This window comes from Pelodiscus sinensis, chromosome 6, assembly GCF_049634645.1.
Source record: "Pelodiscus sinensis isolate JC-2024 chromosome 6, ASM4963464v1, whole genome shotgun sequence".
NCBI classification, from domain to species: domain Eukaryota; kingdom Metazoa; phylum Chordata; order Testudines; family Trionychidae; genus Pelodiscus; species Pelodiscus sinensis.
In genome coordinates this window covers 34,392,267-34,618,917 of record NC_134716.1, presented here as the reverse complement: position 1 = coordinate 34,618,917, position 226,651 = coordinate 34,392,267, and the positions used below count along the sequence as shown (strand labels likewise).

At 41.9% G+C, this 226,651-nt stretch overlaps 3 protein-coding genes and 2 long non-coding RNA genes across 9 annotated transcripts; 2 read left to right on the top strand and 3 right to left on the bottom strand.

The window, feature by feature from the left end:
• Positions 1–74,618: 74,618 nt before the first annotated feature.
• On the top strand, positions 74,619–85,771 carry LOC142829844 (uncharacterized). Its single transcript, XR_012904687.1, has 3 exons — positions 74,619–74,737; positions 84,165–84,413; positions 85,637–85,771. It is a non-coding gene; the product is annotated as an uncharacterized LOC142829844 (long non-coding RNA).
• An 854-nt stretch (positions 85,772–86,625) lies between these two features.
• Positions 86,626–111,822, bottom strand: ANXA1 (annexin A1). The gene is made up of 13 exons (XM_006137822.4): positions 111,684–111,822; positions 103,730–103,809; positions 101,826–101,919; positions 100,648–100,742; positions 99,032–99,145; positions 97,822–97,912; positions 96,874–96,953; positions 95,389–95,445; positions 93,203–93,296; positions 92,151–92,246; positions 90,268–90,326; positions 88,952–89,074; positions 86,626–87,025 (listed from the first exon to the last, which is right to left on the bottom strand). The coding sequence occupies exons 2-13, from the start codon at positions 103,793–103,795 to the stop codon at positions 86,966–86,968; spliced, it is 1,029 nt and encodes a 342-aa protein (XP_006137884.1). The 5' UTR covers positions 103,796–103,809; positions 111,684–111,822; the 3' UTR covers positions 86,626–86,965.
• On the top strand, positions 111,383–199,403 carry LOC102452715 (uncharacterized). Of its 5 annotated transcripts, none has more exons than XR_012904684.1 (15): positions 111,383–111,614; positions 140,049–140,156; positions 153,436–153,621; positions 156,911–157,111; positions 168,466–168,579; positions 169,394–169,509; positions 172,801–172,881; positions 176,369–176,491; positions 178,373–178,465; positions 183,576–183,636; positions 184,160–184,266; positions 188,197–188,397; positions 189,281–189,447; positions 189,897–190,644; positions 191,326–195,709. XR_012904684.1 is itself a non-coding variant. In XM_014580963.3 (15 exons), exons 1-15 carry the CDS (start codon positions 132,769–132,771, stop codon positions 198,947–198,949), a joined length of 1,749 nt encoding a protein of 582 aa, XP_014436449.2. In that variant the 5' UTR covers positions 132,643–132,768; the 3' UTR covers positions 198,950–199,403. The 5 variants fall into 5 exon arrangements, 2 of the variants coding, with proteins under 2 accessions (XP_014436449.2, XP_075787831.1); XM_014580963.3 differs by lacking the exons at positions 111,383–111,614; positions 153,436–153,621; positions 189,897–190,644 and adding exons at positions 132,643–132,778; positions 196,472–196,551; positions 198,815–199,403 and having other exon boundaries at positions 195,567–195,718; XR_012904685.1 differs by lacking the exon at positions 111,383–111,614 and adding an exon at positions 132,659–132,778.
• LOC142829843 (uncharacterized) lies at positions 135,743–208,083 on the bottom strand. Its single transcript, XR_012904686.1, has 3 exons — positions 207,885–208,083; positions 139,924–140,100; positions 135,743–136,527 (listed from the first exon to the last, which is right to left on the bottom strand). It is a non-coding gene; the product is annotated as an uncharacterized LOC142829843 (long non-coding RNA).
• Positions 208,084–208,187: 104 nt separating this feature from the next.
• On the bottom strand, positions 208,188–225,156 carry LOC102452968 (cytochrome P450 1A5-like). The gene is given in 9 exon segments (XM_075931715.1): positions 208,188–209,590; positions 210,981–211,067; positions 212,256–212,376; positions 212,462–212,510; positions 212,513–212,540; positions 212,734–212,861; positions 215,403–215,580; positions 216,750–217,423; positions 225,051–225,156. Coding segments are annotated over 8 exon segments (1,530 nt in total). The 5' UTR covers positions 217,406–217,423; positions 225,051–225,156; the 3' UTR covers positions 208,188–209,307.
• Between the last annotated feature and the right edge of the window lie 1,495 nt (positions 225,157–226,651).

Genomic DNA, 226,651 nt, shown 5'->3' with positions numbered 1-226,651 from the left:
TTCCCCCATCTATCCTTCTAGAGCAAGCTGTACCCTTCTATATAAACATTCCAATCATGTGTATTATCCCACCAAGTTTCTGTGATGCCAACAATGTCATAATTGTACTTATTTTAGCTGGGAGTTAGCCATAATGAATTTTATTGTATTGCCTGTAAGCCAAAAGGTGTAAATCACAGAAAAAAAGATGAAAATATGGTTGTAGAGCAATAAACTCTACATTATCCTTTATTGAATCCCCTTATTTGGCACACCCTGCTGAAACAAATGTGTCCATTAAGTGATCATGAAGATTATCAGAGGCTCATAGTAACACCAAATTAAAAATAGGCACTATAGTAAGCACTAGAATACAAATTTCTTTAAAAAACATCTAATCTCATTTAGCAGTAGGCAACAGCTTGAAGTGAGCAAAGGGACACAGTGGGAAGTGTGTTTCAGAAAATACCATTTTATACTTGCAAACTACTGCAAAGGGCTTTTAGACAACAACAGGTGTGCCATTTAAACAGATTAGTTGAGCCATTTAACCATTGTACAGAGACACTGAAAGACATTGCACTGATTCTGTTCCCTGCCAATAGACCCAGTTAAGACAGCATGACATTTATCAGGGGACCAATTAAGTGGATTCTACCATATTATTAGGGTGAAGTACTGTAAGGTTTATTCAGTAACTACTCTATGAAGAATTCTATAGTATATACTTTGAAAGGTAATGGAAGGTGAGTGCCAAATTTCAAGCCAAAAAACCTTTCAGAAAAGTGTTGGGAAGGTTGTAAAACAGAAGTAAAAGGTTTTAAAATCATGTTCCAAGATGACTTATCTTTCTACCACTATAGTTTTACACATTGAATTTGATTTTCTGCTGGGTTGCAATAGTAGGTAGCCATACCTGTGTAAAGTTAGCGACTCGTGGGAATTAAGTATCCCCATTTCTGAACTGCATCTCCTTTCCATCTCACAGGCATTTCCTTTATGTACAACAAGTATAGCTTCAGTAACTAATGCAAAAACAAGCTTTGTTATTGCGTATTATGGCTGACTATGAACCAAAGTGTGAGCTTTGAAAGGGCATGAGTAGTTCTAGTGTGACCTTAAGCCATTAAAAAGTCACCAAAAATATTCAGGACTCATTTTTCAGTTTTGTACCTGGGTTATACTAGTGTACTAATCTGAAATGCATGAAGACCGTATGCCACTCACTCATGGTACTCAGTGTAATGATCCTCACTGAATGACTTATCAGTGGCTAAAATGTCCCTTTTCATGCTCTGTGCCATGTACTTTTTTTCTTTGCACTAGTCTTACCTGGCATATAAATTATTGGAACTGCAATGTTTTCCTTTTTAAATAATAATAATAATAAAAAAAGCCAAACCACCCACCTTCCCAGAGCACATTTCCATGGGTGCTGCATAGAAGATACACTGATGAATTGAGCAGCCAGAAAACGAGGAAAAGTGGGGAGGCCCTTGAAATATTTAATAGTTAGTAGAGGAGAGCTACCAACAACCTGTTAGCCCAATGTGCAGTGGTCACTGTGCAAACTAATACAGCTGTACTCTCCTGTGTCAAGAAGGAGGGTGAAAATATTGCCATGGCTGTGGCATAGAAATTTCTACTGCAGATACATACATCATTTGACTTAAAAATTGCTTGTGATTATTTTCTCAAATTGCAAACTGAGACCCTTTTACAGCATGGAGGCTCCCTCCAAAATTTTCCCAATAGCTGTATCAGAACCAGCAAAGTGCAACCACTGTTAAGATGATGCCAGGTACAGCCACAGTATTTCAGGTTCCATTCAGTTTCCCTTATATGCTTACACCTCTCTTGTTAAGAGATTATTTTACACTTATGAGTGGCTGTCCTCATTTGTGCATGTCCAGTGAAAAAACACCACACTTGAGGAGTCCAAATGGTATCATTTAGTCACACTAGAATTACTCATGGCACTGCAGTTACAGCACTGGCTTAGTGTATGAAATCCGGAATTGGCCTTTTTATTCAAAAATCGAGCATTTTCACTCACATTAAAATGTCAATGGTAATTTTATGCAAATATTGCAGATAAATTTGCTGCTGTAACCTGGGGTTATTACCAAGTACATATTATAATTAATATTTATTATTTAATCCTGACTTCTTAGCGGTTTAGGAGGAGGAAATGTTAGCTGACAGGGAATATTTAATGTCTGAAGCTCCGTTCATGGACAATCATTCCATGCCCCTTTCTCCCCACGTAATTTGCACAGGAATGGTATTAGCTCACATGAGTTTCTTTGTGTACAGTAGAACAAGTAACCAGTGTAAAGTGGGAAGAGCAGAAAGTAACATGGCAAGGAAAAACCAAACAACAAAAATGAAAAACAGGCAATAACTTAACCATTATGATCTACAATAATTAAAGTTATAATTTAGTCATGGGAATTTTTAGTAAAAGTCATAGATAGGTCACGGATAATAAACAAAAATGACTTTTACTAAAAATACACAGAGGGGCTGTGGCCATTCGTGGGGCCTGCTGGTGGGTGCCCAGAGCCAGTGGCATCAGCTGCTACTGTCAGTGGACCACGGCCAGGGCCTGTGGACCATGGGTGCTCTGACCAGCCATCTGGGGACTGCTGCTTGGGGCCATAGCAGCTCTGGCCAGCTGACTGGGGACCACTGATGGAGTCACCAGAGCAGCTGAGGGACACTGAACACCTTGCCCTGGAGACAGCAGCCTGGGTGGCCCCAGAGTCTGATGCATTGGCCCCTGCAGAAATCATGGAGGTTGTGGAAAATCATGACGACATGAAGCCCTGACCATAATGGCACCTTTTCCTGTACTCAAAAAGTGTGACATTTAGTTGTGAATCATGTCATGTTAATCAGTAAGTTGTGGTTACTGTGATATCTTATTAAATTTAACCATAAATCAGAATATATCACAAGTGCCTATGGCAGATTGCTAAATTAGATTGCCAAATCATAAAGAAAACACTCAAATGTTTTGGAAAAACAATCCCATATTAAGGGTGTGTCTACACTGCACCATTGTTTAGAGATAACTAGTGTTATTTCAAAATAATGCAAGCGTCTACACACCTATTCCATTATTTTGAAATAACAGACAGCTTATTCCAAAATCTGTAAATCTCATTCTACTAGGAATAATGCTTATTCCGAAATAGCTATTCCAAAATAAGGCGTGTGTAGACTCTCCACTGCTGCTATTTCGCAATAGCCACTCACCAGGGCCATTCTAAGTTATTCCTCCCCTGTGCCTCATAGGAATCTAAATCAAGATAGCACATCTACATTAGGGAAGCCTGCCTCGGACTAAGTTTGAGTCTTCCCTGCAGTATAAACATGCTATTTTGAAATAAGCTATTTCGGAATAACTATTCCGGAACAGTTTATTTCAAAATAAGTGTTCCGTGCAGACACATCCTAAGCAGCAACACAACAGAAATTACATATGAAAACATACCAACAGTATAACTTTATTTTTCTCTTTCTGACAATAGACAGTACAGTCAGGACTAAACAATAGCCATGTAAGGGCACAACCAGAAACAATATCAGAAATACTAGTTAACAGTAGCAATTGTTCTCTGTATTATTCATCCTGTTCACTGTTGGCAATAGTTTTATGTAATGAAATACCATGTTCCTAAAAGAAATGATGTACAAAAAGCTTGCTTTCTGAGAGTCTATTCTTTGTGTTCTAAAAGCAAAGAGTGGTACTTACAGTGAACTGTTTCAGAAGCAACACTTTCCTCTGAAGCAACACTTGTATATTTCCATGAATCCTTGAATATAAAGTATATTGTGTAAAGTTTCTTATTTTTAGTTCACTTATTCTTAAAGATATGCCAAATACCTTGAGGAAATTCTCCCTTGACATCTCCACTATCACATCTATTAGCTTGAATAGCTGAATTACATTATGTTGAATAAGTTGAACCAGTACTTGCCAGTTTGCCATTATCCAAAGTTCGTTGTCCTTGCTCCAATCCTTATGGAATATAAATAAGAATTACAATAAATTGTAAAAGAAATATTTCACATCAGTGAAGAACTCCAAGAGTTAACCATCATATAATTTACACTTCAAACTATGGATGAGACAAGGTCAAAAAAGCTGGTTTCAAATCTGGATCTGGAAACAAACTTCCCTAGTGTTTGGGGTCATATGGATCTGAGGCTTTGATGTGGGTTCATTTCTACTTCAAACACAATACATACCAATTCGAGTATAAGAAATAACATAGCTCCTGTCACCAACACAATGGCATGTATTGTTATTTATGTAGCTCTATAGGGGGTGCATGTTTTCGCCACACTCTCTGCCACAAAGATTTCAAATGGGAAGGCCTTCTCAAACAGCAGTTGGAATCAATGCAAGTATTTGCATTGATTTAAATGGGTGCTGGGGCATGCCCTAAGAGACCAATGATAATAGATACCTGTGCATTTTCAACTCCTCTTATCTCAATCTTCATCTCCAGAGGCACTATACATCTTGGAAGAGTGGATCCACAAGGGAGACGGTTAAAAAAAAAAAAAAGGATCATTGAGCAAACTGTTAAGACTAGAAATGAGTGAAATTTTAACTGAACTTTTTCTCTACTAAAAAACCCAAGAAACAAAAAACTAACTAATCCAGATTTGAAATATTTTCAATTAATTGATTTCAGCAAATTCTTTCTGTTGAAATGAAACAAGAAAAAATGTGGGAACCATCAAAACAAATAATTTCAACATAATCAAAATGAAACATTTTAAATTTGTCAGGCTAGATTCACATGGATAATTATTGTATCATTTGAAAAGGAAGAGAAGGTGGTGGGGTTATACCCCTTACAACTTTTAGTTCAGTTATAAGAGCACTCATCTTAACCAATGTGTCTTCCCTGACTTTTCTGGAACTCCAAAGACTAACAAAACATGTAGGTGTTATCATGAGCTTTCATGGGTACAACTCACTTCTTCAGATGACCGGAGTGTTGGAAGTCCAGATCCAAGGATAAATAAGGGAAGGGGGTGGGGAGCGCAGAGCAGAAGAAGGAGAAAAAATGAAGGGAAGGAAGAAAAAAAGACAGTGAGTAGATAAGTTTCAGAGGGATAGCCAAGTGAGTCTGTAACAGGAAAAACTTAAAAAACAACGAACAGTCTAGTAGTATCTTAAAGACTACATAGTTATAAGAGGCTGAAAAGAACCATTCGTTAGCACTTGGAAAGGAAGATGACCAACATAAGATTCTAAACAGACATCAACAGACATCTTCGTTGTTTGGTTGGTTAACTCTCCTTAGGAAACAAAGCCTCTGTAAACTGGTTTCTTTCACTTTAACTTATATCATATTTATCTACATTTACACACCCACTTTCTACTCTCTATTTTAAAATAAACCTACAATTATGGTGAGAGGTGGGGAAGGGGAGAAAGTCTGTGTAAAAACAAATGGGAGAGAGAGGGAGAAGATGGGCTAAAGGTAAGAGGAGAAGTGAACACAATAATGAACAGATCAAGGAGATGGGGAAGTAGCAGAGTTAGTGGGCAGCAGAAAGAGTGAGCTGAAGTGAACCATTTGATGGTGACGTGCTGAAAGGCAGTGTCATATCAAGTATGAAAAGCAACCCATTATAAAATAAAAAAGGAGCTGTGTATGCCAACTAAACAGAAAGAAATAAGAGTCTTGAACTTTACCTAATGTTAGGATTTTTTACTGATTTTTCCCCCCAACGAACAGCTAATATATTTTTTATAATTACATTAAAACCTTTATTTAACCATTTATTATTAAATTATATTTTATTTTAAACAACATGTTAAGTAACTATCTGCTCAATTTCCCCACAAGAAAATAAGTGTTACCTGGTAATTTGGAGTTTAGGTATACTATAAGACTCATTACCCTGCATTTGCAGTATGTCCATTCGTTTTCCAGACCTGAAGAACAGTTCTGTGTAGCTTGAAAGCTTAGAAGTTGGTCCAAAAAGTTTCTCACCCACCTTCTCTTTCTCTAATATTGTAGGAGCAATATGAACACAACACCCTTGAATTCCAATAAGACTAGCCCCTTGAAAACATAATAATTTAAGCCTGATTTGTCTATACATACAATATCATCACTACCAAACTGGGTGGGGTTGCAACTTCTTTGGAGGATAGGGACATAATTCAAAATGACCTTAGCAAGTTAGAGAAATGGTCAGAGGTAAACAGGAAGAAGTTTAATAAAGAGAAATGCAAAGTGATCCACTTAGGAAGGAACAATCAGTTCCATACATACAAGATGGGAAGCGACTGTCTAGGAAGGAGCATGGCGGAAAGGGATCTAGGGGTCATAGTGGACCACAAGTTGAATATGAGTCAACAGTGTGATGCTGCTGCAAAAAAAGCAAATATGATTCTAGGTTGTATCAACAGGTGTGTTGTAAGCAAAACTCGTGAAGTCATTCTGCCGCTCTACTCTGCACTAGTTAGGCCTCAGCTGCAGTACTGTGTCCAGTTCTGGGCGCCACATTTCAAGAAAGATGTGGAGAAATTGGAAAGGGTACAGAGAAGAGCGACAAGAATGATTAAAGGTCTAGAGAACATGACCTATGAAGCCAGGCTTCATGAACTGGGCTTGTTTAGTTTGGAAAAAAGAAGATTAAGGGGTGACATGATAGCGGTTTTCAAAAGGTGTCACAAGGAGGAAGGCGAAAATTTGTTCCTCTTGGTTTCTGAGGACAGGACAAGGAGTAATGGACTTAAAGTGCAGCAAGGGAGGTTTAGATTGGACATTAGGAAAAAAATCCTAACTGTCAGGGTGGTCAAATATTGGAATAAATTGCCAAGGGAGGTGGTGGAATCTCCCTCTCTGGAGATATTTAAGAACAGGTTAGATAGACATCTGTCAGAGATGGTGTAGACGGAGCTTGGTCCTGCCTTGAGGGCAAGGGGCTAGACTCGATGACCTCTCGAGGTTCCTTCCAGTCCTATGATTCTATGATATTGGGGGAAAAACCAGCAAGCAAATGGTCTGGTAGCACTTTATAAACTAACAAAACATGTAGATGGTATCATGAGCTTTCATGGGCACAGCCCACTTCTTCAGATGACCGGTCATCTGAAAGAATGTGTGTCCACGAATGCTCATGATACCATCTACATGTTTTGTTTGTTTATAAAGTGCTACCAGACCATTTGCTTGCTGTTTTTTTTTTCCTGTAACAGACTAACTCGGTTACCCCCTGAAGCTCCTAAGGGTAAGTCTACACTACAAAGTTAATTCGAACTAACAACCGTTAGTTCGAATTAACTTTAATAGGGGCTACACATGCAAACCGCTATTTCAAATTTAATTTGAACTAGCGGAGCGCTTAATTCGAACTAGGTAAACCTCATTCCATGAGGAGTAACGCCTAGTTCGAATTAAGTAGTTCGAATTCAGGGCTGTGTAACCACTTAATTCGAACTAGCTGGAAGCTAGCCTTTCCCAGGTTGTCCTGGTGGCCACTCTGGGCCAAACCAGGGAAACTCTTCTGCCTCCCTCCCAGCCCCAGAGCCCTTAAAGGGCCACGGTCTGGCTATGATGCCCATGCCAGTTGCAAGCCTGCCAGCACCCAGCCAGCAGACCCTGCACCTGGCATGCTATGAGCCAGCCACCAGCCTCCACCCAGCCCTCCACCTCTTCCCAGGACCAGGCTGGTGGCACACAGGAACCTGCTCAGGGCCACAAGAGGTGGGCGCCCACCTGGTCTAGTGCGGGATCATGGACCTCATTGAGGTTTGGGGGGAGGACTCCAACATCCATGATTTCCGCACTAGGCACAGAACACAGACGCCTACAGCCGCATGGCTGCCAGCCTGGCCACAAGAGGCCACATGCGGACCCAGGAGCAGGTTTGCATGAAAATCAAGTTGGTCCAGTGAGACACCCGACCCTGAGATCAGAGCTTAGAACATAAGAACGGCCGTACTGGGTCAGACCAAAGGTCCATCTAGCCCAGGAGCCTTTCTGCCGACAGTGACCAACACCAGGTAACCCGGAGTGGGTGGACCGAAGACAATGACCAAGTGATTTGTCTCGTGCCATCCATCTCTAGCCTTCCACAAACAGAGGCCAGGGACACCATTCCTACCCTCTGGCTAATAGCACTCCATGGACCCAACCTCCATGAATTTATCTAACTTCTCTTTAAACTCTGTTATAGTTCTAGCCTTCACAGCCTCCTGTGGTAAAGAGTTCCACGGGCTGACTATGTGCTGTGTGAAGAAGAACTTTCTTTCATTAGTTTTAAACCTGCTACCCATTACTTTCATTTGGTGTCCTCTAGTCCTTATAATATGGGAACCAATGAATAACTTTTCTTTATTCACCCTCTCCACTTCACTCATGATTTTATATACCTCTATCATATCCCCCCTCAGTTTTCTCTTTCCCAAACTGAAAAGTCCCAGTCGCTTTAGTCTATCTTCATATGGGACCTGTTCCAAACCTCTATTCATTTTAGTTGCCCTTTTCTGAACCCTTTCCAAGGCCAAAATATCTCTGAGGTGAGGAGACCAGATCTGTACACAGTACTCAAGATATGGGCATACCATAGTTTTATATTTCTCCTCCTCCTTCTTCCCCCTTCCAGCTCCCTCCTCCCAGGTTTCCCCCTCCCCTCTCCCACCCTCTCTCTTCCTCTTTCTCATCTCCTTTTCCCAGTCTCCCCAGAGGTTAATCCCTCCCCCCTTCCCCAGTTTTGTTAAATAAAGAGAGTTTCTATTTTTAAACACACATGTCCTAATGTTGTAGTGTAGACATACCCTAAGATATTGGGCACAGTTAGACAATGACCAAAAGTTTTCTTAATAAAATAAAGACGATAAAGAAAAATGAACAAACTATCAGGTAATGATTAGGAAAATGACATTCTGCCAGGCACAGTGGAAAGCTTGGACCACCACCAATTACAACGTATTCCATGATCTTTCATTATTAACCATTCCATTCATTATTCTGCTTATGTTCTAGTTATCAGCAGGATCTCATCATCCCAGGAATCTGTGAGCAATTTGTGTCAATGTTTCCTTTACATCTCATCATAATCTGGGACTGGTTGGGGGCTGACAAACACCCTCCCCCAGCCAAATTAGAGTTTGCTGTAAATTACACTAAGATACTAAGGCTCCGTAGATGTTATTGTAGCAAGCAAAAGTCGCCTGGCCTCTGCTGGTGTTTGTGCAGGTAGAAAGCAGTGCTCAGTCACTATTCTAATTACACAGTCCTAGGAGAAGTCACAAATCTAGAGGTATTCCCTGTAGGGAGGGAGGAGATCCACTACCTTTACTGCCCCTTTGGATGGCCTAAAGAGGCTATGTTGCAACAGAATCCTAGATAACCTCAGTGAAAAATTGCAGTTGCATACAGTTCTGCTTGCTGCTTCAGCTGTGATCTGTCTTTCATTTTTACCAGTTTCTACTTAACATAGCGATAGGGTGCAGCTCTTCATTATCACTCAGTAAGCTATGGTCTTGTTGTGTTGTCTGGCCTTCTTAAAGCCACTGAATCATATGATAAACTCTATTGCTAATGAGGACTTTCACATGATGATTTGTGTTTTATGTGAACTATTTAATCTTCTGCTATATACTAGCACACATGAAAGACACAATTCATAAATGAAAACTGGACGGGACTAAAGATGTCTCATGGTTGTACTACTTCAAACAAAGAGGGTTTTTTATTTTCTTTTTAAACATACACTGGTGTTTATCCTCTGGCATTTCCTTAAGACTGCTCCCTTTGACTTCTTGATGTTATAGTTGTTGCACTTCTATTGGGCCTTTAAAAAAAACTAATCCAAATTTGAGTCTGGAGGGATGGAATTTTAACTCTGAAAGTTTGTATAATTTTAATACTTTTCTAGATGATTTGGATGAATAGGGAATACAGTGTTATATAATAAAGGGATAATGTAAATGGTGAACAATTCAAAGACAGCAACATATCCTTTACTTTACGGTTGGTTGCTGCAAGACAGTTTTAATACTGCATAATAAAACAAGCTATACAATTTACCTATTCACCAGCACATTAACAGTTCAAACTGAAGTCCTCCAGATATCCAGCATGGCAATGGACAGTGACATCTTCCCTATTCCATACATACGCCCCACTTCTATTCTGGAGTGACAAACTTTAGGGAAGAGAAGTAAATTATGTTTCTAGGGCCAAGTCGACACTGCCAAGTTACAGTGCAGTAAATCAGCTCAGTGCTGTAACTCCCATACTATTCACACTGGCAAGGCACTTCAGTGCACCGCAACCATGTAGTTGCTGTGCTCTAGGTAATCCATCATGACAAGAAGTGTAGAGCTCGCTGCACTCTGGAGACAGCACTAGGGAGTCAGTGTGGATGTCATGGTGTATTACACATAAGACAGACCTTCAGTACCTGTTCCACAATGCCTGTTCTCACATTTCTAGTCATCAGTTTGTACTCTACTGCCCTCCCTCAGGTGACCAACCTTCAGACATGCCCTTTGCCTTCTTTTGGGATTTTGGAAGTCCTCTTCTGATTTGCTTAAGGACATATGGGCTACGTCTACACTGGCATGATTTTCCGGAAATGCTTTTAACGGAAAAGTTTTCCGTTAAAAGCATTTTCAGAACAGAGCGTCTAGATTGGCACAGACGCTTTTCCTCAAAAGCACTTTTTGCGGAAAAGCATCTGTGGCCAGTCTAGATGTGGTTTTCCGCAAAAAAGCCCCGATCGCCTTTTTCATGATCGGGGCTTTTTTGCGGAAAACAGTACTGTACTATCCTGTACTGTACACTGGCCCTTTTGCGCAAAAGTCTTTCGGAAAAATACTTTTGCCCGAACGGGAGCAGCATAGTATTTCCGGAAAAGCACTGATAATCTTACATGAGATCGGCAGTGCTTTTCCGGAAATTCAAGCGGCCAGTGTAGACAGCTGGCAAGTTTTCCGGAAAAGCAGCTGATTTTCCGGAAAAACTTGCCAGTCTAGACACAGCCATGGTGTATTCTCAGCACATCTTTCCAAGTGACCATACCTTCCCCATACACCAGGAGATCCCCTACTTGGAGTCATGCTGAGGTACTGGACCTCATCAACATTTGGGGAGAGGAGGCTGTCCAACCCCAGCTGCACTCCAGCCATAGGAATTATGATACCTGCAGACAGATCTCCAGCTGCATGATGGAAAGGGGCCATGAAACCCTGCAGTGCTGGGTCAAAGGGAAAGAACTGTGAAACTCCTACCTCAAGGTGCAGAAACAAATAGATGTCCCACAACCTGCCAGTACTACAGAAAGCTGGATGAAATATGCAGAGATGGACTCACCTCACTCCAATAACCCCTGTGGATCAGGAACCTCTGGGCCATCCTAGTGTGCACCAAGACAGGAGAAGGAAATCCCAGATGAGAGTACATAGAGGGAGGGGGACCTAGATCCAGAGGACAACTCTGCATCCACAGATGCATGGAGTCAGGAGCTCTTTTCTACCCTGTAGGAGGCTAGCCTGTTGTAGCAGTCAGAGGTTGGGGAAGCACAACAGGGGAAGCACCTGGTAAGTGGCTTTGAGTTGTTGGGGGTGGGAGGGTTGCAGAAAGGGGGCTTGGGTCTGTGTGATGCTAATGCTGACACAGGGCTAGTGAGATGCAGGACAGGGTGTTGATTGACTCTCTCACTTCACAGCCTCAGCCTCACAGATCTCATCAAAAGTGTCATGCAGATGCTGGGCAATCTGCCTCCACAGGTTCCGTGGCAGAGCTGCTCTGTTCACAGTCCCATTAAGGACAACATTCCCACGCCACTGTGCCATAAACGGGTGTGTGGGTGGAGAGACCATTGCCGTAGCCAGTGTTCCCAAACTAGCACTGCTTGCATATTTTGGCCACCATCCTGTCCCTGGTCTGCACTGCTGCATTCCACCCCTGCCCCTTCACCATCCAGCCCTGCAGACTTCCATGGGCACCCCATACACTCCATCCCCAACCCATGCAGTTTAACCATGCTGAACTGCAGTACCTATTGCACAGCAGACAGTTTGGTTGCACATCATACCTGGACATACACAAATCTGCAAATGTGCTGTGGCCTTCCTATCACAGGAGTGAAGCTATTCAGGGGTAAGAATACCTCCCAGTCAGCCACAGGGTTGTCGGCTGTCTCTTTAGTCTATAAATACCCCTGGTCTCGGGGCAGCACAATGAGTCAGTTAATAACCGGGGTCACTGGGCAGTGTGGCCTACTGGCCAGAGTCAATAAGTCAACCTTGCCTCAGGGCAGTGCAGTACAATGCCAAAGTCAGTGAGTCACCCTTAGCTCAGGACAATGCAGCTTAGCAGCCAAAGTCTATGAATCACCCTTAGCTCAGGGCAGTGTGGCTTGGTATCCCAAATCTATGAGTTACCCTTAGTTCTGGGCAGTGTAGCTTAGTAGCCAAAGTCCATGGGATTGGGGGTCACACCCCAGTAGGGGGACCCGAGCCCACCCTGCTCTACTGGGTCCCAACCCAGGGTCCTATGAGCAGCAGTATGATTTTCCACTTTCTCAGCAAGGAATCCAGCTGAAAGAAGCCAAGAGTACCTGAGTGGCAGAGACTGCTCCTGCACTCTACCTGGGTTGCTTCCTCCTGGTTCTGCTGGAGCATCATCCCAAGTAGCGGCTAGGTCTCCCAGCTCCTCAGCAATGGCTTCTCCCTGGAGCTCCACTGGGGCTGAGCAGCGGCTGTCTTCTGGCACCCCCATTCCCTCCGTGTGGAACACAGGTTGTTGCAGCTCCGGAGCTTTGGCTACAGGTCCTTCCCCTTCACTGGCCAGCCCAGACTGAGCTGCTCTCTGGCCTTTTATACTGCCCCAGCACTTGGAGCATGCCCAGTCTGGTTGAAGGGGCAGGACTTCCTCTGCCCACAGGGTTTTTACCCTTCTTGTTCTAGTGCGGGGTATGCACACCCTGTCACACCTCACCTCCTCCTTCCCCACAAACTGCAGATATATTATGCTTTGCGTGTGTGTGTGTGGTGAGGGGTGTTTCTACTTGTGTAGTTTTTAGTACATGAAATTCTTGGGCTTGAAACCTTTCTTTATTCCAATGCATGAAAACAAGCAAACAGACCCCAGGAAAGCAACAAGCACTCTTGTACTAACAGGGACCAATCACAGTCCCCCACTAGCATTGCAGTCACACCAGTCCTGTGCTTGGCAACAAATATTATTGGATTTTAACATCAAATTGATGCCTCAAGGCTTTCCTGTTCCTTATGGGTCCATGTTGTGCTCCCCTAATAGCCCTGATTGCAGGCCATTCAATCTCAGCTTCCAGGTGCTGAGCCTCAGCGGTCCAGCCCTGAGTGAAGCTTTCACTCTTCCCTTCACAAATAGTATGGAGGATGCAGCACATGGCTATTAGCACAGGGTACATCTAGACTGCAAGCTTCTTTCGAAAGAGAGCATCCGCACCTCAAAACCGGATCAAAAAAGTGATCTGCTTTTTCGAAAGAGAGCATCCAGACTGCATGGACACTCTCTTGAAAGAAAGTCCTGACTGCTATTCACAGAATGGCCACCAGGGCACCTGTGCTCTTTTCGATTGCCTCTTCTTTTGAAAAATGTCCCTGTTCTGCATCCACACTCGCCTTTTTTCGAAAGAACTCTTTTGAAAAAGGCGTTCTTCCTCGTAATTTGAGGTTTACCAATGTCAAAAAACCCACTGTGTTCTTTCAATTTAATTTTGAAAGAACATGACTGCCGTGTGGACGCAGGTGAAGTTTTTTCGAAAAAAGCTCGTTTTTTTAAAAATGTAGTCTAGACATACCCTAGGGATGTTATCATTGCCCAGGTTCAGCTTTCCATAAAAATCAATCTCACTTGGGCTTATGGCCAAAAGCGCACTCCAGAGTCATTCTGCACCTGCTCAGCCTTTTGAACTGCTCCTTGCTGCTCTCAAGGCTCCCAGCATATGGCTTCATGAGCCACAGCATAAAGGGGTAGACAGGGACTGCAAAGATCACAATTGTCATTTTAATTTCCCCCACAGTGATCTTCTGGTTCAGACAAAGCTCCTGCTTGGAGCTTCCTGAACTGGCCAGTATTCTGAAAGATGCATGTGTCATGCCCCTTTCTGGACCAGCCTGTGTTAATGTCTGTGAAATACCCATGAGTGCCAGGAGAACCATGGAGAAATCTCCTTTCTGCTTAATGTACTCTTGGTGGTCTGGTGCCAGAATTGGAATCTGTGTGTCATCTCTGGCCCCTCTGTGTGGGTGGAGAGACCATTGCCTTAGCCAGTGTCCCCAAACTAGCACCGCTAGCATATTCGGGAATCCCATGTGTGCAAAGCCATCCACAATTTTACATATGTTGCCCAGAGCAGCATGTGATTAATGGCCCAGCACACTTCTATTAGTATGAGTCCAACTATTGACTTTCCCATTCCAAACTAATTGGTGACCAATCAGTACCTGTTTGGAGTAGCCAACGTTCACAGTGCAGTTGCCACATGCTTCTCCACTGGCAGAGCAGCTCCCATTCTCATATCCTTGCACTGCAGGGTGGGGGCAAGCTCATCACACAATCCCACAAAAGTGGCTTTTCCTCATCTGACAGTGTGCAGCCACTGCTTATTATCCCAGCCTCGCAAGGAGATGTGGTCCCACCACTTGTTTCTCAAGCCCAAAAGCAGTGTTCCACTGTGGTAAGGACCTTTGTGAGTGCCACAATAAATCTCGTGCCATACGTATTTATGTGTGGCGAGTTCAGTGTCTGACTCTTCATCGGCACTTTGAAGCTTAAGGAATAACTTGAAAGTGAATCCTGACGTGTTCAACAGTCAGGATTCATTTCTGCAGAACTAAGGAGGCAGAGCATGCAAAGCAAAAGCTGTTGAAAGATGGTGCCAAACATGGATGGAAGCACAGAGACTACTGGGATGCATCATGATGTGCCACTGTGTATTGGGACAGGACCCAGGATGTCCCACACTTCACCCACCCACTTTCCAGAGGCCTTCTAGTGGCAGAAGAGAAAGAGGTTTTCTGTGGGAAGCTGCCCAAAGTGCATGGCTTTGAATGCTGCTGCAAATGCTCCAAGCGTGGTCATGCTTCTGTACTGTGTGGATACGCAATAGTAGTTTCCCTGAAGTGCTTTGTAAGATGCGCTATAACTGCCAGTGCATTACATATGCCAGTGTAGACAAAGCTTAGGTCTTATCTTGCTTGAAGTTGTGTACTTCCTACAAAGTTTCATTTCTTACTGAAGTCAATGGAAGTTATGGTGCTTGGTGCCTTGTCAAGTTGGGCCCTTTTATCCTTGGCCTGTGTCCCAAGAAAGAATGCATCCTTTATTGGCAGGTTAACACCGCTAATCCCTCCCCACAAAAAAGAGAGCGAGACAGAGGGAAATGTGGATATCTGCCTGCTGAAAGTGAAATGAGAATGTAAATCCTACAGATCACCAGAAAGCAGTCAGATGCTAATAGCTCGACTAACTTAAATCTTCAATACTTCAACCAAACAGATGCAGCAGTGGGAGTACTAGTGAAAACTTCCTCACGCTATTCTATCCAGTGTGTCAGTGACCTAGAAGTGGCAGGCAAGCTTTGTTTCCATTACCAGAAAATCATATTTATTGTGAACTAAGGCTTTTGTGTGTGCTTACAATATCCCTCAATGGTGAATAAGAAAAGAAGAAATGTTTCCCTTTCACACCTTCAGCACATTCAGGAGAGTACTCCAGAATACCAAGGGGCACTCTTATGGAAACCAGCCTTGCCTGGAGCTATATGAAACTTCTTCAGGCATGGAACCAGCAGATTAGTTCTATGAACTGGGAGTAAAGGGTTACCGCTTATGTTTTGTAATAGTTATAAGCTGTCCCCAATTTAAAAAAAAAAACCTAGGAAACATTTTAATATAAGAAAATGTCACATGTGTTTTCAATGTGCTTATTTGTAAGATAGGCATGTGCAGTGTACTTAATGGCCACAATTCTACTTTTCCTGGTTATTTCCAAATGTCTTATTTTCCTTAAATATATATTGTTAAAGATCACAGAGTATGTTCTGCATTACACCCCTCTTGTGACTGCAGTGGGGCAGACAGGCTCGCTAGGCCCCTGGGCAATGAGAGCGGGCAGGACCTCAGGCAGAAGGGAGGCTGGAGCTAGCTTCTTCCAGGCAGCCTCAGCCCTGCCTGGAGTATGCCGTGCCTGTCCCAGGTAGCTTTCAGTGCTGCCCTGAGCATGCTGCATGGGGCTCCAGCAGCTATTTAAGAGCCCAGGGCTCCAGTAGCAGCAGTGGCAGTTGGGAGCCCTGGGCCTTTTTGAATCGCCAGACTCCAGGGAAATTGCCCCTTTTCCACCCCTCATCAGGCCTGTGTGAATACACTCTCCTTGTGCCCTGGGACTCAACTGCATTCAAGGGAGTGTCTCTGACAAGGGCCTTGGGCTTCAGCACTCTTGTTTCTCAACATGGTCCCTTCAGTAAGGCCAGTTTGGAGTGAATCCCTGCAGAAGTCTTCACTCCTGGCAGTTTTGTAACCAGAGAAATGTGCAGTGATACAATTCAGGCTTTTTGAAATGATGTATCAACAAGAACACAGTAGTCAGAGAAACAGGTTAAAATACCCATAGCCTACAGATACGAATCTCAGCTGAGCTATATTTTTTTCTCAGCACATTTTCAGCAAGTTCCACTCAACCTACTACTGGACTAGGAGACAACTATTGCAGGTTTCTGATAGCATCTGTCAGAGAATCACCTCTGTAGCTACTGCCTGCTCTTATTTCTCAGACCAAAGTTTAATGATTTATAGTTCCTTTGAGCTTAGACCCAGGCCTGGAAAAAATAAACCTGTTAACCTAGCCATGGAGAAAGCTCACTTGCATTATGCTTCTGCATTGTTTCCTCAAAAACTCTTGGTATTTTCTCTAGAGGTATCTTATCTCTGTCTGTTTTTCCCACCTTTGATCTAACTTCATGCAGTCAAGCAAAACATTTTTCCAACAGACTCATAAGTGTCATAGAAATAATATTGCAGTCTCCCATGTTCTCTACACATGCATTTATAATTAAAAGAAAATGAATGAGCCAGTGCAGACAACATTGCATAAACCTCAAAAACATACAGTTTGTTTTATCCTGAGCAGTCCCAAAATTTGTTCTAAATTTCCACACACTTTATGCCAACTCCTGAGTAAAAAGAGACTTGCTCTCAGGAAAATATGACAAAATACAGCAGCGTTAAGGGAAGAAATCTTTAGATACAGTGTATTTCGAGACCTTCTTCTAACACATAGTTTTCTAGTAGCTAGTTGCCACAAGATACTATGGGAGAATCATGGACACAAGTTATTGTTCCTCCATTTCAATGAAGAGCTGAGCCATTATGCTATTGTGAGTTTGCCATGTTTGGATGTACTCGCCATCCTTTAATATTCCCTTCCTCCCTCACAGCAGAATTCCAAATGGGACACCATGAAGTTATTCTCTGAGAAATATAAAAGGATAGAGATAGAGATCACTTTGAGCAATTATATAGCCTAGCGAAGTACCAGAGATACAGAATTACTGTCATATTTCTCCTGACATAAGCAAACTGATCAGGAATTTTCCTTAAAGACCAAAATTGGTAATATACATAATTTTTGCCAGAACATGGTTGAATATACAGTGCGGCTACGTCTACGCTGGCCCCTTTTCCGGAAGGGGCATGTAAATTTCATGAGTCGTAGTAGGGAAATGCGCGGGGGATTTAAATATCCCCCGCGGCATTTAAATAAAAATGTCCGCCGCTTTTTTCCGACTTTTAAAAAAGCTGGAAAAGAGCGTCTACACTGGCCCTGATCCTCCGGAAAAAGTGCCCTTTCAAAGTAGGAATAAGATCCTCTGGAAAAGGGCACTTTTTCCGGAGGATCGGGGCCAGTGTAGACGCTCTTTTCCGGCTTTTTTAAAAGTCGGAAAAAAGCGGCGGACATTTTTATTTAAATGCCGTGGGGGATATTTAAATCCCCCGCGCATTTCCCTACTACGACTCATGAAATTTACATGCCCCTTCCGGAAAAGGGGCCAGTGTAGACGTAGCCAGCATGTGTGCACACTTCAACCTCCAAGAAACAGACCTGTGCAGTTAGCTTGCAGCATATCAGAAGTAGCACATGGGTCTAGAGATGGAACTGAAGCCATATTGACCAATTCCACTTTTGGATAAATGTCTACTTTTGGATACCAATATAACTTGGAAAAGCATCATTTCTTTTTGTTTTTATCTCATCCTTAAATATTCCTTTAGCATGCAATGTGACCAGTCTTTCACTAATATTAGTACAGCACATTTATTTTCTTTAACTCCTTATGCTTCTATTGAGAAGCTTACAAATCTTCTCTGCAAGTGATACAGAAAAATGGCCTCTGTCTCAGATATCTTAATCTAACTAAATAAATCCTGTTTCAAGGTATGCTTGCAATTTGTTGAAAAGTCAAAAAAATGAGATAGGTTTGCTGGCAGCTGTAATTATGAATATTGACACTGATCTATGATACTCACCTGAACTCGTCCTCAGATTATTCTTCTGGAATGACAAATTATATATTTGCCCTGTAATTTATAGCTGGCCAATTACTTCTGGCCCTGTCAGAAATAGTGGCATACTGCTAGTTTGAATATTTATGCTTTTGTAACTGACATGAATGGTCTGGGATGTTATGAAGACAAAAAGAACTCAGTCTGATAAATGGAAATCAAGATTAGCATGTTACCCATTGACTATCAAGATGTCCAGTGCAGTATAAATACACCAAATTTAGGCTATGTCTACACAGCACCTCTCTTGTGCAAAAGCCTATGCAAATGAAACACAGATTAGCATATTGATGCACTTCATTTGCATAATTAGTTAGGGGTAATTTTTGCACAAGAGGCTTTTGCGCAAAAAGGAGCTGTCTAGATGGCTCCTTTTTGTGCAAAAAATCCTTCTTGCGCAAGAGCCGTTCTTCCAGAAAGAATAAGGAAGAATGGCTCTTGGGCAAGAGGGGGGTTTTGCACAAAAAGGAGCCGTCTACAAAGCTCTTTTTTGCGCAAAAGTCTCTTGCGCAAAATGGCCCCTAATAAATTATTCAAATGAAGCACAGCAGTATGCTAATCCATACTTTATTTGTATAGGCTTTTGCATAAGAGAGGTCCAGTGTAGACATAGCCTAAGTGTTTTTGCCCGCATGGTCTGATAGTGATAGGTTTTATATAGAAGCTCATTATTTAATTTTTTTCATTAAGAATCAAAATGGCATAGGAAAATTTCTTCACTATCATTTGCAAATAGTAAATCTAGCCTCCTGGGGAATATCCCTCCAGAATAAAAAAAGGGGGAAAGATTACAGAAGTTGACATTTGGATTAATACATTTAAGACTTTCCTCTCAAAATCAAAGCTCTTGGTTAAAAAAGCTGTAATGCTGGGAGTCATTTAAGAAGGTCTGGAGAAAGGTAACAAAAAAGAAAACTATAGCTGAATGTGTGACTGGCTAACTTCAGTAAATATAAGGTTAAAACATTAATCACTAAGGGCTACATTGCCCTTATCTTATTTAGGCAGAAAGGTGGGAGGAGTAATGCCCCTTCAGCCTCTCCCACTCCTAGGCTAGGCTTATGTCTAGTTATTGAGCAGAGCATGACTACTGCTTTCATATATAGCTTCAGCCAGAAATGAGTGGAATGAATTAAGTTAAAAAGGAGATGCAAGTGGGTGGAGCCTTTGCACTGCCCTCCCACCAATCTTTGTGTTTGCCAGTGTGGCGAGGTGGTGAACCGTCACCCCTCGCCTCTCCTGTTCTCCTAACATCAGCCATGGGGTCCTGGACCACTGGCTTACTGTCCTTGTGAGCGTCCACTACCGGGTTGACCCCACAGGCTGTTGCGGCCTCCGTGTCCTGGTTCGGGCCCTGCCCGCTCAAGTCCCTGGTCGCGGCGGCGTCCCTCCGCTTTCTGCAGGCGTTCTTCCACTGGCAGGCCTTGTCCTCCAGTTACTGGTTGGGTCTGAAGCGATCTGCCACCCCTCCTGGAGTCCTCCAGCTGCCACTCCCCCTGGGCTGCCTGCAAAGGGTGGGAGAACACCGCCAGCCCCGACTCCCTCTTACTTCTCCCCCTCTCTGTCCTTGCCACCACCCTCTTGAATGGGCTGACTGCGGCCCTGCCTCTGCGCAGCGTGCCTGCCGCCCGCCCCGTGCGACGTGCCCATGGCTGCTGCTCTGCACTCAGCCGGTCGCTCTTCCTCAGCTTCTCTGGGGCACTCAGTGGCCCATGTGCAGGGTGCTCCGGCTGCCAAGCGGCTGGCTTCCCCAGGGCGCTCCGTGGCTCATGCGCGGGGTGCTTCGGCTGCTGAGCGGCCAGCTTCCCCGCCGCATGCCTCCGCCAGACCGCGGCTGCGAGTGCGGGGAACGGTTTCCCCGTCACAGCCAGATTTAATGAGGGAAGTATATATTCATGGGATATGTAGTAATTTAATTCCCTTCCTCCCCCCCAACAGTAAGTGGCGTGTGGAGGAGGAATTGTAATCTTAGTCACAATCCTTTCCTAGCTATTCTTCTGTAAAACAGCAGGTATACATGGCAGCTTGCTCAGGGCTAAGTCTGAAGGCCTAAACTGGGTTCAAGAACAAAATGTTGCTGTTGGTTAGTACCATTGTGAATTATTCCAGGAACTTTACTTTGAAAGGAATCTGAATAGGACTAAAATGCTAGCAACCTTGTGCTACAACAGGACAACTGAATAGGTGACATTTCATTTCCTCCTATCTAGCTGCTTACCACAGTCTGTCTTATACCTTATTCACCTATCAAATGTTAAGAACTGTTTATCCAGTCCGATGAAATTAGTCTTAATGACAGAGATACCAAGAACTACTCAAGTCACTAAATCCACTCATACACAGCAAATTAAAGAACTTTGTTTTCTTTGTCACTTTTTTCAGTTTCTTCCTTAAAACTTCAATTGTTGTAAAAAATGCGTAATGCCGTATGTGATTTCAGCTTCCAATGCTCTGTGCTATGATATAATCTCCCCATCCTAAAATGTTACTATTATGTTTCATCTTCAAGAACCAAAATGAGTTAGCTTGTAGGTGTGCACAAATTTAACCTATATCCATTGCATTAAACTTCATGGACTTTTATTGGAGCCCCATGGATTTCTATTGCAGCCCCACCTAACAGACTTTCCACTCACAGAGCAAAAAAGTGGTTCCCTTTCTCTTAGTTTGTAGCTGTTCACTGTATTATATTGAAAGTCAGACAAGTTTTGAAATGCTCACTAGTGACTGCATCTCAAGGGTAGAGGAAAATTACCTGCTTCTGACAGGTAGCCTGATGGAGGGTGGAGTCTCCATCCCGAGAGGTGTTTAAGTCTCGGCTTGACAAAGCCCTGGCCGGGTTGATTTAGTTGGGATTGGTCCTGCCTAGAGCAGGGGGCTGAACTTGATGACCTTCTTAGGTCTCCTCCACCTCTATTGTTCTATGATCAGTTAATTATGCACAACATTTTGGATTGGTGTTCAGTACCTGATTTAATCACTCAACAAAAACAGCTTTTCCCAGGTTTGTCGGCAAGAAAAATACTTTAGTGTGAAGTTAGTGATCATGAAATGTACCAGATGGACAGCACTAGTGAATGAATTCATCTGGTTACCCACAGCATAGATACAGCATGAACAACAGAGATGCAAGAAGTTTCTTCTCCATGCTGCCTGCCAATGTACCTCAGACTATTCCAGAGGGACCTGGTCAAAGGATTAAAGAGGATACTCTGGTTCCCAAGCTAATTCAGCCATTGCTTCATTTGAAGAGGATAAAATAAAGGAACTGGAAGCAATGGTTTTAGTGATATGTGTCCACTTGAAACTTGAATGGTACCACCAACTCACTTCATACAGCACATCAAATTCCTGGTGCATAGTAACTCTACTGGTGGAAATCATCTTTCCTCAGATGCCCCATATTATGAGTAAACAAGTTTTGCAAAGTGCATATCTCATAGAACAAATGTTATTAGGCATAGAGTAAAGGAGACGCTTTGGAGCCTTACAATTGGAACTCTCATTTGAGGGGCTCCAATGCAGCTGTGAGTCTTAAGAACAGAAGAATGGCCATACTTGGTTAGACCAAAGGTCCATCTATCCCAGTATCTTGTCTGCCGACAGTGGCTAATACCAGATGCCCCAGACAGAGGGAACACAACAGGTAATCCTCACATGATTCCCCCTCCTGTCCCCCATTTACAGACAAACAGAGGCTAGAGACACCATTCCTACCCATTCTGGCTAATAGAGTCATGGAAGTTAGGTCCATCAATCCCTATCTAGCTCTTTTTTTGAACTCTGTTAAAGTCCTAGTCTTTACCACATCCTCTGGCAAAGGTCAGAGGTACAAAAATAGGGGGCAGTACATTGGACAGTTGATTGTTCCAGGGACTGGCTCGTGTCAGTAAATTTGAACTGATTGGGCAAGAAGAAAGGTTGAATATCCACACATTGTGTGAGTGTTTGAGGAGGTGGGGAAAGATGCATTGATTATTGGAGAAGACAGAGAAAAGAGAATGCACCCATCTCTTTCTAGGGAGAAGAAAGGACTAGATTGAGAAGAAAGATCTGGCATTTTCATTTGATCAGGACTTCACTTATCCTTAATACAGTGCCATACATCTAAAATAATTTTTGATAAAACCCTTCTTGTAAGATGTAACATCGGTCTCAAAAACCAGAAGAGAACAAGCAAGAGATAGAATATTGATTGGAAAATAAAAATGGCCTACAGTGAAGAGAAAAGGACAATTTGTACTGCTAAGTGATGCAATAACACTCAAATTAATTTAAGAATTTGGGATTTTGCAGATGGAAAACTTTTCTTCTTAAGGATAACAGAGAGAGGGAATGGAGATTTATCTGCCAATGTGGATAAAAGCAAGTCATTTAGAAAGAACATCAGGTACATATGCCTGTATATGATTCAGTACAAAGATTTATAAGTCATAAAATCTCTGTCACATCAGTTATGAAGATTAAGGGGGAAAATCTATGCTTTTTATGACAAGTGTAAAAGCAGAACCGGCAGCAAAAAGGGGAGTAGCACTACACAAATTTGTTTTGTTGAAAATAATCTACTAATTTTTTTTGGGGGGGGGGGGGGGGAAGGGATCTTGATTTTTAGGCCATAAGAATACAAGGTGTGTTATTTGGCTCTGAAAATTCAAAACAAAAGTAAAAATTAACGTTGATTGAAATGATTATAGAACAATAGAAAACAAAGACGAAAGAACTCAATAGTGGTGGTCCAATTATTTGTTGGAAATATGTTCTGAAAAAAACAGTACTTTTTTGTTAAGAAAATCATGATTTCCATTAATTATCCCTCAAAATGTCTGAACGGCTTTATGGGACAAATTTCAGTGTATATGTCACTCAAACTGTCTATTTATTCATTGTTTGCAGTGTGTAATTTGCCACTGACAGGTCAAATGGAATACAGAAAACCACTTCTATGGAAGAAATGACAACAAAATTCTTTCTTTATCTGTGATTTATGTCCCATTCCTTGGTCAAGTATGCTTCATTCTTTCCCAGGAGCTTTTTTCTTCTTTATACGAGGGCAGAGGGGTAAAAAAGGTGAGGTTTTGGTCCAAAACTTGGATAGTACTTGAAGATGTTCTCTCATCTTTAGCTTTCCAGAGGAAAGGGAGTTCTGTTTACACTCATTTTTTTCCTAGTGGGTTTTGAAGTCCCAACATGCCATGCTGTTCTCATCTAATAGATAGAAATAAGCAGAATCAATATGATCCCACATCAGTGAGAAGGAAAATGGACAATTTCAATCCACTGGTACAGGCAGACTGGGACACTTGAGTAGCCCCAATTTAGGGTGAGTGGGCAATGAAAGAAGGGTGGGGCAGGACCAACTTTCCTTCCCTTCCCTTCAGCACCCTCGGTAGATATAGATGCTCTGGCTAGGGGCCTTGGAAAAATGGGGTGGGGTGAAGAAATATGCATCCTCATTAGCGTTGTCTCACAGCCCAGCCAGGGAGCCCCGATCTGCTCGGAATCAATAAGGTTGCCTGGTCACACCAATTCTAGGAAATCACATCCACATTTCAATATGGGTTGGACTTCAATGGCCATTAAACACCATGGGGATATGATGGGAGATAGGAATGGCCTGCTTCCAAAAGTATCCATAAGAACAGCAATACTGGGTCAGACCAAAAGAGCCATCTAGCCCAGCATGCTGTCTTTCAGCAGTGGCCAATGCCAGAAGACCAAGAGGGAGTGAACAGGTAATCATCAAGTGATCCCTCTCCTGTCATTTATTTCCAGCCTCTGACAAACAGAGGCTAGGGTCCCCATTTCTACCCATCCTGGATAATAGCCAGTGATGGACCTAACTTCCATGAATTTATTGAGTTCTTTTTTGAAGCCTGTTAAAGTCCTGGTCTTCACAACATCCTCTGACAAGGAGTTCCACAGGTCGACTGTATGTGATGTGAAGTACTACTTCCTTTTGCACTTCTTCTAAATAATTATGATTCATGTCAAAAATATTACAATTCATGTCAAGAATCGGCATGGATGCTATCTTTATCCATTGCTAGGAAGAGACGCAGTCACTGCAGTCTGTGTGCCATACCTAAATCTAAACCTGGTTGACCAGGGTCAAAGAAATTGAGTCAAGAGACTACCTATGCTGCCCAGTCATCAACGCTTCATCAATATTTCCCTCAGAAGAGGTCAGATTGTGCTTGATGGTTAGCTAGCCTGCCTAGAGACTTTCCAGATGGGGTGTCTTACACATTAATTTATAGAACTACAGCCACCCTGTATTCCACATAGAATGTCATTGACCTTCAGCACCACAGACAGACATTGGTCCATCTCACAGAATGTGCGCCAGCACAGCCAGAAGCTTACTGAGCAATAATGGCTGAGGTAATGACACAAAGTGGCATTGTCTTTGATTTATATTTATTTTGTTTTTGAAATTACATTTATTTATACCATAATTCATTGTTTATTGGATCATAGTATTAATCCAAATGCTATTGAATGCACAGAATATCCATGATCTCTGGTTACAGCTATAGTGAAAGTTTTCAGAGCATCCCTCAAATCTGACAGTTAGATCTAATATGCTCAGCATGTTTGGCAGAATGTTCACAACACAATTACCTTTTTAGAATAAGTGTCCCTCTCTATTCCAGTTAATTGAAAACAATTCTCAATCGCCCTCCTGTGTTTAAAGAATTAAGATACAGAGGTGGAAAAGTATCAGGGTTTTAAATACATATAAACAACATAGTTGTTTGAACAGTTGACAAATAAATTCAAGCGCCACGGGATACTCTTGTTTAGGATTTTCCCAATTAGGCATTTTATTTGATCTCTGGGTCTGGGTGAGCCACAATTCTCTAGAATTGAAGAGGAGATTAATGGACCAGTTACAATGGCTAATTTATCTCCAGGGTTTAGTTCATTGCTTGTCTTTGCTAGTTTAATACCAACATATCCAAAGTCAGATAAATCAAAATGAGAATTAGCTGAGAGCAGCCAATCTTCAGAGGTAGCCTCCCCGATTATAACATGTTGCTTTCCTGCTCTAAATACAAACTTTATAGGAGATTTTTTTCAGGGAATGTATGCCAGCCCAATGGTAAGAAAACAAATTAATAAAGGAGATGTCACCATTTTACATGTCACACAGAAATGTGCGTGAAATAATTTACAAAAGAAGATAAAGATCATATTTCCAATAAAGGTTGGGAAATGTGGCCCCAGGAAAATGTTTGAGAAAAACTGATGCAATATAGGTCACATGTAGAGGAGAAAGCAGGTTTTTTCTTAATGATAGCACTTGAATCTGAAATTAAGCACAGCAGGTAGGGAGATACTGCAGGGATTTTAAAAGGTATCACATCTGTATGCTAACAAACTTTGTCAGCTGTAGCTGTGTGGGCCCTGTAGTTTATGTTCACAAGTGGATTTTTTTTTTGCATATATACCTTTATGTAGACTAAAAATTTAAAATAATCCCATCTAACATTTGTTTTATTTTGATCAAGAGTCTTCTTTTACATGGGGCTGTATTTTACATAGACTTTTGCAAAAGGCTGTCTTTTTACCTCTGTCTGTGCATGATTTATATACTGTGGGAAAGATCTTCATCTGATATCAACCTGTATAGCTCTATAGAGTTGTACTTATACAATAATGAGTGGTTGCCATGGTTAAAGACTCAGAATTTTACCCACAGCTGCTGATACTGCATTACTGTGAAGTACTTGTTTCCATGAAGAACAGAAATAATGTTTCCTACAGCAATGATGTGGTAACTGTGACTGAAAACAAATGGCCATATAATGTCCCTGGGATTTCTCAGTAAGGGAGGGCCCTGCCTATGCAGATCTTTCCCCTTTCATAACACCTTTACAAGAACTCCTGACATCCATGAATAATGTTGAAGCAAAATGCAGGACAATGTAGCACTTTAAAGACTAACAAGATGGTTTATTAGATGATGAGCTTTCGTGGGCCAGACCCACTTCCTCAGATCAAATAGTGGAAGAAAGTAGTCACAACCATATATACCAAAGGATACAATTTAAAAAAAATGAACAAATATGAAAAGGACAAATCACATTGCAGAACAGAAGAGGGATGCGGGGGGGTGGGAAGGGGGAGGAAGGAAGGTAAGTGTCTGTGAATTGCTGATATTAAAGGTAGGGAGAGTGGGATGTTTGTGAGTTAATGGTATTACAGGTGATAATTGGGGAAACTGTCTTGGTAATGGGTGAGAAAGTTCAAAGACTTGTTAAGTCCTTGTTGGTAAGTGTCGAATTTTAACATGAATGACAGTTCAGAGGATTCCCTTTCAAGTGCAGATGTAAAAGGTCTTTGTAGCAGAATGCAGGTGGCTAAGTCATTTAGAGAGTGTCCTTTCTGGTTAAAGTGGCAAGAAACTGTTTTCTCTTTGTGATCTTGTCTGATATCTGTTTTGTGGGCATTAATCCTTTGGCGAAGTGTCTGAGATGTTTGTCCAATGTACATAGCAGACGGACACTTTCGGCACATGATAGCGTAGATTATATTTCTGGATGCGCAGAAATATGTGTTCTTGATCTTATAACTCACTTGGTTAGGTCCAATAATGGTATCAGCAGAATGAATATGTGGACAAAGCTGGCAACGGGGTTTGTTGCAAGGGAAGGTACCAGGGTTGGTATTAGTGTGGTATGTCCTGTGGTGGTTGGTAAGAATCATCTTGAGGTTAGGTGGTTGTCTATAGGAGACTATGGGTCTGTCTCCCAGAGCCTCTTTGAGTATGGTATCCTGTTCCAATATAGGCTGTAGTTTATTGATAATGTGTTGGACAGGTCTAAGTTGGGGGTTGTAGGTGATGACAAGTGGTGTTCTATTGTTGGTTTTCTTGGGTCTGTCTTGAAGTAGATGGTTTCTAGGTATTCGTCTGGCTCTTTCAATTTGCTTTTTTGTTTCTCTGGGTGGGTAGTTGAGATTTATAAATGCTTGGTAGAGATCCTGAAGCTTCTGGTCTCTGTCAGTGGGGTTAGAGCAGATGCGGTTGTATCGAAGGGCTTGGCTATAGACTATGGATCGTGTGGTGTGTTCTGGATGGGAGCTGGATGCATGTAGGTAACTGTATGAGTCAGTGGGTTTTCTGTAGAGAGTGGTGTCTAATTTTCCATTGTTGATTTGTACGGTGGTGTCCAGGAAGTGGATCTCTCGTGTAGAATGGTCCAGGCTGAGGTTGATGGTGGGGTGTAGGTTGTTGAAATCTCTGTGGAATATCTCCAGTGTTTCTTGGCCATGTGTCCAGATCATAAAGATGTCATCGATGTACCGTAGGTAGAGGAGGGGTGAAAGGGGATATCCGTAAGCTATTCTGGCTCGGATTAAGCAAGGGATGAACCCATGTTGGAAGGCAGCAGTGTTGGGCAAGGCAAAAGATGTCAATCATCCATCCCACAAGCCCTGTGGTATATCCTAGTGCTTTGCCAGCTTTTCAAATGGATTTATTTCAAGCTGGTTAACACCCCTTCAAATGGAGATCTAGGTGGGAATTTTGGCTAGTGAGGCCCTGGGCATACAGTTCCAGTGGAAACAATCTACCAACCCATCTCTCCAATGTATCATTTTGTTTTTAAACCCTGACAGGTTCCGAGATGTCTGATGTCAAAACTGATACACTGCTACCTATAGAAAAGCTTCTTTAGATAATTCTAAAATCAAATGTCTTGATTTGTATTTCTCTTGTCCTCTGCTTGAATGTTCACAGTGGGCCTCAGAGTATTTTTGTGCAGCAGAATGCAAAAATTAAAACTATAAAACAAATGCTAAATTAAACTGAAATTTTTTCTGAAAGTTTTCATATGAAATATGCAGCATAAAAAGTTACATGGTGTGTATGTGATAAAAGGTTGTGGGTATTTTTAGAAAGGTGAGCATACATAGTGAATAAATCACTAATGAGATAAGAAACTTTATGCAAGTCATAGAAACTTTATGCAACAGAACACGATTCCATACCCCATATACATAAAATTGTTAAAATGTTGTATTTGTAAAAGCCAGTGATTGAAAGTGACAAAGGCAAAAATGATGTACTTGCAGGTTTTGTAGTACATTTCAACAAATACATACTGTAAATATTAAATATTCATTTGCATCATGATTCTTTCTGGCAAACCCAGCTATACCATTTTCTGGTGACTTTATGGACTGTTTTTAGTTAGATAAAAGGCTTTGGAGAAGGTCTTTATTTTAAGAATTGTTACAATGTAACTGTGAAAAATGCAATTTGGTAAGTGGCAAAATAGATAATATTTCAGATATTTGATTAAAAGCCTTTTCTGTGAAAGCTTCAAAGCTTGTCTCCCACTAGCAGAAGTTGGTGCAATAAAAATTCTTACCTCACTCACCTTGTTTCTTTGTTAAAGATATTTTTGAGAAAACATTTAAAAAATATTCATTTTTGAAAAAAAAATTACATTTGTGATTTTAAAACTTGATTTGGAAAATTTCAACCACCTCTGTCTCTTGTAAGTTCAAATTATATTCAATTGCTGTTCCTGTAAATGTCCCTAATTCAGAAAAGCACTTACGCACAGTAGCTTTAAGCATGGTTGTGTATGTCATTGAATTTGATGAAATATCTTGTGACTGAAGCAACCTGAGTAGCCCAACTGAAGTCAATAAGACGACTTGAACACTTAAAGTTAGGCACATGCTCAAATGCTCACATTCACATGAATCATCTTTCCCATCTCTGATCAGGTGAAAGCCCTTCGCCACCATGAGTGAGAGTTGTACAATCTAGAGGCTGGAGAATTTTTTAAAGTTAGTACAGATACAATTTTTCATAATCTTGAGCCTCTAAAATCAGGCCAACTGCACAAGCCAAAACTTCCACCTCAGAAGCCTTTATTCTCCCCACCCACTACCACCACCCACTACCACCACCTCCAAATAGCTTTATACATATGCTAATTACATTGGCCTATGTGGGGAATCTTTGTTCCAAACTTGGAATTCAGACGTTACCGTTTTAAAATGGAGGGATTTTAGTTCTGCATTAAGTACATATATCAATGAAGTCTTAACTATTGAGTCAATCCAAACTTTTTCATAAAGGTTAAATATACTGTTTTCTTCTCAGTTTTCATTTCTCAAAGAAAAGGGGAAAGAAAAATCAGACATAATGAATTTTTAGCATGCTGGTATTTACAATCTATAACTCACTTCTGAAGTTCAGATACTGTTATTCAACAGTTCTGAAACTACCAGCAAAAGACCTATGCTTTGACAGCATTGCTGAAATGTTTAGATATGTTTGCAGTTTCATTGTAAACATGTTGCTCCAAGATATTAGAGAGACAAGGTGGATGAAGTAATATTTTTACTGAACCAACTTCTGCTGGAAGTTGGAAGCTCTTGTTATATGAAGAGCTCAGTGTATGCTCCAAAGCTTGCCTCTTTCACTGATAGAAAGCTAGTCCTATCCAAGATACCCGTCTCTTGCTTTTATGAGAGCCACTTTCGATATAGCAATGCTATGTTTTTCCTTAGTATGTATGCACACAGCCATTTTATCAAATGAGAAAGACAGAGATGATAGTAAATACAGATTTTCAGATGTGCTCAAGTACTTAGAAAATCACCGAGCTACCAACTGCCATTTTTTTTAGAGAGTTCAGCATATTAGGGGTGGCATCCTGGCACCAAGTAGTCCAATGGCAAAACTCCCATTGATTTCAGTGGGTCACGATTTCAGTCTAGGTGATGCTCTCTTGACACGTTGGCCAAATATTTTAAAGCCTGACTGAGCTGAGCAATGTTGAAAACCTGATCCTGAATTTTCATACATTTCTCCTTTCTGGAGAGAGAAACTGTAAAATCTTCCAACATATCTAAGATTGTTGAGTGTTACAAGTCACATGAATATCCTATTTTATCTCGAGCACCACCTTTAAATAATCCACTTTTTATCTTGTTTGTCAACACTGTTTGATGCCCAGAAAGATTTATTAGAACTGCAAACATTAACAGATACCTACTGTTCTTCTGTAGTACCTCAGGGGGGATTCTAAACTGGCCATCTTAGATCTCTGCACTTCAAAGAATTTCCCCTGAAACCTTGTTTATAGCAAAAACAGAAAAACGAGGTCTCATTTCCCTTTTTTACTACCATTAACCACATTAAAGCACAACACTACACTAATTCCTCTCCGATATACACGCAAACACCCCTGCCAGCTAAAATGGGTCAACTGCTTACATTTTCGTATGCTAATTTAACACCACAAACCTGATGCAAAGAAAGGAAATAATGTTTTACCAGCATTTCTATCTCCATTCCTACTCACCTCTGTTTGCCAGAACTTTGCAACAGGATGCAATGACACCTTCATCATGAATAGGATTAAATGAATTAGCACTATTGGATACTCTCTCTTGCCGTAATGCAGAGGTGGGGAACCCTTTTTGGGTTGGGGGCCACTGACCCACAGAAAAATCAGTCGGGGGCTGCACACAAGTGAGAAGTACCCCTCACTGAAGAGGTCCCCGACTGAGAAGGAGAAAGACATTCTCCACATGCCCCTTGCACACCAGAGCCTTGGGGGGCCCAGCAGGGGCAGATATAGGGCAGGGCAAGCGGGGTGGCTGCCCTGGGCTCCGCGCTTCAAGAAGCCCTGTGCGTGTGCCGAGGCACCACCGCACGTGCGCTGTGGCAAAGGGGGGGTCCCGTGAAATTGTGCTGCCCTGGGCCCCGCAAAATGGTCATCTGCCCCTGGGGCCCAGGATAGTAGATTTTTTGTGCTCCAGCCCCATGCAGAGAGGGAGGGTTGGAGCACCAGTACAGACTCCCCAGTGCTGGGGGAAGGAGCCCTAAGCCTCAAAGGCCAGATCCAGGCAAGCTAGGGGTTGCAGCTGGGCCTTAGGTTCCCCACCACTGCCCAATGTCTCACAGTGGAGCTTCACTTGTAACTGGCATTCTTGTGACTAATACACCTCTGACTTACCTCACTCCCTTACAGCTGTGTATTGTGTCTGGCTGACTGCAGTTCTGAAGTAATGAGCGTCCTTCACACTAACAAATATACAAGGAGAGAAAAGAGAATCAAGTTTAATTTTCTGCTGAGAATAATTATTTTCTTGTAACTGTAATTTAAGTACAAAATTCAGAAGTAATATTACCTTTGTTGGAGGACAAAAAAGGATTGAAGAGATTTTAAGTGGTTTTTTTCTTTGCTATGAAGACATTTACTTCAATGCACAATGCTTCAGTGTAATCCGAGTTGCGTACCATTAGCTTGGATCAAGGTTGCGTTAGTCACATTCTCCTTAATAATATGCAGTTCAGATGTGTTTTCATTTCAGTGGTATATGAAGTAGTGACTCCAATAGGCTCAATTTTTTTAAACAGAATGCACAAACAAAGGCTATACACTGCTTCTAAATGTGTGTGAACTTGGTATATGCCCACAGAAGCCAATTATGGTTATAGCTATCCATTAGCATGAAAAAAAAAACACCACGATTTACCACCCAATAGTTATAGTTGGGCCTGATCCTCCTTTTGTGTTAATGCACACCATAGAATCATAGAATCATAGAATCATAGGACTGGAAGGGACCTCGAGAGGTCATCGAGTCCAGCCCCCTGCCCTCAAGGCAGGACCAAGCTCCGTCTACACCATCCCTGACAGATGTCTATCTAACCTGTTCTTAAATATCTCCAGAGAGGGAGATTCCACCACCTCCCTTGGCAATTTATTCCAATATTTGACCACCCTGACAGTTAGGAATTTTTTCCTAATGTCCAATCTAAACCTCCCCTGCTGCACTTTAAGCCCATTACTCCTTGTCCTGTCCTCAGAAACCAAGAGAAACAAATTTTCTCCTTCCTCCTTGTGACACCCTTTTAGATATTTGAAAACCGCTATCATGTCCCCCCTTAATCTTCTTTTTTCCAAACTAAACACCAAAAATAACTCTATTGAAATTAAGGGTATTATATCACGGCATTTTTAAAACGTGGCTCTTAATGACTTGGAATTGTATAGAACAGACTTATTAAAAACTAGAAGTTTGACCTGGTGTTGCTTGGGTCTTTAACTCAAGTAAGTTTTGTTTTTCTTTATTTTAAATCATTGCTCAGGAGTGTGGATGGAAATGAGGGGTTCAAAATGCAGGCTGCCCTAGGGATAGAGGACTACCTCATCCTCACTCACTTCAACAATTTGGGACCAGGTTAGAAGTGCCTGTCCATGGCCGCTGTAGCGGCAACAGGCACATCTGTGGGAAGGGTGTGTGACCCCTGGACAGGGTACAGACAAATACACAGACATATAGACAAACTCTCTGAAATATAGAATAGATAGCTGTTCCTTTCTCCACTCCTGCTCACCCAATGGAGGTATAGCTGTCCTGGTTCCTTTCTCTTGCTCTTTGCAGCCCCTCTGTGGTCCCTTCTACCAGACCCCTCCCTTTCCATGTTATGGGAAATAATCGAAATCCAGGCACATCCCATTACCCTGGCACAACCAAACCCTTCCTTGCATTTAGTTATGATAAGAGGAAGCTGCATTCCAAATTTGGTGGTCCTAATTCTTACACTTTAGGGCCTAAAGTGTTTCACGAGGCATAAGGGAGCGGTTGACAAAGGCTTCTCCTGTCGACCGATCCGCATCTTGACTGCCGCACTGTGCTGACAATCAGCTGAGCTGGCACAGCGTGGTGGCCGTTTTTATTTTAATGAAGCCACAGATATTTAAATCCCCGTTTCATTGACTATGTCGCTTAGCCTATTTTATATGCCTCTGTCGGCAGAGGCATGTAGTCTAGACATACCCTAGGAATTCTGGAACAAAAAGACTCAGACAGACAGATAGATGCACATTTCTAAAATACACAGGAAGAAGATAGTAGAGCAATATAACTATTGTAACAATGATTAAGAATTCATAGCCATAATTCATCAGTGTTTTCCACGCTAACAAATATAAACAGCAAAAAATAATTAGTGATCTTACAATTGTGTAAATGTTCTCTAGAATTTTCATAAGTGATTTCAGTGCTGCAATGCCCACTTAAACATCTAGACAAGGTTACAGCAAATAAATGCCCCGTCTCTGACAGGATCAAACTTTTCTTTCCAATGATAACTCCAAATAGATTATTTTCACAAGGGGTTGACTAGATGCTGGATTTTTGTAAGCTGTGCTTAGTTTTGGAATAAAAAACCAAGACATCTTTAAGAGCTAGATACTGTAATTTACACATGTCCCTCTACCAGTGATGGTGTGTGGACTACATTGCCACTGAGGGCAGGTCTACACTACAGGTACAAGTACATCTAAGCTATGAAATTTAAGTTATGTTAGGAGCGAATCTTAGATCTACTTACCATGGGGTTCACACCCTACTGGGTGAACAGAAACACTCTCCCATTGACTCTCCTTACTCTTCTCATTCTGGTGGAGTACCAAGTCGATGGGAGAGTGATCAGGAGAGTGATCAAACCCTGTGTGATCAACCACTGGCTCATCGATCCAGCCCATATTGAGGACATGCCCTGAGGGACACCAGAATAGATTGTGCTTTCTGATGTGTCTGTGGGCACTTCACTTCATTTAATAGGGTGATGAAGAAAATTGTTCTTCTCGGTGATCTGCAGGCTAGTATAGAAGGAGTGCCACATATTCTTCTCATATCCTTTTAGGCAACTTGCTCACCAAGTGGGAAGAAAAGAATGGAGAGTATAATTTGTCGTCTTCCTGAAGGAGTGAATGACCGCACAGGTCATTGAGAATGCAGTGCCTTATTATAAAGGATTGCATACTATACTGAGTTGTTGCAACGCATTCCCACAAGTAAGGCGTTTCACACAAAGCTAAGCTGTATCTCTTTAGACTATTTCTATTTTCCATCATTTTCCATATAAAGGCAAGAAGTTATTCAGTTCAGGTGAATATGATTACACGCTGTGTTTGGTTTAGGTTACAAGATGCTTTTGTATTACTGTTGATGTTTTTTTTCCTGTTCTGTGTATATTGCTTGTCCATCTCTTGCTCCCGTACTTTTGTTAACTACATCTATGATATATAAAAGCAGGGGGGCCTATGATTTGCTGAGCCTCTGGACAAGGTTGGGGAGTATGGCTGCATGCTTCCAGAAGCGGCAGGGCCTCAGAGAGAAGAGACGGGGCTGAGTCACTCTTGATTATCCAAACAGTTTTCAGGCTTTAATCATTTGTTGTCTTTTTGTATTTGATTTCCTATCAAAATGGTTTATTTCCTCAGTCTCTTAACAGGGTAATGATAAAGCGCAATATCATTAAACCATGATTCTACAAGCGAATGTTAAAGCAGAGCCCATGGAGGTGAATGGACCACCTCATTCTCAAATGCCACAGAAACTTGTGGTTAGCAGACTAGTTGTCAGGCTCAAAACTCATCTTCTGTGTCAGCTAGAAAATAACTTCTCTGAGCTGCATCAGAGGTTCATTCCCCATATTTCATTACCATTATAATCCGTATTTTATGGATGTTGGCCCATGACCCTGACCATGACCATATTTTGAAACATTTTTGCTCTTAGACATCTTTGAAGATGGTTTCTACCTGATGTTTTAACAAACAAGCAGCACATGTAAGGGGTTAATACCTTGACCTAACCAGTTAATCTGTGTTTTCGGAAGAGAAGGGATCTCTTTGCCCATTTTGCTGCTGAAGAGAAGCAGCTAATCTTTGATGAAACAGAGTGACATTTTACCAATCTCAATAACACCTGGTAAGTGCCTCCTGTTGACAGTAGTACTGTGTTTTAATGAACAAATAAATGGCTTATCTACCATTCTTGGCAAGAAACCCCAGCTACTGAGGCAAAGCACCAGCTCTCCCAGTGTTACTTGGGCTAATTGACTCCTTGGATGAAGTTAAATCACACTATCCCCAGTGGGATGTATGTTTGCCAGTAATCAATAGCTCAACAAGATCCACATGGCAGGTAATTAAGTGGAAAGTAATTAATACCCATCAAATGTTTTATTAACTGCCATTCCTTCACTCAAAAGTCCCACTGTACTGTAAATAAGGTTGTGAAGAAAAGACTGAAAATGGGTTGTGTTTTGTAACAAGCTAAATACACTTGCTAAATTCCTGACTAGTTTGTCTAGCACACAAGCATGGCAGCATCCCACAAAGGATTATAGGAAAACAAAGGAAATGTCATTGTGAAACAGAACAATGGTCCCTCTAGTCTAACCTGTGTCCAACATTGGCTAGCATAATATGGCTTCAGAGGATGCCACAAGCTCCCTAAATGTATAATTATGCAATAACAATTCAGAAGCAAGTTTCTTTCTAATCTAGCAGTTAGTGGTTGCCTTACAGCCTGAAGTACATAGAACTGAATAGCAACACTCTGGACATATTATTCACACAAATATGTAATCATTTATTAAACCTTTCTGAACTGTAAGGCCCATAATATATCTTGAGGTGGAGAGGTATAGTGGTGGATATTATAAATAAAAAATGTTTCCTTTTATCAATTATAAATGTTTCCCTATAAGTGGCTATGCCTGGTTCTTGTATTCTACTTATTATTATTTTGCTTATTTCTGTCATGGCACCAGATTTTTCTCCTCAATAAAATACACAGTCCTAATGATTTTAATCCTTCCTTAACATAGGAATCTTGCCAAGTTTCTGATCATTTTGACTGCCCTCACTTGGACCTTTTCTATTTCTGCTGTGTCTTTTTGGGGAGTGAATGACGAAAACAATATTCCCTATGAGGTTGTATTTCTAATGTGTCTAATGGCACAATTATATTTTTAGTAATATATTTTGTTGTTTTGTTAATATAAACTAACATCTTATTTGCTTTTCTAAACACTGTAGCATATTGAATAGGTATCGAACTGTCCACAATGATCGCTAGGTCTATTTCCTGAGGGTTTACTGTTAATCTAGAATTCATCAGGGAGTATGAGTAGCATAGATTACACTTTCTAAGATGCATTACCTTCTACACTGAATTTCATCAGGCCTTTTGATGTGAATTTTGTCTGTGCAATGACATGATAGGAGTATATAAAACAACAGATGTCCAAGAGTAGCTTCTTTTACAAGAATAAGGGGTTTCCAGTTAAATTAAAAGGCAAGACTTGATTAATGAACTGGACTGAAACTCTGGAGATCTGGGTCCAATTCTTGACTGCCACAGATTTCTTCAATAACTCAAAGTAAGTTACTTGCTTTACCTTTGTCTGAACTCTCCATACCTCCTTTTTCCTGCTTTTTATCTTTTTATGTCTTGCTAGATTGTAAATTCTCTTACTAGTAATTTGTATAACGCTGAGCACAATGGGACTAATTAACCAAAATTTTCAGACACAAATTTTACCACTTCACTGCTTACCCTGGGTGCACAGCACGTGGTCAATGCCGGCCCCGGGCATGTGGCAGTTACATGGCTTCACCCCCGGGTGCGTGGCGCAAGGTCTGTGTCGGCCCCAACCCCAGCCCTGGGGGTGTGGCATATGGGCAGCGCCGGCCCCGGGAGCACAGCACATAGGAGGCCCCCCGGGTGAGCAGCGCAAGGGCTGTGCCTGGGCTTGCAGGGTATGGGCGGCGCCAACCCAGGTGCGAGGCATAGGGGCGGTGCCGGCCCCGGGCGCGCGGCACATGGGCGGCTCCGCCACCGGGTGCAAAGCCCATGGGCACTGCCAGCTCCTGAGCGCGTGGCACAGGCACTGGCTCTGGGGATGCAGTGCATGAGCGGTGGCAACCCCGCCTCCGGGCGTGCGGGACATGGGCTGTTCTGGCCCCAGGCGCGCGGCGTATGGGCGGCCTCACCCCTGGGCGTGCAGCACAGTTGCAGAGCCAGCCCCGGGAGTGTGGTGCATGGATGGCGCCAGCTCCGGGCACGCAGCATATGGGTTGCCTCACCCCCCAGGTGCGTGCGCGGCCCTGCCCCTGGGTGCCCGCAGCCCTAAAAGGTTGGTGACCACTGGCCTAAACCAACAACATATATAACACACACACACACACACACACACACACACACACACACACACAGTGCTTTAATAAGGTCTATTTCACAAAAATGAAAACCGTCAAATCAGATGAAAAAAATAATTAAAAAAGTGAATAATAATTGGAAATCATCTAAGACTACAGTACTATAGTACCCAAAAGCCACAATTAAGGAATAAGGCTATGCTGGGTTTAAAAAAAAATGTCTTATATATGAAATAAAAGCAGCTGTACAAAAATTTAAAATATATATTAAAGGGAATAAAGGGGAAGCTGATAGTAATGAATATAAATCAGCAGTTAAAAACTGTAGAAAATTAATGAGAAAGACAGGGACAAAAGGGAAAAAAACATGGTCAGTAGAGTTAATAAAGAATTTGTTGATTTTGTTTTTTTAAACTAATATTAGGAACAAAAAGAATCTTGATGATGGTGGTCCATTACTTCATTTAAATGGTAGAAATAGCAGGAAGAACATAAGAACAGCCATATTAGGTTAGACCAAATGTCCATCTAGCTCAGTATCCTGGCTTCCAATAGTAGCCAGTGTTAGGTACCCCAGAAGGAATTAATAGAACAAGTAACTATAACATGACCCATCTCCTGTCACCCATTTCTAGCTTCTAACATCATACCTGACCATCCTGGATAATAGCTATTGATGAACTAAACCTCCAAGAATTTATCTAGTTCTTTTTTGAACCCTGTTATCATCTTGGCCTTCACAAAAATAATAATAGAGAAAAGGCAGAAGTATTCAATAAATATTTCCATTCTGTAGTTAGAGGAAAAATAAGCCATAATCTCATCAGAGCTGGTGGTAAACCTCCTTCAATTCCACTAGTTTCTCTGAAAGATGTTAAATAGAAGAATTTTAAAATCAGTAGGTCCACTTAACTTACATCCAAGAGTTCTAAAAAAGCTGGTTGAAGAGATTGCTGGACCATTCATAGTGTATTAATTTTCAGTCATTCTTGGAACACTGGGCAAGTTCTAGAAGGCTGGAACAAAGCTAATGCCACAATTTTGAAAAGGGGTAAATGGGACAACATTGGTAATTATAAGCCTGTCAGCCTGTCATTGATCTAAGACAAGATAACAGACCAGTAGATATGGGATTCAATAATTAATTAACAGAAGATAATGTAATTAATGACAATCAACATGTTTTTTTAATAGATCTTGTTAAACTAACTTTTTCAATGAGTGTACAAGTTTGGTTGACAAAAGTAATAGCATTGACAAGTACTTAGACTTCTATATCATGTTTGATTTGGTGTCCTGTGACATCTTGATTGAAAACTAAAACGATATAAAATTAACATAGCATACATTAAATGGATTAAAAATGGCTAACTGATGTGTCACAAAATTTAACTGTAACTGGGGAATCATCAAAACCCATGCCTATTTCCATTGGGGTCCTACCGGGACTGATTCTTGGTACTATACTGTTTAACATTTAACAATGATCTGGAAGAAAATATAAAATCACTACAAGTTTTCAGATGAAAAAAAAATTGGAGAAGTGGTAAATAATGAAGAGAACAGGTCATGGATTCAGAAAACTGCATCATTTTGTAAAATGGGTATAAAACATCTATATTTTAATACAGCTAAATGTATACTTCTTGAAAGAAAGAATATAGGGCATACTTCCAGACATTTGGGTGGAAGGTGGGACTTTATCCTAGAAAAGAGTGACTCTGAAAATAATTAGGGCTTAGGGTGAATAATTAGCTGACTATAAAACCGAGTATGATGCTGTGGCCAAAAGAGCTTGTACTATTCTGAGGTACAAAATAGGGTACTGTTGAGGAGTAGAGAGATTATTTCATTTCTGTACTTGGCACTGTTGCTACTGCTGCTGGACCAGTGTGTCCAGTTCTGACACCCATAAATCAAGTAGGATGTTGATTCATTGGAGAGAAATCTGCTTTTTGGGATAGGTTGAATGTCTCAGAGGAGCAGTACTATCAGAAATTTCACAGAGAAATCTGTTAGTCAGGGTTAAAGCCACATGACTTTACCTGGAGCATGATAAATTGGGTAGCTTGTGGACTCAAGCTCAAGATTCACATAACATGAAAGCTACTAGACATATTAATAATAAAAGCAGAACTTGAAAACTCTGCCAGGCATCTGAGACATCCATCGGGTATGGCAAATTGAGGTGACAGCTCCAAGCCAGGTGTTTCGGAGGACCCAGTACTCCAGAGCTGGAGAAGCCTCCAGTAGTGTCCTCTACCAGAACCGCCTCCTCTGCAGTGCCTCCTGCCCCACCTCCAGTCCTTTCTGTGCCTTCCACCTGCACAGATCAACTGTTTCATGGTGTCAGGAGGCACTGCGTGGAGGGAAGAGGAGCAAGGGTTCAGTGAGGTCTTGGGGCTAAGGGTGGAGTGGGGTACCCCCCCAGCAGAAGAAACTTGGCACTTATGTCCTGAACTCCTCACCCCATAACAATGGTCCTGCCTCGCAGGGTGCATATTTAGACGTGCCATCAGCGATCATCCACAGTGGCTATAAAATCAAGAACTAGAGATTGTACTGCCCAGGAAATCACCAGAATCATACCCTAGAACTGCAGGACACTCACAAGTACAGAAGAAAGATCCAACATACAGAAGAATAAAGGGACAATAAAAGTCCAAGATAGGAGCCAATAACAACAGAGACACGCCCTGAATCATAAAGTTAGATTTCTTAGAGGCCATAGATCTATGGTATAAGTATAATCACTCAAACCGATACTATCCATTACAATTCACCAAAATCCCTTGTATTTTGGGGAACAACATAAAGAGCAGAGATCTATAAACGGTTTTCCAGTGGAACTACCTGCAGGAGGGGATAAGCAGGGTCAATACAATTTTTATTTAAATAGCCTGCTGTCTCATTTAAATGGCCAATAGTTACCTGTAAAACTGCTTAAGAGAGCTTCTCTACTGTAGGTCAGGCAACTGAAATCTTCATTTCAGTGCATTGGCTCTGCTCTCTGCAGTTCAGCAAAAGCAACTTCATTTAATCTGCTTTAGCGGTGCCACACAAGAATACAAAACAATGATTACTTCCCCTGTTACCAAAAAGGATGTATCAAACAAATGTAAATACATAGCCTTGACTCTGGAAACTGGGGAATATTTTGACAAAACATACTCCTTTTCTTAAACTTAATCTTCAATGCTTCTCAACTGAAGGATAAAAATTTTAAACACATCAACAATAATTTTTAGTCCAACTAGACAGAGAAAAATGACAATGCCTGGTGAAGCTGACTGCTCCATCAGCCAGGGAAAATTTTTATAGGCAAATGTCTTGCCCAACATTTCTTTCAATGATTTAACCAATTTTTAGTTCCTAGCAAAACAGGTGTGTCAAGTATCTTTTTGTCCATGTTCCAAAGATCATGAAAACAGTTCCTGATAAAAGACCTATACATTCAAAGCAAATATGCTTGTATTTCTACAGCTGTATTTCAATGTCAAGGCTAGAACTACTGTAAAAAAACAGGAGGCAAATATATGCAGGAAGCAAGCACAGAGCAGCCACTAAAAAGAAAAGCTATTCAAGATTTAAACTATTCCATTTTAGTGGAAGAGCTGGGGGAGGAGGTCAGTTGTGGACTGGTCATGTATATCAAATTGTGCTGGATCTGCATCCAAATTCGCTTTTAGCAGCATGAAACTTAAGCAACTTAACGAATGAATAGGAAACTCTATCTCAGGTTTGGGACAAGTTAAGACGGACAGGGTTTCAAGTAAACATTATCATGTGTGTGAAATGGTAAGACAGGAATTCTTACTCTTTAGGAAGATTAAATGATCCTCTGCCTGTTGCTGTTCATGACTGTTGAAGAGGGAACAGCATGTAACTTTTCTGTGCAGAGAAGGGCAAATACAACATTAGAAGCACATAGGGGAACGGTAGAAAAGTACAGTGTGGGTATGTGTGCCCATTTTTTATAAATTAAAAACATATGACCACATGTTACTCTCAACTGCACCACTGCAAATGCAGAATGAAACCATTATCTTCATTGATATTACTCAACACTTACACCGGAGTATTTGAGAGCAGAAGCTGACCACGTAGTGAAAGGCAAATACCGTACTGTCTCTGGGCACATCTTAGTGATCTGAACAATTTTACAACAGAGGGAAAACTACAAACTGCAATAAGCAGATGCCTGAAGCTGTCTAGTTGTAAAAGAGGAGATTCCTATTACATACTGTAGGTTTAGTTTCAAGTGCATTCCTAGTACAAGAAGGGTGTTCAGCTGAGAAACTAGTATCACTTGCTCTGTAGCATTAAAAAAGAATGTGTTTCAGAAAACTTCCCTGCATCGTTACCAGGCTTTCTGTGTATTAGGCTATTAGCTTTATGGCAATAAAGACCTGTATTTTCCCCACCAATCCACAATGAACAGGAACATAACTGTTTGCAAACTGATTAGTGAAAAAACAGTCCTTCACCAAGAAAATGCTTAAAATAACTTGAATTATCTAGCATGGTCATAGTATCCTGGACAGAAAATATTTGATACCCAAGAGAACATGTACGTGTACTTTTAAAACCCTCCGGCATAATTAAGTTTATAGCCTCAAGTGGACACATTATTTGTGTCTGACATTTTTAAGTTCACAGTGACATTTATACTATATTATAAAAAATTCATGATCTCACCTATGAGAACATGAATGGGGCAAGTCTTGGGATGGTCACCATATAGACAGATTCTATAGGGCAGTGTTTCTTAAACTTTTTAAGACCGAGGAACACCAAACAATTTTTTTTATACACACACCAAGGATTTTTTGTTGAGCAAAAAACACACAAAAAAAGCTTGCCCCTTGAACACCAGACGACACTGTTACACTTTTACGGACAATGACAATATTCACTCACTGCCCTATGAAGCTTTCTAGATTTCTGCGTTTTTGATAGGGAAATGTAATTTACTCTGTTTACTCATATTGGTGGAATTTATAAATTCAATACCTTATTAAGCACGGGTTAATGTCAAGTAACTGACTAACAGCAGCCATAGCAGCCACGCCAGCATTAGGGGCACTGAGGGCCTTACCCTGCCCCCCAATTCACAGTGGGTCCCTTACTGCTTAATGTTTTGTCCTTCAATAGTCCTAGCCCCTGGCTCTGTTATTTTTGACACAGAATACTGAAGGGAAGAGCCTTGCCTGTGCAAGAGGGTGGAAGGTGCTGGTCCTCCTCAGCTGTCCTGGGTAACAAGCAAGGGCTAAAGACAGCGGTGCAAACACCTGTTCAAGGTGTCAGCTATAGGGCAGTTCTCTTCCTGGCAGGCTGGATCCCCAGACCAGCAGTGGAGACAGCCAATCAGAGCCGGCCCTGCTGCTGGCCTTGCAATGCTCCTTCCCTCTGGCAAGGTGAGCAACCAAGGCGTGGAGCTTTCCCAGGAAGTTGCAAGCCAGGTGCAAAAGCACATGAGGAACGCGGGTAGCCCCACTTCATTTCCAGCTGAGTCACCACTTGCTCACCTCTTCACACCATCCGCTGCATCTCAGCAGCTCTCGCAGCCAATTTTCCTTCAAACAGCTGCAGCACACCTGTGAGTTCTCCACGGAACACCGGTATTCCATGGAACACAGTTTAAGAAACAAGACTATAGGGTCTAATATAACTGCAATAAAATTGGCTACAAGGTATAGTGACCTATCACATGCTAAATGTAGGATGCAGCCTGATGCCTTGTGCTTGATGAAATTCTCCTTAAAAACCTTATCAGTGGAAATGCCAAAGAAATGCCCTAGCTCTGCTGGCTACACTTTCTCCCGCAGCCAGTGCTGCTCTTTTTGAGGAATATACTGGCTGCTGCAGACTTCCCTGTAAGAGAGATTTTATACTTGCCGGCTGTGTCTAGACTGGCAAGTTTTTCCGGAAAATCAGCCGCTTTTCCGGAAAAACTTGCCAGCTGTCTACACTGGCCACTTGAATTTCCGGAAAAGCACTGACGATCTCATGTAAGATCGTCAGTGCTTTTCCGGAAATACTATGCTGCTCCCGTTCGGGCAAAAGTCTTTTTCTGAAAGACTTTTGTGCAAAAGGGCCAGTGTAAACAGCACAATAGTGTTTTCCTCAAAAAAAGCCCCGATCGCGAAAATGGCGATCGGGGCTTTTTTGCAGAAAAGCACGTCTAGATTGGCCACGGACGCTTTTCTGCAAAAAGTGCTTCCGTTAAAAGTGCTTTCAGAAAAATCATGCCAGTGTAGACGTAGCCACCTAGAACTGCTACAGCCCTCTCCCCCACCCCAGGCAGACTGTCCATCACTGAGTTCTCTAAAAGGATTTGCATTATCAAATGCTGGCATAAACCTTGAGTGAATTCAGGGTTATATCTGAACAATACAGATGAACTTCCCTAACCCTTGCATTTTTAGAATGAAGCTCACAACACCTGACACTCTCTTCGCTCCCTAACTCCTCCTAGTCTGCAAAATAGAAATAAAAGCTTTTAAAAAAAAAAAAGATTCAAAACCAATATCATACCAGCAGAAGAAATTTTCACCTTGAAAAGGGAGAAAGGCCAGAGACTCCATGAAGTCCACCAGGGACTTGGTTGCTGCATTGATCTTACATGGAAGGTGCTCAAATATCACCGTGATGGCAGGCAATATAAAACCCTAGAAAAAAGAGTCTTATAACAGAGCTTTATAATATTCCCCATCATATGAGATAGATACCATGGGTAACAGTGATTTTAAAGAAGGGCTGGTAGAATGGTCCAAATGGACCCCTTAAAAAACTGCCTGAACTATCGCTCCTCAATGACCATCGAATCAATCTCAAAGAACACATGTTGTGGGAGCACATTGTCACTGTGTGTGATGAAGGCAGAGGGTAGCCAGAGCAATGGCTATGCTGAAATGAGCAAGAGCCATCCCACCAACCCTTTAGCACTATGATGAGACTGACCTATTGCTGCCACCTTCATGCGGCCTGGCATGGTGGCCTCTTCTGGGTGTCTCCAGCTCACAGCTGCTTCACCTTTGTGCAGACTGGCCTTTCCTTTGATTTGGCCTTCTAGTCAGGTCACTTTAAAAGTCTCTACTTTACTAGAGCAGTTCACGCAGTCAAAAAGAAAGGGGAATTAATGTGAATCGGATAAAGTAATAAGAAACAGAGGGGAATTATTGTAGACTGAATGTATTAAATCCATGTATATGCAGAATAAGAAACACTGGAAATTAAAATATGTAGGAGAATTGTAATATTAGGTTTAGTTTAATGGTGATGAGTGGTGGCAACATAATTGTGTTTTAGGTGTTTTACCCTGCTAGTCACCCTTCCTGATCAGCAGGAAGGAATGGCCTGTGCTGCTGGAAAATGTATGCTGTCCGTGCTTACCCCAGTGTTGAGGTGTGGAAAAGGCCAGAAAAGTCTGACTTATTATGGTCACTCTTATCCTGGGTTAATGCTTTCCTTTGTAGTTTCCGCTTGATTCTGATGAAAAATAATGTTTCTACTCTGTCATGTAGTACTATTCTGTGTGTGAGTGAGGAATGCATAGTATGCTAATAAGTAAGACACAGAAGATCCAAGTATTAAATGGTCCAGATGGCCAAGGAAGAGGAAAAGCTTAAGAGGTGCCAGTCAAACTATCAGAACACAATAATGACTGAGAAAGGGCACACTGAGGACATAGGCATACACCTCCCAAGCCAAAACAACTGATGAAAGGGCAGAACCAGATATGGCAACTCCCAGAAGCAACCATCAAAATGATGATAAAGGATGATGATGTCAGTGTGACGTAGTGTTGGTACTTTGCTGGTTGTTGGGCTTGGGCTGTGGGTGACCCCCCACTCGCTGCTGTCTGTACCACGGCCCAACGGAGTAGCTGATGGGACAGAAAGGTAACCTGTTCAAGTTACCTCCCAGGGAGAGGAACAAAGGAAGGTGGAATGCTGCCCCTGGCCGGGGGGCAGGGCTGGAGGAGAGAGGTAGTTTCTGTGTGGGAAGCAGGGGAGAAGGAGCTAGGGAGGGGGTGAGTTGTAGGGCCCAGCCACCCCTCATCTCAAGGGGGCACTGAGGCCTCCTAGCCCCAGTTCCTGTAACCAGATTACATCTGTGCTGTGCTATATCCTGGAGAAGCAATAAACTCCCTCTATTCTACTGTATGGTAGAGTCGGTTCGTGTCACAAGGAGGTGCAGGAGGCGGGGACCCTGATGCGCCGCCACAGTCAGTGACCTTGGAGTAAACACAACTTAAGAATTAACAATCACAGCATGACATTGAAAAATCCATAGGCTCAAATAGATGTTTCCAACTACAAAATAGGGGATAGTGCCATGATTCATTGAGTTCCTTCTGCAAAACTTCAGAGCACGAGATCGTGACAAACAGAACCTAGCTACTCACCCATGTGCAATCTAACTGGCCTTTAGATTGACTCAAACCATGATAGACTGGTAACCTATAGGACCTCTGTGTATGTGAGAGAGCACCTGTGTGAATGAATGAATGAATGTTTAAATGGATTTCTAAAGCTGTATTTTCAATAAATGTGGTGCATTGCCCTTTCTCCTGAAAAAGATCCTGTGTGCTTCTTATAAGCAGAACATTATTCCCTTTCAATGAGAAACTGGTCTTCTCAACCCTCCAGGAGAAGGGTTCATGCTGTGGTTATCAGGGAAGCTCCTGCTTTCAGTCAGCCTTTGCCTCTGGGCTTGAAGGTCTATTCTCTCCCTTAATCTGCCAACAAGTGAGCTGCTCTACTCCACTTTTAAACTCCTTTCCCATCCTGTGAATGCCTTCCAGGAACATTAGAGTGGAGTTTCATGAGCCCAGAACTGCTCCTTATCATCCAGCATGGGGAATAGTATACCCTGTCACAGCACCAAACAGGACACATCTTTGTTGACATTCATTTTCTGTCTGCTGCTGGTTTGTTGCCCTCCTGCATTCCCACTTCTTCTCACTCTCCCAGTCAACAAAAGTGTAATGCATACAGGCAAGGTTCCCAAAATTTGGCCTGTTTTTTTTTCTGTGCTTATCTGCTTATTTAGTCACCAAATCAATGTAATTGTTCAATGACATGTTACTGGTCTCCTGTGCCAGTGGAATGGTCCTTATGAGGCAGTTCTAGCTGGCCCTATTAGAATCATCCTAAGATTTTACAGGGGCTTTTTCAGTCACCTCTGCCTCTAGCATCAAAGAGGTGGAAAGTCATACTTCCCCCTCCCGAAGTGGACTAAGCCCAATCAAGCATACCAAAGGGTTTGGCCAGCAATGGGCTCTGAGATGAGGATTCTTTTGTCTAGAATTTGATGAACATGGTGTTGCCACATAGTGGAAATCCTTTAAAGCCAAATTCTGCCAGCCTTGTTTAGTACCTTATTACACCAGAGGCCCAATTGATTTCAAAATGCCTCCTAATGGAGTACTCCAAGTACCCAGCCACACTTTTGACTCCCAGCTTTCTCCATTACAGACCATTTGAGGAAGGTGGAGGGAGAAGGCAGGTTGGCCTCTCCACTTTCATATTTAGGAGCCCAGTGTTTTTCAAAATCAGGCAGTCAGGATTGACACTTGATTTTCAGGAGGACAGCTCTTTAGGTAGATGGTTTCCTAGTGCCATTTGGTTTAGCAGTAAGAGCAGCAGGAGCAGGAGAAGTGGAATAAAATTCTTTTTCTGATTTCCCTGATGTTAGAAAAGCTGTGTGGGCTTTTACATGCAGGCTGCAGCCAATTTTCTCTTTTTGTGAAATTGGCTGCAGCCAATTTCCTCTTAGGCATAAGTCTTCTTCTTGCCCAGTCACTGAGCTTTCGTGGAAACTCAGAATCAAAAGGGCCTTTTCTTCTGTTCTTGCCCTCAACTGGTTTTAGATCAGATCAAAATATATATTGGCACAGATTAAAAAAAAAACTCTCCCTCTTTCTTTCATACTTTTGAAGGAAGAAAGCACTGAAAAGTATTATTTGCAGTTCCTACATTTTATGAGAGTCTCTTACAGTAAAGGTGTGCCCACACTGCATCCGTAGCTCAAAAGAAGCTACGGAAATTGAGCTATGCAAATTGCATAGCTTATTTCGAGTCAATTTCAAAATAGCTTATTTTGAAATTTGGTGCTGTACACATAGCACTTATTTTGAATAAATCACTATTCAAAAACATCCCTTACTCCTTTTGGAATGAGGTTTACAGGGACGTCGGAATAGTGAGCCCATTTTATTTCAAAACAATGGACATGCTCAAAAGACAAGGAATAGCTATTTCAGGACACCAGAGCTATCCTGAAATAGCACTGCAGTGCAAATGTATCCCAAGTGATTTTTAATAGATGGAAAGTTTTTAAATATTTCTTTGGTGTTTGCTCTACATGTGTGTGTTTACTTCTTCCATTTTGTTTTGGCCTGAAAGAACAATATCAACACCTGTGTGTTGTGTTGGGGTTCAACTTTCAATTCTAATTGATAGCAGTATACAGAAAGTCATGATTGGTACATTTCATAGAGGTCACAGAGAAGAAGAGGGAAGAGAAGTTTTGGGAGGGAAGATAAAGAGCAAAACATCACACACACACTTAGGGTACGTCTAAACTACATGTCTCTGTCGGCAGAGGCATGTAGATTTGTTTGTTCAGCAAAGGCAAATGAAGCCGCGATTTAAATGATCGCGGCTTCATTTACATTTACATGGCTGCCGCGCTGAGCCGACAAACAGCTAATCAGCTGTTTGTCGGCTCGCGCGCTAGTCTAGACGTTCCCCCTGTCGACATTAAAGCTCTTTGTCGGCAGCCCCGGTAAACCTCATTCCATGAGGAATAACGGGGCTGCCGACAAAGGGCTTTGATGTCGACAGGGGGAACGTCCAGACTAGCGCGCGAGCTGACAAACAGCTGATCAGCTGTTTGTCGGCTCAGCACGGCAGCCAAGTAAATGTAAATGAAGCCGCGATCATTTAAATCGTGGCTTCATTTGCCTTTGCTGATCTGTCTAATCTACATGCCTCTGTCGACAGAGGCATGTAGTCTAGACACAGCCTTACATAAGACATAGATGCAGAGGTATGACACAACCCGATGTCAATGCTATCAAGGTGTATTTGTGAATCATTGTCATGGGAATGATAACTGAAGTCATGAGATCCTTCAGGGAAACAAAACAGAGAGATAAATGTAAAGAACTGAAGATAGAACCTTAAGTATCATGTTAAAGATGAAGAGCAGAAGAAGTGGGGCCAAACGAGAGAATAGAAGTGTTGCTGGTGAACAGCAGGAAGAGAATGATGGAAGCTCATGGGAGTTGAGGGAGGAGAAAGAATAAAGTAAAATGGGATGATTCACAGTGTTAAAAAAAAGACAGTGAAGGAACTGCTGAGCTGAAATAGAATGACACACACCATCCCTTTCTAACTTGTATTATGGATTGATTTTAGAGCAAACCATTCACCTTTGCTGTATAGCGCTTGTTCTTGATTCACACTCCCTCTCTTTGACAAATACCAGTACAATAGACTCAACCTTGCTGTGTTCCCACATCAAAATACCAATAAAAATGACAAGAATAGGCTCGTGCTGATAGGCATTTTGTTCATTAGGCCTGTTGGTTCCCATATATATCAGTCACTGTGCTATAAATATATAAAGCACAGTAACTGGCATTGTTCAGTGAACTCAGAATGGGAGGTGTTAATATACATCTCGAGAAATAATTGTTGCAGAAAAGAATTTATCAGAGCAGAAGAAACATTTAACGATGATGTTCAATACAAAAAGAAAAATCAACAGGTGTTCCACATGATGATCAATCTGCCCGATGTTTAAAGCCCTAAATGGTAACTATTATTATTACTATTCTCTCTCTTTTTCTAATAATTGTGTGTGTGTCCCCACCCCAGAGGTATCCTCACAGAGAGGTTAATATGATATCATCTGAAAGGAGGGTCCCAACTATGGAATATTTTCCCTCCTCTTCATGCATTAAGCTTCAGAGGTCCCAGGTTTCATCCCAGCTGTTAACAGTGGGAATTTGTTGATATTACATTATCTCTAGCAGTGGTTCTGGATTTATTGATTCTTGTACCCCTTCTTGAAAAATAAGAGATGTATGAAGTGCTACCCAGAATTTTCTTCAGTTTGTGCATATTTATTTTAGAGGCTTACGTATTCATGGATGCATGGTAAAATAAGCTTATGTGGCTAGTGGAGATTGAGCTTGGGGAAGTTAAAAGAGAAAAGAGTTTGGATTGATGAATTAGAGGACATAAGGTTTAGAAGCTTTAGAGGACTAGCCGAGTTAGTCTGTAACAGTAAAAACTTAAAAAACAGAATAGTAACACCTTAAAGACTAAGAAAACATGTAGATGGTATCATGAGCCTTCATGGGTGCAACCCACTTCTTCAGATGACAGGAGTATTAGAAGTCCAGACCCAAAGAAAGGAGAGGGGGAAGAGAAAAAAAAAGGAGGGAGAGAGGACAAAAAAAAAAGAGAGAGACAGTGAGTAGATGGTTCAAATAGTTACAACAGGCTGATAAGAACAATTAGCACCTTCATTGTTTAGTTGGTAGGTTAAGTCATAGGATGTGGAAGGTTGTGTGCAAGCCAGCCAGCCAATGTCCTTGTCCATACCATTTGCATAAGAATTAAACTTGTAAATGAAATTAAGTTCCAATCCTTCTCTGTGTATTTGGCTTGTGGAATTGGCCTGAAACAACATGGTGACTTGGAGATCCATTAATGAGTTTCCAGGTAGATGAAAGTGTTCTCCAACAGGTTTCTGTGTGTTGCCTTTTCGGATATCTGATTTGTGTCCAATAATTCTTTCCCTTAGAGACTGTCCAGTTTGGCATTATACACGACAGTGGGGCATTGTTGGCATTTGATGGCATAGATCCCATTAGTGGATGTGAAGTTAAATGAGCCTCTGATTTGGTGGCTGAGGTGATTGGGTCCAGTGATGAAATCGCTTATGCCGTTGTGTGGGCAGAGTTGGCACTGGGACTGATTGCAGGGGTGGGTTCCTGGATGACTATGATGGAGGTGTGTTGTGTGGTTATTGGAAAGAATTTGTTTGAAGTTAGGGGGTTGTCTCTAAGCGAGGATTGGCCTTTCCCTCCCCAAGGCCTCTGAGAGTGAGGGGTCATTTTCCATGATAGGTTGTAAATTGATAAAATGAAGAAGTGGGTTGTGCCCACGAAAGCTCATGATACCATCTACATGTTTTGTTAGTCTTTAAGGTGCTACTAGTCTATTTGTAAAGTTTTATAAGGTTTAGAGGCAGTCAGGAATTTTCTTCCCCTAAATGGTTTTTCATTGGAAAATGCAATCTTGTCAGTACCAAAGTTTGTCACAGGAACATACTTGTTTTGACAAAACTTTCATTGGAAAAGGCTTAAGAGGTCCAGGATTGAATATTTGGTCAAAACCAGAGAGAAAGACTCATCCCAGACTAGTCTGCTACTGAGGGCACTCACTTGTTACCTTGGAGAGTCAGGCTGAAGTCCCTAATTGGCCTGAGACACATTGAAGTTAGTGCAGACATTAGTAAAGAACAATTCTAGAAATAGTAAAATTTGCCACAAAATAAAATCATACAAGCAAATAGTGAACATTACAGTAAAGGATTTGGGGGTGGACAGAGGTGAGTGACAGTATAGTGAAATGCTATATCATTCCAGTGTTTAAGAAGGCCATAGATGGTATTGGCTGCAGCTCCTAACCAATGTTTATATTAACCTGTGACTATTGAGACAATACACATTTTGACATTTCTCATAATATAAAATAGCTTATAAAATGGCTCAAACATCATTACCTTCAACCATCATTACAATCAACTGCATGAAATCGAGGGAAGGTCCTTGAATGACTTTCTCCCAGCTTATCATTCACTGAAGCAGACCTCAGACAATTTTTGCCCTCTGTTCAGCTTATCTTTTACTCTAACCAGGATCCTGATTTGTTACACAAGAATAACAAAATAATTCTTTGTTATTGTGGGTTTTGATATTCTCATTGTGCCAGACATCCAGGATTTTACCAGCATGCCAAGAACACAGATCAAAGATGCCCGGTGGGTTAGTTATGTTAGATGGTATTTGTCTTGTAAATTTTCTGCTCTTTCTCCACTGTAATTACACTGTCATTGCAAATTGAGAAGGGACAGCCACACCCAGAAAACGACACAGGAAGTGTTTTTACACACATGCACACTCACAGTAGTTCATTGTCTCATTGTAAACGGTTGCCCCTTCTGTTTCCAAATAATTGTGTTGTAACTGAAAATACACATTGAGTCAGATTGAGCTGCTACAGGCTCATATGCTATACCAATAATAGCATCTCCAGACTTTAGTGTTTCATTTATAACAATGGTTTTAGCTTTTTTAATTGTGAAGATAATATTGCAAATAATGAACCAATGTCGTGTTATCTTCATAACTCTATCAGACCCAATCAGAAACAATGGGTCTAATTTTCCTGTCCGTTCCAACAGTTTTACACTAATGCAATTCTTGACTTCAGTGGAGTTACTCCTGGCTTCTGTTGGTGTAAGACAGAGGAGAATTGGGACCATTGGCTTGAAAACAAAAGTAACCTGATCAATCTCCACATTTATTGCCACCATGTGTTAACACTGAAACCTACTGATGCAGTTAAAAACATATCAGTGCTCCTGCCAGTGTCACTTCTGATCATTTTAGAAGAAACATCCAGTTATTCTTGTAGAGGAATTTGGAATCGGAATGCAGGGCTGGTGACAGTCTTTACCAGGCCTTGAACAATGTGTGTGAGCGGCCGAGGAAGGGGTGTCTTCAGCTCTGGACCCCCTGGAAAGGGTAGGGCCTTGGGTGAAAGGTTCAGAACTAGGGGCAGGCAGACATCACCACCACCCAGACCCTGCTGCACCCCCCGCCTTCGCCCTTCTCCGCTCCCCCTCCCCGCCAGCCCTCAGCACCACCTAGAGCATGGTGCACAGGGTCCAAGCAGTGATTTAAAGAACACGGGGCTCTGGCCACAGCTGCTACCATGGTAGCAGCAGTCCAGAGTCCTGGGCCCTTTTAAATTGCCATGCCCCAGGGCAACTGCCCCTTTTGCCCCACCCGCATCAGAGGCCCTGATAGACAACATTTGAATAGAACATTACAGTATTTTTTCCAGCCTGAATCCTGACATATAAACACTTCGCCTCAGAAGCACACCCACTAATCAAACATGACAACACAATATTTCAACATAGCATAGTAAAAAAAAACTGATTCCTATAATTCTGTTACCCAGTGCAAAACTCAGAGAAGACCTTGATACAAATAACTGAAATGCAAATAAATGCTGCCTAGTACCTTTCAAGATGGGTTTCATTTTGAACAGACCATATTACATCAGTGTACTTTTGGACGGGGATTATTGCATACTTGGAAGAAGAGAAAATAAGCCAGTATACCTTTCTGAATTTCCTATGGACTTTGTTGGCATCCATTTGTCTTAAAACCTGATTTACAGGAACAGTGTAAGGAAGTACTAAGAAGAAGGATCTCACCCTGCTTAGAAGTAGCCCTACAGTACATCTACACAGCAGGATTAAAGTCGAATTAAACTACGCAACTTCAGCTACATCAATTGAGTAGCTAAAGTTGAAATAGCTTAATTCAGCTTTTGGCGCTGTCTACACAGCAGGAAGTTGAAGGAAGAACACTCTTCCTTCAACTTCCGTTACTCCTCATGAAATGAGGGTTACCATGAGTCAGAGTAAGAAGTCCTCCAGCTCAACATTATTTCAAAATAAAGGCAGACATGCATTATGTTATTTTGGAATAACGCTAGTTATTCCAGAATTATGCTGCTGTGTAAACGTACTCTTAAGAACTTATTGTTATCATTTGTAACTCAGTGCGCAGGAGACACAATGCACTGAAGATCAGGTCCATTTATGTGATCTTTCTGTAAGTAACTGCCCGCGTCTACACGCAGCAGAGAAGCGGGATTCTGAGAACCCCTTAGTTCGAATTAACTGTTACTCCTCGTGGAATGAGGTTTAACGGTTAAACCCCTTAGCTCGAATTCTCAGAATCCTGCTTCTCTGCTGTGTGTAGATGTGGGCAGTTACTATGGGCTAGTCAGTTTCCAAAATGGCGACCGGCCGGGATTATGCTAATCAAGCATGGGATATTTAAATCCCGTGCTTCATTAGCAATTTCGGTCACCCTCATTAGCCTCCCTAGGTCAAACTAGGGGACTAGTGTAGATGTACCCTAAGAGATTCACAATTTGTGATTGAAGAATCCCAGCTGGTGTTAACAATCAAGAACACCTCTATTTATCTGAGTCTGACAAGGTGTTGTCTAGCTTTTCTTTAGGATTAGACCTCACCATGGTACGTATGGCTCTGTGATTTTAGGCTAAATTGTTGCCATGCACTTCTATGTGGTGATAATTTAAAGACCATTTGAAAATTACAATGCTGAATACAGCTACCTCTGTCGAACAATGGTAGCAACAGGAAGCTTCTCATAGTAATTCTCCAGTATCTTTCCATGTTTCCTATTTGTTTCCAGTTGCAATTCAAGGTATTGACTTGGAACCATCTATATGCATCCAGGTGCCCTAACCTAATTTTCAACCATTCTGGAGATGTGACCACTACTCCACTACACATGTTGAACAGTGGAGTAGTGACAAGGGGTGGGGGAGGGCAGTTGCCCCTGGGCACCATTCTAGAGGGGTGCCAATTTAGCAGCAGAGGGAAGGACAATGCTAGGAGTCCTAGGACCCCTTGGGCACCAGCCGGACAGCAGAGAGAAGGACAGTGCTAGGACCCCGCAGGCGCCAGCCACTTCTGCACCTGCAGGGAACTGAAACTGAGTGTGAAGCACCCGGCCAGGGAGGTGCACAAGGCAGAGTTTCAGGCTGAGCATGCACAGAACACAGCTGGTGCACAGGCCCCATCTGTGACTACAACCCCCACAATTCCCTTCACTGCCAGTCAGTCCAAGGCACTGCCCGTTGAGCTGAAGCATCCGGGTACTCGCCTGTTGCCCACCCCGAGAAACCACAGCTGCCAATTGGCCACAGGAAGTGGAACGGTCCCATGCACCAGAGGGAGCTTCTTGTGGCAGCGGGACAGGCAAGGGTAGGGTCTGGTGGAGGGTTGGGGGTGCAAATTTTGCCTTTTCCCCTGGGCTCATAACACCCTCTCTACGCCTCTGAGGCTGAATTAACAATCATTGGAAATGCGGGGTTTCAAGCTTACACAAACATTTATTATTATTTGCAATATGTCTTACTTAGACTCCCAAACCAAAATTATCTAGGTTTTATGTGGATTAAATTATTTTCATTCTTAATGAAGTAGGCAGGAAAAGGAAAGCAGAAAAAAAAGCAGGTATTGAACTGGGTCAGAACTAGTTTGTTTTGTCTAAAGACAATAGACAAGACAACATGGCCATTTTTGCTCCCTTTCTAGTCATTCCGAGTGGGAACAAACTGAGTTTAAAACAAGGCAAGAATGCCAATGTGTTACATTCACATTCCTCTTTTGAAGTGCAGTTGTCTGGCAGCCACAGATTTAACTTTAGAATTGGTTTATTATAACATCTGACAGTGCTTTTTAGATTCCACAATGCACACTTCACCAAGCAAAAATGGGGATCTGAATGAGCTTCAGTTAAGTAAAAGTCCACTTAGCATAAAGTGGATGACTTTGTTTTATTGTCAAGTGACTAAGTCATTGCTAAAACTTTCAAGTTGTGGTGATTTGGTTTGATTGAATTTGCAAGTATCTTACAAAAAAGTGCAAGTCAGCCAATATTTGAAAGCTTCTTACTGAAATTATATAACACAGTGGGAAGCATCTATTGTACTTGTTTTATAACCCACTCACTATACAACAAGTGTATAAGATGACATTATATGCCACCCCAAACACTTAGCCCAAGGGAAGCAGGGACTCTAGTGGCTTTACGTCATCCCCAACTCAGGCTGTTCTTCATCCTGAAGAAACCTTGAGTGTAAATTATACAGCTCTAAGAAAGTGTCTAAATTACAGTAGCCTCCTCCCAGCTAGCTAATTTATGGGCTGCAGACCCATCTGACATCCCTCCCACTTCCAACACATTCCCTTACCAGGGATGGAGGGGTCCTTGGAAGACTGTCTGCCTCAATCCCTGTACTAGAGGATCCTCCTCAGTGTGAAACTAGGGCTTTTAGAACTCTTTATGTTAGTCAAAAGAGCTAAAGTGGAGTAAAGTGCATGGAGCAGGGTGAGGATTTCACCTACCATCTTGCTATTTCAGAAACAGCTTGTTTTCACGTTATTTTGTCAGTGGGTTGTGACACCAAGGCCTGATTCAAAAGGTCTGTTATATATTTAATTGACTTTAAGGGAAGCTGCAACTGTTCAGGTTTTAGGCTCAGGGCCTATTAAAAATATTGTAGAAAGAAAGGGGTGGGGACAATTACTTAAGGAAAGTGAAGTATTTAATCCACAATGTTTTTTCAGCGGTGTTGCAAGTAACGGTCTGTCACATTCTTTGTAATGTAACACCCCAATAATTTCTTTTTTGAAACTTTATGATCCAAGCTCACAGTTACCAAATCTACTCTGACTTCAGCAGAAGTTTTCCTATCAAGGACTGAGTCTAGATAAGCAAGGCAGAATGTGGTGCTATTTCTAAATATTAGTGTGTTATAGTTGCTGGATAATGCCCAGTGCAAAAAGGATCTATCAGTATATTTAGAAAGCAAACCCAAGTACAAAATAAGAATCAAGGAGATGAAGGAATATATTAAAGTTCCAAACCCTGGCCTCCCTCGTCACAGCATCCATTAAAGGGTTTTCTATATCCTTCAGTCCAAATGCTCGTTCTCTCCCTCTGCCCCACCAGTGGCCTAGCTCAGAAGGGATTGAGTGGCTGCTGGAATCTCATTTTATATACTGGGGAGTGAACATATTGTGAATTCCGCAGGGTTACTGCTGCTACTGCAACAGCATCAGCTGGAAGTCTATTTCCTCCTGAAGATCACACTCCACAGCTAGGTGATGATAGGAACTTCTGCCCCACAGCTGAACTTTTAAAAAGAACCCAAGGAAGTTAACCACTCCATCGCCACTTCAATTCAGTGGCAGCTGGGACTAGAGCACTTAGGTGCCTTTGAATATCCTAGATCATGCGATTGTCTTATGGAGGAGAGGGTTGGGCCAGTGGGGTTCGTTGTGCACTGATGACACTAAAGACCAAGATGGAGAACTGCATCAGAATAAAAGGGCAAAGAAGGGATTAGTGCAATGTTCCTCTACTTTTTTCTATGTGTACCAAGGCATATGAGGATGTGTGCCACCAGAAGAAATACATACTGCCACCGGGGGGAATGTGGACATTCTGCTCATGAGGGGTACATCTACACTGCATGCTTATTTAAAAAAAAAAAAAAAAAGCGCAATTCTGGAATAGATATTCCGAAACAGCTTATTTTGAAATAACAAGTCTATACTGCAGGGAAGCCTCAAAATTGGTCCAAGGCAGACTTCCCTAATGTAGACGTGCTATCTCAATTTAGAGCCCCAGGAGGCACTGGGGAGGAATAACTTAGAATGGCCCTGATGAGGGGCTATTTCAAAATAGCAGCAGTGGAGCATCTACATGTGCCTTATTTTGAAATAGCTATTTCAGAATAGGCGTTATTCCTCATAGATGTTTACAGATTTTGGAATAAGCTGTGTAGACGCTGGAATCGTTATTTTGGAATAATGCTAGTTCTCTCGAAATAATGGTGCAGTGCAGATGCACCCCAACTGAGCAGCATTTGAATCCCTTGGCCACCCAAGTACTCAGCTTACAGGGAACACTGGACTGGAGAACAAAAAAGGAAAGAAGGGGAGATCAGAGTACTCATTGTGAGAGTTGAGAGAACTAAGCCTGGGGAATAAATTGACTTGGTTAAATAATATTTGTCAAGAAATTAATGAATTTTAGATCTCTTTTGGCTCAAAAATTATTTGTAGGCCATTCTATACTAATGTATTTTTTTAAGAATGCACTGAATTTCTGTTAAGGTACTTTTTTAAAAAATGCACTGAATAGTTATGCAAGTAATTGTCTCTATTAATATAACTCACAAACAGTTTACCATACATATTTGAGGTCTATGATTTATCATCTGTTATTGTTTCTGTTCTCAGGTTGCATGGCTGAATTTAAAAAGGAGGACTGTGAATAGTGAATGATGAGTAACAAACAAACAGTGATAATAGTGCAACCAGCAAGTAAGTACACAATTCTAGTACAAATTCATGACATTTGCCAATGCAAACGCTATTTTCTGAATAATCAAAGAATGAAGCACTGTATGACACACACCCCAAAAGCAGCAAACTGATTTTGGGTTGTTTATTTACAAATTACATGTTTTTTCAGTATTTAAACTGCTCAAGAAACAAGATTACTGGGATTGCTGAGAAACTGAATACATAAATTTCACTGAAAGTGACTTAAATGATTAATTCCGTGAAAAAGCCAGAAGAACCTGAAATAACGTATTGATCTTAAGAAAAAGCATCATTATTTTTCATTGGAACTCTGCAAGAGTGAATTTCATTCCGGATTAGAGGTCCGTACATATACTCAAGAAGTACCAATTAAATCTTCCATTACAGAAGAAGCAGCAAGAAATCCCAGATAAATCTGAATAGATTGTACCTGCTCTGAAGGAGCCTCAAATTAACAGCATTTCTGTGTTTTTACCTCCACTAAGATTAAATGAGATATAAGTAGTATACTAAAGTGGTCATGAAAGAGTTAACTGGATTATCCAGAGTATCGTGGAAGAAGTCATGCTCTAATCCCTCCCTTACTTCCTGTTTAATTAATTGGTGTTTTCCCCTAATTCTGTTGTGATGTCATAGTTAATACCAAGCTTGAAGTCTTGTGGGTAGACTTGTTGCACTGAACAGTCCGTTTACAAAAATCTAGTGTGGGAGGCTTAGTGTTTGAACTGGGCATAGGATCAGCTTTTACCTGACGTGAATATTCCTTAATATCTGCATATCAACTTTTCTATGTAAATATTTCAAAATGAATTTAGTGTCAAAGAAAGCGGTCAAAAGTGTGACCTATGCATCAGTTTATCTACCAAATCTGATACAGCACAGGAAATGGAGGTGAAAATGTCTCCCACCTGAATAGGGACTATGACTGGGAGAAAGGAATGGGTGTGGTATTTATACATCTCTGGGGTCCCTGCTTCACAAATGGTTCATGATAATCTAGGACAGTGTTTCCCAATTTTATTTGGCCATGAAACCATTTTAAACTCAAAAGAATTTTGTGGAACCCCTAATAAGTCTTATATATGGAGCTGAAAAAGTAGACCACAAATAAGGATAATAATAAACAAATGCTAAACAAGAGCATGAGATCAACGCAAATGAAAATTGTTTTCAATAAAATTCATAAATACTTAAATATTAATGATTTTTTTAATAATAAAATGTTATTGTAATGGAATTTTCTTGAAGAACCCTTATTTTCACTTCCCGGAACCCCAGAAAGGCCACATTTGGAAAATTCGCCCCTCACAATATTTGCCACTATACAAAACATGTTTTAGGAAAAAATAGATGCCAAATTCCTATTTGAGTCATTACCTCTTAATTTGTCAGCTCTAGTTACTTCTTGCATGTGGCTCGTTCATCCTGATTATGAAGTGAAAGGAATATGTCAATCCAAGGTAGAAATTGGTAACAGAAAGAAAAAAAATAGTATGTCATATTGTAAAGCAAATTAAAAATGATTTAAAGAACAACAGTTCAAATGCATGCAAGCTTATCTATGCAGTATCATTCCTATCTGTCACTGGTAGCATGGAAGTGTGAGCTGTGCACATTTTTCATAACCTGAAAGCAAGCAAAACTCACTGATCATATCTTGTTACAAATCTTGTTACAAACCTGAACCAAGATTTGTTTATGAATCTGTGTCTGTTGATGCTTGGAGGCAGAGACTGTGGATTATAATTTGAATCATGGTAGTGTAGAGAAAACCCAGTCATAGACCACAGCTCCCCCAATCATTTATTTTGATCCTCTTCAACAGCTTGGAAAGCTCCCAGTGTTGTGTGATTTATTTAACATACCTCTCAAGATAATCCAGTTTTATTGCACTAAAGTGTAATCTCTGCTTGATACTGGTCTTGATTCCTATGTCCTTGAACCAATACTCCATAGAAATTTTTTTCTGGCATCTTAATGATGTGTCCAAACCAGCGTAGTTGGGCTTTTATCAGTATAGGCTTGATGCTTGCAGCATTTAACTTTTGGACAACCTCCAAGTTGGTAATTTTGTCCTGCCAGTAGATCCCCACAATCGCATAAGAAAGGTCTATACTATTCTATATGCCATTTGTATGGAGTCCACGTCTCAGAGATGTAGAGAAGAGATGCGAGCAGAAAAGCATCATATTGTTTAATTTTTTTGAGGGGGTTATGTTGTGGGATTTGAAGACTTTGTTACATAGCAGAAAGACTGAACAGGATACAGAAAGCTTTCTTAACCCAGAAGCTAAGAGATCCATCATTGGAGATATAGCTTCCAAGACAGGTAAAAACTGTCAACTTCTTTAGTAGGATTCCACTAATGGATACGCTAGGACAGTGGTTCCCAAACTTTTCGGCATCACTCCCCCTTTTTGATTTGTGAGAAACCCTCATGCCCTCCCCCCCAGCATAACTTCTGTTGAGCAAAAGAAAAAAAAACACCACTGACCGGGGCCAAAAAACAAAAATAGCAGCACAACTTGGGGGGGAGGGGAATTGATGGGGGAGGCTGGGTTGTCTCACGCCCCCCTGGAATTTCTTCACGCCCCCCCAGGTCCCCAGTTTGGGAACCTATGGGCTAGGGGATATGACACAGATTGGTGAAGATGATTGATGCAACACCATAGTTTGGCCTCACAACTCACCTGGAGAAAACAGTTTTGATGCTTCAGTGAAGCAATCTACAATGCACTGGAGATGTCCCTCTGTGTGTGCTAGGAGGGCACAAACTGCAGAGTGCGCTACTCTCTTTAGTAGTTCTGTTACTTTTAGTTTTTGCTTTAAGCCTTGTAAGACTGATGACTGAGCTGCCATGTTTGTATCTGATGTGTAGGCATCTGTTGAGCCCATTGGTAGCATGGTTGAGAACTTGGATGAAGAAGAGATTGAACTTTACAAGCACACAGCCTTGTTTGACTCCATTTGAAATGAGAATGGAGTCCGCGAGACCTCCATTAAAAAGTACCTGGTCTTTACCAGTTTCGGTGTGCTACCAAGTTTCCTGAGGACCACCTACAATCCTTCTCTATTGACTATCAGATCCTTTTGGGAGATCAATGAGTGAAGACACTAAACCTTCAAAGAGATATAAGTTTTGTTCAATATACTTTTCTTGTGTTTGCCTGTTACAGTACTGAAAATCATGTCTATGGTGCTACCGCCAGGTCTGATTCCACACTGAGTCTCAGTGGATGGATTTCCAAGACAAATGAGATCAGTTGGTTCAGGAGGACACTAGTAAAGATGTTTTCAGAAAGAGATGCAATTGATCTCTTGTGGTAATAGAGACAAGTTGCAGCCTTTATTTATTTAAAAATAAAGGAGTTGTGGCATCTCTGAACTCTTATAGCATTTCTTTGTTGTCCCAGATATCAATAAAGATCTTCAGAAGTGCTGTTGCCAATTTCTAGGTTTCTGCCAGTCTTGATTCCTTTGTCCTCATCTCTGAGGACTTTCCTGAGCTCATCATGCTGACTGCCTTTTCTATTTTGTCAGGTGTGGGTGGTATCTAATTAGTGGTACCTGTTTCAGTTGAGCCTGGCCTGTTCAGTACTTGACTAAAATGTTCTGCCCATCTCTGTTCCATGCCACATTTGTCTTTGGTGATTGTCCTGCCATCAGCCATCATGAGTAACCTTGTGCCCTCCTTTGAAGGTCCATAGATTAGTTGCCATGAATCAAAGGACTTCTTCGTTTCCGCATAGATATCAATGTCTTCTCCCACCATTTATGTTGTATTAAATGTAGTTGTCTTTGAGCCTTGCTTTGTAGGAGTTTGAATCAGACTTTCTTTGGATTATCATTTTTTCTTTCAAGATTACTGTGATCTCCCCATCCTCATGATTTTCATCAAACCAGTCACAGTGAGCCCTTTACTTCCATCTGAGGACATCAGTTGTAGTTTTTTGTACTGTGTCTGAGTTCCTCCTATGCAACAGTGTTATCACCAGGGTTGGTTTCTAATGCATTTTGTAGCTGGTCTCAATAGGATGCATGGCTTATCTTAGCAATATCAGGGGGCATCTTGATTTTGGGGGCTCTCAGGCATGTGGGTACAGTGCATAGATTCAGTATAGATTCAGATCATTGAGTGATCTGTCCAACATTCTGGTCCATGCATGGCCCTGGTAATCCTGATATCCCTTGTGTCACATTGTTGGACAATGATGTAATCTATTATATGCCATTGTTTGGATCTGAGATGCATCCATGTAATTTTATATTTGCCTGCCTGTGTGAAAATATTTGTAATTGTCACACTACATCCGGCACACTTGCTTAGGAGTAGAAGACTATTTTCATTTATTTTTCCAATGCAATTTTTTCCAATGATACCTTGCCTGCTGTGATTTTAAATCAACCTAAAAGAGTTCAGTGCAAGAGTTTGTCACTTTGTGGTGATGACTTGATAAGAGAGTCGAGAGTAGAATAGAACCATTCCTTAGCACAATCCTTAAAAAAGGGCTGCTATCACCTGGGTGTTGCCAAGCTTCTCTTCTGCTCTTGGCTCAGAGTTGGGGGACCAATATTCCAGTCAGCCTGTGGGTTAGGGTTTTGCAGGCTTGTGGCTATGACTGCCAGTAATCACTGTCACCTATCTGTTTGCCTCTCCCCCAGGACTTTTGAAGAGAGAGGTGCATGAATGACATGGGCATGAGGTTGATTAAAATGGGACAGTCATGGCACTGGGACAATCACATCCTCTTGGCAGCTGAAGGTTAGCCCAATGGCATAAAGGCTATCACAACTGGAGGCTTCACAATCTGGAGTGACTTCTCCGGTGCCCCATCAAACCTTTCATCTTCCACGATACATTGCTGCACTGCTTTTCAAGTTGATGGGCTAATATATGGTCTCTGGTGGCCAAGACATAAGAACATCCTTCATATGCTTGGCAGGGAAACCCATAAATCACTGTCAGTTTCTACACTTCTAGTTACCCTCACCTGGTTTAGCCCATCTACTGAGGCATTTTACCAGGGTGTGGCTGCTGTTGCACACTTACAACTGCTCAGAGCCACAAGTAAGAGATGGGTATTCAGTGAGGACCACAGAGAAAAAGAACCATTCACAGGGTGCACTCTATGCACAGACATGGAACTAAATGATAGTCATTGCCCCAAAGATCTTACAATCTAAGTAAATGTAAAATAAGTCAACAGATGGATACACACAGACTGGTGATGAGTGCAAGGCAATAAGAAGACAATATTAAATCAGCATGATAGGCCATGGTTGCTTTGCACACTGGCTGCCTAACTATTTCATTTCTACTTAACTAGCTGCCTCATATTTGTGTAGTTCTATCTTATGAACTTAAATGTTATTGTGGCAAGTTCCTTCGTGATTTTTCCCTTTACAAAGATGTTACATTTAATTTCATTATGGTCACTGAGTGGTTCAGCTATATTCCTCAGATCCTGTGTTCTAGTAAATTAAGAATTACCTCTCCTCTTTTTGGTTCCAGGACAAGCTGCTCCAAGAAACTGTCACTTAAATGGGTTCAGAAATTTTATCTCTATATCCCTTCCTGAGGTGACAACTCAATCAGTATGAGGGTAGTTGAAATCTTCCATTATTATTGCATTTATTTTCTGCCTTTGTAGTCTCTCTAATCTCTCTGAGCATTCCACAGAGAAACTCACCATCCTGCTCAATATTCCTACTGCTATACTCTTATTTTCCAAGTATGGAATTTTACCCATAAAGATTCAATGGCACAGTTTGATTCGTTTATGTTTTTGACACATTTGAGTCTATGCTTTCTTCCATATTTATTGCCATTCTTCTATCAGTGCGACCAACTCTGTCACTAATTTTTTGTACTCTGGTATTATTGCCCCCTTATCCTCATTCCACCAAGTTTTCGTGAGGCCCGTTTCACATTGAACCTCCCTATTCCAGCACCCCAGGAACCTGACTGTTCCCAAACCAGGGAATTTGCCAGACCAGTGGAGGTCAAAACTGGCCCTTTTGTTCCCAGCTACTCACCAGCAGATCCACTCCACTAGCTAGCTGGGGCTTAGCTCCTCTCCCATCTACTCCTCCAGATGGCTGGAGCTGTTCTGCTGGTCCCCAGAGTACCAGGGTCTGCTCACAGCTGCTGACCCCTTGCTCTCCCTGTCCTGCCCCCCAGCCTATTGGTTTTTCCCCATGAGTGCTCCAGCCTCAGAGCACCCACTGGGCTCGTCTACATTGGCCCCTTTTCCGGAAGGGGCATGGTAATTTTTGAAATCGCAATAGGGAAATGCGCGGGGGATTTAAATATCCCCCGCGGCATTTAAATAAAAATGTCCGCCGCTTTTTTCCGGGTTTTAGAAAAGAGCCGGCTTTTTTCTGGCTTTGAAGTAGGAATAAGATCCTCCAGAAAAGGGCTTTTTTTCCGAAGGATCGGGGCCAGTGTAGACGCTCTTTTCCGGCTTTTCTAAAAGTCGGAAAAAAGCGGCGGACATTTTTATTTAAATGCCACGGGGGATATTTAAATCCCCCGCACATTTCCCTATTGCGATTTCAAAAATTACCATGCCCCTTCCGGAAAAGGGGCCAATGTAGACGTAGCCACTGGGTCACTGACTATGCCAGACCAGGGACATACAGATTAGGGAGGTTGAACCTGTATTTCAAGGTCCTCATTTAACTGGTTCATCTCTCCTAGTATTTAATATTCTACCCAGATAGAAGCCAGGTTGAAGGAGCTGTGGGTGAGAACTAGTATAGAAGAACTCCAACAAAAGTTCCATAAGGAGTAGAGACTGAGTGGAGAAGGAAGCTATCTCTGAAGTTGGAGAGAAGCATAGGCAGGATGAATTTTTGTTAAAATGGGAGAGACTATGGCACTTTCATATGTGAGGGAAAAGAGCTAGAAAAGACGGAGAGGTTATAGAGAAGAGTAAAGGAAGGAAGGAAAATGGGCATAATAAATGGGATCAGAACACTGGGACTGAGGGAGAGTACATGAGAGATTTTGGTGTCTGTTAAGGAAGGCAGGTATTTAGAGAAGGGTAGGCAAGCTGAGGGGAGAGGAAGATTACATGATCTTTAATCAGTTTTCTCTTTGAATAAATTGGCAAGATCCTGTGCTGAGAGAAGTGAGGTTAGAAGGTTTGAGGAATAATTCAGAGCTGGTAAATTGGAAAGTAGGATAGGAGCATGGACTCAGTTCAGATGGAGAAATAGAGTTCTTTAGCCAGGAAGCTGGCAGAACAAAGAGAATGAATTTGTAGTTGAGGAAGTCAACCTGAGAGATTTCTACCAAGGACTGTGCAGCTTGAGAGCAGGAAAAGCACAATCAGATATTAGGCCTCGGAGTGGGTATGCAGAATCTTGTAAAGCACCTATAGTGAAGGAAAGTGAAACATGGAGAGAATCAACAACTGTATCAACCAAAGGAAAGGAAGTGGGTAGGGGTGAGATCAGAAAAGAAGTCATCTGCAGGTCTATGAATGGAAAGAGAGGCTAGATGGGTGATGCTGAGAGAGACCAAGTGGTAATCAGAGCAGAGGAACTCACAAAGGAGCCTGGTGAAGATCACGTTGAGTGAATATTTTTGGTTGAGCGTGTGAACTTCACCAGAGCTGCAGGACTCAGATGTCAAAGTAAGCAGCTGTGCCCAAGTGCACAGCTCTGGCAACAACTGGCTGAGCTGGGACAAAAGCCATCAAGAAGCTATTCAAAAAGCTGCCCGGGACCTGGTTTTCAATAGAACAGTACCTGTAAGAAATTGTAAGTTACTTTCACTGCTGCTGTAGGTCAAATGAGGCAGTAAAACTGAGGAAACTTGCAGCTAAGGAACTGGAAGCTGAAGTCATCAAAGATAAGTGTGGGAGATTGTGATGAAGGGACAAGAGACAGGGGAAGCTGAGATGAGAGAGGAAGGCTGTAGGGGTGGAGAGAAGAAAGAAGAGGCATGTGCTATAGTGCTGTTCAAATGAGGAGAACAGAAAACTAAGTATCTATAAGAAGAGGGAGTAGGAGCAAAGAACCCCAACACACCCATCACAAACTGAGCCAGGACAGGGAGTGAGACAGGAGAGGCATCCATGAGAGAGTGGTGCTGTGAGGTAATGTCAGATGCAGCAAACCAAGTCTCTGAAAGACAAGACCTGGAGGGAACAAGATATGAAAAGGTTGTGGGTAACTGTGATTTTTGGAATTCCAACCTCATTTCTCATGAGACAGCAGGAGAGAAGGAAGCTGGGGAAGGAAGAGGTGAGGTGAGGTGAGGAATGAAGGTAACAGAGGTGGAAATGGGAATGGGATATTGCGTGGGGTAGAGCATGTGCAGTCAGAGAGAATGCCCCAATTGTCTCAGACATCTCCAGAGGAGTGTAAGTGGATCCTGGATTTGTGCTGGGGGAAGAGGGACAACAGAGAGGGAGCCAGGAAAAGGAGCAGATAGAGTTGATGTGGACTGTTGGAGATGTGGTAATGAGGTGGGAAGATGGAACCAGTGAGGGCAGATGGGGGAATGGAGGTGGAGGTTTGAAGCTATGATGCAGAAAAGGAGTGAAGTGAAAGTCCTCCATGAAAGGCAGATAGACATGATTTACAAATTTGGCAACGGAACGATCAATGGGAATCGATAGCAATGAGCTGACAAGCAAACAAGCTATGAGGTAAGTCTTAGAAGACAGAACTGTGATAAACAGAGATACGGGAAGTAACTAAACTAGTGGCGAGTGCTCAGTAAAAGCAAGAGCTCAACAAAATCAGCCATTTCAATGGGTATTTCTTGGAGCTGGGGACTCACAAAAAGAGACAGATATTAGTGCAGGCCTGCTGATAAAGGGGAGGGAACAAAAAAATGGAAATTGCCCTGGGGCCCAGAGATTCAAAGGAGCCTGGAGCTCCTGGTCTCCGCCACCATTACTACTGCCACCGTAGTAGTGGCCTGAGCCCGTGTGCCCTTTTTTGCCTCTGGACCACTGTTCCGCCACTCTATATGGCTCTGAGGGCTGTGGAAGAGGTTGAGTCATGGTCTAGGTGATGCCAAGGGCTAACTGCCCTTCACCTCACCCCTTCTAAGCACAGAGTCAACCCCTCACCCCAGGGCCCACAGTAGCTGTTGGCCACACTGTGTCTTTATCGCCCTTTTCAAATGTTTCTGATTTATTTACTATCCCCCAAGGTCAGGACCTTCTAACCGTGATGCAGTGGTACGACTCTTTGGCTAGGCAGCTAGAGAGAGCTGCTGAATCCCAGAAAAAGGCGAAGATGGCAGATGGACTTGTGTAACTCATGTTTAAAATAGATGGTCTGGAGATTAATTTTACTTTGAAATCTGAGGTTTGCCATAGCAAAGCTCCCAGGACCAAGTTTCGATCTAATTTACACCCTTTCAATTCTACTGACTTAGCTGAAAAAAATTGACTTCGAACAGAATATGGACCAGGATTTGTGTAACAGCAACCAGAGTGAATACATATTCACCTTGATCATGTGATGAGGTATTAATCATTGTAACCCAGACTCAGGTCAGGAGACTGGGGACAAAAATGAATGAAATTAATTTACTAGGAGCATACCTACGCACAACACCTTCTGCTAATAAAACTGGAAAAAAGATTTCTACTGAAGAAAAACTGCCAATCTTCACACATATGTAACAGTAAACATTTGTAAATATGCCAGAATCATTATCCTTGTCAATGATCCAGCATTAATGCAATGTATGTTAGCTTTTTACTTTATAGTAGTCTTTTTTCTGTCTGTTAGAATCAACCCATCTCGCTACTGTTCTCAGGTCAGCCTTAACATATGAAAACAAACAAACAAACAAACAAAAAAGCATTATTCATCCACCATCTTGTTCATTCTCCGTCTCTTTCTTTCTATGTAAATTTGAGCATTTTATGTTGCCATACATCATGGCAACAGCTGAGTCTAGATGTATGTACATACAAATATACTTCATCATAGCCATCATGAGGTCAACAGCGAAATGATACACAAACAACTTCATTTTTTTTCTAAGAAATTTCACACTTAAATGTGTTCTAAAAGTTACACTATTGTAACAAAATATATTTAAAAACAGAGGACCACTATTAAGTTTTTAATTTTTGCTACAGTTGCCATAATTGGGAAAAAAATTAAAAGGAAATATGACACAACGTCAGTCTTTTTAGAAGTGTCTTTCCCACTAATAACATGGCACTGAACATGGGCACATTTGTAGATCACTCTGTAACAAATAAAATTTCATGGCATATTTAAATCCTGTTCTGGAAACATTCTCTGATTTGCTGCCAGATAGTCATTGAATTCAGTTATCTAGACAGATTACCATAGGGCTTCTATTTTTAGGGATCCGTCTGGTATTGTGGCAATTGCAGCTGATCGGATTACGGCTATATCCTAGCCATGTAAAATGCATTGATGCTGCAACAGAAACCGGCACTACACTACTGTAGTTACAATGTCAGGCTGATAGCTGGAAACTTATATCCTAATTTATTTTGGAACACCATTGCATTGGACTTCATAATTAATTCATGAGAACTCGTGTCAGGCTTAAGTTTTGCACTTTACTTTTTGACAGCCGGTTTTGTTTTTTTATTGGGAGGGGAGACTGGTAAATGCTGGTTGAGTGATTTACTTAGGAACATTATGGAGCCCCTCACACAATCCCTGAAACCTTGCTGAGGAAAAAAAAAGTGTTTCTGGTAGCAAAAAGACTCTCCCACAAGTGTCAACAGCTACATCTAGTGGGGATAGATCATAAAAACAGTTTTTCTCCTAGAACTAGCTGGCTCTTAACAAATCCTTGTATAGGAAAACACTATTTACCACGCTAAGAGGAAAGGTCGAAATACTTTCCAAGGCTGAAGGACCAATCTTGCTTCTTTGATGAATTATCAATCTGCTGTAAAGTTTAATCGTATGCTTGAGTGCTCAGGTGTCATAGGGCCTTATTGTCTTTGCATGTATGTTTCATGTGCTTGGACATGTGTATTTCTCTTATTAAAAACTGTCAAACACTGTCATATGAAAAACTATGGTATGATAATTACAAATTTTAAAAATTAAATTCTAGCCATTGGAGATTAGATGATGTAACTATGGCATGATTTAGAGTTTTTTTCTTTTTATGCAAGATTAGTTATGTTAGTTTCTATGCTGTCACCTGCAAATAAAGGTTAAAGTTACTAATTTAGGTACTTGGAACACTAAGGCTCATTGAAAGTCAGAGGGATTTTAAACTCGGGAGACTTAGGCCACACCTCCACTTGTCACCTTGGAGATTAATCTTCTTGTTTTCCAGTATAGTAAGGAACCACTAAATTGAATTGTGAGGGTGCCCTCGGTCAGTGCTGGTGCTCATACTCCTCTGAGGAGTAAGGGAAGCAAACAGGAGTGTTTGCTTCTCATCAACCTCCCACTGTGGAGACAGCCCCAAGCTCAGCTTAAGGTCTATTTGGTTCCAGCTATGTTATTTATGTACCTTAAAGCCAACCTTCCGGGTCTAGTATAGACTTGGTCTTAGACACATATGGATCCTAAGGATGATTTAGGCTTCTAAAACACTTTGAGGCTCTTAATTTTATCTATAGTCAGGAAGTAGTAAATGAGGTCACAGTCCTGCAATCGTGTTGCAAATTAGATTGCTCCTGACCTCTATGCAAGGTACCACTAAATTCAATGGAACAGCAGCACACAAGAGTTGTCACACCTCTTTGGAGCTCAGGGGCCTAAATTTGTAAACATGCATCAGTGTAAATACATAAACTCTGGATTAAGGTTACAGAAAGGAACCTCTCTGTAGAGTATAAATACTATACACAGCAAACAGATTTTTACTTGTAAAAATGGAATCATTCCTAAAAACTTCTGTACTGATTTGTATCTAAATTTATTTTGTACTCATTGATTAATTACATAATCATCATTATGAATACTACCATGAAATAGTTCCTAAAATGCCATTCATGGATCAGAGCCCCAAAGTACTAAATGATATTTAGAAAGGTCCTTGCCCCAGAATATTTGCATTCTAAGGATGAAATCCTTACCCACTGAAACCTATGAAAGCCTTGTTACTGGTGTTGATAAAGCTAGAACTGGACACCACAGATCAGACAGGACATGGCAGATGGATTAAACAGGGTTTGGTCCTCCAGGAGGAGGAGGAAGAAACAAAATAAACAGAAAATAGTAGCATAAAATGTTAAGTCTTCTGTCCCTGCCTAAATAATGTGGGACAATAATGATTTGTAGTATCATATCAAAGGTGATTTTTAAGGGGAGGAATTTAAAGCATGACAAAATGGTGACTTTCTCCTTTTCATGAGATGTGGCATGAAATCAAACAGGGTGTTCTTCATAAATTTGCATTAAAGTTTATTACTCTAGAGATATGTCAGACCACTTCCGGATTGCACTAAGACTATATCCGTTTTATAACCAGTCTCATTTTAAAGGCAAATAATTATTTCGTAATAATAATTTGTTACTCTCTGCATGCCTTCATAAAAATAAACTAAGAACATTTCTGAAAATCACTGGGCATTCTGCCAGAAGGCAGCCCAGTGTGAGAATCAAACTTACAAGGAAAAACGAAGACTCATCACAAACATTAGGATCTGATACTGCTGCTCCTTTTATTTCCTAAGCATCTGGCCCCAAAACTAGAAAGGAACCAGAAGTTCTTTGGTCCTGAGATGCAGAATGCTACCTATACACTTCAGCACAGGGATTTCTAGAGCCACAGGCCACCATCAGAACAGCTTCTACCTCCCATTTTCAGAAAACTGGAATGTAGGATGACTAGCAGTTCCAATACCACTCAGTTGTCACAATGGGATAGATTGTCACGCAACGAGCAGAGCCTCAGGCATTCAGGTCTTGTATTATTTTAAATATTACTAATAAGACGTGAATCACATTCTCTGGATCATAGGTAGCTGGTGCAAAGCATGGTCATTGGAGAATAGTCCTGCTGCCACGTTCTCTGATCATTGTTGCTGCTTAAATAGTTCTTTTGGTCTGAAAATATTTTCAACAAGATTTAAAGAACATGTTTCTGACAAACTGGTTTCTATATTTCGTTATAAGCTCTATGCGATTTTTTCCCTCACCAAAGATATATAAATAACTTATTTGTGCCTAGTCACCAGCATTGAAAGCATAAAGCACTAGGGCAAATACAACCCAAGGAGAAGAATGAAACTTTCAAATAACCCAGAGAATAAGATAATTCAATTTAACCATCCAGAAGCAAATACCATAATTTTGGTAACAAACTCTGATAAAAGAATTCTGCTGAAAACTATGAACCAAAATGGCATGTATTAAAAATATAACAATTTGTACTAGTACAGATTGTCCTCTAGGAAAGAGGAAGTTAAGAAACATTAAATATATCCAAAATTTGGATAATTACTTTAACATATGGTGAAATTTAGCTGAAATGATCATTAAAAATAGAATTCTAAACCACCAAATCAACACCACATGATACGGACAAACCAGCATGACTTCTGCAAAGGATCTATCAGTAAAATAGATGAAAGAGAAACAACTTACATAATGTATTTGAGCTTCCTAAAAGTCTATCACATGGTCAATTTTAAAGGCTATTAAAGAAGCTACATTGTAATAAAGTGAGGACTATAGTTCTGTCAAGAATTAGAAAATGTCTAAGAACACATCTGCTCTTCCTCAAAAAAACGCAGAAGTGCAAACACGGTCCCTGGATGCAGTGGAGTTTTTTCAGAGTTTTTTTCCACAGTCTAGATGTACTATGGGACAGAAACATATGTAGGAATAAATGCTCAATTTCAGTATAGATAAAAATTAATATCAAGGGATCTTAAGTTTCTTCACTGGGACTACAGTCCTTTAGCTTATTCAGCAATGATCTTGAAAAATGAAGTGGCCACATTTGTAAATTACTCAAATATTTAAGAAATTTAAGGAGAGATGACTTTGAGGCATTTCAGATAGACATGGCAAATCTATGTGAATGGACAGCACAACTGAAGATGCAATTAATTGTGAATCAATTTAAAGAAATTCACATTGAATTGTTCAAATGATTCACTTCCCACATATAAGGTAGGTAATAGACAATAATGTCTGAAAATATATCTTGGCAATACTGAAAACTTCTACTACGGAGTACAAAAAATAAAACCCAGCAGGCACAAGGCCTCATTCCTACAACATGTTATTCACAGGCAGATGTATAAACAGACTGTCCACTCACAGCTCATTGCATGACTGGGGCCCATATGTTAAGATGCAGAAAGAGTGGGACATAAAATAGTGCTGAAAATACAATGACATCCACCCTTATTTGGAATACTATGTCAAGTTCAGGTCACTTTCAGGCAAGGTGGGCAAACTATGGCCCACCAGCCATTTTAATCTGGCCTTCAAGCTCTCACTGTGGAGCAGTCTCTGGGGCTTGGTCCACTCTGGCACTCCAGCTGAGGAGTGGGGTCAGGAGTTTACCCTGCTCCATGTGGTTCCCAGAAGCAGCAGCAGCATGCTTCCCATCTACTTCTTGGCTACGTCTACACTGGCCCCTTTTCCGGAAGGGGCATGTAAATTTCATGAGTCGTAGTAGGGAAATGCGCGGGGGATTTAAATATCCCCCGCGGCATTTAAATAAAAATGTCCGCCGCTTTTTTCGGTTTTTAAAAAAGCCGGAAAAGAGCGTCTAGACTGGTCCCGATCCTCCGGAAAAAGCGCCCTTTTCCGGAGGCTCTTATTCCTACTTCAAAGTAGGAATAAGAGCCTCCGGAAAAGGGCACTTTTTCCGGAGGATCGGGGCCAGTCTAGACGCTCTTTTCCGGCTTTTTTAAAAGCCGGAAAAAAGCGGCGGACATTTTTATTTAAATGCCGCGGGGGATATTTAAATCCCCCGCGGATTTCCCTACGACGACTGCTGAAATTTACATGCCCCTTCCGGAAAAGGGGCCAGTGTAGACGTAGCCCTTATGTATAGGGGCAGCCAGAGGGCTCTGTGCACTGCCGTGGCCAATGGAAGCTTCAGCTGCCATGGCCAATGGTGCCTGCAGATGGGGAAATGAGAACATCCACCACTATAGTAAAAAGGAGAAAACTGTAAGTAAACCTTCATGCTGGTGCAGGGAAAAAACTAGCCACCAGTTGCTATGGTTTAGATAGAAACTTTACCAATATCCAAATTTTTCTATACATGTCTCTCTGCATAGTTTTTTCTATTTTCTTCTAAAGCTTCTGGTACTGGCTTCTGCCGGAGACAGAAGAATGTTCTATGGGGACCACTAGTCTGACCTAGTCTGTTCCTACATACTTACTGTTCCCCAATTATTAGACATGACTGCCCCCACAACAATTTCATACTTTCTCCTATTAATCCTTTAAATCCATCAAGTTCAGTTTTTCACCACAGAAGCCAAATACCATGTCACCTAAAAGTACAACCCAGTTGACAGATGTTCCCTAGACAGCTCTTGGCTGAGGACTAGAGTATTGGGGAAGCAAGGCAGAGAGTCAGGAAGTTTTAATCAGCTTCATGAAAGCTTTCCCCTCTGCTGTGGAGACTTCTCCCCATTGGGGAACCTCCATTTGGGAGAGATGCTGACAGTTTATGCTCCTTTTGCACCTCATGAGCAACACAAAGTGAGCAAAAGCAAGATCATGGGTTTTTCCTTATGGCCAGATAGATTTTGGGTTCTCAGTGAAAATTCTCCTGAGCCATCATAGATTTAAGCTGGGTTTTGTCATAATTTAACCATTTTTTCCCTGAGCCATTTTCCTTTTTCTTCAGAAGTCCTCCTATTTTCACACTAAGTGCAACACTGTGCAGTACAACATTATATGGTTTACTTAGCTGAACACATTTTCTATTTTATATAGAAAACCGGTCTGGGAAGTAAAAGTTTCCAGCCCACACCCAAAAAAATAATACTCATCTAAGGTAGGAAAGGGAAGACTAGGCCCTTTAAGGATGGCCTGAATTGTTATATTTCCCTCAGAAAAATATTGTGGAACCATATGGCACCTGGTGGATACAAAAAGGCAACATTCGAAAAAAAATTCCTCACAATTATATTGCTAATGCAGGGGTGGGCACGGAGGAGATTTTGTTTCCAGAAAGGCCTTGATCTCCATTCATGCACTCAGCACAGATACATAACCATAACATGACTATTTTGTCAACTTTCTATTCTGTTAATTATTCAAAATTAACTCTCCGCCTACCCCCATTCCTCTTAGCTGAAATTCTAGTTTCAGCTATCTGCACACTCCTCTTTAAAACCACCAAGTTATTATGGGATGAGCTTATCTCCCAAATGCACACATACCACATATCCATCTCTAATATCTTCTGTGCCCCATGTGACTGAAGATACTCTCCATTTAATTACAGTGCCAAATTCAGCCCTGGTGTGAGCACAGCTCTACTAATCTAGTTGAGATACTCCAGGGCATATTTTGTCCCACAATAATTTATCTGTAATTTTCATGGCAGTTATTTCTCTTTCCAACCATAATTGGGCACTGGCTAGATTATCTAGTACTGTTCACATTTTTCTTCCTTCCTATTAAAATCCACAGCTATAAGAAAAAAAATTGAAAATAATAGAAATCACAACTTCTACAATAAGTTAAATATTTTAGTTGAGTATCTCATTAAGATTGTCTTCTTTACAAGCAGTGTCTGATACTCAGGTCTCCACCAGCACTCTGACTTTTAAAACATGTGTATTTGAATGTCTGCTGAAATACAGCATTTTCTTTTCTTATTATGAAGTCACTCCACGAGGTGGCAGTACAGTGCAAAAAATGGGGCACACCTACTTGGAAAACCTGGGCCTGATTTTCTGTTGACCTTGCCCTGCCTTTGCCCAGTCATTTACAAGAGTGAAAAGTGAGTACTACAGTTCCTTTCCACTAGAGCAGGCATGTCAAATTCGAAGGCTACTGCGGGCCACACAAACAAAAACTGATAGCTTTCAGGGCCACTAAAGAAAATGTACTTTATCAGAAAGTCACAATTATTTATTATTATAGATTATGTTTTAGGTATATTTAATAATATTTTTGCAGATCTTGTTTTAATATAACAACAATTTTACACATCAAATTATTGTATTTGCTCATAAAATATTTTTTAATTTAAATATAAATTTGAAGGACTTTTTAATTTTGTATAGGATACATAACTTGTTTTGTTAATTAATCAAATAGAACGTGCCTGAAAATTTCAGAAACTTTGTAAGTTTGAGATTTTGCATAAACATATAATTATTTGTGCAATTACAAAAAATGGACATTTATTGATATCAAATTAATATGCATTTTGTGATTTTATTTGGGAATAAATAAATAAATAATAACCCCCTCTGCTCCCCCAGAGCCAGGCACCTCCAGTCTAATGCCTCCCTCCTCCCCCAGAGCCAGGCACCCCAACCTAATGCCTCCCCCCCTCCCACTCCCGAGCCAGGCACTCCCAGCCTGGGGTGGCGTGAGAACAGCGGCGAGCTGTAAGTGCATGCTGGGTGCCATGCACAGAGCGGCCTGGCTGACTGTGAGCGCATGCACAGAGCACCCAGCGCAGAGCAGCCCAGCCGGCTGTGAGCACACTGTGGTGCAGAGGAGCCCGGCCGGCTGGGAGCTGCACTCAGCCATGTGTTCCGAGTGGCCAGGGGGCCGCACTTTATTCCTTTATAAAAATGTACTGGCAGGCTGCAAAAAATTTCAATTGGGCCATATGCGGCCCACGAAATGCCAGTTTGACATGCCTGCACTGGAGTTTTGTGCTTACATCATGCTGGTGAAAATGATTATTCAAAGTGCAAATCAGTAGAAAAAAAATCAGGCCCATTGAGGCCATACAATAACTTAGCCGTACCTAACAGATTAAATAGAAACATGCATTTCTTTATCACTGTTGTTGGTCAATAAGTAATGAATGAGAGATATTCCAAGACATTTTTCTACCCCAAAAATTATCAATAACTTTTTTATTCTATTTATTCAAAAATTCCATTTCCTAAACATAGCTTTCCTTCTCCTGCAGTCACCTTAGACAAAATAGTTGCCTTCCTTCATATATATATGGTTGCTTTGGAGCCGGGACAGCTTTTATGCATCTTTTCATTCTTAGATTAAAAATTTGCACTGATGAATGCAGACTGAGATACCTTGATTTCTTTTGCTCCTTTCCCTGCCCCCCTTGCTAGTGGTTAGCCTCCTTAGTTGATCCTCAAATCTCCTCCTCCTCTTTGTTGCTTCATTCTATTTTTTCCCCCTCTGCTCACCTTATTCACCTCCTTTTAACTCCCAAATACCAATGGTAATTTCCCTTCTTTTCTGGATCCCTCAGCATAACAATATCCCTTCCAAATTCTGGGGATGTTGTGGTGCCCCTTGTTCATGGATTGTGGCAAAGCCATGATTGCATCTTCAGTATATTCAATCTTAGACAAGGTCCACACTGGGAAGGTTTGGCAACAACAGTGCTGTGACATGCAAGTGTCACCAAAAGCAAAAAAAATGGTAACCACTTTTTGTGTCTCCCATTGTTGAGATTTCATGGTCACATTGCAAGCACCCTGTCAACAGATAGAGCAAAACAATGTGGGTAAGCATCCCACAGTGTAGCACTGTGGAAAGACAGCGCTGATCCCTGCACTTTTGGAATTCCCTTCAAGTTCTCCCACAGCATTCTTAGGGACTGAGAGTGGCATTATGAGTAGCAATCCATGCTGAGGAATGTCAAAGCAGCACAGCAGTCTCCCCAGTCCTCCCCCTGCAGCAGCAATCTACCTGCTGCTGTGTTGCTAGCAGGGCAGAACAGGCACATTCTAATGATTTGGTTTTTGCTTGTTCCCTAAAAGGAGCAGCTCACTCAGCTGCCAGATGCTTCCAGGAGCACTGAATGGGGAGAGGTGAATGCCTGCAGGGCAGCAGATATCAAAACAATGAGCAGAGCCATCAGGGCAGGCATCGCAGGATACTGGCAGAAGCCAGTTCAGTTGACAGAATGAACAGCAGAGTCTGCATTGGCTCTTTGTCAACAATAAAGGGAGGGGAAAAAACAAAAAAGTCTCTCCCAGGGGTGGAAGTTTGTGGCTAAAATGGAGTGTTTTTCCTGACAAGAATTGCATTTCAGTGTCAATGCTCTTACTGTTTTGTTGACAAAAGGAAAGTTTTGGTGTCAATGCTTGATACAGGTTGTACCTCCCTGGTCCAGCAACATCCGTGGTCCGGCATGGACCACAGATGTTCCTGGACCACAGAGCCCAGGAAGAGGGAGGTCTGGTGGCGAGGCAGGCGTGCCATAAGGGGCACTGGTGACTCAACCAAGAGCCTAGTGTGTGTGTGTCGTGGGGAGGACGGATGGCACAGTGGGGAGTTCCAGCTCCAGCAGAGTTTCTCTGCCCCAGTGGCCGGGGAGCTCTAGCCTGGCCATGGACCTCTGGCCCCGGCCAGGGCGCTTTGGCCCTGTCCCTGGCTGCAGAACTCTGCCCACTTTCTGGCTCCAGAGGCCAGTGAACTCCAGTCCCAGCAGCACCCAGGGAGCTCTGGCCCCATTCCTCCACCCCGGCTGCAGAACTCTGGCCCTAGCCACAGAGCCAGATGGCTGCAGAGCTCTGTCCACTGCGGAGCTCTGGCTGTGAAGCTCCAGCCCCAGCAAAGTTGGGGAGAGCCCCAGGCAGCAACGGGAGCAGGGTGGACCCCTAACCCAGTGGCAGCACAGCCATGAGGGGAGGGACTTTGCCTGGTCTGGCAAATCCACTCATTCGGTATCAGTCAGGTCCCAAGGGTGCCGAACTAGTGAAGTCCAACCCACGCACACATTTCCAAGAGAGAATAACCACTTTAAACCAGGATTTCTTTTCTTCCTATCACCCCCTGGATGTCTCCTCCTCCTCCACATCCAGCGCTGGGTTTAAAGTTCAATGAAATTAGTGTAATTTTTGCTTTCTTTATTCTGTTATAAAAGACTTGCCACCACATCATGCCATGCGGGGAGGGGAGAAGGGAAGCTGATGAGATCTTTCCCATAAGGCCAGCCAAAAATAAGGAAGATCCAGATGGCGTGGTTAGCCTGTGACTCTCGGCAAGCATGACACCACTACATAGTTTGACAGCCTTAGCCGAAGGGAGATAAGAAAATATGTGCAGTTTATTTTTGTGACATTTTATAACAGCTTCCCTCTTGTTGCTGATCTTAGTGCTAATATCATAAAATGGATGGGGAAACTTTTCAGAAAAATGCATTTACATATAGAGGTATGTGAAGTACATGTGCTGAAAGTGAGGCACAAACTTGAACATCTTGCTGGATCAGGGCTGTGACAGTCTGAAAATTTCCTGCAAGGTTTTCAGTGAACTAAGTTAAACTTTATTGAAATAGGGGAATACCTTTGGGGTCCATTGTATCAAAATGTATTTCCAGAGCTATATGTATTTCCATAAGAAAAGTAAACTGGAGAACAGCTGTGAGTGATTAGGCACATTCACTCTGGTTATAACATCTCCGGAGCAGACACCACTCTCCCCCCCCCAGGAAAAGTTTGCATCAATTACTTCAGACTGGAGATTTTCCATGGACTGACAGGCAAAGAAACAGTTTTTGGATAAGTAACCTGGTTTTAAACTCTCATGTGTTCTTCCTGATCCAGCAAATGGACAGTACCTATGGTCCACAGAAGACTCCAGTCCTTAGGGTAGGTTTGAAAGCCTGGATCTGCCAGAATCCGGCTACGTCTACACTGGCCCCTTTTCCGGAAGGGGCATGTAAATTTCAGCAGTCGTCGTAGGGAAATCCACGGGGGATTTAAATATCCCCCGCGGCATTTAAATAAAAATGTCCGCCGCTTTTTTCCGGCTTTTAAAAAAGCCGGAAAAGAGCGTCTACACTGGCCCCGATCCTCCGGGAAAAGTGCCCTTTTCCGGAGGGTCTTATTCCTACTTTGAATAAGGGCACTTTTTCCGGAGGATCGGGGCCAGTGTAGACGCTCTTTTCCGGCTTTTTTAAAAGCCGGAAAAAAGCAGCGGACATTTTTATTTAAATGCCGCGGGGGATATTTAAATCCCCCGCGGATTTCCCTACGACGACTGCTGAAATTTACATGCCCCTTCCGGAAAAGGGGCCAGTGTAGACGTAGCCCATGTTTGGACTGGGGTTAATTCTGACATGCAGGTTCCTCTCCTGTTTTTAATGTATTTTCTCCATAACAACTTTTACCTTAAGGATAAAGGAGGTTTGCATAGGAAGTGCTGCATAGTAACTTGTAACTGTTGACAATCATTCTGTTATCAGTCCCTGAAGAGAAAGCAAGGAGGTGTCATTGGATAATTCATCTGTGCTGGGAAAATACACAGCGAAGTCAGGGAGTTGTGCAGCCTAGAAATACTTCACTCAACAGGGAGAGACAGACATGGGTCTCCAACCAGAGAGGCAACTGCTGGGGAGCTGGAAGCAGAGAATTTGTAAATGCAGTTGCCATTGCCCTGTACCACAGCAAAGGCTTAAGATATTAGCCATACAAAGTCATTGGCAGTGAACAAAAAGAGGAGTCAAAGCAACAGCACTTCCCTTTAGCAGATGGAAAGATGGGAGCAAATGGGATTTGAAGTTACTTTGGTTTGCTTCAAGTTAAAGATTCCCTAGCAACAATGATTGCCTTAAGAAAGTTCCTTTTAAAAATCCACTGATGTCATGGATCATGTTAATTTGTACAGAGAATTCTGTATTTCTTTGCCCTTCCCTTATCTTAAGCTACTTGTATCTCTGTACATCTGAGAGAGCAAGGATTGTCCCATCTCATATCAGGAAAGCATCTAGTAAATCAGGGATGCCACCCAAATAAAAGCACTAATGCATTGTATTAGGAATGGCCCCAGCTTTCCTAGCAAAATAAACCTTTGAGAGGATTATAATTTCCATTTCACTAGACAGTTATATAGTAGTCATCTTACTGTTTTCACCATGTTCTAATCTACAGCATTTCAAATTTACCTGACATGTCACTATAATCCTTCAAATCTTTTAGTGAAGAAAGATAGACATGTAATAATATTGCAAACGCTAATCTGATGGGATTGGGAATTTACCCCACTAGAATATATTTCTCTTTTAGCAATGAGCATAGTTACTGAGACATACATCAGTAGGTCTAGTGACCCCTTTATGATATGCACATTTCCCCCCCCCCTCCCCTTCTCAGAATCTGCAGGTTTATGACAGAAGTGGAAGATTGGGAGAAACAACTAGAGACTAGCAAGAAACAATTAGAAACTACCAAGAATCAACCCAGAACTTTTAAGCCATCTGTATATGACCCTTCATACTTTTCACTTCTCTGGAGCCTTGAGCAACTTCTCCTGTGCCATGTTGATAATGAGGTGATAGTTGCCAAAAACAAAAGCAGCCATTTAATGTATATTAAAACAACAGAAAACAGACACAAATAGGGTTAACTCCATGTTCGCCCACTCTAGTCACTGAGTTGGGTCAATACAAAATTCTGCCATGTCGTCTTATACTTAGGAAGGGTGTTTTAAAGCAAAAGATCTACTTTAACAGCCTCCATATTTGCAAAACCTCCACTCATGTGAGAAATCCTTATTCACTTGACTATCCCAATTGACTTCACAAGCCACCTTCTTATAATTATGCTTTATAATAAATCTGTTTTAACCTGTATTTTTGTTTCAAAGTTGACTCATCTTATGTGTCCCTCAATGAAACAAGGTATTTTTGGCTGTTAATGGTTGCGCTAGATAAGTTTATTTTGACACCTGAGCATACATTAATAGTTATTGAGAGAGAAGCTAGTTTGGATAAAATAAAAATAAGACCTAACTTTGGTGCCAATCCTGGAGCCTAATTTGAAATGAGCTTTTATGAACTTGACAAATGTTTTCTTAACATTTTGGTTTTGTTAATTTTTGTGCAATGCTGTACCCCAAGATTTCACAGTGACCACAAATGTTGTAATCAGGTTCCTTTCCCCACAGACCTCATCGGCCCACAACATATAGACTGGGTTGTGCTGCGCCTTGGTTCTCAAAATTTAGGCCTGCTGGTGTAATTTCACTTTTCAGGCATCAAAAAACAATACAGGTTTCAACTCTGAATACAAGCCTCTATTGTAGGGATGGCTTTGATAAGGGGTGTTTGGGGACATCTGTAGCAATAAGTAACACTATAACTCATGCTAACTTAGCTGGCCAAATAGTACAAATTTTGTTTGGCAATAGAGGAAGTTTGAGGAGCCTAACAAAAGGGGAGGGAAAAAAAAACACCAGAATGCCATCTTTATTTCTTCATATTCATTAAGCAAAACATGTCCTTCACATAACCCTATCCTTTGCTGTCACATGCAAAATGTGTCACCTGCTGTAGGTCTTCTGAAGTATTTGAGCAGTTGATGTTTGAATGATGGCGTCTTCTACTGAACAGGCAACTTTGCAAACACACACTTATACATGCACAGACTTTCTATGGGGACTTCCACTTGATCCAATGGGATTTACATGTGTAGCTTCCATCCCCTGCATATACAAGGTGTTGGAAAATATTCTGTATTTGTTCCCCAAACTATTCTAACCCAAATCTTCCTACCTACTCAGAAAAGAGAAGGTTCACCCAGTGAGTGAAATACTGGCTTCTCTGCAGCCTAGGAAATCAGTTTCAAACACATTTATTGAAAAGTGTCACACAGGTTAGTCCTCTCAGGAGTCAGGCATCCAGCCTTCCTGTAACAGGCTCTGCTAAGGAGAACACTCCATCCCAGATTTATTTGTGAATAGTAAATGGATAAGTGGGGGGTGTGGTAACTAATTATTTAAGCCAGAGAGAGACTATGAAGGTTTCCAGGCAGGTAGGCCAAGAGGTACTCTAAATTAACAGAGCGGTTCAGGCAGAGAGAGATTAGAGATACTCTGAGACTACAGAGCTCTGGGCAGCAGAAAAGCTGCACAGAAGAATAGCAGAAGGCTTATTTACCTGCCGCATTTGGCAATTGATTAAATAAACTAGACCCTGGTAGTAGTATTTTTCACTGCACTCAACCTCATAGAAAGTACTACAATCCCATTAAAGGTAAGGGAACCCAAGGCAGCAACTTAACTGTGGCTTCACACTGGGCCAAAAGAGGGTGAGGGCTCACTTAGACAGACATCAGCATGGTTGAATTCATGGCACCACTGAGTTGTCTTGGACCCCGAGGCCAAGATTTCATCCTATATGTTTCTCGTTGTATGTAATTCACCCTTTCCTGAAATCCGGTACCATTATACAATTTAATTCCAGTATAATATTCTAACAATATTGACTCACCTCATGGCACCTCCAGCAGGAATTCTCTCTGCCTGTTAGCACTCCTCCTGCTGTGTGTTTTACCTGTCATCAATCCACACACCTGTCTCCATCCTCTGGCTCTCTAGACCCACAATCACCCATTTCAGGACACTGCCCTCCAGCAGTCCTCACCACTCCATTCTCTCCCCTTTCTGTGAGCTGGGGGGTATCAGCTGTCTCTGGTTCACACTCCTGCTTGAGCAGCCAACTAAAGTCCCAAATGTCAGGTGCAAGAGGCAGTCCCCAAAGACCATATTCCATGATTACTAGGTACAGTGCCAGACCCAGGTCCACCCACTTCTCCAGGTCCCAATCCACAGATCCTCTATAGCCAACCATGTCCTGCCCCCCCCCCCTTGTCTTCCCTCACCTCTCAATGTTCCCTGGGCCACTTCCTCAGGACCCTTGCACTTTCTCAGACCTTTTATTAAGCCCTGACTGGCAGGAGCTTCTCTCCAGCTCCCTAGCACTATTCTATGCTGTGCCTTTACTACTGAGAACCAGTCCTTCACCCTCACTGGTCAAGGTAAGTATAAGAACCTTTTTGCCCTGCAGCCTTTTTATAGGGCCCAGCCTGACCCTGATTGGTTGTCTCTAGCTGTACCCTGAATGGCTGAGTTTGCACAGGCTTCCTCTGGCCTTCATTTAATCCTTCTGTTGCCAGAGTGGAGCAGCAGCTCCTCTACAAATACTAATATACTTGTGACAGTGACTTTGAAACATTGCATAGAAGGAATGACTCATCATGGGTTTTTTTTTATTTACAGTACTATTTGTACCTTTTCTAAACCACAACAGGAAGCACCCCTTCTGCCTCACCAGGAGCCAACATCAGCTTGTTAGAGGCAATGTCTACATTTCCACACCCAAATTCATAATAGTCACCCTGTAATGAGTGCTAATTGCTATGACAATTCAGAAACATGTATTTGGATTGCTCAAGTTAACAAGCATGGACTTGAAAGTGAAAACTGAGGAGTAGCTATTCATAACTAAAGTTTGAGGTTTTAAACAGGGTGTATATAAACTGTAAGAATGAGCATAGCATTCGCAACCACTTAAGGTTATTGCTGGCCACGGTGTGGGTGCCAAAGTGAGCAAGAGGGCTCTTCTTCCCCCTGCTCCTTCAAATAATGTTGGGGTCCCTGCATGTGGGGGGGATTGCGTGGACTCTCCTTCTTATCATTGGCAGGGAGGGACACAAAGGAAGTGGTGATGAGGAAGGTAAATCGGCTTTGCCCTTCCTTGCACTGACTCATGGACCAAGCTGGGACATTCATCTTACCTCCCAGAGTATTCTAGGAAAGCTCATTTTTCCAGAGGTGTTATCCCTAGAGTTCTGCCTTCAGATTCAGCCGATGTTCTGCAAAGTCAGAAATCACTGTTCTCAATGCATGACTTGGTTTGACCTTGTTACACGAGGGGGCCTGGAATGGATTCACAGGTGGCTTTTGTTCACTACAACAGGCTATTTAGGACAAACTAATAGGGAAATGACATCATTTCCAGTCTGGGAGAGTTGGCAACCCTACAAACTAGGAGCTCTATATTTTTCACTTTGGGGAAACTCCAAAATATTACCTCTGCATTTATCATTTTTCCTTCCCATTTTTTTTCTGCTGGCTGTTTACTCCTGACATTTCTTGAGAGGCTGAGCTTAGTTGGCATGCTTGGTTCAGCTGAGGGGAGAGAGATGCAAAGGTGCTTATTTACATATCCTGGGCTTAAACGTATGCCATAAGGCTGTTAGGAACTGAGTTAAATAACTGTAACGAAAAGCTTTTTAGAGTAATCTTATTTACATAGTTGCACAATTCTTACCAAAATGGAAGCAAACCTTTGAAGTCTTGTTTTTTCAGCAAACTATGTGAATTAAAATGTTTTGCTATTGGGGATACTGAAAATGCAGACTACATTTTGCACTTGTCTTCACATTGCTTGGCTGAGATTGGTCACAGGTTATCAATTCTGTTTTCAGATTAGCTAATCCTATTCCACACGACATGGAAGGCCAATAGAAGTAAGTTGGACTAATTGTCAACAACATGGAGTAGCAGCATCAAGACATTACCTTTAGGATGCTGGCTGCTATAGTTAATAAGGGAAGGCTGCCTATATCTCCAGCAAGTCAGCCAATATTTTAAATAAGCCACTGACCACTGCTATCCCTGAAGACACCAGATGTGAGAACGGTATGCCCTCCAAAGATTTTGGAAGACAGAAGCAGGTCAGTCTTCCCTCTACAAAATATAATATCAGATGAGTTTGAAGGGTTATTGTCCTACTCACAAACAGGGCTACAAAACTTAAAGGGTTCTTCAATAGGTTTGGATTATTATTCAGTCTCTGAACACTTTGAAGTTACCCATCACTAAATTGATATAGAGGTTAAATTATGTTCAGGCTGATATGTAGTTAGCTATGGCATTGCTAGTCTATTTCATTTTTGCTTTCAGCTATAGTGATTTGGTATACATTGTGCTTTTAATTTTATAATTCAACCATGATAATATAACCATGCTGGGATTTGCATAGTATTTATATTAGTCTCCTTGCAGTCACAATGTTTAGGCGGTGATGCTTTGCGGATAGAATTGGTAAAGCTGTGATTTGACAGTGATGAGAAATATTGAAAGAAACCAGACTGGCTTACATGTGGACATACCAAAGTAACTAAGAAAGGGCCATAAATCTCTTAACCTACTACCTCTGGATTTTCTGAGGTTCAGAACTGGATAAAAGCCAATGATTCAAGGAGTGCAGCTTGACCAAACTGGAGAATCCAATCTTAGTAGTTTATTCCCCCATTGTATTTAGAGCTGTGATGGAGTGTCAGTATCTTGCTGGTTGCTGTGCTTGGGCGGTGGAGGACCCCTACTGGCCTCTATCTGTAAGCACTGTCCAGCGGGGGGCATCTTGAGGGCCATGACAGTGACCGAACCAGTTCTACTAGTTAAGGGAAGGGATGGAACAAAAGTAGTGAGTGTTGGGGGAAGGGTGGTTGCTGGCTGGGAAACATGAAGGGAACAACCTGAGCTGAGGGACTAGGGGTGATGGACCCTAACCCAAGAGATCTGAGGCATCCTGGCCCTGAATCCTGTAACCACATCACATCTATGTTGTGCGGTATCCTGGAGAAGCAACAAACCCTCTATTCTACTGGCTGGCAGTGTCTGTTCTTGCTGCTACGGGGTGCAGCGTCAGGGGAACCCCGACGTGTTGTCCCAAGAGGGTCCCCAATCACTTAACTGAGGTATCCCAGTTAGACCATGTAGGTTTGGTCCTTAAGGGGAGGGGTGGGGGGGAATACTGACTTCCAAAGGCTTAAATGGCTTCTAGTGGTCCTAAAAGATATCTTCTGCAGCACAAAGTGTCTGACCATTGGTTTCTTGAGCCTGAAATCTCTGTAGCCCCTGAGGCCAATTTCATTAAATGTTTTCATACTGACAGGTATATGAAGAAGTGTCAAATCTGTCCTGCACAACCAGCTATGCTAAGCTACTGCTAGACTCGAGTGTCTGTAGCTGTGAAGCACGGCCTGCAATGAGAGAGGCGTTTTGGTGGTGAGAGAAGCAATCAAGCCCACCAATTTAAATTTTGTGTTTATTATTATTTAGATTAGAAGTCACAGATCCTCAGAGGTAATTAGGTGCCTATCTTTCATTGATTTGGATTTGTTAGGCATGTAAATACCTTTGTGGATCTACATATTTCATATGTTTGTAAAGTGCCTAACAGAATGTGCCTAAAATAATAACGATAAATAAAATGTTTCACAACTGCATTGTTTTGCTAGTAAAACTGGTTTAACACAATGAAACATCAGGACATTCATGGTGGGTTTTGTGTTCAGCCTTGTGAGTTAGATACAACAATACCTCAGAATTCTGGTCACCTCAGGAATGGCAGCTGGAACATGGTAGTTGTCACCACCACAAAGCCACCAGAATGATTTGTCAGTTTCAGTGGTTACCAAACTTTTCAGCTGCTGCCTGATTGCATATTTCTGGATCAAAATTAGATGTGCATTTGACTGGTCGGTTTTTACTCCAGTATTCGTAAGTCTGAGGTTTTACTATAGTTGTTTACATGTGAAAACTTTGCTCAGAGCACAGTTCGATGTTCATTCTAAATTTTGAAAAAGTCTAAATCTCATTCCCCATGCACAGCCTTTGCCATGGTGATAGCAAGACAGAACCAGCATTAGACCTTCTTGATGCTGTTTTATCGTTCATTTTAAAAAAAATACATTACATTGCTAGATAACTTTGTGATCTGCTTCTGAGACTGATTTATATCTGTTTTATCTAAGTTGTGGATTTAACTGTGCTGCCAGAAGCTGTTAAATTCTCCTCTTTGTTTTAAATTCTCATTCAAGCTCACACACGATAATCAACCACAGCAGGTATAAAATGTAGGGAAGCCACAAAAAACATGAGACCTTTTCACAGGTTAATTTTATTTGTAAAGTTATACTTGCCTTACTCACTGAAAAAGCTACCTTGCATATGTTTAATTCTTTTTAAAGCAAAAAGAATCTAAGTACACTTTGGCTTTGGATAAATAGAAAAATAAAGGATTAATAAGGACACAGAATAATATGAAATTACATGTTCCAGGCTACAAAATAGATATTTTCCAGATAGCATGGGTCTGGACCTTTGTCCAAACCAGAGATCCATCTCTGTTTAAAGCCTGTGTTATATTTTGTAAACAGCTCAGACAAAGGGAATAACCACCACAGTGACAAGGTTGGAATTCATCCGAAGAGCATGAAGCTTAGTTGTCACCACAACACAAAGCCACCAGAATGGTTTCATAATCTCCTTTGGTTTCATCCTGTCAATTTAAGAACAGTAAAAATTATTACAGTTTTGACTAAAGATCAAGACCCCACTGTGCTAGACACTGGATATATACCTCATAAGAGAGACTGTCCCTGTCTCAAACTAACCCCACTATCCTGCAAAGGTTTTATACACATGATTAACTCAGTATGGCTGATCCCACTAAGTTAATGTGAGTAATCAGAGTGCATAACATGAAACCCGTGTGAAAGATTTAAGGACCATAGTACATACAGACTAGATAGACAGTTGTGGAACCAGAATGGATTCATGGTACTGATGGAGCACAAAGACATTAAGTGATTTGCCTAAGTTCATACACTTATTAACATGTGCCTTAACATCCCTACCATGGACGAAATGGAATATCGCCCTTGACCAGTGAACATGAATGTTTATTTAAACTATAATAAACACAACATTGGGCTATTCCTAACTTGTATTAGAGGGTTCTTTTGAAGTGATTTAAAATGTAATGATATGCCATTTCCACAAGCATCTAATTTATTAAGTGGAATGTTTCCACAAGTGTGACTATGCCTTGCCTGATTCAGATGGCATTCACTCTATTAGATTCAATTTTCTACCATAGTCATGTACTTTTGCATCGAGATGAGATGCAGAGCACAATCATGTGATGTCGTGTAAGAAAGTATAACGTATATATTAACATACTTGTAACTTGCATAGCTGTGTTATGTACAGTATTTTAAATGTGAAATGGCAGATAGTAGTAAAGATTAATGTGTTTTAATTCACGTTCCCTCTAAACCCTCTATATTTATTATTATAAGTACTCAGTAGCCTTCAAAAAGTTATTTGGCAGTGGTACATTCAGTGAGATACTGGAATGAGTTTAAATTTTCCATAGTACATGCTAGTTTTTGCCTTTAAAAAAATATACGCCTAAAGACACAGGGGCAGATCTGTAGCTGGTGTAAGCTGGCATTGCTTAGTGATTTATACCAGCTAAGGGGCTCACCCCCTCTGAATTCTGCTGAGAATATCTTTCTATTCTATATTAATTTGTCTTATTTACAGGGTTTTTTTAAAAAAATAGTAGTTTAATTAGAGAGAAGCTGGATGAGGTAATCTGTTATTGTAACAACTTCAGTTGGTAAGAGGGACAAGGTTTCTAGCCACACCTTTCTTTTTTGGGGGTCACAAGGACTCAGTGGCTAGAAAGCTTGTCCCTCTCACCAACAGAAGTTGGTCCAATAAAAGATGCTGCCTTGCTCAGCTTGTGTCTCTAATACCTTAGGACCAACAGTACTACCACTACATAACAGAGCAGTAATTAGTCATGGAAAAGTGCCATATGGACAGAAGGCTCCAGTCTTCAGGGCTGCCCATCTCCAGAATCCTTACAGCAAGAACAGGGGTGGTGCAAGCATTCCTGCCCTGCCCTGCCATTGTCTCTCATATGGCAGCACCACTAAGCAGGAGTAGTTCAGTCTATATCCATACAATCTTGTGGCCTCCAGGCTGAAACTATTAAAGAGTGCTATGTATTGCTATTTGCAGGAGTGGCCTGAGGCTGGCTGTAGCAGCTGGCGCCCTAGGTGGGGCGGCACAATTGGCACCCCTGCCTGCACAGCTGTCAATGGCCGTGACATCATCACAGGGCGCCTGGCCCAGTGGCGCCCTAGGGAGCTGCCTAACTCACCTAGGCTCGGCCTCTGGCTATTTCCAATGGCTTTTGTGACACATGCTCGTTCACCAGGAAAGGACTCAGCCCTAAAACCACTTTCATGTGGGTCACTGAAGAAACAGCAGCTAGTAACTATTTTTCATCTCCACCTGAATTAAAATTGCTGACCTAACAGATAGCTAGATAGCCTGCCACCAGCCTTCCGAGCCAACCAATTACAACAACATTCAATAGTTAATATAGCTTCATCAGAAAGGGAAAACATACCAAGATGGCCTGGCAGAGAGATTTTCCATACAGCTTATTATAGTAGCCCTTGATCTCACTCATGTCAACCTCAGAGCGTGAAACCATGACTCTGTTCAGTATTTTCTGGCGTGTCCCAGAGCCCTGTTGAAAATAAATCATGAGTACATGGGCACACAACGTTATTCTTAAATCAGTGTGGCACATGTTTATTTTTGACAACCTGTAGGATTTTAACAGCAAAAGGAATTTCATGTTAAATAATGTGGAAAAATTAACTGTTGGAACAGAAGTCAAAAATAGCCATGGATACATGTGCTGCTTGAATGAAGCCCAGACCTGCATTGCCTCTAATGCCCTTTTCGGACCCCTGAAAATCTGGGGACAGGCTAATAATGCTTCTTTTGCCATCTGCTGTCCCTGAACTGCATTATTAGCCTGTCCCCAGATTTTAAGGGTTCACTAGAGTAGCAGATTTCTCTCTCAAGCGTGGAGGCACAGGTGAAATCTGACTTGTTTTCAACGCCAGCGAAAGCACAGGCTCTATTTACATTTAATAAAAAGCATGAGGATGTGTCTTCTCATATTGATGCACCTGGGTTTCCAGGCATAGAGCCTATTAATGCTAATGGGAGTTATTTGAGTCATCTCCTAAACACTGGAATGGGGAAACATCCTCCTAACGGTGGCCCTGATGGTTTCATGTGATCCCCAAAATTCTACAATTATAAGGCCATGTACGTTACTAAATACAGATGACATTGACATGCTCTTAAATTTCATTCCAGGTGCAGACACATTATGGTTACGCCTACGCAGAGGAGTTATTTCAAAATAATGTGAAAATACTGTCAAGCAAGAGGACTTTTTACTCTAAGTCCTGTAATCCTCATTGCATGAGGAGTAAGGGAAGTTGGAGGAAGAGTACTCAATTTCAAATAAGTGCTGTGTAGACACTCCCAATCTCAAAATAAGCTACGCAATTGACGCAGCTCAATTTACGTAGCTTATTTTGAGTTAGGCTGTGTCTACACAGCAGGGCTTATCAGTTCTAGCAGTAATCCCCATTTTATAGCATAACAAACAACATTAATTTTTAAGTGTGTCCATTGTATGTAGGTAGATGCAGATGTGTTCCTTTAGAGGGGGAAAAACAACCACCCCAAATCTGACCCAGTTATACCAGACAGGAAAGTGTATGGAAACTACTGAATTCTCTTCCTTCTGACTATCTCCTGAGGGGTTTTCCATGGCAGGATACTCTGACCCAATTTGTTATCATCCTATATTTTAAAAAGTTCTCCCTCCCCAAACAAAATTTTTTCATCATCATCTACCTTCATTGACAAGTAGAGCTTTTCTGCAAAGAATGCTGGTTTGCTTGTGGCACACTTCACTGCAATGAAACAGAATGCGACAGAGTTAAATATGACACAGAAATAAAGCGCACTTGCAAAATGTGTAAAGATATCACTTTTAAAAAGCAAAAGCAACCTACTCCTATCATGTGTAGAGTGCCTCCATCACCAGCATCTTTTATTTGTTTACTATTTTTCCGTCTCCCTTCAGAAACCTATGATGGAATTATCAGTTGCTTTTGCACTCACTAAATTCATACAGATGTAGAGTCTCACTGAAAGAAGGGTAGCGTAGTTGGTTCCAAGTTGGATTTTTCAGCATGAAGTTAAGAAAGTTGCTGCAATTTCTAAGGTGGCAAAGTGAAGTAAAATGTTCACTGTATAATAAAGTTTATATGACATGACCCCTAGACAGAAGAAATGAACTATACCAACCATATGCCTAATGTGATATATTTGAGAGTGTGCTGGTGGTAACTTTGCCATTTTTTGTGCCCAAACGAAACATAACAAAGGAATAAATCTAATTGTTGTGTTACATTTGCCCCAAACACTAAAAGCTGGGTTGGAGTGCAGTTATATTTCACATCTATGCAACAATTTGCATCCCTAAGGTTGCGTCTACACAGCACCCTAAATTTTAAATAAGATATGCAATTTGCACTACGCATATTGCATATCTTATTTCAATTCTATTTCAAAATATCTTATTTTGAAATGTGGTGCATCTACATAGTGCCAAATTTCAAAATAACGCACTATTTTGAGACATCCTTTAATCCTCGTGGAATGAGGGTTACAAGGATGCCAAAACAGCAAGCCCATTGTTTAGAAAATATTTCAAAATAATGGGTGGCTTGTTAAGATTCAGGGTATCTATTTTGGGATACCTCTGCCATCCTGAAATAGCCACGCTCTCTGGTGCACAAGTGACAGGCCAATTTCATCACACCATAGGGAGAATGCAGTTCCTCTATATCACTGGCCAGATCCACTAGCTGGTGTATGGGAAGAAAACATGTTTCTGTTTCCTCTCTCCCTCCTTGGAAATGCCATGTGGAGTTGTTAGAAGAAAGAGTCTTGTCTATCAGCAATTTGCCCAAAGTTACACAGAGTCAGTGGCAAATTTAGAAATAGAATCCGGACCTGTTCATGCTCAGGCCACTGAGATGTGGTGTTTCAAGTGAGGATTCTTCAGTCATAGGGTAGTCCCCCACAATGTAGCTAGACCCAGTCTCCCATAATTTATACTGTTCATAATTAATAGGGAGGTTAAAGGACATAACAGGCACGTGGAAATAAGCATCTGCCTTGAATCACAAAAATATTCTCCTGAGCAAAGTCTTAGTTGGATAATTTATAATATTTTATCAAAATGCAATGTAAATCCGGGTGGAGAATGAAAACTTTACGGACCTAAATTTATTTACACTAGAGCAATTTCATACCAACTCAGGCAAAGAACCTTAAAGTGAGTTTAAATTACTTTTTATGCTTACTCTATGGGCCTTTTGCACTGCCACAAGGTATAAAGCAATTATAGAACAAATGAGAATCAGAGTCAATAGATGGACTTCAACAAAAACATCTGTTTATGAAATCTGTATTTTCACACATTAATTTATATTTTATTGATTGGGAAGAACTCCTGCATATTCCATTTTGTTCCAGTTGGACCAACTAAAGTGCCAAATACCAACCTATCATGTACAGTACCTATACTAGCTTTTAATGAAGCCAGTAGAAGACTAGGATTCCTTCTCATTGAGGCTGTGAAAGAATTTACTTCTGACATTTATAGAGTTAATATGGAAAGAAGCATAGTTTAGAAGCTGAGTTACTCAGTATGGAGGGGTACATACCAATCGCTGTCAGGCAGCTCTCAATGTCACCTTTCAGTTCCAGGTCCAGTGCCTTGTTCATGTCATGTTTGCTGTATTTGGTGTATTTCTGAAAGACTAAAATATCGATAAAAAGCTTAGTGAAAATTGAGAAAATACAGTGTTCTTGCTCATTTTTCTCTCTCTATATAAAAAAGTTTTTCTTGACGCATGACAGAGTGACGTCATCAAACTCTCTGGCTGCAAAAATGGCCAGACGGGGGGGTTGGCAAGCGCAGTCAGCAGAGCGCGGCCCCCTAGTATTTTGTTAATATTAGACAGTTCTTTTATGTCCACTATATAGAGTAGACAATTTGCTAAGGGTTTGAGTTCTTCAGATTAGCAAGAGCTATGCAGTATGGCAAATAGGGTAGAGCTTGAGTTTTCAACTGCTGACACAAGTATGGCTGTCTCAGATCAGATGATGGAAAGTGTTATGTAGTTGGCTCATTTAGCATAACAGCCTGTTTCTGACAGTGCTCATTCTCAGATATTTCAGAGAAAATGACAAGAAACCCCATTATAGTTCATTATATGATAACCTGCCCAGATGGGGAATTTTCTTCCTAACTTCAGTCAGTTCATTGGATTGTTTCCTGAAACACAAAGTGTCCATCAAGAAGTTAAGACAGATAACTGATTTTATTCTAGAAGATCCTCCAAATGTGATACAGTTCAACCTATAGTGTGAAATGTCAACTTCACATATACTGTCATCTAAAATGTGTGTATTGAGAATATATTTCATAAGAGTAACTTACTCCAAGCCTTTGCTGAAATAAGCAGGGCACATAAGCTTTTTCAGGTGTATGTTTCGGATTGGATTATTTAGTATCTATTTACACCAATATACCACCTGATTTTAGAAACCTCTAAAACATCTTTTAAAGTCAATGGAAAAAATGTATGTTTTCAGTGAGCACTGGTTCACATCCTTAGCTGTTTCAGTACTTCTGGCACCTATTACTCAGGCATACGAGAGGTGTATTTTAAAAATACAATTCTCCTGAGGCAGACTGCTTCATTTAACCTACCCCTTCGAAGATGTGGAAAGCTTCTCACAGTAAGGATGTTAATGAATGTAGCGACATCTGTTCCTTTTCTTTTCTCTCCTGCTTCGTATAAGGCCTATTACAAACCACCGACATTTATACATTATTTTTTATAATGGAGACAGCTTGGAATACTATGCATCTAATGTGGTCACACTTAGTCAAACAAAATCGTCTTCATCAAGGTCTGAGGACATTTCATACATAATATACAATACTCGCATTCCTACAAACTTGTCCAGGGGACTGTTATTCTTAACTTTCCCAATTGTTACTGCATTTTGGTTAAAGTCATAATAGTCTCACAGAGCACCAGACATCCTGCACTTGCCTTTTACAAACATTTTTTAACAGGACCATTCCTGAGAGATGTATTCTGCTGTCAGGGTAGAAAGTACAAAACTGACTCATTTTCTGTTCCGGGACCCAAAGGTGAAATTATCTCAGATAAGAATTCCATAGAAATGTAATACAGGAAAATACACATCAGGTCATGTTTTCTTTCCATGAGAGCTATTAATGGAAAACCAAAAAAAAAATCCATCCAGCAAAGAAACTGGCAATAGTACTCCCTTCAGAGCCCAACACTGATGTCCTTTAGTTGACCTATAAAGATTCTAATGGGTAGTGTAGTGTACGCCTTCCATTTTAAGGGATGAATGTGCTGTCCTCTCAGATATGCATGTTTGAAAGTGAACATGTGTGCTAGGAAACTGAACTCAGATATTACAGGAGCTTTACAGTGAAGCCAACCAACTGGCTTTTATATTGATTTTGAAGCTCTTAATGGGTATGTCTACACTTGCACCCTACTTTGAACTAGGGATACAAATGTAGGCATTCGAAATAGTCAATGAAGCGAGGATTTAAATATCCCACGCTTCATTAGCATGATCTTGCCGGCACGTTACTACAATCAACAGCTGTTTCGAAAGTGAAAGTGCCCCGGGATGCGTTAGTTTGAACCAAACCCCTTGGTTTGAACTAACATTACTCCCCATTTTTGGGAGGTTTAGTTCGAACTTACATGCCTCAGGCATGCACTTTCACTTTCAAAACAGCTATTGATCGGAGTAACATGCCAGTGAGATCATGCTAATGAAGCGTGAGATATTTAAATCCCCGCTTCATTGACTATTTCGAATGCCTACATTTGCATCCCTAGTTCGAACTAGGGTTCAAGTGTAGACATACCCAATTAGAGTAGTGATGACATGAGTATATCTACAGGCATAAAAGCTCAGGATAGGCTTCTATTTCAGTATTGTTAGCCAGTGGAGTTCCCCATAATAATTATTACTAAAATAACACTAATCTAAAAGCTGTACTTTGGGAAATTTGTGGTATTTAAAGTTTCATTAGAGAGATTCTAAAATCTAAAGTCATAACTTACTAATAACCATCAAGGAATCTTGAAGGGCCTATGATTACAAAGCTGACGCTACAGCTAGAAAGGAATGCTACAGAGTTTTCTTTGGCTTGGATAGTGCAGGTGGTTTTTCCCATCCATGCGTGCTTCCTTCCCAGAGATTGGTAGATGTATTGTTTTTTATAAATGAAAGGAAGAGGTCCTGGGTAATTTCTCAATCACGTTAACAGACCTTTGCTTGCTCATCTACTAAGCATTTTCCAAGAAAAGAGGATCAGTCAACCGCTAACTAATATAAGATCTTGAGGGAGATAAGGAGAACTGCAGTAGAATAAATTATCTAGGCTACATCTAGACTGCAAGCCTCTTTCGAAAGAGCCTTTTTCAAAAGATACTTTCGAAAAAGCCTCTTTCAAAAAAGAGCATCTAGACTACAGCCAGTTCTTTCGAAAAAGCAAGCCACAGTCTGGATGCTCTTTCGAAAAAGCACAGTTTGCATTACATAGCGCTTTTTTCAAAAGAGCATTTTTGAAAAAAGGTATTATTCTTTGTAAAACAAGATTTACTGTGGTCGAAAAAACTGCCAGTCTTTCGATTTACTTTCGAAAGAATGCAGCAGCAGTCTAGATGCAGGTAAAGTTTTTTCCAAAAATGGCTACTTTTTTTGAAGAAAGCCTGCAGTCTAGACACACCCATAATGTCCTCAGCTAGAGATTTTACGCAGGTTACAATCTTTGTTGAGCATGGAAATAAATGTTTTTCCAAGTCTGGTTTATCTATGTTTAGAGTATTTTCTTACCCTTGCATCATTGTCAGCAAGCTCTTCATTTACTCGTCCATCTTCATTTCGTTCACCCTAAAAAAAAAATTTTTTTTCATATTGCCATTTTGATTATAGGAATCCATTTCCCCTTAAGCCATTTTGCATGACGTTTTAGAGCACAAAAGTGCAGTTCCAATGGATAAATCAATCACCCTAGGAATGAAATTTGAGCACCAATCAGATTTCCTTTATTCCTTTGAGTAGTGCCTTGCTACTGGAATAATCATATGAACTTGAGTCAAATTGCTTTTGAAGTAACATTTTATTCAACATAAAATAAGGGGTGTCAGAATCTAACCATTAAGTAAAAACTGATAAAATGGAACCCACGTTAAAGTTAGACTTTTAATAAATTTTATTCTGATAAAGGATTTTGTCTCAAGATGATATTTGAAATCTCAATCAGACATTTTGGGGGAAAATGTCACACAGGTTGTGATAGCTTGAAATCCCTGAATCATGGAGTCAGATATCTATTGAGTTACAGAACTATTGTATATATCATGCCCATTAATATTTTATCTAATCCGCTTTTGAATATCTGCATATAGGGCAATTTGTCCATCTCCCACACACTCTGGGTTTAGCCAGTTATTACTATTTAAAAATGTTTCACAATATCTAGTTGGAAGTTTTCTTCCCTATTTCTTGGCATTGCTTTTTAGTGCTATCTTGAGAGCCTGAAAAATTTCTACCACTTCTTTTATTACCTTCAAAGTACATTTAAATAGTGATCATGTGAAAAAGTTTAAAAGAAAACAGATGCCTGTAAAAAATAGATTTTTCTTGTAACTTCAAGTAGGAAGAAAACATTATTCTAAATTATTCTTATTTAAAGAGAGATTTTGCTTCACATAGATTACTTTTAGGGATTATTTTTACTATAGACTTATAAGCAATAAGCAAGCCCCCATGCTTTTCTGGCTGATACACACATACCATCTAATTCAGTGGTCCCCAACGCTGCGTGGCTGCCGGGCGCCCGGGGGCGGGGCCACGCACGAGCCGCGTGCCCGGGGGCGGGGCCACACATGAGCCGCGCGCGCGGGGGCGGGGCCACACACGAGCCGCGCGCCCGGGGGCGGGGCCGGCAACGCACCCCGGGCCGGCACCGCGCATGGGCCGCGGGCCGGAGCCGCCCACTAGCCACGCGCCCCAGGCCGGCACCACACATGTGCCCTGGGGCTGGGGCCGCCCACGCGCCCCGGGCCGGCCCTGCGCATGTGCCGCGCGCCCAGGGGAGGGGCCGCCCATGCGTCCCGGGCCTGGAGCCGGCACCATGCGTGTGCCGCGCACCGGGGGCGGGGCCAACCCAGATGTTCCAGCGGACGCCCAGAAATCCCCCGGCGGGCACCATGGCGCCCGCGGGCACCGCGTTGGGGACCACGGATCTCATTCAACCAACACTATTAACTCTTTCTTAAAAATAAAGTTTGCTATAAGTATTTGAACATGGCATACCTTGGCTAGAGCAAGCAAAGCCTTTTGGAAGTCTCCAGATGTATCTGAGGCAATGTCTTTTAAAAGATCTCTCTTAAACTCTACAATAAAATAACAAAACTTTAGCCAAAAAACTTTTGATTAAAAAAAATTTAAAAAAAAAATTCTCCTTTATAGAAATCTTCCCTCCATTTCCAAATCTCCCACTTAACTATGTATATTTATTAATATAATATTTATTTTTATTTGGTCCCCACTGTTATCTTTGTTGGAAGCTGTCTTTGAATAATTTTATGTTCCTTCTCTAATATATTTACGAATAAATTGAAATGAACTGTGAAGTTTGGATACAAATCTAGTGTGCCCTTCCCCCTCTTTCCACCCCCCTCCCCCCACACACACAATAGGCCTAGGAGGAGGAGACAGAGAGGGGCATGGGCCACACATAGAACCCTGATGGGCTGCATGTGGCCTGTGGGTCACAGGTAGCCCACCACTAGTTTTGGTCCATCTCTTTTCATTTATTACTTGAATGACATTTACCGTAAGAAGCCTGATGTTTTCAGTGGAAGTAGCTGGTGACAGTAAGATAATGCCTGCCATTTTGGAGTGAATCGTTTTATGCCAAAAAAATAAATTTCAAATTAAATTTTAAGCCATGGATGCTTCAAAATCAACACTTAGGAGTGAAATGGCTTGACAGAAGACGTCTTTATTCTTTCCACAAGGACATGTCCCCAATGGCTATTAGCCAGGATGGGTAGGAATGGTGGCCCTAGCCTCTGTTTGTCTGGAAATAGATGACAGGAGAGAGATCATGTGAGAATCACCTGTTGTGATCCCTCCCTCTGGAGCATCTGGCACTGGCCACTGTTGGAAGACAGGCTACTGGGCTAGATGGACCTTTGGTCTAATTCAGTGTAGCTGTTCTTATGTCCTATTCATACAATTTTACAACCCAGGAATTACCTTCCTTGTAGACTCTTTGGATTTCTTTCAATTCCCTATTGTTCCTTGAAGCCAGAATCTCAATTAAGGTATCTTCATCAGTTCCAAGCCCCTGTTGGAAAATGATTGAACAAATTTTTTCTGACTTTATGTAGCTAGGGAAACAATATCTAGAAGCTCAGAACCACATGTGATAACTATAAAATCAATGTCCTTGATTACGGAGGTATAGGTTTCTGGAAGATTATTGCAGCTAGAAAGCACTAATGCAGTAACCAAGCTTCCTAGTAAATACAAAACAAACATTTTACACCATGCTATAAATTATCTTTACTATAGTTCTTCCTTGTCAGACCTAATTCTACTAAAGCTTGAGAGAAGTATGACAAAGACTGAGCAGCTTATAGGTAGGCCTTGCTGAAAAAACTGGCTAGAAGGAAATTTTTTTTAAAACATAGTAATTTAGTAAGTGTTATAGGAAAATGACGAAGGTGAAAGAGCACCATTTGTTCAACAATTGTCAAGGGCTGCATTTGCCAGCTGAACTTTTGCTTATGGGTTATATTTCCCTATGTGTAGTATTAAATAAGTTCTCTCCATCAGGACTGTTACTTGACCTGACTATAACTTTAGCTTTGAAGCATTAGCCCATTCTACTGATCTATGGTGGTGGTGGTATTTTTTTTTTTTAAACAGAAGGGCCATTTGTGCTCCTTCTGATTCACCTGGGGCAATTCAGAAAGCTTTTTACTACATTGAATTGGCCTTGATTAGTCTAGAAAACGAACTGCTCAAGAACAAAGTATTCAAGATGACAGTGCACATCAAAGTGATGCAAGAAAAAAAAAATCAGATACTTCACCCAGCTCGTTAACAATTATAGTCACGAAGCAAAACAAAAGGACATTATTTAGCAGGCACAAATCAATATCTTGGGATTTTTTGCACCATGGTATTAAATAATCCTATATGCAGAGAGTGAAACTGGAACTATTCATGCCTCATAATTTTAACTGATAGGCACTTGCAAGCTATGAATGCATCTTCACAAACTTTGAAATAAAACACAGACTATTCTTGACTGCTATGTTGAATTTATTGGTGTTCTTATTTGGCACTGCAAACAATATTAGAATGTGAATATAATTGCAGAATATAAGCAAGGATAGCAGCAGAGGAGGGCTTGTTTGTTTTTTAAGCCGAGAGTTGTGCTGAAATTTTATTACCATACCTTCATAGCGGCCCTGAGCTCCTCAGCATCAAACTGGGCTGGAGTTTTCAACAGACCCAAGACAACATCTTCAAGAGGACTTTTGAGGGCTTTTCTTAAAGCTTCTTCCAGAGACTACCAGGAAAAATATACAGCTGTAAGCCAGAAAGCTTTGAAGTCTCACAGTTCAGAAATACCCAGAAAATGAATAAGCAATACTATTCTATCTTTCATGAGTATCTTATGGGGGGGGGGGGCAGGAAAGGAAGGGGGTGAATCACCTTCCATACTAGAGAATCACATTTTAAGCTTTGGGTATTTGGTTTACTTTTTATTCATGTTGCTGACTCTCTAACTAGCTATTACAAAGTGTTCAGAAGTGCTCTCTCTCTCTCTGTCTCTCGCATACTGCACTGGAGACAAAATAAAACCAAAGTAAACTTTCCAGTTCTTATAAAAATCTAATATGATGAATGTGATCATGATTTTCTTACAAGTGCATTTGTGTAGGTTGGGTGGAAGGTGGTTTTTGCGTTTGCCTGGTTAGGGGTAAAGAAATTGGAAACTATCCTATTAAAATGGAGATTATTCCAACAGTTCTGTACTGGGAAGTGAGAGATGTTGCAAATTTAGGATAAGTAGTAGGGTTTGTGAAGATCCATGTATCAACTCTTCCTACTTTAAATATTGTTCTTGATATTTCAATGTGGGCAAAAATGATAGCTCTATGCCTCTGCATACAATTGTAGAGCTGGAAGAGACCTCAGAAAGTCATCAAGTCCAGTCCCCCACTCTAGGCAGGACTAATGCCAACTAAATCAACCCAGCCAGGGCTTTGTCAAGCCGAGACTTAAACACCTCTAGGGATGGAGACTCCTAGATAGTAGCACCCATTCCAATGCTTCACTACCCTCCTAGTGAAATAGTTTTTCCTAATATCCAACCTGGACCTCTCCCACCACAACTTGAGACCATTGCTCCTTGTTCTGCCATCTGTCACTACTGAGAACAGCCCTTCTCCATCCTCTTTGGAACCTCCCTTCAGGAAGTTGAAGGCTGCTATCAAATCCTCCCCCCACTCCCACCCCACTCTTCGCCTCTGCAGATTAAACAGCCTTGCAAAACAAGGCTCTTAAATTGTTTTAAGAGCCTCTCACCTCTTTATGGATACACCAAGCAGTAGTACTCTGTTTTACAATTTAGGGCCTCCTAAATCAGTGGGATTGCTAAGGGGGCACTAGATTCAGTATCTGCTGAATTATGCTTAGGTTCTGATGCTCCATCAGCCACTAGGGCACATAGATCCTCAGGGAATATACTTATAGCATCTTAAGCATCTTTCTTGTTGTCAAAGTTAAAATTTTAGCATTAAAAAGGGATGAGTTGGATCCTAACTATTTAAAGCACCAGGCTCTTTGTGACAGTGTTTTAACATAGGCCTTATTTTATTAAGAGCATTGTAAAACTAGGGCTTCCTCTCTGGGCTGGGGGTAGGCGGTGTAAACCACAGTGAGGTCTGCTGAACAGGAAGACAGGAAACCTCAAACAAACAAACAAAAAGCTGCATCTTATTAGAACTGTTTTCTTAGTGGTTCCCTGCAAGTTGCATATGCAAGGCAGCCTTGTTGTTATTGTACCTTTCCTTTAGACTGCTGGTATGCAGCCTTGATCTGCTGGCGTTGTGCATTGGTTCTTTTAGTCAGGATATCAATGATAGTTGCTTCATCCACACCTGAAAGTGATGGAAAACAAATCTTTGTAAATCATTTTAATAACCCCTCCATTTTTCTTGCCAGTATTTCTAAATTATGTAATCAAATCATGATTTGTATAATTGTTTTGTTTACGCAGCTAGACGCATTCAAGCCATGTCCACACAGCAGGGCTAATGGCTTCGCTTAAGTCGAAATAGCTTATATTGGCTTTTGGCGCTGTCTAAACAGCAGGGAGTCCGAGTTAGAGCTCTCTTCCTCCGACTTCCCATACTCTTCGTAAAATGAGGATTACAGAAGTCAGAGTAAGAAGTCCTCCAGCTCACGATTATTTTGACATTATGTCAAAATAACTGCTGTGTAGATGTAGACTATGTTATTCTGAAATAACGCTCCTGTATAGACATAGCCTCACGTTTATCCAAGGAAGAAAATTAGTAAATTGTGATTATAGCCAAGAAAGGAGATAAATAGTTTCCTTAAAGGTTGTTGAAATCCATGCTAGCTGTAATGTTGCAGAGAGTCACTGAAATGTTCTGAGTTCATTGGGATATAGCTGAACAGAATAAGTGCTATAAACTATCATGCTCATGTTCAAATTCAGAAAGTCTAATTGAAAAAAAAGATATCATTTTCTGGGCGGTGTGCCCAATGTGAAATTCATTAAAGCCAAAACAGTAATTGAAACAGCACATAGCACAGTATCAGCAAATTCACGTCGCCTTAATCTCGGGGACATTTTATGGAAATCAAATCAAAATCATTAACTTAGCATGTAATACTCTCCTTCAGTTCGCCAAAGAAAAAATGTATAACATTGGTACCCTTTGTGCGATAAATGCAAGGATGGTTAATACAGCGTGGTACAGTCTGAAATTGAAATACAAAGTTAAGAAATCAAAATGTTCAGGTTTTCCTCCATTTGGCACATTCAGAATGCAATAGTTTTGATAGCTAAAAGACTAGTGAGTTATGTATGAATTTTCTCTGCTAAATGCTGTTACATCTAGTTCTGTCATTTTATTTAAGGTTAATCATTCTCAACTTCCCTTGGGGAAAAATCCTAATTCTGTACCTGAGTGTCCTATTTTTACTTCTCTTACCCTTAGCAGTTATCGCTTTGTCCAATGCAGCAGCATCAGATGATGGATTGAAGTTAGGGTAGGTCTGGACAGCAGATCCAGCTTTTGAATTTTTCTAAAAGAAACAGTATTTGGTTATTTCACAGAGACTCATTTTATGCCAAAAAAGCAGCGTATAGGAGTTTCCTAATTTGGAGAACTGTACTAGTCTCTACCATTATCAAGAAAGGGAATGTTGTCCTTTTGTGACTCCATTATAAAAGTAGGAAAAGATTAGAGCACAAGACTATTTAGTTATATAATTACCACCCCTACCAGTGACTGGTTGTGTAACCTTGGGAAAGTCACATAGGATTTGTTTCTGGTCCAACACCACCAGTGCTCCAGGAGCAACTCCATTAAAGTGTGTTACCATCGGTGTAAGAGAGCTAAAATAATAGCACCTAATCATTCTATACCTTAGCAGTTACCTAACTCAGAGGTGTCGTGAAGCTTCATTAATGAATGAATGTAAAATGCTTTGAAAGCATAGAATGAAATAAAATATAAAAGTGTAAACTACTGGTATTAAAAATCAGGTTGGATGTAAGCTATGATAGAACAGTCCATTAACTCAAGTGCTAATACAGGCAGTCCCCGGGTTACATGGATCCGACTTACATCAGATCCCTACTTACAAACGGGGTGAGGCAACCCCGCACTAGCTGCTTCCCCCCAGCAAACCAGGGAGACGCGAAGCTAGCGCCCCCCGCCCCCCCAGCAGACCAGGGAGACGCGGAGCGTCTTTTCTCAGCAGACACCTCAGCTTGAGAATAAAGGACTGAGGGAAGTGAGGTGTGGGAGAATAAAACTGAGCTCTGGAGAAATGTTTGGCTAGAGTTTCCCCTACAATATGTACCAGTTCCGACTTGCATACAAATTCAACTTAAGAACAAACCTATAGTCCCTATCTTGTACGTAACCCGGGGACTGCCTGTATCTGAATTTTTATAGAATTAATTATCTGTTCTCTGTATCTTTTTGAATCGCTGGGCCCTGGGATAGTTGCTCTCTTTGGGCACACCCCCTTTTGGAGGCCCTGCTCACTGCTGTATCACTTTATATTTACTGACACTAAAAAACATTTCCCAGTACCCTAATCAGCATCAGTATCTTTAAGATTCTCCACATCCTCCTTGCTAGGTCAACAATCTTTCATATCTCTGTATCATCAGAATATTTTTAAATGATGCAGCATGTTTCATTTTTTCCTTATCTTTCTGATAGCATTGATGAGAGTAGGTCCCAGTACTCATTTTTTGAGATCCCATTTGTTACAGTATTTAGTGACCCTTCCCATCCTAATCATTTTAATCCAAACTATACTATAACAAAGAACTGATTTTGATTTAATAAGTTCCTCCGTCACATTATTAGTCTCAGATTTGGCTTCCCATGTTTGCTTGGTTTTATTTTCATAGTACTCTGACCTAAAAGTGCCTGAATCCTCTTAAAATATCTTTCATCCTGGTAGTCTTAGGTGTCCACATTTTCTTGTGTGGCAGATGAACTCATTTTAGCCTTGCTTCTTATAGTATCAATGGCTGGCTAAAGAGAGTGGCATTGCATTACAGTAACTGAAATGATATCCAAAACCTCTTTGGGATAACTAACTGGTGACTAGATGTTACTGTGTGTAAATAAGAATAATATCTTTTATGGATACTGAACTTGAAATCATAGATTTTACCCAGTGTAAAATCCTCACCCCATGAAAGTTAATAAGAATTTTGCGATGATTTCATACCTTAAGTATATAACAAAATACAAATTGATTCCAGCATTTTGGCAATCTGTGCTGCTGTTTTAACTTTAAAGCTGTTTTAACTGTTTAAAAAAATTATTTGTATGTGAAAGTTATGCTCTTGAAAGATTGCAGTACTTACAATGCAATCCTGCTCCTCATTGTCCATGAACCAGGCCTGCTTCAGAAATGCTTGCACCATCGACATGTTGACTTAAGTTTCTGGAGAGAGAAAATGAAACAATAGAAAACATAGTTGAGTTTTCATAATCATCTCTCTCATGAAATCCCAAAGGGTTCTGCATGCTGGAGTGGTTATACACCTATTGACTTCAGTGGGAGTCTGCAAGTTCAGACACAGTGGCTGCGTCTAGACTGGCAAGTTCTTTCACAAAAGCAGACGCTTTTGCGGGAAAACTTGCCAGCTGTCTACACTGGCCACTTGAATTTGCGCAAGAACACTGATGATCTAATGTAAGATTGTCAGTGTTCTTGCGCAAATGCTATGCTGCTCCCATTCGGGAAAAAGCCCTCTTGAGCAAATGTATTTGCGCAAGAAGGCCAGTGTAGACAGCTAAAAACTGTTTTGTGCAAAAAAGCCCTGATGGCGAAAATGGCGATCGGGGCTTTCTTGCACAAAACTGCGTCTAGATTGGCACGGACGCTTTTCCGCAAAAAGTGCTTTTGCGCAAAAGCATCCGTGCCAATCTCGACGTTCTTTTCCACAAATGCTTTTAACGGAAAAGTTTTTCCGTTAAAAGCATTTTCGGAAAATCATGCCAGTCTTAGATGTAGCCAGTGAGTTGATGAGTGAATGTGTATGGCCATCGTGTTCAACCAGTCCTGAAGCAATAGCCACTATGGCTACTATCATCATTTTGCGAGTTACCCACACGCAACTGGCCAAATAGACACATATGGCTAGTGGCTAATGTGTTGGACACCCCAGATGTAAGGTAAGCATAATGTGGTGCTCATGGTATCAAGCAATTGCTTGTATATTGAAACATGTTTTAGGAAGAGGAGATCAGATCATTGGTCAAACTAGCTTGGTCTCCTGTTTAAGTGTACGTCTACACTGCACTCTTATTATGGAATAAGCTATTCCGGAAGATATATTCCAAAATAGCTTATTTCAAAATAGAGCATACACACTACAGGGAAGCCTCAAAATTAGTCCGAGGCAGGCTCCCCTAAAGTGGATGCGCTATCTTGATTTAGAGCTCCAGGAAGCACTGGGAAGAAATTACTTAGAATTGCCCTGGTGAGAAGCTATTTCGAAACAGCAGCAGTGGAACAACCACACTGCAGCTATTTCGAAATAGCTATTTTGGAAGAGGAGTTATTTGTCGTGGGATGAGGTTTACAGAAGTTGGAATAAGTCGCCAGTTATTTTGATATTATTTTGAAATAATGGAATTACTGTATAGACACTTGCATTGTTATTTCATAATAATGCTAGTTATTCCTAAGTAACGGTGCAGTGTAGACGCACCCTTATAAGAGTGGTTACCAGTTTCAAAGAAATAGCAAGAAACCTTCAGAAAATTTTCTTCCTCGATCCCTCCCCCTTAGAGGTTGGCTTAAGCTGTGAAGCATGAGGGTTTGTAGTCTTTCAAAATGTTACTTTTATGATGCTGGCTTCTTTATATTCATATAAACATCCATTTTTTATGAATTCTGCTAAGCTCTTATACTCTATGCAAAAATTATTCTTTTAGAAGCTTCAAATTTTCTGTCTTTCAATTTTACTCAATGTCTCCTTGCTCTTCTGTTATAAGAAGGTGAATTCAGTGCCTGATCTACTTTGTCCATTCCATTACTCACTATGAATATTTCAGTCGTGTCCCCTCTTATTCAACCCTCCAGTTTTTTTATTAACACAAGTGATTATTTTCCACAACAGAAGAATAAAATGGAAAAATATTAAATCTCATCTATTCTTTTTCCTTAATGGAAAATTTGTTGGGCCAGAAAGAATGTGTGAGTACATTCAGGATTCCCTTTTATTTGGCCTTGGAGTACATTAGAACTGGGTTTGTTATAGATTGTGTGTGATTGATTGTTGTTTATCAGATTTCCTAAATAAAAATAAAATAAATAAATAAATATATATATATATATATATATATATATATATAAATGAGAGAGAAAGAGAGAGATTTTACAAATTGATAGGATTTCAAGAAAAGAATAAAATAAAATGAATGTTCTGAATTAGCCTCCTTCCCCCAAATATGGAATTAAAAACTTGAAGTTTCATTCTTAAGACGAGATAATTGTGCCTATAGAGATTCATTGGTTGAATCCTGCTTTAAGTAAATAGAGACAAATGACCATTTCAGAATCTGCTTACAATCAGAGTAATTAGTGTGTAGAAATTGCTAAAAACACAGCACTTAAAAGATAGATTATAAAGTAGGAGATAGGTATGACTTACATACCCATCTATCTTCCTTTTAGCTCAGACTGTTGCAATTAAATAAAGGGTTTGATCAGAACCTACTGTAGCACAGTAAGAAAGTTTCTAAGTAAAGTAACCTGTAGACTTATGTTAGCAAAACTAATCAGATTGGAGGATGTCTGAAAATACAACTTTTGAAAGAACATATAATGTTGAAGCTGAAGATTTTATTTTAACTAAAATCCTCATCACCAAGATCACATTTATGTCATTGCATTTCGTGGTATAACGTTGAGGCTCCAACATTGATGTCAAATACTTAAAAGGGCTGAGTGGCAATGTGTGATTTTGGTATGTAGGGAATTCTAAGAGAGCTGATCAAAAATAGGAATTTGCATCTTGTGTGAAATTCCAAAATTTTGAAAATTCAATTTAAAAAAATCAAAATTTTTCATGGAATGGAAAAAGTTCAGAAATATGTCTATTTGAAAATGTGAGCACATTTGTTTTAGCCTTATTTGATATTAAAATGTGTCTGCCCCAGCTGGAATGGTATGTCATAGGAGCTGTAGTGTGGGTGCCTCAGACATCTGTTCTCCTGTATGGGCTGGACTTGCTTCCTGGCCAGATGACATCTCTTATGAGGCATTAGTGTAATGTATCTCTCCTGGTTTCCAGTGACAGTGCAACCAAAATCAAGACTCTAGGGAATCATAAGAGAGGATGTTCAGCCTAGAGAGCCAGCTCATAAATGGGCGCACGCACCTGAAGGAGAACTCTCTTGAGATGCCATAGCAGTCTAGGCAGACACAGATGAACGTTAAACTGACATGGAAGTAAATGTTTCAATTTGATTCAAGAAACTGAAGTCTTTTGATTTCGGACCTAAAACAAAATAATTAATTTTAAATTTTCCTGGTGGGAAATTATAGTTTACCACGGAAAATACTAATTTTGCAGCCGTTCCATTGGGAAAAGACACCTTTTTTTCAGAATAGAACACAAGAACAGCCATATTGGGTCAGACCAAAGGTCCATGTAGCCCAGTATCCTGTCTTCCAACAGTTGCCAATACCAGGTGCCCCAGGGGGAACGAATAGAACAGGTAATTATAGAAGTGATCCATCCCATTACCTATTTTCAGCTTCTGGCAAACTGACACCATCCCCACTCATTCTGGTTAGTAGCCATTAATAGCCCTATCCTCCATGAATTTATCTAATTCCTTTTTTAACCCTGTTACAGTCTTGACCTTCACAATATACAGGCAGTCCCCGGGTTACGTACAAGATAGGGACTGTAGGTTTGTTCTTAAGTTGAATCTGTATGTAAGTCGGAACTGGCGTCCAGATTCAGCCGCTGCTGAAACTGACCGCCAGTTCTGACTTACATACAGATTCAACTTAAGAACCCCAAGCTTCCCCAAGTCAGCTGCTGCTGAAACTGATCAGCAGCTGATTCCAGGAAGCCTGGGGCAGAGCAACTCTGCCTCGGGCTTCCTGTAGTCAGCGCTGGTCAGTTTCAGCAGCGGCTGACTTGGGAACGCCTGGGGAAGAGCAGCTGGGGTGCTGCTGGGTTGCTCCAGGAGCACCGCTCCTCGGCGCTACTGGACCAACCCAGCAGCACCCCAGCTGCTCTGCCCCAGGCGTCCTGATTCAGCCTCTGCTGAAACTGATCAGCAGCGGCTGAATCAGGACCTGGGGCAGAGCAGCTGGGGTGCTGCCGGGTTGGTCCAGTTGTGCCCAGAGGGCGCTGCAGGACAAATCGGCAGCGCCCCAGCTGCTCTGCTCCAGGGTCCAAAACAAAAGCCTGGTCTGCTGGGGGGGGGGGAGGGGGGAAGGCACACTAGCCGCGCCCCCCCCCCCCAGCAGACCAGGGATACGGGAGCAGATCCGCAGCGGCAGCGAGGTGCCCCGCCTCTGAGGCTTTGCTCTGGCAAAGCCTCAGAGGCGCGGGACTCCCCGCGGCTGCGGCTTCAGTCCCGGTGCCTGTGGTCTGCTGGGGACCGTCCCCAGCAGACCACAGGCACTGCAACTGAAGCGGCAGCAGCGGGCGGGTTCCCCCGCTTCTGAGGCTTTGCCAAAGCAAAGTCTCAGAAGCGCGGAGAACCGCAGCTGCTGCGGCTTCAGTCCCCGTGTCTGTGGTCTGCTGGGGACCGTCCCCAGCAGACCACAGGCACCGCGACTGAAGCGGCAGCAGCGGCGGGTTCCCGCGCTTCTGAGGCTTTGCTCTGGCAAAGCCTCAGAAGCGCGGGAACCCGCCCGGTGCCCCTGGTCTGCTGGAGGCGGTCTCCAGCAGACCAGGGGCACCGGAACAGCTTACAAACGAGGCTTTCTCGCCCCGGAGCTCGCAGGTAGCAATCCGCTACCTCGACCTCCGGGGCGAGAAAGCCCCGTTCGTAAGTGCGGTTCCGACATAAGTCGGATCCGCGTAAGGCGGGGACTGCCTGTACTGAGCAGATCAGAATATTTATAAGCAGAACTAATTTTAAGCATTTATAATATCTAGTGGCTTACGGATTGTGTATTAGCTTTGCATTTGGAATATTGTCTCTAAGCAGTATCTAATAGTGTTAGCATCATGTATCAAGCCTAGGGCTGCATTCTTGTTATGGAGGTCTGCTTGACTCACTTTTATTCCAGTAGGGCTGCGTCTAGACTGGCAAGTTTTTCCGCAAAAGCACGTGCTTTTGCGCAAAAACTTGCCAGCTGTCTACACTGGCCACTTGATTTTGCACAAAAGCACTGACGTTCCACTGTCTGAAATCAGTGCTTCTTGCACAAATGCTTTGACGCTCCCATTCGGGCAAAAGCCTTTTTCCAGAAATGTTTGTGCGCAAGAGGGCCAGTGTAGACAGCTAAAAGCTGTTTTGCGCAAAAAAGCCCCGATGGTGAAAATGGCAATCGGGGCTTTCGTGTGCAAAACCGCGTCTAGATTGGCAAGGATGCTTTTCCACCAAAAGTGCTTTTGCGGAAAAGCGTCCGTGCCAATCTAGACGTTCTTTTACGCAAATGCTTTTAACGGAAAAACTTTTCCGTTAAAAGCATTTGCGGAAAATCATGCCAGTCTAGAGGTAGCCTAGGAGTCTTGGGTGATGGAACAAGCAAAAGGCTACTCTACAGTTGGTGAAAGCAACACACACACACACACACACACACACACACACACACACACACACACTTTTGGTTCAGTGAAAAAAACATAGGCCTATTTCAATGTCCAAATACCTGATTGGATACTCTCAAAGGAAACTTAGTTTTCAGCCATAAAGACCCTGTGTGGTTGAAAGACATTGGTCCCAGGCCTCAGTTCTACCTGAAGATTTTTAAATTTATGCAACCCTCACCCTAGTTGAGAAGCAATAGAGCAATCGTAATGTTGATATTAAGGACTAATACCACTAATAAATAGAGAGGCTGCCATGGCTCTTATGCCACCCCCCATCCTTGCTGCTCAAATATGGGGGTGTGGGTAGTAAAGGGTTGTAGCTGGTGGGTCCCAGATGCTGTCTCAGCTTCTCAGATGACTGCCCTCTGCATTGCAAGCCCATGTTCAAGAAAGTGCAAAGGTAACTTAAACCCACTTTTGCAGTACCACTCTTGAGTTGCACGAGCAAGTTAAAAAACAACATTAACTACAGTTAGAAGTTTTTGAGCTGAATCCTCCTTCCAATTTCCTGACACACTGCTTCTTGAGAGGCACGTAGGGCCTGGAATCTCATACTGTAGTGAACATAATGTTGGGGGTGATGGCAGCTATGCTAACCACTCCCCTCTTCACAACAATCATATACACACCTACACAGGTTTTGAGGTTATGATGCAGGTGAAGAGGAGCCAAGTAGAGCATAGCTGTGCTCTGTAAACTCCTAGGCTGCTCTAATTTACATTCAGACTGAGTTGACACGTCATGAGTTTCAGGTAGCTGTAAGTCATTCTTTATGGTCCCTCCCTCCTTTGTTAAGCAGCTCTTGGTGCAAGGAAAAGTCTTGTTTCTCATTTCCCTTTTCCACACAGACATTTTGGCAAACAAATCCATCCATTTTATTCGAATAACCTATTATTGGAGTTTTTAAAGACAATTCTACAAGGTAAACAACACTCTGGCTGGGTTAAATATCTTACTCTGATTGCTCTTTGGTTTGTTCTGTTGATTCAGAGAGTTAAGAAATAAGTAATCCTACCTGATGAAATTTCTTATCAGCCAAGTTTAAACAAAGTATGTTGACTGGAGCAACATGATAGTTTACTATCACAGATAATAAAAGACTGTAGGAGTGCAGGAAGATACCTCCGGGGTCTAGGAGGGTGCCCTTGAGAGTGAGAAGCAAAGTTTAGTATTAGGAGAGGTGGGTAAGAGAGGAAAAGCAGAAAGAGGATTTCAATTTGCTATGAAGAGAAATAGGAAAGCTGGCTGGGCTCCTGCCAGGATTACTAAAAGGTGGCACCTAAACTTCCCTCCACTCCAAAGCTCAGGCTTGGGCACTACTGTATATAGAAATGACCAAGGGAGAAAAAGTGGCCTAGCTGCAAATACCATAGCAGAAGAGAGACAGTTCTTCCTGCTTCTAATAAATCCTTGAAAAGTTAGTTGGCTGAGTATCGGAAGTATGGGTAGAATGTATCCCACTATTCAAAACTAGTAATATTAAACAGCAGATATATACTTTTATATTTTTGTCTTTGAAAGGAAAGCAAGAAATTTAACTTGATCTTACATTATTTTTTAAACTCCATTGACTTTAGTGGGATTAATCGTGATGTATGCCATTCTGAAATTGGAATCAAGCCAAACCTTTGCATACCACATTTCATATTGGGGTTTGCCTCACCAGGAAATGCTAGTATGAGGGATGGTGTGGACACATTAAGAGGGCCTTGAAAGAAAGTCTAATAACACTGTTAAACCCCATTAGCAAAACGTTTTCATAGTGTAGACACCAGAGGTTTTTAGATGGGCCTTCTGTCTATGCCTCTTGTACATTCTTGCTAACACCCAGGAAATATTTCTTCACTTGGATGGATACAAAAAAAAAAAAAACTTGAAAAACCTGTCCTCAGGGACACACAAAGAATGGCAGCACTGAGAGAAACAGCCTCACCCTTGGGTAAAAAATTAATGGAAAGTCTGAGCTGACCGAGAACCAAATTCTGGAGCCCTTACTCATACGCAGTTTCTCTTACATCAGTGTTTAATTAAAAAACGGATTTTTTTCAGAGCCACCTCATTAAAAATACTGGGAGTTTTTTTCCCTGGCTTACATTTACAGCTGAAGTCTGTGAAGCAATGAATACTGTTTTTAAGCAATTATTGTCAAAGTAAAAGCAGCTTTCACAAATCATTTCCATATAAGGTATGTTAGTTTCCTGTTACTCATAGTTTTGCTGTAAAAATAGCTTTCCAGAGCAGCCATTAAAAAACAGAAACTAGCTAATTCCAAGTAAATTAGCTCTCCAATCCTTAGTATTTCCTCAAGATTTCTTGTGCACTTCAAGCAAAGAAGAACAGGGACAGTTCCAACCCCAGAATGTAAATGCAATAATTTAAAAAGGAAGAGATGACCACACCCATCTCTGCCTGTGCCAATCAACACAATCAACAGACAGCTGCACAAAATCACTTGGTAAGTAGTGCATATTTATTAAAGTTTGCTAAATCAACAGAGACCCACAAAGAACAAAAAAGTGCATACCTTTTGTTTCACACAGCTCAGAAAGTGTTACTTCTCTGGAAGCTGCAGCCTGGAACAGGAAAGCCTAAGGCTGGTGATTTTTATAAAGCCGTTGGGTGACCACACCTAGCAACCACAGAATATTTCTACAACTCAAGTGATTGGCTCATATTTGCCTGAGGACTAAATGTGGGTTCTATCCAAAAGCACAGGCACACACACACACACACACAAATGCCTTGCAAAATTATTCACTGGAGTTAACTAAGGGCAGATTTCAGTGTGAAAGAAAGAAAGAAATGTTTTCGGACTTTTTTTTAAACCTATCTGGACTTACATCCTCTGCTGATGTAAATTGGCATAGGTTTGTTCAAGTGAATACATTTTAAAGCAGTGTGAGATAAATAAAGCTCAATGCTGAATAAAATCTTAGCCCTTTCATTTTTTGACTCATCTCATTGTACATTTAAAAAAAAATCAAGACAGAAAGCAGCAGCACTTTAGTGCTGCAGGGAGGCCGAGACCAGAAAAGAACACCCTATGTCTTCAGTGCAAATTGGTGGTCAATGACCTTGCTCTCACTGGGGTTGATCTTGGAGCAGAAATCGGCCAATACCCATGGATAATTTTTTTTTTTCATCTCACACAAGATTGGGCAAAGAAAAGGAGACGGGCCATGATCATTGCAGAGAACCAAGATGTGAAAATAGGCAGGTTTAATAGATGTGCCACTTAAATATACAAGTGGGCCTGCCCTGCAACATTCAGATTTAGCTTTCAGTCCTGAAGGAATTCTGCAATTGTTAAATCTGGAATTCCCCTAGAACTGAGATTTGCAATTCAAATGGTGAGAGATTTGATTCCAGACAGAGGAACCACTGCCTATTTTGCTGACCAGTAGTACCTCATCATGTTATTCTCCCCCTGTCTATCTGTACCCTCTTGTTTTATGTTTACTTATAAGCACTTTGGAGGCAGGAACTGGTTTTTTTTCCTATGCTTGCATAGGGAGTCTTAGTCCATGATGTACAGTACTGACACTCTACTGCAATACAAATACATTAAACAAATATAATGCTATTGAAGTTCATATACAAGTTTGGATTTTTACTTCAAATTCCTCTCACAGACTTGCTACAGTTTGCGAGCTTTCAGATTTATGTGTGTTCTGTTTTGGGGTCCATCTTTAGTAAGGGATTTTTTCCCAAGAAAGCCCAGAAATTCAAAGTTTTTATAAGGTGCTAGCAAAATATTATATAATAGCAAGTCACTCAAGAAAGACCTAAGACATATACTTTGTGCAATGCAAGAATACATACAGTGTGATTCAGTTTGAAATGTTCCTTAAAGACATATATGATGAAGTGTGACATGCAATCAAATCTACAATTTGCATATCAGAAGATATGCCTCACATCTCAAATGAGGCAAACAGGTCAGGTATCTGAGACATGCTGCAATTAAATTTACATTTAAAGCCAGCTAGAAAAGCTAATATGGAAAGTGCAGATGAGCCCTCTTCTTTCTTTCTGCCTTCCATCCAAATTGGAGGCATTAAACATCAGAGGAGAAAAGTTAATAAACAATTAATAAAATGAGGTTGTGTTCTCATTTCAATCTGGGATCTGCACCCATAATACCTTGTGCATATGAGATGTAAGAATACAGGCTGTTGGTGAGAATGAAGGGCAGTTTTCTTCTGACTGAGATAGGGATGTTAGATATCAATTAGTTGAATAATTGTGTAACCACATCAAAACTTTAGCAGTTACACAATTATTCAGTAGTCCCCAGTCATGGGGCCGACAGCCAGTGCACTCCCAGCCTCATTCCCGGGGAGCCCCCTACCACTCCACTCTGCTGCCTCTATACAGAGGAAACAAGGGGAGGGAAGAGAATGCTTTAAGCCCAAGCTTATCAATTAATGGTGTAGTCAACTACAGGTTGACATCCCTAGAATGAGATCTATTGAGGCATCATTTGCTTTGGTACTAGAGGAAGCAAGAAAGATCAGAATAGGGTTGGTGAAGGAATGGAACAAAGATTATTCTGAATAAGTCAACAGGGATAAATCTGCTAAAACAAAAGTTTATACTGTGATGTAGGGCAAAGGCATCTAAGATTCATAGTCATTGAAAATACGATAGATCTTTCTTTTGCCAGTGAATGACTAACCCATTTTGACTTTCCGAAGTTCTGTTCTTCATATTTTTAAATGTCTCAAGACACAAAGCAGCATGAGTGTTTTGTAGCAAACATCTTTCCTAACCTAAAATTCACTGACTGGTTCAGTCAGTTTTTCCACTCCCCTATTTCATCATGTTACTGTAAAGCCAGGAGAGCAAGATTTCAGAACTAGTGAAAAAGTGTTTTTCAGTCTCAAAAGAAGGAAAGAAACTGTGATCACCCATAGAGGAATCACACACACTATGGGTCACTCGAGGTACAAAAATGAGATGGAATCCCAACTCTCTGGTTTCAGCATGGGTCTCTCAAGTTATCATGCAGCTTATGAGACACCCTCTACTTATTACAGCAATGGAGGCAGACACATTTCCACTTGGAAATTTTTTGCCACTATCTCTGAGGCTTCCAATATCCTGAGCTATTTATGTCAGTATTATAACTATAGACAAAACTCTAAAAACAATGAGTAGTACCTTAGGATACATCAGCTATTTTGGAAATACTCCAAAATAGCTCATTTCAAAATAGCGCGTCTACACTACAGGGAAACCTCAAAATTAATCCAAGGCAGGCTTCCCTAATGTGGACTTACTACCTTGATTTAAACCCTCAGGAGGCAGTAGGAAGTAATTACTTTGAATGTCTCTGGGAAGGAGCTATTTCAAAATAGCAGCAGTGGAGCATCCACACTACAGCTATTCCAAAATAGCTCTCTCAAAATAGGCATTATTCCTCATGAAATGGGGTTTACAGAAATCGGAATAAGCCATCTGTTATTTCAAAATAACGGAATTGCTGTGTAGACGCTTGCACTGTTATTTTGAAAGTGTCAGTTATTTTGTAATAACTGTGCTTGTTTAGATGCCCCCTTTAGAGACTAACAAAAACGTATAGAAACACGAGCTTTCATGGGTAAAGCCCACTTCATCAGATGAATTGGAGTAAATGTAAATGGCAGTAGGACCCAGCAGTCTCAGTCATGATTGGAGACCCCCTTAGGATAGCTGCAGTAGAGTCTCTCCCCAAAAGAGCTCAAACAAACATTGTACCAGTAGCTACTCGTTGGTATCAGAATACAAAAATGGCCCATCCTTAGAAGTAAATTCTGCTAATCCTTTATGGCAGGACCCATAGGTGGAGATGTCAGTGAATCTCTTCCCAGTATATACACCAACTTTCAGCAGCAGCAGCATACACTACAGGGAACAGAACAGCTCATTTCTGAAGCAGAAATAAAAGAAGTCTGCTGCTGAACACTCTTGAGCTTTTGTGAACCATTCTGCTTTCATCTGCACTCTGGAGGCACAAAGGCTTGAGGAAATTTCACTCTTCCCCTATAGCTCTGCTTCCAGGAGTCCCATATCTGAGGGAGGGGGAAGGGGAATTGAATCCACAGTATCATAATCACTTAGCACCAGCTTAAATGCCAATGTGTGTAGTAATTTTGTATGTTATGTATTTTGTATATGACATTGTCATCAGTGATTGTAGTGTGTGTATTCTAGAAGGATAACGATTACAAGAGAGGGAAAACATTTGTGTTTTTCCTCTATAACTTGTACTATGACAGTAATGCCTCATGCTGTATATTGCTACTTATCAAACAATCCTAGAAAATGAGCCTTTGAACATGTAACAATATCTTCATTCTAGAAAAGAGTGAGGATAAAATCATCAAGTAATCTAAGTCAAATGACTGCATTTTTTTCATGGCTGTATTGATTGTACTGTACAGTACAGCTCTGTGCTAGTGACTCACTACTCCAATTTCAGGAAGACCATGAGTCAGAGAACTCCACCCACCAGGAGTAGGGGGGGAGTAGGGGAAGCATAACTCCAAACAGCTACAGAGGGAGAAACCCAGAAAATGACAACTGTTTTGATTTCAGTACTTTCGGTACATAGAAACAAAAGGTGATAGGCCATTATAATAAAAGAAAGAGGAATGACTGCTGAAAGGAAAACTGAAAAAACGAATGCAATTGACAGAGCAAAAAAGACATATTAGTGGCCTTGGTAAAATGACTGTATATGCCTCCTCCAATTCTCCTGATCTATATACTCTGTTCTTACCACGCTGTAGGAAATAATTCTCCATTGTTTCCATTAATCATAAAATGTCAGCAATAAAGAGAATCTTGGTCCTATTCAGTTTTATTCCTGGCTTATTTCAGTAACTTGGTTTGGGAACACAGAAGAGATACCGTATATACTCGAGTATAAGCAGAGTTTTTCAGCACATTTTTTGTGCTGAAAAATGCCCCCCTCGGCTTATACTCGAGTCAGCGTCTCGAGAACTGAGGAAAGTGAGTACGCTGGTCAGGTTCTAAGGCATCCAGGTTGTCGTATCTGTCAGGAGGTGTTATTGTTATGGACTGCGCTGTAAATTCATCATCAAAGTATCTCGTGTCAATTTCTGAGGTCTGAAAGCTCTATGTATGTGCGATGAACAGCGCACATACATAGGCTTGTTGGCTGCACAGTGACTGCCAGTGATTGGCTTGTCACTGTGCTGTGGGCAGGGGGCGGGTCCGGAGGCAGAAGCGCGGCTCGGCGCAGGCTGAAGAGAAGAGATAAGGTAAGGGGCCTGAATGGAAAGGATAAAATCCTTATGGAAAGCAGGATCTGCCCAGGGATTGTGGAAATATTTTATCCTCTGTGTCGGGGGAATGGTATATGTGGAGAGGGAGTTGCCATCTGCAAGTTTCCCTCAGCTAAAAACACGAAAACAGCTAGGAAGCCGGGACACCTGAGGAAAAGAGCTATGGGGAGCTGATTAAGCTTGGTTGCTGATTGAGCTAAGGTTGTTGTACTTTTAAAGTTACGGTATTTTTGATACCATATTGTTTTTGTTGACCCCCTTTTCCACTTACAGAGCTAGGTTATTGTTTTTCTTTGAAATAAATATTCATGTAATTTTATTGGTATCTATCTTCATTTTTTACATTTACCAGTAGCTGCCTCATTTCCTACCCTAGGCTTATACTCGAGTCAATATTTTTTCCCAGTTCTTTGTGGTAAAATTAGGTGCCTCGGCTTATACTCGAGTATATACGGGTAGATATATTTTCAGCTTTTGAAAATTTGAACTGACTAATTGCTATGCTAATTAATATACTTAAAACATTCCTAGGAGGGGCCAGAAAAAGTTTCAGACGTAAACTGATACCTTAAAATAAGAATATTTGTCCCACATTACAGGATTCAACTATCTTTCACAAACACTAATTAAATCAGCAACAGATATTGATATTTTCCTCACCCTGTTAACTGATAGTCCCTTTAGTTTGGCAGCTTCATAGCTAGAAATAGTAAGACTGTTTGATACCAGAGAAGAAAGAGTAAATTTGTCTGATAGACAAGAAAATGAGGACTAGATAGCACATCAGCTCCGCATCACATATAATGCTAGATTGTGACTTTAGATGCCAATCCTGAATACGGTATCCTGAATTCTACCCTGCTTTGCCTACTATCTATATATTTCCTGCCTACCTACCCCAACAGGGGTGGGCAGTAGGTAAGCAGGTACACAGCACCCTCAGAGTATTTTATACTATGATGGCATAGAGAGTACGCTTATTAAGATTGCAGATGATACCAAGTTTGGAGAGGTTGCAAGTGCTTTGGAGGATAGGGTCATAATTCAAAATGATCTGGACAAACTGGAGAAACAGTCTGCAGTAAACAGGATGAAGTTTAATAAGGACAAATGCAAAGTACTCCATTTAGGAAGGAACAATCAGTTTCACACATACAGAATGGGAAGCGACTGACTAGAAAGAAGTACTACAGCAAGGGATTTAGGGGTTATAGTGGACCACAAACTAAATATGAGTCAACAGTGTGACACTGTTGCAAAAAAAAGCAAACATGATTCTGGGATGCATTAACAGGAGTGTTGTGAGCAAGACAGGAGAAGTCATTCTTCTGCCCTACTCTGCGCTGATTAGGCTTCAGTTGGAGTATTGTGCCAGCACCACATTTGAAGAAAGATGTGGAGAAATTGGAGAAGGTCCAGAGAAGAGCAACAAACATGATTAAAGGTCTAGAAAACATGAGTTATAAGGGAAGGCTGAAGGCATTGGGCTTCTTTAATTTGGAAAAGAGAAGACTCAGAAGGTACATGATAGCGGTTTTCAGGTATCTAAAAAGGTGTCATGTAACAGGGAGAAGGGGGGAAATTGTTTTCCTTGGTCTCTGATGATAGGACAAGAAGCAATGGGCTTAAACTGCAGCAAGAGAGGTTTAGGTTGGACATTAGGAAAAACTTCCTAACAGAGTGGTTAAAAACTGGAATAAATTGCCTTGGGAGGTTGTTGAATCTCCATCACAGGAGATATTTAAAAGCATATTAGATGGACATCTATCAGGGATGATCTAGACGGTGGTTGGTCCTGCCGTTAGGGCAGGGGACTGAACTTGATGATCTCTCAAGGTCCCTTCCAGTTCTAGTGTTCTATGATTCTATATCCAGACCAAAGGTTCAGATAAACCCTGGCAAGGATTTAAAGTGGATTCTCAGTCTCCATAGCATTTAGTCCAAGTTAGAATTTAGGCCTTGACCTTTAGTGAAGGGGAAGGGGTTATCCAGACTATAGATGACTCTCTGCAGGCTATTTTTTCCACTCTAACCAAACTTCTAGTTGGAACGATAATCCTGTCTGGATTGCATAATCATTTCTGTAGGACTAAAGCATTAAAATTATGGAGGAGAAAAAATGCCCTGTCCTTCTATCTTCTTTATTCTGGAGTGGAAAAGTGGTGTTATTCCAGTTTATAAATGAGAGAAATAATTGCCCTTTATTCAGCTGTCTATATTCCAGCACTACTACCTTATTTAGAAGAGCAAGGAACAAGTGCATTACATCAACCAAAGCTATCCTGTAATCCCCGTGATCCATTTAATTGCATTCAATATATACTGTACCTAATAAAGGTGTTCTCTAAGTCTCATGGTAAACCGCAATTTGACCATCTAGGATCATACGAAATGCTTGTGAGAAGTCATGCATTAAAATGATTAAAATAATTAGCTATAATAATAATCTAAAATCACCAGTTTCCATAGCATTATGGGCTATAACACGAGTGATCTTTCAGGAACATCCTAGAAGCTAAGGGTGATATCCTGGCCAAATTTAAGTCAGTCAAAGTGTGATGGGGTGCACACCCCACATGCTCTGGAAGAGGTAATATGAGCCTGTTGGGCCAGATAACTTAGCTGGCAGCACTGTGAGACATAGAAAGCCAGGCTTAATTAATAATGAAGCCCCTGCTGCGGAGTGTCTGATTATAAAGTCAGGAAACAGCTAACAGGAAGCATATTTTAAGAAGTGCAACAAATAATATAGCTAGTAAATGCAGCTAGGAAATTAATAAAGACGACAGAAGGGGAAGTGATTACATCCCTATGCTTACTAAGCATCAAGGCTAAGGAAAAGTTAAACACACAAAACGTTGGACAGGGACCAGTCTGGCTATGGATGGGATAGCTCTATCTGCAGACACAGCCCTTGAACAAACTGCCCAAGAAGACTCAGTTCCGTTGCGAAGACGCTCGGCCAGGTTTACTGTTAATGAAGCCAGTCCTAGTGCCCCAGTTCAATGGTTACAGATACACTCATGCATGCATGCCTGTTGCAATGGACCTGCTCAGTGAGTAGTAGGACTTTGAGCTCTTCCTTTTGGTCAGACAAAGATACCCCCTCTGTGACCCTTCTTTTAAACATTGGTACAAACAAGTTACATATGGCCCCTCTGATTTGCTTAGTCAGAATGCTTTACCTTGTACCTGTTGACTGGATCACAACACCTCTATCCATCGCTCTGTCATCCTGACCTTGTTGTTTGCAGGGGTCCATGGGTCCTGGGACTGTGTTTATAACCATAACTTATTATCGTCATTTTCAGCACAATCCTTCTGGAATGTATTCATTCAAATATCCAGTGCCTAACACTTTTTAGAAATGCTTGCATTTTAAAAACACCACCCATGTTCTTTCTGAATTCATATTCCATACAGAGAACTTGCATGCAGGCCTGTTTTGTATCAGGGCCTGACTTTTGCTCACAGCCTATTTCTTGCTAACTTCACTTAATATTAGCATGGCCAGGCTTTCAGGCATTAGTCCTTACTCTCGGCCCCTCATACTAGGCCTCATATCTCTGGCTCTCCTTTTCTACTGCACGAGGGAAGAAATTAGACAGACAACATGAAAAATACACAATGAACAGTAAGGACTTAATACATTATAAAAGATATAAGGTAGTGGCACAAAGAATTACCAAAGACAAAAATAAGTTGGAAGAAATGGAACTTGGAAAGGTCACATGTGTAATATACAAAACTGTAAAAGTAGGATGAACATATATAAAAGTATAGATGGGAAGAAATGGGATGCAGATAAGTTATTGATGACATATAGAGCATTGAGAAGACCAATTTCTGGGTACGTCTAGACTGCAGGCTTTTGTCGACAGAGGCTTTGTCGACAGATACTGTCGACAAAGCCTCTGTCGACAAAGAGTGTCTAGACTACATCCAGTTCTGTCGACAAAGCAAGCTGCTTTGTCGACATGAGAGTGTAGATGCAAAGGACAGTGTAGATGTAGTAACGCCTTCTCTCGACAGAACTCTGTCGACAAAAGGCGTTTTCCTCGTAGGATGAGGTTTACCGCTGTCTTGACAAAACTGCCGAGTTCTGTTGATATTATGTCGACAGAACTCGGCAGTAGTATAGACGCAGGTATAGTTTTGTCGACAAAAGTCCACTTTTGTCAACAAAACCCTGTAGTCTACACACACCCTTAGAGTACAGATACCAAGCCTCATAATCAGCTCTTTGAGTATGACTTCACAGCAAAGAAAATCTGTGGCTGGCCCATGCCAGACAACACGGGCTTGTGGGGCTTGGGCTGTGGGGCTATGTCTGTACTGTGTAGACTAACCCTCCCACCTTGCAGGCTTTTCTGACTGTGTAGACATACCCTAAAAAACTTCTAACTTATCCAGGACCAATGTCTGAATTGCAAGTGGTACAATGATAGAGTTGTGCTGCAAAGAGCCAATAGAGAACCGCCTCCTTCAATCTCAGGTTGAAGTTATGAGAACAAATGTTCTGAGCAAAGGTAAAGGGAAATTGTGAAAACAGAAATACAAAACATATCTGTGAAGATGGTTGGGAGCTTATCAAACAAAATTATATGGGTTGCAAACATATCCTCATACTATCAGGTTAAAAAAATGGGCAAAAGGAGACAAGAAAAATTGCGAGATTTTCTGCTTTTATAATGCTACTATCTATAGAAGTATTACAAGCAGGTATCTGTGTAGCAATAGAATGAATTCTTATGCATTTTGGAATACCTAGAAATGAGATTGCTGACAATCCAGCAAAGCAAACTTTTAAAAAATGTAGGCAAGAATTTAAGTGTGGTCACAAAGGAGCTTGTGAAGGAATGGCAAGAACTATGGATTAAGGAAACAAAAGGACAAAGGTTTTATGATGTAAACTCAAAAATCAAAGACTATACTATATTCCATAATCATGACAAAAAAGGTGAAGTAATTTTTTAGTGTATTAACAGGCCTTAAATTAGTGGTTCCCAAATGCCAGTCTGAGGCCAGTTCTGGGCCACGAACTGATGGCTGCTGGGATGCAGCACACTGCCAAGCCATTCCCATGCCTTGCAGATTGTCTCGGCTGGACTCTAGAGCAAGGCCCAGTCTGCCCAGAATCCCACCTTCTCCTCTCCCTGGGATTGTCTCTTCTCCCTGGGCCCAACACTGCGTTGGCTTCTCTGCATAATGCTGCCTTGATGCTAGGGATGCTGCCCAAGTCCAGGAGTGGGATGGCCCCTAGGAGAAAGGGCTGCGACATGGCGGGTTGCTTGCTAGGACCCAGCAGCAGTCAGCAGGAGCTCTGGCAGCCAGGGCTGAGTTCAGCCCCAGCAGCAAGAAGCATCTCACAGCTGCTGCTCACAGCAACTCTGGGACCAGGCTATGGGGCGGATCCCCAAATCCCAGCAGGGGCCGTTACTGGGCCCTCAGAGCCCGGGTTGCAGCTGGGAGGGAGAATCTCCAGCTGAGCCAATTCCACTGCTCCCCAGGAGCCTCTCCCAGGGTAGTCCCTGCCTAGCCCAGCCCATGCCCCAGGGCGGGCAGCACTTGCAGGGACAGGTAAGAGACACACACACACCCTGGGAGTGGTGCCCAGGGGCTGCAAGGGAAGGGTTTGGCCCTGGCTTGCTCCCAACAGAGCTGGCTGTGATCTCTGCCTGGGGCCCAGGGAAGCTGCTGCCAGCTCGGGGAGGGTGGGGGGTGGGGGGGTGAGGAGGGGACTGAAGAGTTGAGGGGAAACAGGAATGTGTGAGGCGGAGGCAGGAGGAGGATGCAGGAGGTGCTGAAGGGAGGTTGGGGAATTCAGTGGAGACTTATGGGGTGAATGGGAGCAGGGGTGCAATGGAAGGAAACTCTAAGAGGGCGTCACAGGGAGGGAAGGAAGGGGGATGAAGAGTGGGGAGACTGTGGGAGCAAGAGCTTCCTGGCTGGGGAAGGGAAAGGCATAAGATATTGGGTGGATTGTATAGAAGGAGATGGGGGACATACAATAGCAGCTCCAGCACCCCATAAGGCGGGGCGGGAGAGGGCGAGCAGAGTTGACTGGTGGTAGCACTTGGGGGCATCAGCTTGTATGCCCCGACAAAATTTCAGTTGCTAAACAGGGTCTCTCACACCCTAACCCCTCCTTGCGCCTCTCCCTTTGCAGGCATCGGTCATTCCCCAGCCAGAGGGGAATTTTTTTTATGAATTTTGTTTAGTGTTATAGATATCTGCAAACTCTGACCCGTTACAACATGCATTGTGTGCATCCAGATGCGATGTAAAATAAATACATGGCCTCTTAAAATTAATTACCATAATGAATATGCAAATAAAATGTTACAGGCCCACCAAAAGTTTGTGAATGGGTTTGCTGGTCTGTGGTATAAAAAAGGTTGGGAACCACAGCCCTAAATGAGAAGTTAAACTTAGACATAAAGACAGGCTGTGTAATGCGTGCAAAAACAAAAACCAACTGTTGCGCATGTTCTGTAGCATTGTGGGCAATGCTCTATGTAAAGAAAGTTTCTTTATGAAAAATTGAGTCAGCTTGGAATGAGAGACTTTTCCCTAAAGGGACTAGTGAGAATGTCAAGGCAATGGAATGTTGCAGTAAAAGCCTTGTGTTTCCTTAAGGGTACTGGACAGAGTGAAAGAAGATTGAGATAGAGAAAAACCTTGGCTAAAAATAAACGAAGAAAATGGCAGTCATAAGGCTGATGCACCAAAAATCAGACAAAAGGATGGCTGCAGGTTGAGAATCTCTTGTTGTAGGAAATAGAAAAGGTAGAAAGTGGTCCAGGGAGGCAGTAAGTAGTCTGAGGGAGTAGAATTTGGCTTCCAGCTACAGAGTCCCTGGCGTCCTGGACTGCAATCAGAAAAATATTGAGGGCCTGATGAATTTAGACTGTCTCAGGGCTTGTCTCCACTACTGACACTGCAGCAATAGATCCACCACCAGGGGTTGATTTAGGAGATGTAGAGAAGACCTGCTAAACTGAGAGCAAATAACTCAAGTACTCCACTGGAATGAGAAACCCAAGGTAAGTGGATGGGAGAGTTTCTCCCGTCAATCCAGACAGTGTAGACCGGGGTGGGCAATAATTTTAAAAGGGGGACTACTTCACAAATTTTTGAAGTGGCTTCAAAGGTGGGGGAGGAGCCAGGACACTTCCATGCTTCCCCGCCCACATACCCTGATTGGCCTGGGGATGGGGGAGCACGTGAAGTCTTTGCACCCACCGCCTTCCCCCAGATATAACTGCTAGCTGTTCTGAACAGCTGGTGGTTCCCTCTAGGCAGCAGGAAGAGAATTTGTGGACTTCCCCCAGCCCCAGATCCTGATTGGCTTGGGAGCGGAGGAGCAGCAAGACCCCTGAAGGTTCTCTTGCCCACCCCAGTGTAGACACTGTAATGAATTGACCTAAGCTATGTCTACTCCAGCTATGTCATTCATGTAGCTGTTATATTACTTAGGTCAACTTAATCCCATTTTGTAGACCTGCGCTTAGAAGTCTCTAGGAAAGAATGTGGGAAGCCATTGTTCCACAAATTTCCAAGGATTTTACAAAAAAGAAATGTATTCCCAAATTGCTGGAAAGCTAAGCAAACCTGATATCAAGGTGCTACTGTTTGGGCCCTGTTCTTCTCCCTTGGACTCATTCTGTGGTAGTGAAATCAGTGGGACTACTTGCGGACTTCACCTTATGAATAAAAGTGTCAGAATTGGATACTTAAAGAACTAGATGGCAGATTTACAGAATGCACAGGTCTATTCATGCTTCTAGATTATATACCTAATTCTGCCAATCAGATTGTTTTCTGGGAACCCTAGCACATATTATATGCAATGATGGAACTGACAGTAACAAAAAGACATACTGAAGGCAGAACTTTGCCTTAAACAACCGAAGAGGCAGGGTATTTTTATACTAGAAGTTTTCACCCAGTTTTTCTTTGTTATTGTCTGCTCTGAAAGTATTCTAGAAACAGCTGAGAAAATGGGGCTTAGAAAGGTTTAGCACAACAAGTTTATACAACTTCAAGAGAAACCTAATAATAATTGCTACTGAACACTAACGTAGACTGAGCTCTTTTGGAGAAATCAGAGACCTCTCATGGCAGCTACATTCCCCTGGAGCAATGGAACTGTCAAAATCAAGAGTGAAAAGCTTGTTATGAAGAGATCAACATAACCTCAAACCTCACAACAAAACACAACTTCTCTAAGGGCTCGTCCACACAGCAGGGCTAAAGCCAAAATAAGCTATGCAACTTGAGTTACATCAATTATGTAGCTCAAGTCGAAATACCTTATTTTGGTTTTTGGCACTGTCTACACAGCAGAAAGTCCAAGAAAAAGCCCTCTTCCTCCAACTTCCCTTACTTCTTGTAAAATGAAGGTTACAGGAGTCAGAGTAACAAGCTCTCAAGCTTGACATTATTTTGACTTTATGTCAAAATAACCGCTTGTGGTGTAGACGCCAAGTATGTTATTTTGGAATAACTTCACCTACATTTATTCATCTCCTTCAAATCACACCCAATTGTGATGTTAATGAGATTTTACCTGAAATAGGCCTTTGTGATAATGGAATAGTCTTGTGAGTTGTATCGTGTATTAACTTGTAAGTAGCTTCCAGTCAAAAGTTTATTCTGTTAATTAATGGTAAGTAATCAGCTCTGGAGTTTCAGCAATAAAAAACACCCTCTTTCAGATTACATTATAAAGTCAGACATCTGCTTTTGTTCCTCTGAGCCACAAAGGTGGGGCAGCAGAACAGCAACAGCTATTAGGGATTCATCTGGAGCCATTCTGCCTACCCTACGGTGCTAGGATGTTTCACAAAAGCCTAGGAGATGCACATTTTATAGTTCCACAGGGGATAATACATGAATGCTTGCCCCAGTGCTCATTACTGGACAGGAATATGAATAAAGAGGGAGAGGAAATCTGAGGCTGGTCTTTCCCCAAGATGATTGACTCTGCCTCCCTGTGGTACCTAGCAGCACACTGTCAGGTGCATTAACTGGGAGCAGAATGCTTATGTGAATGCTAAGTCTAAATTCTGCCCCGATCTTTGTCAGGTGCATGAGGGGAAAAGGGCAAGAGAGCTCTATACACACTTCCCCGCCAAGCACTTTTGCAACATGGAAGATATTTGCTCTAAAAGGTAATGCCAGTTTCACAACTTACACACACATCAAAAGTCATTTCAGATAAACATGTGCCAGCATGTATATTTAGCTGTATATGAAATGTATCTGAAATGTGGACCTGAAATCACATAAAAGCAAGCTGTCTCATGAAATATTCAGTGCTTCCTGGTTTCATCAGATTTGGATCTGTGACAAGAATATCGTATTTCACATTCTTTCAACGGAAATTAGGCAGCACAGACATGAAGGAGATATTTGCAAACTGAACGTTTCTAAACTTCAAAAAGACATGAGTCTGATTTTAAGTGAAGGTCACGATTTGCATTCATTACACCTATGAGAGTTCATCTACTGTGATCATTTAAATTTCCTCTTTTCTAACAATTTAGGGGGAGGTGCTTTATTTTGCATTGTCTCATCAGACACTTTAGAGCTCTGTATTTCATACCACTGCCTGGACAGGACGAGAGCTACATATTCAAGTGAGGAAAAAAAATGGAGAACATAAAATTCTCAGCTCAATTGTTACTTTTCTTGTGATCTGCTCTTTTCAAGTATATGGGGTTGGAGGTCATGTTAAATGCCTCCGTAGCATGACCTTCACTAGGGCCAATTACAATAGCAATTCCTGTAAGAAAGGACGGCTCTCTCCTTTCTTCAGTGATAAAAATTGCCTGCAAGGGTACAGGGAGAGGTTAGGATATGGTTCTACACACCCTTCCTACATATTTCCGAACTAGTAGAAGAACATGGAAGAGGAGAGTAATCAACACCGTCAGAACACTGCAGTGGTAGGCACCCCTTTGGTATGCTGGCAAAGTTGACGAGAAAGGCTCAGGCTTTGTCTATATTAGCAAGTTTTGTAAAGGAAAAGTGCCTTTCAGTGACAAAACTGTGTAATATGTCTACACTACAGTGTTAATTTGAAATAGTTATTTCGAAATAGCTTATTTCAAAATAACTCATTTACACACAAAATGCATTTTGAAATAGCATTTTGATATTTCAAAATAGCACGTCCACACTGAGTGGACTCTAAATTGTATTTGAGGCTGGCCGGAACCAGTTCTAGCAGGGCACCAGGTCAGGACTTACTGTGTGGGACTGCTGCCTGAGGCTATCTGAGGTCTGTGCTTAAAGAGACCCCCTCCCTTCCCCCGGACAGCCAGTTCTCAGGTTTCCCTGCTTGCTTGTCTACCTCAATGAGGGACAGCAAAGCATTTTGTCTCTGCGTGTTCTCGTTGCCCTCACTCGGGACATCACAGCACTCTGCAACATGGAGCCAGAGCTGCCCTTGGGCACTCTGGTGCTTCTCTTGGATGCATTGCTGTGAGCCTGGCTGCACTTTCTGCAGGCTGCCATCCAGAAGGTCCATCAGGGAGAGCTTCCACCCTGAGGAGCACTAAGAGCCTCCTAGGTCTGCCCCACTCGGGGCTTGTGCCTCATTCCTCCCTCACGTCCTGCCACTTACCCCTCCCTAACCCCCCTTCCTGATGTCAGATAAAATACACATATTTTCATGAACATAAACTCTCTTTATTTAACAAAAGTGTGTGTGACAGGGCGCCGCCGCCTCGCACTTGGACCGGCTCTGAATCGCGCCGTGGGGAACAAGCGGTGGAGCTTGGACCGGCCGCCGCACCGATGCGTACAGCCAGTGGGCACATGTGGGCCAGGGAAGAAAAGCCACCGGAGAACCCAGAGCATGACATCACCCGGCGCGCCGCAGGGATAACGCAGCCGTGTGCGCTGGGGCACACGGGGGGGTGACATCAGATGACGGCAACACAGTGGGGGATTTAAAAGGTGGGATGCCACCAGAGCAAGAGGGAGGGATCAGAGGGTGGTGAAGGGATAAGAGGGGCAGGGAACTTGACGAGCTACAGGCGGGGGCGAGGCAAGTGGTGAGTCTGGCTCCCTGCCAAGGAGGAACTAATTACTGGGCAGGGGGAAAGAAGCAATCCTGGGCTGGGCCGCAAAACCCGAGTGCGGATTCATTTAGGGCTACTGCCCCATCCGCTGAGCAGAGACAGCATTGCCTGCCTTAGGGCCCTGGGTCGGGGCTCGGAGTGAGGATGGGCCCAAGCCTCCTTTTCCCCACCCTGGGCATTATTTCTGCGCTCCCCCTCCAAGACACAGTTGGCGGAGGTGGTCCCAGTGCGTAATAGGCTCCAGAGACCCGTCTACAATGCTCCTCTGGGGTGAGACAGACATTTTTTGTTTTTTTTCGTGTAAAGAAGAGACCTCGGGGCATGCGCCTGATGGATTGAGTCAGGGCTGGCCCGGAGAGGCTCACGGGAACTTGTCACAGGGGGGAATGAAACTTTGGTGAGACTGGGGAAAGGAGGCGGGAGAGGGGAAAAGAGAAAATGGGAGAGGGGAGGGGAAAACATGGGAGGAGGGAGCTGGAAGGGGGAAGCAAAGGGAAGAAGGGAGAGGGGAAGCTCAGGGCCTCGCCGAACCAACTTGATTGTCATGCAAACCTGCTCCTGGGTTCGCATGTAGCCTTTGGTGGCCAGGCTGGCAGCTATCCTGCCATAGATGGCCGCATTCCCCCCATCTAGTGTGGAGATCATGGACATTGTGGGCATCCCCCCCCCAAACCTGAATGAGGTCCAAGATTTCCACCCACCTTCTCTGGGCCCTGGCAGGCTCCTGGGAGCTGGCAGACTGCTCCTGGGGAGCAGTAGAAGGCTGGCTGCCAGTGGCTTGCTGGCTTATGTTTTGGGGCCACTGGGTCAGGGACAGTGACTGCCGGCTCTGGGCTGGCAGGCTTGAAGCTGGCACAGGCACAGTGTGACCAGAATTTAAACCTTTAAGGGTTCCGGGGAAGGAGGGAGGGAGAGAAGTGTTCTTGGTTGAGGATGGAGTGGCCACCAGGGAACTCTGGGAAGGCTGGAGGCCCCCTATTTCAAAATAAGTGTCTACACAGCACTTATTTCGAAATAGCTATTTCAAATTTGGTGTTCTTCCTTGTAGAATGAGGTTTACCAAATTCAAAATAAGCGCTCCGCTATTTCGAAATAGCAGTTTGGCTGTGTTGACGCTAGGAAAGTTATTTCAAAATAAGGGCTGTTATTTCGAAATAACTTTGCTGTGTAGACATACCCTGAGCGTTCACACTGCCATGTGACTTTTGTGAGGAAAACCAGCCATTTTCTTTGACAAAAAAAAGCTTCCAGCTCCATGTGAGGCTTTTCTTCCTTATCTCCCTTTATTGTCAAAAAAACGTGCAGGGTAGATAAAGTTTAACATAGAGGGCCAACCTTAGAAATCATAGTGCCCTATGCAGCCTGAGCACATGAACCTCTCCTCCCACCAGCTGGCCTAGTGTGCCATGGTCTTATGGTGTCTTCCCAGGTGCCCATACCTGGCCATCACACCAAATGGTCCTCTGCATGGACTGCTGTGGAGTTGTTGGATCCGATCAGTGTATCGAGAGAGAAGTCTGTTCAGACCCAGCTCAGGTGACCAGTGGGAACTGGGACTCATGCAGACACATTTCTAGTGCCTTGTGTGAAAAGGGGTACAAGTGGGACACACGGCAGTGCAGAGTGAAAATTAAAGAACTCAGACAAGCCTGTCATAAGGCCGGTGAGTTGACTGACTCTCCAGTGCATCATCAAAGACCTATTGTTTCTATAAGGAGCTAGATGCTGCCCTCAGTGGTGAACTTACCTCCAACAACAAGAGCTCGTGGATATTTCAGAGGGCACGGAGGCAGTACCTAGATGACCTAACCCAGAGGATGACATAGTTAAAGAAAGGAAGAGGTAAATGAGGACCAAAGGGTCCCCATGAGGTCACCAAGTGGGTTTGGCAGCCAGAAACTGGTCTCCACTGCTGAAGGACATAGCCAGACTGAGCAAGCATTTTCCAGGGAGCAGAAAGAAGGGGAGGAAGCGCAGGTAAGTGGCTGGAGTGGAAGGCAGCGGACTAAGGAAAGTGGGAGGCTGGCTGTGTTCTATGAGTGGCACTTATCTGTGTAGCTAATCAATGTGGCCAAGCAGGATGTTTCGGAGATGTGCTTGTTAATTTTCTACTGAAGATTGCATGGCAGTGTTGCTTTGTCCCCTTCCCACAAGACACTATCTTGTACCATTCAGCATCCACTTGTGTGGGAACCAAAGTGGAATGTAAGTGGGCTGCATATGAAGCCGAGCAAAAGCCATGAGCCTACCGGAGTTGTGCCCTGGTTTTCTTGCTTCCCCTCAGCAAAGAGATGTCTGCCAGGGTGATACACGCCTGTGCAGAAGTGTCATAACTAGAACTATGCAAAGGGTATTTTCTAGCCCTGGCTGGAATTTCTTTTGTGTATATGCACAGCCGCTAGCCACCCCCACCTCATTGCTCACCATGATGCGGTGCTTGCTGAGATGTGTTCCTTGTAAGGGCCAATGGAAAAGCGAATGGAAATGATGGAAAAAAGATTTGTATGTGAAATATTACAATGCTGGACTCAATGTTAACAGACTCCATTTTGTACATTCTGCTGAATAGCAGAGACCTTAATGGTCCCACCATGGATTACAGAAGAGATGTGGCAACAGATAAGGAAGCACCCTAAAGGAAAGAGGGAGGATATGGTTTGTGAAGAGCAAATTAATCAGCGAGTGAGTGCTTGGAAAGGGAGCTATAGAGCTGCAAGGACAAACTGGCCACAGCACACATGATCGTGGTGATGGAGGAACAATGATCTTCAAGTTTTTAGTAAAGCAGCCGAGTGATCCAACATAGGTTTATCCCCCCTCGCCCACACAATAGATTCAAAATTCTGTGTCCAGCAACCCCTCTTCCATGTCTTCCCACTTTGGAAGCCCTCGTTCTCCCGTTAACGCCACCCCCCTCCCAACTTTGATTATAATACCTGTACCTACACACATTTGTGAGGTGTAGTCCTTTGCCAGCACCTCCCTTACCAGTGGTTGAGCATGCACTATTTTCTGCTGATTAAAAGCATACTTCTATCACAATTCTATTCTTTTATTTATCATTTAACAATCCCACAGACCAGTCACTGCAATCCACAGGAGCAGGCTTAAAATGCATGTTCCCAGCTATGTGTTGCACTGGACGGGGGTGGAGGGATGTGGCTTGTAAGCAATTGTAGTAGAGGTTTATTTCGGTGCCCCTCATTTTCAAAGTGCACCCTCAAAGCATCCCTGATGCTAACAGCAGCCCTTTGAGTTCCTCAGGCACTAGAACTGACAATCTGGTCAAATTCTGCAGCTAATCACTGAGTTTCAGTGTTCCACCTCTGAGCAAATAATTCTCTCTTACTTTCACACAAGCCATGCCAAGTGCAACACCTGATGATAACTGTGGTCCATGGAAATATTATCCTCAGCGAGGTCTAGTCTGCCACAGACACACCCCCATCTCACCTTTAGTCTCCGAAAGGTTCATTCAACCACCATGCAAAACCTGCTCAGCTTATTCTTTAAATGTTCCTTACTGATGTCCTGCTTCCAGGGCTGCAAGAGGTAAGCCAGGTATCCCAGGTTCACATTGGACATTTCCATATCCACCACTATAATCTTGTGGTCTGGAAAGAAATTCCCCACCTGCAGGTCAGTGTTCCTGAAGATGCCTGTGTCAAGCACCTTTTCAGACCACACCACGATGTCTGTGAAGTACCCATAGTAGTCCCTAAACACCTGCAGCACCATCAAGAAGTATTCCTTCCTGTTGATATCCTCAGAGGCAAAGTGGACTGGCCCTAAAATCGGAATGTATGTGCCATCTATTGCCCCCCCCCCCAGTTGGAAAATCCCATGTCTACAAAGTCAGCCACTATGTCATGCACATTTTCCAGAGTCATGGTCCTCTGTAGTAGAATGTGATTGATTGCTCTGTATGCTTTCAGGAGTACATCTCCAACAGTAGACTTCCCACTCTAAACTGATTTGCAACGGACCGGTAGCAATCGAGAGTTGCCAGCGTCCACACAGCAATTGCCACATGCTTCTCAACTGAGGGGGCAGCATTCTGTTGTCCTTGAAGCCTTGCTGGCCTCTGATCTGTGGTGCTTTTTTGCATCCTAAAGTTCTGTACCCAGTGGTCTTCATCCCACACCTGCATGAGGATTCAATCCCACCAATCAGTGCTGCTTGTTGTAGTCCAAAAGTGCCACTCTGGCTTGTGCAGCTGCTCTGTGACTGATAAATACCATCACAGGTTGCTGTTATCCATATCACAGACACGGTCAGGCTCCTCCAAGTCCTCCTCCTCTGTCAGTGATTTCAAGATGATATCAGCTGCCCTCAGCAAGGTTCTCATGACAGCTAATAGCATGTGGGAGAACAGCAGGATAATTTCTCTCTCACTGCAGATGCCAAAGTGCAGCGCAAAGAATGACAGTTGGAAAAGGCACAAATGGACTCCAGAAGACCCTGAACAAAGTGGTGCCTGACGGAATATATTGCAGGGCCCCAAGATGTCCCATGCTTTAGTCCACAGTTCTGCGACACCTAGTGAGAGATAGTGTCACCAGGCACTGTGGGGTACATAGGCCCAGTGCATTGTTCCCACTGTCAACAGGGAAGCTCCCAGTGAGAACACGATTTGTCAACAGGCTGGCAAATGTGAACACACACTGGTGACTTTATCGTTGTCATTTTCTGTGTGTTGACGCCCTCCACAAAACTTGGTAGTGTCAACATTCCCTCCATCTCTGTAGCTGCTCCCTCAGGGCCATGGTGTTCTATGCTGCCCCAGTTACAACACTCTGGGCAAGTGCCCCACGCTAGGCCTTACTGTGGACATTTATGCTTTTAAAAAAATATCATGTGAGCTTGTGTATTCTTGAATTTTAGCCAGCTCTGTGGCACAACAGATTTGAGTTATATTTGATCATAAACTAACCTTCCCCTCCCCCCAAAAAAGCAGACATTTGTAGCCTTCAGTGTAAGTAGCTACACATGTAAATGTAGGACAAACCATCAGAACTAATTTACTTAATGGCATGACTAACAAGTCATGCAGAACAAGAAACCTGATCCACATGAAAAGTACTTCTGACCTTCCACTGGCAAAGTATCCTGTTCCCTTGCAAGGCTCCTGCATTTCTTGAGATCAATAGGTGTCTAATACAGGACATAGTAAGCTTAATTTTTACCTGTGTGGAGCCAGTCTCTGATCTGCAGATTGTTTACCATGGACGAAGGTAAATTTGCTTTAAAGTATTCTCTAATGAAAAGAGGTAAAATGTTTGCTCAGTAGGCAGTACACCATTTCCTGGGAAAACGAGGGGTGTGCCAGGCAAAATTTAGGTAATATATTTGATTACTTGCACCTGGAAGCTGAGTTCAGAGCTTGAAAATTACTGGCTACCTGACCTCTGCCTCTTAGGCTATACAACTGCAAAAGAACTTCAGTAAAAATAAGGTTTCATAGCTATTTAAGGAATGTACAGAAAGAGCTAAGTTGTCAGCGAGGCAAAAAAAAATATGGACTGATGAATATTTCCATTAATGGAGATGTGAAAGAACCAATACACCTAATAATCTTGCTAGAGTAAGAATATCTCAGTTAAAACTTCAATAACTGTCCTGCTGGCTCACAGTTTTACTTTTGGAAGAGGAGAGGTTGTATGTTATTTTCAGAAGGCTTGAGCTAGTAAGAAGATCAGAAAGTCAGAGCTGGAGCTCACGACTATTTCAAATGTGATATTATAAAACCACGACTTGATTTGCAAATAGGTTATAACTTTCTTAAAGCTAACTGTATATAGTGGGCATCTTCCTTCTTCAGTCTATGCAATAATCAACACCTAGTGTTACACTATGAGAAAAGCCTGCTGTATTTGAAGTGTGGTTTAACAATTGGAAATTGTTAATATATACAAAAAGAGAGATTAGGAAATTAGGGTAAATATGCTTACGTTTCAGTTATAAAACCCCAGGTAACTTTAATATTTTACTTACAAAATGTGTAAGACAACAATTTCATACATAAGAAAATAATCTGTTAATGTACTTTTTTAAAGCCAGCACTACCAAAAAAGAGGTAATAATGTTGCCTATTTTGAACCTAGCAACTAGTCAAAGTTTGAGGCTTTGGGGGATGTTCCAATTGAAAGTATTAATTGGTGATATTGGGGGGTTTGATGCAGTTTTGTTTATTTACAGAGAATTTACAAAGCCCTGTGTTCCTGAATAGGAAAAAAGAACAAAAGGAGTAGTGTCTTTGCTTAGTGCGTCAAGCTTTTTCAGCCAACACCAGCCTCAAAAGCTTTCTAGCTTTTTACATAGTCATATTGCACTTACAAGCTCCAACTTGACTTGCTTTCCTCTTTTCCTCTGCCTCTCCCTGTTCTTGTCTGTGACCTTAGCCTGTGTGTGTTCTGCAGCACCTTTGGCCCCCCCGAAACACACACACCCTAATAATACTCATCCAAAAAGCTCTGAGTGGGTTCATACCTTTTGTCTTAGGCAAGACTTATGTTTACAATTATATTAATTAAAGGGTAAGTTCACACCTATCAACCTGAGGCTTTAGGGCAACTAGTTACAAGGTTTTATGCATCTCATAGACTTTCAAAACAAACAAATTAAACTCAATGGAGTACAGGCATACTTGGTTTAACTCCACTGACTGAAACAGACACATTAGGAATTAATTTGGCCTGTACATTTAAAGTAAAGGTTTGTCTACCTAGGAAATTCATGTGCAGCAAGATAAGATGTGACACAAAGTCATTGAATGGTCGCTGATACTTCATACTAAAACTTTCATAGTGGGATTTGACCTCTGCAGCAGTATGCACTATAGTAGCAAGAGTCTTACCATAAGTTAGCATGTGGCATGTTAGTGTGCTTCAGATTTATTTACACTCTGGCTTGCCATACACTGAGGGTGTGTCTAGACTATAGGGTTTTGTTGACAAAAGTGGACTTTTGTCGACAAAACTATACCTGCATCTACACTACCACCGAGTTCAGTCAACGGCGGTATTGCATGTACACTGTCCTTTCCATCTACACTCTCATGTCGACAAAGCGGCTTGCTTTGTCAACAGAACTGGATGCAGTCTAGACGCTCTTTGTCATCAAAGCCTCTGTTGACAAAAGCCTGTCGCCAGAGGCATGTAGATTAGGCTACCAGGCATAGGAAAATGAAGCGGCGATTTAAATAATCGCCGCTTCATTTAAATTTACAAGTAGACATACCTTAAAAGGGTCTATCAAAACAGAACTATGTAAACACATTAATAAAATAAACCTGTTTGTGAGTGAACTTATAAACCAATCTATTTGACAAAGTAATGGAACAAATAAGATTATGCGAAGTAAAAGAAAAAACACAGGAAACTACTAAAAAGTAAGCAGGAATAAGAAAAGAAAAATAAAGTTGGACCTGATTCTGATCTCAATAACAGCAGAGTAGTTACTCCTAATTTACACAAAGTATAAGCAAGAGGAGAATTAGGCCCATTTATTTTTCAGTCTCCTATTTCTGTGGCTGTGGAGAAACAAGATGTAGTGCAATGGAGCTGGAGCAAGTCTGTTTTGGAGGAAGAAAAGAAAAAGAAAAGAAACCTAGCTGTTAGGGGCAGGGTTTGGGAAACTTACACAAGGTATCATTTAATGTCCCATCAAAATCTTCAGAAGCACATTCTGTTTACAGACAATTCGGCTTATATATCATGCATTCCCATGTTTGTTCCCTCCCATACATTTTATTATTAGGGATATTTGCATGACAGCTAAAGATATGTTCACTAGTTCTTATATTCCATCTGCATACTTATTTTGTATATGATTATGATGCTAGTAACAAGTTATTTTGTTTTCAGAGCAGTCTGACATCGGGAGGAGAATATGAAGCAGGAGCAGTAAAACTGTACTATTGATTTTAGTAAATGTTATTTACTAGGTTTCTCTTCAGCTAGCTATAACTTGTCATGTAAACATTCCATATAAAGCATATAAACACATGGATCATTTATAGCACAAAAATGTAAAATGTTAACTTCAAAATGCAGGGGAAATATTAGGTTAAAAACAAGAATCTTGTCTAGATGAATTTGGTTTTGATCCAAAAAGATATTCTTGGAAATTTTTATTTTGACATTTTAGAAATGAAATGTTTTGGGGGTTTTTAAAAAAAATTGAGAACAGTGTTCAGGTTTGAAATTAACTTCTATTTAATTTTAAACATTTTGAAAGTATAAAAAAGAAAGAAGCAAATAAAGCATTGTTTCAAGTTGAATGAGACATATCTTTGAACTCGAAGCAATTTTTTTAAAGTTTTTGGTTCAACTTAGAAAAGTATTCATTTCTGATAACTGTGAAAAATATTTTTGGGTTTTCCAGTGAACTGAAAGCTCTTTACATAACTTTGGTCTTGTTCTACTCATAAATATACTTTTTTAAAATAAAATTTGCTCTGTGGCACATGAACATTTAAAAATAAAAGGTCCCAGACCAGATCTTCAAAGGCAACTAGTGATTTGGGGTGCTTCTGGTATTGGAAGACTATCTTGAGACCTTAAAGGGGCCTTATTTTTCAATATAGGTGTTCAGCACTTTCTGAAGACCTGAACTTCAGGTGTTTCAATTTGAACACCCAGCACACGAGGTTCTCTACTGTCGTACAGTTTGGGCCATGGGGCTGTGCATAGCGATGCTTCCCAAACAGAAGAATTACATTCATACAAACAAGGAACCTTTTTGCTTCTGCCCTCAGCACTCCCATATTGGATGCAGGTACATAGGAACAAGGAAGAAGTTTTCCCCTTCCCTTGTCTGGCTGCACCACAGCCTTTAACAATTCCAGCTCTGTTCACGCCTGCTTCACTCCAGGGAGCAGGCTCCAGAACAGAAAGGAGGAGGAAGCACGATGCCACTCCTTCATGGTGACTCAGACCAGCTCTGAGGGCTGATGTGGGGAGGGGGAACAATCTTCTCCATCCTACAAGACAGAACAGTTTGTAAATACACCGTAACAACCTAGCCTCCACAAGCTCCCCACTTCTATAAATAAACCATTTTAAAAGAGCATAGATAATATCCTTTAGCAAGCAATGTGCTTAGAAGTCTCTGTATCACTAAATATGTCAAAGATTGCAGAAGTTGGTGCACAGGATATGTTGCAATCAGGGTCATAAAGCGTTATTTCACTCGAACTCTCAGACAGCTGCATCTAAATAAGACAGGCATGAGGTTAGAATTGATCGTATTTGCTCACCTGTCTTACAGGATTGTGAGGAGTAAGAACTCAATGCCTGTAGAGTGCTTTGAATATCTAAAGTACTATATAAATGTGAAGTATTGTTATAATACTAAGAGAGTCATTTTTTTATTCCCCAAATAACATTACACTACTACATATAATTCCCCAGAAATGTTGTGGCTGTATTTTCCATCACTGCTAGGTTGGCTGTGCTGTTTTTAACAGAAATATGTATAATTTTAATTTGGTTCCCTGTAGCCATGTACTAGGTATATCTGAATGCCAACTAATGTAGCTGTGAAATAAGTAGGAGAAGGTAATGCCCAGTAATATTAATTGCTAATATTAGAGTTTTGATTGATGTTTTAGCTATCTTTGAATATCTCTCAATTTGAGGGAAGTTAGGGAGATAATGCAATTTGAATGAGTTTCAGCATCCCAGGACTAAGAACGTACTTGTCTTAAAAAAAAAAAAAAAAGGCAAAGCACGGGGACTAGGATCCATTAAGATGAATAAGGTTAGCAACATTGTTAGCCAACTCTGTTAGGCAATGTAGTTGAGCAAGGCTGTTAGGCAAGGCTGAGGAATTCAGAATCTGTCAATGAAGAAATGTGGCTTGACCGAACCGAAAGAAAATGATGGGGAAAGGATATGTGACAGAAGATTGTGACATCTGTGTTCAAAGATCTTCTCATATATTAATATTCATTCCAGAAAAAAAGCTGTGAAAAATCAAATTGTGATAATGCAAGCAAGTCCGGCTGGATTGACTGATATCAAAGTGATTTAAATTACCAATTTTAATCACTATTTAAAATCACCAAACACAAAGCTTTGAATCATGTTTGGCATTTGTACCTAAATTATTTTCCTAAAGAAAAGTTGATTTTAATTGATTGGGAACCATTACAATATATAAAATCACCACTAAATACAACTTTTACCCTGACATTGGTACTTCTTTTTGCTTTCCAAGAAAATACACTCTACCTGTGTACATTTATTGAAACAATTAAGTAGTTTAAAATACATTTATTCAGATTCTTAATTTTAAGTTTTTGTTGTGTTAGAAAAGGGTGAATAATCATTTCTTATTTACTAGCTGTTTTTTGGTTTTTTTACTTGTGGGTTAAATCAAGCTCTATGTGGATGGAAATTTCAGTTCAGTTAAAATGCTTAAAACCAGCATTTTATTCTTATTAAATATAAATGTGCCAGATACATAAGAAGCAAGTTTATCACAAGTTTATCAAAACATTGTGTATTAAAAATCCTTAATGTTATATTAAACAAAGAAGATATTTGTAGTTAGTAAATTCTACTTATTTGTGGCCACCACGTCCCTCAAGATTTTAGAACTCTTCCTCTCACACCTAATTTTTAATTCATAGATTGTTTTCTTTTCCAATCATTTCTGCTTTTTCTACTCCTCCTAGTTTTTCAATGTTGAATGACCAAATCATTAAACAGAACTAGCTGAATAAAATAAAATATTCTTTCTTCCCTTGAAAAAGAGGCTACAGCTGTCAAAAACTGGCTTAGCTCTTCAATTAATTTTCCAGGCAGTTAGCCAGTGTGTTCTACCAGTTCAGTTGAACATTTTTAAAATCTTTGGCAGCAAATAATGAGGAAGGCTTTCAAAGACCCAGATGTTGGGGTGTGGCTAGGACTCAGTGTTGTCTTAATTCAGACCTGCCTAAATTGTTCTCCCCATTGAAGACTCAAATGTCCTGCTTTCAGCAAATTCCTAATCTGCTAAATATTTGACAGATAAGGAGACTGGCTAAGTTTGAGAGGCTTATATCTGTGCTAAAAGTCATTGTGTGTACTTTTGGCACTGACACATGACAACAGTTTAATGAAGTCTCATTTTATTATAGATTGCCTCATAATGATGGTAGGTGTCACATAATGCCAACAAGAAATGTAATGAGTTGTTTGCCTGACCCTTCTTTGGCCTGCTCATGAAATACCCACAGAGTTGGTAGAAGAAGTGAAACTGATCAGTTTGTCATCTCTAGCAGGGCTGGCCCAAGTCATTCTTGCGCCCTGGGCAGTGGGCATGAGGCACACATGCGACCCCACCCCAGGCGCATGGAACCTGACTGACGTGTATGGGGCGCCGTGCCCCAGGACGGCAACCTATGGGGGGCGCCTGATGCAGCGCCCCTTACCACTTCAATCAGGTGCCCCCCATAGGTTGGTGCCCCGGGCAGTTGTCCGGGTAGTCTCCCCCCTTAATCCGGCCCTGATCTCTAGTATTTCTTTTCATGTGAAAATGTAGTTCTGTGCATCACTAGCCTACATACAGAATCAAGTAAAAGGTACTGAATGAAGTAACACCCTACCCCTACCCCTGCCACTCACAATTCTTTCTTCTAATGTCGGGCTCGTGTCAGTGTAGGAAGGCAGAGCACCTTGAGTTTCAGCCATCCCTGGCTGTGTAACAGCTGACAGTTTACAGTACCGTATAGATTGGTCTAATTCACACAGGGGGATGAAACAGCCCGGGGAGTATCAGTAGGCTTTAGGCCACATTCTCTTCTCTACCTAATTGGGTCATGCACCTGACAGGGATTTGACCCTTATTCTTTTATCTGTTTGCCTCAAATTTCTGTGAAGTGTAAGTAACAATATACAGCATTTGTAAAGGGTATTAAAATATCAGCAATTACTAAGAGTTACCTAACATTGATAGCATACCATGGTGTTAACAGGTGACTTGTTCATGATCACTGAGTGATTTTCATCTGTAAGGCATTTTAAAGATTTTAACAAATCACCATTATTGTTAATTAAAGATTATCCTAGGTTACATGATTAGAATTTAAGGCAGAGAACAAAAGAGACTTGAGCAAGACAGCAGAGGATGGCAACGTCAAATTGTACTTAAAACTCAAGAGTTCCTCTTTCCCCATTCTTTCCTCAGATTATTTCTCTGTCTCTGTTAGTGAATTACATAGTATAATTATAAGTTGTATAAAAAAGATTTAAAAGAGCCTTTTATATCTATATATCTATATCTATATATATACACACACACACACACACATTTTACTGAATCTCCATTGCTTTTTTATTATGCCATATTGTAAAAAAAAAAAGGAGTACCTATGTGGTCTTTTTTATATTACCTGTTATACCTCTGACCTCTCTCTCTCTCTCTCTCCATTCTTTTCCTTTGCACATTAACTAACCCAGTCAACTTGAAATAAAAAATGATTTCTCCAGAAATTTGACATTTTCTTTTTCCATCTAGCACAGTATCTTGCTTCTGAAGAAAATATCCCATTGGCACCACGATCTTGGCTCTGGAAAAAGAAAAGAAATTCTGTCTTTCCTGCAGCTGAAAGCCAAAGCAAAGCAGGTAACATTATCCTTCTGTCTTTCCAAATACCAATTAAATGCACCAACCACAGCATTAATGACATTCCTGAAAGTACAGTCTGGGAAAAAAACTTCTAGGAGCAACTGAGTGTTGCAGTCCTGCTTGACTGACACATTGAATGGCATCACTCCTTTCCACAGTGCCTCATGGCTGTTTACTGTAATTGCAGGTTCAGTGTATAAGCTACCAGGGGTGTTCGTTCCATCTGATTGGAAAATGTTGATGTAAATCAGAAATGAAGAGTTGTGAAAATGTTCCCCCCATTTTTGTTCTCTGATCATCAGGAAGGAATAGCAGATTGCAGATATTTTTATTTTGATTCTAGTTCTATCTAGAGTAGAAACAGAGATTTAGCTTCCCCCATACAGTGTGGTTACTTTGCATTCACTGCTAGTGCAAGCTGGTTCTATGGGTTGTCTGTTCCATCCTAGAATGGTCACCATGGGTAGGTGGTTGCTGGTGGAGTAGCACTCTCAAACTAGTCCCCCCCTGCTCTATTGTCAACGTAGGCGAAAAATACTGATTGGTCAAATCTGAAGCTGTTTTGCAGAAGTATATCTGTTTCAATTAAACTTCTGTTGGGAAGGTTTTTCAGAACCTCAACTTTTGTTAGTGAGGGGAGAGAAAGAGAGAGAGAGAACTCCTCAAAACCTTCAGTTAGGATAGTCACCTGATTCTCTTGCATCCCAGGTGAGTGGCCTGACCACTAGATGATTTGCTGTATGAGCATAAACCTTTTGCTTTTTATTGCATAAAATATTGGAAAGGTTCTGTTCTGTTGCAGAATAAAACAAAACGTGTCAAAAATACACAATTCACCACTAACTCTAATCAATATCAACTTTACCCTACTTTTGTTCTACCAACTCTCCTGTTATTTAACATTTTGCGTGCCAGAGCCTTTAAAGGCCAGATTAAATGGCCCCATTGTGCCACTGTGCAGTTCTGTGCATAACACAAGAGCTAGGGGGTCATGAAATTAATAGGCAGCAGATTTAAAACACATAAAAGGATGAATTTCTTCACACAGTGCAGTGTCAACCTGTGGAACTCTTTGCCAAAGGATATTGTGAAGGCCAAGACTAGAAGAGGATTAAAAAATAACTAGATAAATTCTTGGAGGATAAGTCGATCAATGGCAATTAACCAGGTTGGGCAGGGATGGTCAACTGGGAATGATCAACAGAGAATGGATCACCTGATTATATCCTGTTCTGTTCATTTCCTCTGGGGCACTTGGCACTAGCCACTGTCACAAAACAGGATTTTAGGCTAGATGAACCTTTGGTCTGACCCAGTATGGATGTTCTTCTGTATTGCTTTAGCCCATGGTTCGTAAGCAATTTTAAATCATAATAGCAAATGGTTGTAATCCTGTGAGAACAAGCATCAGGGAGTAAGGTTGCATTCCTAAACTTAAATCAAACATTGTACTTGTTGCAACTAGCCAACAAGACGGGTCCCTATTAATTGGCAGTATTTGTACAGAATATGATTAAACTCACGCAGCATATGCAAACATGCAGAGTATCAGTAACTGTAGTAACTCTGTAGCCATAAGGACTCGTGTTATTTAAATACACATATCTTGGCCCTCCCTTTGAGGTTGCCCTGAGATGTGCTTGAGTGATCTCTGTTGCATAAAATGGATGGAAGAAGGAGGGATATTTTGTTTTCCCAAAGACACTGCATCATATGACTTTCAAAGATAGGGTAGTAAACATTTTTTAGGGCTTTGGTGTTTTTCACTTTTTGCTCCAGATCACCAAAATTCCTATTTATAGCACTCCTTTACTAAAGCTCTTCCCAAGATGAAAGGCCAGAAGGCAAAAAGAGGAGATGGAGTAAACATTCTCTTATCCTGTCTCTAAAAGAGACTGTTCTCAAGAAAAATAGCTTTTTCATTACATGGCTCTGAATGCACCCCCTTCCCTATATATTTAGTGCCCCTTGGAGCCAAAACATTATTATGGGTAAAACTCAAAAGGTTCATTTTCATGAATATCTAAGAGTTGAACTTCTTCAACTCCTACTCCAATCAACAACAGCAGGAGTTACACCACATCTTGGCTAATTCTAGACTGCAAGCCTTTTTCGAAAGATACTTTTGAAAAAGCCTCTTGCGAAAAAAAGCATCTAGACTACAACCAGTACTTTTGAAAAAGCAAGCCGCTTTTTCAAAAGAGAGCCTAGACGCTCTCTTTTGAAAAAGCACAGTTTGCATTACATAGCGCCTTTTTTCGAAAAAGCACTTTCAAAAAAAGGCGTTATTCCTCGTAAAATGAGGTTTTCCACAGTCAAAGAAACTGCCACTTTCTTTCAATTTACTTTGAAAAGAACATGGCAGCAGTCTAGACGCAGGGGAAGTTTTAAAAAAACAAAACCCTGTAGTCTAAATACACCCCTTGGCTGTGTCTAGACTGCCCAGTTTTTCCGGAAAATCAGATGCTTTTCCAGAAAAACTTGCCAGCTGTCCACACTGGCTGCTTGAATTTCCGCAAAAGTACTTGAATTTCCTACTGTAAGAAATCAGTGCTTTTTGCGGAAATACTATGTTGCTCCCGTTCGGGCAAAAGTCCCTTTTGCGCAAAACTTTTGCGCAATAGGGCCAGTGTAGACAGCTGAGATTTGTTTTGCGCAAAAAAGCCCTGATTGTGAAAATGGCGATCGGGGCTTTTTTTGCACAAAAGCGCGTCTAGATTGGCCATGGACCCTTTTACGCAAAAAGTGCTTTTGCGGAAAAGTGTCCGTGGCCAATCTAGACGCCCTTTTCCGCAAATGCTTTTAACGGAAAACTTTTCCGTTAAAAGCATTTCCGGAAAATCATGCCAGTCTAGACGCAGCCTTAACAGATTTATTTGGGCATAAGCATCTGAAGGAGTGGTTCTTTGCCCATAAAAACTTATGCCTAAATAAATGCATATAGGGCCGTGGTGTTCAACATGCTAGCCATTATTGGCCGGTTGAGTGTTGCTAGTTGGCTTGAACAATGTTGCTATTTGGGTGGTTGCGTGTGGCTAGTTTGCTACTGGTAGGACGATATGGGTCTAGGGACTATCAAGAATTTTTTGTGACGCATCAGTCGGAAGTCACAGAAGAGGAGGAAACTTGGGCCCACAGGATGACTAAGCCATCGATGTGATGTGGCTATGGAAAAGGCTAATGCAGACCTGGGATGTGTCAGGTGAGATCTTTCCAGCTGAGACAGGAAAGTGTTAGTACCATCATACAAGGCACTGGTGAGACATCATGGGGAATACGGTGTGCAATTTTGGTCTCCCATGTTTAAAAAAGATGAAAGGTGCAGAGGGTTACTAGGATCAAACAAGAAAGACAGCTCAAAGAGTTTGGTTTGGTTAGTCAAACCAAAGGAAGGCTGAGGGGAGAGAGAATGGCTCTCTGCAAATACATCAGCGGAATAAATACAATGGAGGGAGAGGTGTTATTTATGTTGAGCTCCAATGTGGAAACATGAACAACAATCTGTAAACTGGCTATCCACATTTAGGCTTGAAATTGGGCAAAGGTTTCTCACTGCCAGAGGAGTGGAGTTCAGGAATAGCCTGCCAAGAAGAGCAGCAGGGGGCGGGGGTAGGAGGAAAGAGGAGAACCTTGCTAGCTTGAAGCTTGATCTTGGTAAGTTTATGGAAGGGATTGTATGAAGGAGAAGCTTACAAACACACACATGGTCCACTGGCAACTGCCAATAGCAAAGAATACCCAACTGCTGCAGATGGGACACTACGTGGGCAGAGCTCTGATTTAAAAACTACAGGGAATTCTCTCTCAGGTCTTTGCCTGCTGGGTCTCAACCACATGCTCAGGATCTAACAGCTTGCCATATTTAGGGTCAGGAAGAAATTTTCCCCCCAGGTCAGATTGGCAGAGACCCTGCAGGGGGCAGTTCTTCAGCATAGGGGTATTTACAGGTTTAAACTAGAATAAATGGTAAATTCGCTGTAACCTGAAGTTTTTAAATCATGATTGGAGGATTTGAATAACTCAGCCAGAAGTTAGGGGTCTGTTTCAAGTGTGTGAGAGTTCTGTGGCCTGCAATGTGTGGGAGGTCAGCCTAGATCAGTGTTTCTCAACCTTTTTTTAAATAAATTACCCCTTTAAAAAAATAGACACACACACACAGTACCTACAGTTTTCAGACACACAAACATTTTTTCTACCATTGGAACACATTTGTTTAAATAACTTAATCATAGTCAGGCGGGCAATGAAATTTTCCCTACAGGTACTTATAACTGCATTCGCTGTTGTTCATATTTGTCATGGGTTTTTTTCTTTGTTACGTGTAAATTGCTTTAGCATTTGGAGCAATGGTCTTACGCTTCTTGGCCAAATAAAGGCACACATGGCTAAAAAAATGAAGTTCTCTTCCGATCTTTGATTTTTTTCCTTCACTGGCCTGGCAAGTGTTAGTAGCACAATGAAGGTGAATCTTTCATCTCCAAGAAGAGGCAATCACTATTTCTTATTTGCCTGATGAAGAAGTATGTTGAAGCAGCCTCTGCTTCTGGTGTTCAAAAGGAAGTTGCACCTTGTCACTGATTTGGGACCCAGAGAGTGCAATGTTCTTGTCTGGTGGCCTCTGATCAAACTGCATGATAGAAACCTCAGAACTTGTGCTGCTTAGCCCCAAGAAAGTGCATTCTAAAAGTTTGCAACATGGCAGCAAGAAGCTATCCAGAAGAAGGGTGAAATATAGGAAAGTTTTGTGGTGGGTGAGTTAGCATCATAAAAATATTTCTACATGTTTTCTGCTGCTATATCCAAGATCTGAAGTCTTTTTTTACTCTGTCCATATTCAGATAAAATTCCCTATAAAATTTGTTGGAGAGGCCTGATTAAAAAAAAAATCAGACCACTTCAAGATTTAGGGCTCTTTATTAACTTACATTTCACTGATATTTATAATACAGGCAGTCCCCGGGTTACGTACAAGATAGGGACTGTAGGTTTGTTCTTAAGTTGAATCTGTATGTAAGTCGGAACTGGCGTCCAGATTCAGACACTGCTGAAACTGACCGCCAGTTCTGACTTATATACAGAATCAACTTAAGAACCCCAGGCGTCCCCAAGTCAGCTGCTGCTGAAACTGATCAGCAGCTGATTCCAGGAAGCCCGGGGCAGAGCAACTCTGCCTGGGGCTTCCTGTAGTCAGCGCTGGTCAGTTTCAGCAGAAGCTGACTTGGGGACGCCTGGGGCAGAGCAGCTGGGGTGCTACTGGACCAACCCAGCAGCACCCCATCTGCTCTGCCCCAGACGTCCTGATTCAGCCGCTGCTGAAACTGACCAGCAGCGGCTGAATCAGGACCTGGGGCAGAGCAGCTGGGGTGCTGCCGGGTTGGTCCAGTAGTGCCCACGGGCGCTGCAGGACCAATCGGCAGCGCCCCAGCTGCTCTGCCCCAGAGTCCAAAACAAAAGCCTGGTCTGCTGGGGGGGGGGAGCACACTAGCTGCGCCCCTCCCCCCCCCAGCAGACCAGGGACACGGGGAGCAGAGCCGCAGCGGCAGCGGGGTGCCGCGCCTCTGAGGCTTTGCTCTGGCAAAGCCTCAGAGGTGCGGGACCCCCCCGCGGCTGCGGCTTCAGTCCGGGGGCCTGTGGTCTGCTGGGGACCGTCCCCAGCAGACCACAGGCACCGGGTCTCAAGGGGCAGCAGCAGCGGTTCCCGCGCTTCTGAGGCTTTGCTCTGGCAAAGCCTCAGAAGCGCGGGAACCCGCCCGGTGCCCCTGGTCTGCTGGAGACGGTCTCCAGCAGACCAGGGGCACCAGAGCAGCTTACGAACGGGGCTTTCTCGACCTGACTTCCGGGGCGAGAAAGCTCCGTTCGTAAGTGCGGATCCGACATAAGTCGGATCCGCGTAAGTCGGGGACTGCCTGTATAGGTAGTCCCACTGAAGTCAACAGGATAATTTAGGAAATGCAGTTTTATACTTTGAGAATCCAATCCACAGAAGCTTCGAGGAAGAAAGAAGAGCTGCTAACTGTAGTAAGGTTCTCCGGGTTGAACTACAAAAGAGCCAGCCCTGAAACAGGTAATCTGCCAGACCAGGGGAGGTCAGTACCAGCCCCTCTGCTGCTGCCAGCTGCCAGCTGTGGGGCTCCACTCTGGTGGCAGCAGAGGGGCCAGCATTGATCGACTGGGAAATGGGGAGATGCTCACAGGAAGAGGCAGGGTGGCTGCGGAGCCCCATGATGAAGAATCAGGAGCACAGCCTCCGAGAGTGCACCAAGCCCCAAGTTCACTGGACTGTATTCCCAGCCCCAGTCATGGGTCTGCACAGCCACTCTCCCTCTGTCCTCAAATGTCCCTCTTCAACACTCCATTCTTTCTCCTCCTTTCTCTCTGAGAAGTGTCACAAATGAGCTATTTGCCATGCTCGGAAAGCTCTAAGGAGAGTGGGGAAGGAGTTTCTGAGCACGGGGCCCAGCTTTTCCCTGGGAGTGCCGGACCACAGATGGGCTATGGAGGTCCAGTCTGTATGAACATCCAAGAGTGACAAATTGGGATCTCTAAAACTAAATTCATACCTAGCAATTAAATTGATTGTGAAGCTTGTTTAAAGCAGTTTTGTAGTTCAAGGACTCAGTAGCAGTTTGTTCTATCCTTTTTTTTTCCAATTAATGTGAGTCTAGCATGCTCAGCTGATCTATTTGTTATTTATATCACGTACTTTCCCCATGCAATACCGTAGTTGTTTTAATGTTTCTGTGCTTTAAGTCATGTGGTGCCATTTTATTATGTGAAATCATCTTTTTTTCTATATCAAAGTCTTTAATTATCTCAGGGTCCCTTGACCCTGGCAACACTCATATTTATGTATTCCTGAAGCACACAGCTCACTCATTTCATGCTCAGTGTTAATCTAATATTGAAACTTGGAATTGTCATGACCTGAGTGTAAGAAGCAGGGTATCACTGTGCTATTCCCTGAGCTGGCCAAAGACTGAGGGTATGTCTACACTACCCTCCTAATTCAAACTAGGAGGGTAATGTAGGCATACCTCACTTGCAAATGAAGCCCAGGATTTGAATTTCCCGGGCTTCATTTGCATGAAGCCGGCCGGCGTCATTTTTAAATGCCGGCAGTTCGAAACCTAATCCGAACTAGCTACTCCGTGCCGCGCGGCTACACGCGGCACGGAGTAGCTAGTTCGGATTAGGTTTCGAACTGCCGGCATTTAAAAATGGCGCCGGCCGGCTTCATGCAAATGAAGCCCGGGAAATTCAAATCCTGGGCTTCATTTGCAAGTGCGGTATGCCTACATTACCCTCCTAGTTTGAATTAGGAGGGTAGAGTAGACATACCCTGAGTGATGATGCTCTGAGATCCCTCAAGGCCTTCAGCCCAGCCCCTGAGCCTTTGGAATTTGTAAAGTCCACCCATGCACATTATGGGGATACATACCAAGATTAGCAGCTGTACCCCTGTGCTGTGACATGGCTATAATTCACAAAGTCATGTGTAAAAAAAACTAAAAATGAATGAGAATTTAAAAATCCAATAGCAACAGACCAGAAATGCCAGAGATGATTGAATCAGATGATATTCTAAATGTTTGTAGCTGTTTCAACCACTTCACATGGACTCTAATATCCTTGGCTTCAGAGTGATGTTTAGGGTTGTGCATGCTTCTTTTGTCGTCGTGTGGGTGGTTAGGTTGATTTCTACGTGCAGGGAGTTGTTCCGGGAGAGTTGTGTGGATTGGTGTGGGTGGTAAATGAAAGGTGTATCTGTAGTGAAGGGCTGTGTGCACATTTTTGGAGATAATGTGTGGTCCCATGCTTCCACAAAAAAAATAGTGGCAAAAGACAGAAGAATAGAAGCCTGAGACGAAACAGGAAGGACTGCAGTCAAAGAACACAGTGAGCAGTTTTAGCCCTTTTCCAGGGCCCCATAAAATATCCATGCAAGCTGTCAGAATTCCAAACTAATTATTTCACAAATAGAAATAAGCATGGAAACAAGCCAGACTAAATACATTTGTACCTTTATCATCAATTCTATTATTTGTGATTAAATGGAAGCAACAAAGGAGAAACAGCATTCAGGCAATCCTATCTGTTTACAGCTAATTTTCCTCAATACCTCCACAGTCTCTGCTCATACTCCATGCTGGCCTTTCAGTTCTGGGAACGGAGATAATTCATCGTGAGCAGACATTGTCCTTTGTCACACAATTTGACATACATGTTATGTTCTTTACCATGCATTTGTCAGCTGTTTTGCCTACCATACAGAAGCTAATAGACATTCAGAAGAAAGAATGAAGAAAAGAAAACCACATGCTAGACTTGCTGAATGGGTCTTTCATCCCATGAAGCTCAGAACTATAGGACCCTCTGATACTGGCAAAAGAAAACTCTAATGAGAAATCACAACCTACATTTAATTAAAAAAAAAATCACACATTCTGACCCTTTACCTTGCAAAGACAGGTTGGATAATGTACAGCACTATATGCTCTACTGGACTATTTCTATATGAGGAAGCTTGGTGGCAGGGAGAAAGGGGACTTAATCTTTCACATGTTTAATGCAAAACAGAGGAGTCTGTCAAGCTTGAGGTGTATTCCAACCAAAGAATCATTATCCTAGGACTTACCAAGATCTTTAGAGATATTCTGTGTGAAGGGGTTAGATAATATTCAAGAGGAATTGAGTAAGTTTGTGAACAATCAGCTGGGCAAAACATAGTTCATAACCCTATTTTAAAAAAAGCCCAAACAGACCTGAACAAAGACACTAACTGGATGGCCCATTATAAAACCAGTCTTCCTTACGTTTAACGCATCATTGACATCAAAAGCTACATATGGGACACCTCTAGTCCACTGAATTAGCCTTATTAGCACCGGCATTATTATTGACAGGTACGTTTTTTTCCTCTCCCTTCTTTTCCTGTTATGAATTCTGATAGCCACCCTTTTTTCTCCACTCAAGGTCATCTGTACATTTTGCTCACAAAAGCTCACTAAAACAGACAGCTGTGTTAATAGGGTTAAAATATTACGTAGAGAAATTAAGTGATACTCCAAAAATTCAGGGACCAAAGTATTCTTCAGGGTTTGCTATAGGCATTCACCAGGGCTGGTCCACAACATTTTGGCACCTGAGGCAGGGAGCTCAAATGATGCCCCCTCACTGTACCAGCAGACGACACAATTTTCTACACTCTGGGTCCTAGTGGTTCCCCCCCCCCCCCCCCCCCACACACACAGTCTAGCACCTGAGGCGGCCATCTCAGTTCGCTTCATGGTAAGGCCAGCCCTGGCATCCACAATGCTGTCTTTCCTCTGTTTTCCTGAATGGACTTTTTCAGAATGGATTATAAACCTGTCAGTCCAAGTATAGGATCAAGAAGTCACCAGTAGTGCTGGAATTTAGCTTCTTCAAATAGAGGCCTGATTTCTTTTAATCTGATCTTTTTTACACCTCAGTATTATTTTAGATTGTGGCAATTCCCAAAATGCAGGCGCTCTCTGAATAGAGGAAAACACAGCTCCTCCCTTCAAGAGATTACAATCTAAAAAGACTGTCCTCAAACTATGAGGATTTGTCATTTAGTTTGATCTCCTATCATGAAACAGAGCAAAGCTTTTTTGTGACGTACTAGACTGCATCCTAGTTGGGACAGTCCTAATTTTAAAATGGTTGTCCAGGGTTTAGTCATACTAAATCCTAATAAATCCGGAAGTATCCAGAGAAGAGCATAAGGGTAAAGATGTCTGAACTACTCTTGGACAAACTGAATAAAGCTTCTTATTGTTACCCCTTTTAATTCAAAAGACAAGCCAGCATCTTGTGGTTCTGTTAAAAGAATTTTCTCCTCTTTTTTATGCAGTCTGTTTACAAAAAAATGTACATAAAGTCCTGTATTCCTGAACATAAGAAGAATCAAACAGGAGACATTTTCCTTTTTTTACAGTCCCAGTATCTTTCCAGACATCATTCCACCCAACAGTTTTCTCTGTTAGTTTTTCCTCGGAGTCACTCTATACATACCTCTTTGGTTGGCTTCAAGCTTTGTGGCTGCTTTCACTGTCTGCTTCTGTGATATTTCTGTTGCTTTTCTCTCTGATACAGACAGCTCCATCTGATACAGAGCTCCATAGATTTTCATTCCACCCCCACTGAAAACCATCTGCCAGCATAGCTCAGTACCTAATCAGCTTTGCATATGAATGGTATTTTGGGTCGTACCTTGTATTGTTTCCGTTTACTCCAAAAATGACACTAAACTGCTGCTTACATTTATCCTGACTGAAAGGTGGCTGTTCTGCCCACCATCTCCAATGAGTTTTCACCCAACTCCAAGCTCAACATTCGATAACACTGCAGGTTGGGTTTCCATTTGAAAATGAACAAAACATTGCTTTGTCTGTTTGGTATATGCTGTGGAACAAATTAATTTGGGGACAAAGTCAAAGATTTCTAAAGAAACCATTGAAATAGTCAGATTTGGAGAAAAGGGTACACATCTGACCTTTTATGTTATCCATGAGGGCAGGGGACTGGACTTGATGATCTCTCGAAGTCCCTTCCAGCTCTAACATTCTATGATTCTATGAATGATATTCATAATTTTATAGCACCTTATGACCGTTGAAAGGCTATATAATTACAGTAAATCCATCAGTCTAATAATATTAAAGGAAAGATGACCTCTAATAGTATAAGAGCAACAAACTATGTTTCATTAGGGTTTTTCCTCCCTTACTGACTGTTATTTTTAAGAGCTCTGAAGGAATTAATGGTAAAAATACCAGTGGAGAAGGCATTTACCAGCATGGATGAGTCTTTTGGGGGCAGTGATGAAATCTTTTGAAGATGCCCTGATTACAAAATTCTTGCACTAGGAATTTTGGCATACAATAACAGATTACCTGCAAGTTCTGAGTAAGGGCTGAATTTGTTCCACTCTACAATAACAAAGGAATATTGATGCAACTCTGCAAGAGGAAGTCAATGGATAAAACAATAACTTACGTAATTCAGCTTCAATGATAAACTTTTAGGTGTGTTTCAATTTTGTAACCCTGCTCATCATATCTAGCACCTTCTTGCTATGCTATTGTGTTCTTTGTTTCCATTGAGATTGTGACATCAGAAATCATAGAATCTTAGAAAATTAGGGTTGGAAGAGACATTAGGAGGCTATCTAGTCCAACCCCCAAGTCAAAGCAGGACCCACCTGCTAAATCATTCCAGTCAGAGCTTTCTCAAGCCTGACCTAAAGATCTCTAAGGATGGAGATTCACCTTCTTAGGTTACTCATTCTAGTGTTTCATTGCCCTCCTAGTTTTTCCTAATACCCACCTGGAGCTCCTCTGCTGCAACTTAAGACCATTTCTCCTTGTTCGGTCATCTGCCAACACCAAGAACAGCCTGGCTCCATCCTCTTTAGGTAGTTGAAAGCTGCTATCAAATGCCTCGCCCCCACCCCCCTCCATGGCTCTCTTCTGCAGATTAAATAAACCCAGTTCCCTCAGCCTTCTCTCATAAATCATGTGCCCCGCGCCCCCTTATAATTTTTGTTGCCTCCACTGGACTCTTTCCAATTTGTCCACATCTTTTCTGTACTTAGGAGCCCTATGTGATCCTCCAGATGTGGCCTCACTAGTGCTGAATAGAGGGATATAATCACGTCCCTCAATCTGAAGGCAATGTCCCTACTAATGCAGCCAAATATGCTGTAGGCCTTTTTAGCAAGAAGGACACATTATTGACTCAGGTTTCACAAAAGCTGGGATATGTCCACTTCCCATTGACAAAGTAGCGAACCAATTAATACATTAGATTATATATTACTGAGATACAGTACTGGGAGCTACAGAGGCAGAGATTTAGCTGGTGCCTTACATAATGGTTACGTCTACACTGGAAGCTTCTTGCGCAAGAACTGTTTTGCAGAAGAATTCTTGCGCAAAAAGTCTTCCACAAGAGCGTGTCTACACTGGCATGTACTTTTGTGCAAGAGCATCTATGGCATTGTGGATGCTCTCTTGCGCAAGAAAGCTCTGATGGACATTTTAGCCATAGGGGTTTCTTGCGCAAGAAATTCATGTTGCCTGTCTACACTGCCCTCTTGTGCAAGAGGGCTTATTCCTCGTGGGGAGAAGAATAAGTCTTCTGGAAGAAGCCCTGTTTTCTGATGCTAGACTGTAAATTTACTTGCGCAAGAACGTGTGTGCAGTGTAGACACCCGCCAAGTTTTTGAGCAAGAACAGCTGTTCTTGCTCAAGAAGCCACCAGTGTAGACGTAGCCTAAGAGATTTATGAGTGGTTCTGGGAGCATTGATGCAACCTGGTTGAATGTTGTGCTCCACACGCAGTTGTGCGGAGTGATAACAGCACCTGGAGGGGTTGCTTCTGGTCACTAGGAAGGCACTGTGAGAGACAGCCCAGCCTGGAGAGAGTTAATGTGGCACAACAACCCCACAGTCCCAGGCTACACATGGAGGGAATCCCATTACAGTTCCTGTACTGGTACAAGGATTGTTCTCTAAAAATGCAGAGAAGTAATATGTGACTTTTTTTTTGTCAATGAGCAGCATGGATATGTCTTCCTAATGGGTGAAATGAATTGTTTCCATGGGACAAATTGTAAAAACTACTTCGTAGGAAAGCTCATTTACTAGGGGATAAACGCAAAGAATCATAGGGTTAGAAGTGACCTCAGGAAGTCTAACCCCCTGATTAAAAACAGGATCAATCCCAACTAAATCATCCCAGCCAGGGCTTTGTCAAGCGGGGTCATAAAAACCTCTAGGGATGGAAATTCCACTACCTTCCCATGGGTTGGGTAACCCATTCCAGTGCTTACCCAACCTCTTAGGGTGTGTCTAGACTGCAGGGTTTTTTCGAAAAAAGTAGCCTTTTTTCGAAAAAACTTCACCTGCGTCTAGACTGCAGCCGCGTTGTTTCGAAAGAGGCTTCCAGTCTAGACGTAGCCTTAGGGTATGTCTACACAGCAAAGTTATTTAGAAATAACTTTACCAGTGTCTACACAGCCAAACCTCTATTTTGAAATTAAATTGAAATAGTGGAGGGCTTATTTCAAAATTGGTAAACCTCATTCCACAAGGACTAGCACCAATTTCGAAATTGCTATTTCAAAATAAGAGTTGTGTAGATGCTTATTTTGAAATAGGGGGCCTCCAGCCCTTCCCAGGGTGCCCTGGTGGCCACTCTGGGCACAATCAAGAAAACTCCTCTTCCCCTCTCTCTCTCTCTCTCTCCGTAGCCCTTGAAGAGGTCGACTCTGGCCACAGTGCCTTTGCCAGCTCCAAGCCTGCCAGCCCAGAGCCAGCAGTCGCCTCACCTGACCCAGTTGTCCCAGCATGAGCCAGGCAGCCAGTGCCAGCCAGCCCTCCACCGCTCCCCAGGACCAGTCTGCCAGTTCCCAGGAGCCTGCCAGGGGCCAGAAAAGGTGGGCGCCTGCCTGGTCCAGTGCGAAATCAGGGACCTAATTCAGGTTTGGGGGGGAAGCCTCCAACATCCATGATCTCCGCACTAAACAGAGGAACACAACCATCTACAGGCGGATGGCTGCCAGCCTGGCCACCAAAGGTCACATGCAAATCCAGGAGCAGGTTCGCATGAAAATAAAGGAGCTGCTGCAGGCGTATGCCAGGGCCACAGGGGGCAGCTCCCAACCAGGGGAAGACCCAGGCTTCTGCCCTTATTTTGATGCCATGGGAGGCATGGGGGGGCAGGATGGTCTGTGCCCCCCAGGTGTCATTGACCCTGGGGCAGAGCTTGCTGCCTCCTGCTGCTCCAGCCTCTGCTGCCTCCCCAGCTACCGCTCCTTCTCCCACTCCTGCTTCTTCCTCCCTACCCTCCCCACACCCCCAGGGATGCCAAGGCCCCCACATCCTCAGTGCTGGGAGTCAGTTGGGCCGGTGAGATCCCCAACCCTGAGCTCCTCTTCCCCCTTCCTTCCTCCCCTTGCCAGCTCCCTTCTCCCACCTTCTTTCCCCAGTCTCACCTCAGTTTCATTCTCCCCATCCCAGTTTTGTTCAATAAAGAGCCTTTGTTGTAATAAACACATATGTCTTTTATTGTACAGCAGGAAGGGGAGTTAGGGAGGGGTAAGTGGAAGGGCATGAGGGAGGAATGAGGCACAAACCCCCAGTGGGGCACACCAGGGACACTGTTTCTGCCTGCAGAATGCGTGGCCAGACTCGCAGCAACACGTCCAGGAGAAGCACCAGAGTGCCCAGGGGCAGCTCTGGCTCCATGCTGCAGAGTGCTGTGGTGTCCTGAGTGAGGGCAATCAGAGCACGCAGAGAAAAAAATGCTTTGCTGTCTCTCAGCAAGGTAGCCAAGCAAGCAGTGAAATCTTAGAACCAGCTGTCCGGGGGTGGGGGTGGGGGTGGGGGTCCCTTTAAGCACAGGTCTCAGATATCTTGTGTGGCTGCTACCTGAGGCTAACACCTGACCTGATGCCCTGCCAGAACTGGTTCCAGACGGCCTTAAATGTGATTCAGCGTCCTATCAGTGTGGACGCACTATTTCAGAATAGAATGCTATTTTGAAATGCATTTTGGGTCTAGACACGTTATTTCAAAATAAGCTATTTCAAAACAATGCTGTAGTGTAGACATACCCCTAGGGAAATCGTTTTTTTCTAATCTACAACTTAGATGTCCCTCAATTTGAGACTATTGCTTCTCATTCTGTCATCTGTCACCACTGAGAACAGCTTTCCTCTATCCTCTTTGGAACCCCCTTCAGGTAGTTGAAGGCTGCTATCAAATCCCCTCTGAGACTTCTCTCCTTTAGACTAAATAAATCCAACTTTCTCAGCTTCTCCTGATAAGTCACGTGTTCCAGTCCCTTAATCATTTTTGGTGTCTTTTGCTGGATCCTCTTGAATGCATCCATATCTTTCTGTAGTGGGGCCCCCAGAATTGGACATAATACTCCAGATGTGGCCTCACCAGTGTTGAATAAAGGGGAACAATCACTTCCCTAGAGCAGCTGAAAATGTTCCTACTAATGCACTCCAAGTTGCCATTAGCCATCTTGGCTATAAGAGCATACTGTTTTCTCATATCCAGCTTCTCATCTACTGTAATCCTAGGTCCATTTCTGCAGACCTGCTATTTAGCCAGTTGGCCCCCAGCCTGTTACATCTTGGGATTCTTCCATCCCAAATTCCAGACTCTGCAGTTGTCCTTGTAGAATCTCAGCTTTCTTTTGACCCAATCTTCCTGTTTGTCTAGGTCACTCTAGACTGCGTTACCTATCCTCTAGTGTCATCTGTGAACTCAATGAGGGTGCAATCCATCCCTCATCCAGGTCATTAATAAAGATGAACAAAACTGGCCCCAGAACCGATCCTTGCAGCACACCACTTGATACCAGTCATCAACCAGACATCAAACCATAGATAACTATCCATTAAGTCAGACTATATTAGCACAGCTAAAATGTAGTTCAATCTTTCAATGTTTCATATTTTGAACACATTTTGCCCTCTGACTTAGTAAGGCAATAGCACAGTTAAGGAACTTTGTTAACATACAATTTATCCCATTTACCATATATGAAAATGCACCAAAGGGCTTCTAGGTTGCAACCAAGTCTCTGCAACATCAATATTTCTGTGGTTTAGACAGGACATGAAAGTACATAACTGAATAATTCATTTTAATCAGAACTTATAAAGCAATGTGACTTGCTTGATTTGGTCTCACTAAAATCAAGATTAAATTAAAAGCGAACTATATTTTGCTCAGACTGCCATGAAAACATTATGACTGTATCATGTGATATACACAATAGCTTCTTTTCTTATAATTATAAACAACTCATGTTAGTTTCAATAAAATCTTGCATATGTTCTAGTTCTTCCTGGTATGTGTTTATTTCTGATGTGTATTTATTTATCCACTTATTTAAGGCAAGATTTTCAAGCAGTTTAGGTGTGTTAGAGTATGCTTAATTACCATACACAGTTATTATTGCATGCTAAAATTAGTGTCTGGAAGTTCTAATGATTCATTAGGCACATTTGTGGTTTTACTTTAGCAAAATTACCTGGGCATGGTCACGTTAGTCTCCATCATAAATTAGGCCTTACATTTTCATACACATTTCACACATGCATAAATTGTTTGAAAATCTGGTCTTTATGTTTTTCTTATTTCTTGTTTATTAGCATTTGTTCATGCATGGTTGCTCTCTTATAAGCTAGTCAAGCAGTGTCTTTCTCCAGATAGGGTGTGAACCTTGCTGTGCAAAAAGTAACTACAGTACATGGGTTGTTAAAAAGGAACAGACTCTTTAACTTATTTGAAAGGCTATGGAAAAGGAAAGCACTGTGCAGATTCATAATGTAAAATGATCAGTTCCAAGACAACTTAAAGCTATCTGAAATCAGTTGACATGAACTCCACTGACCGGAAACTGCAAACAAAGCCATAATTTGGCCAACAAATATTCGCTGATGAACGTATTTGGGATATTTCAATGATGTTTAGATGTTATCTGTGAGAAACTCTGCATTCTTTCTTTGTAGAGATTTTTGTGAATGTTTGAGTTTCCTTGCATTTAGCTCTTTGACTTTTCAGGTTTATTTATAAAGCAAAATCCACCTGAAAGCAGCACATTCTCATTAAAGTTTTACATGACATTAAGTCGGGACTGAAATCTCTTCCATGAGCATTTTTTTCGGTTACTTCACAAATTGTTGTTTAATCTTAATGTTTCAGAAGTTTGGGTGCAAACAGTTATACCTTCAAGTACTCAAGTAACTGAAGATTCACTGAGGAGCGACGTGGAACCTAAATCACAGGCAACCCTTACCTCATCTGTTCCTCTACCAGGCAGCGTTACAGCCTACTTAGATGAAATGCAAGTTCATCCTTCAAGTGCTATTAGAAGTATAACAATTGATGAAGAAATTGGACAAGGTAAGCAACCATTCAGTGTTTTAGAAATTTTGTACTAGCTTTAGATTTTTACATTATTAAGCACACAAAAGAAGGCAGAATGCAACAGGATAACTTCTCTGAAGCAGTGTTCCCACATCCATTAAGATCTGTTTTCTGACATCAGGGTTTACACAGATTAGTACATGGATTCCAATGGAAAGTCCCATGCCATAGCTTAATATCAAAAGAGTTAGTTGCTTTAATTGATCCTCAACTACAAAGCAATAATTCTATTGAAACCAATAGCGATGCACCACCACAATGTCAGTGTGAGAGGAGAATCATACCAACTATGTTTTTTATACTCTTACTTGCTGTGACAGGTTACTTACTGTAACATGTCTGACTCCTAGGGAACCCTCGGATAGCTTGGCATGAGTTATCTAGGAACAGCAAAACTCCACAATCCCATTTTTATGCCAGGTCTCTAAGAAATGGAACTAGACCAACAGAAGAATCAATGGCAGAATCATTGATGCAGATGGTGCTTATTATTGAAGTACAAGGCCCGAAAGTGCTGGATGTAAAGGACTGGCTAGAAATGTGTGTGTGTGTGGGGGGGGGGGGGGGAGAATTGTTTCATTCTGGTAAAAGAACATGATGGAACTACCACAAATGGGAGAACCTTGATTTTGTTGCCTGTTTGTATACTGAAACAGGAAAGAACTTTTATTTGGACAAGATTTAACACTAGAAAGGAGTGAATTGCAAAATATTGTGGCTGTTTTAGTGCAGTTTATGAGCTGCTCTCACTTTTGAGGCAACAAAGTGCAAGGAAGCATGGTCTAGTAGTTAGGTGCTAGCCCAAGACATAGAGACCAAGGACACCTTGAACAATTTTCAGGTATCTAAAATGTTTTCAAGAAGGAGGAGAGAGGCAAATTGTTTGTTTCTGATGATAGGAGCAATGGGCTTAAATTGCAGCTAGGGCAGTTTAGATTGGACATCAAGAAAAACTTCCTAACTGCCATGGCAGTTAAACACTGGAATAAATTGCATATGGAGGTTGTGGAATCTCTGTCATTGGAGATTTTTAAGAGCAGGTCAGACAAGACCTATCAGAGATGGTCTAGAATCAGTGGTCACCAACTGGTTGATCTTGGAGCCTTTGACATGTGCTCTTGAATGGTCTGGCCAAGAGGCTATCAAGCACAGCACTTCAACTGCCCCTCCTCACACTGCTGCCTTGGAGTTGCCCCTCCCTGGGAGCCTCCTGCTTCTTGTGCAGGGCAGGGAAGGGGGAGAAGGAGCACTGATCTCAGGGTGCCCCCTCTCTCAGGGGGAGCCAACAGGGCTTGGGAAGGATGGAGTTTGCTGGCTGTTTTGGAGAGCGGTGCAGGGCCAGAGCGGGGGTGAGCCTGCCTTAGCCTCACTGCCCCACCACCCAGGAGCCACCTGAGGTACGCAGTGTCCAGCTGGAGCCAGCTCTGATCCCCTACCCCAATCACAACCCCACTCCTGCACCCCGAGTCCCTGTCCTAGCCCCTAAGATCCAAATTCCCTTGGGGTATGTCTACACTACAGCGCTAATTCGAACTAACTTAGTTCGAATTAGTTAATTCGAATTAAGCTAATTCGAACTAACGCATCTAGAACTAAAAACTAGTTCGAATTAGCGTTCTGCTAATTTGAACTAGCCCGTCCACATTAAGTGGACCCTGAACCGGTGTTAAGAATGGCCGGAAGCAGTGCTGGCAGGGCATCAGAGGAGGACTTAGAGCGTGGAGATGCTGTCTCAGGCTAGCCGAGGGCTGTGCTTAAAGGGACCCGACCCCCACCCCGGACAGACAGTTCTCAGGGGTGCCCCGCTTGCAAAGCAGTCCTGGCTTGGATTGCCCGGAGTACCCACACTGGGCACATCACAACACTCGGCCATCAGACCGGCTGCACTTGACGCAGGCTGCCATCTGGGGAGAGGGGGTAATTGGGGGGCTGCAGGAGAGCTTCCACCCCCAGAAACCCGCAGAGCCAGCCCAGTCCTCCCCATCGGGGGCACGTACCCCATTCCTCCCTCACCTCCTTCCACTTACCCTTCCCTAGCCCCTCTTCTTGATGTACAAAATAAAGGACAATTGTGTTCAAAAATAAAGAAAACGTGTGGTCAAAAATAGAATCTCTCTTTATTGAACAAAACTGGGGGAGACTGGGAAAAGGAGTTGGGAGAGGGAAAGAGAGAGGGTGGGAGAGGGGAGAGCAACTACAATGATCAGGGGTTGGGAACAGGTCCCATATGAAGAGAGGCTAAAGAGACTGGGACTTTTCAGCTTAGAAAAGAGGAGACGGAAGGGGGACAGGATAGAGGTCTCTAAAAGCAGGAGTTGGGTGGAGAGGGTGCATACAGAAAAGTTCTTCATTAGTTCCCATAAAGAAGGACTAGAGGACACCAAAGGAAAGGAATGGGTAGCAGGCTTCAAACTAGTAACAGAAAGTTGTTCTTCACAAAGCAAAGAGTCAACCTGTGGAATTCCTTGCTGCAGGAGGCTGTGAAGGCTACAACTAGAACAGAGTTTAAAGGGAAGTGAGATCAAGTCATGGAGGTTGGGTCCATGGAGTGCTATTAGCCAAGGGGTAGGAGTAGTGTCCCTGCCCAAGGTTTGTGGAAGGCTGGAGAGGGATGGCACGAGACAAATGGCTTGGTCACTGTCTTCGGTCCATCCCCTCCAGGGTCCCTAGGGTTGGCCGCTGTCGGCAGACAGGCTACTGGGCTAGATGGACCTTTGGTCTGACCCAGGACGGCCATTGTAAGCTCAGGGTCGGGGGTCTCAGTGGACCACCTTGATTTTCATGCACACCTGCTCCTGGGTGGCCAGGCTGGCAGCTCTTCTGCCCTAGCCGGCCACTTTCCTGTGCCTAGTGCAGAGGTCATGAACAAGGTCCACGATGTCCGCACTAGCCCAGGCAGGTGCCCACTTCTTGCGGTCCCGGGCAAGCTCCCGGGAGCCGCCAGCCTGGTCCCGGGAAGAGGGGGAGGGCTGGGGGGCATCGGGTGGGTGGCTCGATCCGTGCCAAGTGCAGGGTCTGCTGGCTGGGTGCTGGCAGGCTTGCACCTGGCACGGGCACCGTAGCCAGCCCGTGCCCCTTTAAAGGGTCTGGGGCCGGGAGGGGGGCAGACGAGTTTCCCTGGTGTTGGCCACAGTGGCCACAAGGGAAACCTGGGGAGGACTAGCCTTCCACTAGTTTGAATTAAGGGGCTACACACCCCTTAATTCGAACTAGCTAGTTCGAACTAGGCTTAATCCTCGTGGAATGAGGATTACCTAGTTCGAACTAAGTGCTCCGTTAGTTCGAATTTAATTCGAACTAACCGAGCGCTAGTGTAGCGCCTATGAAAGTTAGTTCGAACTAACATCTGTTAGTTCGAACTAACTTTGTAGTGTAGACATACCCTAACAGAGCCTGTATCCTGAACCCCCTCCTACATCCCAACCTCTGCCCCAGGGTCAGCTCAGAGCCCTCTATACTCCAAATCACCAACCCTCTGCCCCTGCCTGGTGAAAAGGAGGGAGGATGGGGGATAGAAGGAGGATGGAGCGAGCAGGGGCAGGGTTTTGGAGAAGGGGCATGAAGGAGGTGGGACAAGGGTATTTTGGGTTTGAGGTAGATCCTAGATTGCACTTAAATTCAAAAAGTGATCTCGTGCTTAAAAAGTTTGGAGACCACTGGACTCTATAATACTGTTCTTCCTTGAGTGCAGGAGACTGGATTTGATGACCTATTGAGGTTGACTGTGTAGCAGTCCTACACGTTTATGATTCGAGAATATGCTCCATCACAAGTTTCCTGTGTGTCTGTGGGCAAGTCACTTAGGCCTAGAGTCACACAAATACTTAGGTGCCTAAACACTTGATCTAGGTGCATAAATCCTAGTTTTAGAATCAACTGAAATTCACAAAATTCCCACTAGATCCTAAACTTGCTCATCGCCTAAGGTTTTGCAGCAAAGGGTTCCTTAGAACTCTTTGGTCTTGCCTCAAGACATGCACACTGCTGCCTCGTTCTAGGTGTCTGAATGCCATCTCCCACCTCAGTCCCAGAGTGAATTACAAACCAGTCAAAATAGGCGTTTGGCTGCCTTACTCAAGTACAGTGCCCGATCCAGTAGGCACACTTGGGGTGGCATTTATCTAGTGGTCAGGGCATTCACCTGAGATGTGGTCTATTCTGATGTTGATTCTCTAAATTACTTATCCAAAGTACAACAGCTTCAATGGAAGAGACTGAGAGAGCCCCACTTCATAGCCCTATGATTAGGGTACTCACCCGAGAGCAGGGGAATCATTTAAGGGCGGCAGAAGCACCTCCTTGCCTCTGCCCCCACCCTCCAATTTTGAATTAGAGGTCCGCTTACAGTGCACACCCCATTCCCAGGCAGAGCCCTTAAATGCAACATGGCTAGTCCTCTCCTTCAGGTTTCTGGGGTTCTCTAGCTATGGCTCTCCACCCCGTCAGTTTCCTCTGCTAACAGGAGGAGGCTCACACCCAGCTTGCCTGCTTTTGGCAAAGTCAATGAGCAGCCTGAGTGTGGAATGTAATGAATTCTACAAAGGTGATGCACTGCTCCCAGCTTGGACCCTTGGGATCAGGAGTCATTATTTGTTTATAAAGGGAGGCAGGGTATTTAAGATAAGAAAGGGTGGGTAATTAAATTAGATTAAGGAGCTGGAATTTAGATGAGCCTGAAAGCATTGCCAGACACTCCAATTCCCAGATCTGTAAAACAAGAATCCCTCTTCACGGGATGTTGAAAAGAGACCACAGAAGATGAGCAAGTATTATCAGAACAGAAGAACTAAAGCCAAAGTAACGTTCAGAAAGGAGAGAGATGTGAGGGAGGTCACAGCTGAGAATCACTAGCAAAAATGGATGTCTCCCTCCAGCCCAAAGAACCTAAGCCACCAAGATAACATACTCCTCTGGTCAGAATCCCCCATTGATTAGTTTAGGTGGCTCTTTGCCTAGTGTGCTGGTTTTGTGAATCATGGTCATAGAATTGTAGACTGGAGTTGGAAGAGATCTCAGGAGGTCATCTAGTCTACTCCTCTGCTCAAAGAAAGTAACTAAACCCCAAATAAATTGTTCCAGCCAAAGCTTTGTCAAACCTGGCCTTAAAAAACCATATGGATGGAGATTGCACCACTCCCTAGGTAACCCATTCCAGTGCTTCATCACCTTCTGAGTGGAATCGTTTTTCCTAATATGCAACCTAGACCTCCTCCACTACAACTTGAGACCATTGCTTCTGTCATACGCCACCACTGAAAATAGCCTAGCTCCATTCTCTTTAGAACCTCCCTTCAGGTAGTTGAAGGCTGCTATCAACTCCCCTCCCCCATTTTCTTTTCAGAAGACTAAATAAACTCAGTTCCCTCAGCCTCTCCTCATACGCCAGGCACTCCATCCCCCTAATCATTTTCATTGCTCTCCACTGGACTTTTTCCAGTTTGTCCTCATCTTCTCTGCAGTGGGGGCCCAAAACTGAATACAATACACCAGATGTGGCCTCACCAGTGCTGAATGGAGGAGAATAATTGTCTCTCTTGATCTGTTGGCATTGCTCCTACTAATGCAGTCAAATAATCTGTTAGCCTTCTTGACAACAAGGGCACACTGTTGACTCATATCCAGCTTCTAATCTACTTAAACCCCAGGTCATTTTCTGACAAACATCCACGTAGCTAATCAGTCCCTGGCCTGTAGCAGTGCATGGGATTCTTCAGTCCTAAGTGCAGGGTTCTGCATTTGTTTTTTGAACCTCAGATTTCTTTTGTTCCAATCCTCCAATTTGTCTAGGTCCCTATGGACTCTATCCCTATTCCCCAGCATATTTGCATCCCCCAGCTTAGTGTCTGTAAACTTGCTGAGGGTGCAATCCATCCCCTCATCCATATCATTAATGAAAATCTTGAACAGAACCGGACCCAGGACCTACCCTTTGTCAGCCACTATAAAGAGAGTGCCCAGCTAGACATTGAGCCATTGATCACTTCCTATGGAGCTTGACAATCTAGACAGCTTTCCACCTTAGAGTCCATTCATCCAAGCTGTACTACTTTAACTTATTAGCAAGAATACTATGGGAAACAATGTCAAAATCTTTGCTAAAGTCAAAATGTAACATGTCCACCACTTTCCCCCTATTCACAGAGCCAGTTACCTCATCATAGAAAGCAATTAGGTCGATCAGGCATGACTTGCCATTGTTGAAGCCATATTGACCGTGCCTGATCACCTTCCTCTCTTCCAAGTGTTTCATAATGTATTTCTTGAGCACCTGCTCCATGATTTTTCCAGAGACTGAAGTGAGACTGACTGATCAGTCATACCACAGATTTTTTTTTAAAAGGACAAAGATAACAGCACTTACTTTTTTCCCCCAATCATCTGGGATCTCCCAGACCACTACAAGTTTTCAAAGATAATGGCCAATGGCTCTGCAATCACATCAGTTACCATTTTCATCACTCTCAGATACATTAGATCCAGTTGCATGGACTTGTGAATATCTAGCTTTTCTAAATAGTTCTTAACCAATTCTTTCACTTCTGAGGACTGCTCATCTCCCTCCCATATTGTGATACCCAGTTCAGAAGTCTGGGAGCTGACCTTGTCTATGAAGACTAAGGCAAAAAAAAAAAAAACACTCCACAAAACACTGAGCACTTCATCTTTTTCTACATCATCTGCTACTAGTTTGCCTTCCCTATTCAATAAGAATCCCACACTTTCTTCTTGTAGAATTTTTTCTTGTTACCCTTTACAAGCCTTTCTAGCTGCAACTCCAGTTTTGCTTTGGTCTTCCTGATTACATCCCATGCATGCTCCATCCTCTTTGGATTCCCTCCCTTTCAGGTAGTCTAAGGTGCCTGTCTGTACCCATTCATTGTATAAGGAATGTAAGTATCTAACTCAAGCTTTATGAATTACAGTGTGTTCCAGTATATTTCTAGGTGCCTAAAAGTTAGGGGCTGCAGAGATTTTTGTGAATCTAGGGCTCAGATACTATGATCCTCACCTACCATAAGTGCCCCCAGCCAACCGTGTGTGCCTAAACTCTTTCTTTGCTGGAGTTATTCAGCCTTCCTGCCAAGTCACACACAGTCTGTGTACAAAATAAAACAAACACTTTCCAGAGTATAAGTCTGACATGGTTTCTCTTGGTGCTCTCTGTAATTTCTCAGTTTGTTTCCACTCTGGAATAGAGTCATGTCGTCAGGGATTTCTTCCTAGATGCATTATCTTCACCTTTTCAAGGGCCTTCTGTTTCCAGCCCTTTGGTTGGATTACTGTTGTCCAATTCTTCACCTCTAGAATGCCTCAAGATCCTTGCCACTTTCCCTAGTAGGTTATGCTAATTAAGGGTTATTCTGGGGGAAGGAGAGGGAACCCAGTCCCACCCTCTACTCTGGGTCACAGCCCAGAGACCTGTGAAGAGCAGTTATGTCTGTTCCACTGTTGTTCTAATTCTCTGGGCTGCTTCCGTATGACCTTCGCCTTTACCTCAGGTCTCTGGCTTGTTTGCAATGAACTTACCACACTGAGCTGTTCATGGAATTTCTAATCTTCCAGCCAGCTACCCAATCTTCTCTCCTTGTGCACCACACAGCAACTAACTGCTGCTCTGATCTGTAGGATCTCTGATCCTTTTATATGGCCTTCATGCCCCAATTGGTTGCTTCCCCTGCAGCCACTGTAGCCTTGCTGGAGTAGAGTAGCCTCTACTGCCCTTTTTCTGGACTTCAGGGCCTTGTCCACCCCACACAGAGCCATAGAAGAATCTTAGGCAGAAGTCACATGAGATATCTTTAAGACATAGCTTGAATATCCATAAGTGACACTGTGCAGTCTAGGCATGTGATATATCTACCTCTCCAAATAGAAAGAGGCACTATACACATAACCTCTGACAAATTGCTATTATGTGACTTTTTAACAACTGCTCCTCAGGGAGAATTCATGCTTTTGTGTCTGAGGATTTATTACCATTTTCCTCAAGTGGTTGAGTTTATTTCCATAGTTGTATCATAAAGAGATGTTTTAGGACTGGGGAAAAAAAGGTATTGTCTGAACATGATGATTAAATTGTAAAGTCATGATAATTTCCCAATTTATACTGGGCTTTTCCTCATACATTTCAGAATAAAAATCACATCAAGAAAGCATAGAGGAGATTATATACAATTGCACTTAACAGAATGGCAGAGTGCAAGCGATGTACAAAACTCAATGTAGAAAAATATTACATAAAAATTATTCCTCTGTATATTTTCAAAGTCCCATCAACCTACAAATATATTGAAGTAATTACTTTCTTTCTTATGAGTGGACACAGTTGTGATAGAGAGCTTCAGAAAAATATATTTCCACGCCGTCTCCTCTCTATTGTATATCTCCTGTTTAAAATATACAAAGAAAGAAACTTAACAGAGATTTCCAGCTGACCAGTAGGTTGCTGTGACATACCACGTGTCATCAGATATCATGGACACTTAGGCTACGTCTACACTACATGCTTCTTGTGCAAGAAGCCTTTTGCGCAAGAGTTTTTGCACAAAACCTTCTTGCACAAGAGCACATCCACACCTCAAAGCACATCACAAAAGCATTGTGCTTTTGCCCAAGAGTCCACTGCATGGATTCTCTTGCACAAGAAAGCTTTGATGGCCATTCACAGAATGGTCCTTCACAGAATGGCCATCAGAGCACTTGTGCTTTTTCCCCACACTTTCCTGCTCCTCTGGAACATCCACACTTGCCTTTTTGTGCAAGAACTCTTGCACAAGAGGGAGTTATGCCTCATAAAAGGAGGTTTAACTATGGCGGGAAAAGCCCTCCGTGCTACCATTTTACTCTTGATTTCCTTGCACAAAAGCACATTTGAGGTGTGGATGCTCCACGGGTTTTGTTCAAAAACCTTTCAGTGTAGACGTAGCCTTAGTGGGTTTATTGGTCAGTCACTGAGGGGCATCTCCATGGTGGTAGAAGTGAAAGCAAAATTTACCCCTTAGTAATTTTAGTGCCAGATTTTGTCTCCTCTTTCATTCAGCCATCTGTAAGTGGTCAGAAAAACTTGGTTAGAATCATTTTCCATTGGAAAAATGTAGTGCTGTCAAATTCTAAACACTTCACAAAATTGTCTATTTTACCAAAATTTCATTAGAAAGAACATTTTGATGTTGGTTATTTTAACATTTTTGGAACACGTTTTGACATTTAGTTTTGGACGGAATATTTGTTTTGATATTTTTATTTTACGTATCATTGTAAAAAGTCAAAATCAAAATGTTTGATCAATCCAAAAGACTATTTAAGGGTTTCCTTTGCAGAGAATTTCAATATGGTTAGGTTTTCTTCTGATTCACAATAATCCTTAAATCCTTCACGAAATGGAATTTTTCATCATATAGTTCTACATGCACCCTTCACGCACATATGTACACTGGGACTATTGTAAAATCACCAGCGTTCCGTAAATGACACTAGAATATAGCTTAGGAGAGTAACCCTTTGAACTAGATGTAGCCTTTTGTCTACAAAAATCTTTTCATCCCCTACAAAAATGTCACCAGAACTTGGCTGTTAGAAAACAAGACACATGGTGATAGGCCTCCAAAGAAGTGCCAAGCCTCCAGTTAGTGATGTGAGTAGTCGAGTTGACTACTTGACTATTCGCATCAGAGGCAGCAAGAGGTAGGGGGAAGCAGAAGCTGGTGCTGGTGTGGGGGGAGCCAGATTAAAAGCTGGTTCCCCCAGCACCATCACTGTGGTGCTGCTTGCCTCTCCTCCTGCTGCTGCATCTATTAGAGGCAGCAGCGAGGGAGGTAGGGGCATGGGAGATTGCTGGAAGCAGGCTTTTCCCATGGTGGGCTCGGGGTTGCCACAGGCAGAGGCTGCTCCGCATCCAACAGTGCAACCCTTGTCCTTGGCAGCTGCAGCTGGCTACGAACAGAGGCTGCTTCAGCTCCGGAACAGTCCCTGTCCACGGTGGGGAGGGGAGTGCGGGTGTCCCAGATCCCCCCCAGGATGTCCTGCAAACAGTGGCTGCTGGTTCCTTCACAAGCCAGCACTGAGCAAGCCCAGTTCAGTTCCGCTTTGCACCGGATAAAGGAGCTACCCCTGCTGCGGCTCTTACTACATTTAAACTGCAGAACCACAGCAGGGAGCAAGCAACTCCAGGGGGCTTCCTCCCTTATCGACTAATTATGTAGTCAATAGAAATGCTATCGACTATACAATTAGCTATGTACTTGCTTTCTAACATCCCTAACTCCAATATATAACTAAGTAGCTGATAAAAGGACATTCCATTTTAATAGCCCAGATAAAACCTATCTCATTATTTATGAGCGAGACCTTCTTCTTGTAAATCAGCTCATCTCCAAAGAAGTCAATGAAGCTATATATCAATAAACATCAGCTAAGGATCTGGTCTCATATTATAGAGCTGTTAGATTGTTGGCATTTCCTCATACACCAAGAAAGGGGGAGTTTTTAATGTAGAAATGGGACTGAACTTCAAAATTGGTTCAAGATCCAAAATTTCCCATAGACTGTAGGTCTTAGTGTACATAGGACTGGGTTTGACCCATTATAGACATAATATAAGCCAGCTGTGTACTTTTAATATTGAGCCAGATTTAGAATGATGCCCAAAGATTTAGGTGTGGCGGTCAGCTCTGATTTTGTTTTGGATTTATGTGAAGAAAAGCAAAACACATTCTGCACAATGCAATGCCTGCCAACACAAACAAAACACACACTTCTGGGGCAGCAATAAGATTCTTCGTCCCACCTCCACCCCCTGCCTTTTGAACATTGGATGACACCCTGGTTCCACTAAAGTCAATAGGAGTTTTTCTAAAGACTTCAATAGAGCCAGGATTGCATCCAGTGTCTCTGCTTCCACATGCCTTGTTCAGCATGAATAAAAGAGAAGAGGCTGTAAATGGGGTGGGGGGGGCCCAGTGAATTTGCTATTTCAAAATTGGTTTAGAAGCCTCTGAGCATGCTGACAACAGTAGCCAGAAATGACAGAGGTCAAGATGGACCAAAAATCTGGGCAGCCCCAACAGTGTCAGCACAATTCTACTCTCAGATTTAGACTGAAGAATTTAGATCCCAACTGAATATTATGCTCTTCTGCCATGTGCAGAACTCCATTTAATCAATCTCCTCTTACTGCCATTCTTACTCTTGCAAAATTGCCATTGGTTTCAACAGAAGTAATGCAGGGTCGTTGTGTTTAAGAATTCTTTGGACATTAAATTATACTATTATGCAAATAAGTTACTGTGTTGGATTTTCAACTGAAATTAGTGACTGCATTTTGTTAACAGTTGGAATTGGACAAAGAGAATCTTGGCTGAACAAACTCCGAATCAATGGGAACAAGTTGGCATTTTTGAAGTGCCTGATTGGGTGGAAAGGAAGTAAAACAGCTGTAGAAGAAGGTATTTTGATGCAAGTTGAGGAACATACTCTGTCATGCATAATAAATATTGTTCTTTACATATACCTTCCTCATGCAAATTTTATTTTTTCATAAACTACCCATGTGGGTAAATCTGTATTATGAAGTGAGTCAAACTAGATGATAATATTGGTATCTTTTGGCCTTTAGAAATCTTCTAATCTATGAATTGCAGTATAAGGAATGAAACAAATAGGTTGGTAGAAATAACATCCATTCTATTGTAATTACCTGTAATAATTTGCCTATAAGTACCACCAGATTAAAGAAATCTGGTATGTATAAATGTGGTGATTATTCGTGTTTTTAAAAAGGAAGGAAGATAAAAGGTAGGGATATTAAATGTTCAGTTTCCATAATGCATTGAGATGAAACAAAATAAATCCTTAAACAAATCACCCATGAAAGCAATAAACTGGAATAAACTTTAGAGGGGAATATTTTCAGTTGAGCTAAACTCTAGTGTCCTGACATGCGAAGGCACGTTTAGTGAATCATTTCCAACTGTATTTTGTAGTCCATTACATGGATTCCAGAAACAATCTGAGTAATGACACCTCAGAATGTTTTACATCTGAGCAGCTGCCTGTGCCAGAGACTGCAATTTAAAGTCATACTTCTAAAAGTTAGCCCCTGGGGGAGAACTCTTATTTATCAAAAACAAAAATACCAAGTTTAAAATATTGCACTTTGTCTGGGATGAAAATTGTACAAATATAACTTGTATATAAAGCTTAGCTATTTGTGCACTTTTGTCTGTGTGTCTAGTTGTTAAAGACATTTTTAATATACAGTAGCTCCTGGAGTTTGCTCTCCTGACAATCACAGGCCGCCTGAGCTGGATGGATGCATGGCAAAAGAAGAGCAACCATATATTCCATACAAGTTAGCTAAATTATACATTACCAAGGTAAAAAAAATTGAAAGCATTCAAATATTTGTTGAGTTGAAAGAATAATGTACAACACAGGAAATTATCCAATAAATTAGTATGTCTATACTCATAAGCTATGACAGGCAAATTTTAGTTCCCCATATATTTTAATTCTATTCAACTAAGTTCATTATGACTTTTTTTAAAAAATTATAGAGATTGGGCTCAAACATGTCAATTTAGTTTTCAATATGCGACATTCAAAATTTAACAGAGAAGATATCGGTTCCGATCTATTATCCTGTCTCTAACAGTGTCCTCCCATAGATCTCAGAGACTGATGGAAGAAATGTCCCCGTTAACTGGAAAATACTGTTCTGTTTCCCGATAAATGTTTTATCCTAATCCCTGATAGTTAAAAATTGTCATATACTTGAAGCATAAGGTTTGTGTGTGTGTTAGAATGCACCATAACAACTCAGGAGATCCTTGTTATCCATATAAAAAGACCACTCCTTCTTTGAATCTTGCTAAGTTCTTGGCCTCAGAAGCATGCTGTGGCAATGAGTTTCACCATCTAATCTAATGTTCAATGGAAAAAGATATTTCCCTTTATCAGTTTCCACTTTGTTCTCTTTCCAATTCCATTGAATGCCCCTTTGTTCTAGTGTTATACAACAGAACAGAGGCTCTTGATCACCCTTTTCTCTACCATTTATTGTTTTCATCTCCTTTCTAAGGTAAACAATCTGTGTTTACAATCTCTTCATATGAAGGATTTTTCATGCTTGTCGTTCTTCTCTGAACTGGTAATTCTGCAATATTCTTTTTGACATGAGGTAACCAGTACTGAATGCAATATTCCAGATGAAAGCTTCTGACTTATATAAAGACACTCTATACAATTGGAGCTGTGTTGTTTATTTAGGATTAGTCAGATTAATTAGCAAATAGAAATATTATCATTTGACTAGACAAGTGTGAATGTTCAATTGCAAATATTCACAGTGTGACTTGTCTTATTACAGTGCTAATCATGAGTCAAGTCCTGCTCCCCAAAATCATAAGTTTTTTTTTTGTTTAAATGGTGGGATCTTTATCTGCTGGTGTTTGTTTGGGTTTGGGGCCTATCAGGTACATTTGCATCACATATTTAAGTTTTATTCTGCAGTTATAAGGGCTAAAGTGTACTTTAAAAGACATGAAAGCTAAGAATCTCACCTAATCCCATGTTTCCAGAAGACAGGACTGTAGAGGAAAGTGGCATTTAATGCCAAATGTGGTCATATCAAACACTGCCAACTCTTACAGACATATGGCCCATGTATTAATTCTGAATTAAGTATTCAAGTTTGACCACAGCATGTGCATTTGTCATTTTGGGGGAATGGATATATTCTTTAACCTCTAAAGATTATGCCTCAGAGAGAATACTGAATAGGTTGTTTCTAGTGATCCAGGCATTTCTAAAAGAAGGGCGAGGGTGGGTTTGCATGCCCTATTTCCTTCTCTCTCTCTCATGCACTAGCTCAATAGAGAGCAGGACTTCTGAACTTTGTGAGGTTTGTCCATTACTCATTGTCGCTGGACTGGTAGTCCCAAAAGAGCAGCTTCTCTCTCAAAATTGCTGTTTCCTCCCCTTAGGAAAATAGCCAGTCTCCTAGTTGTCAGGTGACACTGGTTCCACCCCCACGTGGCACCAGGAAGTGCTGAAGCAAGTACAATAATACATTCTACAAAGTTATCCAAAAGTTTGTAAGCCTCAGAACAGGATCAGCTTCTCACTCACATTAGAATCTGCATTCCATTGAGTTTGAGTGGAGATTTACAATCCAGGCAGATTTCCTTACTTGCAACATGTAATTTGATACTATGCCTAAAAGACTGGCACTCAAAAGCAAAAGAGGAGAACAAGGCAGAGCTGGGATGGGAGAGTGTCAGTGGAATTTTCCCTTTGTAACTATTGTTGTTTCCATAGCACATAAGTGAGCCTGAGTTTGAGGATTCAAAGCTGTCCTATGCTGAAGCCACTTGTTAGTTTGTGGCAAAAAAAAAAAACAAACAAACAAATTTCACCCGTCCTTCGGGTTTGCGTCTGTTTTTATTCAAACCTGACAAATGCCTGAGGCGAGCTTTGTGTTCATATCTATCGGGAGGCACTTAATATTTGTTTGCAAGGTTCAGGATAAAAAAGTGAGACTTCAGGCTGCACTATGCAGCAGTAATGGGCTAGGCCATCTTAGTCTGCAATTATCATGGATCCAGTGATGTGGCAGCTGAGGCAAGGTCATAAAAGGTACCTGCACTTTCCATTCTTTTCCCCTTTAATCCCCGTAACTATTACCACAGTATTTAGCATAATAGGATTTGCTGTAATGCTAATATAGCTGTATGTAAGGGATGGCTTTCCTGCAAACTGTAACTATTCCTTCTCTTTCTAATCATTTTCACAAAACAATGACCTGGTCCACTTTTAATTGAGGGTGTTAGTGTAGCCCATAGCACAGAACCCATTCTCTATTGAGCTCTTACTGCAGCTTTTTACTGATACTAGCCACTTCTGTCCTCATACGAAATTCAGAACTGCTTCTTTTGGGAAAGAAGAGCATCCTCAAATACAACTCCATTTCCTCTATCAGGTCCCTGCACCTGAACCTTTCATTTGCCTGTTTTGCTCTTGACCTTGGCACAAACTTTACTCTGCAATCAACTCCATCAGTTGTGCAAAACCTGGCTTTCCAGACATTAGTATGTACAAAGTGCCACTGCAACCATGTCACATGTACAAAGATGTCCCACTATTTCATTTCCAGCCTCAGACTGCTTCACAGGCTCTCTATTTACTTAAGATTCTGTTCAAACTTGCTCTATTTAGGCCAAATTCACAGAGGAAAAGTGTGAAGCAATAGAGAGACTCATTAAAATAAAGGCACTCACACCACTCAACCAACTGAGTCATATTGTCTAAACCCAGGGAGGAATTGACTCAGACCATTGTAATGGAAAATAAAATCCTAGAGGCCCAGTGCAAGAACAAAGTTATATATACATATGTGTTTTAAAACCAATAAATGTAATAAATTGCATTACAATAATACGCAATGATTGTTCTCATTTTAAGATTTGGTCCTGGAAAGTAATGGATTGCTTATATGAGTAAATTTCCTTATGCAAGTGTTTGCAAAAATCGGATTCTTAGATTGTACTAGAGCTATGATTAGCATTTTATAAGAATCACAGATTATACTCATTATTTGATGGTGCATATACACTTGACATTAATTAAGAGTGATCTGAGTTGATTGTTTCCTTTTGCATCTTCCACAGATTGTCAAAGATATGCAACAAATGAAAATCAGACACATGAAGGTAATCAAAGAGTTGGACTGCATAAGAAAGGATAACCAGGTAATTCTTTAGAAAAGACTAATGTCATAAGCATGGTGAGTAAGGATGTGGGGGTGCTTCAGCACACAAAGGCTTTCAGCATCACAACGCTGCCTCCCTGCTGCTGACCACGGTGACTTTGCCACCAAGCCCCATATGTGGGTCTCATCCTGCTGCCTGACCCTTGGGGTCCCTGGCCACTAGCACCTTGTGCAGAGTCCTGACTGCCAGCCCCAGCTCTAGGAGCAGTGAGGCTCATATATGGCAGGGGTGGAGAACCTTTTTTGGGTCAGGAGCCACTGACCCACAGAACAATCAGTCAGGGCCTCACACATGTAAGAACGGGGGGAGGGGAGAAACCCTCATTGTGGCCCCCAACTGAGAAGAAGAAAGACAGTCCCTACAATCCCCTTGCACACCAGAGCATAGGAGGGCTCATCCTAGAAGATTGTGTGTGCTCCAGCTCCCAGGGGTGCAACAGAGGGACTGGAGTATTAGAATGGGCTCTCCAATGCTGGGCGGTGGGCTCTGAGCCTCAGGGAGCTGCATTCAGACAAGCCAAGGGCTGCATCCTTCCCCAGGGCTGGAGGTTCTCCAACCCTGATATATGGGGGAGGGAAGGGAGTGCCACTCTGCACTACGGATGTTAAGTATAATTTAATTCACTAAACAGTCTATGCACTTTGCATCGACTATTCAATTAGTCGATAGGGCAGAGCAGTGTTTCAAAGGGTCAGCACCACATGGAGCCCAGGATCAGCTGGGGACTCCCCAGCTGACCCCAGGCTCCACGCAGCACTGAAACACCGCAGTGGCCTTTCAAACACTGCAGTGGCCTTTCAAAAGGAGCAGTGCCTCACAGCTGACCCCTGGGCTCTACATAGTGCTGCTGCTTTGAAACTCTTCAGCGGCATTTCAAAGGGACAACACTGCACAGGGCCTGGGATCCAGACTCTATGCGGCACTACTGCTTTGAAGTACCCCTCTCTTTTCCCCCCGCATCTTGCTGCCTCTGATAGAGGCAGCAAGGGGGGAGGGGAGAAGAGACTAGTCAACTAGCCTGTCGACTATCTGATAAACATTTGCTTGCTGACTAGTCCTTAACATCCCTACTCTGCACCCCCATGACAAAAAAAAAAAACCTGACCCAGGACCATTGATTAACATCAGTGTTTGGATGGATTGTTAATTCTTTCCCCCCCCCCCCATCAATATACTATGAAGGCACAAATTCTTCCTTATTTACATACATGCAATGCCACATTCTATGTCCCCAGTAATATCATCGGTAAGCCTGTAAACAAAAAGAAACAAACTGACTTCTTTGGTTCAGTGAAATTTGCTCTTAGTTTTTATCATGTAATTACACTCCTTGATTTGTTATATTTCATTTTCTTTTTCTGTATTTACTTTCCTTTATCTTATTTGACTGTGAAGTGTCGAGTATGCACAGGAACTGAAGACTTCCTTTTTTTATAAACTTGCTTCAGACTTTCTTATTAGATGAGAACTCCCTCTAGTGACTGACCTGATGACTAAAACCACTGAAATTATGACAGAGAATATACATATTGAGCTATAGTGCAAAGGGTAGTGCAAAGTACAGAGTAATATATTGAAAAGATGTTGGCCAATACAACTTCCTGACTTTCACCTTGATGGATTATGGTTCTCAATCTCTATCTTACACACTGATCCCATCTGCTTCTGTTTTGAGTGCACAAATGTATTTTTTTAATAGCTGAACGTATAATAGTTACTGTGATGGAGGGGGATACTGTCCATGGAAAAAGACCTCTCTGATACAAATCAATATTACTGTGAAATGAAGAAACACAATCACCTAGCTATTATAACTAGGATTGTAAAAGAGATGCCTTTTGTCTGTCAGGGTACGTCTAGATTACACCTCTCTGTCGACAGAGAGATGTAAATTAGGCAAGTTGAAATTGCTAATAAAGCAGGGATTTAAATATCCCATGCTTCATTAGCATAAACATGCCCACCGCTTTTTTCAAAACTGAGTTCTCGAAAAAATGGCAGTCTAGATCCGGATCTTTTGAAAATAAACCCTTTTTTGAAAGATCCTGTATTCCTCAAAAAATGAGGTTTACAGGATCTTTTGGAAAAGGGTTTATTTTTGAAAGATCCACATCTAGACTGCTTTTTTTTCCCGAAAAAACTCTGTTTCTTAAAAAAAAAAAAAAAAAAAGCAGCAGCCATGTTTATGCTAATGAAGCGCAGGACATTGAAGTCCCTGCTTTATTAGCAATTTCGACATGCCTAATCTACATCTCTCTGCAGACAGAGAGGTGTAGTCTAGACACACAATGGCCATGTGTGGATGCACATGTACAGTATCAGTGTAAGATGTCTTGTAAAACACATTCTGGGACCTTTTGCTTTAGCCAAACCCCTTTACTAGGTTTACTATCTTTCTTGTGGTCTCTGGCTGATCCAGGGAAAGACTGCCAACCAGTTCCTAGAGGGATTGGATTATTAACATACTATACAAAGTGTATACAAAAAAAAAGACATGTATTCAGGTTCAAGAAGTCTTTGGAAACACCCAGAGGAAATTGAATTAAAGAAGCAAAGATTACATATATAATGTTGAGAGAGTTCAGAATATAATGGCTATTGTTCCTGGACAAAGAATGGAATTTACTTAATACACCAGGGACAAATGCAAATATCATGTAGATTTCATGGGTAATGTAAGGGTCACACAATCACACCTAGCACTTCCAAGTGATTTAATTGATTATTAGAAATATAAACAGATAGAATGAAGAAGGGGGGCAAGAAAACAGAAAGTTGGGGGTATCCTTCCAGCAGATGGCACATGTCTGATACACAGCCAATTAAAAGAAAATGGCCATGCTTTGACAAACTAAAAGAGAGCAACACAAACTGAGTGCCGCTGATGATTACTTCTGTGAAACTGGTGAAATAACTACCCAAATTTTAATAGGGTTACTTTTAATTTACACTAGTGAGATCAGAATCATGACCAGAGGCCCTAAAGTTGTATAGTTACTTTATTATCTGACACCTATATTGTTAGTAAAAGTGGTGTGGCAGGTTGTGTTGTTTTATTTTCAACTTAGGTGAGTCTAGATGCAAACTAAGACATAGCTATGTTTTTTTTGTTTGTACTTATTTCAGTCTCTTGTAGATTTTCTAGTGAAACTATTTTTTTAAGGTGCTTTGATCTCAGTATTGTTCTTAGCAAAATTCACTCTGACCTGTTCTCAAAGACATCTGCTGAGAGGGGGGAAAAGGCCAAAAGGCACCACATCAGGAGCGCTTGTTAAAAACTTTTATTACAATGATGGTATCTAAAGATTAACAGAAGCCAGTATGATGCATAGGGAAAGCTTACGGGTGACAGAGGGATGAGACTAGGGATCCAAGATTTTGTTTTTAATGAAACTTTAGGTTTTCCGGTTTTTAGTTGTTTTCTGAGGCCAGCTTTTTTCTTTATTCATCTAACTTCTTTGTATAGGAGCAAGCCATAACTGTTCTAAAGAGTCAGCACAGTGGAAAAATGAAGATCCTGAAAGCCCAGTTAGAAGCCTACCAAGAGCTGGTGAACAAGAAAAATAGGCAATGGCAAAATACAGCTAAGGTAACTAAGAACTGCAAATTTCATCAGAGGGTTGGAAATTGCAGACATGCTTATTGAACAGTTTCTGACAACTGAAAAGTGCAGCACATGCAACTTAGTAGAAATTTATTCAAAACACTTGGGCAATGTCTACACTACAGAGGTTTTTTTTGAAAAACGGCCATTTTTTTTAAAAAAAAACCTTCACTTATGTCCACATTGCAATCGTGTTCGGGGGGGGGGGGGGAGAAATCAAAAGAAAAGAGGGGTTTTTCCATCATTGATAAACCTCTTCTATGAGGAAGAAGCCTTTTTCCGAAAGAGCTCTTTTGGAAAAAGGCATGTGTGAACAGGGAAGAGGGAGTTCTTTCAAAAGAAGAGGAAAAAGGAAAAAGGAAAAAGCACAGGTGGCCCTGGTGGCCACTCCATCCATAGTAATCACAGCTTAAATGCGAGATAGTGTCCATTCAGTGTGGATGCTATCTTTCGAAAAAGCAGGTATCTTTTTCGATGCGCTTTGGCAGTGTGGATGCTCTCTTTCGGAAGAAGTTTTTTCAGAAGATCTCTTCTGAAAAAGCCTCTTCTGAAAGAAGCCTGCAGTCTAGACAGTCAATAGCCTTTCACCTATTTGTATTCACTTTCATTGCAGAAACTCATGCTATTCAGAGCAGATCCACAGATGGCATAAAGGAACATAGCTTTGATGTCAATGGAGCTATTCTCAGAATGCCCTTCAATTTTATTTTTTTTCATTCTGTCTTACTTATGCAATCTTAATGAGCACTTGATCTCACTTCATAAGAACTGCCCCAACTCTGGAATCTCAAAACTTCTTGGAAAAGTTGCTCCATCATGTCAGAAGCCTAGCCACGAAGGCACTTATTTCCATCCAAAATTATCTGTTCTTCTCAGGGCCACAGAAATCAAATGAAAATAATCAAGTCGTGGCAAAGACCTAGAATAATACTGTGGCCAACCCTCTGCCAATGCAGAATTGTTCTTTATGCAGCACATTTTCCAAAAGATTTGCTCATAGCTGAGCTGATCTTCACCTCAATTTAAGGAACAGGTTCCCTGAGCAGAGATCTCCCATGCTAGCCACAACTGCATCTCTCATCAAGTACACATTTGGTAAGGGATACCAATCTATATTAATAATAAGAAACACCAGCTTACAACTTAAAATAATAGAAAAGAGAAAGACTGAGAGGGGGACAGGATAGTGGTTTTCAAGTATCGAAAAAGGTGTCACAAAGAGGAGGGAGAAGAGTTATTCTCATTGGCCTCTGATAACGGGACAAGAAGCAATGGGCTTAAACCGCAGCAAGGGAGGTTTAGGTTGGACATTAGGAAATATTTCCTAACTGTCAGGGTGGTTAAACACTGGAATAAATTGCCTAGGAAAGTTGTGGAATCTCTATCACTGGAGATATTTAAGAGCAGGTTAGACAGACGTCTGTCAGGGATGATCTAGATGGAGCTTAGTCCTGCCGTGAAGACAGGGGACTGGACTCAATCACCTCTCAAGGTCCCTTCCAGTTCTAGTATTCTATGATTCTAAGATATTCAATTAATATACAAAGTTGTATAATTCCTGTTGCCAGTGATTAAATAGCTAGGATTAATAAATTCTCCTTTCCCATTAAAGAATAGGTTCATGCATGCGCAATATTTGCTTTAGATAAGCAGGTGTATCTTCAGAATAATCAATGACATTTTTGAGTGTGGTTATAGTACACTAGCCAAGTGTGTGTGTTCCTGTGTGGCTGATCCACAGAGGTTAGTAGTCTGCACCACACTGTGTTTGACTGATAGTAATAAATGAATCTCTGTTTTACAAAATGAAGATCTGTTACAAAAAGTTTGAATTACTACCTTATTGCCGTATTCCAATGCATCCAGAGTCTGAGGGAGAAAAATGGGCAACTGAGCCAAGAAAACAAAGATCTTCTTTATCAAATAAAGCAACAAAATGAGAAATGGGCGGAAGAAAAGGTAACTAAAGCAAGTTTTTTTTTCTGATTTCAAGTGTGTGAGAGGAATATTCAAAAGAGCCTAAGTGACTTGCAGGGTACAGCCTATGCTCCTAAGTCACTGAGGTACTTTTGCAAATGCCTTTATTTACATTACTTCCTTTTTCTTGTATCTTGTTATAAAGTCATATTATTTCCTTCTTCCTTGCTCCTGAGAGATTAACACACACAGCAGAGGTTGGTTTTTAGCCAATAATTGCCTTTAAAATTAACAAAATAACTTTCATTAAACAAACTGAATGAGATTCCTCGTGTCAATTCCATCTGATCTGGAATTCTCTAGTAGGCCAAAACATCCAGAAACCTGCCAAACTTGTCCAGCTCAGTATTCCTATAACTTGGAGTGAGGGAGATCCCAAGGAAAAGGTGTTGTGCACCCCTGAACTTGTGCAATTTCTCACTGCTAGAATAACCTCTTGGGTCTGTGGACCTCTGGGCATAATTTAGAGAAGCCCTGAGACTGCTCCAAGTTACAACAAAAGCCTGGAGAATCCAGCAGCTGCCAGGGCAGCCATAGAAATGGCATCAATATATCTTGTATTCCTACCTCTCCTCAGTTGTGTGAAGCATCACTTGGCCACAGGTGATAATCCAGCCCATTTTGCTCTTTCTAAAACTTTGTTCTGGACTAAGTCAGTATCAGAATGTTCTCCAGCTGGAAGAGGCAAAAGGACTTTAGTCACACAGTGTTCTGTAAGCTAGAAAGATCTCCATTGCATTCTGTTCTTGGGAGACCTTGTTTATAATGATGACAGCCTCAGGATATAATGCAATGTACTACAGGTTATCAAAAGGGTGTGGTACAGCTCTGGACCTGATCCTTTTCCTTCTTGCCAATTATACACTGGGATAAATGCATTGACTTCAATAGCATGAGCCCCAATTTACGCCAGACAACTGTGAATGAATTAAGCTTATTTTCAACACAGGGCACAGGGATTTATGCAAAACATCTTTAATGGTGGGGCCCCAATTTTCAGGTATCATTCTCTGAGCACTCTACTGAAAATGCATGTTGTATACAGGCCCGATTCTTTTCACTTATACCTGTGTAACTCCTTTTATTTCAATTACTTCAATAATTATCCTGGTCTCTATGCTATGCAATAATAGACCAATTTTAGCATTGACCTACCTCCTGTGCAATCCCGCCTCACTGGGATTTGCACTGAATGCTAGTCATTGCCAAGTTTGGCTCAATAAGTGAACTTAAAAAGACATTACTTGCTCGGGCTATTGCAGGGCTCAGTAATTAGGGAAAGTAATTCAATATGACAGTTAAGTATCTTTTTTTCTCTTTATGGATTAAGTGATCTCATAACAAATTTACCTCTTGAACATGATTTTATGCTCTAGTGAAATTTCTTTCATTTGCTGTGCATACATTATTTTGATCACTTTGAGGTGTCAGTTTCATAACACTCATTCTAATGAAGGCCATGGCATTAGAATTCTTATCGCCTTTAAAAATGCTGAGAGGTACGTTTTGATTCACCAATAGAATGTGCCCTTTGAGGACAGTGGTAATGGTAGGAGCTTCTGTCTTAATTCTAACTTTACTTGTGATTTGTAGGAAAAGGAAAGAACTTTGTTAGAGATTATACACAGTGATACATTCTGATCTCAGTTACATCAGATTTACATCTACGTAACCCAGAGCAGAATCTGCTCTTTAATTTTCCCAGATGTGTTTAGTTTTCTAATTTTCTATATTTTCACATAGTTTTTTAAATGTATCAGTGCTGATATTTCATATGCAGATGTTAAAAGAATAGCATTTCCCTTAGCTATCCTTCATAATCCCATGAAAATAACAGACTAGAGATTAAAAAAAGGCCCCAAACACAATTTATCATTGACGCTTATGAAACCACTCAGAGCCAGGAAGTGATGTATTTACTCACAACAAGGAGTGTCTTATTCACAAGATGTTTTGTTGAGGGCAATAGAACTTCTGAAGTAAAGTGCTAGTCACCATGCATGGGGGTATCACAATTTGGCCCTTAGTCAAGTAGGCAGAATAATGGTTTGTTTCAAGATTTGCAGGGGAATAGGAGGCCTGGCGTTCATGAGTAATTATTGCAATTGTATACACAGAATGAACAGCTCCAAATTTAAATAGCTATTCAGACATCTAAATACAGATGTGGTCACCTCATCTCAAAAAAAAAATATTGATATTGGAAGAGGGTTAGAAAAGGGCAACAAATTTTTAAGGGTTTGGAATGGGTCCCATATGAAGAGAGTGTAAAAAGACTGGGACTTTTCAGCTTAGAAAAGAGGGGTATGTCTACACTAGCCACCCTAGTTCGAACTAGGGTGGCTAATGTCGTCATTCGAACTTGCAAATGAAGCCCGGGATTTAAATATCCTGGGCTTCATTTGCATGTTCCCAGGTGCCTCCATTTTTAAATGCCCGGTAGTTCGAACTACCTGCCTGCGGCTACATGTGGCATGGGCTAGGTAGTTTGAATTAAAGCTCCTAATTCAAACTACCATTACTTCTCCTGCAATGAGCCCATGCTGTGTGTAGCCGCGGGCAGGTAGTTTGAACTAACGGGCGTTTAAAAATGGCGGCACCTGGGAACATGCAAATGAAGCCTGAGATATTTAAATCCCGGGCTTCATTTGCAAGTTCGAATGACGACATTAGCCACCCTAGTTCGAACTAGGGTGGCAGTGTAGACATACCCGAAGAGACTAAGGGGGAATATGATAGAGGTCAATAAAATCATGACAGGTATGGAGAAAGCGAATAAGGAAAAGTTATTTACTTGTTCCCAAAGCATTAGGGGTCACCAAATGAAATTAAATAGGTAGCAGGTTTAAAACAAACAAAAGGAAGTGCAGTACACAATCATGCAGTGCACAACCTGTGGTACTCCTTTCCAGAGGATGCTGGGAAGACCAGGAATTTAACAGGGTTCAAAAAAAAGAGCTAGATAAATTCATGGAGGTCAGATCCATCAATGGCTATTAGCCAGGATGGGTAGAATGAGATCCCTAGACTCTGATTGTTAGAGACTGGAAATGGATGTCAGGAGAGGGATCACATGATGTTTACCTATTCTGTTCATTCCCTCTGGGGAATCTGGCATTGGCCAGTTTTGGAAGACAGGATACTGGGGTAGGCAGACCTTTGTCCTGACCCAGTATTGCCCTTCTCATATTATTATATACCACTTTATTACTACAAAAGTTTGAAACGCTCGTAACCAGGATTGTCTGGTCTGGCAACATCTGTGGTCCAGAGTGGATGTTGGGAGGCCAGAAGCAAGGATCCCTGCAGGGCCGGCAAGGCCATGGGCAGACCGCAGAAAGCTGACGGAAGGGCTGCCCAGCACTTCCCAGGGCTGCCCAGCAGAGCTGCCTACCGGGATTGGGAGACCCGGTGCATGGCTGCCCTGAGGGTCCCAGATCCCCAATGCCGCATGCACAGCAGTCTGACAGATCCCAGAGCCCCTGCACAGGGCTGCTCAGTGGGTCCCGGAACAGTGGGGTCGGCAGAGCAGCAAGAGGAAGGGAGCCAGCCGGGAGGTCAGCAGGCTGGACCAGGGGGGCTGGTGGCAGGGGTCCAGAAGTTACCTCCGTTAGTCCAGCAAAATCCCTCATCTGGGACTGGTTAGGTGGGGAGGTCCAGCGGGTACATTGTTCCTCAGTATGGAAGCATTATCTTATATAATGAGACTTAAAGAAACATTTATGTCAAATGGTTGCAATCAATGGCCCTTAATTTCATTTTTTTAAAATATTTTGTCATCATATTTGACAAGAGCACACTGCTACAATAGCACTCCCTAAACTGTTATCAACTTTTTATTTAAAACTAACTCCATTTCCACTTATGTTTTGAATCACAAGAATAATGATCAGGGATCCTCAAAATCAGGTTGTAAAGAATTCTTCTCCTACACTCTATACAGTGAAAAACTGGTGTAAACTAAAGGATAACAAGCCCTAACTTTCTTTGGTTTTGTCTAATTTGAGAAGCATGGACGCACACACAAGGTATCCCTTCAGTTACACTTGAGCTGCAGTTGAACAGCCTTATAATCTTTAGTGCTGATCAAAGAAAAAAAAAAGTTCTGTTTTGTCAGAATTTCCAAGCTTTCTTATTCAGGAATGTTTTATGGGTGTATGTTGTTTTAAATGCCACCAATGGCCCTCTCTAAGCAGGTTAACTGATCTAGACAGGTTTATATTTTATACAACAGGGGAGAAGTGCATGTTCTATGGCTGGGGTAGGTCCGAGTTCCTGCCAGAGTGAGGAATGTAGCCAATTGTGCACTTTCCAACTGTGCTCTCTGAAAAAGGGGAACAGCCAGTAACGTTCCCGTATGAATTAGGGGGAAAGGGGAGGAAAGAAGAGTTTCACTGCCCCCACCTTCCCAAAAGGGTTCCTGGGGGGGGGGGGGGGGGGGAGGGGAGCTGGGGCAGTCCTGGATGGGGTGGGGGATGGTACTCAGCCACTGGAATCTACCTGTTGATTGTGTCTCTTTTCTGTATGGGTTTATAAAAAGCTGTCCCATGCTTTAAGTTATGCTAAGAGGAAGCTGTATACAAAATTTGGTGGTCCTAGCTCTTGCGGTTTGGGAGGAATTCTTGAACACATATGCAAGCTCTCTCAAATATACAGTAGATTTGAGAAAGAAGCGCTCCCCTACTATGTAATTGCATAGTGCAGTCCTGTTTGGAGAAGCTAGACTGACCATCACAAATAGTAAAACAAAAGAAATCCATAATCTGTAATATACAATACGTGTGTCCCTACTATTGTATAACCAGGGACTTGGTATAATGTGACTCTGTTGATGAAGACAGTCCCACAGAAAAGTTTTATTAAGGACATTTGGGAGCAAGTTCTGATAAAATCAGCAGAGACTGATTTATTGTGACTGTAGTTCTGGTATTCTGTTTCTACCCATTGATTCTTATAATGAAGTAAGACTGCTTTATAGTAATAATGTTTACTTACACAAAACTAAATTGTGATTTATTACTACTATGATTATTCCTTATTATTTCTTTGGGAAGATATCTGTTTATAATTTCATTCCTATCATATTTTGCAGACTTGGATTCTAGAAAGTTTCACTCAAAAACTAGATCATCTGTATACTCAGCACTTTTTGAGTAAGTTTCATATTTCAGACTCATGCTTGTTTCGATGAGGTAGATGAACTTTATCTGTTCTTTATTTTCAATGGTTAGTGAAGCCTCGTTTCTAATTCACTCAGATTCAAAGCTAACATTAGATTTTCTGTTAGTTGTGGTGGGCTTTGGATCAAGCTATAAACGGAGTTCAAGTTGTAGAGAATTCTCTATGCCTCCTGCCCCCTTAATCCATGATTACCCTTATTGTATACTGTAATGGAAAAACTACAAATGTGAGAGGGTCCTACAACTTTGCTGACTCCACAAAAATCCAAACGTAATAGTCACCTCAAATGATGTAAAAATACCTATTACAACTTTGATTTCTATAGAGACTTTCATAAATTAACAAACAAAACTATTTCTGAATAAAATCCAATTTTCTCCTATAAATCACAGTTTATTCTGATCCCCATCCTGGCAATAAAAGACAAGTTTTACAATTAATTATAAATATTACAAATGTGTTTTTTTTCCTTTCTTGTGTTCCTTCCCAATTTAGCACTGCGGGAACTTCAGAGGATCAGACTGAATATGGAAAAAATGGTAGAAATAGTGAATTTTCAGATGGATTTTCCTCAGCAAAAAGCCTTAGTTACAGCAGAAAAGGTACATGTTTCAAGGGTATTAAAGGCCATCACAGAAAAGTCAAAGAAAATAGAAGACACGTAATTGGTCTTCTAAAAGCATCATCTTTAGAATTTTGCTCACACAAGGCAGACAGTCTGGTACATGTTGAAATAAACAAAGTGTCCAGCTGGTATTAACTTCTGTTCTCATTCAAGTATGTGAGTTCAAGTATTCAATTCTTCTCCGACATATAGTTGCGACCTTTATTTTCTGCCTTAGCTCCTCACTGATGCTTGCTAGTTGAAGGTTATGTTCTAGCTGATCATCTCTTTGCATGGCATGGAGAAGATCAAGCTATTTTCATCTCCAGACTGAGTCTGGAGCAATGGTACTTATCACTCATGTCTTTTAGTTGGGCTTTAGGTATGAGCAGGCAAACTGTAACCCATTATTTCAAGGTAGAAGACTGAATCGTTTGGGATTAATATGGAGTTTAAAAGAATAAAATATCAATGGATACTTTTGAGTAATGCATATGTTAAGTTCACAATCTGCTCAAGAATATTCAGTGATCAAGAAAGAGGCCAGACTGATTTGATAAATTATTGCCAACTATTTACACAGTTCTAGTAATACGCACTATTCAAACACTGCATTATTAATGTTGTTGCAGTGTGTTTACATGGGTTATTAGTGTTCAATACTGTAGTGTCCTAGAACAACGGAACAATTTTATTACATGTATGTTAGTAGCACTTCCCATTGTCAGATTCCATTTTCAGTTGTTTAAAACTTTGGGGTGAAGGGTTGAATTCTAACTGCTGGCCTTAGGTTGAAATTTATTTGGAAAATTTCAACCAAAATTGTTCTACCATTTTTTAAAATGAGTGTGATGGAGTGTCGGGAGCGCAGGAGGGGTATCCCACACCCCACACTGATGCAGCACTTGTCCTTAATACCGCGGCGCTCAAGCTACCATGCCGAGAACGTTTGGCAGCCGCTGCAAGCGCTTGCACGGGAGCGCCCTGCACCACTGAGCCCAACAGTGGGACAGCACCTTCACTGGCATCCCAGTCAGAGGGTGCAGGCTTTGAAAAGTGGGCCGCCCCATCAGGCTGGGGCAGAACCGCCTGATGGAAGGAGGGAGCGGCCCTGGCAAAGGGGCATGGGGTGAGGCAGCCCCGGAGACAGAGGTTGCCAGAATGGGTCAGCAGGAGGCCCTGGAGGAGGGCAGCGCTTTGGAGCACAACAGGAGGAGGAGGAAGGCGCCCAGGATGGGGCTGAGAAGTGGCCCGTGGGTTGGTGAGTTACGGGACATCCCCACCGACCGAACAGGAGGCTGTCATCCCTGTTCTCAGGGTCCTAGGCTGAGACCTAGAGAGAGGGTGGGCCCAGGTCTCCCTTCCCTCCCTACGCACGGGCAGCAGTAGATTAGTTGAAGTGACTTGGAAAAGACTGTTGGACACTGTGGACTACAGGTTAACCGTTGGGGTAGGGCGTCACCCGGTGAGAGTTTCCTCCCGAGAGGGAGGAAAACTGTAACAATGAGATTAAGAGAAAATGCAGTTTTCCTCACGTTCAAACAAAATGTTCTTAAATTGTTTCATCAAGAAGATTTAGTGCTTTGTTCTTTGGAGCAGGGATTGATGTCAGGGTAAATAAAGGTTGCATAAGTAACCTAATTCTGGGATTGCCTAACTTTTGAGTGCTTGACCTTGCAACCTCATGTTCTCTTAGGGTGCATCAACACTGCACCCATAGCTTGAAATAAGCTACGCAGTTTGAGCTATGCAAATTGCGTAACTTATTTTGAGTCAATTTTGAAATAGCTTATTTAGAAATTTGGCGCTGTCTATATAGCGCCAAATTTCAAAATAACCACTATACTGCAATGTCCTTTATTCCTAATTGAATGAGGTTTACAGGGACATCAGAATAGTGAGCCAGTTATATTTTGAAATAACGGGCTTGCTGTTAAGATGTGGGATAGCTATTTTGGGATTCCTTTTCTAGAAAATAGGATTTGTGGAGAAAAAGTTAAATAAAAAGTACCATCAAAGTACCAGAGCCACAGTGTACAAAATCGATTTTGAGTTCTAAGTCTTTTGTGGAAAGCACAATCATGGTAACAGACTATTTACAATGTTTTTTCATATACACATGTTCTGTTATAAATCACATAAAGCTATGAGTCAGACATAACAACACTTACTGTATAATCTGCTGTACAATATCACAGAGGGTGAAATGCAACTCACTCTTCCTCTGTGGTTGAAAAAAAAATGAATCCAGGGCTGGCTGGCTTTTTGACTGAAGTCCCCCAAATCCACAGAAGAGATACAGCATAAGCATTAAGGGTATGTCTAGACTACATGCCTCTGTCACCAGAGGCATGTAAATTAGACTACCCGACACAGTCAATGAAGCCAGGATTTAAATATCCCCGGCTTCATTAAAATAAAAATGGCCACCGCGCTGTGCCGATGATCAGCTGAGCGGGCACAGCATGGTGGCCATTTCTATTTTAATGAAGCCGGGGATATTTAAATCCTGGCTTCATTGACTATGTCAGGTAGTCTAATTTACATGTCTGTCGCCAGAGGCATGTAGTCTAGACATACCCTAACAGTGCAAGCTTCCCACCCACCACAACATTGGCCTGATGACCCCTTCTAGGAAAGAAATGGTAGTTCAACCTTTATGGTCCATTCAGTTCTTGCTGGTTGTTAAGCCTGACAGAGTGCAAATTCCTAATATATGACTAATATGTGGTAACTGAACAGTTACCACAGTTTCTATTTATATAAGTCTCTGAACAGCCACTGGATGAAGGGTAGCTGCTTTCATGCATGACCAGCATGGTGTTGGTTTGAATCAATGACCTAGGATTAAAATGATTTTTACCATTACAAATTCCTAAACCTTTCCATTATCCACATTTAACTATTTCGAAATTATGTTCACTGCCAATTTAAAATCTTTCTGATGGTGAGAAACACCTTCAGAATATTACCTTGAATTAATTTTTTTAAATCACTTTTTTGAAGTGCATTATATTCAATTCATGTGATCTGAGGATAATGCTATTTAATATAGATGGTTGATAGCATGATTAGCAGACTATAGATTAACTCAACTTCATTTAACAGTGTCATACCTGATTTACAGCTTTATAAACTGCAGTGTAACAATTATAAAAACCTCTCAGATATAGATAAATGTAACTTAAAGATCTTGTTAATTCATGTTACAATGCATGAAAAATTAATAGAATTGAATATTATTTGAGCTCTACACAGACTTATTTATAATATTTCTTGCTTGACTCAATTGCAGAATGTTTGTTTATTGTTTCTTATACCAACGGATATATTTCTATAATGTAGGCACAGTGGATTTTTAACACAAATCTTTTTAGGATAGTGCTGTCAAATTTACTTTATTTATAACTTACTAATCATATTTCTGCATATTTTTGTAGTTTACTTATGCTCTGTTTCATTAATAAAAAAATACACATTAGAACTTTGATGCCTCAGTTATATTGCGGAATAACAAAGCATGATGAGAGGCAGACATTTTATAAATGCCATAATGATTACTTTTCTAAGCTATTTCTAAAATTAAAGGAAACACTGTATTTTCCATTATTATGGCTTTAAAAACATTTATACCCTGGATTTCATGTGATTTCTAAAGTCCACATCATCTCCATTAATATTACTCATTTTGCCCTCTTTAATTTTGGACAGCATAAGGCTTATTACAAACATCTTCTGCAGTTTGCTATTCTAAATTACAACTCCAAATTCTGTATGATAAAAACCAACTTTTTATTTCTAATGACCACTGCTGATTTTCTATTTTTGCTCCATCTTTTCCATTACTATCATGAAGATTCTGCACTGTTAGGCCAGATTCTACTTCGGGCTAGAATAGGAATGTGAATTATGCTTTGCTACATTTCAGGTAGTGGACCAGGTGGAGGAACATGAACATGTGCTGCAAAAAGAGCTTCTGTGGAAAGCACAGGCCACGCTGGAAGTGGCAAAGCAGTCCTTATACAAACGAGAGAGAGAGGTGACTGAACTTTTACAAAGTGAGAGTGAACATAAAACAATGAAGCCTCAAATCACAGTTACAACATTAATGAAGACTCTTGTGAGCAAGGTAAATATTAATTAGACCCCTGGAAAATATGTATTGGGTTTCCTAAGAGGGGGTGGGGAACCTTTTTTTGGTTCCCAATCCATCGGGGGCGGAATACAAGAAAGAAGCGCAAAAAAAAAAAAAAAAAAAAAAAAAAAAAAGCCCTCACTGAAGTGGCCCCTGACAGAGGAGAAAGACAATGCTCAGGGGCTAGATCCAGACAAGCCAGGGGCTGCATCCAGCCCCTGGGCCTTAGTTTTCTTACCTCTGTTCTAAGACTAGAAAATATAAAAATCTACTAAAGTTTTTGTTTTTTTAAGATAAAAATAAGAAAGTTATGCTGGATGTGTGTCTGTAAATGTATGGCTCTATGTAATGGTTACACCTGAAATTTTCAAAGGAGCCTAATGACGTAAGCCAAGTTAGTCTGTTACAGGAAAAAAAAAACCACACAGCAAGCAAATGGTCTGGTAGCACTTTATAGACTAACAAAACGTGTAGATGGTATCATGAGCTTTCGTGGGCACAAAGAAGTGGGCTGTGCCCATGAAAGCTCATGATACCATCTACATGTTTTGTTAGTCTACCCCATTAGCAAATGGTCTGGTAAGGCACTTACCGTAAATCCCACTGAAATTCACTGTGATAAATAGTAACTCCTAGGGAAAATGACTACCCCATGAGTGCAATTTGTCTTTCATTGTTATTATTTTCATTACCAATTTTGCCTACTGAGAGATTAACTGCGTGGGGAAAAAAAAACACCACACACACACACACACACACACACACACACACACACACACACACACTGGAGGGCAGAAAATTGCATCACAAAAATGGCAAATAACTGCTCCAAATTTAAGGAATTTTTTTAAAAAATCCAATTTTTAATTCATACTAGGTTCACACTTTATATTGTGATGTACCTGAGGCACAACAATACATCAATCGGCTTATTGACAAGAATGATGCTGAAAGGGATAATCGAAAAGAAGAATTTAATAATGTGCAGGCTGACATCCTATCCTATGAAGTTATTTATGGAAAAAAACCTACAGATTACAAAAGGTACATGGGATATTTCGTGAAGCAGTACATAAACACAATGGAGAGAATACTAGGCTGTTTTCATTCTAATACACACAGAAAGAAAGTTAAAATAGGAAGTATTGTGTCATATTTTATAAACTGTCAAAAGCAAAGCAATTCAATGGTAAGAATAACTATCGTTTGCCTTGATCCAAATGCTTAAGAGATACGCCATACGTGCCATAATGCACACAGATGCCATTCTAATACACTTGTTAGTCTCTAAGGTGCCATAGGACTCCTCATGGTTTTTAAACTTAACTCCCTAGTGTAGAGCAGGATTATCTGAAAAGAACCTCCCTTATTTCAAAATAGTGAGCGGAGCATCCACACTACCCAGCCAAAATTAACAGGTTGGTTATTTTGAAATCTGTGCTCCTGCTTTCCTTGGGGAACCACGCTGATTTCAAAATTCTATTTCAAAATAGCGCTAATGTGGACGATCTGATGCTCCTTATTCAAAATAATTGGCCTCCAGAAGCCTCTCGTAGCTGCCCTTCTGACCCCACCAGGCATCTCCACTGCTCCATTTCTCCTGTGGAACTTAAAACTCCAGGCTGCAAGAGAAGGGCTTGTGCCACATGGCCAGCCGTCCCAACATGCTCTCAGAGCTTCTCATGGCTGCCAGCGCTTCTGCTGCTCCCTCAGCTGCCACTACACAGGGATGCAGGAGAGCTACGGCCTGGACTGGTGCAGAGATCCTGGACCTCATTGAGGTCTGGGGGAAGGAAGAGGGGAAGGAGACCAGCCTCAAGGATCTCCACACCAGGAAGAGGAATGTGGAGGTTTATGGCCTCATCGCTGCCAGCCTGGCCGACACAGGCCACAACCATGTTCACATGAAGGTAAAGGAGCTCCAGCAGGCCTACCACAAGGCCAGGGAGCAGAGCTGATGCTCCAGAGTGGCAACACACAGCTGCTGCTGCTGCTTCAAACAGCTGGATGCCATCCTAGGAGAGGGGATGGTCACCTCCTTTCCTGTCATTATCGAGTTCAGCCAGGACACACCCGGCATCAGCCTCCAGAAGAGCAGGATTGTGGAGGAGAAGGTGGCGGCCAGCCAGGCAATCAGGCCCACCAGCCAGGACCTGATCCTCATTCTGGAGCCAGTCCCTCCCTTCTTCCCCGCACCACTAAGGAGGTCTCCCAGGACTCAAACGAGGGGAGGCACTTCAGGTGAGTTCTAAAACTTTTTTATCTACACCCAGGGGCAGATGATGGGCTGTGAGGAGCTGCACACTCCTCGCTCAGCCTACTTGAAGTCATACAACAGCCTCTGTGTATGGGTGCACATGGAGCGCCAGTCCAGAGTACTCAGCTCCATGACACATGTGGCAAAGGGTCATGCCTGCACTCAGGCAGCATCTGCTCCTGATCGGTGATGCAGAGACTGATTCCTTGCATGAGAACCTGCCCAGGGGAAGAAGAGGGGATCCCAGTAGCACTCTCTCTGGCAAGCAGACTCTGCCGCTCACACACCTCCCCTAACACCCACCCCCTCCTCCAGCAGGCAGGAATAGAAACTCCCTCGCTGCAGGACGCCACTAGTGCCAGACCTACCCTGTGCGGGACACAGGAGGAAGCCGAGCTGTCCCACTTCTCCCTCCCACCTGTAGGCCCCTGGCCTGGCTGGAACCTTCCCATGTCTGCTTGTCCCTGGGCAGTGGGTGTAGCAAAGCTCCCATGGGATATTTGTGCCCCTGCAGGAAATTGCCCTCTGCATAGGCATTGGGCAGACTTGCTCAAAGCACATCACCATCCTCTGAACTGAGACCTTCAATTTCGGCTCAGAGATTAGGGCTAGGCTTCATACACAGTGTCTCCTGGGATGACTGCCCTTGTCACTTTTCTTCACAGCTGGGCCAGCTGTGAGCTTGGCACATCCCCCAGCATTCATCTACCTGACTCCGCAGAAGGAAGAGAACCTGTGAGGACCTGCTGTGGGAGTAGATGGCCTGCCTGCAGTCCCTTGTCCGGAGGCTCGAAGAGGAGCGCCTGGAGCAGGCCACTGACCAGGAACAGAGAAAGGCCACCTGGGACCAGCTGTCTCACCAGCACAAGGCCATGTGCTCCTCCCTTACCTTGGTGATGGAACACATGGTCTTGTGCATTGAGCGTGCCACCAGCCACCTCCCCACCACCCCCATGGTTTTCCTTCATAATCCCTCAAAGGGCCACTGGGGCCCCAGAACATGTGGTAATTGCTAGGAGCTCTTGGGCAGTTGAAGCCAGTCCCAGCCCCAACCCTGAGCTCCCCTTCTCCCCCTCCCATTCCAGGTTCTTTCCCCAGTCCCTACATTGCTGTATATGCCCCACAATAAGTAGTCCTATTGTGTCAAGAAAAAAGCTTTATTCTTTGCTCTGCAGGGTAGGGGTATGGGAGGAAAGGTGAAATGCAGGGGCCTTTTATGGAGAGACACAGGGGAGAGTGTCTTACAACAGTCCTTGGATGAAACTGTCCCTCAAGGCCTCCCTGATGAGCACAGCCCATTGATGTTCTCTCCATCTGGTGCTGGTGCCAGCTACTTGTATGCTCTGGCCAGCCATTCAGCCTCTGCCCCACCCTGGCAGAAAAGTCTCCTCCTCGCTCTCACACAGGCTGTGCAGCAGCACACAACTGTCCACCACTACAAAGGGGATGTTGCATTCACTGAGGTCTAGACAGGTGAGGAGACTCCTGTACCTCCCCTTTTAATGGCAAAAAGCCTCCACACGACCATGCAGCGCTAGTTCAGCCTGGCATAGATGTACTCATTGGGAGGCCTTCACGAATCACGGGAGCAAGGAGTAGGCTGCGTTACCCAGGATTACAATGGGCATGTTCACCTCTCCAACTCTGACGGTTCAGTCAGGGAAAGAAGTGCCGGTGTGCATCTTTCAGAACAGGCAGGAGTTCCAGAAGATGCGGGTGTCACGTGCCTTATGTTGATGTTGGCGAAGCATCTCTTGTGATTCACGTGGGCCTGCAGCACCATGGAGAAGTATTCCTTTCTTTTGATGAAGTCTGAGGCACTGTGGTCTGGGACCAGGATGAGGCTGTGTGTGTCATCTATGGACCCCTTCCTCCACCCTCACAGTTGGGGAAGCCATGGCAGCAAAGTCATCCATGATGGTGTTCATGTTCCCCAGAGTGATGACCCTCTGTAGCAGCACATGATTGATGGCCTTCACTACTTATATGAGCACAGCCCCGATGGTGGATTTCCCCATATGGAATTGGTTCCTGATGGAGCATCAGCTATCTGGCACCACAGGGCAATGGTGACACACTTCTGCATTGGAATGACAGGTCTCAGTCGGGTGTCCTGTTGCCTGAGAGCAGGAGTGAGCCACTTGCAGAGCACAAGGAAGGTGGCCTTCCACATGCAGAAGTTCTGCAGCCACTGCTGATCAACCCATAGCTGCACAATTATGAGATCCCACCAGTCCGAACTGGTCTCCCTTCACCAGAAGTGGCATTCCAGAGTGTCCAGGGGGACTGAGGGGCCTTTGCAGCAGCCAGAGTTCCAGGACCTGGGTGATCAGGGCCTGTGGTCTGGGCTGGTTCTTGTCCTTCTGGAAGTACTGCACCATGAGGGACAGCACGAGGCCCATGTGCCTGGTAGTGCTTTACAGCAGGTCTGGCTCTGTGCTTGGAGTGCTGTGGCATCTGCAAGGGCAGCCAGAGCACACTGTGTCTGTTTTGTGTCTCATGGGGGGAGGGCCGTGGAGGAGTGTGTGAGAAACGGCTGTAGAGAGGAGCCCCTGAAAGCGTGCATCGCAGTTTGCCTGATCAAGCAGCCACAGGATTGTCCATCCTTCTGATGCTCTCCCCAGAGCACTTCTGGAGGCTCTAAGTCCAAGACAGGTTCCAATCAGTGTGAACATGCTATTTCAAAATAATTCTGACAACTTCAATGCTCCCCCGTTGTGGGGACATGCTATTTCAGGAGCTATTATTTTGAATGTAGTTATTTTGAAATAATTTCCTAGTGTAGCCATGCCCTTACAGACTAACACGGATACCCCTCTGAGACATTCTATGTGATATCATGGAAGAATTAGATGCTTACAGAATATTTCATAAATGTTTTGCAAACCCAGTGTGGATAGGTCAGTGGTTTCATTGGAATCTGTATTGTGCTGCCAATATTTAGGGGTTTCTTTTACGGTTAGTGGTATCAAGACCAGATACTCTTGTCTGTGGATTTTTCATGTCAAGCCACTCCGTAGGGATTTATGTCCCAGATTAAAATAAGATTCCACATGTGGCTTACTATGGAAAAATAAAAGTAGAGACTCTTTCTCTGGATGTTTCATAAAAGAAATGGTCTGAGAGCATAGCAAAGAACCAGCAATAAAATACAGTAAAACCTGTGTTATCTGGCACACTCGGGGATTAGGGCATTCTGGTTATCTGAGGGTCTCATCAACCCAATGGACAATAGTAAAACTCAAGTTTTTAATATTGGTAGTTTTGTAGTGTGAGGCAGTTGGTCTCACATTTCTATTTGGAGTTAAAGATGATTAGAACTTCTTAAATAAAAAATTGTTAAGCCAATCATGGTAAACCAAGCCAGGCCTGTGCGCCTGAAGATGTGACAGGATTGTGGCTGGGGGCCATGCTGGTTAATAAAGTTTTCTGGTTAAGAGAATGCCGGATAACAAAGATTTCATTGTACAACAAATAGACCCACAGCTTGGTAGCTGGCTTGAACAGTTTTTCCATCTAGTATTTTATAGAACTTAAAATATACAAAGTGTATTTAGCTAGTCCATGCTATATTGCAAGCTCAGGAAAAATCCAGCCGTGGGCTGAATCTGGCCCGTGGATGCTGAGGGGAGTCCCAGGAGGCTCCCCGCTTGCCTCACTCCAGTCAGAAATGTGGCTGCGGGGTGTTTTCACTTCAAAAACTGAGCCTGGATGGGGGGGGGGGGGCGGAGAGCTTTAGGAGCTGCTCGCACCACCAGCACAATCCCATTGGCCGGCTTCTGGACAGAAACTGGCCAATGGGAACCACCTGTTTCAATAAGCACAAAGGGCTCCTAGTTATTCACAGAGCACATAGCTGCAGCCTGTGTGGGGTGCAAGGCAGGCAGGGAGGCAGATTCAGCTGCTTGCTACTAAGTTCCCTGGACAGAGGCTGCCTCTGGCACCCCAGCCCCCCCACTTCCCCAACCCTCTGCCCCCCTACGCCACATACCCAAATCCTCTGCCCCCCTCCTGCACTGATGCCTCCTCCCAGACCCAACACACCAATCCCCTACCCCACATCACAGTCATCTCCTGCCCTAGCTCACAACCCAATTCCCTGCCCTAGGTTACAATCCAACCCCCTGCACCCTAGTTTAATGCCCCAGGTCACAACTGCCTCCTTCACCCAAACTCCCTCCTGCACTAACCTCACAGACCCCGCACCACCTCTATGAGTATCATGAAAGAGTAAGGCCCTGGACTACTTTCCAAGTTCTTGGAGTGGTCCCTCCCCCTCATCAAAAATTATTGCCCACCCCTGCCATGTAGTCATAGCAATATAAACTAGAAGGAATCTAGAACCTCACAATACTTTTCTGCCACTTCTTTTTTCAAAATCCTTCCTCCAGTACACTTTGTGCTGACTACAGATTGAAGCTCTCTTAATCAGGACTCTCTGGGTGGCAACATCTGTGTTCCAATAGGACCACATTTGTTTTTTGGACCAGAGAATCCCATGAAGAGCTAGCACCTGGGATCCCTGAAGGCTGGCAGGGCAGTGGGAGCCCCACATGTGGTAATAAGGCAGAGGGAGCCCAGTGCACACAGGAAGTGGGGCTGCCCAGTGTGACAGCAGGAGCCCAGTGTGCAAAGGCAGCAGGGCTGCCTAGCAGGGCCATGTGTGGCTGACAGGGGCAGCAGGGGCCAGCAAGATGGGGTAGCTGGCTGGGAGGCCATTGGTGGGGCCAAAGCTGGAGGGGGCCAGAAATGACCTCCCCTGAGCTGGCAAAATCCATCATCTGGGACCCGTCAAGTCCCAAAAGTGCCAGACCAGGGAGGTCCAACCTGTAGTAGAAATGTAAGAAAAACAAACAAAAAAAACCACACATCTCTAATGACCTTGACTTTCTGAATACATTTGTAGGGAACAGTTTTCAGTAAAGCTTTCAAGAAATCTTGCAAATGCAAAGTCTGAATTGGAACATGCTGAAACAGAGAAGATTGCATTGGATTGTATCCAGAAGGGGGAAATCCCAGACTGGATTAGTAAACATTGTCCATATTTAACCTTGTCAGGTGAGAGAGCTTCCTTTTAATTCACAAGAGCTGAACTGTTCTGAGCCAAATTAATTTTAGAGATTGTATGACATGTTTATTAGTGATGCCAATGTCTTATAGCATATTTTTGGTTATAACAAGACACTTGCATTTGATTGTGTTACAAGGTAGTAAAAGCATGAAACAGCAAAGATTCCATATATTTTTACTCCATTCCTTAATTTTCTAGTAAAAAACTCATGGGTCTAGCATAATTTGGAAATACAGTTAAAACATTGGTTGTCTTTTTTACACTTTCAAAACCAAAATGCGCTGGTGACACTACAGTATTACAAGATGGAGGTTTTTATAGGGATGATGGAACCTTAAATTGTCAGAAGGGTGCAAAATGATTATATCACTTGGTAATGAATAAAATACATCAGGAAATGGATAGAGAAATTCACATTTCCGTTCACACTGCTATTTCAGACCATCTATGGGAAGACTAAATCTTATGTCACTTTGACTTCATAAAATTCCTTCTGAAGGAGAGAAATTAATGGGGCCAGTAGAGAAGTATCACAATGACATTCCTGCCAAAACATTCAGTTCGCTTTTTCCCTAAGTCGGCAACAGCATGTAGGTAAAATGTTCCATGCACACAGAGCTACATGTTCTTGGGGGAGGGGGAATATTGGAAACTTGACTGAACACTGGCCACGTGCTTTGATTTGCTAAAGGTTTATACTGTACTATAGTAATTTAAAATTGTACTGTGACCCTGACCAGATTCCGACCAAAAAAAGTGTGATGGTGAGAAAAGCCAACTTCCAGATGAAGCTGTGCAAATACTCAAAAGAAAATTCCAGGTAATGTGTTTAAAATGTGTTTAGTACAGAAGAGCAGGAGGAATTATCAAGAAAATATAAAACCCTCCTCTAATTATATTAAGCTTTGGATAAGAACAGAAGAACAGCCATACTGGGTCAGATCAAAGGTCCATCTAGCCTGGTATCCTGTCTGCCGACAGTGGCCAATACCAGATGCCCCAGAGGGAGGGATCATAACAGGTAATCCTGATGTGATTCCTCCCCTGTCACCCACTTACAGAGAAACAGAGGCTAGGGAATACCATTCTGACCTATCCTAATAGCCATTGATGGACTATGAATCTATCTAGCTCTTTTTTGAACCCTGTTAAAGTTCTAGCCTTCACAGCATCCTCTGGGAAGGAGTTCCACAGGCTGACTGTGCACTGAGTGAAGAAAAACTTCCTTTTGTTTGTTTTAAACCTACTGCCTATTAATTTAATTTGGTGACATTTAGTTCTTTATTGTAGGAATAAGTAAATAACTTTTCCTTATTCACTTTTTCCATGATTTTATAGACCTCTATCATATACTTGCTTTGAGCTTCATGATCTGTCCTCATTTGATGTGCCTGTCCATGAAAGAGAGCTCTCAGTAAGAACTACACACAGATCTAGGCAAATCTATTTTCCTTTTTAAGAGGTGTTGAACATCAACCACTAAGCACATGTATAATAAAAAAAATCATAACACAAATAGAAGCACTGATCCTTTGGGGTTTACAGTAGCATACCCACTTATTTTCTCCTATGAATCTTGTTCATGTCTTGGTGATTATTCAGCTTTTTAAGATTGGACACTCAGAGTAGATAAGGGCAGGACTTATAAACATGTACACAAGTCTGAGAATTTCAGTCATTGGGATTGCCTACTTCATAGCATGAGGTGCCATTTAGACGAGCATTTCTGAAACTGTGTTCTGTGGCACGAGGCAGTCAGAGCTGTGCCATGGAGAAAACAGAAAAAAATTCTGCTCTCCCACCCCCTGCAGAGTCCGTAGACAGCTCCTGCTGTGGCTGCCTCCTCTCCCCCACAGCTCGCAGGATGGCCCCTGTCCCACGGAGCCTCTGCTGCTGAGCAGCCTCCTCCTCCACATGTGCAGGCGGCAGTTCACACAGCATCCGCTGCTGCTGGGAGCAGGAGGGATGGCCGGTGCTAAGGGGCTGCTCCCAGACCTTGGCCTTTTAAAACTGCTGCCTGCAGGGAACCCAGCTCAGGCCTGCCACTCCCACCCCCGCCTGCAGTGTGCTCGGGCTCTGCTGCCCCCTCCCCCCTCGGGGTGCGCTTGGGCTCTGCTCACCCCTCCCCCCCCCCCATGCATTGCTGCTCTCTCTCCCCTGCGCCCCTCCCCAGCCTGCTGGGGAAGTGGCAGAGTTTAATCTGGCAGGGACAGTTGGGGTTTCTACTCTCTCCCCCTGTCCCTCCCCCCCGCCGCCCTGCCAGTGGGAAGCCTGGCCTGGTGCTGCAGCTGTGCTGGGTTCCCTGCTGCATTGGATGGGGAGGGAGAACTGAGATCTCCACACACACCCCAAGGATAAAAGCATGCTCCCTGGAGGCTTTCCCTTTTGATTCTTCCCCATTAAAAAAAAAAATCTTGTTTGCTGTTCCTCAGTCTTAAAGTTTAAGAAACACTGATTTAGACACTACTTCATTCTAAAACAAAGTGTAAATTGTAGCAAAGCCTGACTGAAATCAAATGGGTTCATTGTGATGCAAGGGACCCAATGCAAAATACACCAGAGGAAAGGAACCTTAAGCCTCAGTAAGTGATTCAACGTCTTTAATGTAATGTTAGTCAACAAATCAATGCCATTTTCTGCTGCATGACAAGTGGGGTTTGCTCCCCCACATAAGTTATTCCTTCCTGTGGTAATGCAGAGAGCTGTCAATGAGACCCGCCCCCCATTGCCTGGAATCCTACTTCAACCACCAAACATTGTTCACTATGAATTTTCTCTCTCCCATAAATAATACCAAGACATTGTTAATATCAAACAAAGACCAAAAGCAAATGACCTTTTAAGTCCAGTTCAGCAGTTACTATTCCAGATCAGTGTCACCCTTCCCATACCAATTTACTGGTTATTCACCCCAAATCCTTCCCCAAAGGCTTCACATATGGCTGTACGTACATTGGAATCCTACAGCCATGCTAGTTCGTCTAGACATTAGATTGGTTCCCCATTGGTGCCTGGTTGGTTTGCTATATTGAGTGTGAATTATAAAGTTTTTATTGGTTAGTTTAATATTATTAATATTCTAGGATGCTGATGGGACAGAGGAGCAGCAAGGGATCCACCAGCCTTGGACAGAGGCCCCTGTTACAAATGTGAAGGTGTCATATGGAAAGTGTGGAGTAAAAGAGCACCCTGTGAAAGAACCCTGGAGTGAAAACTGATTGCAGAATAAGCAAAACTTTCCAAAGCACTTAAATGACACAGAAGCTTAAGTCCCACTGGCTTTCAATGGGACTTGTTTCCTCAGTCACTTTGGTGTTTCTAGAAATGTGACCCCTAGTTTAGAAGTGTTTCAATATTTTTTAAAATCCAGTCTGAACCTACAATGGGATTACATGGGTGTGACCCCCTTATGGCCACCCACAATCCCACTAATTTAACAGGATTTTTGCGTGACTAAAGAGATGCATCCACACTGTTCCTAAGGTATATAAGGGCCCAACTTTGATTAATAGGAATAGAACTGATCAGAAATTTATTTTTGCAAACACACTTGTGAATGAGTGTTTTTTTTTTTTTAATCATCAATGTTCATTCTTCAGCAAAATTTTGATAGAAACTTTCCCACCACGACTAAAGCTAAAAAACTAGAGATAATGTTTGCATTTTGTTTGTTTGTTTGTAAAGAAACTGTACCTTCAAACATTTCCAGCCAGCTCAAAACAGGAAAATAGAGAGTTTAACAAATGGTTCATCATTGATTCTGTTTGTTAGTAAAAGAAACCCACTGTTCTGGCTGCATCCCAGTTTGTTGGTTTTTGTACATACATATTTATATTTAGAAAAGCTTGTCTAAATAATGGTATTTCCATGAGAGTTCAAATTCATGTTAGTGTTGGCTCCTTTTTTGTGTTTGTATGTGACTGAATGCTGCATGACTGAGAAATAAAGCCAAGCATAGTAGATAGCCATCCAGTACTAACATGCATGCATGTATTTCTCCATTCTGTTTTCCCCCTTGCCTGTAATCCTTTAATACAATAAAGGAATAAAATCTTGATTCAGCATTGTAACTGAGTCTGTAGTATAAGCTATTTATAAAGGTCATGCTACTGTAGTGTTTATAGAATGTGTGTATGTGTAGAGGTGAAAGGAGCCCCTACAAATTGTTAAGTAACAGGTTAAATCTCATTTGACCAGTCAACCATAGCTCCCTTACTTATAACTGGAATAATTTGATTGGAGACAAGAGCTGGAATTTAGAGAAAAAAAAGTCACGAGTCTCTTGTTCTTGCAGTCTGAAGAGTAGGTCTAAAACAAACCCTTTTTCTTTTACTCTGAAGATTGTAGCTGTATGCCAACAAACGTTGCTTCTTTAAGGCTCTGTTCTATTTTAAAGTAAACAGCATCTAAAAATTGCTGAACTCAAGCCAAGTGGCTTATATAATTATGCACGCTCTAACTGGTATCCTGCAACAGAAAATATGCTTCTGGTTGGGCATGGATGATTTTCCACAGTTCTCTTTCCCTGTCCCATTTTGTAATTAGAATTTAAAAAAAAAAGTCAGAGGTTTATCTGCCAAACTCTCTTGTGTTTAAAGTACATGTAACAACCTTAAATCTCAATCTTGTAACAGGCAGAACATCCTTCTGGCTAAAGGCTGTTCCTGCATATGCCAAGTGATCTTAGGGCCTATACTTGCACTAAGAACTGTGGCTCCCTGAACTCTGTACTTCTACAGACCCTTCTTGGGGAACTTTCCACAGCTCAAGAGGGCCTCTAAACCAAAGGTAATATTGAGTCATCATCAAATAGGAGCAGAATACCCCCGTCACAATTCCTCAGTGTCCTCCCCTCTCACTCTGCCCCTCTTCACATAAGCACAACTAGTTCCATGAAGTTAGCTTGCAGGTTATTGGGAGTCCATGATGTTGCATGGGTGTTTCATCTTTTGGCCCTTCTATTAAATGTAACTTCACATTAGGGTAGCATTTAGGTTTTAAAAGCCTTAACATGCTCTGCAACAAAGAATTCATTATATATCTGAAGGTGGTTGGAGAGAAAAATCCAGGCACTTCGCTGACCACAGGGGTCTGATGTGGTTTCTGATAGTATTTACACTGACCCAGGCTCTTTTAGATCCTGGTGTAAAGAGACTAACATGCACAACTAAGGACAAAAGGGGCTTATTTAAGAATGTTTGGAGCAGGAGGAGCAACACTGATTACATTAGAAATAATGGAAAGAAAATTAAGGTAAAAATAAGCTTCCTATCAGTGAATTGTTGCAGGAGATAGCATAGATAACCTAAAAATGAATTTGGGTCCAAATCCGTGAGTCAGTTAATATAACTGGCCAGCCCCATTCAGGGACATGCTGTAATGGGCTTTAAAATAAATTGTAGGTCTCAGTACAACTAGAAGTAGAAATGTTGGCCATTATGTGCCGATGGACAAAGCAAGTCATTTGTAGTTCACAAGAATTTTCAGTCCTAGATGAGGAAACCCAGGAACTATACTATGTGTAAACAGCACAGAGTCCTGTGGCACCTTAAACACTAAGATTTATTAGGAAATTAACTTTTGTGGGTAAAACCCACTTCATCAGATGAATTGGAGTGGAAATTAAAGTAGTAGGGGTGTCTATATATACGGAAAAAGTTGCTTTTGTTAATGAAGCAAATCTAGTCTGGGTGGAAGTGGGTCATTTACAGCATTCGGTATAGAGATGTGAATACCCAAGGAAGGGAAACTGACTAATTACATAAGCCCCACCATCAGAGCTCATCCAGTAACATGCCAGCAATGGCCCTCTGCCATGTATATTGGCTAAACTGGACAGTCTTCTATGCCAAAGGATAGATAAATAGACACAAATCAGACAACTTATATAAACCTGAAGGGGAACACTTTAACCTCCCTGGACATTCAGTAATGGATTGAGTAGCCATCCTTCTACAAAATAATTTTAAAACATGATTACAAAGGGAGACAGATGAACAGGAATTCATTTACAATTCAATATTATCAATTTAGTATTGAATTAGTTTACGCCCCTAATAAATCTGTTAGTCTCTAAGGTGCCACAGAACTCTATAGTTTTTGCAGATACAAACCAACACAGCTACTCCTCTGAGACTTTATACTAGGTATACTTGAGCAATATCTACTAGCACCTTGTTTATAAATACACAATTATACTGATGTGAAAGCTCAATGAAACGGACAGGTGTAACAGACACACTTCATTCAAGAAGATAGCTAAAACAATAGTAGCCACCACCCAAACCACAGGCCATAAGGAAGGTATGTTCACTGGAACTAAATACAAACATAGAGAGCTGAGTATTGGTTTTGGTGGACCTGTATTTGTTTGAACACAGATGCAGTCAGAACCACCAAAGAAGCAGGCAGAAGGCACCAGAAAGTCAAGGATAACCAGATAAGTACTTGTAGCATGACAGCGAGATAAAGTGACGAGAGGTTTTTGGGTAGAGGACTGGAATATAATATAATAGAAAAGAGGCTTAGAATATTAAGCAAGGAAATTGTTTCCTGCTGTTTGATTCCTACTGTGTCCAGTGAAACAGGACATTGTGTGCATTCTTTGTAAATAAACGGGGTTGGAAAGAAATTCTAACTACATTATCAATTATGCCTCTTAATGGAAACACTAAAAACCTTGAATATTGGCTCAAAACTTTGGTCAAAAGGGGCTATCAATAGAGAGATCTCATAACACCAAGTCTCAGTTTTAACTTGGAGAAAGTAAAATATGGAAGTGTTTGTAAAATTAGGGAAGGAGGGGAGGGTTATATATTAAAAAAGAAATCTAACTAGCTTGGTCTGTTTCACTTCTGATTTAATAATAAAGCACTTAGCTCTGTCACAATCAGTCATGTTTCTCAGCATTATGTACTGCTGTCTTCACTATGCTATGATGTGGTGTCAAAAGTGACTGGCTGCCACCTTCAGCATAGAGAGAAAAAAAGGAAGGAGAAATAAAGAGAGTAGAACTCCTAGGCACAGATGAGGGAAAGGTAATGGCTTCTGAGCCCTAAGCAAGGCTGAAACTGGCTACGTGATAGGCATGGAACTGGAAAACCAAGAATTAATGTATTTACAGAATTACTGATGTTGACTCTTGAATATATTCAAGGAGAGAACAAGTGGCTTGTGGATAATTCATCAACCAAATAAGGTGAAATGAAATGAAAAAATTGTGAATTGTTGCCCAGCTGCTGTTCTGGGTTGGCCCAGGGCAGTGGAGGTCATGCAACTTGGCCAGAAGGTGCTCCGCAGCAGTGTGGGGGCTATTGGAGATGCACTTGCTTGATACCCCCTGTGATCATTCAGGAGTATAACTGTCCTTGCTATCGAGTATCAGAGGGGTAGCCATGTTAGTCTGAATCTGCAAAAGTGGCAAGGAGACAAATCAGGTATTAGGAATGGTAATATACAAAAGCCTGTAGGGGAACACTTCAATCTCCCTGGACACACAATTGCAGATCTAAAGGTAGCCATCCTGCAGCAAAAAAGTTTCAGGACCAGACTTCAAAGAGAAACTGCTGAGCTACAGTTCATCTTCAAGACTGTGAATGGCTAGTTAACTACAAAAGCAGCTTCTCCTCTCTTAGTATTCACACCTCCAGATCAGCTACTAGAAGTGGACCTCATCCTCCCTGATTGGATCCACCTCGTTATCTCTAGCCTGATTCTGGCCTGCATATTTATACCTGCCTCTGGAAATTTCCACTACATACATCTGATGAAGTGGGTCTTTGCCCACGAAAGGTTATGCTCCAACACTTCGGTTAGTCTATAAGGTGCCACAGGTCTCCTCACCGCTTGTCCTTGCTGTCATAGTCCTGCCTTTCAGTTTGATGAGAAACAATCACATTCCATGCACATCTCATTGTCCTGGCACAACCAAACCCTAACCATGCTTTAAGATATAATAAGAGGATGCTACATACCAGATTTGGTGGTCCTAGCTCTTACTGGCCCCTTTTCCGAAAGGGGCATGTTAATTTCACAGATCGTAATAGGGAAATCCACGGGGGATTTAAATATCCCCCGCGGCATTTAAATAAAAATGTGTGCTGCTTTTTTCCGGCTTTTAGAAAAGCCGGAAAAGAGCGTCTACACTGGCCCCGATCCTCCGGAAAAAAAGCCCTTTTCCGGAGGATCTTATTCCTACTTTAGAAAAGCCGGAAAAAAGCGGCGGACATTTTTATTTAAATGCCACGGGGGATATTTAAATCCCCCGCGGATTTCCCTATTACGATCTGTGAAATTAACATGCCCCTTTCGGAAAAGGGGCCAGTGTAGACGTAGCCCTAGACTCATGGATGGACTGACTGACCCATGAACTCTAATATACAGCAGATTACAGATGTTGTTCTTTAGCTCTTTACATGGAATGAATAGATGACAGTTAATTTACATCTGCAGGCTTCTACAACATATGATCACACAGAATCACTCCCCCTGAAATAAGGTATCTGTGATTTTGGCTAGTATGCTATTCATTTCTTACTAGACCTCAATATGTAGGGAGCGATGTTCCAAAAGCAACCAGCAGATGGAGCTACAGTATAGGCTCAGACACTATCATACAGGCATCACTTCAGCAGGCCATCAGAACTATTAGTAGGATAGGAACACATTGTAGAAAATTGTTTTCTTTCCTCCGGCTAATAAACAGCATTTGCTTGATTGGGAACACATGGCTGTCACAATCTCTCAGCCAAGTCTGAAATTCTAAGATGTACGTGTATACACTTTTCCCAGCTCATGAGGTCACCTTTCCTTAAGGTATGCAAAGTACTTTGTAATTTGTGTTTGCATTTCATTTATTAGAGTTTTTCAATTTCCCCCACTATAAAAGTCATGAGTGCTCACTAAAGCTCTCTGTGTTAAGGAAGATATAGGAAGATAAATTCCATTTCTCCTCTTTTACTGCACTTGTAACAACTAAGCTACCCTAGATGATCCCTTTTAATTTTTTTGAGACATCTTACAGCAAGTGTTCCTAAAACAGCTCCTTCTTATTAACATAGGATCTCATGCCAGGAACTTTCAATTGTAATACCCCATGTTACACTGGACACTCTTATTCTCATCTACCTACTGAATGGCCCAAAGACTAGATGACATGACATTGGCATGATTTTGGATTTTTTTTTTTTTTTTTTTTTTTTTGCTTCTAGAAGCCATACTAGCGGGGCAGAGAACAGGCAACATCTTCATCAGACTTATGATTCAAGGCAGTTAGCAATGTACTTTTTCCATCAACTAAGGAAGCAGCCCTATATTTTGTGAGACCCAAGTCATCGTTATGGGCCTACTTATGTTAACAAGGGAAGGAACATAATGTATAAGTATTAACAAAACACACAAGACAAGAGCAGATTTCAGACTTCCATCATTACCATTCTTTCCTTGGGCATGCATTTTTCTAATGAATCAAGCCTGTTAAAAAATGAAAATGGTACCAATTTTGTTAAAAGGGTAAAAATTGTTCTAATAGAAAATGTTAAGTATGCCCCCCTCGCCCCCGAAAAATCAACTGATGCAATTAAAATGCCAAAGCTTTCATGTAAAATTGCAAGGTACCAAATACAAGAGAGAAAACAAACGCATTAAAAAAATCATAGAAAAGTATGCCAATTTTTGAACTATAGACCGAGAGAACCTCTTTTCCCTGTACTGAGCAAAATGATAGCACAACTAACTTTAAGAAGAGGTGAAAGCAGTACAACCACCATTAAAAAGCCAAGAACTTCAGAGTTAACTTTGCAATAACCCATAGGAAAAAATCGGATATTAACAATTTAAATGTAAGGTACCATATTAAACACTGCCTTGATTTATAATGTTGAACAATTTTCCTAAAGCCCAATTCCTGAAGTAATATGAATGAATAAAATAAAGAAAGCTCACATTTTGATGTAAATAGAAGTTTCAAACCTTTATGACTGTGGAAAAAAAAAATTCTGAAAGTGTGAACTCTAACTGATTAAAAAATTAGAAGGATTTAAAAAAAACCATGATTTTTGATAATTTTAGGGAAGGTGGTAGCCACAAAACCAAGTACTGTACATTCAGAATTAAATGCCAAAGCTTCATCCTTAATGCCATTCTCTTTGTTCTAGACTAGAAGCAACCTCTTAGCTGGAACAGTATAGAGGGGAACCGATTGCTTTGCATTGATTTGTTACTGCATGTACAAAGTTTTGAAAATTCTTAAACCTCCCCTCCCCTCCACAGAATTTAAATGCTAACCCAAGATAAAAGTTACATTTCTATAAAAAAAGAGACATGCCAATGAGATCGTGCTTTGCTAGGAATGTGTTTACAAGCCTATTTTAAGGAATACAATTAAGAATGGTTTCCTAGCAAGCATCCCTTGTTAGGTCATCTCTGCCCCATTCCAAAACCATCATCTTTTGTGCCATCAGCTCACTTTATCTCTGTAAGACTCATAGAAAGGGAATGCAAAGCCCCAAGTCATTCTGTTAGTTACCTGAAGCAAGCAGGGTAAGTGTCCTTAATAATAGTATTTAGTAAAGTATTGAGCCTGAGACGAAAGTGTGATGACATAAATAACTAGAGAGACTCTCCAGCTGAAAAGAGCCCTACTGTGTTTTCACCACTCAGTGATGCACATGCCAGTCCTTCAGAGATAATAACCATCCCCCACATACAAACACATTCAAGTAGGAATTGTTATAGGGATGCTCCTGGCATCCTCACTAATCCATGGAGGAGAAACAAGTAAAGGATATATAAGAATGGTATAAAGGACACAAACTGCAACAAGCACTTGGTACAACTTGCTGGGGGGGGGAAGGAGGGGGTCAGAAAGGGGCAAAAGTGGCTTCCCATCAATTCTCTCAATGTTGCAACAGGCAAGTCCACTGCCACAAGTCAGAGCAGACTTTAGATCTTGTGCCACCTCACACTATGTGTTTCTCTCATCCATTAAGCATCTCGTAACCTTTATTATGTGCAGCAGAATAAAATATACTATCATGAGCAAACTTCAAAATTCAAAGAAATGGTAACTTCCCTAACTTATCGTTGAGCCCAAATCCAATGCAAAATTGGTCTAGGAGATATGACTTGATCCCAACTCAGGGCTACTCCTTCACCCCACCATCCTTCTATGGTTCTATATAGGATACCAAAGTATTGCACCTTCCTTTTCTTTAAGATTACAGGATACACTGTTACAACAAATAATGGCTACTGTACCAATCGTGTTTACCAGGCACCTCCTACTAAAGCACTTATGCCAACCTATCACAATTTAAAAAAATACAAAACACAAATATCAGGAAGTCAAACATTTGGGCAACAAATCAAACAACCCTTTAGCCATGCCTTCCATATCCCAGCCCATGATGCATGCTGCAGCAGAAGAGTGTGATTACTTGTGAGACATGAACTTAAAAAGTAATAGCTACTCTAACATCTTAGAACCAGTAGCTACTTGTGCCTATAATTGCTTTGCTTGGAAGCTTAAGTAATCTCTCTTCCCTTCTGACTTGGGGCCTAGTCTAAGGCAGGGCCAGCCCACAACATTTTGGCAACTGAAGGTGGGGGTGCTCAAATGATGCCCCTATTCCCCCTCGCTTTGGCCAAAACTTTGAAATGTCTCAATTCTGCCTTCTTCCTGGTATACTCTTCTCATGGTACTGCTCTGTTACCTACATATGCACCAGCAGCAGACACAATTTTCTACACTCTGGGTCCTGGTGGCACCCCACCACCACCACAGTCTAGCACCTGAAGCGGCTGCCTCAGTTCACCTCATGGTAATGCCAGCCCTGGTCTAAGGCCTTCCAAAGTTAGTAGCGAGACTTCCAAAGACTTCACTGGAATTTGGATTAGATCTTGTGCAGCTACTAAAACATTAGTTTTCACATATACTATAATTACATTGTACTTAGGGGAAGAAGGATTAAAGGGCTTACCCCAGCTTTAGGAAATATAAATCCAAACCACTACTTTACCACAAATTGCCTGTATCACTTAGTTTCTCTCTACCTCAGGTTTTTGTTTGTTATTAGCATTTCCCCTATGCCACAAGACAAATACATTAAACATTATTCGGGGGGAACCATACAATACATAGGATAGATTTCTTACTATGCCTCTTCATGCTACTCTAGGTCCCAATGAACTGTTTCACTCCACTGCTCTCTTCCATTTACTGAAGTGATTAGAAATTGTCAGCCTCTCTATGTTTCAGACTGGAATGAATCAGTTTCCCACCTCCTGCTTATGAAGTGAAATTCATACTAATAGACTCCAAAACAAATGCACCTGGCAAATCTGCCCTATGTCCTTGCAGGCTATAATGTTATACACCACTCCCTGACCTCTTCTGACAGCTGTAAATTCCCACCATCAAAGTGTTGTTGTTATTATTATTATTATTATTATTGCTTTTATGAGAGTGCTGATGTTTGAGGCAATGCATCTTTTGTGTGGGGAAATGCTGTATTGAGAACCTGACTATTTGCCAACACTGCTTTCTCCTAGAGTGAAGAAAGCCTTGACAGAACCAGAAGAGAGTCTCCCCTTCCTTCACATTTTGTCCTGGGCTGGAAGGCAAGTTGGATATTTATGGAAATGAGTCAGGCTTTGAAGGAATGAGTTCCTTGTCCTATATATCAGAAATCACATCCCCTCCCCAGAAAATGTGATATTCCTGAAGGATTCATTGTCAAGGAGATATTACCAAGTTCATGTGGTGCTGCAAGGCCTGGCTGCTTGAGAAAGGTTATTTTGAAACCAAACCTGAAACTGAGCAAGGTTAATCAGATGGGATGGTAAATGATGGCACAGTGAATGCAGCTGCTACTACAGCCCAAGGGCTGTAATGACAGCTGCAGAGATGCTATACTGGTGCTTCACTTCCTGGGGAGATGATTTTACACCACAATGCAGACTGTTTGTGCAAGGTCTATTTATTTGGACTTTGGTTTGGGATCCAGAGTTTGGTCTTTTCATGTCCAAACTGTTACTGAATGTATCATGCAGAAAATACCATTTCACCTTGACAGGAAAGACAGATTCTGATGCATTCTTTATATACTGTAATGTCCTCGTAGAAGTGCCCTCATTGGAAAACACTTCATGCAACTACAAGAATCTTCAAGTTTAAGGCAGTGAAATAAAAAAGAAACATCAGTCAGAGGGAACATGGAATATTTCCATATGGGGGAAGATTTCACTTAACATAACCATTGACTTTCTTAATCAGAATTGAAAAGTATTCTTAAACTTTATTTTAGGAAATTAGTGAGAAGAGGTGCACTAAAATAATCAGTTAGAAAAAAAAAGTTACTTATTCAAAGAGTTAATAATATAACCTGTCGCTAATTGACATTAGCATAATCAGAGAGAAGATGATTAAAGATACTGTGATTATTGTATACACTTTAGATTAAAAATGCAAAGCAATAGCTTTGAAAATGGATAACTTATATGATGGATAATGGATTTCCCTACACTAATTTACTGGTGATAGTTTTGTTTTAAAGTGCAGCTCCTCTGTATGTACTGTTCAGGTGCGCAGTGCCACTTGAATTTGATATGGTTTAGGTTTCATGGATAATCCATATTTTGGAGTCAGATCTAGCTGGTCCTCAAGACATTTCTGAAGCCTTAGCTGTTGCAAAATGTTGGTAAGAATAATAAAAATCTCATTCCAAGCTACGTCCTCTCCCAAACACTTTCTTATTCCCATTCCAAAAACCAAAACTTTTTCAACGAGGCCTTTGTTGAGTTCACCGTTTTCATTCAGAAATCTCTCTGGTCTAAACAAATCAGCATTTTCCCATAATGTTCTATGGAAAAAAGAAATGAATTTTTAGATGCCCTTACATGTACAGAAAACAGACACAGAAACACGGAACCTGTACTTCTAAATAAATCTATTTACTTATGCCAACCGGAGCATCTGAGTTTCTAAATGAGTCTAAATGAAATTTGCATTGGTTTTTTTTTTTCAATAAATCACAGACTTGTGTAAAGAGATCACGTAATGGAATTTTGTTGCATCATGCATGACTTGGCTGTTTTCCCTTGATCCATGTATAGAATAGATTCCTTATGGGTGAACCTGAACAGCAGTGGACAGTGCTGTGGGGCTGCATGCTATATCTACCTGCACCCAGTAGAGACTGCAGTGGGTAAATAACAGATCAGTCCAGAGGCATGGGTTCTCCACATAGGTTGTCCTGATTCCCTAAAGATCACAATGTGGGGATCCCTGATTCACTGACAGAGCAAATTGGAAGGAAACTACACGAAGGGAATCTGGGAGAAATGTTCCCTCCCTCAGGTAATGATTAATAAATGGAGCTTGCCTCTGCTCTCACTGAGACCAGCATAAAGGAGAAAGTCCAATGAAGACAACAGCATTACATTGAGGTACATTCTGTTTTAGCAAGATCAGATTCAGGGCCACAGTGGGTAAAGAACAAAGCATAACAAACCTCCTGCTCATTTATCTGGTGAAAACCAGTCCTAAAGCTAGTTTAACTGTCCATTTGGGTACTCCTTGGACTGGTAGAGGCATCATGTTTGTGTGGCCTGGGTGTCCCTGTAGCCCAGTGATCTCCAGTTGTAGGGCTGACTCCCTGGGGCCAGGGATAGCAGGTATAAAACAGAGAAGTTTTGACTTGTGTCAGGGCCTAGGCAGACACCCCCAGAATTAGAGGAATGTATCAGTGGCCTAAACACACCTGTTCATCCCCGATTCAGCTGCACTGAGAACTCTTCACACTCAGCTGAAGATTTTGACTCTACCTTTACGAGAAAAGCATAGGGCATTGCAATATCTAGGCTAAAATTACCACAATTATCAGGCTTTGTTTTACAGCATGGGTCTGGAAATAATCTCAGCACCATATCAGACATATATATTGATCAGGTGAATTTTGCGCGGGTTCCGGGGAGACTTTGATGTTGACCCCTGTTAGAGACAGGATACTGTACTACGTAGCCCGAAGATTGGTTCTAATCATCCTAATGGCTCTGTCCCTGTTCTAATCATCTTCATAAACTATTTTGAGGAGAATGAGATTACTTCCCGATCCTTGTACATTACTATTTTATATGTGGTATGCCCAAGTGAACACAATCTATCCTCTTATAAACATAGTAAAAATACTGATTTTAATAAAGTGCCAAATGTCATTATGAAACATACAAATGAAATTGTCAGATACTTACTCATCATGATTTACTTGATACATATTAACAAAGATACAGGTGTCTTTGGGAATGAGGTATCCACTGAGAAAGGTTTCTTTCGTTGCACTAGAAAAGGAAAATGTATCACATCAACATATGCTAATTCTCTGAACATTTAGGGAACAAAATAATAAAACTTTTTTCATCCCTATGCTTATATCTAATGAGTTAGATGATCATACTTAATATTACTGAATGCTAGACAATGTCATGAGGCACCAGATTTGATCTCCTTTATCTACAGTAGCTGTTCCTGCAAACTAAAGGCCTAATATGCTTTCATACTCATATACATAGTGTACAACAACTGACTTCAGATAGACTACGTCTAGACTGGCATGATTTTCCGGAAATGTTTTTAACAGAAAATTTTTCAGTTAAAAGCATTTTCAGAAAAGCGCGTCTAGATTGGCATGGACGCTTTTCCGCAAAAGCACTTTTAGCAGAAAAGCATCCATGCCAATCTAGAGGCACTTTTCCGCAAAAAAGCCCCGATCGCCATTTTCGCAATCGGGGCTTTTTTGTGAAAAACAAATCTGAGCTGTCTACACTGGCCCTTTTGCCTGAATGGGAGCAGCACAGAATTTCCGCAAGAAGCACTGATTTCTTACAGTAGGAAGTCAGTGCTTTTGGGGAAATTTTCAAGCAGCCAGTGTAGACAGCTGGCAAGTTTTTCCGGAAAAGCGGCTGATTTTCCGGAAAAACTGGCCAGTCTAGACACAGTTGATTTATACTGGTATAAGAGAGATCAGAATGGGCCCCTAAATATCTATGGTGTAAGATGAAGATAGTTGGTGTAAATAAATAGAGTTCTATTTTACTTCTATGAAACTCCATGAATTGATGCTGAGTATTTGCTCTAAAGTGCTCATTTTAAGCAGTGGATGGGAGGCACTGTTATAACAAAAACAACCAGGAGGCCTGCAACACCTTAAAAACTAACAAATTTATTTGGGCATAAGCTTTTGTGGGCTATTTAAATATTAATAAATGTATTATGCCCAAATAAATGTATTAGTCTTTAAGGTGCCACCGGACTCCTGGTTGTTTTTGCTGAAACAGACTCACATCTCTACCCCTCTGAAAATTGCTATAACAGTATTCAAATACTTAATTTCCTTCAAATATTTAACCCTGTGTCTAGTTAAAATAGACAAATTGGGATTTCAGTCTTAAATGAAGAAAGTAAGGATGATAATTATTTCTCCAACTTATTTTATTTAGACAGAAACAAGCTTGCGTTTTGCTTCTTACCGGTGAGGAATGGTAAGTGGTATAAATGAAGTGTGCCTTAAGACTTCACTTATGAAAGCTTCTGTATAATGCAAATCTTTCCTGTCATCAAATCTAGGTGATCTGAGTCCAATCTTTTCATCTTCCAAGAAAAAAACCCAGGAATGTTTAACATGGTTCATGAAAACAGCAAAAGGCTTCATTTTTTAAAAAAGTAAATACCTTACCAATTTCTTCTTGAATTTTTGTCTGAATGTCTGGGTTCTTAATCAAATATATAGGAAAATCCAAAACAACATGTTGAAACTGTATCAACAATACAATTTTGACCCTGCAAAATAAATGGATCACCAGGTTACTGCCATCATACAAATAAGATGAAACACACAAATCATAAAGGAAGTTGGAGGTGTTGCACTGGTATAAAATATTTACATGCCAGTTGAACTACACTTAAAATTTCTCAAGAGTTTAAAAAGTTGGTTGGATTTTTTAATACCTACCAGCTCCAAAGATGTCATTAACTGTACTTATTATTTTATCATTAGATAAGACCGGAGCTTTTCCACCAAGTCTTTTGTCATTCCTTAAACTTATTAGAGCATCAGTAATGTCTCTGAGATGATTCTAAAAAACAAAAACAAAATCTGTGATACTATTTTCATCCAAAAAGCTTTCACAGAACTTTCTATAGCAAGTAGTGTTCTAACCTGAAATTCACAGAGCATATATGAATCTTGGAAATTCCTGCTAAGACTATTCTTGCAAGTACAATTAATATTTTTAAAGCTATGTCATGACGCATGGAAATTTAGTTTAGAAAAGTACTGACTTCTGTATATTTCTGAAAAACAAAATTAAGCAATAGTCAGTAGTAGCTCTAAAAAATATAGTCCAGACTCTGCTCTCATTTAAATTCTGTAAATCCAGAATAATATCGTTCAATCAATTAAGTTAAATTTTATATGAGAATCTGGCAGCATTCTATCAAATGTTGACTGAAAATATGTACTTCTTCCTAGCAGAAATGGAAAGCTTGTTTCATTTGATTACTCCTGAAATGGAAAAAAAAAATACAGATAATTGAATTCATCTGAGTGCTTGTTTAATAATATATAGATATTATATTGTAGATTTACTTTGGAAGATTATTGGACTCAGATATCCAGGCTAAATGGACTTTGCTTTACGCAACATGTAGCCTGACTTCCCAATGCAACTTGGTTGTCTAACTGCCCTTTGTGCCTTTAGACAAATCTCTCTGCCACTCATCATTGTAAAAGGTAAAATCCTGCAGTCCTGTACTATTGATCTACCCAAATGAAAGGTCTTCCAGTACTGGACCATGCCTTTGCCTGTCTAGGGATAAGGAAAGAGCCGGCAGGGACATGGGTGGGCTGGTGCTTTAGCTTTGGGAGCTATCCATTATCACCTCACCAATCTTTCAGAGAACCAACGAGAAGTGGGGCTGCATTACAGTGGAGCTGTATTATGATTAGTCTAGGAAAGAGAAGATATTTTTAACCAGTAGATGTTGGTAAACATCAGTTTCACCAAACTAGTTTTTGAAGGTCATTTAATAATAATTGAAATATACATATAGGCAAGGTAAGAAAAATGTTGCTTCCGAAAGTATTAGAGCTTAAAGGGATATAAAGCTTTAACTTCATTTATAACTCAATGTCTGCTGTCATCAAATAATTGTCTGACCCATACCCAATCATCTCCCACCATTATGAAAATTCAGATAGATACAAATTTAAACAAAATGAATGATTTTATGCATCTCTGAAAATTTTAATGGATAAAAATCTGTCACAATTATAAAAAACAAATTCTGCCTAGACAAATTATCATGTGTAATGGGACTGTATTAAATTATCTGTCGAACCCCTCATAGCTGGAAATGATGACTAGGGGAGCTGTGCTGATAGGTTGCAGATGGAATAAGAGGAGCTGGGGAAGAAGAATGGAGTATCACAACAGACAGCCACGGAAGAAGGAGGAACCCAGACTTCTGATTTTGCCCCTTCTTTTACTCAGGCAAATCCCTTATTGAAGTAAATGGGATTGAACTGATTGAACACTCAAGAAATTTCCTCATGATAACCTGTAAGTAATCTCCTGGTGTCTGAGGTGTAGAACATGGTTCTCCTCTCACTTACTCACACAAATCGGAAGTGTCTCTCCACTCAAGGTCATGAAGCTGGGTCCAGTGTTGTAAAACCAGTGCATGTGATAGGAGAATCAGGTCCTTACATTACTCAGGACCAAAACTGTTCATTGTGAACAAATTAAAAAAAGAAACCTGTAAATGTTGATAGGCATTTCCTTTAAACATATCTCTTTTAGAATATGACACCAGGTTTATAGGGTTATTTTTTAACGCATCAGTTAGTAGAAGTGGCCTCGTGGAAATTTTCTTCTGAAATTAAGAAAGACCAGTTCCTAAGCACATTTGTTTCCATGCTGATTTTATTTCCTTTAGATCGTCTGATACTGGAGGTGGACAAATACTGGCTCAGAGGCCAGATCCGGCTCCTCAACTTATATATATCCTTTTTTAATTTGACCTAGTTTTCACTTTTTATACAACTCCTTTTTGATTTTTATATCATGTAAGATCTCCTGGTTAAGCCAAGGTGTTCTCTTGCCATACTTTCTATCTTTCCTATGCAGTGGAATAGTTTGCTTTTGAGCCCTTAGTAATGTCCCTTTGAAAAACTGCCAACTGTCTTCAGTTGTTTTTCCTCTTGATGTTGCTTCCCATGATACCTTACCTACCATCTTTCTGAGTTTACTAAAATCTGCCTTCCTGAAATCCATTGTCTCTATTTGTCTGTTCTCCTTTCTACCATTCCTTAGAATCATGAACTCTAATATTTCATGATCACTTTCACCCAATTTGCCTTCCGCTTTCAAATTTTCAATCAGTTCTTTTCTATTTGTTAAAAATCAAATCTAGAACAGTTTGACCCCTAGTAACTTTCTCAACCTTCTAAAAGAAAAAATTGTCTCCAAGGCAGTCCAAAAACGTATTGGATAATCTGTGCCCTGCTGTGTTAGTTTCCCAATGTATGTCTGGATAGTTGAAGTCCCCTATCACTTCCAAGTAGAGAATATTAATTACAAAATTGTTGTTATCGATCTATAGTTTTGAAACCTCACCTTATCATATGTGGTATAATGTTCTTCTACTCGTTGTGCAATGAAGTTATTTAAGACCTCATAAAATCCCTGGGCAGCCTTGACAATGGGAATTGGAAGATAACGAAACCAGGGCATAAAATCTCCTGGGTTGATAATACTTGTGGCTTTTAGAAAATCCGCATTGATCCGAAGCATGCTAATGTAAGCGGGGGCGGGGGGAGGGGGGATGGTCCCGCTATTGTGGGGAACTTTACTGGCTTCTATACCACCCCGGTGAAATGGACCAGCGAAAGGATCTGAGTCCCCGCTCCCACTTCCTTTACCCCATGGCCTCCCTGATCCTGAGGGCTCCCCCTCCACTCTCCTGAGTAGCAGAGTCCTCGAAACCCCAACAAGGCTGGGCCCAGGTTTCCTGGGGCTTAATCCCCGACCTTGTAGTCACTAGGGGCAGGAGTTAGGGTGTCCCCACTCCGAGGTGCTCTCTTCACACTGCATGCTTTCTTGGCCCAGTGATCATTTCATAAGGTTCAAAGCAAATACAATTTATTAAACATCAACTGATTAAAGAGAAAAGAATAAGAAAAAATGAGAATGGTTAAATGAGAACAAACAGCCCTGCTCTGTAGCACAGGGACATCAAAACAGCAGTCTGCAGAGTGTAAGGACAGTCCACAGTCTCTTCCTTAGAGGCCCCTTAGAGGCCCTGGATGTGCTGCAGGGGGGCTGCAGGCTGGACACGCTTGCTCTGGCAGTGACCACACAGCCTCAAGCTCTAAGTGGCCAGACCCCTCTCCCAGTCTGGCCTGCTGGGCCTCTTAGCTGGTGATATCTCCCTGCCCAGAGCCTCTCCCCACACTTTGCAGGTCCCAGCTGCTCACCACACCCAGCTGCAGGCTGTGCTGCTTTGCCAGTCTCCAGCTCCTTGCATTGCTTCTCTGTCCCTTTTGGCTCTCTGAGCACTGCCGGTCTCTGACTGCCAGTCTCTGACAGGGTCTGCGCTCCTTGAGGTGTGTGTGCCTGGCTCTGTTGCTGCAAAACTGCCCCTCAGCACAGCTTGCACTCCTTGGGCTCTCTGTGCCTGGCTCTGTTGCTGCAGGACTTCATGTCCACACAGCTTGCTCCTCTTAGCTGTCTCTCAGCTCTCTCCTTGCTCAGAGAGACCCAGAACAATCCCAGCTCACAGGAAGGACGGGGCCTGGCCTCTCACTTTCCTCACTGGCCTGTCCAACCTGTCAGTCAGGCTGAACTGGAGTGTTGACTGCTTTCCATTGTCTCTGGGGTCTGTCAGTCTCATGGACCCTTCCCCTTTTGACACTGAGAGCTGGCGAACCAAAAACTCCCACAGAGTTTTAGTAAGGGTCTAACAGTCCCCTTACACTAAGAAACTCTTCATCATTATATTCATACCTTTTGCCAAAGCACAGGGCACAGACGACATTTGCAACAATGCAGGTGGTAATACTAGTGGGCTCAAAGGCACCTTTCGCTGAAGAAAGCTCCAAGAACCTTTTCACCAGCGCTGAAGCTTCTGCACAAACATGCTCTTCTAGAAGTCAAGAGCAAGTAGATACCTTGGCTTCTGACTTTGAAAAGGATCTTAAAGCTTTACTGGCAATTTTCTTGTGGAGTTTCCAGCTCTCCCCATATTCTACAGAAAATGTTAGACTTTTTCCATCAGCAAAGAAAGAAAAGGTATGCATCTTGGGCCTGCCAGCAAAACTCTCTTCATCTCTTAGTAACACTTGATTCACCATCTCTAGACCATTCACTACAACAACAGGTACTATACCTAGCTTTAAGAGAGACACGTCCCCATATTTTTTCCTCATTTGGATAAATGAAAGGTGAGGATATTCTCCAAGCTGAAGCAGGTTCCCCACAATTGGTAGTGACCATGGACCTGGTGGGAAGATGTGCCTTTTGGTCTTATTACCTATTATGCTTATAGAAATTAAAACAAACGCCATAATAACAAGGGTGGCCATCACCTCTGAAAAGGACATCTTTGCTTCAAACAGCATTGCCAAAAGTGAAAGCACCTAAAAGAGAAAACAATGAAAGTTTTGTTTACTAGTATTCACTGAATAACAAAAAACAAAAACAACAAAAACCCTACATACTTAAAATAAATGTAGACTTGAATAGAGATGGGAAATATAGCAATATATATTTGGAAGGGTTTGTTTGTTTGTGGATTTGTTTGTGCAAAATAAAGTCATACTTTGGGATCACCTATACAAACCAAAGGTGTCACTTAAATTAGCTGAATGTACTACTTTTTATGCCAGAATATGCCTGGTGAAAGGTTTTAATAGTTACTTTTGTTTTTCATCAGAAAAAAGTCATGACTGGTATGATGAGAGTTCAAAAAAATATTTGCTAACAAAATTAAAATCAGGTCACCTATTCAACTGTCATTTTAGTGCAAAGAACACTTTTACTGTTACAAATCACAAAATAATTCAAATTAGTTATGGAAAGAGTAATGGAAGTTTTACAGGTTTCTGATTCAAATTTACTATGTATGGTACTGTAATTAGTCAACAAAATGAATAATGTTTTAAGTTTAAATCCTACAAATTTTAACTTCCCTTTTGCAGGCACATTAATGAAAAAATTCTGTTACATGTAATTTCTTGAACTTTCCTATAAGTGTAATCTACGGAAAATGACTTTTCCAGGTCAACAATGGGCCTCACCTGCTAGTAGCAATATAAAATGAAACACTTCACACCAACTTTTTCTTACATTTAATAGACTTCTTTAATTGCATCTCAATATCTAATTTACAGGGAAGTAAAATCAGGTACTTTATTTTTATTTTATTTTATTTTTGCAACTTGGAGACAACAGAATTTGAGAGTAAAGTGAAAGTGTAATGTGTTAAATGTCCCAGTCAGGCCCTGACACACACATGAATATTTAACAGTTAATATGAGGTACATTAAATAGCCCCAACTTCTCCTTCTCCTATTCCCAACTAGGGCTGCCAGGTGTCCAGTATTGACCCAGACCGTCTGGTATTTTTGTCTCCTGTCCAGTAAAAAAAATCAGAAAATATTGGACACCTAAAATGTCCAGTATTTTCTGATTTTTTTCCCTGCCAGGAGGTGAAAATACCAGACACCTGGCAACCCTACGACACACTCAACAACGAGGCCTGGGCCCAGCCCCTGGGCCCTTCCTGGACCCCCCCAACCCTCCCAAGGTGCTCCCCTCCTTTCTCCCCCACCTCCTGCTTACCTGGTTCCACAGGGGAGCTCTCTTCCGGCAGAGAGTAAGAAAACAAGAAGGCCACCAGCAAAAAAGGTCTTAAAGGGGCCATGCTGGGGGGGTTTTCTTGTTTGTTTTTTGTTGTTGTTGTTTTGGGGGGGTTTTGCTTAATAACTGTCGAGGTCCTTTTTTTGGCTGTTGTTCAACAACTTTGGTCTCCCCCTTTTTTTTCTCAACAGTTTTTTTTGGGGGGAGAGGGGAAGTGTTTGGTATTTTTGGTTAAACCATCTGGCAACCCTACTCCCAATCCACACAAAGTCTGAGGTAAATTCGAATGCAAATGTATCGAATTTGAAACAAAAAATATATGGGGGCTGGATTGTTGCTCTGAGACAGAGTCACGGTGTTTTCCATAATATGAACCCACTCTTCATACCATGATTCCTCTCCCTGTTTAGCTGGGATCTCAAGTATCTCTCCCCTGCTTCCATTTAGCAATGTAGGAGAGGTAGCTGGTCATCATCTGTGATCACAAGCCCCAGTTCAGGGTCCTTGCTTTAAAGTGGTGGTGTGCAACTCCTCTTTATCCCCCCATGTGCCTCTTGCATGCTGGGACATTAGAGCCCCACACTTCCTCCTTCTCTGCCTCCCTCCCAGCACTTCTGGAGCACCACAAATCTGCTGATTCATACTCCATCTGGCTCCTCCCTCTCCCTCCTAGAGCTTAAATGCCATAAATCAGCTGTTTGTGACTGTTCGAGCTTTGGTAGAAAGCAAGGTGCTCCAAAAGTGCTGGGAGGGTGGGGAAGGAGCAGGAAGTGTGGGGCTCTAGTGCCCCAGTACATGAGAGACACAGAGGGGAGGGAGAAGACAGGAGGTCCATGAGCCGCAGGTGGAATCCCACTGGGTCCCAGGCTTTAGGTTGCCCATCATTAGTCATGCGGACCGCTGAGATGAAGGAGGACCACTCATGTGGCTCACTTACTATTCTTAAAACAAAAAACAGGACTGTGTAGCACTTTAAAGACTAACAAGATGGTTTATTAGGTGATGAGCTTTCGTGGGCCAGACCCACTTCCTCAGATCAAATAGTGGAAGAAAATTGTCACAGCCATATATACCAAAAGATACAATTTAAAAAAATGAACACATATGAAAAGGACAAATCAAATGTTTTAAAGCAATAGCTCAGTAGCAGAGAATAGGGACAGAAGGTATGTTCAGATGGCAGTGACAATTCCAGGAAGAGTTCTGCATAGCTCAGCCAGGATTGCTCTTAAGAGTCTAGATCACGGTATATTGTAGTAGACGATCTGCCTTATTAGACAGAACACAGCATAAGTTCCCATCCAGAGGAGGGGCAAAGTGACATCATTCTATTCATCCTGACTCTTCAAGAAAAGTAGTGTGAGCCATAGGCAGTGGCTGTGCTTCTCCAGCCAGAGTGTGGCTGGCCCTTGAGCAGGGATGCAAGAGGAAGGGAATTTTTTTGTGGCATATCCCATCCTGCACATAAGGAGAAGCCAAAATCTGTCCCACAACTACTAGCTGCTCACTAGGACTGATCCTAAAGTAACACATGCTAAAGTATTCACTTGGCATCTTATCTGATGAAGATGTAGTAATTCATTTGCAGCACAAAGTTTGCCTAGAAGATAAGCACGCAGAACCCTTAGATGATATTTGCCTTATTTATTGCTATTTTAAATAAAAATGAAATTGTGAAGAAAAAAAAACATGGTGATTTAGACAGACATAAAACATTTTATATGATAATTTTCTATGTTATGCACCAAAATTCCTAAAGCTGGTGAATGCAGATATTCAAAACAGATTGAGCTACCTCCAACTTTGGTGAAATCCATAGAAAAAAATTGCTTGATTTCATAGAAATAGCTGAAAAATGGTAAAGTAAGAGTTAATATATTTGGATGTCTGGAATACTACAGTTTAGTTAAAAATCACAGCAATAAATTTAAAAACAAGAGGTTTGACCTTATCATATGGATCTGAGTACACAACTTGGTATGTTAAATAAGACATTTAGCTGTACTAATTGAGAAGACTAAGAATGGGTCTGTGAATTAAAGGCAGTGTTAGTTTTTCCAGTGTCTCTGGAATTCCAGTGTCTTTTTAACAGGTGACCTTTGCCAGCAGTGGCTTTAATGCAGCAGTTCTCAAATTGTGGGTCAGGTTTGTGGATGGTTTTAATGGGATCACCAGAGATGGTGCAAAACTTGATGAGGTCCAGGGCTGAAACCCAAGCCCCATTGCCAGAGGCCAGAGTTCAAAGGCTTCAGCACTGGGTAGTGTGGCTCAGGCTACAGGCCCCTCCACGTGGTGCTGAAGCCTTTGGATTTGTCCCCCTTGCCCAGCATGAAGGAGCCTTGAGTGGGCTTAGGTTTTGGTCTCCTCCCTCATGGGGTCATGGTGCAATGAAGTTTGATCTAATGTATGGCAAAGGTTCAGTTTCAACCATCTTTTCATTTGTGGTTCATATCAGTTTGATGTAAGTGAAGCCCAGTGACTTCAAAGGCGAAGACATGGAGTTTCATGCACTTAATTTCATTATCTGAAGACTTATTTAACACCAAGAGCTTAACAATGATTATCCTGTTATCTGGTTTGGTTAGAGACCTTGTTATCTGGTTTGGTTCAAGTTTGCAGTTATGAGTCTGCTTTCGGTCTTACATACTTGAATGACAATGTGGTTAAGCATTGGGAGTTTTTGACAACCTACTTTAAAATCATGATAGTTTTTTATGCTTTTAGGTGTCTCTTAGCAGCTCATTATCTATAATCTTCCTGTCACTTTATTTGTGCTTGCCCAACTCATATGGAACCAACTCAAATAAATCACACAAAAAACCACATGGTCAGAAACCATTAGCATGCAGTTGGAAGAGGAGATGCATCAGAACATAGCTGTAATATGGCTGTTTAAGGGCAGCAGTTGCTTGTATCATTTTGCACACAAAAAGGAGCAGCAACACCTCAAAATAAGTTCTAGGGAAAAGTGCAACCCTGGGTCTATGTCTAGACTGCAAGCCTCTTTCGAAAGAGAGCGTCTAGACTGCACGTTGAACTTTCGAAAAAGCGGCTTGCTTTTTCGAAAGAAAGCATCCAGTGAGTCTGGATGCTCTCTTTTGAAGAAGCCCTATTTACATTGAAGAACGCCTTCTTTCGAAAGAGGAACTTTCGAAAGAAGGCGTTTTTCCTCGTGCAATGAGGTTTACCGCCATCGAAAGAAAAGCCGCGTTCTTTTGATTTAATTTCGAAAGAACGCGGCTTGAGTCTGGGCGCAGGGGAAGTTTTTTTGGAAAAAGGCTACTTTTCCCGAAAAAACCCCTGAATCTGGACACAGCCTGGGAGGGGAGATTTGGTAAGATCAAGGGCACAGAGGAATCAGCCTTTGTGGGTAACTGCCTCTATGGCTCTATCTGGTAACCTGATGCCTAATCCATTGTAGGCGAAGGAAAGATTCTCACAGATAAGTGGGACTAAATGACTACACTGAGGTACTGCCATTTCCCCACCCCCTCAAAAAATAGAGAATTGGAAAAAATGGGGCAGTTTTAAGTCTAATTTAAACACTATTTATTGTGGAGTCAGCTCACCTTTATTTGGTGACAGCAGGGAAAGATCTCAGCCCCCTTCTACACTTGAGGAGCCTTGTGTATACTTGTGTCATAAAGCACTTACTCCTGCCTTTGTTGTAACAGAAGCTTCAGGGGGTAGCCGAGTTAGTCTGTACAGGATAAACTTAAAAAACAACCAGGGCCGGACTGAGGGGTGGGTGAGCCGGGCAGCTGCCCGGGGCGCCAACCGATGGGGGGCACCTGATGGCAGCTGTAAGTGGTGCGCGGCGTCCCTTATAGCTGCCATCAGGTGTCGCGTGCCCGGCTCCTGCAGTGCCGGCCCCGCGGCGCCGGCCAGCAGCACCCGACCCCCCATGGCCACGGAGCCCTGCATGGCCCGGTGCGTGTGCCAGCAGCGGTGGCCAGGCCAGGCTGGGCAGCGCATGTGCCGTGCGCCCCGGTGGCGGGTCCCAGGCTGCGCGCCAGTGGTCATGGCCAGATTTGTGCCATGCTCCCCGGGGGTGGGCCTGCACCCCACAGGCGGGCTCGTGCATGCACGGTGTGCCCGGGGGCAGTGCTGCACGCCCAGGCCCTGGGCGCCAAAATGACTTGGGCCAGCCCTGAAAACAACAAATGGTCTGGTAGTACTTTAAAGGCTAACAAAACATGTAGATGGTATCATGAGCTTTCATGGGCACAACCTACTTCTTCCCAGGTCAATGGCAGATCTTGATAAAATCTGCAGCAAGCATCTTCTGTCCTAAGCCCGGAGCTCCCTTCCCTTCCCCCCATCCGGTTTGTTTCAGGAAAATGAATTTGAAAAGTGCGGCAGAAGCACCCAGCCCTGTTATTACCTCTGCCAGAAACACTTCTGCATTCCTATTGGCTGTGCAAAGACTATCAAGCTCAGGGAAGGGAGGGGGAAAGAATGAGTGAACCACAATACTCCTTCTTGGGGAGTGAAAGCAAGGGAAGGGGAAGAGATGATTAAGTGAGCAAGCAGTGTTGCTCCCAGCTACTCCCTCTCTGCCTACCCCCAAATGGTTCCCTTGGGGTGTGTCTAGACTACATGCCTCCTTCGACGGAGGCATGTAGATTAGCCAGATCGGAAGAGGGAAATGAAGCCGCGATTAAAATAATCGCGGCTTCATTTAAATTTAAATGGCTGCCCCGATCTGCCGATCAGCTGTTTGTCGTCAGATCGGGGGAGTCTGGACGCGATGCCCCGACAAAGAAGCCTTTCTTCATCGACACAGGTAAGCCTCGTGAAACCAGGCTTACCTGTGTCGATGAAGAAAGGCTTCTTTGTCGGGGCATCGCGTCCAGACTCCCCCGATCTGCCGACAAACAGCTGATCGGCAGATCGGGGCAGCCATTTAAATTTAAATGAAGCCGCGATTATTTTAATCGCGGCTTCATTTCCCTCTTCCGATCTGGCTAATCTACATGCCTCCGTCGAAGGAGGCATGTAGTCTAGACACACCCTTGCTGTGTACTTAATTTCTGGAAGCCTTCCCTTGTTTTGCAATGCCTTGAGTAAGTCCTGGCACACTTCACACACTATGTTTGCTGGCTGGTCAGAAGAGAATAGGTTTGCTGCTTATTTATGTGGACATGTGTGTAAAGTTTAAGGTGATCTATTCTGGTCTGTGAATTTCAATCTATGAGATTTTTAAAAACAATATATATGAGATTTAAAATGTTTCATTCAGACAGTGCAAAATACTTTCTTGGAAGAAGGAGATGTTTTCAAGTTTGCTTTAAAATCGACTTTAAACTTAATCTATCATGGGGCACAAGGTTGTGTAAGAGAGGGGCAAGTTTTATAGAAATCTTGGTGGTGCCCAGAACAGGTCCAAGCCCTTTCCCAACCTGACTAAGGCTCTGGGACAGAATTTGGGTGCAGAGTGCAGGTTCTGAGGGGAGGGTTGGATGCAGGAGGGATGAGGGTATAGGCTCTGGCATGGAGTTTGGATACGGGAGAGGGTTGGGGTCCAGCTTCTGGACTAGGTCAGAGGATGGGGGTGTAGGGAAGGATGAAGAATGCAGGTTCTAGGATGAAGTTTAGGTGCAGGAGGGAAGAGAAGGTGGGGAGGAAAGAGAAAGTGGGGGGAGAGAGAAGGCAGGCGGTCAGGGCGGGCCTTACCATGAGGCGAACTGAGGCGGCCGCTTCAGGTGCCAGACTGTAGGGGGAACCACTAGGACCCAGAGTGTAGAAAATTGTGTCTTCTGCTGGTGCATATGTATTCTCTCTGCTCTAGATGCACAGAGATGGTGGAGTGCCATGAGAGAAGTAGAACAGGAAGAAGGCAGAATTGAGACCTTTCAAAGTTTTGGCCCAAGAGAGGGGGTATGGGGGCATCAGTTGAGATCCCCACCTCAGGTGCCAAAATGTTGTGGGCTGGCCCTGCAGATGTGCAATGCTTATCTGGGGCACCTTCCTCTGGCAGCATCCTGGGCAGGGAGACCAGAGGGTCTCTGCTCATTACTGCCCAGAGGAACCACCCCAACAGCTCCCATTGGCTGCAGGAGCACTTGGAGCGGGAGTAGCGTGGAGATAAACACCCCCTGCCCAGCAGTATTCCTAGAGCCTGAGCACCATGGGACCACATAACTCTCAGCCCCTGGGAGGCTGTCTCTCTCCAGCAACTGATGTCCATTTTTTCAATTCATTCATTAACAACACAAAATAAAGCTGTCAACATGCATCAGAGGGGTTCAGATCCCTCCCCTGCGCAGGGAGAGTTGAAAGGCTATGCTCAGCTGAAAGTGAAAACAACCCAGCCCCGGGGCTAGGAATCTGGAGCTAGAAACCCTCCATCATGGTTGCTTTTAAATCTAACTCTGTTTTCCCAGGAAAATCCCACAATCTCACCTGTCCTGGAGCACAACTGAGATTACAATGCAGCAGCCTCTTAGCACCCCTCTCTCTCCAGGAACTGCTCTCCTCGGACCCTCGCTGTGCCTGGGCTGCTCTCTCCCTTCAGTGCAGGAACACAACCTCTTCTGTCCCTCCCAGCACTGGCTCCCACTCCTGAGTTCTGCTGCCCAGACACTGGGGAAGAAGCTGTGTTCAGCAGGGGGATGGAAGCAGGGAGCTAGCTAGTTGGGGAGGGGGAAGCTGTGGGCTGACTAGGAGGATTTGAGGACTAGCACTAGCCCTAAGGTAAATTGAAATTGGGACCCCTGGCTTTAAAACACTAGTCCTATCTCTCTTCACACACTTACTTTTCCCCAAATTCTTTGCACTCCAACTCTGTGCACTCAATATCTTCTCTGTATTTCTCACCATAACAGCTTCTCTCTCCAGATTCCTGTGCTCCCTCATGTTCTTCCTTCCCCCAGTTCTCTGCGCTCATCTGCATTTCCCAACTCTTTCATACTCATCATGGATTTCTCAGACATTCATTTATGGGCAATAAGAAAAGCTACATTTGCAGAATCTTTAATTTATTTAATTAAAGCTAGGAGACTTTTGTATAGGACCTTCATCTACTCTGATGATGGGACAGGTCTGGGTATTTGATCTATCCCTTTTAAAGAGGAAGTGGTCTGTCTGTTTAAACTGTTTACAAGTATCTCTAAGTCAATTCAAAATTATAAATATCTCTGTAACTATATATCTATGTCTAGAACTATAAAATGATATCTGTATTGCTCTCTCTGGATAATACTTTTATTGGTATGAAATAGGCTGCTTTACCTAAAATGTTGTTAATTTGAATTGAATTTAATTAGTTGATATTAGATCACAAGCTATTTCAGTACTTCATGTCAATGTAATACATATTGAATATTGTTTATTATTCCACTGCCTTTGACTGCGCTATTAATAATAGCTGTTAACACAAGGCTATAATTTAAACAAATTTCAGGCCAGTCATTTTGTCCAATCAGAATGGACATCATGTATGTTATGTAGGACAAGCCTAAAATGTTGGTTCTTTTAGCACAAATCTCCACACTTAATTATGGCCCTGATCCTGCATACACACTTATGGTAAATTTTATTAGCCATGAGTAATTCCATTGAACTCACGAGTAAAGTTAAGTGTATTATTAAGTATTTGCAGGTTCAGGACCTGTATTAGTAATCAGGTAGTTACTGCCTGACTAGTATTTATAATCATTTTCTGAGATTAATACAGAGCATCAGTTGTATAGCCTTTCAACCTTTAGTTGTATATTACTTATATAGGAGTCATTAGCACAATCAACTTATTTCCCTTCTCTACCTTTGACTAGACTCTCTTCCATCTGATACAAGGGATAAAAGGAATGAATATGTTAGCACCGATTCTCCTTTTCTGCATGTTCTGCATTAGTATAAATTAATTTATGTCAATAAAGGCATTCCTAGTCTACACCTATGTAGCCAGATGGGTTTGTTTTTTTTTTAAACTTCACAGTATGCCAAATTAATCTCCTCTTTTATGCTGTGCTGTTCAACACTCAAATGAAATCTACCCACTTTGC

Bases quoted from the DNA above. Each gene is read 5' to 3' on its own strand.
- ANXA1 (XM_006137822.4), bottom strand. From the start codon at position 103,795: ATGTCGATGGTGCAAGCATTTCTGAAGCAGGCCTGGTTCATGGACAAT. The intron at 95,446-96,873 runs GTATGCCATGTT...TTTTTTTTTTAG, and splicing joins CTTTGCTTGCTCTAGCCAAG to GGTGAACGAAATGAAGATGG. The intron at 92,247-93,202 runs GTAGGTTAAATG...TCGATATTTTAG, and splicing joins CTTTCCACATCTTCGAAGGG to TCTTTCAGAAATACACCAAA.
- LOC102452715 (XM_075931716.1), top strand. The intron at 176,492-178,372 runs GTAACTAAGAAC...CAATGCATCCAG, and splicing joins AATGGCAAAATACAGCTAAG to AGTCTGAGGGAGAAAAATGG. The intron at 188,398-189,280 runs GTAAATATTAAT...AATTCATACTAG, and splicing joins TGAAGACTCTTGTGAGCAAG to GTTCACACTTTATATTGTGA.